The 267,500-nt window shown below is 40.6% G+C and overlaps 22 protein-coding genes across 22 annotated transcripts in view; 9 read left to right on the plus strand and 13 right to left on the minus strand.

Moving 5' to 3' along the window:
• Positions 1-559: 559 nt before the first annotated feature.
• On the minus strand, positions 560-6,483 carry LOC109467267. The gene is made up of 3 exons (XM_019765212.1): positions 6,396-6,483; positions 1,348-3,992; positions 560-940 (listed from the first exon to the last, which is right to left on the minus strand). The coding sequence occupies exons 2-3, from the start codon at positions 3,982-3,984 to the stop codon at positions 560-562; spliced, it is 3,018 nt and encodes a 1,005-aa protein (XP_019620771.1). The 5' UTR covers positions 3,985-3,992; positions 6,396-6,483.
• A 265-nt stretch (positions 6,484-6,748) lies between these two features.
• Positions 6,749-10,002, plus strand: LOC109467401 (protein AMN1 homolog). Its single transcript, XM_019765343.1, has 7 exons — positions 6,749-6,800; positions 7,753-7,885; positions 8,080-8,224; positions 8,400-8,617; positions 9,184-9,240; positions 9,518-9,629; positions 9,871-10,002. The coding sequence occupies exons 1-7, from the start codon at positions 6,751-6,753 to the stop codon at positions 9,945-9,947; spliced, it is 792 nt and encodes a 263-aa protein (XP_019620902.1). The 5' UTR covers positions 6,749-6,750; the 3' UTR covers positions 9,948-10,002.
• A 676-nt stretch (positions 10,003-10,678) lies between these two features.
• Positions 10,679-16,315, minus strand: LOC109467407 (trans-1,2-dihydrobenzene-1,2-diol dehydrogenase-like). The gene is made up of 9 exons (XM_019765348.1): positions 16,207-16,315; positions 15,450-15,575; positions 14,729-14,840; positions 13,561-13,724; positions 13,173-13,306; positions 12,440-12,558; positions 11,777-11,901; positions 11,335-11,482; positions 10,679-11,029 (listed from the first exon to the last, which is right to left on the minus strand). The coding sequence occupies exons 2-9, from the start codon at positions 15,540-15,542 to the stop codon at positions 10,920-10,922; spliced, it is 1,005 nt and encodes a 334-aa protein (XP_019620907.1). The 5' UTR covers positions 15,543-15,575; positions 16,207-16,315; the 3' UTR covers positions 10,679-10,919.
• Positions 16,316-17,074: 759 nt separating this feature from the next.
• On the minus strand, positions 17,075-22,013 carry LOC109467398 (trans-1,2-dihydrobenzene-1,2-diol dehydrogenase-like). Its single transcript, XM_019765339.1, has 9 exons — positions 21,993-22,013; positions 21,496-21,625; positions 21,150-21,261; positions 20,536-20,699; positions 19,961-20,094; positions 19,407-19,525; positions 18,560-18,684; positions 17,935-18,082; positions 17,075-17,416 (listed from the first exon to the last, which is right to left on the minus strand). The coding sequence occupies exons 2-9, from the start codon at positions 21,586-21,588 to the stop codon at positions 17,307-17,309; spliced, it is 1,005 nt and encodes a 334-aa protein (XP_019620898.1). The 5' UTR covers positions 21,589-21,625; positions 21,993-22,013; the 3' UTR covers positions 17,075-17,306.
• Positions 22,014-22,459: 446 nt separating this feature from the next.
• LOC109467399 (trans-1,2-dihydrobenzene-1,2-diol dehydrogenase-like) lies at positions 22,460-26,753 on the minus strand. The gene is made up of 8 exons (XM_019765341.1): positions 26,660-26,753; positions 26,365-26,476; positions 25,918-26,081; positions 25,286-25,413; positions 24,620-24,738; positions 23,786-23,910; positions 23,307-23,454; positions 22,460-22,820 (listed from the first exon to the last, which is right to left on the minus strand). The coding sequence occupies exons 1-8, from the start codon at positions 26,750-26,752 to the stop codon at positions 22,711-22,713; spliced, it is 999 nt and encodes a 332-aa protein (XP_019620900.1). The 5' UTR covers position 26,753; the 3' UTR covers positions 22,460-22,710.
• Positions 26,754-28,273: 1,520 nt separating this feature from the next.
• On the minus strand, positions 28,274-34,678 carry LOC109467270. Its single transcript, XM_019765213.1, has 9 exons — positions 34,611-34,678; positions 33,043-33,213; positions 32,118-32,292; positions 31,400-31,514; positions 30,798-30,899; positions 30,156-30,275; positions 29,626-29,858; positions 29,366-29,440; positions 28,274-28,953 (listed from the first exon to the last, which is right to left on the minus strand). Exons 1-9 carry the CDS (start codon positions 34,676-34,678, stop codon positions 28,552-28,554), a joined length of 1,461 nt encoding a protein of 486 aa, XP_019620772.1. The 3' UTR covers positions 28,274-28,551.
• A 2,490-nt stretch (positions 34,679-37,168) lies between these two features.
• On the minus strand, positions 37,169-42,587 carry LOC109467405 (protein HGH1 homolog). The gene is made up of 6 exons (XM_019765347.1): positions 42,409-42,587; positions 41,315-41,835; positions 40,720-40,858; positions 39,413-39,603; positions 38,659-38,781; positions 37,169-37,678 (listed from the first exon to the last, which is right to left on the minus strand). The coding sequence occupies exons 2-6, from the start codon at positions 41,819-41,821 to the stop codon at positions 37,571-37,573; spliced, it is 1,068 nt and encodes a 355-aa protein (XP_019620906.1). The 5' UTR covers positions 41,822-41,835; positions 42,409-42,587; the 3' UTR covers positions 37,169-37,570.
• Positions 42,588-43,994: 1,407 nt separating this feature from the next.
• On the plus strand, positions 43,995-53,771 carry LOC109467271. The gene is made up of 12 exons (XM_019765214.1): positions 43,995-44,089; positions 45,074-45,251; positions 45,801-45,920; positions 46,203-46,455; positions 47,019-47,182; positions 47,565-47,570; positions 49,668-49,840; positions 50,319-50,465; positions 50,909-51,081; positions 51,756-51,903; positions 52,346-52,448; positions 52,906-53,771. The coding sequence occupies exons 1-12, from the start codon at positions 44,006-44,008 to the stop codon at positions 53,292-53,294; spliced, it is 1,938 nt and encodes a 645-aa protein (XP_019620773.1). The 5' UTR covers positions 43,995-44,005; the 3' UTR covers positions 53,295-53,771.
• Positions 53,772-54,257: 486 nt separating this feature from the next.
• Positions 54,258-57,210, plus strand: LOC109467402 (histidine triad nucleotide-binding protein 1-like). The gene is made up of 5 exons (XM_019765344.1): positions 54,258-54,373; positions 55,280-55,432; positions 56,121-56,225; positions 56,839-56,911; positions 57,076-57,210. Exons 1-5 carry the CDS (start codon positions 54,278-54,280, stop codon positions 57,165-57,167), a joined length of 519 nt encoding a protein of 172 aa, XP_019620903.1. The 5' UTR covers positions 54,258-54,277; the 3' UTR covers positions 57,168-57,210.
• A 4,222-nt stretch (positions 57,211-61,432) lies between these two features.
• Positions 61,433-93,522, plus strand: LOC109467272 (kielin/chordin-like protein). Its single transcript, XM_019765215.1, has 6 exons — positions 61,433-62,219; positions 69,004-69,551; positions 72,221-72,287; positions 88,571-88,666; positions 93,008-93,141; positions 93,499-93,522. The coding sequence occupies exons 1-6, from the start codon at positions 62,099-62,101 to the stop codon at positions 93,520-93,522; spliced, it is 990 nt and encodes a 329-aa protein (XP_019620774.1). The 5' UTR covers positions 61,433-62,098.
• An 86-nt stretch (positions 93,523-93,608) lies between these two features.
• LOC109467403 (kielin/chordin-like protein) lies at positions 93,609-128,458 on the plus strand. The gene is made up of 64 exons (XM_019765345.1): positions 93,609-93,746; positions 94,296-94,344; positions 94,825-95,046; positions 95,826-95,983; positions 96,448-96,571; positions 96,961-97,063; positions 97,232-98,093; positions 98,460-98,586; positions 98,873-99,058; positions 99,408-99,523; positions 99,972-100,160; positions 100,612-100,783; positions 101,286-101,462; positions 101,925-102,007; positions 102,198-102,294; positions 102,548-102,618; positions 102,736-102,829; positions 103,036-103,112; positions 103,385-103,481; positions 103,755-103,837; positions 104,052-104,145; positions 104,786-104,865; positions 105,118-105,211; positions 105,475-105,557; positions 105,692-105,785; positions 105,994-106,079; positions 106,681-106,851; positions 107,093-107,186; positions 107,400-107,482; positions 107,804-107,900; positions 108,080-108,165; positions 108,548-108,641; positions 109,030-109,112; positions 109,567-109,746; positions 110,298-110,391; positions 110,963-111,139; positions 111,757-111,839; positions 112,106-112,199; positions 112,732-112,914; positions 113,615-113,697; positions 114,013-114,106; positions 114,242-114,324; positions 114,588-114,614; positions 115,321-115,491; positions 115,759-115,849; positions 116,779-116,861; positions 117,091-117,178; positions 117,314-117,490; positions 117,932-118,014; positions 118,319-118,486; positions 118,960-119,059; positions 119,476-119,649; positions 120,185-120,379; positions 120,755-120,846; positions 120,962-121,064; positions 121,413-121,604; positions 122,155-122,349; positions 122,894-123,014; positions 123,563-123,677; positions 123,819-123,920; positions 124,236-124,400; positions 124,886-125,023; positions 125,537-125,690; positions 126,532-128,458. Exons 1-64 carry the CDS (start codon positions 93,732-93,734, stop codon positions 126,753-126,755), a joined length of 8,370 nt encoding a protein of 2,789 aa, XP_019620904.1. The 5' UTR covers positions 93,609-93,731; the 3' UTR covers positions 126,756-128,458.
• Positions 128,459-128,509: 51 nt separating this feature from the next.
• Positions 128,510-135,155, minus strand: LOC109467393. The gene is made up of 8 exons (XM_019765336.1): positions 135,009-135,155; positions 133,256-133,891; positions 131,889-132,106; positions 130,168-130,222; positions 129,732-129,873; positions 129,512-129,636; positions 129,173-129,320; positions 128,510-128,995 (listed from the first exon to the last, which is right to left on the minus strand). The coding sequence occupies exons 1-8, from the start codon at positions 135,151-135,153 to the stop codon at positions 128,653-128,655; spliced, it is 1,812 nt and encodes a 603-aa protein (XP_019620895.1). The 5' UTR covers positions 135,154-135,155; the 3' UTR covers positions 128,510-128,652.
• A 2,304-nt stretch (positions 135,156-137,459) lies between these two features.
• Positions 137,460-144,797, minus strand: LOC109467273 (p53-induced death domain-containing protein 1-like). The gene is made up of 11 exons (XM_019765217.1): positions 143,314-144,797; positions 142,825-143,167; positions 142,488-142,673; positions 142,002-142,291; positions 141,497-141,716; positions 140,230-140,529; positions 139,545-139,605; positions 138,983-139,121; positions 138,637-138,761; positions 138,138-138,261; positions 137,460-137,676 (listed from the first exon to the last, which is right to left on the minus strand). Exons 1-11 carry the CDS (start codon positions 144,795-144,797, stop codon positions 137,460-137,462), a joined length of 3,489 nt encoding a protein of 1,162 aa, XP_019620776.1.
• Positions 144,798-147,237: 2,440 nt separating this feature from the next.
• Positions 147,238-149,018, minus strand: LOC109467274 (E3 ubiquitin-protein ligase DTX3L-like). The gene is made up of 4 exons (XM_019765218.1): positions 148,748-149,018; positions 147,882-148,354; positions 147,463-147,680; positions 147,238-147,307 (listed from the first exon to the last, which is right to left on the minus strand). The coding sequence occupies exons 1-4, from the start codon at positions 149,016-149,018 to the stop codon at positions 147,238-147,240; spliced, it is 1,032 nt and encodes a 343-aa protein (XP_019620777.1).
• Positions 149,019-151,999: 2,981 nt separating this feature from the next.
• On the plus strand, positions 152,000-168,627 carry LOC109467275. The gene is made up of 19 exons (XM_019765219.1): positions 152,000-153,444; positions 153,603-153,945; positions 154,105-154,290; positions 154,472-154,761; positions 155,029-155,248; positions 155,408-155,707; positions 155,996-156,056; positions 156,439-156,577; positions 157,056-157,180; positions 157,379-157,526; positions 157,819-157,927; positions 164,529-164,818; positions 165,273-165,489; positions 165,794-166,087; positions 166,596-166,656; positions 166,918-167,056; positions 167,368-167,492; positions 167,910-168,057; positions 168,408-168,627. Exons 1-19 carry the CDS (start codon positions 152,000-152,002, stop codon positions 168,625-168,627), a joined length of 4,860 nt encoding a protein of 1,619 aa, XP_019620778.1.
• Positions 168,628-168,867: 240 nt separating this feature from the next.
• On the minus strand, positions 168,868-172,901 carry LOC109467404 (methyltransferase-like protein 25). Its single transcript, XM_019765346.1, has 6 exons — positions 172,293-172,901; positions 171,203-171,664; positions 170,897-171,029; positions 170,177-170,375; positions 169,473-169,641; positions 168,868-169,040 (listed from the first exon to the last, which is right to left on the minus strand). Exons 1-6 carry the CDS (start codon positions 172,899-172,901, stop codon positions 168,882-168,884), a joined length of 1,731 nt encoding a protein of 576 aa, XP_019620905.1. The 3' UTR covers positions 168,868-168,881.
• A 30,799-nt stretch (positions 172,902-203,700) lies between these two features.
• LOC109467276 (sn1-specific diacylglycerol lipase alpha-like) lies at positions 203,701-212,472 on the plus strand. The gene is made up of 12 exons (XM_019765220.1): positions 203,701-203,904; positions 204,561-204,662; positions 206,221-206,377; positions 207,760-207,844; positions 208,278-208,412; positions 209,207-209,284; positions 209,593-209,717; positions 210,445-210,598; positions 211,116-211,199; positions 211,448-211,531; positions 211,813-212,030; positions 212,400-212,472. Exons 1-12 carry the CDS (start codon positions 203,706-203,708, stop codon positions 212,470-212,472), a joined length of 1,494 nt encoding a protein of 497 aa, XP_019620779.1. The 5' UTR covers positions 203,701-203,705.
• Positions 212,473-212,760: 288 nt separating this feature from the next.
• LOC109467396 (sn1-specific diacylglycerol lipase alpha-like) lies at positions 212,761-218,200 on the plus strand. Its single transcript, XM_019765338.1, has 5 exons — positions 212,761-212,829; positions 213,199-213,407; positions 213,873-213,999; positions 214,375-214,579; positions 216,034-218,200. The coding sequence occupies exons 1-5, from the start codon at positions 212,773-212,775 to the stop codon at positions 216,903-216,905; spliced, it is 1,470 nt and encodes a 489-aa protein (XP_019620897.1). The 5' UTR covers positions 212,761-212,772; the 3' UTR covers positions 216,906-218,200.
• Positions 218,201-241,401: 23,201 nt separating this feature from the next.
• LOC109467277 (uncharacterized family 31 glucosidase KIAA1161-like) lies at positions 241,402-249,797 on the plus strand. The gene is made up of 12 exons (XM_019765221.1): positions 241,402-241,557; positions 242,842-243,111; positions 243,586-243,907; positions 244,324-244,431; positions 244,790-245,003; positions 245,401-245,524; positions 245,928-246,136; positions 246,598-246,697; positions 247,260-247,397; positions 248,090-248,295; positions 248,868-249,016; positions 249,428-249,797. Exons 1-12 carry the CDS (start codon positions 241,541-241,543, stop codon positions 249,740-249,742), a joined length of 2,172 nt encoding a protein of 723 aa, XP_019620780.1. The 5' UTR covers positions 241,402-241,540; the 3' UTR covers positions 249,743-249,797.
• A 1,441-nt stretch (positions 249,798-251,238) lies between these two features.
• LOC109467278 (B-cell lymphoma 6 protein-like) lies at positions 251,239-253,540 on the minus strand. The gene is made up of 2 exons (XM_019765222.1): positions 253,442-253,540; positions 251,239-252,573 (listed from the first exon to the last, which is right to left on the minus strand). Exon 2 carries the CDS (start codon positions 252,562-252,564, stop codon positions 251,239-251,241), a length of 1,326 nt encoding a protein of 441 aa, XP_019620781.1. The 5' UTR covers positions 252,565-252,573; positions 253,442-253,540.
• A 754-nt stretch (positions 253,541-254,294) lies between these two features.
• On the minus strand, positions 254,295-256,425 carry LOC109467400 (zinc finger protein 436-like). Its single transcript, XM_019765342.1, has 3 exons — positions 256,377-256,425; positions 256,091-256,166; positions 254,295-255,763 (listed from the first exon to the last, which is right to left on the minus strand). The coding sequence occupies exon 3, from the start codon at positions 255,760-255,762 to the stop codon at positions 254,830-254,832; it is 933 nt and encodes a 310-aa protein (XP_019620901.1). The 5' UTR covers position 255,763; positions 256,091-256,166; positions 256,377-256,425; the 3' UTR covers positions 254,295-254,829.
• A 9,220-nt stretch (positions 256,426-265,645) lies between these two features.
• Positions 265,646-267,500, minus strand: part of LOC109467490 (mucin-5AC-like) — a 4,004-nt gene continuing 2,149 nt past the window's right edge. Inside the window, exon 1 of the mRNA XM_019765504.1 lies at positions 265,646-267,500. This exon is cut by the window's right edge and continues 2,149 nt beyond it. Within this exon, the coding sequence (XP_019621063.1) occupies positions 266,351-267,500 (1,150 nt within the window). The 3' untranslated portion in view covers positions 265,646-266,350.

Below are 267,500 nucleotides of genomic sequence, written 5' to 3' on the forward strand. Positions count from 1 at the left end.
AAATAACTAACCTAACATAGTTAAATGTACATTATCCTCTTATACTTTAATAATTGTATGTAATGTAATTTATGTTAGCTGCATGTTGATGTTATCCTATGTGTTTCATGTACTTGTGTCCTCTCCTGGAAGAATAGATGTCACTAAGGACTTAGTAATAGGTAGACAGCATATAAAAAGAACTCGAACTAGAAATGTAACATTTGCAAAATAAATGCATAATGTTTACCTTCGCATATGGCTTGTTCTGTTAATTCTTACTCAAACACATTCATATATATGGTCAGACAGGAGTCTAAATCCCTCCTGCTATAAAATTGCATCATGAAATGTAACCCAACACTAGTTACCATGGTGACAGACGTCTGGTTCAGGTCATTGACCTTATTTGTTTGGAGTAGAAGAAGAGGAGAAAACAGAGCAAAACCAATATGTTTTCCTTTGCATAATGAACTCCAATTGAGGTTAAACTTCAATAAACTACTAAATGACATATACTATACTACTATAAATATATATATAGAAATTTCAATCCTACCACAGTGAACATAACAGGAGTTTAGAAATGGTGGTTGATCATGTGGGTTTCTAGTCTAGACTTGTAGCTGGTTCTATAGTCACACAGGGAACACTGAAAACCCTTCCCCGCCCTATGCACCACCCACATGTGTGTACTCAGGTTATCCTTCACGCCCGTTCTGTACCCGCACACTCCGCACATAAACGGTAACTCCTCGTGATGCTGCGTCGCCGCGTGGTTGTCCAACGTCTGCTTGGTGGCTGCGGAAAAGCTGCACTTTCCGCACCTGTAGACGTTGATGTCTGCGTGGTCCCTGAGGTGGTATTGTAGGTTGGTCTTCAGTCTGGTCTCAAACGGACAGAACATGCACTTGTGGAGGGTCGCGGCTCTGAAGCCTGGCACTTTCCTGTTTGCTTCAACCTGTGGAAAGAAATACAAATTTTTTTAGATAAAGTGTTGTTTTTTTGCTGTACTGATTTGGTGATTAAAAGATAAAAGGATTTCTACATTTCTAAAACTCAAAGGCAAAATACTGGGGGGAAAAGTTTTGAAGTTAGCACTGCGAATAATGTTATGTTTCTAGTATTAATGCTTGTTTGATACTTTTAATAACAAGTTTTAGTCTCTCTATATATATTACAGTCTTACCAAATGCAAGCCATTTTGCAGATATTGTTGGCTGCACAAATGGGTAAGTATGGAAACACATCTTTTTATACAGAAAAATACAGATACAATCTTGTGACATGACTATGTTGACTATGTGTATATCATATATCACTTAAGATCTCATACCAAAGTTTGTGCAAATGAATGTAGTTACTTGCTGGTGCCATGGGAAACTGTGGTGTGAGACCTTCCTGTTGAACCTGCATGTTTCCAGTTATTTGCTGCTGGACTAAAACTGATCTCATACCAACGTTTGTGCAAATGAATGTACAGTTACTTACTGCTGCCATAGGAAACTGCGGTGCGAGACCTTCCTGTTGAACCTGCATGTTCCCAGTTCTTTGCTGCTGGACTAAAACTGGTTGCACAGAAGGGCCTACATGTACATCTGCACCTCTGTTGGTCCGACTTTCGTTACGCCTAACTTCCCTCCTATCTCTCATGGCACTCACTATCCCCATGGGGTCATCTTCATCTGTTAATCCGTCGGTTTTTAGCTGCTTGGCTCGCTTCAAATCATCCAGAAGGGCTCGGACCGTTTTTCTCTTCTGCGCCTGGTACTGTCTCGTGCTGACCATGCTCACCCTACTCACGTACGCTGTGACATCAGGGCTGGGAAAACCTGTACTGCCATAGCCGTTCTCTTGGGAAAGAGATGTCCCTACAGACAGGGGTTCAGTCAAAGGTAGTGTGGGCACAGATATAGCTGTAGGGTCATGTTGATCTGTGGGAGTCATAAAGAAATTTTGAGGCATGGTGTGTTGTATTGGTGTTAAAGAGCTGACTGGAGAATGCCCTGGACTTGCATAGTCTTCCCTAAATTCTCCCTCCATGTTGTTGTCCGTTCGCGCAGTACTTTCTTCCATCCTCACTGAATAATCTACAGGTAGGGTGGAACCTGTCTCAGCACTGTCGTCTATCTCTGTCTTGACAACAGTACTTGGGGATTCAGGAATGCCTGAGTTGTCGTTGTTAGCTGCACTTGTCGTACAAGAAACTGGCCAAAAGTCATCATCTCGTTCAACTTTTACCACCACATTTGCAGGGAGGCTGTTGTTTGTATTCTTAGTCTCACTGGTGTCCTGAACTGAACTTTTCCCATGTAGAGTGGACTGGGAAAAGTCTTGTCCTGGTGATTGTTGCATTGTAGAGTCTGTTCTGCTGAAGTTCTCAGAGCCAAGTTGTTGGTTGGGTGCGAGAAGCATCTGTTGTGATGCCAAAGTTGTTTGTGTTGGTGTGTGTGTAGAACTTTTGTCAGTGTATCCATCCTTTTCAGTCTCAGCACTCTGGAAGCTGACGTCTCTTGTTGTGTCAGAATTGTACAATGTTCCCTGCACATCTTGGTGACTAGGCTTCATGTTCCTAGCTTCTGTAGACTCTATCATCAGATTCCCTTGCCCCACAACGTATGGAGATGTGTTTTCATGCATAGAGAATGCCTGAAGTGTTTGTGTATTACTATTAGAAACACTGTTTTTGAACATGTTTCCTTGCTCCTTGTGAATACTGCCTGGCATTCTTGTTCCTGGCAAAGCATTGTTTGCTTCACGTTGTGTAAGTTGTGTTCCTGTGCTTGGTTGTTGTCCTGCTGGTTTGAGTGAAACTCCTTGCACAAGTTGGTTTGGAGAACTTTGGGCCATGCTTGATGCTGTGTTGCTACGGACACCATTTGTGGCCACGCCCTTGTGCAAACCTTGAGGAAGTACCACCTCAGATTGTCGCTGCATTCCTGAGCTGGAGGATCTGTCCTGGATCAGAAGACCTCCCTGGGCTACTGTTTGTGACTGTGGCGGCAGCTGGGGACTTGTCTGGCTCACTAAACTGGAGGGAGATTTCCCTAATGTATTTTCATCTGCTGGCAAAAGTTTCGCAGGCAAGTTTGGAAGTTTTGCGATTTCTGCCAGCCCGTTTCGAATCACTTGTGTAGGTTGCGGAGGCATAGCCTGAGGACTTTGCTGAATCTGTGGACTAACTTGCATCTGTAATCTCTCAGACTGGCCAATTGTGAAAGAATTTCCATGTACTGGAGCACTTGTGTGTGGTGGACCCGTATAGCTGCTTGGCTTCATTCTTGGCAAATTCTGTTTATATTCTGCTACAGCTTGTGCAAGTTGTGCCTGGAGATTTTGCTGCATTGCTGTCATATGTGAGATTGTTTTCACAACTTGGTGTGGAGAGTTTTGGACAACACCTTGTGCTCTGTGACTGGGGATTCCTTGCAAAGTATTCTTTGCTCTAGATTGTGCAAACTGTGCTTCGAGTTCTGTTCTTAAGTTCTGTTGTGTTACTGTTGTTGCATGCGAGGTTGGTTCTACAGCTTGGTTTTGAGAGTTCTGGACAACACTTTGTGTTGTGTTGCTAACTTGGGTTCCTGTCATCAAGTTTCCTTGCAAAGTATTTTTTGCTCTAGTCTGTGCTTGGACATTCTGCTGTGCTTCTGAACTTATTGGTGACACCATTTCTTGGTGTGGAGAACACTGTGACGTATTGCCATGGTGGTTTTGTACGTAAGGAGCCCCCTGTCCATCCGATGTCATTACATCTCGCGCCCTTGTCTGTGGAGAGGGCTCTTCGCTAATCTTCCCCTTCAAATGCTGCTGAAGCTGCTCGTACTCACACACCATGACCTCCTGTAGGAGGTGAGTCAGTTCTTGTTTTTGGAGGGTTTTATCCCTTCCTACCGCGATTTTTCTCCTCTGCAGTTCCAAGAGGACCTCCTTGAGGTACAGTCTGGGGAGAACTGCCATCGTGACCTCCCAGGACAGGCCGCATACACCGGTTATCGTTGCAGACATTCTGGACTCTGAAGAAAGAAATAAGAAAGATTAGAGATTTGTAACACCACCATGATTATCATTGTAACTTTGCATACAGCCAAAACAAAACAAAGGAAGAGAATGAAAAATTATTTTCAATATGAAATAAATATTATATAAATATATATATGAAACTCAAGTCAGACAAGAAAGCATAATGTAAGAAACAAAAATCATATCGCTCACATTCTCAAGTCAAGTAACTCTCAAAAGTGAATTTTAGTCATGTGGCTGAAATATTTACATTGTCCACATAAAAACTCCTTAGGTCCTACCAGTTAAAGCAGTATATAGCATAAGTAATTGAGACTTAATCTCCAAGGAGATGTTTCAGTGGCTGTAAAAGACAGACTGAGAATGAAATCGGCAATTCAGTGGCGAATGGATACTGTCTGGCCAATTTGATACTGTCTTTTGCGGCCACCAAAACATCTGCATGGAGATTGATTCAGACTATTGTCTTTACAAACCACAAAAGTCTGCACACCTACAAAATGTACAATGCTCACCTTTTACCCAGCACACATACAATCATCACATGTATCTGATTACCTACTTTTAGCATAACTCACTCAACCGGTTTATAATTACCTCATTGCTAGCTATCAGTCTGCATTAGATAATGGTTTCAGCAGAAACCCACCTGGAAATAATGGCATTTCTCAGTACTAATTAGGATACTTTTATGTACTAGTATATTTCAACCTTTAGCACACTGAAGTAGAGTAGCCATTTGTCTATATATCAATTCTCTATTGGTTATGGGGTTAGACAGCTGATAGAAAGCACCTGATAGACATTATCTATACAAATATAGTCAAACAAGGACTGCAGTTAGACATGTTTTAGATCTCATGACAGGCCTATCCTTTAAATGCCACAATGATTTCAACACTAGTGACTTCACACAGCCTTAATACTAATATATATAGGCTATAGCAGGTTGGTAAGTACGTAACTCTGTATATATGTGCTGTTGTCAAACTGTTATAACCTTTAGGTTTAGCACACCAATGTAGCTGTTGGATACCAATTCTCTATTGGTTTCAGCATAGGGTTAGGCAGCTGCAGGGAGAATATACATGTAAATAAATATTAAATACTACTGTTATGTTTAAAGGAAGTTATGAGACAAAACACTTTGCTGAACTAAGACATGTTTCTATGGGCTGAAATGTATATATAAAGACTCAACCATTTTACTGATCCTACCTTTACTAAAATTCTACTTTATAATAATCCCATAAAGACTTAATAAACCAAGGCTGCCTTGTCTCTGATCCTTCCGTGCATTAATAATATTCACAATAATTGTGACTCAGCATTCACGTCAACGATAAATTATTCAACCAAAGCACAATGACTGAATTTAAATATTTACGAGGTCTGGGACGATAAATTTTCTCCCTGAATGTGTGAATCCACTGCTGACAATGAAATTCTAAATGCCTACAAGGGCCCGTAATATGGTGTATATTGACAACAAGATTCTGTTGTTTCAAATCCACACAAAAGTAAAATATAAACCAAGATATAGATTGTATGCAAGATAACCAAACCAGGGGACCAGATGGTCATACATATTATATCATTATGTTCTGATTTATGCAAATTGGTCATTGGTATGCACTAATTGCAGGCTGGGTCCCTCTTGGGTCTAGGCCATGTTAAAATTATGTACACAATCATGTAACTTAGCTTTGGGTCACCCGGTGATTCTAGTACTTGCCTCTTTTACTGATTAAGCTCAATAGAACGTCAAAACAAAAAACAAGGTGTAATCTGCAGAATAGCTAAATGACAAACAACAAGGTTTAACTCGAAGAAAATTTTGATTTCTCTCTTCTGTCTCTCATTTCAACTCAGGAAATGAATGAGGACAAAAAGCAGATGGTGATATAATTTTACAGTTAATTGCCTACGAAAATTATTAGTCCTGCATCCTGTAATAATGTCTTGTCTTGTAAAAATCAGATCTGCAAAAATTATAATTAGATCATATCAGGCCCTAATATACCTCATCTATAAAATTGTAGGCAAACTTCCTGAAAAGAGCTAGTAGGAGCTTTTAAAGCTATAGCTACGTAGTACAATTCACCCCAGAAAGGTGACATTTGCAAAGCTGTCCCTACTTTAAATCACAATACCAGCCTGTCTGACCTGTATGGTGCCGTACTGTTCAGTGTGTCTGCCCCGCTTTGTGCATGTATAATCTATGGTCATCTATGCCCAATCATGCATACGATCGACTTATTACCCTAAAATCCAGTCCACATAAATTTTGTGACTCATTCTAAAACAAAAACGTGGAAACGCGACGTTTCCGAACACTAAAAAGAAAAATTCCTGATGATATATGATAACTTAGTGGGTATCTGATTGTTTCATACCTTAATGTCTGCTTAAACCGGTGAGATATGTTGAAAAAACGCCTAAATATCAGGAACTCCAAACATCACATACTTGCTTCTCAGGAAGCTTTTTATTCAATCTAAGGGTCAAAGGTGAACTTTGGGTTGTTTCATTCACAAAAGGGGTCCACTTCTTTAGACGGAAAGAAAGAGGGTACTGATGGCATAATATGATACAAAATCAAATTGATAAGCCAAATTTGGGTATCATTTAGTATTTGAGTATCTTTTATATTATTTTTTAAATCCAAACTGTCAGGAATTGAGTTGTTTGATAAAGTTATTTTTATTGACATGTCCCTACTTGGGTAGTGATTTGTTCCATAGTTCCAAGATGGCGGCACATGTAAACAATCACTCGTCCGTTGCGTCGTTGCTTAGTTGGTAAATATGACGTTTTCTGTCTCCATAACTCATGACAACTGGATTATTTCGGGTTATGATACGTCTAAGATATTGTTTGTGCCGTCGGTGTACTGTTTTTAATCGTTTATGTGTAATTAAACAAAGGCGTCCATAATTAGAAAACCGACCGTTGGCGTAACGTTAGATAACGTTACAACGTCCCGCACTCAGTTTAACTTTTGAAATAGCACAAAACAACATTTTAGTGCAGTATATTAAATTTCCATTGATTTGGGTTGAAGGTTGGTATCTCATGCAGTTCTAATGTCTCTTTTGTGACCTTTCCTTTCCTGTCATTTTTAATTTATAGTTTGTTTATGTTTGAACCCATGCATATGAATTCCCGCCCACTCAAAGTTCTGAATATATCCTTTGATTGTTCCTTGCTGTAGTACAGTTCTCTTCCTATCTTTCAAGCAAAAATTTTGCAATTGTAAATTTGTATTGAACGGCAATTAATCAATCATTCAAAAGTTCAAATTCGGTTGCAAGCTCTCATAATTTTATAATAACCGGAAAAGTACTAGTAACATTTGCAGATGCATTTATGTTAACCTTCACATGGCCCAGCTTAACAAGCTTTGTTTATTCTTACTCAAACGCATTCATATATATGGCGACCATGCAGCCCCTCTTGAACTCAGTTCTGCATGGCACTTGCAACATTATGTAAACCAACACCAGTTACCATGCTGAGAGACATCTGGTTCAGGTCATTGACCTTATTTGTTTGGAGAAGAAGAGGAAGAAGAGGATGAAACTGAGGAAAAACAATGTGTTTTCCTTCGGTAAACATAACTACTACTAAGCTGTTAAACATAGATGTGACTTCAATAATCAGTAGAAATTCAAATAGTCAGCTTAAAAAAACAATGGACGCATGTTAGAAAACAGATTTAATGTTGTGTGTATTTTGCTTTGAAACTATCAGGTCTTTACGGTCGCTGGTGGCTAACTTCAGTTGCCATGCCAACCACGTACACGCCCTTCCCCCGAACATCAAGGACAGGCTGGTCCATCTCATGAGCAAGAGGGGGGTCATCAAGGATGATAACATCGGAAAGGTCAGGCCTAGGGAAAAAAATGTTGTGTTTCCTGTTTCAGTCTTGAAAAATTAGTGTCGGTAGGGATTATCTTTTTATTTTCATTCTTTTTCAAATTGGTAACATAGTAGGATTCGAACCCTGGACTTCTTGGTGCCGAGCTAAATACTAGTATGCTAGGAATTACGCCTACAACAATGGGTAATCTTTAACAGGTGGTTCATCAGAAGATGCGAGAGTTGGACCTGAGTGAGAGTGAGGTCAGTGACCTGAGTCTGGAGCAGCTGTCCGTGTGCCGGAACCTCCGTAAGATTGACCTGAACGCCGTGAAAGGGAACACAACAACTGTCACAACTGCAGGTGAAGATTGTTTATTTGTTTGTTTGTTTGTTTAAGGAACCTCCTATTAGTGACAATACAACCACTACTCTTCCTGGAGTCCTCTTATATACATTGTAAAATACAAACATTATAACTACTTTGAAAAAAAAAACGTCTCACTAACATTTGTGACTTTATTTCTGACTCCCCCCAGGGATCCTCTCCTTGGTACGGTCCTGTAACCTTCTCCAGGTCGTTCACCTGCGGAGGTGTATCGAGATTACAGACGAGGCGATCGTGGCTCTGTCGGAGAACTGCCGCCAGCTGATGTGCCTGAACATCGGCGGCTGTGCCAAAATCACAGACAGGTCACTCCAGGCACTGGGACAGAACTCCAGGATGCTGAGAAGTATCAACTTTGGACACACTAAGGTAAGAGCTAGGAGGCTAAAAGGCACCCAACGTGACAGTTCAGTAAAAAAAAATCAATTTTCTGGCCAGATAAGTAGTAGTATTAATAGTAGTAGTAGTAGCAGTACTGTAGTAGTAATAGTACTGTAGTAGTAGTTGGAGTAGTAGTAGTAGTAGTTGGAGTAGTAGTAGTAGTAGTAGTAGTAGTAGCAGCAGCACTAGTAGTAGTAGTAATAGCAGTAGTACTGTAGTAGTAGTAGTAGTAGTTGGAGTAGTACTAGTACTAGTAGTAGTAGTACTAGTAGTAGTAGTAGTAGCACTAGTAGTAGTAGGAGTAGTAGTACTAGTAGTAGTAGTAGCACTAGTAGTAGTAGGAGTAGTAGTAGTACTAGTTAGCAGTAGTAGTATTAGTAGACTACTAATAATTGTGAGCCACATAAAGCTATACAGTAAGACTAGAGTAATAAATTGCACTGCTGGGTTTGTTTGATTTTTATTTTCTTAACACTAACAGATATGCTTTGTAAAATTATTTTGATGGTGAGTGATTTGGTATACTGTTGTTATTCTTTGTGTTACAATTGTAGGTCACTGATGATGGAGTCATTAGCTTGGCTACAGGAAAATGCAGACAGTGTCTGACGGTGGGTTAAGTTATTAAGATTTCATTTCATTTCATTAGCGCATCAAGTCCGGTGAAATTTCGAGATGCATACTTGTCATAACTTCTTGTAAAACTACTGTGACATAGATACCTTTTAACTTCAAGGTTTAGTTTTTAGGTTGTCCAACATGTTTGAGAATTTTCTTAGAAAACAGCAAATGTGTGACTCTCCCACATGGAAGTCATGCATTGAATAAATCAAGATGGATAGGGCTTTTACAATGTATCAAAAGTAAGTTCCCTTTTTCTCACCGTAGGAAGTCCACATGGATGGTTGCCAGCTGCTGACTGATGATGCAGTAGAGGTTATTATGGAGAGCTGTCCTCGTATCTCCATCCTCATCTTTCACAGCTGCCCCCAAATCACAGGTAAATGATTTTGAAGCATGGTTGTGTAAGAAAATAAGCATCCTATAGGCCTGCTAAAAAGACATATTGTTGTCTTCTACAATACGTACATCTTTGAGTTATAGATGCTATTTTCCAACGGGTTGGTGGAAAAAGCAGTCCGGTCCTAAAAGTCTACCCCCAAATCGGACGGGACTTGTTTTTCACCAATTGGACTGGACTGTTTTTTCCACCAACCCATTTTCCAACCTTTACTCCTCAGACCGTTCCAGAGTTGCTCTGGAGGAGTTGAGTGGACCCAACTCCAAGATGAAACAGGTGACCTGGACCATCTACTGAATCATGCTGGCGAGTGGCATGGAACGACTTCCAACAGATAATCAAATTTAAAGGTTTAAGTATATGTTTTCCAGGCTTATAAAGTCAAGGAAATTATCATGTCTGTATGCAACATTTTTTGAGAATATGAATTTTGTTTTGTTTGAACAATGGTAAAACTTACAGAAAATAGACTACTAGTCAGGAGAAAAAATACTAGTAGGAGTTTTCAACCAGTTTGAAAAGGGATGCCAAATAGTATTCAGCTTTGAAATTGTAGAGTGTATATATTCAATGATGTTTATTAAGGCTAAAAGCTGCTTTTCTTTCAGCATTATTCTACATTCTCAAATGATGTGTAAGACTTTATATTTTTTGAGGTTGACACTTTTATTTTTGTACCACATACAAACAGTAATTCTTAAGTAATACATGAATATCATATTATGATAGAAGATTTCAGGAGTTTGTGTAACACTGGAAATTCTTATATAATTAGATATGAAATTGTGTCCATTCCTTAATAATTGAGGTACTTGTTGATTTTTGTCATGCTAACAGCAAGATTTGTGTGATATCTTTGTGAATTGTGTACATTAGAATACACACTGATACTTCTCTGAAATGATACTTTTGCATGACAATGCACAAAGAACTCAAACACCCTTAAAACAATAGCTCACATCATTTTGATTTGCAACAATAGTCTTTTTTGGAGCATGATCAGTTGAACTTCATATTTTTAAGAATGAGCAATATGTATTACACATAATTCTGCAGTATCTAATTGCCCATTGTACATGTACAATGTACTGCAAATTTACCTACTAGGCCAAATTACCAGTATCTGACACAGTATTTGATACATTAGCACCATGTGTGTGAATATTAGTGGATGAATTTCTTTGCACAGCAGCCAGTAACTTTACTTTCGTCCATCCTTTGCGGTGGTGGTTTTTTTTCCTGCCTCATCTCCCCCATGTAGCGAGTGGTTCACTCCTTATCTTGGTCGAACACCACCCCGACGACCTTCCGTGCCTGGTCCAGGATACCGGCTATCTGTAGGCTCATGGCGTGGGTCATCAGGGGACTCTCAATCAAATCTGTGAGAGACACAGAACTGGTTTCAGTTCTACAGACAGGGTTTCAGTACTAAGGACAGTGCTTCAGTACTAAGGACAGGGACAGGGCTTCGGTACTAAGGCCTGGGACAGGGTTTCAGTACTAAGGACAGGGCTTCAGTACTAAGGACAGGGCTTCAGTACCAAGGACAGGGCTTCAGTAATAAGGACAGGGCTTCAGTACTAAGGACAGGGCTTCGGTACTAAGGACAGGGCTTCAGTACTCACGAGAGAGCTTCAGTACTAAGGACAGGGCTTCTGTTCTTGATACATTTGAATATTCTAACCTTCCTGAAGACACCTCCTGACTTCCATGGCCTCGTACCTCATCCCTGTAGCGTTGAAGTAGTTGATGGGTTTCCCAGCTGGGGGGAGGGGGAACTTGTGGGTCCCGTCTGGAGCAACCAGCTCTTGAGGACTCCAGAAGGATGGAATCTGCAAAATGTCATCATAGAAATGATGCATACAATTGGGATTTGTGGAAAAAGCAGACTGCTTGCACTGTTGGGGTATTTTGCAAGAGGGCGCTACTACACAAAGAAACGACCAGCCTGCTTTTTTCACCACAGGGTGCCTGCTACAGCACCAGCTACCATGGCGACAGCCATGTGATCCTTGTCATTGACCCTACTTGTTTGGAGGAGAAGAAGAAAAAGAAACAGAGCAAAAACAATTATGTATTCCTTCTGGGAAGGTTAACAATACTAATCCGCTGGAGTAAGCCCACACCTTGAGAGTTCCCTTGGTCCCGTACACGTAAGCCTCGTTAGCCAGGAGTGAGGTCATGCAGCAGACCAGGGTGGCCATCCTGTTCCCGCTGTACTTCAGGATGATGCTCACAGTCTCGTCCACTTCTGTAACAACACAGCGTTGACATGTATCAGCTATAACATGTATCATTACATTTACACCACTCTTAGCCAATAGAAAACCCCTTTTGAAGTTGAAACGGCAAGAAACGTGCTTTTGGAGTCAGGTTACAAAATGTCTGGTTGCAAATGGAGCTATTTTGAAGCTGATGATTTTTTTTCATACAGTACATTTAGTGTCTCTGGAAGATGTTATTCATTAAATTTGGGGTTAAATTTTGATGACAATAAAGAACAACTTAGATATTACTAAAAAGGTTACATTTGCAAAGCAGGTGCATAATGTTTACCTTTGCTTATGATCTGCTCTGCTAATTCTTACTCAAACATTCATAATATATATATGGTCAGACAGGAGTCTAAATCCCTCCTGCTATAAAATTGCAACATGATGTAACCCAACACTAGTTACCATGGCGACAGACGTCTGGTTCAGGTCATTGACCTTATTTGTTTGGAGAAGAAGAAGAGGAAACAGAGCAAAACAATATGTTTTCCTTTGGTAAACATAATAATGGCTCACCGCTGTCAGTTAGGTGTCCGCTAACAGTGATGTCCTCTGGTTCTTCTCCTTTGAACACAAAGTTGGCAAACTGGACTGGATAGAAGCCGAGATCCATCAGAGATCCACCTGCCTGGGATCTTAACAAGATCACAGATTCATCAACAAATTAGAAAATCTGGATCTGGTACTAAAATTTGTTTAATTTCAAAGTGGACATAATGCTGTTTTGGAACATAACCTAAGTAAATGGAAACAGAAGAGGTATGGCCATGTCTCATGGTCATCAGGACTAGCCCAAGGGGCCATTTGGGAGGCCAAATCCATGAATGTGTAACAGGGGCTTAACCAAAACATTAAGAGGAACAGAAAACTGAGAAAAGTTTTTTAGGCCACGTTGGCTACGTTTTTCTGAAAACATAGTGAAGGAGTGGCGTCAACACACATCACTCGCACGGTTGCGCAAGGTGTGGTCTGCACGTACGCCACATCTGGCCGTGAGCCGTTGCGTGCATTGTTCAAGTGGTAAGTGAGTTGTACGTGCTTACAACGTACGATCTCTGTGCGATTGCCACTTTACCGTAAGGAGGCTGTACTCACACGTTCGTCTTATATACGGTACGCCTGGGGCACGCGCGTTGCCCGTACTGGCTCGTACCCGGGGTGAATCCACGGGGTGACCGAGGCTTAAGGATCAGAAGGTAAAGTTGACCATGTAAGTGACCATGATGAAAGCAGAATCGTGCTAACTCACCTTTCCTTCATCCTTGGCTCATCGCCCTTCGGAAATCCAAAACACGCGGTGACCAGTCTCACGTCCCCAATTCCTCCTGAGTCCATTATTTCACGGGCTTTCAGGTACACCGGAAAGAAACGACTCCAAGCAGCCTAATGTTTCAAACAAAAACAACAATCCTTATAACATAAAATCCAACATTATTTTTTATAGTACAACCGTGAGTATACTGTATTGACAATAACGGAGTGTACTTCCGAATTACATAATTATCTAATTTAACTCTAATAAAAAGCAAGAATTAGCCTGGGTACCATCCGGATTTTTGCTCCTCAATGCTCGAAAAAAATTTTTCCTGTGCTGGCTGCCCAAGTCACAGAGCCTGCAAAGAAGGCTACAAAACTACCTCCATAAAGAAGATGTTTTTCTCCTTAGCGAGGCCGATCATCTGCCGCGCCTCTCGGGAGTTGACTGACATCGGCTTCTCACACAGGACAGGCTTCCCCGCCTGGAGCATCATGGTCGTCACTGGGGCATGCTGGGTATGGATGGCGCCGATGTATATAGCATCTGGGTAAAATGAAACAAACAAAAACTAGAAAGATAACATTTGCAAAGCAAATGCATAATGTTTACCTTCACATATGGTCTACTCTATCTAATTCTTACTCAAACACATTCATATATATGGTGACAGGAGTCCAAATCCCTCCTACTATAAAATTGCAACATGATGTAACCCAACACTAGTTACCATGGCATGGTAACAGATGTCTGGTTCAGCTCATTGACCTTATTTGTTTGAGGAAGAGGAAGAAGAAACAGAACAAAACATATGATTTCCTTCTGCGAAGGTAAACATCAACCGGAGATTGAAAATATGTGTACAACCCAGATATCATAACTCACTCAGCCCAATGCACTATTCCATTATGACACTGGGGACAGGGACAGCATTGCAGTACTAGGGACAGGGATTTCAGTACTAGGGACAGGGACAGCATTTCAGTGCTAGGGACAGGGATTTCAGTACTAGGGACAGGGACAGCATTTCAGTGCTAGGGACAGGGATTTCAGTACTAGGGACAGGGACAGGGATTTCAGTACTAGGGACAGGGATTTTAGTACTAGGGACAGGGACAGCATTGCAGTACTAGGGACAGGGATTTCAGTACTAGGGACAGGGGACAGCATTTCAGTGCTAGGGACAGGGATTTCAGTACTAGGGACAGGGATTTTAGTACTAGGGACAGGGATTTTAGTACTAGGGACAGGGACAGCATTTCAGTGCTAGGGACAGGGATTTCAGTACTAGGGACAGGGATTTTAGTACTAGGGACAGGGACAGCATTTCAGTGCTAGGGACAGGGATTTCAGAACTAGGGACAGGGACAGCATTTCAGTGCTAGGGACAGAGATCTCAGTACGTAATTAGTATCTTTACAGGGTAGGTAAAAATCAGAAATACCTGCACAGTGAGGCCCAATTCTGCCTGCACTAAGGTTCATATGCAGATGGTATTTCCAGCCCTCATGTCCAATGTTATGTTATTGATATCTATCCATATATTTTACCTATGTCGTCCTGTGCTGCCAGCTCTGCATATGATCCGTAAGCCCTCGGGATGTCGTGATGTTTAGCAAACTTCTGGGCACTCTCCAGACTTCTGGCTGCCACAGCCACAACCTATACCAACAGGAAAGAACTTCAAATCTTTGAATCTGAATCTAATAACCAGTATATTGCTATAGTTTCAAATGTATAGATGAGGTTTTATTAATCTCCAAGCAGATCCTACGGTGGGAAGACAGATCCAGAGGAGTATCCATTTATACTACTGATTTAGCCAACAAATTCAATGGATACTGCCTTGCCACCATAGGATACTGCTTTGAGATTAAGATTTTATGTCTTCAAAGAAACCAGGTTGACTGGATAAAACTCTCATATTCTAGTGAAAAATCCACAGTTCCGAGTTTAGACTCCGGAATTAAGCAAATTGATATTTATCTTCAGAAAACATATTGTTTTTGCTCTGTTTCCTCCTCTTCTTCTTCTTGTCCAAACCAATAAGGTCAATGACCTGAACCAGATGTCTATCACCATGGTAACTTGTGTTGGGTTACATCATGTTGCAATTTTATAGCAGGAGGGATTTAGACTCCGGTCTGAATAATGAATATATGTGAATGTGTTTGAGTATGAATTAACAGAGCAGACCATATGCGAAGGTTAACATTACTTAGTATGCATTTGCTTTGCAAATGTTACCTTTCTAGCTAACAATTCCTTTACCTGATGTTCGTCTTGAGGGAGGGTGTCCAGAGCGATTTTGAACTCGTTGCTGATCCTCCCTGCGCTCACAAACCCCCAGCGAGTCGGCGCCATGTTGACTTGACGTTACTTATTAACTTCAACACTCTGGAATGAAGCAACACTAAGGGCTTTGTTACTATTTAACGTCCAAGTCCATGAATCTGCACAATGTTAATTGGGTTGACGTTACTTATTAACCAGGACACGCTACAATAAGTAACTATACTATTACGGCTATTGCATGATAATTTGTTACACCACGATCAGAACACCCGCAAGTCACAATGACTTAACAAAAAAAATAGTATAACGTTAACGTTATATCATAAAATGTCAGGTAAAATTCTTGAATTGAAACCCAAAACGTTTTTGTCCATTTGTCCAACACAATAACATATTGTATTTTATTATATTTCAAGACACTAGTGAAATTTGGATTAAAATATGGACACGAGTGTCTAGTCATGCGTTACTTTATTCGACTTACTAGACTTGCTGGACAAGCTGGGCCTACATTTGAATCATTTTCTAGTGTGAAAAACCACGGAGGTTCCTTTTTTCTACCTCCATGGAAAAACAAACTGCATCGTAAATTAAATTGTGACATACGGAATGCAGCTAGCAGGCAGACGACACCTATTTTTATCTCAAACTATTTGAAAAAGCATGCATTGTACCTAAATCAAGAGATCTGCCATACCTGATTATTCTTAATTAATGCATATTTCTTCCTTACCTCTTTGTAGAATACCTTTCACTCCAGTGAAAGTTTCGCGTGCCTCCCCACCGAAACACTACTGAACTTTGTTTGACCCCATCAGCTGATATATTTTAGGCGTCTACCGTATTTCTTTCATTGCCTTATCATTCTGAACAGTTACCACCATAATAATTTGTTCATAATACCTATCAAATATGAAATAGTTTTCTCCAGTTCTGTTAAAAGAGTAACCGTTACTTACTTTAAAATATTACGCGTTTACCGAAGAGTATAAAGTATGGAGGCATTAAGATTTCTGCATGGTGGTCTACTAATCTGTGCTGAGGTGACATCTACCGACTTTGATACAAAGTGCAGCTTTTCCTCAGAATCTTATCAGCTACTACAGCCTGTATTAAATTGCTGTATTAAAGGTGCTAACACAATTATTTGATAAATTAAAATAGCCTCCACAACAGACAACTTGTAATATATTTTATTGCACACATTCTGGTACCAACCACTATCCCAACATTGTTACTCAATGACAAATACATTGTCTAGTGTTGTACATACAATTTTTTAAAACAACCATCCTTTCCCATTAAAGGCATATAAAGTAAGGTTACTTTCAGCGTATATCAGCTTTTATGGTAGATACATTACATTATTACCTTATCAGTTGAGTTATTTCTCATCTACACTGTATGGGGTAACATCAAGGTAACATTAACATCAGTCTTCTCTCCAAAGAAAGACACATTTATATTTGTATGCCATCTGAAAAAATATAATTTATTATCACTATAAGGTACTGTGGTGCTTCTGACTTAGTTTTGCATCTTCAAATAAGTAGGAAAAGAGCCTGCATGCCCTTTTTCATAAGGCCTTTTTAATCAGGCCTTTTTAATCTTCGTAATCTGTAGGCAGCAGCCCTAAATCATCTTAATTCGTTATCAGTACATTAGTGGTAACATGTAATGGTTCATGATCAGTTCTCAGAGTTAAGCGTAATTCGTAATCGGTGGCAAAAATCTTACATAATTTGTAATCACTACCCCCCATGCAGGCCCTCTGATAAGGCCCCATTCCATTTTAATTTAAGATCACAAAATCACTCCCTTATTAATGGTGTTTTATTCCTTGTCCTGGTCGTACACCACCCCGACCACCTTCCGTGCCTGGTCCATGATACCGGCTATCTGTAGGCTCATGGCGTGGGTCATCAGGGGACTCTCAATCAAACCTGAAATAGGGAAAAGAACAGAGTGTCAGAACAAAGTCAATGTGAAGTCTCAATGCACCTGAAAAGACATACCATACAACAAAACATTAAGGACTACTTTGAGAGATACCTACCAAACAAAGTGTACAAAGGGCAGGGGACAAGACTTCAATACTAAGGACAGTGAACAGGACTTCAGTAATAAGGACAGAACTTCAGTACTAAGCACAGGACTTCAGTACCAAGGACAGGACTTCAGTACCAAGGACAGGACTTCAGAACTAAGGACAGGACTTTAGTACTAAGGACAGGGCTTCAGTACTAAGGATAGGGCCCCAGTACTAAGGACAGGACTTCAGTACTAAGGACAGGGCTTCAGTACTAAGGCCAGAGCTTCAGTACTAAGGACAGGGCTTCAGTACTAAGGACAGGACTTCAGTATTAAGGCCTGGGACAGGGTTTCAGTACTAAGGACAGGGACCGGACTTCAGTACTAATATTGTAGAGCTTCTATTCTTAATACATTTGAATATTCTGACCTTCCTGAAGACACCTCCTGACTTCCATGGCCTCATATCTCATCCCGGTGGAGTTTTTAAAGTTGAGCGGCTTCTCTGGTGGAGGGAGGGGAAACTCATGGGTACCGTCCGGGGAGATCACCTCTGTAGGACACCAGAAGTTTGGAATCTGAAAAATGTAAGAAAATTCAGGTGTACTTGGTGATCATTTTATATAACTTAATACTTTTAGAACTAGAAAGGTAACATTTGCAATTTTTGCGAAGCAAATCCATAATGTTTACCTTCGCATATGGCCTGTTTGGTTAATTCTTACTCAAATACATTCATATAATGTTATGTATACATTTGGTCAGACAGGAGTGTAAATCCCTCCTGCTAAAAAATTGCAACATGATGTAACCCAACACCAGTTACTATGGTGACAGATGTCTGGTTTAGGTCATTGACCTTCTTGCTTTGGAAGAGAAGAAGAAAAAGATATCAAAAACAATATATATTCCTTTGGTAAGTATCATAATTTTATGTTTTTGTTGCCATGTTTTTAGTTTGGAACATATAACCTCAAAGCTTATAAATGTATGTATATCATCATTTTTGCATAATACATTACAGCAACAGTCCACATCTAGAATAATGTCCACACCTTAAGAGAAGCCTTTGTCCCACACACATAAGCCTCGTTTGCCACAACTGCAGACATACAGCACAGAAGTGTGGCCATCCTGTTCCCACTGTACTTCAGCACTACAGTCACTATCTCATCAACTCCTGCAACAACAACATCATTAGTCAGAGTAGCTTTTAAGTAAACAGAGCTAGATGTGTTAAGATTTAGTTTGTGACAGGTGCATGTAGTTTAGATGTAATACTAGAAAGGTAACATTTGTGAAGCAAATGCATAATGTTTACCTTAAAGTTTGCATATGGTCTACCGTTAATTCTTACTCAAACACATTCATATATATAGTCAGACAGGAGTCTAAATCCCTCCTGCTATAAAATTGCAACATGATGTAATTAGTTACCATGCGATGGTGGCAAGCGTCTGGTTCAGGTCATTGACCTTCTTGGTTTGGAGAACAAGAGGAAGAAGAAGAAACACAGCAAAAGCAATATGTTTTCCAATATTATTAGAAGTTGCAACCATGTACCTGCACATACAAATCTTTTGTTTGTTACACATGTAGTCCTAGCCTCTACCAGGCTTCATAGGCAGCTGGAATGAGAAATTGGCCAAGTAGACAGGCAGCATACCAGAGGAGTTAGTCTACAGTTCAGAGTGACAAACTGTACTCCTTTGTTGGACACTAACTCTATTTGGCCGATATCTACTCTTTACAGCTGCTTCTGAAGCCTGATAGAGGCTAGTATAGTCCGGCTATATACAGTTGCAGACAGGTAGGAATACAGCCAAATTTAGCTCTCTATGATAAAGTTGTCTAAAATATAGTATAGTTGGCCAGTGGCAAGGGGAAACAATAGTAGCTCACCCCCATCACTGAGGTGTCCACTAGTGGTGATGTCCTCTGGTTCCTCTCCTCCAAACACCATAGTGGCAAACTGGATCACATAGATCCCCAGATCCAGCAGGGATCCACCTGCCATGGATCTAACAAGATCACAGATCCAGTTACAAGTTATTTGCTTCCAGTAGAACACAGTAAGTGGCACATGTACAGATGATTTGCAAAGAAATGATATTCATAAAACTATACAACTGAGTGTAAATGTGACAATATCAAACAAAGCAGAACTAAATGATGAAACAAGTGGGCCCTGTACATATTTGGATCAGTATAGAAGGTATAACCGCCCCTCTGTGTAACACACCAGCTTCGCAGGCACACAGCATGGTGGCAGGCTATATTATACCAAATGAATTGTTACATTTAATCTTTGCACATTTAATTGCAGAAGTTGTTTAAAGCTTTCTAGTATTCTGTGATTAAACTGATTTGGATGGCATGTTCGGTATTACAAGTAAGATAAACATGATCAAATGCTCAGTTAAAAGAGTCAAATAACAACAGCAACATTTACTGACCTTTCTTTTACCCTGGGTATATGGCTGATGTTACCCCCGAAACATGCAGTCACTGCCTTAACCTCCCCAACTGCCCCTGACTCGATGATTTCACGGATTTTTTTGTACACTGGGAAGAAACGACTCCAAACAGCCTGTAACAAAACATGAATTACTTCATAATAAGGATAAAGTTTATCTTATGTTAAAGCCAAATGACAAGCCTCACTTGGTCAGTCTACTGAGGAAGACAAGAGTGACTGGTTGAAAGCTCTAGATGAATGTCTTTGTGTTGGATCTAAAGTTTTAACTTTAAACATATTTTCTAAGCTGTTGTGACAATCTTTGCTTTACAGAAACTCATGACTTTTCTTCTTTCTTTCTTTCTCTCTCTTTCTTTCCTCATCACTTTAGGAAACAATCAACAGCATTACACACTCTTTGCTACAGCACCAACTTAGTTTACAGTTAGGATAAAGTTTTGTTTAATTGTGTTTAAAATATTTTATATTTATGGGCTTGGGCTACAAGTCTAATACAAATAGATGAATACATGATATGACACATGACAAACTTTCTTAAAGATGCCTGAATACCTCCATAAAGAAGATGTTGTTCTCCTTAGCGAGGCCGATCATCTGCCGCGCCTCTCGGGAGTTGACTGACATCGGCTTCTCACACAGGACAGGCTTCCCTGCCTGGAGCATCATGGTCGTCACTGGGGCATGCTGGGTATGGATGGCTCCGATGTACACAACATCTGGGGTGAATTGAAAAATTTATGTAAACCCTACCATCTAGATTTATGATTACCATATTGTTTTTGCTCTGTTTCTTCTTCCTCTCCTTCTCCAAACAAGTGAGGTCAATGACCTGAACCAGACGTCTGCTTCCCTGGTAACTGGTGTTGGGTTACATCATGTTGCAATTTTACAGCAGGAGGGATTTAGACTCCTGTCACCATATAATATATATATGAATGTGTTTGAGTAAGAATTAACAGAGCAGACCATATGCAATGGTAAACATTTATGCATTTGCTTTGCAAATGTTAAATTTCTAGTTATATTAATCTTTTTCTTCTGTCATTTACAAACTCCTTTACAAATATGCTGAAAAAATGTCATTATCTACAAAATGAGACATTAGTCTACTTATTAAAAGTCTTTAGAATTGTAGTCAATTGATTTAATAATTTAAAAAATCTTACCTATATCCTTCTGTGCTGCTAGCTCTGCATATGACCCATAAGCTGTTGGAATGTTGTGAGTTTCAGCAAAGTTCTGGGCACTTTCGAGGTTTCTAGCTGCCACAGCCACAACCTTTACAATATTGAAATAATACGTAACAAAGATTTAAATTGATAGACTGATGAATAAGTATGATTAAATTTGAATTGCAAAGACAAATTGATAAGAACAATATCTTGTCTGGTTGTTGCCCTGTTTAAGCATTGTTATTTTAGCAGAAATTCAGTCCTCAAAATGAGTAGGAAAACAACAGTTCACAGTTAAAACTTGTCATTAAAGGAAATTGTAGTAAACTCCGGAGCTCACTTGATGTTCTTCCTTCGGCAGAGTGTCCAGGGCCACCTTAAAGTCGTTGGAGATTTTCCCAGCGCTCACGAACCCCCATCGAGTCGGCGCCATAGTACAGGCTTAGTTGTCGAGCTAGTCTGACCACGTACTGAGGAAAACAACATTTTGAGGTCTCTTTCCGCAAAGTTGTTCTCATTGAATTAGATGCCTATTTAGTCTTATGTCTTTGGACCAAATATGAGGTGCACGAACGTCTGATTTTAAGAATCAATTAAGACACACTATAGATATTTACGGACTTTGTCTCGTCTGCGTGATTATTATTGTTATTGTCAGAGCAGACCGACATGGGTTAGATCCTTTTACTATTTTGAGCTCAAACGTATGTTATTTTATGGACAGAACGCTGACTGTTAGTTGCTGATACTAAATATGTAAAACCCTGCTGAAATCTCTCTTTCTTTACGCCTGTTTCGTCTTAAGTTACAAAGGTAAAGTTTTACCTGGACCCTTACCTGTTCACGTCACATGTGCCACTCCCCTCCCACCAGCTGGTAACCTTTGACCCCTTCTGACTGGGTCGTCTGTTGTAGACATTTTGCTGCCTGAATGTATCATCTCCCCATTTCTTAATCTATCCCTCAAAAAGAACGCATTTTCTTTATTGTGTGAAGAAAAAATGATATTACAAATCACTAGGTGTACGTTTGATAAACTGTAGCGAAAATCGTAAAACAAACAGGCATAAAGATCATTACACGCTAGACTGCTATAATTCTATCTCTCATAAAAATTAAAAAAAAAGGTTTGGAAAACTCCGGAAAACGCAAATCCTCATATTTTTCCGCTTAGATATTCGTATTGACGGATTGAATTATTTAACATTTAGATGGATCAGATAGGATGACAACAAAAAAGACAGTGTACAAAGTACCAAGAACAACTTTTGAAGGACTTTTATTGAGACAGATTTTCCCCGTAGGTTGAAAACTCTCCAGTCCTACTCCCTGAGGCATACGTTTACTGAAAATTTAAAGTTAATGAATATTCTTAAAGAATTTTATTTCATAGTTATTATAGTTATTATTAATATCTGGCTTTCGAGGTAGACTAATATAATAATGTCGATCGAGCATCTCATATGGTTCATAAATCAGGGAACCAAATTAAATGTATATCTTTCTATTTCCTGAGAGAGTTTAAGCTTCTACTTTCTCGTCGCCATTTTGTGGTTTACTCCTTGTCTTGGTCGTACACCACCCCAACAACTTTCCGTGCCTGGTCCAGAATACCGGCTATCTGTAGGCTCATGGCGTGGGTCATCAGGGGACTTTCAATCAAACCTGCAAATAAAAATAATTAACGTTATAATGATGAAAATCAGAACAATAACGTTACCCTTGTTAAATGACTAGATCGGATAATGGTTGAGTCTCAAGTTCTCAACATCATTGGTACCGACAGGTCTTCAGTACTAAGGACAGTGGGCAAGACTTCAGTACTAAGGACAGGGCTTCAGTACTAAGGACAGGGCTTCAGTACTACTAAGGACAAGTCTTCAGTACTAAGGACAGGGCTCCAGTACTAAGGACAGGGCTCCAGTACTAAGGACAGGGCTCCAGTACTAAGAACAGGAATTCAGTACTAAGGACAGGGCTCCAGTACTAAGGACAGGGCTCCAGTACTAAGGACATGGCTCCAGTACTAAGAACAGGAATTCAGTACTAAGGACAGGAATTCAGTACTAAGGACAGGGCCTTAGTACTAAGGACAGGACTTCAGTAATAACGCCGTGGGTTTCTCTGCTTAACACATTTTAACATTCTGACCTTCCTGAAGACACCTCCTGACTTCCATGGCCTCATATCTCATCCCGGTGCTGTTTTCAAACATGAGCGGCTTCTCTGGTGGAGGGAGGGGAAATTCATGGGTACCGTCCGGGGAGATTACCTCTGTAGGACACCAGAAAGTTGGGATCTGCAAAACATATATGATATAGAAAATTACACATGTTTGTACACTGTCTTTTTTTCAAACCCTGCATATTTTGATTACCACTCTGTAACATGTCTATCCGTTGTTTATCAGTTTGATTTGCTACAAAATGTCAGATACTTTTTGTTTGCGACGTGAGTTGTGCCGAATATAGTTTTCATGATCAAGCTAGAGGCTGGCAGAGCCTGAATTTTTTTTTGTGGGGGGGTGGAATACTAGTGTGTAGACTGCATATTTGAAAATACATGTATGAAAATAACAAAAGTAAGCGAAACGCCTGGAAAAGGCCTACGCTTCTGACATTTGCACACACCTTGACAGAGCCCTTTGTCCCGTAGACATACGCTTCTTGAGCGAGCTGTGCGGATGCGCTACAGACCAGTGTTGCCATCCTGTTGCCGCTATACTTCAGCACAATGGTAACAGTCTCATCCACCCCTGTGCGTTAACATTAAACGGTTAGTGATAAGTACAGGACAGAACTTTAGTACTAAAGAGGGGATAGGACTTCCGTACTAAGGACAGGACTTCAGTACTAAGGACATGACTTCAGTACTAAGGACAGGGGGCTTCAGTACTGAGGACAGGACTTCAGTACTAAGTATTGAAGCCCTGTCCTTAGTAATGAAGCCCTGTCCTAAGGACAGGGCTTCAGTACTAAGGGCATGGCTTCAGTACTAAGGACAGGGCTTCAGTACAAAGGACAGGACTTCAGTACTGAGGACATGACTTCAGTACTAAGGACAGGGCTTCAGTACTAAGGACAGGGCTTCAGTACTAAGGACAGGGCTTCAATACTAAGGACAGGGCTTCAGTACTAAGGGCATGGCTTCAGTACTAAGGACGTGGCTTCAGTACTAAGGACAGGACTTCAGTACTAAGGACATGGCTTCAGTACTAAGGACAGGACTTCAGTACTAAGGACATGACTTCAATCCTAAGGACAGGGCTTCAGTACTATGGACATGGCTTCAGTACTATGGACATGGCTTCAGTACTAAGGACAGGACCTCAGTACTAAGGACAGGGCTTCAGTACTATGGACATGGCTTCAGTACTAAGGACAGGACTTCAGTACTAAGGACAGGGCTTCAGTACTAAGGACAGGGCTTCATTGCTTTCATTCGGTATATTTGATACAGCTCACCCCCATTGCTGAGATTTCCACTAACAGTGATGTCCTCTGGTTCTTCTCCTCCAAACACCATAGTGGCAAACTGGATCGGGTAAATCCCCAGAGCAAGCAGTCCTCCTCCTGTTATGGACCTAAGAAAATCAAAGACGTCTTTAAATTAGGGTTTGTTACGTGCATGTCTGACAGTCACTCAAAACGATTTGTTTAACAAGAACCTAATCGTATTTATGTTAACCGAAGGAAAACATTGTTTTTGATCTGCTTCCTCTTCAAAGCTTCTTTTCCAAACAAATAAGGTCAATGACCTGAACCAGACGTCACCATGGTAACTAGTGTTGGGTTACATCACGTTGCAATACTTTATAGCAGGAGGGATTTAGACTCCTGTCGCCAAATACTAGTATATGAATGTGTTTGGGTAAGGAGTAACAGATCTAGAGCAGACCATATGCGAAGGTAAACATTATGCATTTGCTTTGCAAATGTTACCTTTCTAGTACAACTTGCCTTTCCTGTTCATAGCCAGCTACGGGCAGATTCTTCCCAAGACATACGGTGATCAGCTTTACCTCTCCAATAATCCCAGAGTAGAGGATCTCACGGACTTTCTCGTACGATGGGAAGAATCGAATTTTTATAGCCTTGGTCAAAGGAAAAGAAAAAAGAAGAAAAACTAACCTTTCTAGCCTAGCTTCGGCTATAACTTTTCCCAAACATGCTGTGACCAGTTTCACATCTCCGAGAAGACCAGAATCGAGGATCTCACGGATTTTCTTGTACGATGGGAAGTGTCGACTCCAAATAGCCTTGGTCACAACACAAACACACAAACAAAGCTATATCGTAAGACACCTCTACTGTATATTAGTATTGTCAATGGATCTCGTATTTTCAGGTATTAGTCAGGGATATACATATTGTTTATTGCTGTCTTTTAGTAATGTCCAAACAGATCTTTCGGCAGGCAGCATTTGCCAGACAGGCCAATGGATACTGCCTGGCAAACGGACACTACCTGGCCAATGTAATACTGCAAAACTGCAGAAACAAGCCCCAAGATGAGTCCTTTATTTTCGGGGTGGTACCCTAAAAGTCAGCCCAGGGCCCTTCCAGTAACCATTCATGACGTAACCATTACGAGGGTCAATATACATTGAGACAGTGTGGTTTCAACTCAGTGTGTAGATAAATTACTAGAATGTTGGCTTTGAAAAATCGGGTTTCCAATCCCTTAAAACTGCATTGCCATTGGATGTCTTTATAACATACGGTTTTTTTGCATTTCTTGGATCATGGAGAAGTCTGAATACCTCCATAAAGAAGATGTTGTTCTCCTTAGCGAGGCCGATCATCTGCCGCGCCTCTCGGGAGTTAACTGACATCGGCTTCTCACACAGGACAGGCTTCCCCGCCTGGAGCATCATGGTCGTCACTGGGGCATGCTGGGTATGGACAGCACCAATGTACACCACATCTGGGGTAAACAGATTAACAGTAATACGTGTTTACTAAACACATTTGCAGCTAAATGGTCCCAAGCACGTTCTTTGTTTCAAAATAAAAACACATAGCTCTAGCCTATTGAGTTAAATCTAGATCATTTGTCTTCTGCAAAGAGAAACTCTGGCGTAGACTGTTTTAGCATGAATGAGCTTATTTAAGGTCGTGATGCGATGTCAGTATACAGAATTAAAGCTACTAGAACATGGGAATGAGTACTGCGGCCATGTCAACAAAAGTCAATACAATTGACGAACCAATGTCATCCTGTGTTGCAAGCTCTGCATATGATCCGTAGGCTCTTGGGATGTCGTGAGTTTTAGCAAACGTCTGGGCAGTTTCAAGGTTCCTAGATGCCACAGCGACCACCTGTATAACACACACAGAAGTAAAACATTTAAATTTCTGAATCTGAATTGCTTTATCTGGACATACTAGGAGATAGATGCTAAAATCTTTGTATTGTCAGAGGAAGATAACATGTCGCAGTGCCTAGAAGTGGTCAGTTGGCTTTGCATTGACCAACACAAAGTAAAAAAAAGGATCTCTTACTTGATGTTCGTCCCTTGGCAGTGTGTCGAGAGCCACTTTGAAATCGTTGCAGATTCTTCCTGTGGCCACGAACCCCCAGCGAGTCGGCGCCATGTTTATGTGTTACCTATTACACAGGAGTCACTCAGTGACATAAATCGTTTGGGACTTGGGCCATGGCTAGCCTCCGTAGCTGGCTTATAGAACTGGGGGTTTGGTGGTCTTCGGCTGTTTTCTGATTAGCCCAGTTTTTGGCATGCTATAGAGGATAGGCCATGGCCGACACCACCAGAAATGACGAAAACGCCTTTTTATGTAACGTATTGGATTACAAATCTTTTTAGATACACACACACTAGCCTGATTAAATCGCTTTTGCCGGCCGCCCAACATCCAGCCGGCCCCCTACTCTTGGGTGGCGGACTATGTAGGGAGCCCCCCGGAGCTTTGGTTACATAGGCTACACACACACGACTAAAATCATTGTAGACTTGTCGAAAGTATTACCGGTAATATATAAGTTGCTAGCATTCACATACTTTCTCCCCCTTGCGCTGATTTTATACCTGTATACATTGTATGAGAAAACTTTAAAAAGTCCTGCCCTTGATCTTTACAGAAAGAGCCACTAAAATACTCACTAAAATATGGCTGCTAGAGAATCCTTACCTGGGTTTATCAACTTTTACGTCTGATACTCCTACCACCACACACCGTCGTCACCTTTAACCCAGTCCCCTTGGTCAGTCAGGTCAATTGGCTCAGTGAACTTTGCCCTACCTGGACAACTAGGATCACAGTGTTCATGTACTAAGTTGTCACTTGGTTTTTGCCCTACCCAATGAACAGTACAAAGTGCCTTTGAGTTACACCGTAAGATACTTTATTTCATTTTGATGGCAAAGATAGCAGGCTACCTTATTACCGTGTAGTATTCAATTACCTTATGAAGGTAATTGAATACTACACTGTGCTAGTTTGTTGAGCTGTACATGTAGTTAATAATCACCCAAGCACTGTAAACAAACTATGAAAAGAGCATGTTGGGTCCTGAAAGTTAGAGCCAACTATAATAACAAGAAATGCATCTTACTTCTTTAGCCCACACCAAATAAAACTTCAAATGAATGGACAAAGTGTATACGGCAAGACATTGGCACAACTATTATTTACTATAACGCTGCCATAGCCGCCTCCCAACGACGGTAACAACTTCAGCGACTAGCCGGATACTGATGTGGTACAGTACAGTTTATACCAGGCTTACAATAAAACTAGAAAGGTTATGATATTTGCGAAGCAAAGCATAATGTTTACCTTCGCATATGTTCTGCACTATTTAAAATTCTTACTCAAACACATTCACATATATGGTGACAGGAGTCTTAATCCCTCCTACTATGAAATTGCAACATTATGTCACCCAACAACAGTTACCATGGTGAGAGACGTCAACAAATTAGGACATTAGCCAGGTCAGAGGCTAGTGTTTGGAACGAAAGAAGAAGACGAAACGGAGAAAAAACGAATATGTTTTCCTTCGGTAAACATAATCAAAACACACGAGGTAAGAGCGCAACAGATACCTGGCTTTAAAACCAACTCGACTGCAGTCTAGGTCTGGTCAAGGGTGCATTTTGAAGACAAAGCTATATACACATGCTTATGTTATCAATGTAATACATAAGCGGTCTGTCCACTTGAAATAGCTGCAGAATATACGAGCAATTCACAAAGCCCTACTTTTCCCAGGTAACAAACTGTTGTATTTCAGTGTTACTGGTGTCACCTCGTCTTTAAGTGCTGAAGCAAATTCAGAGTCAATCTTCCAAGACAATACATAGCAGCATCCTATCTCCCTATGGCCACGGTAGGATTCAGCTAGCTGTCATCTTATTCCCTGCCCAACCCTTCTAGGCCATTGAAGACTTTTCCTCTAAGGCGTTTGACTTTAAGACGAACTCGATGTCTGTCACATCTGTATCCTGTGGCGGCAGAATCTTCAAGGGGTCCGCTGGAATCTCCTTCCCAGGCGGAAGCTCGCCGGAAATCTCGTACCCAGGCGGTATTTCGCCGGAAATCTCGTACCCAGGCGGTAGTGCGCCGGAGATCTCGTACCCAGGCGGGGGGTCGTCCTTGTCCGTGGTGCTGATCTTGATATCCGGCGGCAGCTCGACTTTAGCAGCGACGGTAGCCACGTTCACGGTCCCTTCGCTGTACGGAGGTGGCGGTCCTCGCCTCCTGCGGACCAACCAAGCTGGGAAGAGGGCCCCATTCTTGAGCTTCATATGGTAGATTACGAACGCAATCCCGCACTGGAAAAAAGAAAATAGAAATTAAGTAAGTTAACTAAGTTTATCATGTTTACCTTCGCAGAAGGAAAACATATTGTTTTTGCTCTGTTTCTTCTTCCTCTACTTCTTTTCCAAACAAATAAGGTCAATGAACTGAACCAGACGTCTGTTACCATGGTAACTAGTGTTGGGTTACGTCATGTTGCAATTTTATAGCAGGAGGGATTTAGACTCCTGTCACCATATATATGAATATGTTTGAGTGAGGATTAACAGGGCAGACCACATGCGAAGGTAAACATTGTAGTTTATAGTTAACTTAAATATAGTACAGCTTTGAAGAAGCATTTACAAGTCTATTACATTAACTACTAGATGCCTAGATGCACTTGGAAGTTAACACAAAAACCATGTGAAGTATCAATGGACTTACCGCGAAGACGAACGCAAAGGTACCGACGATCAACATGGTCTTCTCGACAACTGACATAGGCGGGTTTCCACATGACTGTAAAGAGTGCATAAAATATAGCGCTGTCAGGTATGGATGCAGTTCAGTATATTATAAAATAACAAATTACTTAATTGTTGATTGAACAACAAAGAGCTAGTATAGGACAAGCTGAGACCAATATGGCCGAACATTTTTATGACGGTTACCAAACTAACAATTAAATATATATATATATCTACCTGCTTTCCATCGTCTCCACACACATCAGACACCTTTGCTGCATCTCCCAGCAATTCCGGGTCCTCTGTCGTAATTTCCGGTGATGGTGAAGTTTTGACAGATTCTGTGCCCTGCACCGCTGCCGGCTTTTCGGTAGATGGCGCTTTTCCCTCCGTTGTTGGAACCGAGGTGGTCGGTTTGGCGGTTGTTGTGGTCGGTTCTGCAGGTGGTGTTGTCGTCTTGGCCGATGTTTCTGCGGAAGTTGTATGTTTAACAGTCGTGGTTGATCGTGTTGTTGTCTGCACAGTAGTTGTGATTTCTGTAGTTCGATAAAGTGCAAAGTTAAACATATAAATCTACAAGTGTTGTCACTCCTATATGGAATCGGTAGTTTGAAATGGGTTTTCATCAAACAACAATGAAAGCATTTTAGGCGAATTGTGAACGGGCACGGTTTGAAAGGAACGTGTGGCACGTGGACCAGATGTGAGGAATGAGAGTTTCCCGAACCGTGGTTCAGGCGATTTGGTGTGAACAAGGCCATATTTACCTGTACAGGTGTGTCCATCTCCCACGTACCCAGATGCGCACTGACAGCTGTAACTGCCGTCCGTGTTTGTGCAGGTGGCGTGGACGTCACAGGTGCGCCTCTCGTCACATTCATCAACATCTGCGGAATATAGATGCACAAAAATACATCATTTCTCATCTGAAGCTGTTCTATCCTAATCCCACCCTCCCTATGGTAGGGTGAGACACTGGATATGCATGTTGTACTGTTAATCGTGTGTTTACGTTTTAGTCTCAAAGAAAAAAATGTTTTTTTCTTCTTATGAATAAATGGAACCAGATCGGAAAAAGATTGCTTTCTGCGGATGAATATTGAATACAGACGGTCGAAATGAGTCTGGATGCCAGCGAAAAACATTCAGACAATCAACAACAGTGTTACTTGAAGTAGAGTTTTCTTAGTCTCTACCAGGCTTCGGGAGGCGGCTGGAAAGAGTAGAAATTGGCCAAATAGAGAGATAACATGCCAAGGGAGTTGGTCCGATAGAGAGTACATTCTGATACGGCAAACTATACACCTCTAGCGGACCAACTCCCCCGGCATGTTATCCCTCTCTATTTGGCCAATTTCTACTCTTTCCAGCCGCCTCCCGAAGCCTGGTAGAGGCTACAGTTTTCCGACCTGCGCATCTGGGGCTCTCATAGCCTCGCTCACAGCCGCTGCAGTAGTCCGGTCTGCTGCAGTGGCCTCCATGGGGACACGACGTGGAACCGAAGCACACCGCTGGAAAATAATTTTTAATGATTAAAAACGTAAAACATATACAAACTTATGTATTTAATTGCTCCTCTCTTCTACCGTCAATAACCAAAGCTATGATTTCTCTTAAAGACATCCAATTCAGTTTTTAGGGGCTTGGAAAACAGATTTTTCAAAGTCAATATTCTAGTCGACCATTTAACTACACAGTAAGTTGAAACAACACTGCCCCGCTGTATATCGACCGTCATGGAGCAAAAATGCCCCAAATTCTGACGAAAAACTGTATAATACTGGAAAAATCTGGATTGATTTTTAGGGTACCACCCAGAAAATAAAGGACTCATCTTGGGGCTTGTTTCTGCAGTTTTAAATTCCCAAAGTATGAAATGCTGATTAAAATGTGAAACAGTGGTGTCAATATCACAAAGATTGCCTTATTCACAATATTTACAGTTTTGCTACCCTGAAATTGCATTGTATGCTGAAGAGTTTAGGTGATCTAACATAATCAGACTGTGTACCGTTGCAGACCCGCCAGTGAGCTCCGCTTCCCGTGGTCCCATGCCTCGCCCCCTGGCACCTGTACCCGGTACTGCAGGGCCACAGACGGCAGGCCAGCGTCATCAGATACTCTTGCTGAAGCAAAATTTATAAAAACTCCTAATAGATGACCTCTATATCTTTCCCCTGGAAGACTTCTTAACAACTACATAATCCTTAAATCTTCGTTCATGTACTGCTATTGCAGAATGCTTTGGTCTTCAAGTAATCTACTACTGATACAACATCAGTGTTGTATTGTGTTGTGTTGTGCTGTGCTATGTTGTGCCGTGCTGTGCTATGTTGTGTTGTGCTATGCTGTGCTGTGCTATGTTGTGTTGTGCTCTGCTCTGCTGTGCTATGTTGTGTTGTGCTCTGCTCTGCTCTGCTCTGCTGTGTTGTGTTGTGTTGTGTTGTGTTGTGTTGTGCTGTGCTGTGTTGTGTTGTGCTCTGTTGTACTGTGCTCTGCTGTGCTATGTTGTGTTGTGTGTTGTGCTGTACTGTGCTCTGTTGTACTATGCTCTGCTGTGCTATGTTGTGTTGTGTGTTGTGCTGTACTGTGCTGTGCTCTGCTGTGCTATGTTGTGTTGTGCTGTGCTGTACTGTGCTCTGTTGTACTGTGCTCTGCTGTGCTATGTTGTGTTGTGTGTTGTGTTGTGTTGTGATGTGATGCAGAACTTTGTGCTCATCAGTACTTACCGCCTCTGAGGTTGACCTGTCCCATTCCCGGACCTCCTCGAAGCTGCAGCCCTCATGCGCGCACTCCTCCTCCAGGTTAGCGAACAAGCTCCAGAAACTCCGCTTCACACGGCGGTTACCCACAAAGCTGTGCGCCTCATTCTCCGTTAGGAACGGGTCCTTCCTCTCACTGGACCTGCACACGGAAAATGTCACAGAGAGGGTTTTTTCAATTCCAACATTTCATGACTAGACGTGGTGACGACACACTCAAGTTTTTTCAACTTATTCTATGCCGCCACCAACGCAGAGGACAAATACAGGATATATAGGACAATACTCGTTTTCACTTGAGTTAAGTGAGAAAAGTCGTGTAAAGTGCCTTTTCCAAGGGCACAAGATCGGTGGCATGTCAAGACTCGAACCCGGGACCTCTTGGTCCTCTTGGTTCCGAGAAGAGCACTCGATCCGCCCTTTACGACACACGACCCCACAAAGACCTCACAGAGAGTCAAGTTAGCCTGGATACCAGACTGTTTCCAGGGCCTACACTAGCCAGCTCTTCTGTTCCAGGACTAAATATTTATAACTCGCTGAAGGTTAGACATCCATGCCAGGTAATAAGATACGAAAAAAACAGTTCCTCAATCAACTGAATATAATTTTTGAACGTTCAGACGTTTCAGATAGCAACCGTTTCCAGTTCTTGAGCAATTTTGGCAATATCTATATCCCCCTAAGAAGTTTTACCAAAGAGTCACACAGAGGCCCTAGGGTAACCCTAAGAGTTAGGGTACCTCGTACGTGAGATACTTATTTATTTATTTATTGTTTGATTCAGACATAGCCCATAGACAACATAGACAACACAAAATGCATAAATTTAAAAATATACAATGTCTAGGATAAAAGAAACTGAGCGAGGGCCTATTTAAGGTCTGCTTACCAACTGGCAGTACCGACGCCAGAACTGACTTCTGGGGAAAGCATCGGAGCGTAAAGCAGACTGATGATGCCGTTACCCGACGCCAGGAGGCGAGCCGCAAAAGAGTGCGTCAGCTTTCGCCTCCTGGCGTCGAAGGTGTCGACACCCAACTGGGCAAAGAACAGGCTGTTACTAGTGGAGCGAGGCTGAGACATAATGATTCACATGATCATGAGATACATGTAACCTTATAATTCTAAATCTTTAAGGCTGCTTTTAAATATGCTTCGTCGGTTTATATAGTTGATAAATCCATCCATTGATTGTTTTATTGAAATTCTACAGGGTGTTAGACAGACAAAATAATCAGAATGCTCCAGACAGAACAATGATTATAATTAAAATTCATGTATCATGACGGCCATACTCTTCATAACATAGGTACCCTCTCCAAGTGGTACAAGCTATAAATTATTCAAAGTGTTATTGTAAAGGTCGGTTTTGCAACACGCAAGCTGTGTGTTATGTTTCTAGTTTTCTGATCTCGGATGAACACTAAAACCTTTAGTAAGTAATACGAAATGTATAAATTTGTGTTCGAAAGCTTCACTGTGATTTGTCTTAACATGTCTTTAATAATTTTACGTACACTGAAATATTATGTGTTATAACATACGTATATTTAGTAAGGCACTGGAATATATGACTCATTTGACAGCTATAACAAAGGCCTTGCGGTAGATGGTATATCTAAATTGTTGTTTATATCTATATTTAAATGTTTAAGATAGTCTACGCTACAAAATTGTTTTCCTTTCGTTAACTTTTATCGTAATACTGGTAAATGTTCGGGACTTCTTCCAATATTCCAACGAGCCCTTTTGCAATAGGTCTAAAGCCTTCGAACTATCGACTTGTGTGTCTCTGTAAACATTGCTTTGAAACCCTATGAGGGTATACCTAAGTACTAATCATAGTCATAGTTACGGTGGGAAACAACCTTTTGAGGGCCCCTAATTTCATTTGCCCGATGGGTAAAGTACAAAGAAAGTTACGCTTGACCGAGCCACCATGTATGGACGCGTAACTTCGAACCATACCTTGCCTGTATTTTAATATTGCTTGATGTACATGTTTTCATATCATTCAATTTATTCTAGTCATCATAAGAAAGTGGTACAAATGTCACATTTCTATGATATTTGTGAAAAATTGATTAAATATACATGTAATTAGCAGCAACCTTGAACATGTAGTATCATACAGGGGTGGGCGATCGGACAGAACCGAGGAAAATATTTAGAACCTTTTCCCGTCATTTGTAGTAGTTGGCATCAGAAATACATGTACCAGTAGAGCCCAATCTTAAAAGATGTATACGGAGTTTATTCTAATACTACTATTAGTAGTAAGAATGGTACAGTAACTACTATTAATGGTATATAGTATATACCATTAATAGTAGTTACGTTGGCTAGGACAAGCAGGAATAAGTAAGGGGGTACATCTCCAACATGACTATTTAAAACACTACAAACAAAAATAACATGCAGACAGCATAAAGAAGAAATATCGCATTTCAGACTTACCCTGACACAACCACAGCCAGCAGCATGGTGAGTATGGCGACTGCTGTCCTCCACATGGTAGCAGCCATGTTAACGTTCACTCTCGGGCGAAAATCCCGATATTCTGGACGTAAAACATAGTTTACATTTTTCAAACGTTTTTACAAACGTGCAGTCATCCTATTACCCATACACTGCATGTTTAACAACACTTGGAAGCGTAAACATGCAATAGTAGGAGTACAGACCATTGCTTACGACCACAAACGTAAACAACCAGCCTCACAGACGCTATACGTTTATAGACACCTGCGCCTTGGGGCTATCTTTCGTTTGACCTCTCTTCTTGAACTGTATTTTCCCATGAGGAAACGGCGGGGAGGTATGTCTGCGTTGTTGGCATTTCCGCCAAGAAAAGCGTTGGCCTACTTAGAATACCCTAGTCTTGGTATGTCTTTTTTACAATGGAAAAGCAAACCAAATCTATTCAGGTCAGTGGTTAAGAAGATTTGCGCCATTTCTTTTACACATAACGATTTGAATGGCCGTGTTTTGCCCCCACACATTTTGTAGAATGCTGTTTGTAATCGTCAAAATTATCAATCGTTGTGGAACCTGTCACCAAGAAAAGTCGCTAGTCTTTTGGAGTCTTTGCAAGGCGCCTTGGTCTATGTCACACAAAGCATCGACTATCTCTATATTTTCCCTGCTCAAAGATTGCATGGGATACAATTTCTGTCCATGATGTTTCAGGAATAAACTGAAATAACAAAGAAATGTTGTACAAAACCGAATGTTTTTATAAACGACGCCTTTTTTTTCATACTGAAAACAAATATGAGACAACATATTACAAGCCGTACCTGGCTTAAAGATACTGCGTCACACGTTTTGAAAATGGCACCCGAGGGTTAACCTGACTAAATTAAAACGTGCGTACGGTGTACCTTGATAATTTGCACCCGCATACGCACTACAACAGCCAAAATATGCCAAAAGAGCATAACGAACTAAATCTGAAATGTCCTGCAATATTTTCTGACTTACCTGGACTTAGGGAAGTACAGCAACTAACTCGCAACACACAAACAAATTCGACACTGAGCCTATTGTGATCAGATATTAATTATCATAAAATGAGGAAGTGAAAGTGATCCTCTCATTGGCCAACCATTGTCTCGCCACAAAAGCTATTGTTCACCTATAGCGACTAGACGTGGGGGACTTCCCTGACGTTCGACTAAAGGAATCTTGCTAGTGCTGTATCGTGTGAAACATACGGAAAGTCCCATGTGTGTAAAATTAGTGCATAGCGTGACACGTACAGACTTGTCCATATAATGCCTTTTAGACCACGCGGAAAATGTGTGTATATGGTGACACCTTACGTTGGAAATCTTTTATATTAGCCTCCACAGGATGCCAAAAACTGGGGGGGGGGGGGGTCTTCAGGAGCTTTTATGTGCTATTTTCTGATTGCATAATAGACATCATCATCGGCCTGGTTGAATTACTCCCGTTTTTAGAACTGGGCTAATCAGAAAACAGCCGAAGACCACCAAGCCCCCAGTTCTATAAGCCTGCTACAGAGGCTACTTTTATATCGTGAAGACATTAAGTTACTGTAGCGTGTAAGTAGCAAACGTAGAGTCTCTATTGAGATTTAACCTTGCAACACTGGACCGGCAGGTCTGCAAACGCCCGAGAAACCCAACACGTTTTACCAAGGACATTTGTACATGTAACAGTCTTAACACATCTTTCTCAAGACGCAGCAAGGAGCTTTAAAGTTTAATCAAACCTCCTTGGACACAGTCACCAATTTTTCTTGGAAAAGAAGCATGTCTACTTAATGCTACAGCTAGTTTTCTTCATGTCAGTTCTTGTTTATGCTCTATGTACACTTAGTCTGTAAAAATATCTAGCCCTATACTTCAAGAGAATACAGTAGTTTATAAAGCAGAAAGGCAGACGCCCTACCTTCAAATTCAGCCACCAAGTATCCACATCTCAAATGGTGTGACTGAGACCTGTTAGTAGCACATATAAGGCTTTTTCAGGCAAAACTATATGACTATGTAGATTGTTTTTACGTCCAACACAGCTAACTGTCGTCATGCCATCCGCCATTGCAGCACTGTGGACTCAGATCTTTGTTTTTGTTTACGTCAGAGGGTTTTTGTCTTCTTGTACATTCCGTATCGTATGTTCGTATAGAATATCACAGGAACGTACCAAGAACGGCTGTGGGGAGGGGTGTTTGCCTTTCGTAGTTGATACTTTTATACAGATATCTTTAAATTGTTGTGTTTTAACTATTTTGTGCAAACTATTCAATCTTTAGGTCGACTTAAATGTGTAATTCTTTTCCTATATTATCTGTTTCCCTACACCAATTATTTCTGATTTGACATTTTCCCAAGGACCCAAGAAGTATAGGCACTCAAGATATTGGCTGGGTAAAAGACATTACTTTGTTTGATGCCTGCAACGGGCCTAGACAATCTTCAGAGACATCTGATGGATTTGCACATCAAAGTTGTACTTTGTATTGGTAGGGACAGATTCCTTTTCCGTACATAACATTTGATACGCAACACAAACTTTGAAGCAAATGTCATTTATGTCAAGAACCATGTTGTGATCATACTAAGGATTTATTACTATATAAGCAAATTATCATTGTTATAATGATATCAAGAATTGCTGATACGTGTAATTTTTCATTGCCTTAGTACAATATTATGATGTGAAATATCAGTGTCCTTGGTTGGATATAGATATCAATAAAGATATAATTTTTTGTACGCAGAAGGGCCGCTAACTGTTAAACCAATCACATTTCAGTATTTAAATAGTCTGTTCAAAAATGATTTTCATAGCTGAGCAGTCATCCATGATTCAGACAAATAATTAGTCTGTCTGAAATCGTCACGTTTCTCATTATTGTTTCCTTTCCAAGGACAGAGAGGTTGTTCCCTCTACTGCTGCTCCTCCCCCTGTGGCTGTTCCAGCTGCTTCTGTACCCCCACTGGAATCTGCACCTCATTCAGGTTGTCCACATCTTCAGGTTCATCAGAGATCAAAACCTGAAATAGGATCAATAATAAAATAAATTAGAATAATAAACAGTTTCAAACTGCCTTTCCTAAGAATGCAATGTCTTGCCATGCAGGAATAGTGCTGTGTACCTAAACCCACATTCAGGTCCAGGTTCAAGTCCAGGTCCAGATTCAAGTCCAGAGATTAAGGTTCAGGGCAGATACAAAATACGAAAGGGACTTTTCAGTTAACATTTTCCAATGAAATATGGGGCATCTTTTTGTACCGAGCACTGTACTACAAGGGTTTAGAAGCAAGATATGTTGTTTACATGGCACATCTGGGCAAAACTGTGGTCACATAATTTAAGGAGATGGACACTTGACAATGCCCAATGGCACTGTTTTCTTGATTTTGCAGTGCCAACTTTTGAAGATTTCAGGTAGTCTAGAAAAAAAAGGAGAATGTGACATTATTTTTTTGTAAGTCCATAACTGGTTCCAGACGTTCAGGGTTTTTTGGACTTGAACCTAAAGTAAAACATTTTTACAAGTCCGGAACTAGTTCCAGCGAACTGGTACACAGCACTAGCCAGGAATAACAGGAATCAAACCCTTGATCCCTCAATCCCTTGTCTGCCAGCCTAACAATTCTGGCCTCTATCAATCAAATGGTGTTTTATTCATAAAAAACGTGGACTTTGCAGCCAAAGGCTGAATTACGTCCAGTTGTACATGCAAATTCATTACACATTTATTTACATTTATTTACACAGGCATCAGCACAAATATCCACATCATTATTGACGTCTTTGACATACTGTCTAAGACAAACAGTGACTGTTCAATAGATGGATCATATATGGGACGCTACTCTGTTTGTACCACTCAGTTCTACATTTGGTAAGAGTCAGTTTGTTACTGGAACGAGTGGTGCGCTCAGTGGTGGTGCCCCTCCTGGGCGGCAGCAAGTGTTGGAACATCAGAAGGAGGGAAGAAAAGAAGCAGAAAGTAGATGACTGTCTCACGTGTATAACATTCTGTGCTGCCTCCTTGAGTGCAGGTTGTGTCTCCCAATTGTCCAGTTCCCGGAGGATATAGTACACATGTTTGTCACGCAGCGTCTTTCTGCCATGTTTAGTAGCACACAGCTGTAGAGCAAGAAGAGATTAAGTATGTAAGACTTAAATCACATGATAGTCTCAACATGACACAACCATGTCAGGCAGTGAGTTCCACTCAGATATTGTCCAGGGAAGAAACAATTACTAACTAGAAAGGTAACATTTGCAATGCAAATGCATAGTGTTTACCTTCGAACATGGTCTGCTCTGTTAATTCTAACTCAAACACATTTCATATATATGGTCAGACAGGAGTCTAAATCCATCCTACCATATAAGATTGCAACATTATGAAACCAACACCAGTTACCATGGTGACAGTCGTCAACAAATCAGGTCATTGGCCAGGTCAGAAGTTAGTGTTTGGACTTGGAGTAGAAAAGGAAGAGGAAACTGAGCAAAAACAATACATTTTCCTTCAGTAAACATAAACATGTGTCAGTGCATCTGTCAATGAGTTGGAATTGCACCTCTATTGGCTGATTTTACTATACTGTCTGTTTGGTTTGGTTGTGGACAAGTAGGTTGAATTTATAGTATCTGAACTAAAAGTATGATAGGTAGATGTAGTGAGGTGTTTGTTCCTCCTCCTTTCAGAGAGAAGAGGCCACAGCTAGTCATTGAACATAATTCTGAATCCAAATAATGTCAAAGTCACCTGTAGTAAAGTCTCCAGTAACATCTGCCTGATGTTTGGCTCTTCCTCCCTCTGCTTGTCCTCCCCGAGGTACTGCAGTTCATCAGGAAGCTTCTCCATCTCATCCTCTGCAAATTCCTCGGGACCTGCTAGGGGGAGCATCAGGAAGGGCAGGATGTCCACGTCATCACTCAGCAGCCACTCATGATGCACTGAGAAATGAAGGGAAAACAGAAGTTTAAGTTCCAGTGTCCGAAGTACTCACCAGCAGTAGATGCATTTTCAATATTGCAGATTGAAGAAAAATTAAGCATCCTGCAATTTTGCAGGCTGAAAAGAGCCTTGTGTTTACTACTGACTCTATAATATACTACCAGTAGTAATTTTTCATGTGTTTTAAAGTTACATGTAAATCTTGCATATTGCAGAACAAAATTTGGAATTCTGCCAAGGTCCATCCATGAATGCTTTACCTGCTACATTGCTCCTAGCTGAGAATGAACAGAGCATTTACAGAGGGAATCCAGGCTAAATGATTCAGTGCATGATTCAGTGCATTGCCAGAACATACTGTGCCTCTGCAAAACCCAGATTTTTGAAGGTTTTTGTTGGATGTTCAATCAACATATGTTGAAGATAGCATATTTTCTGACACAAAATTTGAAAACTATAGATGGAATGCCAAAAAACAGTTACTCAAGCAACTGGATATGATTTTGAAAACGTCAGACGTTTCAGCTAGTATCCACTAGCTTTCGTCAGTGACTGAGAGACCAGAGGGGAAAGCAGGTTTATAAGTACAACCTGTTGATTGATATGCAAATAAAGTGAAGACAAATTTTTTGGAAGTCGAAAAAGGAACAAAAGTCAGACAAGTCAAGACAAAATGATGCAAATTAGTCTGAAAGCTCCTGTTATCCATTAAGGAATGTCATCCTTAAATATGCAAATATAACAAAGACTTCGGCTCTGCACAACACAATATGAGTTTTGTGCAGGCACAATATGTTCTGCTTAAGTGCTACGCCATACCTGTCTCAAACACACCATACCTGTCTCAAAAACACACCATACCTGTCTCAAAAACACACCATACCTGTCTCAAAAACACACCATACCTGTCTCAAAAACACACCATACCTGTCTCAAAAACACACCATACCTGTCTCAAACACACCATACCTGTCTCAAAAACACACCATACCTGTCTCAAAAACACACCATACCTGTCTCAAAAACACACCATACCTGTCTCAAACACACCATACCTGTCGCAAACACACCATACCTGTCGCAAACACACCATACCTGTCGCAAACACACCATACCTGTCTCGAAGCAGCAGTTCTTCAGAGCTCCCACAATACCCCCTCTCCTGATGACTGAACCCTGGTACTGTGTGAAGGGCAGGAGTCTCTGGATCACACATCGGTCATGGTCCAGGACAAACTGTCGGGCCTCACTCAGCTGAGAAATAAATCAAACACATAACGTTAATAAGGCAAATTTATGTAAAAGAGATTACAGCATAAGGTTGGTAATAGTAACTGGTTAAGTGCATAATACCTGGAAACAGTAATACCACCCTACATTAACACAATATTGTCAACTGTTTGGCAACAAAAAAACAACAATATCAATACAAAACATTTGTACTGCTGTGAATTCATCTAGCTTCACATATTATTTAAAATATTGTGGCATAAAAATTTTCATGTTAAAGCAACCATAGTAACAGTTACTAACACAAAAGACAGAGAATATGTTGACAGGGAGAGGTCACCACAAAAACCTAAAAAAAATTTAAAAAACACAGTTGAAAGTTAAAAATTTATATTACTAAACATTTACTTTCAGCATGGAGTGTCAAATAGAACTTTGAAGCTCCTTGCTTTTAATATATTTAAGTTTTAGCGTGCTTACCTGTGTAAGGTTAGACAACATGGGTCCGATGTAGTGCAGTTGTTTCTCCTTCTTGTTGTAGCCTTCCTGACAGAAAACCTCCACGACTTTAGCCAATCCCACGTCTCCCTTCACCAGACTGTCCAACACTCTTTCTGCTCCTGATTCCTCTCTTGTAACGTTAGACAGAATCATACATGCGCTGTCTGAAAACTCGCTTTCTGGGTCAACCACTGTTTGAACAAACTTTGGAACAGGATCGTAATCTTCCAACAATACTTTACAAAACCTTCCGTCACCGGTAAGATTGATAAGACACAGGTAAGAGTCTTTTGCAATGCTTTCTTGAGTGTCTTCTGTTAAGGATAGGATCTTTTCGATGAAGACTTTGTTCTTGAGGAAGAATTCGGCACTGTTTTTGGATGCGGTGACGCCCAAGAGGTACTGTACTGCTGTGGCTCGGACATCGGGGCGTGAAGACGGTGAAAGGAATGGCAACAGCTCTTCCAATTGCTGCTGGTCTCCCATGGTTTCCTATAGATCTGTGGAAGTAAAACAGCACTATTAGATTTGACATGAAAATTACTGTATTCATGTATATCAGCCTACTATAGTACCTAAATTATTGGAGAAACCATTAACGTAGATTCTTTGCTTTTTCAGAATTTCTTTTTGTTGATTTTTCTCCTTTAACTGTTTCTATCCTCTGCATAAAATCAAAACTGCGATCACGAAAACCTGCCTGGATTCGATAAATTCTTTAATTACATGTATGTTCTATTAACGTTATTTACAGCATTAGATCACTAATACCATTAACGTTATATGTAACAAGCCTTCAATGCACAAATTAAGGCTGACGATATGAAAGTCATGAATAGAGTGTTGTCGGCCTGTCCTGTTTTTAATCCTTATTTTGCTGTCTTAGTTCTGAAATAATCCAGTTCTGATGCAAACTAAGAAAGGTGCACATGGAGTATTTTGCCCCCCTCCCCCTTCCACCAAATAAACGTTACGTCTTGAAGCCGGAACGAAGTGAAACTAAGTAAAAGATACTAAGAAAAGAAGTCCTGATCTTCTTGAGCTACATACAGCACTAAATTCCTCTGACATACCTTGATTTATCTTAATTTACTTAAAATATTCTCGATTGCAGCAGAATCGACGACTTGGCAGCGTGCGCTCACTTCCGGGTGACCTTTGTACGGTAAAAGTGCACCTGATTACCCAAATATTTCGTGGTGTTCCGATTATAGGATAGAAATGAACCTGATTACCCAAATAGGTCGCGATGTTCCGATTATAGGATAGAAATGAACCTGATTACCCGAATAGTGCGTTGAATTCGGTGGCACGATAGAGTACACATAGCTGTAACTGGTTAAACTTTATATGAATATCTGAATAAATTTGTATAGTCGGAAAAAACGTTGCAAACACACTATGGTTCTCGTGGGGGTTGGATAGAACGTAAGAATTATAAGTACGTTAACTGGTTTTGATGTGACATGTTTAAGTCGCCTAGCCTGAGTGTCAACCTTTTTAGCATTTTCGTCCGCGCGCTACCGGACATTAGCTTTTGTCCACGCGCTACCGGACGTTAGCTTTTGTTCGCGCGCTACCGGACGAAAGCTAAAAATGCTGACACTCAGGCTAAAATGCGCTCCACCTTCTAGAAAACATGGTAAGTTGTCAATGTGCTTTTAAAAGTGTGGATGTGCGAATATAGCTCTCCTTAACATAGTAACCTGGGTTCTATCCTATGTCGGCGCCGGCCAGAGCATACATGTACATGTACTCCGGAGCCCCGGAATTTTTCTACGGTGGCATCGGGCAGGCTACGTGTGTTTTGCAGTCTCTCTGACGTAGGTAACGTTAACGATACTATTGTAAGAAAATTAAACTTAATTGTCTCTAATTTGTGCTTTGAAGACGGTAACTACATGTTGGTCCCGCGATTGGACCCTAATTAAATCGTCAAAACTCAATTAAAACCTGTTTTAATTTGAGGAAATTAAACTGTTGTCCTTGAAGTTAGTAAAGTAGTAAGTCCTTGAAGTAATGCTTAAAGATTAGATTGTCCTGATGAGGTTTTTGGCTTGACTCAAATGTTCTGTTTTGTCAGGAGTAACGAGTTCTGATTGAATGAGCAAGAGTCAATGAACTGAAATGATCATTTGAGTCAAGTGTTGAGCACGGGACCCTACAGGTGAGGTAGGTGCTCCGATTGAGCGTGCAAAATTTTGAATTTTAAGTTTCACGAATCATACCATTTTTACGAATCATAACGTTTTTACGAATCATATAATGTTTTTTACGAATCGTGACTTCGAACATTTCCGTCTATTAGCCTCCTGTAGGCCCTCCGAAGGTAGGCTGGATGCCAGACCCACAGCAAGGTGTACACTGTGATATTACTTTGGGCCCTGTAGTGTGCTATGGGTCTGGCATCCAGGCTATTCCTAAGGGGTTATATTGACAGCAAAATTCGGTAAAAGTAGGGCCGGGGAGTGAGTCACAATAAGGGGAATATTTCCCTTGGAAATGGTGGTTCAATTTAACTCTCCTGGCAATTTATTCTTCCTCGGCCGGCGTTACCCCGATGGAGTTTATACGGTCTATAAGTTTTCAAACATTTCATTCTTACCACCTTTCATTTGACACAGAAAAGCAGTTCGAATTCGGATTTTTTCCTGCACAGTGCTGGCCATCATGACTGCCTGTCGGATTCTCTTGGTGGCATTTCTGTTCTGCCACGCAGCGTCAGTGACTACAGCTGTGCCCGCAGATATTTATGTAAGTAGTCATTATGATATACACTTGTCACTTGGTATACTAGTATATCAACACAATTCCAGGGTGTTATCACCGGAAGAGACCCTCCCTTCACTGACTACATTATTTTTTTTCGTGCGTGCTTCGTAGGAGCTTCCAATTTCTGGTCGTCTTCCTTCATTCGCATAGTTTTTTTTCTGAAATTTCTGTGAAAACAGTGAAAATATTCAAGTTTGTTTTCTTTTTCACACCCTACCATGACAGTACTGGTCTGTTATTGAACTGCTTCAAAGCTCAGCGGCCACCATTTAGATACTTGAAAAAGATGCGGTTCCATAGAAACCAGCAAGTAAACAAACACTTGTAAGATTAATCTTGTGGTGTAGAGTAATTCTATTACGGTAACCATGGCTTTCATTTCTTAAGTTACATGATGTCAATGGCCTGCCACTGACGTGTCAATGACCTGCATTTGGGGTTGTTGAACTTAATATCGTTAATTTGCGCTTTGTGCGATCGGGAATCACACATAATCACCTCGCTCTATACCATACATGTACAGGCCGTTGTGTGTTTGTGCGTGCGTGTGTAGTGTGTGTGTGTAGTGTGTGTGTGTGTGTGTGTGTATGTCTGTCTGTCTGTGTGTGCGTGCGTTTGTGTGTGTGGTACGTGCGTGTGTGTGTGCGTGTGCGCGCGTTTGTGTGCGTGTGTGCCCGTTCCAAGTACACGCGAGTTTTGTGTGTCCGCCTGTGTGTGCGTGTGTGTGTGCGCGCGCGCGTGTTTGAGTGAGTGACAGAGAATGTCTGTCTTTTCATCTTTCTCTCTTTCTCTCTCTCTCTCACACACACACACGAACGCACGCACGCACACACACATACACACACACACTGACACACACACACACACACACACACACACACACACACACACACACACACACTGTGCTTACGTGTGTATACGTACTGCGTCCTCAACAAAACATATCCTCTTCTACAACATTGCCAGAACAACTGGGAAGACTACCAGGCGACGCTGAAGAAAGAGGCTATCCACCTGAAGGCCAAATACGAGAAATGCGAAAAGGCATTGATGGAAGCAACCAATAAGATCGCAGGAATGGGAACCTATGAGGTTCAACTCGCCTGGACATCTGAGGAAGAAACCGAACAGACCAGAGAACCCAGTGAGTTCTAACTTATTTGGTTTTGGTTCTCAAAAACCCTAAGCTTTGTAGAATAGCTGATGACCAACACGTAGGTATGTATTGCATTCGCTACATAGTGTTATATAAGTATATAGATGATTAGGACAGGTTTATGGATTGTAGAAGGCAATGAAGCAAATATGCAAATAGATGATAAACAGAGTTTTTTTTAGAGTTTTTTTTTACGATATTTGCTGCCGCACTCCTGTTTTAACTGTTTGAATGGTATTAGATTTATACTTTATTGGTGGCATCGTTGCAAAGTAATGCATAATGTTTACCTTCGCATATGGTCTGCTCTGTTAATTCTTACTCAAACAAATTCCAATATATGGTGACAGGAGTCTAAATCACTCCTACTATAAAATTGCAACATTATGTTACCCAACACCAGTTGTGAGAGACGGTCATTAACCAGGTCAGCGGTCACTGATTGGAGAAGGAGAAGAAACTGAGCAAAAACAATATGTTTTCCTTCGGTAAACATAACAAGTGCCGTCCATAATATCCCGTTTTTGTATTCTCCAGCCCCCCAATCCACCAGTCCAGGTGCCTGCGTTGACGATTATTTGGCGGAAAAACTCTTGGAGGCCATATCGAGTGTACAACGGAGTGTCAACGGGTTGAGGAGCCTATCTAACTTCCGCGGTATGGTGAACATTATTTTACATTGTATTGGCCTGTAAACCTGATTATTTGAGGCAACGGGAAATTTAAAACACATGCTCACCAATTATCCTCTTTTGTTGTTACATCTAAATGTAACCCTATATAGATGAAAGATACTAAGCTTTCTTTTTTGACGGATTTTGTTGCAGCCATGTACCTTTCTTGTACATGGCTTGTGTATTCTTGTGTTTCTAAAAATTCTACACCAAGTAACGAGAAACACAAAAGATTATAGATATGACTGTGTTACAACTTCCACAGCAGTTAACCTGGCCCATGACAAATACGCCAAGCAGGTCAATACAAAGTACGAGGCTAAGGCCAAACGCTCGGTGGACGGCGACTCGAACACCAATTTTTTCTCCGGATCCTGTTCGTACACCCATCCCACGGACGACGCCTGGTGGTATGTGGACTTAGAGGAACCGTACGCCGTCGGAGAGGTGAAGGTCTACAACAACGATCGTTGGCCGGAACGAATCAACCCTTTCAACATCATTATCGGTAACAGCAGGTGGGTTTTTGAAGATATGTCTGATAGGGTGTGTGTGTGTGTGTGTGTGTGTGTGTGTGTGTGTGTGTGTGTATGTGTATGTTTGTGTGTGTGTTTGTGTGCGTGCGTTCGTGTGTGTGTGTGTGTGCGTGTCTATATATATATTTTATGTGTGTGTGTGTACGTACGTGTGTTTATGCTTGAGCATGTGTGTTTGTATCTCTCTCTCTCTCCGTGTACATGTGTATGTATGTGTGTGTGTGTGTGTGTGTGTGTCTATATATTTTATGTGTGTGTGTACGTGTGTATTTTTGTGCCAGTGTTTATGTTTGAGCCGCTTGAGCGTGTGTTTGTATCTCTCTCTCTCTCTGTGTATTTTGTGTGTGTGTGTGTGTGTGTGTGTGTACGTGTCTATTTTTGTATGTGTTTATGTTTGAGCGTGTGTTTGTCTCTCTCTCCCTCTCTCTTTCTCTCTCTCTCTCTCTATCTCTCTGTGTGTGTGTGTGTGTACACAACGATATTACAACCTTTTCACGGTGCTATACGTGAAAAGTTAATGCAACTCGTGATCCGAATCATTGCAGTGACGTAGACCAGATGTCCCAGTGCGGCGGGACTTACGGCGCCGACTACGAGGACACGCTGCTGTTCCAGGTGGACTGTGGCGGGATGTACGGCCGGTATGTGGGGGTCCGCCTGCCGGGATCAGAACGCTCACTCATGATGTGTGAGGTCAGGGTGTATGAATGTAAGAGACTACATGTTTTGTTTTGTTTTGTTTTGTTTTGTTTTGTTTTGTTTTGTTTCCGTCTCCAAGCAGAGGTTTTGGCTTTGGCTCATTTTTGGCGTGTTTTCGGCCTTTTTTATTGGGGTTTCTTTTTTTGTGTGTACTGGTATCTTTTTATCTGTTTTGGAGGGCTGGCACAAACCTCTGTCTGGAGACTATGGTAAATCGGCTTAAGACGTAACACACCAGTTTTGTACAAGCTGCACAAGCGTAATATTCTGCAATGTTCCTCAAACCTACTATTCTCGATTAGCTTTTATTTCTAAACGTGCTCGAGGTATAGCTTTATGTTCCATTCGAGAAAAATCATGTGTAATCACTAGTGCTTTTTTCCCTGTTTCAGATACTGGCCTGGACCCTGAATAGGTATGCATATTGCCAATCGACGTAATCCGAAAATGTTATATCGGATGGCCCGCTACCTTCAACGTTGATCATATGGAATACCATGCCCGTAGCCAGGATTTTGAAGGGGGGGAGGGGTTCTTCCCACTGCTTGAGAGGACCTCGAGCGAGTTTTCTAGGGGGGGGGGTCCGGGGCCATGCTCCCCCGGAAAATTTTGAAAAATGAACCTTCTAAAATGGCATTTCGTGCGTTTTTGCGAGGATTTCAAAGAAAAAATCAGAGATAAATTTTTATTCAATGACAAAGGGAGCAGTTTTTCTACAGTAACTATGATTCCAGTCTATCTTTTCAACAAAAATCTTGGAACTTTTCATAAAAAGTGGACTAAAAAGTGGACCTTTACATAAAAAGTGGACCAAAAAGTGGACCTTTGAGCCTTGTGGGGGGGTTCTTCCGAACCCCTGGCTACGGGCATGAATACTCTACATGTAGTTTAAGGCTGTGCCTGTAAAACGAAGACAGTGATTTTATGCTGCTCTCCTGGGCAGAGTTGTATTTTCACGAGCATATATGTGGTTGTTTGTTTGTAAACACTATTGGATAACTCTGTGAGTGATGGGTATTTTTCCATGATGTTGGACCATGGGTTGGCATTTGACCCTACGCTACTGAAAATACTATATTGATGCATATAGCCCGGGTGGATCCAAACAGGTTATTTGTAGATACCGTAAATTGTCCGGCGACCGGCAGGCTAGGCAATTATAGAAAAAAAAGTAAGATTGGATCGATTTTCATCAATATGTGTTGTTTGAAGTATAGATTTGTCGAAGAGGTGGCTTCTTGTTTTTCTTGTTTCGTTTTTGGGTGCTTTTCCTAAATAACAAATAACGTATACATCTTAGATGATATGAGAACTGTTAAATATGCTACGCATCCACCGGAGCACCGGTGATCGAATGTTTGTTCAGTTGTGTTTAGCTTCAAGTGTTTGAAATAAAGCGTGTTCAGCTACAGAGTAGTCCATGACTGTTTTTTGCTTATTTACGATATGCATATCATTCCGATAAGAATCTGCTGCGACTAGTGACTGTTCAATTCAATCTCCGATGCAATCCGGATCCCATGTAGAATAGTGGTCGTAAAAGGCACGTCAAGATCAACGTTACGGTGTGGGAATAAAGTTTTCTTGTAAGAACAATGAAAGCCCATTCAGTTTTGTCGGTACCGGTCATTCTTTATATGCGTGTTTCATAGCACGCCTTTCTAGTATGGTGCTTTTTTAACGACTCCTTTAACGAAGAGACTATTTCTATGTATGAAAGCTCCTCAGCAAACTAAGAAACCAAATTGATATTCTGATTTTAGCGTAATGCAGACGGGAATTTAGCGTTAATCGTTGTCATTACCCCCTTGCAGACCCTCGCACACGACCAATCAAATCCTTACAAATAATTTTCTGACCAATAGCATGTCAGGATCCTCTTCAAGGCGGCATAACACAGTTTTCGCCCTATGGGGATTTCTGTGACTCACTTCGACTCACTGAAAATCATAGTAGGATGCACAAGCAAGGTTCAGGATTTTGATATGTTTAATTTCAGGGTATGGTGTACAAAATATTTGAAAATGAGCTTAAGTTTGCCAGGTCGTTCTCTTCTCACGCCCTCTTTTTTTAGCGCCACTGCGGATATCATGGAACTGCAGCCGACGCACAGTACTAGGCGGTACAAGTATCCAAGTGCAAATCTACGCCGACTGAACACGCACCATAATTCAACCTTTACAGTCTCAAAACTGACTTATTTCTCTAACATTCGCCACAGGTTCCATCTCGATGCCATGGACAGAACAATGTCTGTACCTTTTCTCTAGTATTGTGCAGCACTTCTTCGTGCCCGGACTACTTTTTGCCCATAAATACTGTGTTGTGCGGCCTCAACGCAACTCCTGCAATACTAAAATGCACACTAGATGTCGCTGTGAGACCGCGCGGAAGTTCGAACTTCGAAGAATACGCGGAATAGAATGTGCGACTAACGTTACGCAGTTTCAACGCGCCAGGTGATGATCCAGGTGATATTTGCCAGTTGTAGTGAGGACACAGTTCAGCTAACCTCGGCAGAGTTACACAGCAGATATTCCCTACAGTTATGCGCGATTTGACCAAGGGAAAGGCGAAGGGCAAAGCCCGCAGCAGGAGTAGGAGCAGAGATCCGGCCGGGGCGGGCGCCCAGGACACCGCCAACGACAACATGTGCTGCTCGCCTAAGGTAATAGTTTTAAAGAATTCAATTGATTTTTGCAACGATTTTCCTTATCTCTCGAGGACCTTATGATTATGGGTGCTCATAGACCTTCTACATGTAGGTTTAGCCAAGGACTACATATAACGTCCTTGGCTCAGGAGCTCTGAGAAGTTAGTCACTCATTGTACCACAAGGACGTTAAGGTTATACATTTTGTATCTTGTTGAAGCTCCTTGGTTGTACAAGTACAATTGTACATCATCCATATGTTCTTGTTAAATCTGTGATCATGTACAAAGTTGGGGACTTGTAAGTGCTTTCATAACCGTGAACTGTATGAAAACAAACCATGTGCATCATATACTAGTATTAACTTTGTAGACTGTAGAAACAACAGAACATTACCCTTCCTTTGCAACCATGTGTCACAGTGGATCATTTCTTACCTGTTGAGAAATTGGTGCAGTTTATTTACTAAATGTTGTCTTGTTTTTGTTTACAGGGATGTCGTCATGAGAACAGCAAGGAAGTGACAGACATGGCGTCTGCGGTGAAAGTTATTTGCTCTATCAAGACGTGTAAGGAAGGTGTCTTCATGCACGAAGACTGCTTCTTTGCCTGGGAGGATGACATCATCAAGAGCCTTCAGGTAATTCAAGGTCGTCTAATGACTTGTGAATGTTTAAAGTTAAAACTTTGGAATCCCAAGCGAAAGTCAGGTATCCATTTTACACCGAGGAAAGTTGTGTTAAGTGCCCTTCCCAATGATACAAGGTTTTCTGACTGTTACTATGTTTTCATTTGCAGAAGGAAAACATATTGTTTTTTGCTCTGTTTCTTCTTCCTCTTCTTCTTCAAACAAATAAGGTCAATGACCTAAACCAGACATCTGTCATCATTGTAACTAGTATTGGGTTACATCATGTTGCAATTTTATAGCAAAAGGGATTTAGACTCCTGTCACCAAAAGTCCTTATAATTATATATATGAATGTGTTTGAGTAAGAATTAATAGAGCAGATCATATGCAAAGGTAAACATTATGCATTTGCTTTGTTACTTTATTATTTTTTTTTCTTACCCTCCGTACAGAGTCACTACCGGCAAAAGGGGCGGCTGCAGAGCTGTTCGGTGCAGCAGCTGCAGAGGGACCTGTGGACCAAGCGGGTTCACGACGTGACGTACAAGATCTGTGTGTGCAGGTGTGGAGGTTACCTGAAGAAGGATCTAGAGTGGGACGCTGAAAAGGATGCAGAGAAACCACGGTGAACAGTGACAACACTATATTATTAGTTTCAACGGGTTGGTGAAAAACAACGTCCAGTCCAATCAGCGGAAAACAAAGTCCAGTCCGATTTTGGGGTGGAAAAGGCAGTACTTTTTTTTTGTGCATGTAGTAGCGCCCCCTTGCAAATAACATGGCTCCCCGTTCTCCAAGAATAGTGTGTTCCTCATTTATCGGCCTCTATCTGTCTTAGTAGACAATGGGTTTGGCACAGGTAGGACACGTCATTTGATGGCGGAATGTGCCAATCCTTCCAGTAGGCAGGCTCTGCCATATGTTGTACAAGTGAATGTACTAAGTACCTCAAATCAACTGGACAAGAAATAGATCTATCCACCATCAATTTGCAGACAAAATTTTGAGATTGCAAAAGAAAAAAAAAAAAAAGAAAGAAGGCCTGGCAATTAAGCTTTGTATCATATTCATATACTGCATAAAACAGAAGTAAATTGGTTTGAGCCCAGGGAGTGGAACAAACCATATCTGAAATTTGATGGACTTTACCATTTCTAATTTTGTTTGTTTGTGGTGTGTGCTTATAATACAAGAGGAGTATCAATTTAAAAGTTAACTATTTGTTGTCTGACAGTATCTTAATCCTTATTGTGTAATACAATGTCCTTATTGTGTAATACAATGCCATTGTGCTTGTAGAAACAATGCTGATGAAACAACAGACAAAAAGAAGAAAAAGAAGAAAGGAGACAAGCCAGGTATCCTCGGGACCAAGAAGGCATGTCGCATGGCCATGGACATTCCCTCAAAGAGATCTAGGAAGGCTCTCAAGAAAAAGGGCTTTGCGGTAAGACATAGTCAATAACTCATAGAAACAAAAACTATAAAAGAGTATATGAGAAAATTGAAATAAGGGATATGGATAGTTGTGGAAGAAGAGTGATCATGACGTTGAATTTGCCAACAGTGGAAAATGTAGCAATGGGGGAAGAAGTCCAGTGGTTAGCGACCCTGCCACTGGGCAAAGACGTTGGGGGTTCGAATCCTGGCTGTTGTCGCTCATTCAATATGCATGCTACTCTGAAGAATGGTCACAGGACATTATGCTGTGGTCCACTATTCATTGTACCGCTGTTCAATTTCCCTGGTACAAATTGAACCTGTAAATACTACTAGTATACCTGCACCTGATTTCTTTGTCACGACCAGTGGGAGATTACCTCTTCAGTGAGCTAAAACTGGATTGAGATCAATTTCCTAAAAATTTCCTTTTTTTTTTCTTGCATCAGACACAGGAGCCAAAGGTTCGGGTCATCCCCAATCCTTCCCAGGGTGCAATAGGAGGTCATGAGTCCAGGGAACCACGTGCCAGGAGCATTTCTGTGGAAAGAGGTGAGAACCTTTTCTTACACTTTTCCATTTTCTTTCTTTACTAAAATTGACATTGAGTTATTGACATTGAAGGTTATTGAAAAGGACAGTAAAGAAGCGAAAATCTGATGAGAAACTAGAAAGTTAACATTTGCAAAGTAAATGCATAATGTTTACCTTCCCATGTGGTCTGCTCTAGATCTGTTTATTCTTACTCAAACACATTCATATGTATGGTTAGACAGGAGTATAAATCCCTCCTACTATAAAATTGCAACATTATGTAACCCAACACCTGTTACTATGGTGACAGACGTCAACAAACTATTTCATTGGTCAGGTCATAGATCACTGTTTGGAGAAGAAGAAGAGGAAGAAACTGAGCAAAAACAATATGTTTTCCTTCGGTAAACATAAATATCAGTTATTTATATTCACAGTTTTGCTGCAAAAATCTTACATAATATCGCTTTAACAGGTAAAAGCTTCAGACCTGAGAGGGGCCAATCAGAAACAACAGGTGTGGCAGATGCAGAGCTACGACATGGCAACAAGAAAGAATCACCTGACGACACGCCCTTCTCAGGTTTCCATGACGATAGCGACGACATTCCGATTTCCCTCGCACTCGACGCCACCTACTGGTGGGTCAACTTCGGGTGGCGAACGTACCTCGACTTCGCCTTGTACACGAACGAGCAGTTAACTGCGGACTCTCGCACCCAGAGTCTTGTGACGTGCAAGTCTGTGAATGATGTAGAGAGAGCGTTAGGGTGTCGCGATCTCAGAGATGTGTCGGAAAGGCTGGGAGAGTGGTGGCAGGAGGTGGGCTGGGATGAGTTCAAGAGTTTCATGGAGCATCAGTGAGAAAAAAAGGACATCTGCATTTTGTTTCATAACTATGTGTAAAAAGACTGTAAAAAAGTGTAATAATACAGGGAAAAACTGAGCAACACAGCTGCATTTGTTTTAGACAGTTAATTAGTGTCATTTATGTGTCAAAATGATATAAAAAGAAACACTTGAATAAGGGCGTTAAATATCTACCAGATTCTTTGGACGTGTGGCTGCTATCATACATTTATTTATATATAAACGTTAGCTGAAGTATAATTACATATCATATTTGGGCTAAGACTTTTTTCAAAAGTCCATTACATAAAAAGCTATTATATCATTTTGTGTTACATGTATTATATCAATTGATAGATAAAAGGCCCAAATGTTTTCCCATGTAAATGACAGACTTCTTTGCTGCACTTTGTTAATTTCATTGTATATTTGTTGTGAAAGAAATTAAGCAGAAGAAAAAATAGTTTTGTGTAATAGTTTGTGAAAATTGGTGTGCAGTGCTTTTTGTTGCAACATAATTTATTTATATACATATCATACCATAAGGCACAAAATCTGTAAAAAAAAAGAAATAAATTATGCATCATAACATGTTAGATGTCAAGCTTATTTTTCTGATGTTGAATGAATTTTTCATAGCAATATGTCTTAAGTTAAACTTTATGTGACTTTGAATTATTGGCGTCTTTTGAGATTCAAACTTTAGGCCACACATTTAATTTGTTGGTTCTCGGATTCGCCTCTTCATTTTTTTCTGATTTGCAAAAAAAAAAAGATTCTGGCTCTGAATCAACTCAACTACCCCCAACTGTTTTTATTTTCGCATTTGGGGCTATAATAGGATGCCTAGACCTGTTTTTTTTCGCCCTGTCACTTCATATTTTTTTCTGAAAAAATCCGAGAACCAACAAATTAAATTGGTGTCAAATACGCGTTCGCGGCTCCGCCCCAGAGGTGGCGCCAAAAACCAAAGTCCAGCTGATGACGTCATCACCAAGATGGCGGTCCCGGTACGAGTTTTGCGGCAGAAAAACTTCATTTTCCAGTTTGCAGCGGCGCTGAGCTTCGCACCACGCGTTGTACTCGCTAACCAGGTAGGTTTGTGATTTCAAAAGAGAGTAGAGCTCTGTACAGAGCATGACACTCGCTAGTTTTCAATCTGAAGGCGTACTATCGATGGTGAGGAAGGGGGAGGGGGGCGTGGCATTAACTTTATTCCTCAAACCACCAGGATCAAAATTCAATCTCTTCTAGAGTGTCATGTCCATTACAAACTGATTGTAATGTCACATAGTGATCATTTATTGTTTCAAACTTATAATGAGTTCAAATCCAGTCTTGATATTAAAAACAATGAATGTAACTCTAGCTATCTAGCAAGATAAACTAAATTACTAAATTTTAATAACTAAATTTTATCTTGATAGATGTGAACTCTAGGTACTGGGTTTCACGAGATTTCGACTTCACGTGCAGCTTGCGTATTAGTCATGTATTGTACCAGAATGGGACTACCCTTTCTGGTAAGGCCATGTTGATTTGATTACTAGTATATGGATGACATCCTCTGGGAACCTCAAAACTGTTGCAAGCGTATGTGCGAATAAAAAAAGTTTGGCAAAAAAAGGTGCCCTTTATTATGAAATCTACCCTGTCATGAAGGTTGAACAATCAAATGACTACTAAACATGTAATGGAGTAGGGTATGGCAAATAATAGAATCTTTATTTTCAATTTCTTCACACTTTCTTCTTTTCCTTTGGAATTGATTTTGCCATTCTAAGACATTAGTATAATCCTTTTTTTTTTGCAATCTTCAGCATATATATTTGCAGTTACTTTGTATGGTTTACCGTATGGTCAAAAACTTCTTTTTTTTTGAAGCGGACGATTTTTCATGCACACGCAGATGTCATCCATATTATCAAATCAACATGGCCTAAGTTTTGTAATTGTGCAAGGTAACACTCAAAACTATGTTATACACGTTGTGCCTTCAGGTCTGTACGTCAGGAACACATGACTGTGATGAGGTGAGTAAAGCTCAGGCAGCTGCCGAGGCAAGACAGAAGTACGGGAACCCGGAGCCAACCATCTTCAGCAAGATTCTGGACGGGTCCATTCCAGCAGACATCATACATGAAGATGACAAGGTGAAAACAATAATTAAGTACTTTTATAATACAGTATTGTACTGTATTGTACATTTAATAACTTAGCAATTTTAATGTGTTATGCTAAATATGTCAAGAAATCAAATTGTACAGCAAGACACAATTTAGTCAACGGCTACAAGTTCTTGCTTTTTTTCACAAATAAACCATTTGATTGATTGAATGTACATTCATTATTGTATATAAACATTCATTACATGTATGTGGGGTGTGAATTTGCAATTAAGCTTATTGTCATTGTCATTAGAACAAAGAAAGAGATATGCCGTCATCTCATGTCTTCCAGTAATGACCACACAATAGAAAAACTGTGAATTTATCTCCAGTTGCTTTAAAAAGAGAGAAGAAATCTTCAAGACCTAGATTAGATAGAATGTTTTCTCTAGTAGTTCCTAAGACTTTTACATTATTCTTGTATCCTTGGCTTGTGTCCTATGTATAATGATATGCATACAATGGTATAATGGTATCATACACATGTAACATCACACTCTGATGTATGCATTTAGCCCCATGGGCATGAACATGCAATAAAGATTCATTCATTACTACATGTACCCCTGGTGAAGGTTCTGTTTTCGGTAATGTTTGTGTGTTCGCAGCTGTAGCTCATGATTGGTCTGAAGGATTTCTTTGACTTTTTTTCCTTGACATATTTCCTTCCCAGTGCATAGCCTTCCGGGATGTGAGCCCACAGGCACCAAAACACTTCCTGGTCATCCCCAGGACTCCCATCCCACAACTTAGCATGGCACAGGACGACGACTCACAGGTTTGGAACTAAACTGTTGAAGTCTCCCTGTATTATTGTTTTGCTCTGTTTCTTCTTCCTGTTCTTCTCCAAACAAGTGAGGTCAATGACCTGAACTAGACATCTGTCACCATGGTAACTAGTACATCATGTTGCAATTTTATAGCAGGAGAGATTTAGACTCCTGTCTGACCATATATATGATTGTGTTTGAGGAAGCATTAACAGAGCAGACCATATGCAAAGGTAAACAATATGCATCTGCTTTGCAAATGTTACCTTTCTAGTTTGTTTGTTTGTTTGTTTGAAACTTTGTTCATTCATAAAATACACAAATCAGCTTACTGGTCACTAGCTAATCATTGAGGTCATGAGGGAAGAGTTTAGAGTCAGACAAAATATAACATTAACAAGGTACAGGGTACATGATTCTGATATAGTCTCTGCATGTCTAAGAAGGTAGATATGCGTAATTCTCGCTCGTGTACTATCCAGAACCATGCCTGAGCATGGTTCTGGATACAATTCCTCAGTGTATATGTATTGCTGTTACAAAGACTCCAACAAGCACCATGCAGTGAGGCCACCTTGTGCCTAGGTATGGTACTGCATGATGATATTCCTGTACTTCCAGCTTCTTGGCCACCTGCTAAATGTGGCAAGAAAGACAGCTGCGAAGGAAGGGCTGGACAATGGGTACAGAGTAGGTAAGTTAAAACATATCTTAGTACATATTTCATATTTCATAACAGTAAAATGTAATGTAAAAAATTGTTTGCGTTTGTCCAACTTAAAATGTACTTGCAACATGTTTAGATGATAATTTCTTTCCTAGGTGGCTAAAGTTTTAAACATCTTTTTCTCCCCTCAGTTATCAATGATGGCAAAGATGGCTCCCAGTCAGTCTACCACCTCCACATCCACGTACTGGGGGGCAGGCAGATGGGCTGGCCTCCAGGATAGACTTCTACTGTTCCCGTGGCAACTGGGAGGGTTCTTATTGTTCCCATGGCAACTGGGAAGGATTCTACTGTGCCCATGGCAACTGGGAAGGATTCTACTGTGCCCATGGCAACTGGGGGATTCTACTGTTCCCATGGCAACTGGGAGGGATTCTACTGTTCCCATGGCAACTTGGAGGGATTCTACTGTTCCCATGGCAACTGGGAGGCTTCTACTGTGCCCATGGCAACTGGGAAGGATTCTACTGTGCCCATGGCAACTGGGGGATTCTACTGTTCCCATGGCAACTGGGAGGGATTCTACTGTTCCCATGGCAACTTGGAGGGATTCTACTGTTCCCATGGCAACTGGGAGGCTTCTACTGTTCCCATGGCAACTGGGAGGGATTCTACTGTTCCCATGACAACTAGGAGGCTTTTACTGTTCCCATGGCAACTGGGAGGGATTCTACTGTTCCCATGGCAACTGGGAGGGATTCTACTGTTCCCTTGGCAACTGGAAGGGATTCTACTGTTCCCATGACAACTAGGAGGCTTTTACTGTTCCCATGGCAACTGGGCGGGGTTCTACTATTCCCTTGGCAACTGGGAAGCTTCTACTGCTCTCATGGTAACTACCAATGAAGGTCAACACTTCAAAGCTAAAAGAAACTTGCTGAAAAAAATTATAAGGTGTATAGCACCAATGACAAGTAAGATTAGTTGCAATGCACAGAAAAGGGATAATATGGTATCATATCTTTAAAAGAGAATCATCTCAGAGGTGACTACCGGTATGTTAGATTATCCACGACTGCTGTCATCATGCATCATGTTTACTTGTTTACCAGTAAAATATTTGCCGTTTGTATTAGTGAGGACTTGTTTATATGTTTCTGCACACCTGAAAAGCTCACCTGTGTTTGGACAGGTCTGTATTTAGACAGGATGTTTTGGGATTTGCTCTTCATTTCCCAACCAGAATGTGGAGGACCAGGCTAAACTATAATGTCACACTTTTAACCTTCTACCCACTGCTTAACTCCATAACAATAGAAATTTGAAGCCAAATGGCTACCTTAGCAGGCTGAAGGTTAATGCTGCTATGCTTTTGGATATTGCAATGAAAATTACTAAAGAAAGGTTGCTATCTATGCTAGCTACATCTTCTAGAAGATTCAGTTAAAGATGTATAATACCGGCACCCCCAAATAGTTCTTCAAGGAGTATTTCTTGTATAGTATCCCATATCTTCCCAGGGTCTTCGGTAACAGAGACAGGAAGTTTGATCTATTCTTTTGCAGCCTGTATTGTGTGAACTGAGTTACCATGATAGTCTACAATAAAAGATTGATTAATTATTGTCCATGGGTGGGTCCAGAAAAAAACGTGTGCGGTCTGTGACAAAAGTGTTTGTGCCCTACCAACAGCATAGGCCTTAGATACTATGTATTCTGTCTTCTGTCAAACAGAATTTTCTATACAGCACCTGTATCAAGTGTCAGCAAAGATCTGACTCTGTCATCGGTAGATTTTCCGGCCACTGCCCAAGAATATGATGTACAAAACCGGTCCAAGTCGCTATCAAATAAATCTGCATTTCCCTTATCTAGTGCTGGCTTGACTGTGTGGGTTGCTTTCCTTGTGTTGATATTAGATTTCTTGACCTCTAACAGGTGAAGAATTTAGGTCACCTTGTTAAGGGGTGATGACTTACATTGTAAGGCTATTAAGGGGCTAAAAGAAAGAACTAAAACAGCAACTGTTAGGCCAGAATTTTATTAGAATCTTAGGAATACCTCATAGAAAGGCAAAGAACCTCCTTGCTGGTATCAAGGACATTATGAAGATGTCTTTGCTGGTGTCTATGTAGGCTGGTATCTGTTTAGCAAAGAGTATGAAAGGACTCAGCATCTATATTATAGGTTTGAATACCAGGCTAGTATGAATGAAGACTTTGCATACTGGCCAAATACTGGTACAATGCACTACATGTATACTATTTCAAGAGTTGACTGCATTATTAAGTAATGGATGTATAACTACACTGTACCAAATTCTGCCATCAGACTCTAGTTAGCCTCTTTGTGTTTTTCTCAATAAAAATGACAACCAAAACTTGGACCTGGTTCTGCCTAAGTCTGATAAGTCCTGCTTCCGTTTCGCGTGAGACAGTTTACAAATTAGCGGCTGCAGAAATAGAACTGTTTGCATGTAAGACCGAGAGCAGGTTTAGGAAGTCTTTTTATGGCATCCCTGATGTAAAATAAACTTTCCAGTAAAAACTGAGCATTGACTGTTATAAATTTGTGACATACAAGCAATATTTTAAAGAATTTCCAAAAAAATATCAAAGAAATCAAGCAAAAAAATACAAAAACTAGTTTACGCTTAGCTACTTGCTCTAACAAAAGCATTGTTTTAGGCCCTTTTTGTAAATTTTAGGAGGTATGGCTTCACCAATGGTGGTCTAGGTGGTGTGTCAGCCATTGGAGAAACAACATCACCTAAAACCAGTACAAAAAGCTACAAAACAACACATCTGCTTGGTCAGATCAGGAGTATATGATGTTTATTGAAGACCTGAAGAGGCTCAGTGGAGCATGGAGACACTAAAACCTCAGGAAGCCGGCAATTTTCCATGTCATTTGTTTACAAGAAAAGGGCTGTTAGGACACAATAGCCTTCCTCTAATCCTATCAATTTATGCAAAGCTGTGAATGGTCCCCTGCTATTAGCCAACTGGCTGGCAATTGGGTGCTAATTAGTGCTAATTAACCAATTGACATGTAAGATAAACAGCAAGAAGCAATTGTTGATAAGAAAGGACAACAGGAGAAACAAGTTTATCTCAACAGTCAACAGTGGGCTGTGTACCAATTTTGGAAGGGAGGGGGGCTTTGTCATGGATACAACTTTGCAAAGGGGGAAGCATTTATGCTGCAAATCCACGGATCTACATTTTAGATCCAGGATTTATAGAAGAGCTTGTTAAATCCATACCATTACTTTGCTAATTTCAACAGTCAGACTTTTAGCTGTACATTTTTACCTAGATAAAATGACTTGCCATGGATGCAGGTCATTGAGGAATAAATTACCTTGGACTGATTTTTAAAAGGCAAAAGCACCAAATCTACAGTACAAGCAGAAGTTTGGCTTGTTTTTGGATCTTTTAGGTAGTTTTAAGCATTTTGTTGGGCTCTCTATTTTGCAGCTTTTAGTTGGGTATACAAGCCTAACCAAAGGAAAAGCTGACAACAAAATGCAAAAAAAATGTCCAAAACAAGCCAAAACTTCTGATTAGAGAGTACCAAAAGCTGAGTAGAATCCGTGGTCTGGTAAAAATTTTACCAGGTTGGTAAATGATTGAATATTAAAGTTCTTTTATTCACAAAGGTACCATTTGCTTTTACATGAGCCTTCATGATTGAGATAATTAAATCAAGAATCCTTGGTGTTGCGGGCTCAGTATACTGTCCAAGCAGAGGTTTGGGTTTTTTTTTATTGGGGTTTCTTTTTTGCACTGGAATATTTTTTACCCAACCCAACAAAAAAAAAATTCCAATGCAAAAAAGAAACCCAGATAAAAAAGCCTAAAAACACGCCAAAAATAACCCAAACCTCTGCTTGGAGAGCAGGCTCAGTAGTAGATGGCGGCTGTACAAAACTGTTTCCCCCAGAATTCCTCTTGGCCTGTTTCCCTTTTGCGACCCTTTCAACTTCCCGTAGAAGCCATACCTGCAGGGCCTCCATTGTGCCTGATTTAGGCACAACATAAAGAGTTGTTTACTGATGGAAATTCTTCCATGTGGGCACAGACACCAGCAATATAGTACTACAGAAACCACCCTGAGAAAGATAAACATTTTAGGGCAATGTCTGATTTGATGTTTTTTATAGTTCATTGCCTTTTTTGTTTTCAAATGGCATCAGTTTCATTGAGAGTTGGATCTGATTTGCAGTTGATTTGCAAATTAATTTTCATTTTTTTAATGATTTCATTGCGAATCAAGCAAAAGGTCAATGGAAAAACAAATCAGAAAAATTTTATAAAATGGCAAATCAGCAATATTTTAAGAGATTGGAATGGCAAACATCTTGCATTTGCTGAGAAATGATATTTCTTAATTTGGTTTTATCATGATATTATTTTAATGTAACTGCAAGCAACAAATAACAGTTGCATGGTGACGTATCACAAGAAACTGTTTTCAGGACGCCCAGACTCAGGGAACCCCTGCTTATCTGGACCAATCAGAAGGCGGCATTGCCTGTAAGATGACACCACCACTTTCTGAGAGTTCCCGGTCAGTTTAGGCCCATCCTGCAGCGTAGTGGCACGACAGACAACGGTGTTTCTCTCGGTTTTACCCCCAGAATACACGCTTTGTTTGTCATTTTAAGGACTCTGAACTGCGTGAGATCTACCTAAGTGTGGACAGGGCCCTGGGACGACGGTTGCGCGGCAGGCAGCGGAAGAATCGCCGAGGACAAGGTTGCAGAGCTCCGGTGGATTTTAGCCTGTTTTGTTCCCATGTTTTGGGCCGACCGCGATCTTCCCATTGATTGAAACATTCCAGTCTTACAGCCTTTCTTCTGGAGTTTGAGATTTCTTGAGGGATTTTTCGGGAGCCAGAATATTTTTGCGGTGGCAATCTAGAGGAAATCGGAGGATATTTGCAGCAGAGTGAGCTCAGGAAGGTTCGCGTGCAGAACGAGCAACTGGCAGACGAGAAAGGATTTCTTCAATTTCCTTTACTGTTGAGATAGTGTCACGCCGTCTGCACTCTTAAGGCTTTCCTTATACCCTCCGGAATTTCAGCTGGAATTCTCTCCAAAACCTGGACATGGGACACTGGAATACCACCAACATTCCCAACAGTTAAAAATGCCACTTTAAGGTTTTTTTTACCACTTTTGAGACGTCGCGATTTCAGTACTTTAGAAACAATGTTGCGGAAAAGTTGCTTCTTGTGGACTTCTTGTTCGGATTTTTTACGGACTTTTGCAGTTTTGTGTTTCTTATTGACACTTGTGCTGTGCCAGAAGAACACCAACAACAGCGTACTAGGTGAGTTATCATGTTCCTCATTGCTCTGAAGGAGTGTTTTTACAGAAGATATAATGTTTCAGTCGCAAACCACCGACTTTGTTTATTTTACCCACTTAAGTTTACATTGGGGGCGGTCCGTTTGATGTTTTGGAGAGGGGGTAAAGTGTCCCCAATAGCCCCCCCTCCTTAAGTTTAGAAACTGTGAAAATCATTGAAAATTAGTAGTTACATACTTATAAGTAAATTTTAGCTAAATTTTTAAGTGCTTAGTACAATAGGCTTTACAGAGTAACTGTAATATCAAATACAGATAGAGCAATTTTAACCATATTTGAAATTTTAACATCAAAGTAAACCCAGGGGAATAAAAATAACTCCATTTCCTATGGCACCGTAATAGGAAACCAACAAGGCAATTAAGAAAAGCTGTCCCCATAAATTTGACCTGTCCTTTGGGGTGGAAACAGGCATGTGTACCACTTGTCCAGAGACAAGAGATAAGAAAGATCAACAAGAGACAGGAGACTGATGTTTGGAACCACAACTCTGTCTGTGTGTCTTTGTGGGGGTGTGTTTGGACACACAGGCCCACTGGACGGCTGCCATTGTCTCTATATCAGGGTACCTGGTATTGGACACAGGTTAGAAAAAATATGTAGGGATTCTTAAGGTAAAACTTTAAACTTTTGGGAGATCCCTTTATATATTTCATGGGAGAGACTACAGGGTTGGACAAGTTTTTAAAAATCCTTTCTACTTGCCCATTGCATGCTTTATTTATCAAAGTTAGCGATTTGCAATGGATTGAAAAAAAAAGAGCATACTCTTTGGGTAAACTTTGCATCCCAAAAAATTTACTTGCCCAATCAGGCAAGTCCAGGAGGAGGGCCTGCAAGGGGGGTCCCGACAACGCTGTACGCTGAATTCGGAAACCCTCGATTACGCTTTACGATAAATTCCAAGTGGCTACAACGCATTTCGTAGGATTAAAACAGCGAATACGCTCTACGCAAAATGCGAAGAGCGGTCTGTCTACGCTCTATGTAGAATTAAAACGGCCGATTACGCTCTACGGAAAAGGGCTTGCGGGCCCCCCAGGATGATACACACTTGCCCGAACAGTGCTTTTACATATACTTGTCCTGGGCAAGTGGTCAGATGGACTTGTCCGACCTGAATTGGTGATTCTATGGTAGAAATCTCAATCAGAATTGCAGTCAAGAGAAACTCTGGTAGCTACCAGTAGAATTATTTTGATTCTACCAGATTTGAGTCTCTACCCTAACATACAGTGTACATATACATGTATGTATGCAGTAGAGCTACTTGAGCTTGGAGGAAGGCTGGTTTCCCAACAGGTATATCTGATATGTAGAACCCTATCGTCCTTGAGGGCAATATTGATTGTGGTTATAGTTTTTCCTGTCATGAGGGGACTGGTCAGGTCAAATATGTGGTCAGAGGGTCGGCCACAAAGAACCCCATAAAAGTACTGCCTTCTCTATAAGGTTTCTACCCCGGCCTTATCTTAGATGGCAATTTATGATGGAATGTATCTCCAACTTTAAAATAAAGTGTGGCGTATAGCAGTAGGGTGTTACTGTTAGGCTCAGGACCAAGAGGTCGCAGGTAGGAATCCTACCCATGTCACCGATCTTGTGCCCTTGGGAAAGGCACTTTACTAACTTTCCTCGCTTGACTCAGGTGGAAATGAGAACCTAGCTTCAGTTAGGGACGTTCCTCAGATAGGACGTTAAATGGAGGTCCCGTGTTTGGGAAGAGCCACACCCCACGCATGTTAAAGAGCCCACCGCACTTACTGAAAAAAGTAGGGGTCCTTCCGATGTGAGTGGTTTAAACCTTACTGTTCGGGGTTACGCAGCTTGTACTTACATGTACAAAACTGGTGTGTTACACCTAATAATATAGTAATATGCCAGTTTATCAGTTAGTCCAAACAAACTAGTCAATTGAAGAACAAGGGAAAAATGAGAACATATTGATCTTTGACTCTATCTTTTGTACAAGTCGTGTTTTTTTTTCTTTTTAGAGCTTTCCCAAGGTCATTATCTGATATGCAAATTTTCAAACCCTTCAAATCACAAGTATGTCATATATCATTTTTTGTTAGTAGGTGCCAAGTTGTTATCTTTGGGTCAAAAGTTCAGGTGGAATGATGACCCTTTGGTGGTGTGCCAAGGACATGGGAGGTCTGGCCTCAAGGAGAGGGGGTAAGGGCCAGTCCATTGTCTGAAGAGGGGTGTCTATGATAAACAAAAAAAAACAAACACAGGTCCAAAGTCATGTAAAAGAAAGGGACAGAATTGAAAAAAATTGCCTATGGAGTGGGCATGGATTGAGCTAGTGAGCAAAATGATATGAAAAACCTTTTTTTTAATTTTTGAGACACCTTATGATATGTAAGAAGATTTTTTTTCAATTTGAGCCCTGAAATTTAATTTTCCTTTTTGGCTTCCTCCATTTTTTAGTACTTAATATTTGCTATCCTGGTATCCATGTTATTCTTTGAGCATCAAAGACTGTACTGCAACAAAATTTATGCATGTACGGGTACATATTAGTACGGGTACATAACTTATGTACCGGCACAACTGTCTGCTTACTGTTTGACGTACAACTCAGAGGCCCACATTTTTTCTTTCATGGTGCCAGCGGCAGACTCGATGACATACATAAGTTTGTTGGGTAAACCTTCCCTGTCCCTCTGTGTCTCCAATCTCCGCACATCTCCAGTGAAAGAACCCTGCTTACCCCACAACACTGATGTCCAAAATAAACATCTATTTGGGGGCCTGCATGGGGGGTCCAGACAACACACTACGTTAAACTTGGAGAGTTGGCTACATATTACACTGAATTCAGGAAACCTCTCGATTACACTTTACGATAAATTCCTAGTGGCTACAACCTATTACGTAGAATTAAAACAGAAAATACGCTCTACGCAAAACACAAATTACATTCTATGTTGAATTAGAGCTGGCGTCTACACTCTTCGTAGAATTAAAACAGCCGCTTACACTCTACGGAAAAGGGCATGCGGGTCCCCAAAGAGTCCTTTTTATCCCATAACACTGATGACCAAAATAAACATCTATTTGGGTGAACTGTCCTGAACAATGAGGAGAAGGGAAGCATGAAATGACCACTGCCCTGGAAATGGCTGGTGTATAGTTACATGACAGCAGGGTCTTCCTAGACCTCACACAGGGAAAAACCCAACCCCTTCCTATCCAGGACAGACAAGTGGAATAAATGAATGGCTTGCTGTGAAGGGCATGGGGCAGTATGGATGGCAGTGTGTGTTTGTGCATGTAATAATGGACAAGAGATCATTTTAAAGAGAGAAAAGAAAACCCCATGCATTGTTAGGAGCAGAGAAAGGGGGGGGGGAAGCATTATTTTTTTGGTCCATCCCAAGTTTTCCTTAGCTTGGGTACCATCCGATTTGTAATGACAACCCACAAAAAATGTATATTGATTTTTTCAGGGTAATGCTGTTACAAATCGGATGGCACCCAGGCTAAGTTTTCCTTAGTAGTAAAACTTTATTACAGAACAGTTGTAGCAGGTACAATGTACATGTATGGCAAGTTCTTGAGAAGTATTGTACTGATCAGAATACCAAACTCTTCAAAAGTTCAGACCCCCCCAAAAAAAGTCCAAGCTCTTTGGGGGACAACAATCATTGGCCTGAATTTATCTCCAACATATGGTGTAACTTCTATTCTGAACCACTTTGAATCAGGCAACCTTGAAGGCACAAAGAGGTATTTATATCCTCAATTCTTCAGTTTAGTGGGAAAATCAGGTGTGTTTTGTCCATAGCTCAACCAAGGTCACATAAATTCCTACCTAGCGTGCAATATCGTGTGAAACAACGCGTTTCAAGGTTTCGCTTACAACATTTTTATTTTTATAGCAAAACTCAACCTGGCTTCAAATACCAATGTATTCCTGACGGCTTCAAGTATTAGTTTACATTTTCCATCTTTTTTACCCAAACAATTTTCTTAGTTTATCATAGTTTATCAAACAGCTGTCCAGGCAAAAGCACTGCGGTATATCCTCTGTTGACAGTAATCGTGATTTTGCCTTTCTTTGTTTTGCTTCAAGTCTTAAGCTCAATTGGTAGAGTGCTCGCTTTGTAACCGCCGCTAACCGGGAGGTCGTGAGTTCAAACCCCGACCGGGTCATACCAAAGACTTTAAAAATGGTACACACTTCTTTTTCTTCTTAGCACTCAGCACATATGAGAAAGAGTGTGGGAAGGTCAAACACACAGCACTACCAGCGGACTAGCCCCCTGCTGTAGTGCATTGCACAACTGTGTGTTGCCCAAGGGCTACAGAAATGGATATGGGCACCACCCCTATGCTCTGCAATAGAGTGGAACGGGACCTTTACAGTTTGTCTCTATACTAGGATCATTGTGCTCTACTCTGTCTTCACCCTTTGCTTGGAAAATGCATCAAAACAAGCACTTCCCATTCATGTAGCTCTTCTGTGTACAGCGAGCCATGCCTTTCTGTTCAAGTTCAAACAAATAGTGCAGTGTCAAGCTTGTAGTGTAAACGCTTTGGGGTGTAATGCTGCTGTTTAATGTCTGTGCACAGTCCGCCGCTCACTACTAGGACCTGACTGGCTCTCATCGTTTGTAAACTCCTGAAAAGCAACAGGGTTCCTATTTAAAACTACCTCAGGTTCAAGGACAGGAGGAGGGCTGGTTACCTTAGCCTGGTTGCCAAACCTATTTCCTACATCCTGTCCACAAATTGGATGTACATACACATGTACTTGGGGGCTAAAATACAGTTAAAAAGTAACTGTAGGTTTGGTAACCAGGCTATTGTTACCTTGGTCAAGCAGGGCTCAAAACATTGTACTATTTTTCTGCATACCTGCACTTGGGTCAACCAGGTAAGATTGAAAATTACTTGCACCAGACAAGTTTTGACTGCAACACAGAATTTTAGGAAGTATGGATCATAATATGTTCAGAAACTATTGCCATTACTTGTTTTACACTTCGTTCAGGCTTCTTCATTCAAAATATAGGTGGATTCAGCCAATACACAAATAAAAATCCATAACACCTACAATATAAACCCAGTATGTGGCCCAGTGCAGGTTAGGCACAGGTAGACATAAAAGAAATACCCAAACAGCTCCAATTTTACCTGCACTAACCTGCATATGCAGGTGGTATTTCGGGCCATGTCAACTTTTTTTCATAGTAGGGTGGTCCTGGTAAAATAAAACTGAACATGGCATCTTTCCTTTTGCTACAAATTGAAGAATAATTCATCTAATAACAGTAATAGAATCACTTGAACTTTCTGACTTCTCACAGACTTTTCAGACAGCATAGCAGGGGGGTTCTTGCAGACTGGGCTGCCTGCCAAGACATTGTACAGTGAGAACCTACTGGGAGTTGGTCCTTTTGAAGGCCAAGTGTAGGGATAAAGGCCAACACCAACACTCCTACTTATTCCCTTGGTACCATGTGGTAACTTTAGAGTGTAGGAGTGCTGCATATCCTACCTGGTATCCAACCGCAGACAAGAATTCAAGATCACTACGAAACAGTTGCCCTCTTCTCACAATAATATCTGAAAACTATGTGGAAAGTATTCTGAATAAGGTAAACATTGTGATATTGACACATACTGCTTCACATTAGCACATGTGTATCAGCATTTCATACTTTAGGCATTTAAAACAGCAGAAACAAGCCTCAAGATGAGTTCTTTATTTTCTGGGTGGCACCCAAAAAAATCAGCCCAGGGCCCTACCAGTAAGCATTTTCTATTCAGAATTTTTGCTCCATGACATTCAATATACATGGGACAGTGTGGTTTCAACTCACTATGTAGATAAATAACTAGAATGTTGGCTTTGACAAATTGGGTTTCCAAGGCCAAAAAACTGCATTGCCTGCCTTTAAAAGTAATGTGGAAAGTTGCCAGTGAAAAATCTGGCCCCAAAAAAGCAGCACCAGTTATTGGGCCACATGGAGGGAGAGATTTTTAGAATGTGTAGAAAACTCAGACTTTTAGAAAGCTCAAACATTTCAACATTTGTTTGACAGTGAAAGACAGCGTCTTATTTACAAGGAACTGGCACTTATTTACAAAGAAAAGACAACAGCGTGACCTGTAAGTTCCTCTCGGTGACCCCAAGTTTGCGGATCAGACCCTGTGTTTACTGCCTGCCAACTGTGAATCTTTGGGTCAGTTTGCTAGTGGTGAAGAGAGTGATACATCATGTTGAGATTCATGGTCACTGACTTGCCCTCGAGGCTATACTTATTAGCACAACATTATCTGAAAACAAAGCACTCTAGATATTCTATTTTAAGAGCAACAGGATTTTTTAATAAGCATGTCATTGAACTTAAACTTAGCCATATTCTGGCCAGACACCAAATGAGTTTTCCATTCATCTTTGATCTAGAAATGCACTTCAGATTTACCAGCCCGAAGAAGATATTTTAGTTATCCCAACTCAAGCTATTTCTAAGAAAATCTGTCTTGTGTCCTTACAAATTTAAGTTTCCTAGTACAATATATAATGTTTAATCCTTAGAACAAGAAGTATAAGTTGATTCATCTATTGCCTTGTACGTAGGTCATTTCTGTTGTACCCACATATTTGTCTATAAAAGTTGCTGTACTTTTGTTGTGTCAATAAAGTTCTTAAGATGTTATAATTTTTTTATTGGGAAGGGAAATGATAGACAAGCCCAGAGTGTTTAACCTTATTGTATCCTTCTTTCCAGTTCTTGACCTCCTGAAGACCCTGGATGTGAACTCTGGCATGGTGGGGATCTCCACCACATCTGGCAGCCGACCAGGCCAGCCAGGCTGGCGTTTCCACTCCACGGTCAAGGAACTCTCTCTACCGGCCTCCGAGGTCACCAGGCTCGCCTCCAAACCCTGCCAGGCTCTTGGCTTCATCTTCATGGCCAGGCAGTCCAAAAACTCTGACGGCGTTCTCCTCTCCATCTACTCGCCGTCTCTCGACAAGGACGGCGAAGACGGGGGAACGTTCTTCGAGATCGGCTCGGACTTGACCCGGAATCATCTCAGGCTGACCTACAGAACGTTGGGCACGCTGACCGTCATCCACGAGATTTTCAGGCCGTCGCCATTCCGCGATACGAGCAAGTGGACGCAGCTGGCGGTACACGTGGGGGTGGATGCGGTCCGGGTGTACGTGGACTGTCAGGACGTGATCGAGAGGCCGCTCATCCCCAGCTGCCGCGTCAAGATGCCGCAGGACAGCACCGTGTTCTTCTCACAGAACTTCGAGCGCGAGAAATTCACCGTAAGTACCGTATCAGGGTGCTACCCTTTAGGAGGGCCTGCATGCCCTTTTTCGTAAGTCGCGATCAGGCCTTTCTAACCTTCATAATCCGTACTAGGCAGCCACCCCAAATAGTCATAATTCATAATCAGTACATTAGCCATAATGTGTAATTTAAAATCGGATTGAAAAATTTTGTATAATTCGTCAATACCGTCATTCCCTCATTTGGGACGGGTGGGTAGGGTTAGACTTAAATTGATTTTCTTTCAACCAAAGACTGTGGAAACTTGAAGTGTCATGCAATCAAGGAGATTGTACTGGGATGCCAAATATTTCCTGGTCAATTTTATCAGATTTTTACTCAGTGATTTAACATTGCCATCATTACTCAAATTTTACTCACTGATTAAATGCCATCAAAAACCTCTGAATTTGATTGACAGCAGTATTTTCCAGTTTTTCAATTTTGCTTTTGTTATCCAGGTCAGCCAATAGAATGTAGATGCATTTATAGTAGGCATTAGTAGCAGCTTGTTACTTTTCACCTGACAACTTGTCACATCTAAGCCTTGTATATGTAAGGATAAGCTTTGTTTGAAACTCTATGTTTGAAATTGTCTAGTACACAAACCTTTTCTTGCCACTAACTAGGCTTTTTGGACAAACGCCAGACTGGCTGGCAAAGTCTTCCATCTTAATTTGTCAGCGTGCAACAGTCCAGTCTGGGTTCTTCAGGACTAGACTGATAAGACTTGGTGTAATCTTAGTTTGACACAAAACAGTCTTCTCAGCTCCCACAGGATGAAGGGTGTTCTATAAGTCACCTTATCTAAAGAAGCCAAGGTTTGAAGTACGTTTCTTGGCAATCAGGATAAAAATGTTGTCATGCAGCCTTTCCTCAAGTTCAAATTCAAATTTTAATGTTTGAATGTAAGGTCATCTGTGTTAGTAGAATCCATAGTTGTAGAGTTTAAACTTAGGCCACACCAATTTGATTTCTTGGTTGACGGATTTTTGAAGAAAAATAGTGGAGTGGGCGGGCGAAAAAAATAAAAAATAAAAAAAGGCCTAGGCTTCCTATTATGGGCCAAAATGGTACGATAGGAGCCATGAAGTCAACACACCAGGCTGGTTCAAAAATTAACCAATGAATTTTGAACTTTTAATGATACCACTGCATTGAAAGATGGAATGACTGTAACAAGTAGGAAGAAAAGGACTGTTTTCAACTGTTCAGGGCAAAATATGAGCATTTTGCACTTGATTCTGAATTTTTATTTTTATTTGCAAATCAGAAAAAAATGAAGCGGGCGAATCCGTTAACCAAGAAATTAAATTGGTGTAGCCTTACCGTTCCACAAAAAAAACATATCCTGTTTTATCATGTTAATACTTGTGGTTTGTTGCAGTTGTCTGAGAGTGATATTTATCCAATTGAATATCTAGGCAAAAATAAGCAATCCAAACTTGAAACCAAAATAATAAGATTCCAGTTTGCAATTTGAGACACGGACTGCTTTAAAGAAAGCCTGTTCCTATCAAATTATGAATTATGATTCTTTCCCCGGACTACAAAATTATGGAACTCTCTTCCAAACAGATGCTGAATTCCATCCGACTACAATCCACAAAGCTTCAAAACAAAGGTCCACCGCCATCTCCTGACATAACTACATTACACTCACTTAATTAAGTACCTCTAGCTCTATGCCTAGAGGTGGCCAAAAATAATTGGCCTTGCATTGAGCGACACCGTTAAAAAAAACAAAAACAAACTGTAACTGTTACATTGTTTGTCAATTGAGATTGAGAAGGATTTCAGTAATATAAAAGTCTTTTTAGTCAAGACTTCTTACTTTCTCCCCTCAACAGTTCAAGCAAAAGTGCCAAAGAACAGATGGATCATTTTTAGCCCAGTCCAGCAGACTGTTTCCTGTGTTATCTCTCAGCTGTGTGGTAAATCAAGGTTTAATTGGACACTTGTTCTTGTACATGAGTGGGCCCCTGCTGTCCTGGCCTCCACAGTTATGACACTTGATTGTTATCTGTTCCTTATGGTTTGACTGCCGCCATGCAATCAGTGCTACTAAAATACAGCACGGAGTCCACTGTAGTGGTTTGAAATCTCAAGATTCAGTAGTTGAATAGTTTTATGAGAGTTTTAAAACAGATAAAAAGTTTATGAGCAGCAAAAAAACATTGCAACTCTTAGCATGTCAAACGACTTACACATGCTTCTCTGTACAAAAAGGTTACGGTCACTGGTCATTTCAAAGTTGAAAAAATCATCTTCAAAATTTCGGGGTTATCCCGTTAATTTGGGATTGTAAGAATTATACCACACTGAGTGGCAAACTGGGTTATGGATGTACAAGGCTTAATTTTCACCTTGGCATCCTGTGGAAAATCTGCATGTGAACTGGACCTACTAAAACCCTTAATGCCCTCTCAGGTAACACATTAAAGTGAATACATTCAATCACTGTACATAAAGAATGCATGTGTGGTAAAGTGAACGATAGTTGTTCTTTGTCAACATTTGTTTACCTTGTAAACATTAGGTTTATGTTTGTGGCTTAAAAATTTTTCATCTTGGTACATGTAGGTATACTCTCTATGACCATGTCAATCACTCAACAAGCAAAGAAATATCGCCATGGTAACCTTTTTGTCTTCCTCATCACCAGGGTTACTGGCAGGAGGCAAAGATGGTCATCAACGGTTTCCAGGGGCGACCGTGGTACTGTTTCCAAGGTAACCAATAATAATCCCATCCTGTGTTTTATTACATTGGCTGCAGTCTTCAGGCCTAGGAAAAAAATGTTGTGTTCCCTCTTTCAGTCCTGAAAGGATTATGGTCAGTAGATTATATTTTATTAGATTTTTGCCTTCTGTAGTGATCCAACTTATAAAATACAGTTTAACAAAGTGTGCATTTATATTTTTAATGTCAATGTTAGAAAACCGATTGTACAATGTTTCATCACTCAGGAGTCAGATCATGGAGCTAGCAAACTGGTCAATCAGCTCAAAATATTTGTGCCTTGCTGGGGTCCACCCCAAAAAAAGTCTAGGGTCAGCAGTTTTTTCTAGGGTCAGTCGAGGAAACAGGAAGCACAACATTTTTTCCTAGTCCTCACTACCCACCCCACTGCCTTTTTGACCTGTCCCTTGGAAATGGTGAATATGGAGCATCTTTTAGATGGCATGGATAATTGTTTGGATATGCACATGTTAAAGATCTGTGCTTCTAGGCCTGATTTTATTTGCACATGATCCCAGGATACCCTAACCTGTCTAAACAGATATATTTCACATTGTAAAACTATCTAGTCCATCAAAATAAGTGAAATCATGAAATGAAATCTACCAAATTTTACCCAGAGTTAATTGAACTTATTGTGTTACAGGAATATCACTTGTGTATGATCAAATGTAAGTGAGTCAAGAAACAGTGGCTCTGTGATCATTAAGTTATGGCCACATAAAGTTGATTTTATGGTTGGCATCAGCACCCACATTGATTTATGACTGTTTTTGGAAAAAGTAAATCTGTCCTTTCTTCAGAACTCATAGATGATTTAACAAGGAGTAACAAGCCAAAGTGTGCTTTAATTTGAAGAACTGTAACTGTATCTGTTCCAACTAAATATACTGTAAAACAAGAAAGCGTGATACTATAACTGTTACAAGGAATCCCTGAAAAATTGTAAATATACCGAATTCCATAGAAAAATACAATATAAGATTAACCAAGTTCATTCTTGCTCTCTTTTATTTTTTATGGCTTTAACAAGATATCTAGGATGTCATCCATGTGACATTGTAGTAAACTCTGTGTGGCCTAACAGTAACTAAGGATCCAAATAAAATTTCCATAAAAAGTTTTAAACCCAAGTTAGTGTGGCCTAATTCCAGGTTTGACTGAAACCTCCATCTTGTAAAAATCTGCTTCCCCTCAAGCAGAACTAATCATGGGCACAACCTGGGACATGCAGGGAAACACTTTACACAGAATTAACTGTTTGTCTGTGCTTGGGCTGAAACCTAATCCGTACCAGTCCACATCCAGCACACCAGCTAGTCTGCAGTCTTCCTGCTGAAGCAAAACAGATGTTCCTCTTACACAGTTGTCAATGTCAGGGGGGAAGAGCCAAGTCTTTGTTCTTAGAGCTGGAGAAATGTGTACCTGGGGCCAGATTAGGTTAAGTAAATGGTTCATGGTGACTCTAGGTGGAATGAATTAGGCTTGTGGAGTGGAGGTAAACAAAATAATTACTGAAGACGTTAATTCAGGGTTGCTATGGCAGAGGTGTCAATGCCATGGAATAAGGCCTTTTCTCAGTTCTTAAAATATTGTGAGGTATATACATTGTAGGGGCCTGCATGTCCTTTTCCATAGAGCATTGTCGACCGTTTTAATTTCTATTAAGAGAGTAGACAGACCGCTCTAATATTCAACGTACTCTAGTGTAATTGGTGCATTTTGCGTAGAGCGACTATTTTGCCATTTTGATTCTACGTAATGCGTTGTAGCACCCAGGAATTTATCGTAACACGTAATGGGGAGGCTTCCTGAATTTAGCATAATACGTAGCCGGCGCTCAAAAAAGAGCATTGTCGGGACCCCCATGCAGGCCCTCGTAGTGTGCAGACTTTGAGGTGGCTTGCATTTTGTATCTCGGGTTTTTTAAGTTAACTAAGTAGCTTTCCAATTTAAACAGTTAATAACTAGTTAACTAGTTAATAAGTTAACTAACTAGTCAAATCACTAACTAGAAAACTACCTTTATCTACCAGCATAGTTAGTAAGGCCGACTTTAGACTGACGACAGTATACGATCGCACGACAATCGTTGTGGGCGACGGCTGACTTTAGACACATGACCAGGAAGTGTGACGGACACCCGCAGCGCAGGAGGGCACGCCGCGCGCCAATTCAAAATGGCGAGAGAACCCCTTTTTTCGGCATGCTGCAGAAGATTGCTTTTAATCTGCTTTTAACTCGTTGTTCTGTGGATGAGACTCCTAGTTTGTGCCCAGCAAAGAAGGGGTATGAGGCACATGTACCGAGCGGGGAAATATACTCCGGGTTTGAACCCGGCGTTCAGAGCTGCCGTTGGCCTGGCAATATTGGCCGGGAAATGTGGATCGGCAGATCGGTTCGTACCGGAGAAGTAGCGATTGGTGGCTGGGGATTGTACTAGACACGTATGACGATATAAAGTCTTTGGTTTGATGGCATTTAATAATACTGGCGATGTGCTTGGACATGAAATAACGCTTGCAGGCTTATTTGCATAAGGCCAATGACCTCCCACTTCCTTCGCCGGCGACGGTTCACTTTAGACGGTGGAAAATCCTCCTCGGACCCCCCGCTGAAGGATCGCACGATAGGGTCCGAGGTGGTAGTGACGACGATTCGAGGATTACCGTCGTGCGACTATTTTGATCGTCTTTAGACGGTTGTAAAATACCGTCGCCGGCAACATCTTGACGATAAACATTCGTACGACTATTTAACCGTCGTCAGTCTAAAGTGCCCCTTAGACTCACTGTATCTACATTTGTACGTCTGTCAGTTTTGTAAGTTTACAGGTTTAAAGACTTTGTGATGACCCTTGAATTTTCCTGGCAGATGTTAGAGTTTTTTCATGACTGATAATCTCAACAATGAAGGGTGCTGCTGACAGATGGATTTTTGCCTTTCCATACACTAGGATCTCTTTGAAAAATCATTCCAAGCCTTAAAGATCTGAGCCAAGTGAAGCATTAAATTAAAATTCTTCTGCTTCCTTCATGATCCTTTTACTGAGGGCCTGTATGGGGGGTCCTGACGACGCTCTACACTAAATTTTGAGAGCATATATTACGCTGAATTAACCCTCCCCATTATGTTTTACGATAGATTCAGTGTAGCTACAACACATTACGTAGAATCAAAACAGCGAATTACGCTCTACGTAAAATGCACCAATTACGACTCTACGTTAGATTAGAGCAGTACGTCTTTGCTCTATGTATAATTAAAACGCCCGATTATGCTCTACGAAAAAGGGCATGCTTCCCCCCAGTTATGTTTCAAGCTCTGAGCCAAGCATTTCTTCTACGTGCTTCCCTCTTGAACCCTTTACTTTGTGTGTCAGAGGAAAAGTTAATGTTTCCTTTGTCCTTCTGACACAAATACTTTAAGTCGTAGGCGGAAGGTTCTAGGAGCAGATCAAAGAGCAGAGTGGTAGTGAATGCATCCCCAGCAGGCAAGGTTTAATAGCAAAGCTGATGAACAAATTATGGAGTGTGCACTGCTGAGAACTGAAAGAAAACACATGGTGAAGTATGACCTTCTCGGTTGATTTACGGTCAATTATAGAATGATATTTTTGATAGTTTATCTGCTATGGACTTACAGAATGTGGCATCATTCATGTTTAAACTAATCATGTTTAGATGTTGACCTTGGCCTTGCTATTAGCACCATGAACTTTCTAGAATGGATATTTCATTGTTGATTATTCCTGCTATATTTTACGGGTTTCCTTATCTGTAAGAGTGCTTCTCAGGGTTTTTTTATGGTTCGGAGTCAATTATGGTGAAATATCGTTGCCATTAGAAGAGATAGGTCCTGACAGTATCTCGTTATTGCATGATGAGACTACACCAGAGTATTTAACCTCAAACTCATTTTTGCTAGCAAAGAGTCAAGGATATCCTGGCTTGAACAAATTGAGAGTCACAAGTGATACATCTGAAGGCATCCAAATGTCTGCAACGAAGGCTTCAAAACTGTAGCGTCCAAATCTTTTGATGGAAACTATAATGATAACAACGTTTGGTTATAGACCTATAGGTACTGAGTACTGTCTCATGCCCATAGGGCATCCTCAGAAAAACACAGAAAATGCCATTTCAGAAGGTTCTTTTTTCAAAATTTTCCATGGGAGCATGCCCCCGAACCCCCCCTTAGAAGCTCATGGCTACAGTGCTCACTCACCGGGTCTCTTGGACAGAAGAACCCCCCATTCAAAATCCTTGCTACAGGCATGTGTCTAGCTGTTTGCTGATTCCAGTTTCTTGTTAAAAGCCGTCTAACTGGGACACTAAGTACACTTGGATTCACTCTGTTTCATAGATAAGTGGAAGAGCTGAAAGGCAGATATGGGAGAGTTGTCCTTAAGTTCTTGCCATACCATAGCTGTGAGGTCTGGCAGAGAGCCAGTTGTCATTTGTTTCAGATCTTTGACATCATCTCAAGCTTTTGAGTCTGATCTGGTGGGAGTGCTTTACTGTTTAACCTTTTGTGGGTTGATGGAAGAATTTCCAACCACAATACTAACGTTACATGTAGCCTGGGTGCCATCTTGATAGTACATGTATTTGCACTTGCTACTCCAAATTTTCTCTACTATACATGTACATGGGGCTGAAATAAAAAGCGTGTTGGATCCATTTTTCTTATAAAGTTCATTGTTTCATTTTCTTTTCAGTTTATTCATTCTCACAGCCTAAACAGCTCATTCTCAGCCCCTACAAAAGAAAACCTGGCAGTAATCTTCCCACCCAACATCTGCTTGGAGATAAGTCCAGGTTTAGAAATCACTCATGCAGTTGTAGTACTTTGTTTTGCGTCATGGTCATCTCACTTAGAACATCAACTGCCTAAAATTCCTATTAGCAAACTTGCTATATTATGCAACTACAGAATCTGGTCAAGGTTGAAATGAGGTTATACAATGTAAGTCAACTTCTGACAAAAGACACGTACAGTCACTGTGTTTGTGGTAGTGATAGTTAAGACTGATAGCCAACAAAGGTAGCTGCAGCTCACAATCAGAATCTTTTGACAAGTACTTGTAGTCTGGTTGCATCTGATATGAGCAGTTTCTAGAATTCTGGTTTCAGTGTAACCATGCCTGTGGTAATTTTCCATGTCAAAGATACATGTACTTCAAGGTTTTCTCAAGGTTGAATCTAATTCTAGGATCTGATATGATCACTTTTTTCATAATCCTCGGGCAGCCCAAAGTTATCAGGTCAGGATTTTTATCGCATTTCCGCTGACATTTACAACATCTGGAGGAAGGAAACTGCAGATAACTCAGCCAAAACCTCTTCCAAGAAAAAAAAGTGTAATTATTTTCTAAGGCCACACCAATTTAATTTGTTGTTTCTCTGCTTCACCCTGTCCATTTTTTTCTGATTTGAGAAGATTTTTGGTTCAGAACCATCTGCAAAATGCTCAATGAAAGACATATTTAACCCCAACAGTTGAAGAAAGTCCTTTTCCTCCTAGTTGTTCAAGTTTGTCAATGCAACTTTGTTTCATTAAAAGTTCAAAATCTTTTTGATTAAAACCAGCCTGGTATGTTGACTTCATGGCTCATATCGTAACATTTCCTGCCTTCATGGGGTGCCTTGGCCTGTTTTTTTTTATTTTTTATTTCGCCCTGTCGCTTCATATTTTTTCTGAAAATATCCAAGAAGCAACAAATTAAATTGGTGTGGCCTAAAGACATGCATCAAGAAGTAGAAGGAGATGCAAGACCGCTGGTGTGTTTTCTTCAGCCAGTTGTGACTGCTTGAAACTTCACAGGTGTTAACATGTACTGTTGGCTTTGATCATTAAGAGTTAAACTTGACATTCAGTGGCTTTTGCCAAATGTCAAAGCTGTTCCCCTTTGGTTTTAAATTGCTTTTGGGGATAAGTGGGTAAAGAAATCTTACAAGCTGTTTGATTTCACTTGTGAGAAATGCCATGCATTTTAGTTGTACATGTATATGCTGTGTTTTTCACTTATTTGAATGCTCATTAGTGTAGGTTTGGACTTGCTCAAAAGAATCCTAATTATTTCCGTATCCAAATTTTCCAATGTCAATTTTCCAATAGTAGTAAGGTTGAATAAGCAGATTTTTCAGTCTTAGGCGAAATGTACTGTCTTAAATTAACAAGCTGTCACGAAAGTTTTAAGAGCTTACAGACTTCCTAGTTATAGTTGCCAATGATACACATGCACAATCATGTAATGTGTATCAATCAATCAATCAATCAATCAATCAATCAATCAATCAATCAATCAATCAATCAATCAATCAATCTTTTCAGCTAGCCCCTACCCCTAAAAAGATAAAAAAGTACATTGTATCTAAAAATAATGTTGTAAACTTGTAACTTACATGTATGTAAGGTTTTATTCCATGTACATCAGATGTCACCAGAGTTATAATTAATGTAAGAGCTTACAAGCTATAGCTGAAATGTCTGACCTGACTGACTGTTTTCAGTTGCTATTAACAATATGGAAGTATGCCAGACTATTTGTGTGTTTAGAACTGAGCCATTTGAGAAAGTGTCATTCAGATGTTTGCAGATGTTCCTTTCATCCTGGCTTTGCTTTCCGATTGTTTACCTCAAGTCCATCCAAGTGCTAAAAAATTGTGGATAATTGGACAGATAAATAGATAAGACCTGGATGTTTCTTTGCCAACTTAACAGAAAGCCTGGTTACCAGACCTAATTTAGCTGCAGAGGACAAAAAAAACTCTCGTAGCTAAATTAGGGCTGGCAACCAGGCTACAAAACATAGTACTTTCCCAAAAGTGTAAGGCAGTCATCCTCAAATGAGATAAAGCCCCCCCCCCCCGTAAAGTGTGATGCTTTTTCAAGAAGTGGTGCATAATTAATGCAGCTTGACTGCGGGTCTGCATGGGGGGTGTAGTGGTTTCGAATTATGCAAAATTTTCGCTGACGATTACAAATAACGCTTGATTACGCCTTATGAAAAGGCCATGCAGGCCCATGTGCCAACTCCTTCCTTCAGACCCACAGAGTTACAAAAAAGTACAAAAAAGGTCTTAGATAATTCCTGATCCTCCTTACTTTGTAGGTTCCTTTAGAAAATCCCAACTGCCCCTGAACTTTTTTGGTGGGAATTATAAGGCTGTCAGTGAGTGGATGAAGTGATCTGCAGAGTGTCAGGAGGAAAGATTAGATCAGATTTCTCCCAGTTCCTGCAGGATTTGCAGTAGTTCTGAGTGGACAGGAAGCCCCAAACTGACAAGTTACAGAGGACACCTGGGCAAGTATCAGGTTTCAAAGGCACATTTTTAGGGTAAGGAAAAAAGGTGCTAGGTGCTCGCTCAAGGCTGCAACAAGACAACATTTTATGTCATAATGCAAGAATTAAGAAATGAAATTGTATTAAATGTGGTTCCATTTATTCACTTTTTCATGGTCTACTGATTTACAATGTACAGCAAAAATGAGGAAAATTGGTGAAATGTAAACTGGCAAATTATAGAGTAGTTTCCGCTATTATGTCATCTTAGAACATAATGCTTTATTTTGTATTATGGTAAACTGTCATAGGCATCCAAACTTTAGACATGAAGAAACTATAACTGTATGAAACCCTATCATGAAAGTTCATCTGTGTTGGTAGTTACATGTTTGAAGTTAAAACTTTTGGTCCAACACAAAAAGTCTACTGACTAACTGAGGAAAACCAGAGTGACTGGCCGAAGTGAGAGAACTTTTTGTGTTGGACCAAAAGTTTTAACTTTAAACATGTATTAAACCCTGACGAGTGTGTCTTTATCAGGACATATATGGTACAAGATGTACAATGTGTGAGGTCTGCAGTTATATTTGTTGATGAAACAAACCCCTTTATCTATTAAAGGAAGAAATTTCAGCAGCCTTTGGCAGAGGATCTAGTCTAAATATGGATCCCTCTGTGCCCTCTAGATTTTCTCTTCTGGTCTTTAGATGTTCTGATAGGGGAGTCACATTTCAGGTTAGAAAAACAGGTGCTTTGTAATGACCTTGGTGGTTTCCTTTGATGTCAATAAAGCTTTTGCCAGAGCCAACATGCCACCAAGAATATTCTTCTACATCATATAGTACATGCCTTCCTTTAAGTTACCATCGGCTCTGGAAACAGTCTGGCATCTAGGCTATGAATAAAAAGTATGATATTGTCTGATTGACTGACTGAATGTCTGGGAAAACACTTCAAAAACTTTAATATCTCATTACCTCAGGCATGATATGGGCTGCAAACTGTAAAAATAAACAGGTTCCCTTCATTAAGGACACGAAAAAGCCATTTGGAAAAATGTTTAGTTTTATAGAAAGAGATAGTTTAATGTGTGCCTTTGTATAAATAAAGACTAAAGGACACTTGGCTTTTAGGGCATTTTAATTAGCATTCCGAATTCTGCGGATCCAGAGGGCGGAAGTTTGTACCCGCTTGGGTATCATCTGGGGGATTGCATTCGTCCTTTCAGATTGGGACATGAAGCCAGAGGCCTGTGTATGTTTCAGGTGTATGTAGCCTCATAATGCAAACCTTTGTAGAAAGAACTCAACACACCGGTATCGGTATAGCTGGTATAACTGCCCTTCGACGTAACATACCAGCTTCGCAGGCACGCAGCGCAGTGGCAGCTAGCTATTACACCTAACGACTTGTTACATTCAATCTTTGCACATTTGATTACTTGTAGGAGTTGTTTAAATCTTTCTAGTGATGATGCCCCAAACTGTGCATGACGGCAATGAGAGTTCCACTTTACGAGTTTTTGATCACCTCAAGTCTTGGTTGATAACTCTGATATTTGAAGGCATGACTGTTTCTCGTTCTTTTCTGGGCTGGTATTAGATACTTTTCGTGGTTGGTACGTCCACCAGAATAGGGTCGATCCGGCATGCTTGGCTGAAAACATGAGACACAGCAAAACTGCATTTACTAGCTAGGTGAAAAAGCATCATGCTTCACCTCAGTTAAACTTTAAGATGACTGTGTAAACCTTCTTATTTGTAATGCTAGTTAACCTTTTGATTATGAATGACACATGATAGGCATAGTGTAACTTCGTTTTATTCCAACCATCTGGTACACATGATAAATTTTCATTACAACCAGTGCGTTAGGACTGGCGAGGTCACAAGAAATTTCAAATTTAGCACAAACGGAAATCAAAGATATGGTAAACGGAAGGTTTCCTTCAACAGGAAAAACTAATCATCCAGATTAATTGGGGAGGCATAAGACAAGGTCAGAAAGTGCACGCATGCCAGGTCTTCTCAGTCGGGACAATTTATAGGGGGCCTGCAAGGGGGGGGGTCCGACAACGCTCTACGCTGAATTCGGAAACCTCTTGATTACGCTTTATGATAAATTCCAAGTGGCTACAACGCATTACGTAGAATTAAAACGGCGAATACGCTCTACGCAACATGCACCAATTACGCTCTACGTTGAATTAGAGTGGCCTGTCTATGCTCTACGTAGAATTAAAGCGGCCGATTATGCTCTACGGAAAAGGGCTTGCGGGCCCCTTTATAGGAGGCCAATGTTGGAAAATGACTGTGCAGTGTTTCATCATTCACATGTCAGATCATGGAGCTAGAAAAGGTTGGTCAGCTCGAAAAATTTGTCCCATGCATTTGCAGGGGTCCACCAAAAAAAAGGCTATGGCCGGCAGTTTTTTCTAGGGCCTGTTGGAAAACCACATGCCCTTTTCCTTAGAGCATAATTCGCCGTTTTAATTCTATATAGACCATAGACAGGCCACTCTAATTCAACGTAGAGCGTAATTGACGCCTTTTGCGTAGAGGGTATTTTGCCTTTATGATTCTACGTAATATATTGTAGCTACCCGGAATTTATCTTAAAACGGAATGAGGAGGATTCCTGAATTCAGCATAATACATAGCCGGCTCTCAAAATTTAGCATAGACTCTATGATAAAGTGTTCTCGGGAGCCCCCCATGCAGGCCCTCTTTACTGGCTAGACTGGTAAGTTTTACAACCGAACCAACCTCCTTAAGGACATGTTGATTAAACAACTTGGTTGAAACAACTAAACTAAACAGAGAGTTGATGGTGGTGATGACCTTGTCCTTTTGTCGGGGTGAAAAACAGTCAGGGGTTTGACACAGGCGGACTGGGCCAGACTAAACTTTGAGAACCAGTCACTGTGTCCTCTGCCTTACCTTGTACCTCAGGGTACTGGAACCCTACTTTTCAGGGTCGCGGAGAATTCTGAGATGCATGCCTGAGCAAGGCACCAGCTGGCTCAACTCTTGAACCTTGTAGTCAGTACTAACAAAAGTAAATGATGCAGTAAGTCAATGGCTGATGGTACATGTACAAATGTACAGTGGCAAAGTACAAGATGTATTATTACCTTCACCAAGAAAGCTATGTTTTCATAGGCGTTCGAGTGTGTATTAGTTTGTCTGTCAACATGATATCTCAAGAAGGCTTATATGGATTGTCTTGATATTTGGTAAGTGGGTAGGTCGTGACAAGACCTCAAAATGATGAGATTTTGGACCCCCTAGCGTCTTGTTATGGTACTGCATTAGCACTTCTGGTTTAGATATCTCATGATCCAGACATGCTAGAGCCACGGAATTTGCATGGTAGGTAGCTCTTGTGCTAAGAAAGAAATGACACAAGTTTGGGCCCCCTAGCAGCTTGCCCTGGAACTTCAAGAGCATTTGTTTAAATTTTAAAATTAAAATTATTCAAGAGGATCAGGTCGTGGACTTATTGAACTTCTTTCACTTGATGATCACATAGCCCCTGTACAAAATGTTCAAAACTCAAAGGAATGCAACCGGACAATGACTGTTGAAATAATGTATTGCTGTTTTGGTGATTTATCTATGGTGATTGTGCTCAATTCTCTTATATTGATGCAGCCTGTCAGAAGGGATAAAGTGTCCTGTTAAAACCTGACAACTGGAGAGTGTCCAGCAATAAACTTACCCTTACTGGTAGCAATTCCCATGCCAATCACCCAACAAACAACAAGCCTGGATACATGCAATGTCTAGATGCTAAATATATACAGTTCGTTCGCTTGTACGTTCCATTTTGTTCAGCTAGTTAATATCAACAGCTGATAAAAAGTTGAAGTCATTGAACACAATGGCAAACAGAGTCCAGAGATGGTTGCAAACAATACTCACTAGGTACCAGCCATTCCTGTATACCAAGAGTCTTTGAGTAACTTGAGAGTATTTGCCGTAAAAGATCTAGAAGTCCCCAAGCCCATCCTAAATTGAACGCACAGTTTCAGCAGGAGTCTTTCATGACTAAAAAGATTGAAGTTTGTCAAAGGGTGGCTATCTATGGGGAGAAACTATATTCTTAATCTCTCAGCTGGCTGATGACACCTGTTACTATTCATCAAGAGGTTTCAGCTTTGAGAATCTCTTAAACCCCTGGACTTCCACTTTGACAAGTTGATCAGATACCTCACATGTACCCAATCTATCACCTGCTCTGATTCCCAGCATTTCTTATGCTACATCCCCCCCCCCTCCTCCTCCTGAAAATGACATTAAAAAGATGTCTGTCAGTACTCTGAAATTTCTGTGTAAATATCCCAAGTTTGTAACTTTTGGAAATGTAAATGTTTCTGTGAATGGGTCCTGATCCTGTTACAGTTTACAGAAAGCTACTATCATTCACTGGTGGTAAAAGATGGATTGACCCGATGTACAGTTACATATATAATATACACATGCCCGTAGCCAGGGGGGGTTCAGGGGGTTGGACAACCCCCCCCCCCCCCCCCAGGCTCAAAGGTTCACTTTTTGGTCCACTTTTTATCTAAAGGTCCAAGATTTTTCTTTAAAAGATGGACTGATTTGTGTCACCAGCGAGGCTGGAATCGTAGGAAAACGGCTCACTTTGTCATTGAAAAAAGTTATCTCAAGGTTCATTTTTCAAAATTTCCCAGGGGAGCATGCCCCTGGAACCCCCTAGAAACCTCACACCTTCGGCACTCGCCTCACGCCTACAGCGTTCGCTGTTCCCTCAAGCAGTGGGAAGAACACCCCCATTCAAAATCCTGTCTACGGGCATGATACAGGTTCAACATGTTAGAAAAAACTCCCCTGCGTCTTTCGACAAGTGCAATAAACAGAGGACCACTGCTTACAACATCTCCTCCTAGGGTCTGTAACCCTTGTAAGGAGCATCACTCAGGTGACTGACAACAGCTGGGATTCGAACTCCTAACCTCCTTGTCTTCATGTTGTACACGAAAGGCTGCAAGTCACTGAACCATACTCTTTTTTCAGGCATCATGCCTTTAATTTGGTGTGGCTAATATTGTCAGGCTGATGGAAGTGAATTGTTTATTCCTGAATATTCAACCCTTAAAATGATTTGCATAACTTATACATCTGCTATTACTGAAGTTCCCATGGACAAATTGTTTTCTGGTAGTTATTCAGGTGAATAACCACCTTTCTCCATCTTTCTCACCTTTGAAAAAACTTTGAAAGCTTGAATGCTACATGTATCTACTCCAAAGTTGAAACAAAGTCCAGAGTTCTTGTCTGTCTCAATAAACCACATGATTTACAAAGTGAAGACCATTGGTACTACTGGTAAAGTTTGTTAGTTCCTCTGGAATAACACATGTTGTCCGCTTATCTTTACAAACCATCTGTACCATCTCAAGAAACCACAAAGACAGTAAGTAAACATTGGCATCCTCCCCACTGCTCTTCTTCAGTAAACAGATGAAACATACCCCGATACATTTACCTGACAAGAAGACACTGCAACCATAATCACAAGGATCCTTTTGATTTTGTCCAAGTACTATTAATATGCATCTCAGAACTTCAGCATACAGCTGTGTTTTTGTCCAGGAAGCTATAAGTTATGTCTCCGAGTCTTGGACCACTGCCACAAACTTCTTTTCAAGATCACCCTTCAAGGAATAGCCAACTCTTCAGGGGTATCTCTACACTTGATCTTCGTCACCTCTTCCTCCTTTAAGGAAGAACTGATCTGTCCTCAGTGAGAGATATATTCAGCACTTCTGACGTCTCCATTGTACAAGGGGTAGGAAGGTTGTTGTGTTGAAGTGCCCCTTCACGTACAAGTCCCACCTTCAAAGGGCAGTCTACTACACAATGCCTCTTTCATTCACGATACCCCATATAGGTGTTCTTAGTTACGAAAAACGGCCTCAAATAGGAATAGTGTGCTATTTTCTCAGTGAACTTGTGCCCTTACCGATCTGTGCTAAGAGCTGTGTGGGTTCATGTTCATTACCAGAGGGATAGGAGAAACCTGAGGGTAGTTCAAGTGGAAATGGACTGGATGTTGTCCAAGAGTAACTAATTAACAACTGGGCCTGTACCATTGAAAAGGGTGCCTAACATATTGGGAGAAAAATTTAACCTTGCAATGTCAGAGTACACAGCTGCCTTCATGTAGTGGAAGAGATTTTGTCAAAATTAAAAATTTAAGGAAAGAAAACAGTGGCTAAAGATGCATAAGCTATGTTCTCATATTCAAACACTTTGGTGATGTTAATGAACAAAATATGTTATAGGGATTGGCTTGTATATATTGTTAGATCTAAATTGCACTCTTAGAACATTCTGTGAAATATCTCGAATGAGGTGAAAAAGTACAAAAACTCCAGGTCCTAAAGGACAGTGGTTTAGCATTTTCTCTCCTCAGTGTATTGCAGAATGTCCTCCCACAAAAAACTAACGACCAGCTAAAGTTAGAAGAGATTGTCAAAGTAAAGGGTATCTCCCAAGCTTTAGATCTTTGTTGCCATACAGTGATTTGTTGTCAAGCCTAGGACAGATTGATTGAGGTCGTCTCAATTATTTTTACAGTATAAATCATCAACGTATAAAGACAGTCGGCTTCTCACCTTCAGCTAAAATTGGAAGCATATTTATTTGACTTTTGTCATTTCTGCCCCTCCAGTTTAACACATGCCAATTATAAGGTCAAATAGACCCAGGAATGAAGCCACAAACATGCTTCACTAATCCATCTCACTCAGAAGGGGTGACCTGTTTTGGCATGGTGGTATTTCTTGCCACATTTGTACATGCCCAAACCTAACCTTTGGTTGCCCCTTTGGATGGCTTCCTGTCTCCTGAAATGCTAGAAATCTCAGCGGAGCTTAGGGCAGGTCACAACAATACATGTAGATGTCTTTCTAAGCTGTTGTGTACACATTACTTTACACCTGCACTGAAGATCTATTAACATATTATTACCTTCGCCAAGAAGGTTATGTTTTCAGTAGCGTTTGTCTGTCTGTTTGTCTGTTTGTTTGTCTGTGAACAGCATAACTCAAGAAGCTTAATATGCATTGTCATGAAACTTGGTATGTGGGTAGGTCTTGATAAGACCTAGAAATGATTAGATTCTGGGCCCCCTGGCGGCTTTTGTTGGTACTGCAGTAGAACAGTTTTGATATCTCGTTTTATAATGTATCAAACTCCTGTAGAGGAAAGGAGAGGATGCTTTGTTTCTGTTGGTATCAAAATTTGCTTTTGTTCTCTTTTGGATAGAAGAAATATGTTAAGGCATGAGGGTCTATTAAAGTATTAACTATTGATAATGTATCAAACTCCTGTAGAGGAAAGCAGAAGATGCTTTGTTTCTGTTGGTACCAAAATTTGCTTTTGATTACTTTTGGACAGAAGAAATGTGTTGTGCAAAGGCAACCCAGCTGTGCTCATAGACATTTTTTTACTATTGTTATTATGGGTACTTTTATCTGTATGTTTTATTTGGGCAAGTCATTCCTGAAATAAAGAAAGAGAGAGAGAAAGAGAGAAAGAAAGAAAGAAAGAGAAAGAAAGAAAGAAAAGTACTTCTGAGTGCAACAGTTAGTATCCATGCAATGCAGTTAATGATCAAAAAAACTCTAAACTGGATCCTTGATTTGAATCTAAACTCACATTTCTATAGAGCCTGTTATAGGCATGTATAACTGGAACTCAACTTGGACCTTTACCTTTACCTAGTTCCATCCAACTTAGATGAATCATACCAAATATCTCCCAATGAAAGTCATTCTTTTTGCCCTCTTTCGGAAGGTGACAGCGTAAACCAGATAAAGACATTTCACAGATGTCTTCATTCTCCTTCCCGCTGCAAGGTTTCTTACATCTAAGTGACCCACAGGTCGAGCTTGTTTGGTTAGTGTGGCCTTACTATGTGGAAAAGAAAACTACAAAGCAGCCCACTACCCTGCCCCATCACCCTTCAGCAGAATAACAGGAACATGCTGCTGCCTGGAGTGCTGATTCAAACAGCAGATATCAGTTTGATTCTGGAGCATAAAATGACAGATCCCAAATGTCAGTCACAATGAAAAGTTCAACCAATGAGAGAATGGCAATTAGCAGTTCGACCAATGAGAGAGTGGCTGCATGACCCTCAAATATTTGCATTTCTATGTTTTGACAGGTGGGCGGGGCTTCAGGATAGGTCTTTTGTTGTAAGTTGCTGTAGTATAGCACAAAGTTTGGAGTAGATAGTTTGTTTTTCATTTACCACATTAAATTTCAAGTCAAACATTTTCTATAAGTTTTCTTAGCCAAATCACCTGCCTTATAAGTTTTGTTGCCTTCCTGAGCTTACTAATACATGCTAGCTTTTATGCCAACAGAATCAGTCAGAAGTGAACAAGAGTTCTAAAGCTAACAGGGCAGACATCCAGGCTAGAAGTAGAACATTGTCTATTGATGACTGGCAAATTCTTTTAGCCTGAGTGTCAGCCTTTTTTAGCTTCCATCTGTTCCGCATGATCCACTACTGGCCAAAAAGCAGAACGTGGGGAGTGGACAAAAGTTAAAAGGCTACTGTTCTTTAGGATGGCAACACATGTTCTGATTGTGTCAACTGTGTTGCTCAGGTTTCAACACATTGATATTGTGCACTGCAAACAGTCAGTGAATGATCTAGAAAATGTACATTGATGTGGGGTCATGTGGCATAACGGCAGAGTGCTCGACTCTGAACCAAGTCTAAGAGGTCCCGGGTTCGATACCTGAGATGCCACCGATCTTGTGCCCTTGGGAAAGGCACTTTACACAACTTTTGTCACGTGCCTCAAGTGAAAATGACTATTGTCTCTTCTGTATTTGTTTCTATGTGTGGGACACAACACCAGCAATAGCTGCCTTGTTTCATGTGCCTTGTTGTATTGTTCAATAAATCAAATTGTTCATTGATGTGTTTCTGCAGACTACTACAACGTGACTGCAGCTGTGGAGGAGGCTAACAAGGAGCTGCAGGTGCTGCGGGAGTCAGCTCAAGGGTCGCCTCTCAGGATTGGCCAAGGTAACAGAAATTTCACTTCCTGTCACCGTACATGTTTCTACCTCCTACCAGTTAGAACCCCCTCTCCTCTCTTCCTATGCCATCTCTGTACTTGACAGGAAGTGGACTTCTTTTCGGGATGTGTGAAGAAGAGAAATACAGTCAATTGTGTACAAGTAACCATGTCTATATTATAAGGACCAACTAGCCATTGTGACTGCTTTTTGGTGGTATACCCACTCATGCTTCTTCTTGGATGTCCATTGCCAGGCTACAACAGTCAAAATTGCCCTAAACCAAGAAGAGTGCCTCAGAGGACTGAAAAATCTGTTCTATGTGACTGTACAGGTGGTCACTGTGGACAGGATTTCTAATGGCAAATGCTTCTGTCAATGGGAAGAATTGTATCACCACCACCAAAAAAATGGCCAGGTGGTCCTCATGCACAGGTGGTCACTTGTTCAAGTTTGATTGTAGGTAATATCTGATTGGTATTTTTACAAAATTAATGGAAGTAACCATAGAAAGTTGAAAGGGTAAAATAACCACCAATTTTCCATGCTTGACCCGAACAGGAAATATTTGGGTCACATCTGCCAGTACTTTGGTGCCAAGGTTAAGTATTATGGACATTTCTAATGTGGCAGAAAATTGGGGGATAAAAAGTCAGGACATGGGAAACCATGGAAAAAACATCTGTCTGTGATAAGAATATGGTTTGGAGACATTATGATTACAAATAAAACATCAGAAGGAAGAAGAAAAAGGAATTTTTGTAGGTCAGGGACAATGTCTGCAAATACGAAAGAGACTGTGAGACACAGTTTCATCAGGTTGGAAAGTCACTGACTCTTTTTACACAACCAAGTCTTTTATTCAGCCGGCATTTTGTAGATTGCATTGTAGATACAGTTCCCAGAGTGTAACCACGCATATGTAAATTAATATTGTACGTTTGGAAATGCATCTATAACAATGACACCTGTACTGCAGTGCAATGTGAACCAGTCAGAATTGCCCTGAGGAAGGTGACAGATGGTCACTGATACGTCGGCTGAATAAAAGACTTGTGTAAAAAAAAAAGAGTCTCTTTACTCTATACTATATTATCTTCAGATTCCAGGCTAAAAGCAGCAAAGCTGGCCTGTGTACATGTAGGCCCTGGAATCAGTCTGGCTGGCATCCAGGCAAATACTGTGGTAGTCCATAGTTTTCATTGATGACATACACATACATGTAGGTCAGAATACTCAGCATCCTCCCCTGATCCATTCCTAGCAGGGAGCCTTCTCACATACTTTTCTTTACTGAAGCCCAGCAGGCATCTCAGTGATCTCTGACCTACAGTAAATGAAGATATCAGGGTAGAAACAACATTGGAGAGTCCCAAGTGGGGGAGGAACTAGAGATCATTTTCTTTCAATTTATGAGGATAATGAGATACTGTGTTAAATTTGCCTCTTGTCAGGATGATAGGTTGAGGCCTGTCAGATCAATTATGGTCAGATTAATGAGGGGTGCTTTGAGATTCTTGCTTGAAGCGGATGCTATGACAGTTGCTGAACACGTGCCATTAGCTAGACACTTCTGAATCTGAAGCACATTACTGCAACACATGCCTGTAGTCAGGTGTGGTTGGGTGGGGCGTGTGGTTTGGAAGAACCCCCCACAAGGCTCAAGAGTCCACTTTTTATCTAAAGGTCTTAGATTTTTCTTTCAAAAAAGATGGACTGATCACCAGTGGGCCTAGATTTGTAGAAAAACTGCACACTTTGTCATTGAATAAAAAAGAAATCCTCTCAAAAACGCAGGAAATGCCATATTTCAGAAGATTACATTTTCAAATTTAAATGGAAACTCTAGGAAACCCTAGGAAACTCAATGGACATGCCTTTGGTGTTTGCCTCGCTGGTCCCTATAAGAGGGCCTGCAAGGGGAGGTAGTGATTACGAATTACGCAAAATTTTCGTCGCTCCTTATTACGAATTACGTTAAAGTCTCAGAGCTGATTACGACTTTACGATTTGCGGCTGATGTCCAATTACGAATTACGTTGATTTTTGCGGAGGCTGCCTACGAATTACGAAGTCTAAAACGGCCTGATTACGCCTTACGAAAAAGGGCTTGCAGGCCCTCTCAAAAATGTAGGAAATACCTTTCAGAAGGTAACCATTTTCAAAATTTTCTTGGGTAGCATCCCCCAGACCCCTATAGGAAACTCATGCCTTTGGGGTTTGCCTCGCTGGTCCCTAACACCTTGGGAAGAACACCCCCATTCAAAATCCTGGCTAGGGGCATGCAATATTATAGCTGAAGGCTTTCAACATCTCATCTTAAGGATTGTTTCCCCCACAGTTTTAGCTTGGGATCCAACACAAGGATGTTTAAGGATTGAACATCATCTTGCAATCCAGAAAGCAGACCCTGTAAATTCACAATACAAAATAACTGTAATTCAGGTACTCAATAATATCTACATGTACATACAAATGTAAAGAATGTCTCATATTTGGGGTGTACGTTATTGGAATTTGTCTAGCCCAATTAGCTTATAAGCACTACCAGCATTTTTGCTGTGGAACTGTTGTTCCAACATGGAAGAAGTGTGCAGGGCACCTGTTTTCTATTTTGATTAGGGGGCTAGTATATCCTGTGTTGTTTGCCCTGTCCTGAGGGTGAAAATGCAAACCAGCAGGGGAGCCTTGTTCAGAGTCTGTATTGATGCTGGAATGGTGGACCACCAAGGGTGACCAGCTACTGACTCTCAGGATAAAATGTCTTCTTTGTTCCGGGATGCTTCAAAGTCTTTGACTATGAATTCTACCCTCTGAAGCTGTACGTGTGTCTCTGCTGGTACATCAGTAACGTGACATGTAATGGTCATCAGGTGGTAAGGCCATCAGCGAATCAAGGTCGTCAGAGGTCTGAAGGTCAAGGGATGCAGTTAGAAGGTCAACTTGGTGGAACACTGCATTGGTCAAGGTCATCTGCAGATAAAAAAAAGTTGCTGTCATTGTGGTTCTTTTGGATCAACTACAAAATGATAAAGATTTGTCAGAAGTGTCAAAAAGTGTCTTAAAATAAGCCCTCTTACTCCTAGATGTCATCTGAAGGTGACTTATCAGTAAAAGAAGCTCAAGCTATCTTCTGTGTTGCTTATTAACTCCAGCTGTGCTCTTAATTGCATTACACACCCCTGTGTCAAAATGCCAGAGTGTCCTGAGGCTAATCTGGGACATGGATACAGACATGAACAGGGCTGCATGTGTCTGTGGAATGTTACAACAACAAACCCACACAGGTTAGGTGCAGGAAAATCTTTATCCATCTGATCTGGAATAGATGGTTTTTGGGCACCTCTAATACAACTTTGTGTGTCTCAGCTACTGTCGTTGGATTTTTACAGTGGTTTCTTCATGTCTCTCAGACCTTATGAGGAGTCTTACACTCTTCAAGTACTGTAATATTTCTGTTTGCCTAACATGAATGCTTCAGTTCCTCTACATAGTTACAATGATCTTTGCCACTGCAAAGTGTGTCACACAGCATATGTCCACACCAGGGTATGAAGCAGTTTAAATTGTAATTTCCAACACAAAAGACTGGACTTTACATGTACCTCATGATGACAAATGGTCAAGCCTGGTGTGCAACATATCTAACAGAGTTCTCAAGTCATTTTTTTCATTCCAGCCAATTAATTATAGTTCAGATAGCCACTAGTGAAATCCTCTGGCTGACTTGAAATGTGGTGCTTTTAAAGTTTTTGGCAACTGGTCTGACTTGTGATTACATGTACTACCACAAGGTCTGGTTCAAATCTAATGGCCCAGACATTGGAAACTCAGTATATTATGGGTGTCTATGATCCTTTGAAGATAATGTTGTAGCTTGTTTTTAGCTGTCAGAAACCTTGTGGTTAGGATTACAGACGACTAGGCCACAGGACATGTATTATCTACCTCTAAAGAATCACCACTAAGCATTTTCTTATGGGATGACAACTGTTTTTTCTGGTTTTATTACTCACAGTTTAGAGTTTGCATCCCCGATTTGAGGCATGTTTGGTTGAACCCCCTCCCCACGAATCATCCCAATGGGGGCCTGCAAGGGGGGGGGTGTCCCGACAACAGTCTACACTGAATTCGGAAACTTCTCGATTACGCTTTACAATAAATTCCAAGTGGCTACAACGCATTATGTAGAATATGGCAAATACGCTCTACGCAAAATGTGCCAATTACGCTCTATCTTGAATTAGAGCAGCCTGTCTCTGATCTACGTAGAATTAAACTGGCCGATTATGCTCTATGGAAAAGGGCTTGCGCCCAATTGTATAAGACTGTACATTCTGTTTTTCAGACCCTGGAGTCCAGTCACAGGGTTTCCCTGTGGCAGTGGGGGGACAGAACCAGGATATAACCGGGGAGAGGGTGTCCAAACTGGAACGTACCATCGACGGACTCACCCTCATGATCAACATGATGAAACAACAGGTATGTACTTTAAATTTGTTCCTTCTGTCTTTTTTTCTCTACAGCAATGGATAGAGATAGATATCCATCTATACCTTGGTTCTAAAATGTTGACTAGAGCTACATGTAGAAGACGACAAATTTCATGTACTTCAACAAAGGTTATACATCAGTTTACAACATTACATGATAGTATTGATACAAAATGAACCAAGCAACTGGATAAATTTTCTATAGAGTCAGACTTTTCAGATAGTTTCCACATCTTTCAAGTCCCTGATGAAAGTTAGTAGTGGATGCTATCAGAAACTCATCTCGTCAAAGAATTTATCCAGTTGCTTATGTACTAATTTGTTCCTTTACTCTTGCTTTTTCCAGAGCTTTTTTAAGGGAAACAGATGAATGTACATGTAGTACAAAGTTGCCATGCTTAAATGTAGAGCAAGAAGACAACAACTTTACTTTGTCAATCTGATTCCTTTCAGCAAGCAGACCTGTTGCGAAGGATCGCAGCCCGTGAGCAGTGTGCATGTAACCAGGAGCTGAGACAGTGTGTGTTTGATGGAGACAGTCATGAACATGGGGAGCAGTGGCAGACTAACCCATGTGCCATGTGTACCTGTGAGGTGGGTAGTGTAGCATGTCGGCAGAACGTACTGCACCTGTGCAAAACCTGTAATAAATTGTGCATAGCACTTCAGCAGAGGGTTTCATATGAGGTCGTATTCGCGAATATAAGGTTAACATTCGATCTGTAGTTTCCCAATGTTACGTCGGAAAAGATATCCTCTGCAACAGCCAAAATTCTAATGCAACAGTGACCAAACATCCAACAAAAACCGTGAAAAAATCAGGGTTTCGCACAGGCGCAGTACATTTTGCCAACGTGCTGGGTAGTGTAGTCATACTGTACTCTAGTCAGCACTTTTAAAGGAACATGAAGCATACGTTATGATGTGTTTTGAAATCCTTCTCTGTAAGATTAAAACAAATCAGCCTGATGGTACTGTCACATGGAACTTTGTCAATTTTAGAGTATGTTCTTTGATGTTAAAGTACTGTACCTGTAAATATGTTGGTATTATTTGTAAATAGTAAGAAACATGTATCGTACAAGTTGATAGTGAGATAGTTTCAGTGAGATAAGCTCTTAGTTTTATTCTTGACTTTTTCAGGATGGACAAGTAGTCTGCTCTATCCCTAAGGACAGACCAGAATGTTTTGGTAAGTACATTTTTTGATGGACAATGAAGAATACTAAAGATAGATTTGCAGGTTTCTTTTCCATATTGTCTTACACATTTTAACTTAATGTATTGTCTAACCATGTGTTATATTTTGTCCATATTGTATAAAGTACATCACTGTTTTCATGGACAAAGAAGAAAAGTACTGAAATAGATTTAAAGCTCATAAGATACTGTCTTAGACCTACAAAAAAATGTTTCCAGACCGACCCTAGCCTTTTCTTTGGGGTACACCACTGCAAGGGACATAAATGTTTTGAACTGATCAACCTTTTCTGTAGCTCCATGATCTGACACCTGATTGATGAAGCATTGTACATTCGGTTTTCTAACATTGACAAAGTAAGAAAAATGATAATCCCTACCTACAGACCCTAATTCTTTTCTGGACTGAAACAGGAAACACGACATTTTTTTTCCTAGGCCTTACAATCTCTTTCTTCTGTCCCAATTGCAGACCCCTGTACTCAGTCGCCATGTCTGAACAACGGGCGATGTGTGCGTGAGAGAGACTCGGTCAACTTCACCTGCGCCTGTCCTCCGACCCACGCGGGCCCGCGCTGCCAGTACGAGCTGAACGTGTGCGTGCAGCACGTGGCGCCGGGCGAGTGTAAACGCTCCATCCCTCGCTTCTTCTACAACCTGTACAACCAGAAGTGTGAACCCTTCATCTTCTCTGGTGAGGCCACATCAGACCTACAAATGTATAGATTTGTTTTTAGGGGAGGGACCAGTAAATGGACTTTCCATTGGAATTCTAGTCAAAGTCAAACTATGCCAAAGGTCACACTTTTTGGCCAGATTTTAAAAATGTACATTCTTCAGTCCTCCTTACCAGAAAACTGGGCTTTTCTGAGAAAAATCTGAGGGGGGGGTAAAGGTAGAGCAACAAAAATTGTAAGATGTGTGTGTCGCATTTTGTTGCCCTTGGTGCTGAATGACCATCATATCAATACATTCTCAACAGTTTTGTTGTCCTTGTTTCCAAATGATGATCATCCTTAACAATTATCTTTACACAACCTATAGTAACGTTTATGACATTCAGCTAAGTTACCTCGGTTCTTAATACTGAAAAATCATCTCTAACACATGCACTAAGAATAGTTGTATCAGATGACACTGTCTCTGTCCTTGGTGCTGAATGATAGCCATTTATACCTAAGTAGAGTTAGTATGTTTGCCCTATGCTGTCTCTTTCCTTGGTGCTGAATAACCATCATTTACACTGACACTAGACATACATTTATTAGATGACATTCACAACATGTTGGTCCTGTCCTTGGTGCTGAATGCTAAGCTAAACAACTGTTACTGTAACTGAATAAAATTTGCCCTGTCCTTGGTGCTGAATGACTATCATACGCATTTATATATACTAGGTTTTTATCTACAATTGTTTATGGTCCAAAATGTTGAACATCTGCTTAGGTAATGATATTCTTCCAACTTTTCCAGGCTGTAACGGGAATGGTAACAACTTCAAGACCCTTCAGGACTGCCAGAGCCGGTGTGTGATCGGTGCCTGCTGCCATCGCAGCTTCAGCAGGACCAACCGGCCTGATGTCACCATCAACAAAGGGTTTGTGGTGCTGCAGCAGGGGGTGACATGCCAGGTAAGGGTTTGTGATCGTGCATCTGGACCAAGAGGTTGAGGGTTCAAATCCTGACTATTGTCATTCACTCATCATGCACATTACCGAAAAGGGTCATAGTCCTTAGGAAGGTGCTACAACAGGGGGTGACATGCCAGGTAGGTGTTGGTGTTACCGTGTGTCTGGACTAAGAGGTTGGGGGTTCAAATCCAGACTATTGTCATTCACTCAACATGCAAATTTCTGGAAAGGGTTACAGTCCTTGGGACGGGACGTTTAGCCATGGTCCACTGTTCACTGTACTTGACAAAAAGAGCAAGGGAAATTTTCCTTGTTCAATGAATCTGTGAATATTCTACATAGCACCTGTCTTCACTTTCCCGACCAGTTTAAACTCTTCAGCTCATCTTTTGCACATTTTTAGATTTACTGCTTTGCTATATTTGAAAATTGCGTCATTTTAGACTGACATTCTGCTCATCTAGGTTCGTGACCTGGATGAGTGCCGGAGGTTAGAGGTCATGACCCCCAGTGACAATGTGAGAAGAGAGGTCGTGGCCTTCCAGCCAGGTCAGCAGTGTGAACCCGACACCTGCAGGACTCCCCCAGGTAGGGTCACAGGTCACAGTATTCAGAGAAATTTACCTTGAATATGAACTGTAATGTTTCTAAATTAAATGTGTAACAATACAGAAAAGTGTACTGTGAAAAAAGATAATATTTATGTTTTTGCTACTTTTCCTCTTCTTTTCCAAACCAAAAAGGTCAATGACCTGAACCAGACTGTTACCATGGTAACTAGTGTTGGGTTACATCATGTTGCAATTTTACAGCAGGAGGGATTTAGACTCCTGTCTGACCATATATATGAATGTGTTCGAGTTAGAATTGACAGAGTAGACCATATGTGAAGGTTGACATTATGCATTAATTTGCTTCGCAAATGTTACCTTTCTAGTGGTTTCAATAGCATGTTTTTTTGTTTGTTTTAACCAAAGGTTGTGTGGTGATTGGAACCAGGAGATTCTACAGGTCAGGAACGACCTTCAAGCATGGCTGCCAGCAGTGCACATGTGAGCCGAATGGGAACATAGACTGCAGGTAGGTGTCACTGTTATTGTCTTCTGTTATGTTGGGGTTCATGTACTTAGTTATAACAAAAGACAGACAGGAAAGAGTTAATTTATGGGGCAGCACTGCATGTTATTATTGTACCCTATGTTAAGTTTTGAAGCTGTTCTTTTCTGACTTTGTCATGATTTCCTTCAGGTGTGTTCAGATGACTGTAAGGAAGGAGATCAGGGACATGACCAAGGAAGAAATGCAGCGCTTCCACGACGCCGTCCAAGAACTGAAGGATTCTGGTCCCAACAACGCGTGGGACGAGTTCCGCGACCTCTACATGCACCACATATCCGAGGCAAAAGGGGGCGCTTCGTTCCTGCCGTGGAACCGGCTGTTCCTGCGTCGTGTGGAGCAGAAACTTCAGGAACTGGACTGCGGTGTTGTCCTGCCCTATTTTGACTTCACCACCGATGTTGGGAACTTCGCCGAGGCGATTATTTGGCAAGCGAACTATTTCGGAGGGAACGGGAAGGGCGTTTGCGTCCCAGACAACCCGTTCGAGGGATCGCAACCCTGGCGACCTTGTCTGGTTCGCGACTTCAACCTCACAGTCCAGCTCCCAACCATGGTGGACATGCTGCTCGCCATAAGTGTGAACGACTACGAAACCATGCGGAACTGTCTGGAAACGTACGCTGCATACGTCAACCTCTTTGTTGGCGGCGACATGAAATCCGTGGCAAGTCCGTACGATCCGCTCTACTTTGCCATCTATTCCTATATCGATTTCTTGTACTGGAGGTGGCAAAACAAGCCAGGAAACCGACCAGACAACTACCCTGAGTTTCTGAAGGAAGTTCCAATGTACCCGTTCCATATTAGACCGGAGGATGTCCTAAACATTGAGTCACAACTCTGCTACACATACAGGCTTCCTTCTATAGGCACACCTTGTAACAACACTGATGCGGCCACCATCTTTGGGCAGGATGGGTTCAACGAACTTGGGTTCAACAGACAAGGCTTTGACAGGAATGGATTTGATGTGTATGGATTCAACTTACAGGTGAGTTTTATGGTCTCACTTTAATTGCCCTATTACTACAAACAATGTATCTGTTTACTAGTAATATCCACTCTTTAAGTATGCTGTTGCAGGGGTCTCTGACATAGGTTTGGGGTACAATCAGCCTGTTATCTCATAGGAGTTCTGATTGACATTGAATTCATAGGCTAATTAATAATTAAACTTTTAAAGATGATTATGCTTCATCATGAACAACTTTAACTTGTCATACATTGTACTGTGTTCCAAAATGTTTGTGTGACTTGTAATGGTAACATTTATAGAAATGATGTTCTGTTAGCTGTTTTGTTTGGTCAATGCCCTTGTAAAAAATGTAACAGTTGTTTCTGTCCATTCCTATGACAGGGTTATGACCGTAGAGGCCGGCCAGACTCAAGAAACCTGTACAGCGCAGATGGCTATGATCAGTTTGGGTATGACAGAAGTGGCTATGACAGACTGGGGTATGACCAATATGGATATAACAAAGAAGGTAAGATTTGAGAAAATTTTGCTATTTCCCACTGTACATTTTGAAGGTTAAATTTTGCTGGTAGACTAAGCTTAGTTTATTGGCTGTTTCCATGTCTTAAAGTTTACAAATTACATGCTAATTTTTGTCCATTAAAGGTGATGGTTTGGGCAAAATTTTTCCGTCATGAGCAGCAAAATTCAATCAAATTGGTGACTAGTGGTGGCTAGAACCCGGGTTGAATACTTTCTGTGGATATTTTGAATCATTGGTCTTAAAGAACGTTACACATTCTTTTTTACAACAGGGTTTAACAGAGATGGCTTTGACAACTCCGGTTACGACGGTAGCGGCTTTGATCGCTATGGTTACGATCGTGACGGATACGACAGATGTGGATACAATCGCCAAGGTTATAATCGCCAAGGGGAACAGGACCAGAGTGAATATTATGGGCCAGAGGGATTCTGTGATGCCTGCTATGACATCAGTGGTAAGTCCATGTTTGGCTGAAAAGTTTTGGACATTGAGAAGAGATTTGAGTTGCTCACAAATAACTGCAGGATTATTGCTGATTTTTCTCTTAGGATTAAGAAGATACTGTTGATACGTACGTTTACAGGCTCATGGTTGACCATGCATCAGATACTGTAAATCACTTAATATTTGCAGTAACAAAATTTTGCAGTATGAGAAAAATTGACATGTTTGCAGTACTATATCTTATGGTGGAAGGAAGAAAGAATGTTGGCGAATTATTTTGGTAATGATAAATTTGCATTATAGAAGTGACTGCGAAAAACGTTGTGATTTACAGTAACTTTTCTTGTCTTTTTTGTCAGGGTTGACAAGAAGTGGATACGACCAGTTTGGGTACAACCTGCGAGGATATAACCAGCAGAACTGTAACTACTCCTACAGCGGCCCTCATGTCACTTCCCTGCTCTATCGTGTGCAGGTGAGTTACATTTAAGCTTTGTTGCATCTGGTACATAGAGAATACAACATTATTCGTATTATATGTATTCCGTATTGCCCTAGGTACCAGCCCAACCGCGATCTGACTTGGGGAGGGTTGGGACCAAGGGTTATGCGAATTACACTGTGTTTTTATATAATTATATGTCATACCCACCCAAAAACACACCTTTCAATGCGAAATGAGTGAAAATTTGGCGTTCCTAAACCAAAAAATGCAACAACATCAATTCCAACATCCAAATCCTGTATTTGACTTTTCAGAAATGGCGCACGCGGTAGCTAGGGCAAGACTTGTTCGAATCATTCTGTGGAAGCCAGAGCTGTACCATAAAGTATGACCCAGTCCGGAACACCAACATCGAAGGTTATCACGGCTTATGATATAGAAACAGTTGTTCTTGCATTCACATTTGTTGTTTTCTCAGGACCGACTGTATCAGCAGAACAAAAACTTCCTGATGACGATCGAGCGTACATGTGTGGAGCTCCAGCCTCTCCCAGTCACCTGGTACGAGCAGAACTGGATCCAGGATCGCAAGGACGTGACCAAAATGATCCCAGTCAAGATCTCACAGTATCCTGGATCAAGCTGGGCTGACAGATTCTGTTTCAAGGTAATGGAGTGATGTACTAGAAAGTGTAGGATGTCCAATGAACACTCTTTGTTTGGAGATTTTCTTATAGTAGGTGTATGATCATGGAGGTAACAGCACATCATAGCAAACTCTGAAGAAGTGCTGTTTTGTCGACCGATGCAACTCAAGTTGTGTGTAAAAACATTTTCGATTCATGTCAGATTGTCAGATTACAAAGTTTAATGTATCAGAACTTATGTGTGTGTACAAATCCTTACATAAAAAAAACAAGAAATTGGAGATTTCAGAATCTCAATTCTGAGAAGTATTTTTTGGTTTCTGTAAATTTATTGAAACAGCCAAGGATTGTATGATGTGCTTCAATCAGGACAAGGACAGAAACTATGCTGAAATGGAGTGTTGCTTATGCAATCCACAGCTTCCTAATTGTATTTTTCAAACCTCGATCGTCTCTTTCTTGTTCCCTTAGGTTGACAACTTCATCTCAGCGTGCCCCTGTGACACAGAGTACGTGATCTGCCGGCGGAACCCCTGCGCCGGCCTCACCTGTGCCGCCTTCCCCCAGGCCGAGTGCCGCGTGGACTTCTGCGGAACCTGCACCGCGGTCTGGTTCGTGGGGAACAGGATCGTCAACTGTGATGGTGAGATGGCTTAGTATGTGTTTAGAGTTGAAACTTGAGATACAACACAAAGAAGTTCTCTCACCTTGAGCTTTCGATCAGTCACTCAGTAGACTGACCCAGTGAAGCTTGTCACATGTCTTGTTTGAAGTGTGATGGCGTATGCTTTTTGGCTGTCGATAGACCATAAAAAATAAAGAAAGGAATAGATAAACTGCCCTCTGATGTAAAGCCACATTGCACTAATTATACTAGTACATGTAAGTACTTGAAAATCATTGTGCTTCACCTCAGTTGAGAATGACAGAGGCACATGGCGGGCTGCCATCAAGCCTCAGCACCAGACTGTGCAAGTACAAAGTATGTCTAACCCTCGAATGACAGGAACAACAGGTGATAAACCGGATATAGTGAGTGAGTGTGAGTGTTGAAATGAAGAATAATATTATACAGCAAAATACAACATAATTGAAACAGACAAAAGGATCAAATATGATACATCATAAATATCTTTATGTTGCAGGCTGCTTACAGGATGGAGTGCAATATGCTGAGGGATCATCATGGCAACCGGAACCCTGTCAATCATGCACCTGTCAGATGGGGCGTGTCCTGTGTGCACCCATCATCTGCCCCCCTCCCCGCTGTAGGAACCCTGTGTCTGTACCCGGGGAGTGCTGCCCCTCACCATCTTGTACCGGTGAGCAACAACACTCCAAACATTTCCAGGAAAGACTTTGTTTACACAAATGTACATGTAGTATACATGTATTGACTTGTTGTGTGGTAATCTACTGTTATAATACTATACATGTAACTTTGTGTGGTAATCTACTGTTATAATACTATACATGTAACTTTGTGACTTATTCCCCCTACCTGCCATGGTCATTGGCAGGGCAAAGGTAGACATGAAGATTTTCCTCCAGACTTGTCTCTCTGTGACTGCTGTCAGTATTTCTTGAATCATAAGGAACAATTTTACAGGAAGTCAACTGTGTTAGTCTGCAAGTATGTCTTTACAAAAATGCAAAAACTCTATATCTGTGCTTCATCATTTATTTCATCATTCTATGCCTTATATGGTTAAACCAATGTTACGTACATGTAACACATGTTGATAGATGTGCGAGTTGACATACTTTATTTCCTGTCCTCACAGATTGTGAGTACAAAGGCAAGGTGCACAGGGAAGGTACAGAGTTTATAGACCAGGTGGACGTGTGCCAGACTTGCACCTGTCAGGTGAAAATTCTGAAGACTTATCTTTTATCTTAAATTTTGTCATTAAACCAATTTACTGTCTTGAAAAGGAATCATGAAGTATTTTCTTTATCTAATGAATCGGATCTAATGAACTATTTTCTTTAGACAATTTAGGGCACAATCATTTAATGAGTCAATTACATCTATCTTGATATTCCCTACATCAAAGAGAGGAAACGTAGAGTGTGCGAGGATGTTCTGCCCACAGCCACAGTGCTCCAACCCTGTCCCACAGCCTGCAAAGTGTTGTCCTGTCTGTCCACAAGGTAGGTAACAGCTACACTAGTACCAGACAGTACCTAGAATAATATCCTGTAACACATTACTTTACAGGTGATATAATTTTTTCTCATAGCTGTACTACAGTAACCACAATGCATCTAATAAAGTAGGATATGTGTTGCTTGATGGTATTCGGAAATGAACGCTACTTGGTGATTTGTACTCTAATGACTTAGACATTGGCTGATAAAGAGGGGAGACATTTGTCATCTTTTTTGTTCCATCTCTTGTTTTCAGAGTTGAACTGTGGTGAGCACAGAGATGGGGAGAGATGGCAGCGGGACTCCTGTACCACCTGCACCTGTGTGGTAAGGTCCTGCTGCATTACAAGTTTTAAGATGTTTTATAGTCTTCAAGGCTATAACTCATTCGTATTGTCTTTCAAAATAATAAAATGTCATTGTCATGTTTCCTGTTGACCCTAGGCTGGAGTTGAGGACTGTGTGACCCAGAGATGCCCTCCTGCTCCATGTCAGTATCCCAGAATTCCTGCTGGCAGGTGCTGCCCAGAGTGCAAAGGTCAGGGTCAACATATCATAAGACTAAGTGTTTTTGATGTCAACTGATGTCCGCTTACATTCTGAACTGAACTGAACTTATTCCCTTTTAGTTGTTTATCAGGGATTTCTCAAAATGATGAGCATTTCTCTCAAGATATTCACAAATATCCTGAGAGAGTGAAAGATTTTTTGCCGACAACTTTTTAAATATATTTTATATCCCAGGTTGTGAGTATGAAGGCAGGAAGCTGAGGAATGGACAGATCTTTGATGCCGACAGATGCACAAGTTGTACCTGTCTGGTAAGGGCCTTTGTTCACCCAATTTCTAATTGCTCTTTGTCTTAACTTACTGCCCTGTAATGTTCTCATCTACATGTAAATGCAGGATTCTTGATAACATCTAGATCCTAAGGATTATAAGAAAACACCATCTTGTATTTACAGACAGTAATGTTACTGTAATACTTTGTTTAATATATAAAGTTTGTAATGGTTTGTTTACGTAAGTGAGTAGCAAAATGTTGTTATCGTAATGATTGTGGGTCTGAATAAATTCAACTCAATAATTCCAGAGGGGCCAGGTGGAGTGCCGGAGGAGGGAATGTCCTGTCCTGCTGTGCCAGGATCAGTACACACCCCCTAGGGAGTGCTGTCCTCGCTGTGAAGGAGGTGGGTTCAACATTACAACATTACTGGTTGTGTACATGTATACTATCACATTCACATTTGCCATCAAGAAGTAGCCCTAAGGTACTGTATACAGTTATAGAGTTTTAGTTCAATTTAAAATCATTGTCAACGCTTGCATCTGTTGTCAATGTGGTTCACCACTCCTCAACTTTACCTTAAAAAGTTTAATTGAAGAGTATATTTTCGGATAGTCTTGCGTGGAGAGAGAATAATATGGAGAAATCATAAGCCAATTGTTCATTCCCACTACAGGCTGTGAGTATGAAATGATGACGTTTGATGACGGCACCTACTTCACCCCCATGTCCAACCCTTGCCTCAACTGTTCCTGTCTGGTAGGTTAATATATGTATTTACAAATGTACTAGACTTGTTTTTTCTTTTGTTCTACAATTACAGTTGACGATACTAAGTTAGATTTAGAAGTGTTGGGTGTGATGCTTAATGTAAATTTGTGCTATGATAGCTTTCTTGTAGCAGATGTTATTAGAGCATTAAAAGAAAACATTAGGAATTTAATGTTGTACTTTTTATGATTGCCCACCCTAGCAAGGCCTGGTGAGATGTAACCCAGTCCCCTGCCCCCCTGCTCAATGTTCTAACCCTGTCAAGCCACTGGGAAGATGCTGCCCTATCTGTCCTGGTAAGACATTGAAATACACCTTTAATGAAATACATGTGAATGTTAAGATAAATGACATGTCAAATTTCTGTATTTTATGTGACTGTGCATCCTTTATTGTAGCATACTGAATTACTCTTATATGTTTACTCGTGCTTGTAACTGTGTTGTCCTTCTCTGTGTTCTGTCTTGTGTAATGTGTGACTGTATGTTGTAAATCAAATTGTGACTGTTGTTTATTGTATGTTGAAGGCTTCCACAGTGTGGTCTGTCCTCTGTCATGGCAGTGACAGGTATTCATTCTCTACACTTTCATCAGCTGTTACAAATGTTTTGTGTTCCTTTTCAAAGAATACTCCTGCTATAGCATCTTGTCTTGTTGATGTCTTTTCTATTGTCCAAAAGTCTTTAATGTATGGTACATTTAATCTATATATGTTTTAAAGTTTCCTATTTTGCCATGTATGTACCAGTAGTCTCAAATTTTGATGTACATGTAAACTACTGTCATTCATAGTTACAACCAAGTTATTGAAGGGTTCATGGATTCCATTTATCTTCATACTATTATTAGATGTTTCAGGAAGCACTTCTCAGATACTAGATCTTTAATGGTGAGTGTTAATATCTGATGATTGCTTTTCTCCACACCAATCCCCAGCCTGCACCCATGATGGCGCAGCGTACAGCGAAGGACAGACATGGCGCACACCAGACAACTGTCAGGAGTGCAGCTGCAGGGTAAGGCAGCATATTGTCATTACTATGTAATGCTTAATATGTAGGTGTTAATTTATTGATTTACACATAGCTTCGGATAAGACAGATAAACTAACTGTTAGATAAAACTTTCTGTGTTCCTCTCCCAATTGTTGTGACTAACAACCTTCTATACAATCCCTATCATGATTTAGAAGTACATGTGATTACATTCTGCTCAATTCTTCAACAGCTTCATTTTTTAATCCCATTATTTGATTGTTTCCCCCACAGGGTGGCCGTGTGAACTGTGCAAACCTACAGGTGTGTCGACAGACATGTCCACATGGAGTCAAGACACCTGGCACCTGCTGCTCACCTTGTACAGGTAAGACAGACAGGTGCTTGAACTGTATTTACCTATGCCACATGCCATGGTACATGTACATTTTTGTAAATGCTACTTTGTGTGGAATACATCTAGTATGCACTTTTGGATTATATGTTACTGTCCATTCTCCAAATGCATATTTTCAATGGGTATATGCATGGAGGGTTAACCTCCTTGGTATATGCAATGTTATTATTTCCAATGTCCTGATTGTATAACAAAAACTTCAAAGTGTATAACTAGCCTTTCATACCTTCCAGATTGCTTCTATGAAGGACAGTCTATCAGGAATGGGATGACATTTGTGGCACAGGGTGACCTGTGTAACCAGTGCAGATGCTCAGTAAGTAGGGCACTTTCTACATACAATGTATTCACTAAGTCTTGATTTGTAATATATAATGCTGTTCTGGACTACATGTACATCTGATTGTGTGTCATGTTGAAAAATCTATATTTCATAATTCCTGCTGCCAGTATGGAGTTGTCCAGTGTGTTCGTGAGCAGTGCCAGCCTGTCAACTGTGTGGATGTAGAAGTGCCCCCTGGCAGCTGCTGCCCAGTCTGCAGAGGTATTGTTTGTGAAAGCTTTGCTTTTCATGTTGCCTGTAGTTTATCCTGGCCGTAGCAATGTGCAATATATTTTGTAAAATTTTAGGTGTCTTTATAATGTGAGTAGAAGGTTTGCTGCAACATTTTGCTTTTGTCAAGATTTGTACGGAATAAAGCGCATTTGAAGTACAGTTTACTTAAGATTTTCATCATCATTTCTATCCCTAGGTTGCGTTGACAGTTACGGCCAGAGTCATGTGTCTGGAGCCCAGTTCAGGTCACCTGAGGACCGGTGTCAGATATGCACCTGTACAGTAAGTTATTTTACCGTTCAAAACTAATGTGTATCTTCATCTTCAGGTCAAGGCTATGACAATATGCATTTACATAATCATAATCACAACATACTGTTTGCCAAAATGAAAGCATGTTTGTGTTTGTAGCAAGTCTTGGGAGGATGATATCAGAGAATGGACTTGCTCGACACCAAGTAAAACATTAAGAAACCAATACTGAGAGAAAACTGCTTTAAAATCCAAATCTTCTATGGTACCTCAACAGTCAAATAACTTACATGTAGTCTAAGATTATCATAAAAGTTCATCTGTGTTGGTAGTTATCATAATTATATAGTAAAATGTATAAATTAAACTTAATTCCAACATGAGGGTTACACAGCGATCAAATTTTCCAACGTACTGTCGCCTTCATCAGGATAATTAATGATCAATAACTTCTGAACGTAAACTCGCGAGAGTTACAGACACTGGTCTTATTCACACGAGACTTTATGGATACGTGACATCAGCAATCGATCAAACGTACCAGGGGTTTTGAGGGACTAACACTAGTCTAAGGTATACATGAGATATTGCAAAGCTCCCTGAGTCATTTGTTTATTTTATGTGTTCCCAGGAAGGGTCTATCGTGTGTAGACGTGAGGCATGTCAGGTGCGGTGTGATAACCCAGTCCAGCGGCCAGGCCAGTGCTGTGCCTCGTGTGACAGGTGTATGTACCAGGGGGTGGAGTACAGGAATGGAGCGCAGGTGGACAAACAGGACCCATGCCAACGCTGTTTCTGTCAGGTATTGGTCTGGTTTAATTGTAAAACTCTTTGCAGATATGCAGCTGAAATAAAATTTTCATTACAATTGTTTGTATCTCTTAACAATATAATGGTATTCATCTCATAAAGTAATTGGTGCAAACCTAACATAGTTCAACTTAGCTCAATGTCTCCTGTGATAAGCAAAAACATAGCCCCAATATAAATCTGTTATCAACAAAAATATCTTCAAGTTGATACTCATGGTTTCTCATTTCCAGAATGGAGATATTGTTTGCCAGACAGTAATATGTGCCCCAACACCATGTGCCAATCCCATAGTGCCTCCTGGGGAATGCTGTCCTGTATGTGAAGGTCAGTAAATCGTCATATTTCACGCAAAACTTTCCAATATTCTTTGAAATTCATTATGTTTTTTTAATTGGATTTTATAACCCATTACCATCTGCTAAGGCTGCCTGCAGGAAGGCAAAATGAAGAAAGACTAATAGCAGCCACATGTACAAAGCTGCTGAACACAGTTCATGGTCATTTTATTACTTGTCATTGCTCCTGCTTTCTGCACAGAATGCACCTATGATGGACAGACCTACCCCTCTGAAGAAACCTTCATCGCTCCTCGCAACCCTTGTCTACGGTGCACATGCAGGGTAAGTCAGTGATTTAGTTATATCTATTATGAACAAATCATCAAGAAAGATTTCAATAAAGTTACAAAAGCTTGCTTGATACAATCTTTGTTTCAGATTTTCTGTTTGTGTTGAATCTAACATGTAAGTTATGTGTGTCAGACTCTGTAAAATCTTAACACACGAATATGTATATTACTGGAAAATAGTACACCTTCAGTTGCTAACAGTAACTGATTACCTTCTCCCTGCTGCCTTACCCCATAACCAATAAGTCTTTGATGTCAAATGGCTACCTTCACAGACTACACATGTACATGTTGATCTCTGTTGTTTGTATAGCGAGGTGAGCTGGATTGTGAGCGGCTGGACCTGGAGTGCCGGCCCCAGTGTACCAGTCCTGGTCGCCTGCCTGAAGTCTGCTGTCCTGTCTGTGACAGTAAGTTTCTTTGTTTTACCAATTAAATTTCTTTACTACTAATATATACTTTGATATACCTGCCAGTTCAAATTTAGATGTCTATTGATACATTGGTGCAATGCTTATTGGTACAATGTACAATGTGTGTTAGTCAGCTCTGTGTCCTCAAAGTGTTGTTTTTTCCTTGTCTTCCACAGTTTGTGAATATGAGAGGAGAAACTACAGAAATGGTGCCAGGTTCAGACCACCTGGAGCTGATGTCTGCACAGAGTGTAGCTGTCTGGTGAGAAGTCCTACCAACATGTCACTATCAATATTTTACAGATATTTATTCATGTACATCCGTGTACTGGGGGTTTTGCAACAACTACATGTACGGATTTAGAGCAATTAAAACTCAAAACTTTTTGGTACTGTTGAATGAAGGGTTTTCAATATGGTAGCACCTATTACTACAGTTGTCTTTTTCCTTAATGAATTTCCTAAATAGAATTCATAGCTAGAACATAAATTCTTCTCTGTAAGTAAAAAAAAAACAGTGCTTGAGACAAAGGTGACTTACCGGGAGTCTTTTTTTCTTAACAACCCTTGTGAATTAGTTATCATTAAGCACTTAGGATTTGTATTTCAGTTGAAAGTTGCTATAAAAATGATTTTATTTTCAGAATGGCAATGTGCGCTGCAGTGTGATTGAATGTTCACCTGTGAACTGTGCCAACCCCACCACTAAACCTGATGAATGCTGCCCATCCTGCCAATGTAAGAACTACCTAGTACAGTCTAGTGTATAGTGTACAAATTCTAGCATTAACACTACAAGACCTGGTCCATTTTTGCAGGGTATCTGTATAGACAGTATAACTGCCCTTAGGCATAACACACCAGCTTCGCAGGCACGCAGCTACATTACACCGAACAACTTGTTACACCTAACCCTTGAACATCTAACTCTAAGCATTGTTTAAAGCTATCTAGATAGAGAAAGCAGAATAGCCATTCTGTTTCAAAATTTCAAATGACAGAGAAGACTAGATCAATTCTTTTAATAAAGATAATCTGCATGATTTGTGTAATAATTAATTTGATTTATGGAAATTGTTAGTCTTTGGACTGATATTAGATGTTGTTGTTGTTGTTGTTGTTGCAGCTTGTTTTGTAAATGGCCGGGAGTATCCAGAAGGCCAGGCTTTCCGTTCACCCAATGATCCGTGTTCTGACTGTGTCTGTACGGTAAGTCTTTCCAACAGTCGAACTACTTCAATTTTCACGTACTCTGAATTCTATTTCTGGAATGCAAGAAAGCCAACATGCAAGGGGATGCTATGTACAAAGTAACATGCCATCATGATATGTGTATTTGCTATTCATTCAGCAAGCTTACAGGAGCATGTACTAGAAGGTAAGGAATAGAACTGAAGGGCAACAACAGATAAAGAATTAAAGTTTTGTTCCTTTTGTTAGGGATTCCATTAGCAGTATAATTCAAAGACTACTAGTAGATACTACTGCTACTATAACTACATGCACCTTCAAGATACATCGTACATGTACAGTGTAGCTCTGTAAGTGTTTCATATGCCTAGTAATGCCACGCAGTCAATGGACATTATGTAACATAAAACATTTGGAAGGCAGTTATTCTTGGTGTATCAGGTATGAGCCATAGTTCTTGTTTCATCCCTAGGCTGGCCGAACCCAATGCCAGAAGAGGTCCTGTAATGACGTTGTCCAGTGCACTCATCCTGTGACAGAGGCTGGTCAGTGTTGTCCAGTCTGTGGAGACTGTCTGTTTGACCAGAGGAGGATCACAAACGGCCAGAGGTTCCAAAACCCGTCCAACCCCTGCCAAACATGCTACTGTGAGGTAAAAAAAAATCCTACTATGTCGTCAGGCCTATGAAAAAAATGTTGTTTCCTGTTTCAGTCCTGAAAAAAATTAGGGTCGGTAGGTAGGGATTATCTTTTTTCTTCCTTTTTTTTATTAGACAATCTGTAGTGATCCAACTTGTGGTCCAACTTGTACAATACAGTATTAAAAAGTAAAACTTGAATGAGGGCACTTATATTTTCAATGTCAGTGTTGGAAAACCGATTGTGCAATGTTTCATCACTCAGGTGTCAGATCATGGAGCTAGAAAAGGCTGATCAGCTTGAAAAATTTCTGTCCCTTGCAGGGGTCCAGCCCAAAAAAGGGGGCTAGGGTCAGCAGTTTCTTCTGGGGTCGGTCGTGAAACAGGAAACACAACATTTTTTCCCTAGGCCTCATAAAATGTGTAAAATGATCTCTTTCATACTTTTCAATGATATCAATGTCCCATAAAAGTAGATAGCCACTACAGTTGAAAGAAAGTATGACAAAGGCTGCAATGAATTTTTCAGACTTTTGAACATGTTATTCTGATCTTTACCCTACAGAGTGGTAATGTACGATGTGACACAACCTACTGCCAGCCTCCCAACTGTTTCAACCCAGTCAGGAAGGATGGACAGTGCTGCCCAGAGTGTCCTGGTAAGAACATTCACTCTGATCTTGCACTTAAGGGTTTTGTCTTTATTTGAAATGATGGCAGTTTTTAAAGTGATGGCAATACAAGTTTCAGCACCAAGGACAGGACCAAAAAGTAACTTACCCAAAAATATAGGTGAAAGAACTTTTCCAAAATTGTTTTTAGTGTGAAAAGATTTCTTTGTAGTCTTTTTTACTCCCTCACCCTGATGCCTAACTCCATAAGCAATAGAGAATTGTTGGTCAAATGACTATTAATGTGTGCTTAAGGTGAAGGGAAGCATAAAAAAGTTGTCCTTTTTTTAAGAAATCTGAAAGTCATGAGCAAATGGTCTCAAACCCCATCATATCTTTTTATAAGTGTGGGATTTGAAATTTGTTCTAACACATAAAAATAGGAACTCTCACCACTTTTGATTCAGTCCTGATGTCACCACACTTTCAACATCCAGAGTTTGAAAATTTATGCTTAATTCCTTTTTTGTGTTGGAACAAAGTTTAAACTCTACAACTATGGATTCTCCCAACACAGGTGAGCTTTTATTTGACTATCATATTTTGTAACTTTTTCTAGAGGAGCCATGTCTGTTCGAGAACCAGAACTACAACCATGGTCAGCAGTTCACCCACCCCAGTCAGCCCTGTACCCTGTGTGCCTGTAACAATGGAGAGGTGACCTGTCAGCCCCAGCCCTGTCCTTCTGTACCATGCAGGCAGCCTGTGGTGGAGAGGTGCTGTGGTACATGCACCGGTGAGTACATGTACATGCATAAGTGGGGTATATATATAGAATACAACACGGGGTATTCTGTACCGCCCGAGTTATCGTCGTCCACGTATCGGGTCAGCCGAAGGCTGGAGGGCCAGGACTGAGGGTAATACGGATCACATCGTGTGGCATTTTATTAATGTCATACCCACCCAATAAAACCTGCCTTTCAATGCAAGATGAGCCAAAATTTGGTGTCCTTAACCCAGAAAATGCAACATCAGTTCCAACGTCCGAATCCTGTATTCAAATTTTTGAAAGTGGCGCACGCAGTTAGGGCGAAACACGTTCAAATTGTTCTATATAAGCCATGGAAACCCGGGCCTAGCCATAAAGTATGGCCCAAACCAGAACACCGTTATCAGACGTTATCATGGCCCGGGTATGATATAAATATATCTATATCATACCTGGGCCACGACAACATTCAATATGGGTGTTCCGGTCTGAGTGAAAACTAGCGGTACAGCCCAGGGTTCTATTTGGTTATCACACGGGCTTCCAAATGTTCCATAGAATAATTCGAACATAATTCGAAATTGATAAGTTGAAAGTCCAAGAGCTAGCTTTAATGTAAAGAATCATGTATTTGTCCACAGGTTGTACGTACCAGGGTGAGGAGTACAGGAATGGTGCAGAGTTTGCACACCCTACAGACAGATGCAGGGTCTGCTCTTGCAGGGTGAGTTGGTCCATCTCTCTTTTCCTTTCTCTTTATCACTTAAACATACCAGCAAACCTGTATAGATCCTACAGTATGACACCTGTATAATGGTTTGTGAAGCAGCAAAACAGGAAAATGTCTTAGTGAGTGATGTAGTGTCTTGTGACTGGAGGTGGTTGGCTGGTCAGGTTTGATTCACAGATTTACTAGAGTAGCCAACTTCCTTTCTGATTTCAAAGTGACCACATTCAGTATAATGCAAGTACTGTATGTCTTTTGAACAGAATGGAAATGTAATGTGTATCCGACGGCCCTGCCCCCCACTGGAGTGCCCTAACCCTGTCAGAGTTCCTGGGAAGTGCTGCCCTGAATGTCCAGGTAAATAAATATTGTTTGATGTAAAACCACACCATTGTCTGCATATTTCCTATAAATGGATGGCTGAAGACTTTTATAACACTGATATTCAGCACCAAGGACATGACCATACTTTTGGGACTGTCTAATAAGGCAAAGAGAGGCAAGGATCTCTTCAACTATTTGAAACCAAAATGTACAGAAGAGAAATCACTATCAAACCTTCCCTCTCAACTTCAAGTTGAACCTAATTTTTTTCAAACTGCAGTTTTGAGGAATTTTCCTATTACTTTTTGGACATTTTGATATTGCCAGGTGTAACTATGTTTGAGGTAGCCCTGCACCTATGGAGTTTTAATTTCTTTATTTCTTCTAATAAATGGATGGCTGAAAATTTTATAACACTGGCTTTCAGCACCAAGGACATGACTCATATCACCATATTTTCTCTTCACGCAAAGTTTTTTGTCAATCAATGCTGCTTTGTTCAATGATTAGGTTCACTTTACATGTACATCTTACTGCTAATAACACACTCCTCTGTCCCTAACAGATATACGTCAGCCCTGCACCTATGGTGGGGACACGTTTGAAGACGGCGAGCGTTTCACCAACCCCGGTGACTTGTGTCAGGACTGTGTGTGCCGGCGAGGTCAGGTGACGTGTAACCGCATGCCCTGCCCCTCCGTCACATGTCCCTACCCTGTCAGGGGAGACTGCTGCCCCAGCTGCAATGGTAGGTCACATCATTATGTGGCTTCGAGTCCAGTCTTAGTAGCATTAGTTTAGTTAATGTCACTAAGGTGACCAATTATTTGAGTCACACACGAATCATCATCACTCTCAAGCAAGCTTGCAAGCTTTTTATGTTTACCGAAGGAAAACATATTGTTTTTGCTCAGTTGCTCAGTATGGTCAATGACCTGGGCCAGACGTCTGTCACCATGGTAACTAGTGTTGGGTTACATCATGTTGCAATTTTATAGCAGGAGGGATTTAGACTCCTGTCACCATATATATGATTGTGTTTGAGTAAGAATTAACAGACCATATGCATTGCAAATGTTACCTTTCTACTTTAAAACCATTTCTAGTTAGCTCTGGTTTAGGAGGTTTTGTTTTCAATGTGTTAGTCTATTTGTTTGCTTCTGTATATGGCTGAAATGTTAGGTCTCATTGCTATGTGTCCATTGGTATGAATTACTTTATGGAGACATAAAATCTTTGGTATTCTTGTTTTCTTTGTTTCCTGGTCTTTAAGGAAATAATAACTGCCAAGTTTAATCAACGGATGGCTGAAGATTTTATAACACTGGTTTTCAGCACCAAGGACATGATCTATACAAACATACCTGCCACAATGTGTTATGCCTTTGTTTCAAGATAGAAAAATGTAAGACAAGGCTGGGCAAATGATTTTGTTTTCCTTTTGCCAGGTTGTTTCTACAGCAGTCGTGGGTACACCAATGGCCAGGAGTTCACTGATCCTGTGGACAAGTGCAGCAACTGTATCTGTCAGGTGGGTGGGAAGCAGTAAGAGATGACCAAAGGTTTATCAGGTTACTGTGTTTAAAAAGGAGATAAGCTTTTGAGAGGCTCATTTGTTTTAACTAGAAGTACAAAAACAAATTTTTCTTATTAGTCTACAATTTTTACTGGCCAGGTTTTGTTTGACATTCAAAAGGTGTACTTAAAAAAATTATGTAGAATGAATGTGTCCAGATTTGACCAGCAATTAACACCAGGATATTTTTGGCTACATAGCCAATTGGAACTAGAAATTTAACTACATGTATGTTTGACTGGTTGTTCTACCTTTTAATGTGTCCCACAGAATGGTTATGTCCAGTGTGCCCCTGTGGCCTGCCCTCCCTCCAGCTGCCCCTACCCAGAGAAGAACGATGACCAGTGCTGCCCTGTCTGCAGAGGTCTGCACTTTTTTTTTCTTTCTCTTTTTTTATCAAACAATATGAATAAGCATAGGACACAGCGATGACAAACTAATTTGCTGGATTAGAAATATCCTAGGCTATGAAACTGAATGAAACTCATTTTGTTTCCAGGTTGTGAATATGACGATCGTCTGTACACCAGTGGGCAGACCTTTGTTGACTCCAGGGACTCATGTAGAGAGTGTACATGTGTGGTGAGTCCTTTGTCTATTATTAACAGTAAAATTGTGCCTCCTTTTCTTTTAATTTGCTAAAATCACTGGCATGATAGATTTAACTATACAATGTAGTTTTTTTTCCTCCCTATTGTCGTGAGGACTTTCGTATTTTTAAACATACCAGTGTTTTTTGTCTTCATTGTCGTAATTGTTTGGATTTTTCCATGGTTAGAGTGGGGATGTGAGATGTGTGAAGAAGACCTGTCCTCCACCGTTCTGTACCCATCCTTCCTCAGAAGGCGACTGTGGCTGCCCATCATGTGAAGGTAAGGAGGATGTAGCCCATTACACCTTTCATATTCAAACAGAGACAGGGTTCACCCTAGGCCTGGTATGCAAGGGCTCAAAACAACCTGTACTTTGTGTAGTTTGAATGTACTGTATCTGTTCTGTATAAAGTCTAAGTACATCCAGTGTATTATGACACATGTACAATGTATATCAGCGGCAAGTTCAGTTTCAGCTCTTTGTGATCCTTGTATCTCAGATACATGTTGTACATGTATGGGTTTTTTCTTTCCTAACCTCCTAGCCTGTATGTATGGAGGAGTCCGTTACGCCAACAGACAAGAGTTCCCAGACCCCTCTGATCCTTGCAGAGACTGTATGTGCAGTGTAAGTCAATTTCCGATTTGCATAAAATAATTAGTGCCTTTCAATTGCTTTGCTTGAGTCTTTCAACCTGAAGAAGTTATTCTGTATCTGTACACTATTAGCCGGTATAACACACTGGCATAACACACCAGCTATATATAATTATACATTATCATATAGCTGGGCGATGTCGACCAATGAGAAGCCTCCATTTCCTATCCGTTATCAGGCCGTAACATCATAAGTGGTGAATAATGAAAAAAAGTGGTCAGTTATTAGAATAACTACGCACACTCAGTGGTTTATTCTGTGGTTAAGGAGTCACCCTATACACCTCGGGGAAGGGCATTAACCCTTTATTATTTCATCTATTGTCAGGCTGGAAATGTAAACTGCCAGCAGAGGTACTGCCCCAACCCCGGCTGTACCCACCCTGCCCAGGGAGAGTGCTGTCCCAAGTGTGGGGACTGTCAGTACCAGGGACAGCAGTACAGCAACAGGGAAACCTTCCCAGACCCAAGAAACCCCTGTCAGCAGTGTACTTGTACTGTAAGTTGAAAACATATTAAGACACAACTTTTGTTTCTTAGTCTTAGTCTTTTCTTAGCAACAGGTTGCTTGAACACTGATTTCATTTCTGTGATTGACATTTAATTTCACCTCATTTTCTAACATATTATTTGTAAGTTGGTGTCTTGAATCTTAAGTTGTTTTTTTCATCCAGAAACAACCCATCTGACTTTTCATTAATAAGTAGACACTTGTATCATGATGAATGACTCTAATTATTCTTTTAATTAAATTTTCTTCTCGAAGGCTGGTAATGTGGTGTGCATGCAGAGGATGTGCCCCCCTCCCACCTGTACCCATCCTGAGGAGGGTCTTTGTGGCTGTATGGAATGTAACGGTAAGCGAGCATGTGTGAAAGTTGGTCAAAAACTTTAAAGTTAAAACATTACCCAGTCAAACCACTGGGTGAAATTAAAGTTAAACCTTTGGCTTAGTGTTGATGTCATATTTCAGAGAAGCCAATATGTGACAAGTCTAACTGGGTCAGTCTATTAAAAAAGACTAGAGTGACTGGTCAAAGGCTCTGAGAACAATTCCTTATGTTGGAACAAAGGTTTTAACTTTAGACAGTGTAATAATGTTGATATTTGTGGGGAAATAGCATGACATTGTGTAGAAATAGTTTCTTAACTTAACATAATATGTCAATCAATTTACAGTGAAAACAATGTGTAAGTTCAAGATGATGTTTTAATTCCTGGAGTATGTATTGTTTATTTTTAGGCTGCCAGTACCAAGGAGTGACGTACCTGAGTGGAGCGTCCTTTAAGCACCCGCGGGACCCGTGTCAGACCTGTCGCTGTGCCCTCGGGTCCGTCACCTGTCAGAAAACCATCTGTCGTCCGGCCGCCTGCCCCAACCCCATGGACGGACAGTGCTGCCCGGAGTGTGATGGTAAAAACAATGGACTAAGTGTAAATCTTAAGTGTAAATCTAGCTTTTTGTCACCAAATTTGCAGTTACATTGTATCATGATGTTTACCGAAGGAAAACATGTTGTTTTTGCTCAGTTTCTTCTTCCATTCCAAACACATGAGGTCAATATTACAGTTGCAGACATCTGTTACCATAGGAACTGGTGTTGGGTTACATCATGTTGCAAGTCTATAGCAGGAGGGATTTAGACTCCTGTCACCATAGATATAATTAGAAAAAATTAAAAGAACAGACCACGTGTGAAGGCAACATTATGCATTTCCTTTGCAAATGTTACCTTTCTAGCCTAAAATATATTTTTATCCCTTGCTGTCTTTTCCTCCACTGCAGGATGTAAGTACAGTGGGAAGAACTATGCTAATGGAGCCAGCTTCGAGGATCCAAATAATGAGTGCAACACCTGTAACTGTCTGGTGAGTAGGAAAAAAAGTGACACTTGAAAAGAGACTATCAAATGTAAAACAAAAATGTTTGTGTTGTGTTATTTATTCAGAAGTAAAACTCTAAGTAAAAAAGTCATTTGGTGGAAAGATATTTGATGTTCATAAAAGATGTACTGTACATTTGTTAAAACATGATGATTGTGCATGTACGTATTTACACTTAATAAACATGTACATCTACATTTCTTTAATTTAACAGAATGGCCAGGTGAACTGTAACAGGAAGCAGTGTGTGAAGCAGTGTGATCACCCCGTGGGCATTGATGGGTGCTGTCCTAGGTGTGAAGGTAGGGCAACTCTTCAATAACTTTAGCTTTACTCTTTCCCATTATCCAATTGTTGTTATTTCTATGTTTCTGTGAAGCTCTATCACATTATCTATTTTTTGATAGTATAAATACCTATTGTTTTGCTGTGATTAGGCTGCCGGTATGAGCAGACCAACTACAGGAACGGAGAGACGTTCAGCCCAGTAGGAGACCCATGTGAGGAGTGTATCTGTACAGACGGGACGGTGAACTGTGGGAGAACCATCTGTCCTCGGGCCGCCTGTCCCAACCCCATCACTCAACCTGGACAGTGCTGCCCTCAATGCCAAGGTAACAGTGGTCATTTGTTGTAACAGTTCTGAAACAACAGGAGCTATTTGACTAATTTGCATCATCCTTGTCTTCACTTATCTAACTTTTGTTTCCTTTTGGACTTGAAAAATTTGTCTTCACTTACTTGCATATAAATCAATAGTTTGTGCTTATAAACCTGCCTTTCTGACAAGTCTCCAGTGTCACTGACGAAAGGTATGTTACCTTAAATGTCTGACCGCTTCCAAAATCACATCCGGTTGCCTAGTAACTATATTTTGACAAACATTGTATCTTATTACATGGATGTCTAACCTTCACCAACGTAACAGTAATCATATTGCCCGAGATAAAGTAGTAAAGTAAAAGGCTTAGTCCTAGATGTTCAGTCAAATTCGCCCAAGAAGATAACTCGGTATACTGATAGAATCTGCTTCATATTTTCTTTCTATCCTCTAGAATGCATACACAGTGGACAGAGGTACTATGATGGACAAACCTTTGTCAACTCCCTGGACCCATGTGAGGAGTGCAGATGTGTGGTGAGTGTTCTGGCTATGTCTGTGTCATATAAGAAATTATGATTTTGATATATAACTTTCAAAGTGTTGTAGGAAGATGTAGAGTGTTGTAGGGAGCCGTGCACACTGCTGGCACTACTGTCGTGGCTCTGGTCTATAAACAGGAAGGCTGTAATGACTGGTTTACTATGCACTGGAGTGCAATGCTTCATAAATAAAGATAAAAGAAAAGATTATAATTAAAAGAACTTTAATATTCAATCATTTACAAGCCTTATGAAATTATATACATGTATGAATGGAATCTTATGTTTATTCCATGCAGGGTACCACAGTGATGTGTAGTCGGCCAGCCCAGTGTGCCTCCTGCTCCCACCCTGTCTCCATCCCGGGTCAGTGCTGCCCCTCCTGTCAGCAGTGCTCGTTTGAAGGTCAAGTCTACACCAACGGCCAGGCCTTCAACCCTGACGCATGCAGGGAGTGCAGCTGTGCTGTAAGGGTCACTCTTGAGTCACTCATTTCTGATGAGAATTTAGGTTATGAGAAATTTCCAAACGGCTTCATGCAATCTTGGAATAGATAGCCTTGTGCTACTTGTGTAATACTACCCGGTATGCGTTACAGTACTACATGTAGGTACATTTTGTAATTTATAGATTGTGTACCTATGAAACAACTTTGAACTGTAATTGCCAACACAGGAAATTGGACTCACCCTTCTCCCAAGTTCTTGTGTTGGCAATTACAGTTCAAACTTAATATTTCATAATGACTTCTACCAACACAGATGAACTTTCAATGTAATGTGTACATTTCAATTGAGCATAACTGACTTGTCGTCAGAGTCCTTAGTAAAAATATGTCTCTTGGAGGTGTTTCAAAGTCTGTTGCTTCATTTTAGAAAAGTTGGCATGGACATGACCCCTTTTTTTAGCACTATGTGTTTATTTTGTGTGTTTGTTTCAGAACGGGAATGTCCAGTGTATCTCCCAGTCCTGTCCTCCACTGAGCTGTCCACCTAACCAGCAAGTACTGGAGCCGGGAGCCTGCTGTAAGAAGTGTCTAGGTCAGTGATGTTCAGCTATCATCATTCAAGTCATATTAGTCATAGAGTAGAGCAAAGGCAACCCACTTGTCAAAAAGGGAGAATCTAGCAAGAACATGTAAAGCGTTATGCATTTAATAATTTGTTTCTCCTTGATGTACATTCAAGTAGCATGATATGTTAGATTTAGAGTCAGACTTAGGGACACCCGCGTGTTCCAACACATGATGCAGTCAGAGCATTCCAGCAAGTTTGGTGGGATACCATTCTCTCTACATCCTTCCAGGATATATTAGAATTGAAGTGAATCTTATTATAGTCTAAACATGTATACTGTATGTAGAAAATAATGTGCAAAAATTATAGCAATCAGACATCGTCCTTGCCTCCTTAGTTATACTCCTCTCTTTGCTCACTCCCTACCACTTCCCACCCAGGCTGTTTCCATGACGGGCAGCAGTACCAGGATGGCCACAGCTGGGTAGATCCCATCAACCCCTGCATGTCCTGTCAGTGTCGTCAGGGCATCACCACCTGCGCAGAGATCCGCTGTATCACACCCTGCGCCAACACCATGAGTGTCCCTGGACAGTGCTGTCCTGTCTGCAGCGGTGAGAATTAACTTGAAATTTCATTTTTACCTCCATGAAATGTCATGGAGGTTATATTTCATTCATACATCAGTCTGTTGGTCAACAAGAAATTTCAAGAACAGCTGGATGGATTGGTTTCATACATTGTACTTAGTTTGTTGGTAGGGTGTGACGAAAACTGGAAATGATGATATTTTAAGCCCCCTAGTGGCTTTCCTTGGTACTGCAGGGGAACTGACAGTTTTTATATATCTCGTGATCTGGACATGCTAGGGTCATGAATTTTGGATGGTAACGTTACATGTAGGTAGCTCTTGTGCTCAGGAAGAAGTCATGTGAGTTAGGGCCCACTAGAACTAGCGGTTTACAACACTGCAATAGCTACATGTACATGTAGAAGTCCTGATGGTGGAAAGAAGATGCTGGTGTACTCTTGTTTTAAATGACTGGAGGTTGTTGTCAGTGATCAGGCTGACCACGTTGTCTGAGAGACTGTTCCAGATGTGTACTGCAGTATGTATGACTATGAAAGTTACTTTATTTCCTTCCCCAGGCTGCATGTACAACAATAGAACGTACCATGAGGGAGAGACCTTCAACCCTAACGGAGACCCGTGTGACCAGTGTACCTGTGAGAATGGCAACATGCGCTGTCTGCGCTACAGCTGTGAGACCCTGGACACATGTCCACCCTCCCTCATTAGGGACCCCAGGCCGGGGGAGTGCTGCCCCGTGTGTCTCGGGGAAGGTAGGGCTTGTTTTTACCTTTAAAAAAAGTTGTTTTCGGTGGCATTTGTGTGTGTGTGTGTGTGTGTGTGTGTGTGTGTGTGTGTGTGAGAGTCTGCCTGAAAACACAATAAATTGAGAAGGCTTTGATGGATAGTCTTGACATTTAGTAGATGCATAGGTCTTTGAGACCTCAAAATTATCAGATTTTGGGCCCCCTACATGTAGCAGCTTTGAATGGTACTGCGGGGGAACTTCCAATGTTCATATCTACTGATGATCTGGATATGCCAGGATCACAAATTACACTTATATGGTAGCAGACATATTTTGTAGAATGTTATATTTGGTAGTAATACTAGTATAATCATTTATGTTATTTCGATACCATTCTCAGGTGGCCTGCTCCCTCTGATGAATTGTACAGCTGACACAGTGGGTAACAATATGAGGCTATATGAGGACCCATGTTACAAGTGTATGTGTGAGGTAAGTACATTCTGTTGGAATAGGTCAGTTTTATGCCTACCCTTATAATTGGCACCAGTGTTTATGGCAAAAATTCTGTTCTACAAGTTTTTATGCCCTTTTACACTTTTGACAGGAGGCAAATGCGCTGGTGTGTGTGCGTGAGGTGTGCCCTAACCTGAACTGCCCTCTAGGAGAGCAGTACACCAGCCAAGGGGAATGCTGTCCTGGCTGTGACAGTAAGTAGTTTAATCTTACCCTTATCTTTTAAGGATCTCAAATCAAAGCAAGAATAGGGTAGGTTGTTTTCTGCATAGTGTTGCGTACATGTACATGTAGTCCAGTGATTAGCAACCCTGCCACTCGACCAAGAGGTTGCGGGTTTGAGACATGACTGTTGTCACTCACCCGACATGCACGCTACTGTTACAGTCCATATGGCAGGATAAGCTGTTCATTTTGCTTGTGGAAAGGACCTAGGAAATGGGTGAATCCTGTAAAATTTGTCTTTGTATCCTTCAATTTTTACACATTTTTTCAATATTCAATTGTACTTGTTATACATGACAAACCTCCATTCCTTTCAGGATGCTTCATCGGACCGACCAATCAGATTGTTCTAGACGGAGAGTCGTACACAGACCCTAACGAGCCGTGCGTGACCTGCACCTGTAACCGCGGGGTGGTGACCTGTAAGGTGGAGGAGTGTCTGCCTCTCACCTGTATGGACGGCCTGATGAACTTCCAACCTCCGGACAGGTGCTGTGAGGAGTGCAGAGGTGGGGTTTGTATTATGTGAACTTAAAAGTGAAGTTAAAGATCTCCCGCATCAAGTGTTAGAGCCTTCCCGCCTCAAGTGACGTATCTCTGTCCACACAGCAGTGCAATCACTACAGCAGGGGGCTAGTCCACTGGTAGTGGTGTGTGTGCTGAACTCTCATACTCTTTCCCTCAAATGCTGCCTGCTAAGCAGAGAAAGCTGTATGTACCATTTTTAAAGTCTTTGGTATGACCGGGGATCGAACTCACAACCTACCAAATGCAAGGCGAGCACTCTACCCACTTGGCCATTGCACCGGTCATGTCTATCAATTAGATTTGCCAATTTGGAAGCTGCACAAATTTTACATTTTTCATTTAAAATGTAACCTGAACTGACTGGGGGGTCTATGCTGGGAACAGATCAACCTGGAGAGACCTGTGCATGTCTGGAGCCAGTTCCTGATGCCTGCAAATGATTGATTGATTGATTGATTGTTTGATTGATTGCCTGATTGATTGATTGATCAATTGATTGATCGATCTTTGATTTTGCTCCCATATCTCCAGATGAAGCCATGCCGTGTATGTACCTGGGTGAGGCAAAGTTGCCTGGTGAGGAGTGGTTGTTAGATGAGTGCACCATGTGCTCGTGTGTGGGAGGGGAGGTCATGTGTATGACAGAGAGATGCCCTCCCACACACTGTGAGTCTGACGAGACACCCACCCTCTCACCCGGCATGTGCTGTCCAAGATGTATGCCAAGTGAGTACAGATTTCCTTCAAACATAGCGATACCCAAACATAGAGATAATCCAAACGTACTACATAGCGTAGGTTTTATGAAACAAGGTTGAACTTTAAATTTTAAACACAAGAACTTGGACTTAGTAAAATTTTTGACTGTACAACTCCAGTCTTTGTCAAGGAATGAGCAATTTCGGTAAGACCAATACCTTGTGTTGGAAATTGCAGTTCATAGTGACTTCTACCAACACAGATGAACTTTTAAGATAAAACCTCTGGGTTTTGTCATTTTTGTCCTTCCCAAACACATGTTTCCTTTTGAATGCATGTACAATGTACGATCCTCAAGCTTTCAAAATAAACATTCACCACCATCTTTAAGCATAGTCCTATGTCTATCATATCACCTAGCTCATTGCCTAGAAGTGTTCATTTGGTTTTGAATTGAGCAACCCCATCAACAATAATAATGCCTTATTCAGAAAACCTTAGAACCTTCAAAACTAGCAAAAGCACAGCCCATAGCTTGACTCACACGTTTATTGATACTTTCTTACATCAGGACCTGCCACGTGCACCACATTTGGTGACCCACACTACCGCACGTTTGATGGGAAGATGATCCACTTCCAGGGCACCTGTGTGTACACTCTGACCGCAGACTGTGAGGGCGGGGACTTCGAGTAAGTGGAACAAAGACTCAACTTCATTGCTCCATACATTTAAGATTTTTATACTGTATTCTTAGATTAGATTAGATCAGATTAGTGAACATAAGCAACAATGTTGCAGAAGGATCTAAGGTAAGGTAGATTACACTGGTTTGTATTCATGAAAAATGCAAAAGAAACTGTCATATACAACAGTGTGGTGTTCATTTATATGTCTGTCCTTGGTGCTGAAAGCTGTGTGAATGCTTTCAACTGTGCTTGTAGTAATTTCATTACTTTAAATGTCTAGATTGAGTTTTTACTTTAGGTCACAAGTTTCTTTCAATTGTGACTGTGATTATCAGATAGCCTGGGTGCCATCCGATTTGTAACGGCAAACCCAAAAAAGGGGTTGCTGTTACAAATCGGATGGCACCCAGGCTAATTACCAGAGACTAGGTCACTGTGATCAAGATTGGAAATTTGGAGGTATGTGTTTTTACCTTTATAAAAACGTCACTGATTGGGGAAAATTCTACTAACTACAGTTCTTAAATGTTGGTATGTTCTTGTTGTTCCAGAGTGCTGGTACAGAATGATGACAGAGGTGCATTTGGTGCCGTCTCCTGGACACAGGAGTCCAAGATTAAACTGAAGGGTATAGAGGTGGAGCTTCTCCAGAAGTGGGTTGTCAAGGTAATGTCTATTTCACCTTATCATTTGCTGTGAATGACCTAGACACTGTATCATCAGTAAAATCAAACTTCTTGATATAATCAGCAGTAGCATATGGGAAGGGTAATTTTTTTACTGTTCTGCTGTGACCTTGACCTTTAGGTGAATGGATTAGAGGTCAACTTGCCCTACCTGAGGGATCCTGAGCTGTTTATAGAGAAGAGCGGGTCTACTATCCTGGTCAACACAGAGATTGGGCTGAAGGTAAATATACAACGTCAGATGTGTGAATTGTTTGCATTGTGAAATAAACTTTGCAAACATGTATATTCTTATGCATAAAATTGAGTTTGCTCAGTTCCTCAATACTTTTGATAATATAATGGGTAATGATATAGTACTGTGAACCAACACAGTGCAATCTGGTTATACAGAACTTAATTTGACACAACAAAAGTCACTCAAAAGTACAGCGACTTTTGTAAGGTCTTTAACTACATGTAGACAAAGTGTATATTGTATTATTCCAATGGTAAAAGTATGGTCAAATGTTAAAAAGATACAACCTTGTGATTCCAGGTTCTGTGGAATGGCCACAGCTACCTGGAAGTCAGTGTTCCGGGCACGTACAAGAGAAGAACCTGTGGGCTGTGTGGAAACTTCAACAACTTCCCTCAGGATGACATGCGCTTACGGAACGGACAGATCACAAACTCAGCTTCCGTATTTGGTAACAGTTGGAAGGTGGGGAAATATGTGTTTTTATGTTTACCTTTGCGGAAGGAAAACATATTGTTTTTGCTCAGTTTCCTCTTCTCCAATCACATAAGGTTAATGACCTAGACCAGACATCTGTCACCATGGTTACTAGTGCTGTAGCAGAGCCCCTTTGATGTTGAGTTACAACACGTAGCAGAACAGAGTTGGAGAACCTGTCACCATACATATGAATGTATTTGGCTTTCAGTAAGACTAAACAACTCAGTAGTTTGTTGGGCTAGACTATGTGCAAGCTAACTTTCTACTTTATTCTTAATTTTTGTGTGTTTATTCATTAAACTTTCAAATCAGACTGTTGCTTTTCATTGAGGTCACATAGAAAAAGGAAAGGGTGAGAGAAAATGTAATTATATACACAATTGTGTAGTGTTGTGGGTTGCTTAACATGCTCAAGTATATCAGTTATTTTGTTTAAATTAACATAATTAAATAATATTATTTCTATTCAGGTTGACACCCCTGGCAGCCCACCCTGTGAAGACTCAGAAGACTTGGACCCGTGTGTCAAGGCAGGCTACCGAGCTCGTAAGGAGGCTAACGCCAAATGTATGGTTCTCAAGTCAGACAAGTTCAGGCCTTGTCACAGGGTAAGTATCATCATTAATCCAGCATTCAGCACTTTCTTGTTGTAATTTGTTTTTGTATAAATGATTAAAAGAAAGATTTTATACAAGAAATTTGATTTTTGAATATGATAGTGCATAAAATAGGAAGATGCAATATCAAAACAAAATTGTCTGTACTTAATAATTTTACCTGTATGGGGCCGCCTGTATATGTCTAGTTTTGATGTAGGGTAAACATGCACCAAACACTAGAAAAAATATACCACCATTTACCTTCATCAGGTTAAAACTAATGGTTGTTGTTATATTATATGTCTGTAATTGTAACTCTTGTGAATTAACATACGGAAGTGAATGGTCATTAGTTGTCCTGATGAAGGCGACAGTGGTCGTCAAAAATTTGATCTCCCTTACTTGTTGTGTAGGAATAAAGTTCAACATTTTAATATGATTACTACCAATACACTTTGAATTTATACTTTTAAATTCATAATACTTTGAGTACAATATATATGAACAAATTGTACCCCACAGGTGATCAAACCGGAGATGTACTTTGCGTCGTGTGTGTATGACCTGTGTGCCTGCGGCTCTAATGACCAGTGTCTGTGTGATGCCCTGGGTGCTTACGCTGCAGAATGTTCAGCAGCAGGAGTGGTACTGAACTGGAGATCACCCTCCATGTGTGGTGAGTTGTTCCGCCTTTGCTTCTGTTTTAGTGAGCATGTCGGCAGAATGTACTGCGCCTGCGCAGAACCCTGAATTTTCGCGGTTTTCGTTGGATTTTTGGTCAACGTTGCATCAGAATTTTGCCTGTTGCAGACAATATTTTCACCAACATAACATTTGAAAAGTACTGGTGGGAATGCTAACCTTATATGAGCGAATACGACCTTATATGAGAAGTTCTGCCGAAGTGCTATGCACAATACATCACGGGTTTCGCGCAGGTGCAGTACGTTCTGCCGACGTGCTGTTTTAGTGCAGTCTCTGCCTATCACTTGACCACGTTTTTTTTTTCAACCTCCTTGGTTTAGTTCAGTCTCTGCGTAGCATAACTAGTGTTGTTTGGTTGGCTGGCTGGCTGGCTGGTTGAACGAAACATGAAAGCAAAATTGAAAAAAAATAACCATGACCTATGATGTGTCATTTCATATGTGTTTTTTTTTTCAAAAATATGGGGATTTTCTGTTACAAACATAAGTAAATATTATAGCTAAATATGTAAAAGGCTAGGAAAAGAGTTATACTTGCTCATGCTCAAGATTAAGTGTTGTAATTGTCAGATGATGATGATGCTGTAAAAATCTTGTCTGATGCCCCACAATAAAATTCATTTTGTGTGAAAAATTACAGTTGCTGTTTTCCCTATGATATCGTATTGTTGATTGTTTTATTTTCATTATGTAGATTTTGAAGTTATTTTGCACCCTGTTTTTATGTTCTTTTATCATTGTTATTTGCAATTAACCCTCGGGCAGGAGTTTGCAATAAACTTTATAATTGTTTTTTTTGTTTTTTTTTTACAGCCATTGGCTGTCCGTCAGAAAGAGGACTTATGTTTGATGAGTGTGGGCCGATATGCCCCAGAACATGTGCCAACAAACACACTGTATTAGGAGACGTCCCCACGCCATGTTTCAAACCCTGTGTCCCCAGTTGTCAATGTCCGGCGGGGCAGGTATTATGGGACAACCAATGTGTTACACCTGGACAGTGTCCTGATACCGGTTTATATAATATTTTTAGGTGATAGAATATATATTTTTCTTTAGGTAATAAGATATAATGAGATATGCAGGGATGTGGCAGTTTTTTTGGCTATTTAACCATTTATGTTATCTTGTCCACTCTGGATAAAAATGACTATTACTTGAAAAAGGCTATTTTTTCAATGAAACCACGTCCCTGGCCAAAGTTACAGATAGCATCCAATATTTGGACAAAATGTGAGAAAATTGAAAAAAAAAAACTTACGGTAAAAGTGTATTATGTGTTTAAGAATTATGACAATCTGAGATAGAGCACTTCAAAGACCATCCTTTAAGTCGGTTTGTTGACTTTATTTTATGATATGTTACTATGTCATAGTTAACATATCATGCTATATTTTAGAATCCATCGATTTAAGAGGTGCACGTTACCAAAGTAAGCCACATTTTGTATTTCATATCTCTCTCTCTCTTTTGTACATAGCTCATTCCAATATACAACATTCATGCCTAACATGATATGTTATGTACAGTTGATAATTGTTATTTCAATATTATCAATACTAATACGTAGAAACTTTTCAAAAGTATGATATATGTCTAGCCTTGATTTAGTAAGTTTTTTCTAAGCCTGGTCAAGTATCAATATTTCTGACACAAGCTGTGCTTGTGGCTGTATAAGCAGCTTGTTGAACAGAATGGTGTGTTTGTGTTTGCCTCCATATTCTTCCAAGTGGTTGCAGTTGAAATATCACACTTTCCAATGTTGAAGTGACAGTGTTACATGGAGTATAGCAATTGTCACCACTACCTCATCATCTTAGTCAGTCAAGAACACATGACTTCTTCTAGTACAGGTGAACTATCATGCTAATATATGTACCAACACAAGAAAGCCATATCTGTTTACTTGATACACAGTATCATTCCTCGACAAATGTACAGTCCTGTTTTGGTTTTAAGGTTGTTTTCGATACCAGTTTTTCATTTGGTGCTTTAAACTTAACATGTTTGGTGCTTTATCTTTTATATTCTTACTTTGGGTTATATACAGAGTCAAGAACAGTGACCATGGTATCCACTAAGGTAAGGTCAAATGTTACTATGCAAAGTTCCAGAACAGGGATTTGGTTTTTGTGAACACATAAGTTGATGTTAAGTTTATGCCAAAGTCCGCCATACTCAAGACTATGTTCATATTTGCTACACCAACTATTATATCTCTGATCTGAAAAGAATTACAGTTGTCAGTGTACTTTTGATAAACCAACCTTTGAAGTTGCCGGTCTCTCACGTTTTTAACTTGATAATGGACAGAGAAGTTATTGACTTCCATGCAAGCAGCACTACAAACTTAAGGTATTTCTCCTTTGATTAGAGATTTTCAAATGTCACCCCTATTTACATACGTCTGGTGTGAAGGAAGCCGTAGAGCCGATGTTGATATCAGCTCTATGACATGAAGAACACTCGTGTAATTTAGAATGCTCGATACCTTACCGCAAGTTAACATGTGTATGCACGTGTTACTTGCATTTACTTTGTTTCCTCACTTTGTGTACATGTGTATGTACCTTGTGTTGATTAGATTATATGGATGACATCCTCTGAGAACCCCAAAACTGATGTTAAGTGTGGGGATTTTATTTTAAGTTGCCCTCATTATATTATGACATCTATGTGGTCATGAAGGTTGAAGAAATGACTTAACATATACAGAGTATGGTATGATGAATAACTTTCATTCATTTATCTTCACATTTTCTTCTTTTCCTTTAGAATTGGTTTTGGCGACATTAGTATCATTTTGTTTTCGTATGCGGTATGTATTTGCTAATTTTTCATCTGCTTCATACGTTTTACAGTATGGTCGAAAGCTTTTTTCTTGGAAACGGATGAAAATTCATGCGCGCGCGGATGTCATCCATATAACAAGGTCTAAGCCAGAAAATCTCTGGGATCTTCATCATCGTCCAGAGCGTGTGTTAGATAAAACAAGTCAAATGTTGTGCCAAGTCTCACTATTTCATCCGAACGTTCATCGACATCAATGTCGCTTGACCCATCAACAAAGGGTTCCAACTTGACAAGTAACCCGTAGAGTGCTGTCCCTCCCCTTTCCTTTGTGGACCATTCCAACTCGTCATTACTGAAGAGAGGGTCAATAGTTTCACCCCTCCTCCTGGCACCCACCGTCTCCGGTCCGATCTCGTAGCTGTCCGGCCGGATACACAGCTGGAAGGCCACACGGGCCTTGTACATCTTACCGCCATCTTTGAACCTGTTCAAAGATGTGTGATACGTCAAATTTAAGTTTTTATGTAGCTGAAAGCATCCCAAGCTTAGCTTGGTCCTAGAGTTCGAAGTGCGGACCGCGCTTGAAGCTACACACTGCAAATATTGTCGGCATACAAGTATGTAGCAGTCAGCAAGTAATAAGTTATATATTTGTCCTTACTCTTTGGGAGTGGCATAGGCATCTAACCCAGCGTACACGATGCTTGGCGTTACGAACAGTTGAACGGTGTCGAACCCTTCGGGTTTCCTCGTAGGGGTAAAATGTCCATCCCTCTCTCTTATTTTGCGTCCACCCAAAGTCACGTCACCTATTACGTATGAAAATATACAACGATTTACAAAATGTAGGTTGAACAACGTATATCGAGTACATAACATCATTCCACATTGCAATATTGCTAATTGAACAGCTGCATAATTCTATGCTATCTTACTTGTGTTAGGGCATACTGATATTTCCGTTTGTATACGGATAACGATAACGTATACATGTATTTACCTGGCATGAGCAGTTGTGAGCTGTTCTGTAGAATTTTCTTCACCATATCAGGGTCTGTCCCGTGGTACGCACGGTGCCAGTTCTCGAACACGTTCAACTCGCTGTCCATAAAGTTTGGAGTTAAGCTGTAAAACAGGAGATAGGACACTCAATTGTATGCTGCTGCAGTTCATAGCGCTCAACATCACACTAAATGATGTCGTTAAGACTTGGTTCTCACCTGAGACCAAATCTGGCCCAACCAACAGGCATCGCGTATGTCTTCTCAGGTACACCCCGTGAATAACTGTCCTTGTCGCCCCGGGCCTTGTGACATGTCTCACAGTAACATTTGTCCTCAACGCCAAGGTTAAAATAGCTATCTGTAATAAAGAAAAGTTAGGATTTCAGCTCTACGTTATTAGACTTACATAGGCTAGCCTTCAATTAAAGTTTCAAAGGCAATTTGCTTCCTAGACAATGGCCGTTGATCGACCAAAGGTAGGATTCGTGCGACCATTTCATACATTGTAATTGAAATATGATTTAAAACACACAACGCACAGAAGTAACCACTCCTGAAGTTTAATCTGGCAAATGTTTGTTCTCCTCGGGTGACCGCCTCTAGTGAAAATAAGGGAGGGTCAAAAGTGATCTATGATAATAAAAGTACTTGCCGTCGATCCCCAAGGATTCCTTGAATCGCTTACAAGCCAACTGATAGTCACAGACCTGTAATTTGCGACAAAGGCACCAATATTAGTATAGTATACCTAGATATGGATAAGTTAGAATGGTGTAGATTACCTTCAAGACATGTAGATGGAAAATCTACAGATAAAAGCTGCTAAAGCAGGTTTGAAATAAAATCTTTGCTTATATTATGTATACCTTTTCTGCTGTCGTTGCGGGAATAGTTCTCGAGGCCCGTGCGACATCTTCACCGTCGCGATGCCTTCTCATACAAGATCGCTTACAAGCCAACTGATAGTCACAGACCTGTAATTTGCGACAAAGGCACCATTATTAGTATAGTATACCTAGATATGGATAAGTTAGAATGGTATAGATTACCTGCAAGACATGTTGTTGTTTCCTAACAGCCACAGATGGAAAAGCTACAGATAAAAGCTGCTAAAGCAGGTTTGAAATAAAGTCTTTGCTTATATTATGTATACCTTTGCTGCTGTCGTTGCGGGAATAGTTCTCGAGGCCCCTAGGTAATCGTCACCGTCGCGATGCCCTCTCGAGACCCCTGCGTCATCGTCACCGTCGCGATGCCTTCTCGAGGCCCCTGTGTCACCGTCGCGATGTCCACTCGAGGCCCCTGCGTCATCGTCACCGTCGCGATGCCCACTCGAGGCCCGTGCATCATCGTCACCGTCGCGATGCTTTCTCGAGGCCCCTGCATCATCGTCGCCGTCGCGATGCTTTCTCGAGGCCCGTGTATCATCAATGTCGCGATGCCTTCTTGAGGCCCGTGTATCATCAATGTCGCGATGCCTTCTTGAGGCCCGTGTATCATCAATGTCGCGATGCCTTCTTGAGGCCCGTGTATCATCAATGTCGCGATGCCTTCTTGATGAGGCCCGTGTATCATCAATGTCGTGATGCCTTCGATCTAAAATAATACAGCATTGAATCTTAGTTTACATTTTGTTCTAAATCATGGACCTTGCCCATGACTGAACGAAAAATTTACGAGAGACCTACGGTTCTCACAAAAAGCTACCTGCTGGCTTACCCGTACCCTTCAACTGAATTCGTAGACATTTTGCTTTGTCTGTGTATGAGCAAGTACATGTACACTATACTGATTGCCAAGCAGGCAACAATGGCAGTGTAACAATAGTAGAAAAAATCTTCCAAGCACATTTCATATCAAGAACATTGATTTTAATACGTGCCCGAAACTTAGTGGCTCAAATACTGCCATAGATTCCTTAAGTAAAGTACAATGAACTCAGTTTTGTGAATAAGGGTTAGCTATTTAGTATGTATCTGGTTTCTTGGTGGAAATAAAATGAAACTGATTATGATTTGAATTAAAAACATTAATCATCAACACCAGCAGTGCATATTGACCATGACAAAGCCTTCTGAAAGGAAATATAATCATTGCACATTCATACATAATAATAATTCTTTGTTTTCGAAATCATATATGTCTATATTAGATAATATAGAAAACTATATGAACGTACAAGGCGGTGTTCCGACGATCTCCCGTAGAGGGGACCCGAACAAATGAGTAGCTGGCCTGTAGGTCTGAAACAAATACAGACGTAATGCATCATAGAAACGTAGCTACCCATGGCACAGTTAGTATATACCATTCAACTTTGAATAGCCTTACAACTACTGCATCACATGCATTCCTTACAGTACTCGTACATACCGAACAACAGTGGCGGCAAAGCATCACAAGGATGCCAGTGATTCCCACCAAATCAGCCAACAGGAGAGACAAGAAGGGCTTCATGTACTGGTCAATGCCAGGTGCAGACACTAGGTGATTGTCGTAGTGGACGGTCAGGATCACAGCGGTACAGCAGATCCCGTATAGGTGGAGGAGGTCAGGCATTAGATGCAGTGCCGCTGACTTAGCACTTCCCCCTGAGACGAGATATGAAGGCACCGTTAGAAAGAACTGAATGGAAATCGACAAAACATATCAAGACTGTGTCTGCTACATGTACAGTCCAAATTTATAAAATCTATAGGAAGGTGTTTTTTTTTAATTCACGTGATACAAGGTATAGATGGTTGGATTATAAACTAGAGTTCGATGATCTCATACCTCCATGACATGTGTATTGTTTTCATAAATCTTACGCATGTTGATGACCACCTGTAATTGGCTTACATTTTTCACCGCATATATTCAAATCATATGAGGCCATTTGCATATATTGTATCAATTGATCATACTCTCCACCAAATGACAGGGTTATCTTAAGAAATAAGGCTATTCTAGCGTTTCCTCATAAATTATGCAAATGAGGTCCTGATTGACATAAATTATGTTTAGTGATGTTCACCTTCACTGAACTTCCAATTATGGCAAGTATTAAATTCCCAGCAGTTACCACAATAAAATTGTACCAATTTGCCATTTATTATGCAAATTAGGTCTTCCTTTACATAATCGATATCTGCCAATGATCTTGTCGTTCTCACTAACATATGTCTATAGAGTTTTATAGCCCTAATATGAAATACAGCTGATTTATAGAATTTCCTAATTAATTATGCAAATTAGATCCTGATTTGCATAATTATATTTTGATTATGTCAAGCATCACTTAAGCTACCTACATACCAAAAATCATGATGATCCATCAAACAGTTGTTCAGTTATCCTCTCTCGAAGATTTTCAAAGAAACCACCCTGCAGTTCCAGAACAAGCCGCTAGGGGGACCAAACTCACGTGACTTCTTCCCGAGGACAAGAGCTACCTTCCATCCAAATTTCATGACCCTAGCATGTCCAGATCGCGAGATATCAAAACCGGAAGTTGCGCTGCAGTACCAAGGGAAGCCACTAGGGGGCCTAAAATCTAATCATTTCCAGTTTTCGTCACACCCTACCAACACACCAAGTATGAAACCAATCCATCCAGGCGTTCTTGAGTTATCTTGTTGACCAACAGACGGACAGACGGACGGACAGATAAACGCAACTGAAAATATAACCTCCATGACACATTTCATGGAGGTAACTACAGGAAGCAAGTAGCCATAAATATGTCAACAGATCCTCACCTCTGTTGATACTGCTGAAGAAGTAGCAGTGGGTGACGACCAGCGAGCAGAGTAACAGCAGCCACAGAGGAGCTAGCGCTAGCGAGAGAGTACAAGGTACAAGGTACTCCAAGCCGATAATGTATGGGAGGCTCTGGGGCCATACGTAATAAATGATCTCCACCATACTTAGGGCCCAGAGAGCAATGAGTATAAGCATTCCCAAAGTAGGCAGAATATAAAAGTAGGAGAAGTCAATATTTTTCAAGAAGAACACTAAAGCAACCAGCGGAAGGATACAGAACAAGATTCCATGAGGAAGAAACAAGGCAAAGAGAGGCACACTTTCAGGATCGTCGTAATGCGAGGCCACTAAAATCTTTACTATAAATCCAATAGGAAATCCCGTGATCAGCACGTAGAAAGTCAGATAGTATTTAAGTGATTTGATTAATTTCTCTGTCTTTTTCCATTGGATGAAAGCCATGACCATGAATTTGATGACGTCCAGAATTACTAGGGGAGTGACGGCAATTTTAGCAGTGATGTTGAGGTTGATAGAAGGAATTGGAAAGAAATACATCGCAGCGAACAAAGTTGCGAAGAATCGGAAAATGTCCAAGGCGATTCTCCTCTTCTCCCACCAGAGAGGGTCGTCTGAAAATATGAAGAGCAGTCAGGTTTGTACGAACATGTTTATGAATCAATCTTGTAACCGTAGCAGGTATAGCATTACAATGCCGCTGAATGTACTTGTGTAAACATTCAATACCGTACTTGTATCAAAGTGGTTGTCATGATAGTGACATATTAGTTGGCCGTGTTTCCCTAGTGCACCCTATTATGATTGTCAACGCGACGGAGTGAGCCACCTATAGGAATCCCCATAGGGTGAAAACTGTGTTCTGCCAACTTATATAAGCGTGACCCCTCCCCAAAAAAGACTCGCCGCTCCAGTCGTGGATAGAAACACACACTGCCCAAAGGCATGAAAAGTGTGGTATCAAACAAATACGAGAAGCTACCTTAAAATTATTTCTTACCAGGAATATCATCTTCATGATCTGCACTGGACAGGTTCTCGCTGCAAGAGAAGGAATGCCATTTGTGTTTATCGCTCCCTTAAAAGCCACGAGGATATATTTATCTCAAATATAGGGATGAAGTAAACAAACATGGTCGCCCTTTTCTTACATTAGTTTCATATTCATAAATATAATTATAAATCATCCCTTTTCAACGACCTAGCCTACGATTCACAAACGAACGAGTTCACAATGTATTAAACCTACCAGTAGAAAAAGCGTCCATATTTGCATGCAGGGTATATTGCAACAGAAAGCACCCACACCACAATGGCGACGGCGATGAGAATAACTGCAACAACAAAAACGGATTTAAGCTTCTTCTGTTTTCTGACAGTAGAAGCATTGCAATATGATTCGTCGCAATCCTGTTTTACCGCCACTTTTCCTCAAAGCTTCATGTAGAATATTGTAAATTGCATGTTAGATTTAGGAGTTTTACAAGTAGAAATTTAAAAAATGATACATTACTCCCGTGACAACTACATATGTGATACAAAACCCCGCAATGAACAGTAACATTTCAAAACTTTTTTACTATATTATACCTGACTTTTAAGCATTAAATATTGTATTGTTTCCAAACAAGGGAACATTTCCTACATAGTTTCGTTTTATAAATGAACGTGACGTCGAAAGGGCCGAACATTTGTTGATTTTCACTAGCCGACATGATGTTCTTACACTACCCTTACATGCAAGCACAGTCGCGGTCGTGTCGTTTCCAGAATCCTTCGCTGAGCAGCAGGTAGCAGAGATGTTCCTATCGCCGACTTCCCAGACATACGGACATACTGTCGAGGTATTCGCGAGGGATCCGTTGGTGGCAATCATGGCGTTTCCCCTACTAGAAAACAAGCCTTCTCTGAGTACATATGCAGTATAAAGTACAAAGTTCCATGGATCCACCCAGTCAACTTAGGTTCAAGGATATGAAAGAGGTTTCTGACATATATAACATTGAAAAAATAACTTCGATAACATTAGTTTTATACCTCAGACACATGTACATTTTGATGATTAGCAGTTAAGTGGATCATTATCCCTTCCTCGAAGGCTATTCTTGTAATACTTTTATCAAAAATCAATGTTCAAAAACTCCCTACACATACCTTTACTGGTATGTGGACATCGACCTGACCTTTGCATAACCAACGCTTTTCCGTCCACGGCGCACCTTGTTGCTTCAAATATTTGCACAGAACTCGTCACATGTACACCTATATGATGCAATCAGAAAATCATTTGCATAATTGTTAAGGAAATGCTATAATACTTGGTAGTTTTCTTTGTTAAGATAAGACTGTCATTGGACAACTCCACTAATTTAGATGGAGAAGATGATCAACTGTTATAATTCATGCAAATGAGGACATTACTTGCATAATCTAAATTCATAATATGTCAGTCGTTAAGGTCAAAACGAGTCATAGTCATTTTAGGTCAATTTGAGATCTTTGATATACAGGATATTTGCCATTCTAGGCAAGACTGAACACTGGCATTGAACAAGCGTTTCAGTCGATAAAAGTGAATCACAGGAAGTATTGCACTTCGTATCAAGGTTGATAGGTGTCGCTATGTGATAGACTCTTAATATCCAGCACGAGAATAATTTCTATAATGTGAAATTTTTTTATTGGTTGGACAAAAAGGTGACCTTTTTGGTTGGCTTTCAGTTTGTTTTCTTCAGTTTGTTTACATGTTAGTCACGCAGTCAGAACCAATAATATTTATCTAAACACCTCGCTGTGCAAGGGAGGCGTTTAGATAAACATTTGAAGATAGGATAAAATTATCCGGATCCAGCCGAATTGATTCGCTTTGATCCGGATTCGATCCAGCTCGAAGCCGGCTTGATCGGGCCCGAAGCCGGATTAAAGCGAATCCGGATCGATCCGGGCAATGGATTTTACCGTAGAGGGAATGGGGCCAAAATGAATCAATTTGGCTCTATCCGGATCTTCTCCCAGTGGAAAAAGTTCCCTATAGAAATGTCAATCAATCAGGTGCTGCGTGAACCTGTCCCCAACAGCCTATACAGAACTGGGTATTCAAACGTGTTCTGGTCACCTATGTGTTTAGGAATTGTGATAATCTGAGATAGAGCACTTCAAAGACCATCCTTAAAGTCCGTTTGTTGACTTTATTTTATGATATGTTAGTATGTCATAGTTAACATATCATGCTATATTTTAGAGGTGCACATGTTACCAAATTAAGCCACATTTTGTATTTCATATCTCTCTCTCTCTTTTGTACATAGCTCATTCCAATATTCAACATTCATGCCTAACATGATATGTTATGTACAGTTGATAATCAATATTTCAATATTATCAATACTAATAACTAGAAACTTGGTTTCGTAAGCCTTGGTTTAGTAAGTTTTTTTGTAAGCCTGATAAAGTATGGGTATTTCAATTCTGACCTAAGATGTGCTTGTGCCTGTGTAAGCAGCTTGTTCAACAGAACGGTGTACAACATTTTGTTTGCTGACTTTGCCTCCATATTCTTCCTAGTGGTTACAGTTGAAATATCACACTTTCCAATGTTGAAGTGACAGTGTTACATGGAGTATGGCAATTGTCACCACTACCTCAATCATCTAAAGCCATATCCAGCATTGGAGATTACAATCAAGAACCCATGGCACAGGTGAACTATCATGCCAATACATGTACCAACACAAGAAAGCCATATCTGTTAACTCGATACACAGTATAATTCCTCAACAAATGTACAGTCGTGTTTTGGTTTTAAGGTTGTTTTCGATACCAGTTTTTCATTTGGTACTTTAAACTTAACATGTTTGGTGCTTTAACTTTGATATGTGTACTTTGATTTCTATACAAGATCAAGAACAGGGACCATGGTATCCATTATGATTAAGATGAGTTAAAATGTTACTATGCAAAGTTCCTGAACAGGGATATGGTTTCTGTAATCACATTATTCACTATGCCTGTTGGAGTTAAGTATATGCTTAAGTCAGCCATACTCAAACCAAAGACTGCTCATATTTTGCTACACCAATACAATCATTGTTACACACGTTATTGAACACATATTGAGTCTCAAAACGTTTATATGTATGCATCATATGATCTACATTTTTGTCATACACTGGAACTGTACGGTCACTCCTCTAACTTAACAAGCAGCCCATAGAGTGTATGCGCTCCTCTTTCTTTGGTAAACCATTCCATTTCCTGGTTGCTGAAGAGTGGGTCGATAGTTTCGCCCCTCCCGGTAGCGCCAACCGTCTCACCCATAACTTTGTAGCAACCTGGTCTGACACACACCTGGAAGGCGACACGGGCTGTGTATTTCTTCCTGTCTTGATTATCTTGAAACCTGTGGAATGTGAATGTAGTATTTACGTGGGACATAAGCATGAGTTTGTTGTAACTTTCGCATATGGCACAGCTGTGGTTTTCATAGATTCAGTAGCAGAGTCAAATATTTTTAACAACGTTTTCTACATCCTACAATGGAAGAATCTTGTTGAAGATGGATTGTAACCAAATCTAGGCATTCATGGAGACTTTGACTGGATGGGTAAATTGATGAGAACTTATATTAGGCTTTTCGAAATGCTAATTAAGACCATATGTGTTGAGCAATGAGTCTTTTGTCATCATCGGCACTACTTGTTTGTATTGCAGCACATTCACAAAGCCGTTTTAGCTATTCTACGACGTGAATGGATCCTGTCTGTTTTCGTTTGTAGATAAGATGACATCTGTCATTTAGGCTTGGCCACATCGACCTGTGGTGATTCCATAAGTTACTGAAGAAATTGAAAAATTGTTCACCTTTTTGGCTCGGCATAAATGTCACGTCCAGAGTATTTGATGCTTGGTGACGTGAACACCTGTACGCTGTCAAAGCCTCTGCCTTTGCCTGGTCCTAGCTCGTCACCTCCAAACGTAACGTCTCCTGTAATGAAAATAAATTGAGTCATACATTACAATTTTGTGGGTAAGGCAGTGTAGTCCCGTTGCATTCCTTACAAAGCATAGGGGTAGTGTCCATCTCCATTTTTGGAGCCCTTGGGCCAGAGCTGTGCAAGCACTACAGCAGGGGGCTGTTAGTGCTGTGTGTTTGACCATCCCATACTCTTTCTCGTATGACAAGTGCTGAGCCTAGAAAGCATGCAATTTGTAAAGTCTTTGGGTAACCTGGTACCACGGTAATACTCGAGACATCTTCGATCTGTCTCATTTTATTTCTACAGAACTAACGTAGAAATATGAATTGACCCTTGATTAACGATAATAGTGAATAACAATAACAGTATTTAATGACCTTTACCTGGCATGAGTAGTTGTGAGCTGGTCTGCAGGATTTTCTTCACAGCGCTTGCGGCAGTCCCATGGTACGCCCGGTGCCAGTTCTCGAACACTTTCAGGTTCTTGTCTTTGAAGGATGGATTTATGCTGTATGAATGGAGATTATGCACGTGGATGATACGTTTTGTAGGTAGTGCGTATAGAAAATGGATATACATGTAAAATAACAAAGATGCTCGAGTTCTTGTTTATGCAATAGTTTTGAAATTTCTCAATTAGGCATATGTGCATGGGTATTTGTTGACTGTATGCAAAGTTTAAGATTTTGTCCAGTCATTATGACTGAAAAATGCATATTTTGTCCTCACCTGAGGCCAAATCTAGCCCAACCAACAGGCACGGCATACTTGGTCTCCGGGTTGCCTCGCAGATAAGAGTCCGGCTCCCCCCGGTTCCGGTGACATGTCTCACAGAAACACTTGTCGTGGTCAGGCGAAAAGTAGGTGTCTGTAACAGTGAGTGATTCGAATTTCGTAAACATGTCATTGATTTTTCGACACGTTCAAAATCAGATACAATGCTGAGAATGCAAAAATATTCAAAGTTTTCATCATGCCCATGTGTCAGCTCCCCAGACGGCTGTTCCTGAGAAATTATTTCAATTTCAAGTTTCAACGGTCAAACTTGGTGACACTTGAGGAATAAGTTCAACAGTGTACTCATCGTGCATGAAAAGCTACCAGTATATATCGTCATCAATGCCTACTGAACAGAAATACAGATCATTAACTGGTAAGACTGAAACCAGTTATCTGGTGTAAGCGATCTGGTGGAAAATTCAACGAGACTTTTCTCTTGGTCTGAACAGTAATTGAATTTACATGTACTTAAATAATAAAAGAAGGTTATATGCGAGAAGCACATTCTTACCTTCAATTTCCAAAGTGTTCTTGAACCGCTGGCACGCCAACCAGTAGTCACAGTTGGGCCCCTAGAGAATGGAGGATAGTTAGCATCTACATTTTATACTGACCATCCCTAGCTTCATTCTTACAGATTTAATACAATAAGCATTTAACCCTATATTTTTGTAATAAGAAATGTAAGTAGGGATAAAATGTTAAGGAAAATTACCTGTATATACCTGATTTGATGATATGGTCCGCGATCTTGAATTTTGACCAATGACGTCATCAAATTAGCATAAATTATTTTTCAATTATAAAATTTAAATAGAATTACATTAGATGCTAATATTAGAAACCATTTGTAACTTGACATAAAACGCATAAAATTCTATTGTTGAAACGAAAATTACTAAATTTCACAAACAACTGCCTAACAGAAACCCGTTGCCATGGCAACACAAAAATCACAAACTTATTCCACTGATACGAAATTGTTCCAAAGTACATTTTAGGAAAAGTCACCAAGTTGGTTCTAGCGGTGGTTCTAGCGCAAGTCGTTCAGACACTATCGGACATGAAAGTTGGCGCGGGCACTTTTAGCCCCCCCCCCTCGTCTAAATAGGATTAACGAAGATTCCTTATCAAAAAACTCAATTTCAGTGAAATTGCCAACGATTGCCACATTCAGATTTATCACTGATACCCACCGTAGGTACAGATATCTCTGCAGTTGTGAGAGGTACTGCGGGTCGAGCTCTCTCCCCACGACGAAAAGGACGAATCATCTCCCTTGGGCCGGGGTACAGCTCGACCATTGAGAAGGCGTCTCTCCCCATATCCTCTACCTTCACGTCGAACTCCAACCTGCGAGTTCTCTCACAGTAGAACGTGAAGTTGACGCCGTACATGTCGTTCACCATCTCCACGTCAGGATGGATGTTCCCGTGGAAAAGTGCGCAGAACGTCTCGTTTTCCACCATGGACACTGGTGGAGTCGGTGTACCTTCCTGTTGGATAGAGTTTCAACTTTGTAAGTATGTTGAATATTTACATTCGAATCTTTAGGCTCCTAGAGTTCGTGGAACACATACTTTCGTCAGGTGTAGATATTTTTTTTTTGTTAATATAAGAAGAAGATGAATAGCAACTATATTTGTATATGAATATACAATTTTCTTTGTATCAATATCTGGATAATCGCAACCAAAAGAAACCAGCTTTTGTTTTCAAGGCGCCAGATCATGTTGCAGGTTGACCTACATTCCAGTGCGAGATGTGTCCCGGGATCCCGGATTCTTGGACGTTATTATCAAGCCAATCATAGAATATGATTACCTCATTTCTTATGTAAATTAGATCCTGATTTGCATAATACATATTTGCATCTCATTATCTTTCTCTTCACCTGAGGCACATATCGGTACCCGTGCTCCAGTTATTTGCAATCAAACTTTGAAACAAAAACGCCCACTGCAGTTCCAACGAAGCTGCTAGGAGGCATGAGCCATACTCCCAGTCCCAACAGTTTTCGACTACAGTACTTACATATCATGAACCTAACTCTTAAGGCAAATTTGACCTCAAACTTTGAAGCTTCGCTGCAATACCTAAAACAGTCACTAGGAGGACCATAATCAAACTTGACCTGCGTCCCTCCTATTCCTACCTAACCACTTAATATCATTAACAACCATCCGCATTTTATCGAGTTATGTTGTACACAAACAAAACCCCCAAAATACGCAACTCTGTAGCAACGTAGGGACGTGATATTTAAACTTGAACTTTGTTTCTATAACCGTTGCTCACCTACCAAATATCGATAAGATCCATTCACAATTTTTAGAGTTATCCTGCATAGATTCAATGACAGATGCACAAAAACTCCGCTGCAGTACGATTGGAAAAAGCCAGGTGGACCATTTTTGTCCTTGAACCACATTTCACATTAGTTACCACTGTTTTCTGACATACCTGTAGCTCGTATTTCTCCTCATTGATGGTGCGGCAGATGCGGTCCTGAACGGATTCTTCCAGCACACACTCCATCCGGGCGGTCATCTTCCCCAACTCTCGAGGTTCGATCCACTTCTTGAAGATGACAGTTCTGACGTGTCGGGCGCGAACGTTTTTAGTGACGAGGTTGACAACTCCAGTCGTATCCGAGCCGTCACCGCAGCGAAGCACAACAAACCTGAGATAAAATTATCAGTCCAGTTAGAGAGAAATCCAAAATTAGACTCATACGAAATTTCACCGTTACGGCATGGAAATATATTTACTACAAATTTAACTCCAATTTAGTCTCTACGGGTGACTAACAGGTCGTCAGCATTTGATGTTCAACGGTAGGGATACTGACTTTCAAAGGGGGAATGGAAATCTTCCATTCAAAGTCGAAAGATTCAACTTCTTGCTTTCAGTGTCATAGTCAACCAACCATACATTTGTACATGTCGACTGCATTGTAGCTACTTACCCAGAACTGAGCCGATCTGTCTTGAAAGCCACCTTTGTTTCCTTTAGCACGACATCCTCCACCTGACTGGTGATATCTTCCCATTGCCCTCTATCGTTACAGCTGAGAACCCGAACTTGGCCGTCTTTTTCACCAGGCGACAGCGGTAGCATGATAGTAGCAGGGCGGTTCAACAGCAGGTTGCTGCCTTTGACAAAGTTGACGATGTGGCTCATGCCGTCGATTCCTCCCATGATCTGGGGATCATCTAGCCCTGCGCGTGCGAGGGTGTCTCCGTCGACTGGCGTGACCTGCATTAGGCAGAAAAATAAGGTGATGAGAGAAACATAGACACTTTTGAAAAAGGAAGCAGTACATGACTTTACTGGTCATTGTGAGATATTCCGTTGGTAGTAGATCAAATTCGCTGTTAGTACATTCTATTTGCCTTTTAATACCCCAATTACTTTGCTTTAGAATAGAGAAAAAATGCAATTGTGTACTTACGTTAAACGAGATCTCTTTCTCTTCTGGGATGCTGTCCTCGAGAAGGATCAGTTTGATTTCCGTCTGTTCTGATGAGGTCAGCGTTGACGCTTCCCCCTTTGTGACTCTGTGACAGTGCTCCAATGGCCTCGCCACCACAGCGAACGAAGAGAAGTGTGTTACCTCTACCGTAACAAACCTCTGTCCCTAAAGTACAGATGAAATCAAATATGTCAACACTTGAAATTAAATAGGACAGGCTCATTACACTGTATCAAAAGGAGATTGAAACGAAACCCAATATATCATATGAGCTCTCCGATCCCTAAAACAGTTATTGTTCATGATCAACACTTACTTGTTCTTGGTCGCTCAGTGTTCTCAAAGCCACCCATGTCCTCCCGTCATCCTCTGATGTCATCACGACGTACTCCCTTTCGCAGTCGAACTTTGGAAAAGAATGTGGAATCTTCAGCTTTACGGGCTTGTAAAACGTCATCCCCGATGGTCTCATCTCAATGATGTCGCTGACTAGGAGTTCGTTGTTCTTCAGCTGGAGCGTTCCGTCGTACCCGTGCGGGTTCAGCACTGCTGAGATGACGGACGTATCCTCATCTGTAGCTCCGGGAGGAATGCTCAAGTTGCAGCCGGCCAGGAGGTCCAAGGACTGTACGGTGTCCGTGACTGTTGATACCTGGCAGCTATTGAATACAAACGGATGAGTCAGCTTTTTTCAACCATATACTCAACATACTGTACAGGACACACACGTGAAATTGTACACACTCATTATTTGTCGCTGTTTCTATGACGAATGCGACTACCTACAAGTACTAAAAACACCTACCTTATCTCTTTGTCGTATTCATCTGGAACAGTTTGGCCTAGGCGCCATTCCTCTTCCTGCTCCAAAGCTACTGCCTTTGCCGTTTCATCGGTGATTTCTTGCAATAGCTCTTCCATCGCCATCGCAGATGTGGCATCTAAGATAGCATTCTCTTCATCTAGGTATTCTTTGCTGACTTCGTTCGCAAGGGTTGACGTGACGTCTTCATATATGGACCTAAAGATGTTGTCTTCACACTCCTGCTCTGCAGTAACAACTTCATCCATGGTGATGTCACAAATGCTCTCTTTGACGATTTCGACGACGTTTTCTGATAAATCTTCAATGATTGTTTCGTCAATAACCACCGCTCCAATGGTGGCTACGAGACTGTTGATGCAGCGCTCTACCAGCAGCTCAGTGCGGACGGAGACCACGCCCTTTTTTACAATTTCGTGGTCGGGAAGCTGCAGTACCGGGGTGTCGTACAGGACAAGACCTGTTTTTGTCCCTATCTTTTTGTCCTTTAGTTGCCGCAGCTGATGAAGCGTGGTTGGCAAACTGGACAGGCGGCGATTTCCCTCCAAATCAAGGGTCTCCAGATTGAGAAGGCTCCCGAAGCTGTCAGGAAGCGTCCGCAGTTTGTTACCGGCGAGGTGGATTTCCTTCAACGAGGATACCAGTCCGATAGTGTCCGGAAGTGTCTCGATACCGCAGTAACTGACGTTAAGGCTTTCTATGACTTCAAGGTTTTCAAGTCCGTCTGGTAGCAAACGTAGTGAACTGTTTTCCTCTAGGTCCAAGATCTTTAACTTTCGAGGGCCTTTCAACCGCAGGTCACCCTTGTGGTTGTTCAGCTTGTTTCGCTTCATCTCTAAGATCTCGAGACACCCGAGTGAATTGGCTGATTCCGGAATGAATTTAAAGGCGTTGCCGTTTAGTATCAGGACCTTAAGTTGCTTCAGTCCTGAAATGTCAGCCGGCAGAGTGGTCAGTGAATTCTTGGACAGATCAAGGAATTCAACTGTGGCCAGGAGAGTAAGATTGCTGGGAAGCGAGTTTAGCTTGCAGTCGCTTAAACTGATGTATTTCAAGTCTTTCAGCCGCACCATTGTCTCCGGAAGGGCAGAAATCTGGGGATTCCGGGAAAAGTCCATTTTACTGATATGGGCACACCTTGAAATGGCCTCACTGATATCTTTGATGGGACAGCCACCTGCTTTCATCTCCTTTAGGTTGTAAAGGTTCGCGATATCAGCCGGTATGGCGACCAAAGGGTTGTCTGAGACGTCCAAGATCTCAGCTTCCCTGATGCGGAACACGGCTGCCGGTATCTCGTTCAGACACTTCTGCGAGATATTGAGTTCTTTTTCCTCTGTCATTTGAGCTCTTAGATATGCCTCTGTCCAATTGTCGTCCTTAGCGCCTTCTCTTTTGTGTTGTTTTCTCTTTGGCGTGGTCTTAGCACTTGCTTTCGCTGGCTTTCTTGGCGTTCTTCGGTCCATTTTGGACCCTTTTCAAAAGTGGCCTATTTGGTGTTCTTTACTATGTCCTATATTATGACAGATAAGCATGTGTGAAGTCAATATAGGTGCCCATAAATTTTCCACCCTTGTGTCATACAGGCGGTAAGCGCACGTCACACTATTTTATGACCCACCTGCCAACACAAGCAGCATATTATTAGAACCATATGATTATATCAAGGTTTTCCTAGCCCTATTCTTTGTAGTTGTCAGTCGACAGATATGTACAAATATTTCTGTATGAGAAACTTGGTTCTAACGAGTGTTTAGTCGGTCCGGGAAATGGTCGGGGGCAACACACGAAATAGCTAAGCATGGCAACCCATACACGTACGTCATATGATACGCTAAAGGTTTTTTTCAGTACTGATACGCCAGTCATGGTCTAGTCTCTGTGGAAGGGTACATGTATGTAGCCGCTGATAAATTTGACAAATCCATAAAAATGTTTGTCTTTACTTGGATAAATACGTGGTTTGCAAGAATGGGCGATAAGGATATTAAAAACATCACTGGCTTTCAGCCGAGCAACCGTGGCTGGCACCATGCACAAACATCACAACAATGACATTCAGCTTGGCTTGTTATCCCCTCATAGTGAAAAATGACTAATTGCAAAGTAGACCCTGGGCAACCGACTACCATGCCATTCAGAACGGAGCTAATAAGCAAATAGAGAGATTCCATATCTCTGTTGTCAGGAAGTAAATAGCTCTCTCAGGCCGTGTTTACGTGCACGTTACGGCTATGTACATGGTAAAACGTATACGTAAAGGCACTAAACTGTTACATTAACGTTATACGACCCCTACCTAATTGTTTTAATTTAATGTTCGGCCATGCTGATTTGATTACATGGATGACATCCACACGCTATAAATTTTTGAAAAAATTTTCGTCTGTTTCGAAAAAAAAAACGTTTTCGACTGTAAATCGTACAAAGTGAGTATATATCATATGTTGCAAAAAAAGTATCGGGAAACGATACTAATATCATAGAATGCCGAAATCAATTTTGGAAAGGAGAAAAATGCGAAGAAATGAAAACGAAGAGTCCATTTATATTCCTCATACCATACTCTGAGTGTTTGGTCATTTGTTCAACCTTTATGACCACCTAGATTTCATAATGAAGGGAAATTTTTAGCCAAACTTTTTTTATTCGCATTTTGGGGTTCCCAGAGGATGTCATCTATATGATCAAATCAACATGGCCTCATCAGTGCTACTAGGTAATAGATAGAGACATAGCAGTACGTGAATTACGCAAAATACGTGTATCCTTTGCGAACTAACCTCTTTTGAATTGACGTAACTTTAATATGCTGAATAACAACAGACTTTAAAATGTTAATAATAAAATATGATACTAAATACAACTTCAGGACCTATCGACCGACATTGGACCAAGTGTATGACAAAATAGTGACAAATTGTTGAATGGTAATCGTTCTGAAAGAAGAAGAAACTGTCATGATGTTCATACACGATCATGATTCTACCTTCGATTGTTAAAATAGTCTTACGTTCTGCCATATAGACACAATTGTTTCTTACCCTTGTTGACGACAGATAGTTGTTAGAACAACACCTTTCGGTCCATGCTATGTGGAGAGGAATCAACATGCAAGAACTCCTGTAAGCCGTGAGAGTATGCGTGTAGTCGAAAGGACAACTGTTTGAACTAATGCCGAGCAAGAGGCTTGGCCTGTAGCAAAAGCGTACGTACAATTATGTCTTTGAGTGTTTGCTTCCCTTTGTTCTGAAAATCAAGATAACGTTGCGGGGGAGCGGAAACTCTGGAGGTAGTTGAAAAGTAGTTTTCAATAGGAGTCGTGGGGGTCAATATACCTTTATTGCCATTCTTACTTGAGGGAAGCCTTCGCAAGCCGGACCTTGTTTAATGGCTTAAATCTACACAATGCTTCGTAGGTTTGATGCATTTCTACTCAAGGTACATGATTGAATCACCACTATATATATGTATATAGCACGGTGGAACTACACTTTACACCAAACGCTTGACACCAAACATTGCTTGGATGGGTGGGGGTGACTCGAGGTGGCTCCGTAATACCTGAAATACAATAGAAGTAACAAAAATTGTAGAGAATTTCAAAAGGTGATATTGTCTAATTTTGCCCAAGAGTATACGTCGGGAGATGGGCTTGATGTGGTAAACATTTATCTGACTGCCAACTGGCTCAGGAACTTTGACACTCAATCGACTGGATCGGATGAACAAAGCTAACTTTACAGAGACGATATATGTCAAACAACCCTCTACATTTTTTATTCATCTTCCTATATATTGTATCCACTATATACAGCTAAAATATTTAAACATTGATAGTGTCCTCAGTCATTCAATGAAATGTAATATAATCATATGAAAGAACCTACTCTGTTAGATTAGAACTCATCTTATTCCTTTTGCAGCAAGCTCTTCAGTAACTCTTTGGAGATAACCTGGATCTGGGTATCCATAGCTGCAGCAAAGGATATCAGTATGTTGGAAACTTTGCAACGAATGTGGTTTGATGGTTTATAAACATGTCAACAGTGAATGCACTCCGGAAAATTGAAGGCCAATGCGGAATAGATTAAGAAATATACCGAAGCCATAAGATAGATATCAGCCTACTTTGATGCCCCGCCGTACGGGCTTGTTTTGTGGTGAATGTCGTTCCAAGTAACAACATCCGTCTCGCCGGTTGTCACTGATGTCCCTACGGTGAAGACTAGGCGATTGTCAAAGGCCTTCTTCAGCAACCGGAGAACTTCTCGTCCCCCTGTATTGTCCGGTAGGAAGGCGTCTCGCTCTGTTCCTCTGTATGGTTTCCCTGGATTTGGGTGGCATTCCTACAAAGAACATTAATCGCGTATATCACTATGATCATCACCAACATCAGTATCATATGGCTCAGTATGATTTTCAGAAATGAAAATTGCCCTGTAGATTTTTGTATTAAATCTACACGGCAATTTTCATTTCTGAAACATATATTGAAATGCACATGTTGACGTATTGATAGTTGTGATATGTTGGCGTCAATGTCTCACCTCCTGTGTGCCACTGGGTACAGAGTAGTGAATCTGTATTCTCCCACAGTCGGGGTGACCTGGAAGGGATTGCGAGCTCTCCATGACTTCCATCGTGCCTCCTATTGGCTGAGTGCCTTTCAGAGCCCCATACTGATGACCACATATAGGACACACGGGTTTGATTTCAAAAGCTTGGTCAATACAATCAGAACAGAATTCATTGCCGCAGCAATCGAGCATTCTCGGCTGTGCAGCTTTGTCCATGCAGATTGGACAGTCGCTGTCGTCGGTGGATTCAGACGGTTGAGCATCAGTGGGGTTTGATGATAGTCCGCCGCTGAATGTTCGAACAAATACGGCATTGAGTTGGTCGTCAATGTTGACAAACCTGATGTCACGAAGTGTGTTGTTTTGGGGAGGAGACTGGGCGAAGTTCACTGTTGCCAACATCAGTTGTTCGGCGCAAACGTCCACTGGTATCCCGTGCGTTCCTGTCAAAAGCAATATCTAGAATTATGAACTTAATATTGATCGTACTTTTCCCATAGTAACCTGTTTTTAGATTGTCAAACATTTCAGAATCTACCAATCATGTATATACATGTATAAGGTCATGCTAAACACCAATCATGCGTGAAGGCATGCTAATAGTCCTTCCGAAAACTCTTGTTACGCACCTGCACATATGGCTGGAATAGCGATGGACGTTCCTTTCAGTGTGTTGGATGCGTAGTAGAGAACATTATTCAGTGTTTGATATAGTTTTTCCTGTATGGTTTCGTTGTCATCATAGCTGTCCCATTTCGGTCCCACGGTGTGAATGATGTGTTTACAACTCATTTTCCCGGCCCCTGTGTGCATAACGTCCCCGATGGTTAACCTACCATGCTTTTTCACATATTCCTGGGACTCCTTTTGAATCGTCTTTCCGCCAGCCTTGCAAATAGCACGTGAGATTCCACCCCTATGCTCAAGTGCTTTGTTTGCAGTGTTGACCACAACATCTACCTTTTCCTTTGTTATATCTCCACGGAAAATCTTTACCGTGATGTCGACTACTGTTCCTTCAAAGCGTATGTCGCTAGATGTTTGAAAAGAGGCATACTCAGGGCCAGTCCTTGTTTCCCCGTCTACCGTGTGTCCTCTTGCACCCATGTCCTTTTCAATGGCCTCTGTCGTGTCGCTCGTTACTTAAATCAGGTCTTTGTTCATTGGTGGCTGCTGCTGCTGTATATAACCTTTTGCCCTTGAATGTAAAAGAGGATACCTCGCCTCGTCGAAAAGTACAGCAAAATTGTGTAGAGCTACATGTGTAGACCGGACATGCTTTGCCTGACAGCAGTTTGTATCCGTCTACTACAGATTAATTCACATTAGATTGTGTACAGTAAACAAGTAAGGCATAATAGCTGCAAGTCGACCCCTAGTTGTAAGGGTAGCTGGCGATCTTGTTTGCACCTTCCCATTCTAAATCACATTGACGGGACACATAAATACTTGTGCTACCTGGTGACCGGTATATGCAACAAAGGACAGTGTGTCTCCAAAGTTATTCAAATACAGTACAAACACTTCCTTGATTTATCTACAACTTATAACTTAATTTTGAATGAATGATATTGATAAATTAGTGAGTTCATATATTTTCATGAGACCCCCTTGATCATCAAATAGGAGACCGAACACGACAATATCCCTGATGACAAGGAATTTTGGGGCAAGTAATAATAAGATCGTGTATCACGTCTCACCTTTTCTTTTCAAACGGGTCATAAATAACGTTGTGTAAAGTACAAAGTTGCACCCGGTCAACAAGGGTTAAGGATATGAATGAGATTTCTGACATGTTTAACAGTGAAAAAATGACGTTGGTAACATCACACCTCAGACACATGTACGCCGTCACGCCGTCTATCCAATGACGGTAACGTTTATCTTAACATCCTCTTCAAACAACCCCGTAATTGAATGAAAGACAAACATCTGTAAAACTGTCAATCATTCTGTCGCTGCGTACACCTACCCCCAACCGCCTGAATAGACCTTGGCATTCAAGCGCGTTTTGGTCACCTGGCTGAACAACAGCATGCGGATTTATGACCATTTTGCGACCTGACGGGTGTGTTTATGGGCGCATTAGTTCGTTCCCGTGTTACCATTCCTGACATCTTTGCAACACGCTGCACCGCTGGCTTTCAACTTTCCACAACAACGGTAGGAAGCGCTTGTTATTGTGGTTATGTTTGTGTTTGTATATATGATGGAGGTCACGACATCTTTTTAACATTTAATTTAATATTTAGGGATTATTTTTCATTCCTACTTCAATACTCTTAACAACGTTCACATTTAAGTAATGTAACTTAAATGTAGGGTTGGAAGAACAATTATTACATGATGTAATCAAACATGCAAATGAATATCTCGCACAATTACTCAAATATTAATATTGTTCCTTTGTAGTAAATGATACTTGTGGCATAAGCACAGCTATATGTATATTAGACGCTTCGCATAATTACACACTATCTAGAAATAAGCAGCGTCAAATTTATAAACCTCTAATACATATTTCACGGAGGTATTTCTTGCTTTTCATGTCGTACCCAAAATGTTCACATGTCGTACCCAAAATGTTTCCGCTCATCTACAGAGTTATCTTGATTTCAACGACAAAAGAGAGTAAACACTAGAAAGTTTAAATGCCGTGACAACAGCACAGCTACTCTGGTATTAGAATATCGCTTCGTATATCCCTTAGAATATTTAGAAAGTTATTACTAACTACAGTATAATTTAGTTAATTTCAAAAGTGAGTGTTTACACTTGTTCTGGGGCTATATGAGCTGTCAGTACAGCGTTTGTTAATCAATAACATTGATTATCTGCGGTTTGTGACAAGACAAGAATATCTGCGAGGCAAGAGAATGTGTAATGCCAAATGTGACGCCAAACTTACCAAAACTCAGCATTTGTGTGCATACAATAGTAAGATATCTTAGTTGCGCGGCATGTAACGCTATTTCCGAAATTAGACCATGGAACGCTGTCTACCCGAGGACCATTAATCATGTCCACGTTGAGGAAGCAATTATAGTTACCTGCCTTTTCACCCTTTGAAAAGAACGTGTACAGGAAGGCCAAGGTAAAATGCCACTGTTGCACAACTCTAATATGGTGCTAGCAACATGTCGGAAAGTGTTATTGACTGACTTAAGATATGATAGAAATCTCTATCAAGTTAGCTGTCTTCTTTTTTGCACGTCATAGCCCTTTTCGACCCTTACCACTTATTCCATGAACACAAAGCTAAATAAATGTGCATTTGCGAGCTTTTGCTAATAATTGTCCTCTAACTTAGATATTGTATTACCTGTGGTTCTATGTCTGTAATTATTAAATTACCACCCAATAACAACGTCCAGAGCGTTAATTAATTATCGGGCTAAGCAGGGGGGTTGTTTCATGCCACCCTACTTCCCATGCATGACTTAACCAAGACACCACAGAGAGAATTTTAACTCTTCGTGCTCTTTCTCGTGGTTCTATTCCCCATAGATTTTCAGGTTTGACAAATGACTCTTTGTATAACCATTCCAGTTCAGTTGACCTGTCAAGTTGAATAGACCTTCCATGCATTCGTGCATAGCAACATGAACCATAACAGGCTCGGCTAGTTGCTCAACTACGCCGAGCTGATCTTTCACCTCTTTAATCTGGTTGTTAACGTGTCAAACGTCTAGGCCCATTTAATACGATCGTCGCCAGTTGCCAAACGGCAATGATAAATGAATTTTAGCTGTGGCACTGGGAGGCAACCAACACAACACATACCTCAGTACAGTGATAGATCATATAGTAATTAGTTTGTGGAAGGGTCATATATTTTGAGCCAATATACTGAGGGCCAAGCAGTTCAGTTCCGTCAATGCTGAAGAAAATGTAAGAGACGTATTCAATTTTGCTTCCCCTCATTGCCCCGCTATCTGTGTTGCGAAAGGGGTTCTCAGCTAAGGTGCAGGAACCACCATGCGTCTGTAGAAATGTCTTACAAAAATGCCATACGATTTGATTGATACATTGTCCATTACTTAAAATGTCTTTGTGTAAACCTGATAACAATAATAGGGCCAAAGATGAATCGCACTGGAAGACCAAAATCAGCAAAAGCACGACCACGGACGGCAGCAACAAAAGGAGGTTGGACAGAGTCGTACCTAAGGGCCCAAATCACGGAGAAAGAACTTAATCTTTCGAACAAGTCTCTGACTGAAATACCACCAGCCGTCTTCCGTATCGAGGAGGTTGAAATCCTGGACGTGTCAGACAATCCTCTGGGTTCTATACCGGCTGGCATCGCAACTCTTTCGAATCTTAAGGAGATGAGAGTGGCCGGTTGCCCCATCACAGAAATCAGCGGTTCTGTTCAAGAGTGCAAATATCTGAGCAAAATCGACTTTTCAAGGAATCCGCTGATTGCCACAGTAACTCTCCCAGCAACATTGAAGCGGCTGAGATACCTTGAATACGTTGCTTTGCGCAGTTGCAGCCTCAAGTCTCTCCCCAACAATCTAACTCACCTGGAAACAGTTCAAACCATTGATCTGTCCAAAAATGCGCTGTCTACCCTCCCAGATGATATGTTCGGTCTGAAGCAACTGAAAGTCCTGATCCTCACCGATAACGCCTTTGAAAGCATTCCGGATTCCATCATGTCTCTCGGGCGTCTTGAGTGCTTAGAGATGAAACGCAACAAACTCAACAACCGACGGGGAGACTTGTGGTTAAGCGTTCCTCCGAAGCTGAAGATCTTGGATGTGGAGGACAACTGCTCCTTGGTCTTGTTGCCAGACGGATTTGAGCAGCTTAAATATGTTGAGGAACTGAATATCAGCTACTGTGGCATCGAGACACTCCCGGACTCCCTTGGACGGGTATCATCATTAAAGACAATCCACCTCGCCGGTAACAAACTGCGCACGCTTCCTGACAGCTTCGGACGCCTGCGCAATCTGGAGACCCTTGATTTGGAAGGAAATCGCCGTCTGACCAGTTTGCCGCCTTCACTGCACCGCTTGAGGGAACTAAGAGACAGGCAAATTGGCAAAAATACGGGTCTCGTCCTTAGCAACACTCCGGCACTACAGGTTCCAGACCACAAAATTGTCAGAGAAGGTGTAGTCTCCGTACGTACCGACCTGTTGGCAGAGGAATGCTACAACCAGGTTACAGTCACCATAGCAACGGAGGTAATCGACGACACAATCATCGACAATCTGTCAGACGACATTGTCACCATCGTTGAAGGGGGGTTACCTGCTGACCTGATGATATACATGATAGATGTTGCAATCGAAGAAGAAGAATGCGCCTTCGATTCCATCCTTCTGGAGCTTGTGAGGGAAATCAGCAACGAAACCGTCGACGAAGAAAATGCTATCTTAAATACAATAGCACGCCCCGTGATGGAAGAACTTATGGAGGAAATCGTCATGGCAACAGCAAAGTCAATCGCCTTGGAAGAGGAGGAAGAGTGGCGCCTGGGGCAAACTGTTCCAGAAGAATACGACAAGCCGTTCAGGTAAGTGCAAAAAATCTAGCCTCTTGTGATGGAAATTCTAGATCTACTTCCGGGTAATTATAAACAAGAGCATAAAATATTTGTTAAGTGTCATCAATATCATAACTGAAATTGTACAAATGGCTGAAAAAGCTAACTCATCAATTTGTCTTCCACAGTTATGAGATATCAACAGTAAAAAGCGCAGTGCAGTCCTTGGACCTTCCTGCTGGCTGCAAGTTGAGTATTCCTCCCGGAGCTACAGATGAAGATACATCCGTCATCTCAATGGTTTTAAACCCGCACGGGTACGACGGAACGCTCCAGCTGGAAGACAACCAGCTTCTAGTCAGCGACATCATCGAGATGAGGCCATCGGGGATGACGTTCTACGAGCCCGTACAGCTGAAGATTCCACATTCTTTTCCCAAGTTTGACTGCGAAAGGGAGTACATCGTGATGACATCAGAGGATAACGGGAGGACATGGGTGGCTTTGAAAACACTGAGCGACCAAGAACAAGTAAGTGATGATCATGAACCACAACTGTTTTAGGGATAGGAGAGCTCATATGATATATTAGGTATAAAGTTTCAATTAAATCTCCTTTTGATACAGTGGTGTGAGCCTGTCCTATTTAATTTCAAATGTTGACATTTTATCTGTATGTCTGTGCGTCAGGGACAGAGGTTTGTTACGGTAGAGGTAACACACTTCTCTTCGTTCGCTGTGGTGGCGAGGCCATTGGAGCACTGTCACAGAGTCACAAAGGGGGAAGCGTCAACGCTGACGTCATCAGAACAGACGGGAATCAAACTGATCCTTCTCGAGGACAGCATCCCAGAAGAGAAAGACATCTCGTTTAACGTAAGTAGACAATTACATTTTTCTCTATTCTAAAGCAACGGTACCAAAAAGGCAAATACAGCGTACTAACAGCGTATTTGATCTACTACCATGGAAACATCTCACAACGAAGTCATGTACTGCTTCCTTTTTCAAAAGTGTCTATGTTTCTCTCATCACCTTATTTTTCTACCTGATGCAGGTCACGCCAGTCGACGGAGACACCCTTGCACGCGCAGGGCTAGATGATCCCCAAATCATGGGAGGAATCGACGGCATGAGCCACATCGTCAACTTTGTCAAAGGCAGCAACCTGCTGTTGAACCGCCCCGCTACTATCATGCTGCCGCTGTCGCCTGGTGCAGAAGACGGCCAAGTCCGCGTTCTCAGCTGTAACGATAGAGGGCAATGGGAAGATATCACCAGTCAGGTGGAGGATGTCGTGCTGCAGGAGACAAAGGTGGCTTTCAAGACAGACCGGCTCAGTTCTGGGTAAGTAGCTACAATACAATGTATGGTTGACTATGACACTGAAAGCAAAAAGTTGAATCTTTCGACTTTGAATGGAAGATGATTTCCATTCCCCCTTTCCTTCCTTTTGTTGAACAACAAATGCTGACGACCTGTTAGTCACACGTAGAGACTAAACTGGAGTTAAATTTGTAGTAAATATATTTCCATGCCGTTACGGTGAAATTTAATCAATATATGAGTCTAATTTTGGGATTTTCTCTAACTGGACTGATAATTTTATCTCAGGTTTGTTGTGCTTCGCTGCGGCGACGGCTCGGATGCGACTGGAGTTGTCAACCTCGTCACTAAAAACGTTCGCGCCCGACACGTCAGAACTGTCATCTTCAAGAAGTGGATCGAACCTCGAGAGTTGGGGAAGATGACCGCCCGGATGGAGTGTGTGCTGGAAGAATCCGTTCAAGACCGCATCTGTCGCACCATCAACGAGGAGAAATACGAGCTACAGGTATGCCTATAGAGTTGGATTGCAAAGGTTCCATATGGTTAACGTTACTCGCATAATGTTGAAGACAAAATCTCTCTCGACAGAATACATGGTGTCCGTTTAATTTGTCTTTGGCCAGGAGTCGTGCCGGTACTAAAAAGTTAAAATTCTCTCCCACAGGAAGGTACACCTACTCCTCCAGTGTCCATGGTGGAAAACGAGACGTTCTGCGCACTTTTCCACGGGAACATCCATCCTGACGTGGAGATGGTGAACGACATGTACGGCGTCAACTTCACGTTCTACTGTGAGAGAACGCGCAGGCTTGAGTTCGACGTGAAGGTAGAAGATATGGGGAGGGATGCCTTCTCATTGGTCGAGCTGTACCCCGGCCCAAGGGAGATGATTCGTCCTTTTCGTCCTGGAGAGATAGCTCGACCTGCAGAACCTCTCACTTTTGCAGAAATATCTGTACCTACGGTGAGTATCATAGCCTCGAGTCCAGCCTTGTTAGCTTTGGTCCCCTCCCCAATATCCGCTACGTACCCAGCCGGATCTTGGAGAGCATACCAAAGCTAACAAGGCTGGACTCCAGGATATGAGTATCAGTGATGAATCTGAATCTGGCAATCCTCGGCAAGTTTTTTAAAATTGAGTTTTGAGAAGGAATCTCCATTAAATGTATATTGTATTAAATCTGTTAACGACAAGAATACAGCTAGGATTGGTCAGTTAAAATGTAGATGCTAAGTATCATCCATTCCCCAGGGGCCAAACTGTGACTACTGGTTGGCGTGCCAGCGGTTCAAGAACACTTTAGGAATTGAAGGTAAGAATGTGCTTTTCGTCTACAACCTCTTTGGTTACAATGTGGAAGGAAATTCAATGTACCTCTAACACAATAGAATTGAATTTTCCTCCAGACAGCTTACTCCATGTTATTGGTTTCACGATTAGTTTTACCTGTATTGATCTGTGTTTTTTGTTTATTAGTCATTCATGATGACATGTACCGGTAGTTTGGATGCACAAGTAGCTTGTTGAAGTAATTAATGTTTTAGTATTATTATTTTCTTGGAGTGGACACATCACAACTTGAATACATGTATTTTGCATTCCTAGATTTTCATTGGGAGGCATCTGTTTGTGAACGTGTTGACAATCAATGACATGTTTATGAAATTCTTAATTCGAATCACTCTCTGTTCTAGATACCTACTTTTCTCCTGACCACGACAAGTGTTTCTGTGAGACATGTCACCGAGACCGGGGGGAGCCGGACTTTTATCTGCGAGGAAACCCGGAGAAGAAGTACGCGGTACCAGTTGGTTGGGCCAGATTTGGTCTCAGGTGAGTTGTAAGGTCTTGACTGACAGCGTTCTATGAATTTCATGAAACAAGTTTCAACTGCAATAGCCAATAGCAAAAAAAAAATGAATTTTCGACTGAATAACTCCAGCCTTTGTCAAGAAATGAGTAATCCACTGCTTTCATGACGTAACGTAGATAACACACGTGACTCCGTGAGCAGTGGATTATAGGTTCCGGATAGTCTGTTGCGATCCCCGTCTCTGTTGGGGGATGGTTGTAATGCCCTGATTCTATGAATGTTGAGTAAATTACGATGCGGCTGCATACAAAATAGTATGTAATTTTTGATCTTGGAAACGTTACAATATCGGTATTACTAATTTCCCATTTGTGTAGCTTTCTGTTATCAAGCATACATGTAGTTCAGCAACGGAATGTTTTCAAACAGCGTCGAGAATATATATTTTGGTAAAACAATGTGGCAAAGTCTACTGTGATATGTTTCTTTTTTTTGCAGCATAAATCCATCCTTCAGGGATGCGGACCTCAACGTGTTTACCAACTGGCACCGTGCGTACCACGGGACAAAGCAAGATGTGGTGACGAGAATTCTACAAGGGAGCTCAATGCTTCTCATGCCAGGTACTGTTTATGCAAATACATGTGTACAGGTGTATTTATGCACATACATGTAGGTATATACCAAAGTATCAATTCTGATAAAAGTATCACTATCACATTTTTGCCTCTCTGCTTTTATTTTTGCTTCTCAATTCCTTGTTGTCTACAACTTATAGTTGGGACTGTTTTCTGCTCTATATCTTACATGTATACCAACAGGAGACGTACCGCTAGGTGGCGGTATGTTAAGAGTGAGACCGGGCCACATCACTCCTGATGTCTCCCCACGCGGGTTCGACACCGTACAAGTGTTCGTGTCGCCGAGCATCGTGTACTCTGGGCTGGATGCATACGCTAGTCCCCAGAGGTGAGAGAATGTGTAGTATATGAATACACTTACTTTTTACTTACATTTTTTTTCAACCAGTTACACATCAAGTGACAAAAGAGTAGCAAAAATCGCCCAAAATAAAACATTTTGTAACAGCAAAGAAAGCAAACTGTTACTGGCCTGGACTTCGGATTCGCATGAAAACAAAAACCTAAACTGGGATGCTTCAAGTGATACATTCAAAATCTTCAAACAGGTTCAGAGACGAGCATGACGGTAAGATGTACAAGGCCCGTGTGGCCTTCCAGCTGTGTATCCGGCCGGGCAGCTATGAGATCGGACCGGAGACGGTGGGTGCCAGGAGGAGGGGCGAAACAATCGACCCACTCTTCAGTAACCATGAGCTGGAATGGTCCACTAGGGAAAGAGGAGGCCATGCACTCTACGGACTACTTGTCAAGTTAGATGCTATGTGATGATGATAACCGTAATAACAGCGATCAACGTTTACATTTTGAAATATAAGAAAACCAAACGCAGCTGGAAATATTTGCTTACTAAACGTGACAAGTTCTAATTGGACCAGATGTCAACTTTTGAAACAAAACTTACAACGGCATGTATGTAACAAATGATTGTATTGGTGTAGCCAAAATATGAGCATTGTCTTAGTCTGACTATAGATAGCTTTGTATAAACTTATGTAGGGAATAATGTGACTACAAAAACCAAATCCATGTTCTGGAACTTTGCATAGTAACATTTAACTTACCTTACAATGTAATCGATACCATCACTGTACTTGATCTTGTATATAAACCAAACTACAGGTATCAAACAAAGTTAAAGCAGCAAGTGTGTCAAAGGTAAAAGCATCGAATGAAACACAAGCAAATCTGGTACTACATAAAAAAAGAACCAGTAAAACTGCACTGAGAACTGTTTGTGCATTGTTGAGGGATGGTACTAGTATCATATAAACAGATTATTGTTTTTCCTGGCTTGATATTAGCATGAAAGTTCATCTGTGTTGGTAGACGTTATCATGAAACAGATTCTTGATGGTAACCTCCAACACAGGTCTTTTAGATGATGAGGTAGGAGTGATACAGTTGCCACATAACACAGTCTCTTCAAACATGGGAAGTCATGTTTTAGTTTCAGGCTCAACCTCTTCAAAGAATATCGGGACAGAGTCAGTAAACAATGTAGCACACAGCAATGTAGCAGACAGTACTACTGTCTGAGGCTTCTTTAAGTTTGCCAAAACGAGTGATTTAGGTCAATTTGAGCTCGTTACTTGATAGACAGGATATTTGCCTTGTAGGCAAGATTGAACAATGGTTATAGCCATGAACAAGCGTTTAATTAGATAAAACTGACTCAGAGGAAGAATTGCACTTCGATCAATATTGATACATGTAGGTGTCGCTGTGTGATAGACTCTCACGTTGTTCTTAAAAGAACAAAAAAAGACTAACTTCTAGAATGTGAAATGTGTTAATTGGGTTAATAAAAAAGGCGATAATTTCGGTTGGCTTCATTATACAGTATGTCGTCTTTTACTACTTATATGTTAGTCAGTATATAATAGTCACGTAGCCAGAACCAGTAACGTTTATCTAGATTAAGATAAACATATTAAGACATCTATAGAAATGCCAATCAATCCACTGCTGCATGCACCTGTCCCAAACCGCCTAAACAGACCTTGGTATTCAAATGTGTTCTGGTCACCTAGCTGAACAATAGCATGTGTAAAGTCCGCTCGTATTTTCCGGTCTGACTACGTGCTCATCGACACATTAGCTCGTTAGCATGATAACGATCTACTTGTAACAGAAGTATTTGTTTGCTGCACGACTGGCCGCCATCCATCCACAACAAGGGTAGGAAATTTTCGTATTGCGACACTTGTGATCATGTAATGCAGTATTATTTGTGTGATGCACAGTGATAGCAACATAAATTATCCTGTCCATTTCTCTCTAGGGCTTCTACTCGACTCTCAACAAAGGTATGACAGGTACTCGTTACGTACATTTAGAAATGTCTGCTTCCTTGTATAATTGTCAGAAGTCCTACTCAAAATACGTTCTGTGTTGTTAAACAATAATGTCCTCCCTAAGGGGCCTGCATGCCCTTTTCCGTAAGGCGTAATCAGGCTTTTGTAGTCTTCGTAATCCGTAGGCAGCCTCCCCAAAAATCAATAATTCGTAATAGTACATTATCCGCAAATCGTTATGTCGTAATCAGCTCTGAGATTTAAACGTAATTCGTAATCGGCGGCGAAAATTTTGTGTCGTAATCACTACTCCCCCCCCCCCATGCAGGCCCTCCCCTAATGATCGGTTGTTTAAGTCTCACAAAGAGAAGACAGATCAAGTAAGGAACACATGTGAAGTAAAAAGCCCCAAATGATAGGATGTAACAGTACAAATGCTTTCTCAAAGAAAAGGTTTATCCGCATTGATGTTTACCAAGCTTGTTTGTACCTTTTGTGTATCTAGGTATATCTACACCATTTGTCTTTCCATGTTCTATTGCAAGTGGCATAATGCTGATAGGAAAACGACAATTTGTCGTTTCAATAGATTAATTTGAGTAGGAAAGGTAGAGTATTGCGTATGAATATGTTGATTGTGAACTCTATGCAAGCAGATTTTCTTAGCTCCCAAATCTGTTGTAAAGCTTTAGCTTTGTATGAAATAGCGTTTAATCTTAGTGGCTGCAAGATGCAAATAGCCCCCTCTTTCAGCATAAGATAAATGTATTTGGAAACTGTCCAGTTAATCATCGACTGTGCGGTCACTTTACATAGCAACTGGCCCATGGTGAGATCCCCATGGTCGGGTAGACGTTGAACGAGTACATATAGCCATGTAACGTAACAGTGCTATTTGTGTTCCTGATCATTTTGCGATTTGTTTATGTTCGATCATACAATGGCGTGTTTGGTATTTGGCTACCTGCGAATGTTATCTGATGTAGCTGGCTGCAACCTACAGGACTGACATCACTAGCGACAGTGGAAGCAATAGTAGCCTGGTTACCAGACCTGTTATAGCTCTCGAGTCCTACATCCTCTGCGGAGAGGATGTATAACTCGGGAGCTATGATAGGTCTGGTAACCAGGCTAAGGAATAGTTTACTGTAGCCATTTTAAGTGCGTGGTGTGTATAGTGCAATGTAGTGTTGTGTCGCGGTGGTCAGATGCTACAAAGATCGGTACAGTCTGCGTAACTGGCGAGGTTAGAAGACATTCTCATTGCTTTTGATTGGACATATTTGTTGGATGTTTTGTCTTGTAGATGGATAGCTATTTAACTCTCATGTGGCTACGATAATCGCCAGTCCTTGTTGATTTATTAAAATTTCAAAAGGACATTTGTCGACAATGATTGAAAAATTGTTTAATGATATATATCGAATTTATTGATATAATCAGCGCGATTTTAGCATTTTTGCAAGGGCCATGGTTATAAGTCCTGATAAACATTTGCATTGGCAAAGAAAATGATACAGAGTAATTGTATGAAGGTATTTAGTCGTGTGCAGCTGAACGTGTTGATTACCTAATTGTGACAGCGGATGAGGGCGCGCGGGAGACAACCAACGTCAACGAGAACCCCAAGAACAAGAAGCTTATCGGCTTCCGACAACAACGAAAGGCCATCATCAGCAAGCAGGTCTAGGACTGGACTGAGTCCATCAAGGCTACCAGAAATAGACATGAATTAGAGGTCACTAACGTCAAGGAGAAGCCCAAGCCCGCGCTGAAGAAGGCTATCGGTTTCTGACAACAACGAGAGGACATCAACAACAAGCAGGTCCAGGACATCGAGTCTGAGTGTGCCAACAAAAATGGACGGGAGTGAGAGGCCATCAACTTCAAGACCAAGCCCAAGAGGGCTATCAATTCCTGACAGCACTAGGAGGCCAGCAACAACAGGCAGTCCTAGGAGACCAAGGCCAGGAAGGCAAGAGGAAACGGATGAGCACGGGGAGACATTCACGACAGCATATCTGAGAGCCGAAATGAGGGAGACAGATTCCTGCAAGGAAATAAACCTCTCGAACAAGTCTCTGACTGAAATACCACCAGCCGTCTTCCGTATCGAGGAGGTCGAAATCCTTGACCTGTCAGACAACCCTCTGGGTTCTATACCGATTAATATCGGGAGTATTTCTAACCTGAGAGAGATGAGAGCTGCCGGCTGTGACATCCAAGAAATCAGTGGGAATATTTCAAAGTGCAAGTACCTGAGAAAAATCGACTTTTCACGAAATCCGAACATTGCTAAACTTCCAGCAACAATGAAGCAACTTGCGTACCTGAGGTACCTCACACTTTCCGGCTGCGAGCTGGAATCGCTTCCCGATAATCTGACTCTATTGGCCAAAATTGAAACTCTTGATTTGTCAAAGAACAGTCTGTCAACACTCCCTTCCGACTTTGCAGAGCTTAAGCGGATGAAGGTCCTCATCCTCAGCGACAACGTATTTAGAAGCATTCCAGAAGCCATCCAGTTGCTTGGGCGTCTCGACTGCTTAGAGATGAAGCGAAACAAGCTAAATAACCTCAAGGGTGACCTAGTGCTGAACGTCCCTCCAAAGTTAAAGATCTTGGACATGGAGGAAAACGTCTCCTTACGGTTACTCCCTGCAGGCATTGAAAACCTTGAAGTCATAGAGGTCCTCAATTTCAGTTACTGCGGTGTCGAGACACTTCCGGACTCTATCGGGCAGGTATCCACGCTAAAAGAATTCCACCTCGCCGGTAACAAACTGCGCACGCTTCCTGACAGCTTCGGACGCCTGCTTAATCTGGAGACCCTTGATTTGGAGGGAAACCGTCGCCTGTCCACATTGCCTCTCTCTCTGCATCACCTGCGGAAGCTGAAAGACAAAGCAACAGGGACTAAGAAGGGAATGATCTTGGACGACGCCCCTCTAGACTTCCCTGAACTAAATATTGTCAAAGAAGGCGTGGCCTCCATCCTCACTGAGCTACTGGTTGAAGATAGCCTCAACTACATCACAGAAACTATCAGTAAGGAAGTGGCTGACGACACCATCAACGAAGGCCTGACAGAGAGTCTGTCAGACGACATCGTCGCTATCGTTAAAGAAGGTTTACCTGATGACCTGATGTTGTACATGATAGACGTCGCGGTGGACGTTGAACGGGGATGCAAGGGGGGCGTCATTGAAGCTGTAGCCGAGGAAGATGCTCTTTTGTTTGTGGACGAGTATGAAAATGCAAAAAGAGATATGCAGGTAGTTGGTTCTGCGTGGAGAGTGATGGTGGAGTTGTTGGAAGAAACCAACAGGTCGATGACAAAGGAAGTCGTGCCGGATGCTGCAGCAGAGGTCGTCCTGGAGGAACTTCTGCAGTTGGAAGTAAAGGAAGTCGCCACAAGCGCCATTCTAGAGGCTAGCGCTGTAGCAGAGGAAGTGCTGGAAGAGATTCTGTTGGAAGTCCAAGAGGCAACGGCAAAGTCGGTCGCCTTAGAAGTGGAGGAAGAATGGCGCTTGGGCCAGACTGTTCCAGAAGAATACGACAAACGATACAGGTGCCTAAAGTTTTCATCCCTTTGAACACTTTTGTTTTAAGTCGCTACCGATGAGTGGGCTAAAGCAATAAAACATGTATATGTTTCCAATAATTCTAGAAAATTAAATAGAGCTAAGAGGCATAAATAAACTCAAAGAAACAGACCCTAATGTAGAACGACATGAACTTCTGTCAGAAATGAAAGACAAACAGTACTAGAAACTAAACTCTGTGTGCTACACCTCTTAAAGAGGAGGGCTGATTGTGGGGCTGAAATATTCGACTCGTATCTCCAACAGCTATAGGATATCAACAAACACAACCACCGGGCAATCCGTAGACCTTCCGGCCGGCTGCAGCTTGAGTATCCCCCCAGGAGCGGCTCGTGAAGACTCGGCCATCATCTCAGTAGTAATGAACCCGCACGGCTACGCTGGGACACTCATGATTGGGGACAACGAGCAACTAGTCAGCGACATCATCGAGATGGGCCCAGCGGGGAAGACATTCGCGAAGCCCGTAAAGCTGAAGATCCCCCACTCCCTCCCCAAATTCAACAAGGAAAGGGAATACGTTGTGATGAACTCAGACGATCAGGGCACGACGTGGAGTATAATGAAGACACTGAGCGAAGCAGATCAGGTAGGTACGCTGACAGCTTCACCAGACAGAATGTATTGGTACACATACAGCGATAAGTGTTACCATTTCGTGACAAATTAAATAACTGTACATCTATCTCCAATGCCAATGGCTATTGCTTATAGCTAGCCAGTATGATATCAATATGAATTCATACTACAGGAAAGGTTCACGTAAGAGCTATGTAGATTTGTCTTTGGATTTAAACATATATAGTCAAACAGTCAGAATCAGTGCGATTGGCATTTCTAAATCCTAAGCTTTGGCCCCTTTGCTTCTTTCAGGGTGACAGGCATGTGACGGTTGAGGTGACTTACTTGTCTACCTATGCTGTCGTGGCGAGGCCATTGGAGCACCGCCACCGAGTAAAGAAAGGGGAAGCCTCAACACTCAAGTCATCGGAACAAACAGGGATTGAGGTATCTCTGCCTGCAGACTCTGCTCCTGACGGCAAAGAAATCTCAATTCGAGTAAGTACAACGATACAGCAATACTTTATGGTGAGGTGTGCCAGTTACGAGTAACTTTTCAAAGTACCGCACAGAGCATACAACAACAGAAAACCCGGTACTAAGTCCAGGGGACGTTCCTGGGAAACATGGATAGAGAGTGTGAAGGACACCCTGACTAGGTATGGCATGCCTCCAGATCTAGACTAGCCGTCGGCCTCCAACTGTCACTCCCCACGACGCCCCTGATGGTTGAAGTAGAAGGATAAAGTAAAGTAAAGTAAAGTAATCACTATGCAAAAAAGTGTCAGGAGAAGCAGATCTATGAATATACAGAGCTATTGTACACCTTTTGACAGCTTCTTACCTTCGTTTACTTTTCTCTTACAGGTTACACCAGTTGACAGTGCAGCCATGAATCGTGCTGGACTGACAGATGCAGGCCGTATGAGCGGAATGGACAGTATGAGTCACATTGTCAGGATCGTCAAAGGCAGCAATCTGCTGTTGAACCGCCCTGCCACCATTTGGCTACCCCTGTCACCCGGAAAGGAGGACAGCAAAGTTCGTGTTCTGAGTTGCAATAAGAAAGGGAACTGGGAAGATGTCACCGACAAAGTAGATGATGTCGTCCTGAAGGAGTCAAAGGTGGCTTTCAAGACGTTCACGCTCAGTTCTGGGTGAGTAGTCACTCTTGGGTTACCTGGAAGACATAGTAAGACTAGATGAGGGGAAGACATGAAGGGTCTAAATGAAAAAAGTCTCATGACCCTTCCATTAGTAACTTATGTTTCCGCGGTAGTGCAGTTATATCACATTTATTCAATGATGCTAAAACAATGGGAAACGGTGATCTTATTACTGAATGTACTTTTAGTTCACGAATCAGTCATCCTCGCTGATCACCAGGTGTTGTTACCTTAAACAAGAAGGTTATGTTTTCAGTTTTTCCATGATGGAGTAGCTGTGTTCTGGGACTGTATGCAGGTCAACTGAATAAGTCGAAATGCTACGGATGGATCTTAATGATATTTGGTAGCTGAGTTGCGGTTGTGAAAAGGAAGGTCAAGTTCAAATATGGTTCACCAGGCGTTCTTCTACGGTACTGCAGCGGGCTGTTTTCCTTTATTTCAGGTACACAGTGATTTGCTGCGACGATAGCTCCGATGCCTCTGGGATGGTCAACCTTGTGGCCAATAGCGTTCGTGCCAGACACGTCAGGACGGTCATCTTTAAGAAGTGGATGGAACCTAGAGAGAGGGGCATCATGAAGGCCCGGATGGAGGCGGTACTCGAGGAGTCCGTTGACGATCGAATTACCTGCGCCAAAGTGGACAAGTACGAGTTGCAGGTCAGCAGAAATTCTGTGCATCTTTTCGCAAAGCGAATTAACCACGATAACAAAATTTACTTGTCAATGAGCAAAGTGGAGGGCCACAAACAGTCAAGAGGAACCTCATAAGGGCAGCATTTGTAAGAATATTGGTACTGAAGGTCAAGTTCGAAAATAGTTCACCAGGCATTTTTCTACAGTACTTCAGAGGGCTGTTTTCTTATATTTCATCTTTGTATGGTTTTGTATGCTGCATGTCCGAAGTTGGTTAGGAGAAACTTAGCACGTACAGATGATGAAAAGTTCAACTTTTCTCCAACAGGAGGGAACGCCAACCCCTTCAGTGTCCATGCTGGAAAACGAGACATTCTGCGCACTATTCAACGGGAATCTCCTTCCCGATGTTACCATGGTCAACAACCAATATGGGCAGAACTTCAAGTTCTACTGCGACAGGACGAACAGGTTGGAGTTCAACTTAAAACTAGTGGGCAAGAGCAGAGTTGTCCGTTCAAGGGTTCACATATTCCCGGGGCCGAAAGAGCTGTATCATCCGTGTGAGCGCGGCGAAACTGCTGCAACGCCACTTGCGACGGCGGAAATAACTGCACCGACTGTGAGTATTGACAGTGGCATCTTAAACATAATTTATTACTTAACCCTTGTCCTGCGGGGCCCATATATATATGGGTTGTACATACAGTAACATCTATATAGTGCCCTGTATATGTGCAATTTGGGGGTGTTTCTCGGGCAACGCATCACACCGCAGCGAAACGCAACGAATGCGAAAGTAACTACGCCGCCGCAGGGCAAAAAAAAATCAAGGGTCTGTAACCTGATTAAGACATGAAATTATTTGAAAATATTGTGTAAAAATTTAAGGGAGAAGAAAACCTGCCTGTCACATTGGAAACTAGTGTTGGGTTACATCATGTTGCAATTTTATTGTAGGAGGGATTTAGACTTTAGTCACTATATATACGAATGTGTTTGAGTAAGACTTGTCAGAGTATGCATATTATTGCCCTTCCTATGTGTGTATTGTTCTCATGAGGTTCTAATGTACTAATGAGCTGAACAAGACTTGAATCCAACTCTGACAGATTGATTTTGATACTTAGGGTAACATCTGTGATTACTGGTTGGCCTGTAGGCGCTTCAAGAAAACACTGGAAATAGAAGGTAAGCATTTACTGTCAATTGTCATCAAAATAATGGTTATATATTATCGTTTTTATTTGTGTCATTAGGACTAAATAACTTTTCTTCGAATGAATGCTTTGTTTCGAAGGTAAGCTTCAATGGTCTATCAACTAGTGAACTGTAAATGACACACAGGGTGCAAAGTACATTGTACATGGAAATCTTAGAAGTGAAGATTTCTGTGGTTTGGGCCCACCATCTATATGATATTAAGCGTAAAAAACACTATTTATTTTACAGATAGTTATTTCAACCCTGATGAAGACAGATGCTTCTGTGAGAAATGTCACAAAGATCGTGAAGAAAATGACACGTACTTCCGGGGCAGACCAAAGAAGAGGTACGCGCTCCCTGTTGGCTGGTGCAGATTTGGTCTCAGGTGAGAACAAAATTGTATTTCTAATTGTGCCTTACCTGCTCCACGATTACGAAGTAAAGCAAAAGGCTTGGATGCCACTGTTTCCAGGACCTGCATATACATGCCAACTCCTCTGATCCACGTCTATGTCCATGGAAATATTACCAAAGGCATCCCCAGGTCTCTAAGCTAGTTTGTGCTGGCCCTGACAACATTATGGCAGTCGGGCTACAATGCATGTCTTAGCATAAGTTGCAGTTATGTCATTCAAAGCTTTAGTATGGTCTATGAAGTAGTTCGATTTGACAAATTCATCATCTTTTGCTGTACAGCTTGCAGCCAACCTTTCGGGATCAAGAGTTGAATGTGTTCGGCACCTGGCACCGTGCGTACCACGGGACAAAGCAAGATGTGGTGAAATTGATTCTGAAAAACAGTTCCATGCTTCTCATGCCCGGTAAGTACATCAGATCTACATTATCTGTTCCTGTCAGTCAGAAAAGATCCTGACTGATCAAGAAACCATGCTTGTTAAAAGCACAGGGTCATTTTCCTTTCTGTTGTAGCTACTATTCTTCTTGACTAAGAGACTTGTGTTTAGGGCAAGGTGATAAGAGATGACAGTCTTCACCCCTTACTCACACTGCTTTGCGACTCTTTGAATTCCACAGACAAAATGTAACAGCATTGAAAAGATATAGCAACACTGGGTTTTGTTTTCGTGTGATCATGGCAAGACACGCACACACACACACACACACACACACACACATGCTCGCATACACACACACACACACGCGCGCACACACACACACACACCAACACCAACAGAGGCTTTGTGTTGAGGCTGTAACATTGATATTGTTTATTACAGGAGACGTTGCGATGGGTGGTCATCAGTTAGGAGAGAGACCAGGTCATTTCAATGCTGACAAGAAACCGGAAGGTTTTGACACTGCGCAAGTGTTTGTGTCACCAAGCATCGTGTATGCTGGTTTAGATCAGTATGCTACTGCTAAAAGGTAGGTACTGGTAATAATATGCTTTCACTCCACTATAGATATAGTTGAACAAGTCTAAAGAATATGATGTTTACTATTGCTTTCTAGATAGTTCTACGACTGTGTAAGGTAACATAATATATATATTTGGATGTAATGATGCAGTGCAAGTGGTATTGACTTTAGTGTGACAAAAGAGCACCAAAAATGCAGTACATGTATTTCCATTAGATAGTTCATCAAATTTGTTAGAACTACAGCTGCCAAAACATTAACATGTATCTTCAGGCTGTATCTTTCAACAAAAAAATGATACACTTACAATACAGAATCAGAGACAAAAATGATACAATTAAAATATCTTCTAACAGGTTCAGAGACGAGCATGACGGTAAGATGTACAAAGCCCGTGTGGCCTTCCAGCTGTGTATCCGGCCGGGCAGCTACAAGGTCGGACCGGAAACGGTGGGTGCTAGGAAAAGGGGCGAAACTATTGACCCACTATTCAGTAACAACGAGCTGGAATGGTCCACTGTGGAAAGAGGAGGGCATGCACTCTACGGACTACTTGTCAAGTTGGAGGAACAGTAGAGACTACGACGATGATAAAAAAAAAATGGACGTGCGTAGTTCTGCTTTATACATGTAGGTAAATTACAAAAATCTGTCTCATCTTCTAATCGTTTAACTTCACAGTCAAATTTCAGTCAAATTACTGTAACACTATCACTTGAGAATATGACATAATAGGAAAGATTTTGGCATTAGTGGTTTCACCAATAATGTAACACATCTGGATCTCTAGCCTAAGATTCAACTGCAAGTAAGAGGTTAGAATGTCATGATCATTCTTTGATGGCCACGAGGGCATAGCATCTTGGAGAGATGACAGGATCAAACACGGGGACCAGTGCAGCATGAGAGACCCCTGGCTGTTCATGCAGGAAGTGCAGTCTGTCTAGGAGGATTATGGCTTCCACACAGGGTGCAAGACAGGCGCGAAGCTGTCAAACAAGGACAGAAAACAGAAAATAAGACAAGTCAGTCCATCAATGACATGCACTACATATTATTGCATAAGAAGCTATCCCTTTAATTAGACTTGGAGTGTTATTTTCTAAATTTTTCTAAGGAAGCCCTGTATTTTAGTAATTGCTACTGAATGCCCAGACATGTACATGTATTGTAGCACATCCTTACATCATAAGGTGTCTTAAAGTTTATAAGTTTGTGTATATACATAACAATAGAAAAATTTGGCCTAAATAACATGTCAGAAATGTCAAAAAATATTCTTGTGTCTCTGAAATCAAGTACCATGTACATGTGTTATAAAATTTCCCTCACTGCACTGTACTGGGATTTTTACAGACAAAAATTTGCTTGTTTTATCAGTGTAGTCACAAGAAAACAGACACAATGAGCAACTAGATCACCTGTATGAATGCCTGCAGATGTCTCAGTTTTCCTTCGTACTGCTCAAAATAGCTGTTGATTTCCTCATCTGACAGGTCTGCATGTTCCATCTGTAGTCTCCGCAGGGCTCGTCTTACATAGTCCATGAAGTCTTTACTCTTCGCTGCAACCTTTCCAACTGTTTTGCTCCTTGAATAAAAGGAAGGCAGTACATATACATCCTCAGTTTTCAAAGTACTTTACCACTGTCCATAGATAACTCACTCACTCTCACTCACTCTCTCCCATAGCTTAGTCAGATAAAACAATCATAATATATACAAATGTATTATCTAGACTACAAAAAGTCATCAACACCAACAGATGCAAGTTGAAAGCAAAGATCTAGGAGTTAAACATTTGACACATTCAAAAGCCTTTGAAAACTGACAGTGGGACTCACTCATAGTTCAAATATCTAGACTACAAAATATCATTAACATTGACTGAGTGAGCTACATGTTAGAAACAAAATCAGTAAAACATTTGACACATCACTCACTCACTCACTCACTCACTCACCCTCTCACTCACTCACTCACTCACTCACTCACTCACTCACTCACTCACTCACTCACTCACTCACTCACTCACTCACTCACTCACTCACTCACTCACTATCCAGGCTTTGTATAATATACTGCTGCAAAGGTTCAAGGCTTTAGTCTTTGTCACTTGAACTTACTTGTCTATAGCACCAAACTTGTCCCTGACAATGACCTGTAGCACAGCCCTGTAGAACAGAGACATGGCAGGCAGCCGGCCCTCTGTGCCTATCCTCTCCACAGCCTGACATGACAACATGCGCGCTGTACGGCCCAGGGTGACACCTCTGGTCTGCAACAACTGGCTCAGGGGGAACCCATACTTCTCTGTTGCAGCTCCTGAAATATTAACATTAACACAAGATTTATTTATTTATTGAAAATGCAACAGGACATTACACTGACTCTCAAGGCAGCAAAGCTGATATTAGGGATTGGTGTCAAGAATTGTATACAATAGAGATTCATGTACAACTAGGAACTTTACATTTGCCAGACTAACTATGCTGGCTATATATAGGAGAATATTTGTCGGGGGAGTTTGGCCGCCTGGTAGGTTTGACTGGGCCGCGCAGTTCGGACAAATTTTACTCTCTTTTTTGCCAAATTCTATGATCCGTATTCACGTAGAAAGGCCTGGTGGAGGCTACAAACCGTAATGGTTGACCAAATAAGAAATGGATTGACAATGTAAGGGAGGACTTCCACCACTTGAACGTTCAACCCACAGGATAGAGGCAAGTGGTGGGTCAGTGCAAGCACGTCTAACCCTCGGGAAGTCAGGGAATAACAGACAATAAACCAAATAGTGAGTGTGAGTCCAGCTACTTCCGAAGCCTGGTAGAGGCTAGTACATGTACCTGTCTGCTGTTCTGTGAGGAGGTTATAGCAGCAGCCAACACTGCACAGCACTGCGGCCTGGGGACAGGTCACAAACAGGCGCAGCATGGTGGGGCAGAGGTCACCGCACGTGTGCAGACCTGTCAGCAGCAACTGGGACAGAAGTGAGGTCAGAGGTCAGGTCAAAAACAAGACCAGCACTACCACCTAGCAAACACTCAAATTCTGAATTTTATATGTGTGGCAAAAAACAAAGACTTTTACAAAATCAGAAATCATTATGTTGTTAGTAACCATCTGTCAGCTTGAGACACTTTCATGCTCACCCTTAAATCTGACAGTGTTTCATCATTGTTTCTAATCCCAACTAAAGCAGCCAAGTCTGTGTCAGGATGGATGTAAGCTGTTGTAGGTGTAAAAGATCCCCCTTTGCTTCTCATCTTCCTGTCTCCAGCTTTTGAACACTGAGTCTGTTTTTGTGTTGTAGATGCAACTTCTTGTTGCTTGGTACAGTTATTTTCAGAAGAACATGATTTCCTGTCTTCAGCTCTGCTCTCACTGTTCTTTGTGACAGCTTCTCCTATTGGTTCACTGACATTGCTACATTCACCATTAGCAGGAGTCTTTGCTCTGTTGACCAATATGGTCCACTGTTTCTCCAGGAGTTGGTTTCTCTTCTTGGCCCCATGTGTGTTTGAGTCTGAGGCATCCACTCCCAGTACAGTCAGCCCATGCTGCAGGTATAAACACTCACTCAGGTATCCTTTACCTGATCCTATATCGACAACCTGAATAACACATGACAACAGGAAAAAATGTCACTTGATTATAAGAAATTATATATGTATATACCAGTAGATTACAGTGAATGCAAAAGTACAATGCAGAAAAGAAATAATTATCTGTATACTAGTATCATACTAGCCAACTTCTTATGGTTAATACATGTTCCATAGCTTCTCCTTAACAAACCATGCTCAACCCTCCTAGTTTAAGGGCTTCTAATCAGAACTAGGATTTGAAATCAGCCTGCAGCACAGAAAGAGACTGAATCTTTTCTAAAACTGCCAAGATATTCATGCACTTAACTACAGGACTAGGGCATAGGAAAAAATGTTGTGTTTCCTGTTTCTGTCCTGAAAAAAAAGTAGGGTTGGTTAAAAAAATTGTCCTTAGCAGAGGGCCACACAAAAAAAGGCTAGGGTCAGCACTTTTTTCTAGCATTGTTTGGGAAATAGAATCGAAACACAACATTCTTTCCTAGGTCTAGCATGGATTCTTAAAAACTACTATATGGTATCAGTTTCATTCAACTTCAAAAAGTGCTGCAGTGGAATGGCATTGTGTTGCACATGATTTTTTTTCCTAGACATAGAGTTATTGTAAAGACATTGTCAGTACTCTAATGCTCCTCACCTGATCTATATGACATGAATGACACAGCCCAGCCACCACACCTGACAGTACCTCCACCTCGTGAGACTTCTTCACACACATGTGCTCCTTAACAAACCTCTGCTTATCTTCTTCCTTAATGTCAACTCCAAGTGTCCTCCAGATTTCTTCAAGGCTTACGCAGATCTCTGAATTGCTTAGCACATACTGTTGGGCCTCAGTTCTAAAACTTTCAAGAGGTGAGCAGCTTTTTTCACTGCCACATTTTCCACTTAACTTTTCTGTACCCTTGTTATATTCGCAGATGTGTGTAGTTTCTGACTCTGTAGTAATACTAGTACTTGATAAAATAGTACTTTTCTCTTCACCACTTTTGCTGTCTCCAGTTTCTGTTGCTTTCTTTCTTTCCCCTTGAAGTGTTGTTAAACTTGGTAAGGAGGTAAGATCAGAGTCTGAAAGAGACAGCAGCTCGTCTTGAAGATCCTTGGGCACCAGCCTGTCCCAGGTGTCTTCCGTGAAGAAGTCTACAAGATGTGCGTTGATGAGATCTGATCTGGTTTGTAGAAAGGACCACAGTTTCTCAAGTTTTGTTTGTAGGATGTGAAGACTGTCTTCTGTGACTGCCCACATGGCCGATTTATGCTGTATCCACTTATTTGAAACAAAATATTTTGTTCCTTAGCTCCAAATTCTAGTACTATAAGGAATGGAATTAATTGTGGGCTCAAACTATGTTTTGCTTCCTGTGGACCTTAAGGCTTAACCCCGTCCCTCCCCCAAGGCGATTTGCTCCTTCATATCTCAACTTCACATAGAGAAAATTCAGCAAAATTTGGTACGTTAAGTCCACACACCTTCTTGCATCAATACATCATACTGATCTAGCAAAGAACTACGAATTGAAGTAATAAAACGCTAAATACGAGGCTCCGAGTGTTCCCAACGACGTGAAAGGAACCATATTGGATTGGCACAAAGTCGACCCTAGTTCAAGGGGTGTGACTAAATTTCAATCTAAATATTTTCGACAATTAAAGAATAATAACGAAAGCTATGCCACTGTTTAAAATAGGAAGATATTTTATAGTAATAGTAAATGGCTCTTAAATCAGTTGGTTTAGATTAGTCTTATTTTGTTAAGTTTACACAATTTACAGAAGTTTTTGTCCCCTACAACAAAGTCGTCACTTCCAGGTAGAGCCTAACGGGATATTTGGGGTTAAAGGTCATGTCAGCTCATTTCCCAAGCAGACGCCGCGGTGTGGAGTGTGGGAATGTTGTGGTGCCGCTTTCTCCCCATGGAAGCCGCTCTGGGATTCCTCTAAACGCTGATTCCTGGCCCACTGTACACGGAAGACGCCTCGAGTTAAAGGTAGTGTATTTTTACTGTTTCGCGGTGTATTTCGATGGTTATCTTAGCACAGATATTATGTGAGATGTAAATAACAACGCAACGTAAAATAGCTGTATAGTGTATACAGTACTAGTTGGTGCGCACATAATTGCACTCGTTCCAGAGACACATGCCTTATTCATATGCTACACTTCAGTATGCTAACCCCTAGGATTTACCAACACAATGCAGATTTTCCCCCACTCCCCATTTTCCAACAACAGAAGCGGAAGCTTCGGTCTCAAATATCGTAGTCTGTCTATCTGTCCGATGAGTCACAGGTCTAGCGCTGGCTACCAGTCAGATATATTCAACTTCAAAAGCCTTTGGTCCAATTTGTCATCGTGATACGTCCGTTATAGAGGATATTACTTTACACTAGGAGTGTGCAACTGCGCCGTACATTCTGTTCGAATCCAGGTCGCCCTAGTTTCTGTATTTGCCGGTGTTCCCTTACTGTTATACGTGACCCCAGTAAAATTATTTGCCGTGGGACAGCAACCATAACAAACCGGGCATGTAAAGCGGAAGGCATGCACGTAATTTGCAGTTCCTCATGTTTTCCCTTGCGCCTAGACAGTGGAGAGTGTTGTTTTTGTACAGGTTCGTTACCCAGGCTGAGTAGGTACAGGCTTTAGTGTGGGCGGGGCGGGGAAAAGAAAGGCGGTAGAAATGTGATCTACCTGTGCGAGTAAGCGTGACGTCTGGGCTGAAGGGACCATACAGAATCAGGGCTCGAAATTCATTTTTGGGAAAAGTGCACTGGTGCAAAAATTGGCTACACAAAAAATTTTTGGGTATAACATAAGGCATATAAGATACAATGTCAGCAAGAACTAATTAGTTTCTTTTCTAAAAAAAATTACTCTGACAATGATTCTATTATTTTCTGACACTTGTGATCCAGGGCTCGAAATTCATTTTTGGGAAAAGTGCACTGGTGCAAAAAAATGGCTACACAAAAATTTTTTGGGTACAACATATGACATATAAGATACAATGTCAGCAAAAAAACTAATTAGTTTCTTTTCTAAAAAATACTCTGACAATGATTCTATTATTTTCTGACACTTGTGATCCAGGGCTTGAAATTCATTTTTGGGAACAGGTGCACTGGTTCAAAAACTGGTTGCACAAAAAATTTTTGGGGGTGCACCATATAAGATAGAATAAGTAGAATGTCAGCGAAAACTAATTTTGTTTCATTTTTAAAGAAAAGTACTCACAATGATTCTATTATTTTCTGACATTTGTGATCCAGGGCTCGAAATTCACTTTTGGGAAAAGGTGCACTGGTGCAAAAATTGGGTGCACAAGATAAAATAAGTAGAATGTCAGCAAAAACTAATTATGTTTCATTTCTAAAGAAAAGTAGTCTCAATGATTTTAAAATTTTTCACACACTTTATGAGATGTTAAGAATAGGAGATGTTAAGAACATGCCATAAACTACTGTATATTCCACATCTTAACATACGCGAAAATATATGAAAGTATATGGGTGCCAGCAAAAAATTGGTTACACAGCTCCAAATATGGGTGCACTAAGGTATTTTGAGCCCTGTGATCTCAGGGATGGCTGTTATACAATGTATAGGGGGCAGCCAGACGTGAAGAAAAACATCCCTTTACCTGCCTTGGGTGGCTGGGCTTTGTAGATTGGCACGGGAAATAAATTTTGTGTAAGTCAATTTGTTTTATTGCTTATTCGATATTACTCCGTGCATTATTTGTGTTGTTATTGCACCATTGGGTTTCTTGTAATGTTTTGTTTACTAATTAAATAGTTGAATAATTACAATCATAAACAAGTTAACCATTAGAATGATTTTTTAGCCTGGATTTTTTTCAATGATCGAAAAGCCACATTTTCAGTCAAAGAGCTTGGATATAATACTAGTAAGCATTTTTTGCCAGCAGTATTGGCTTTTTCAAGTATCCATGGGAATCAAAGAACTTACATTATTGGGGGCCCGCAAGCCCTTTTCCGTAGAGCGTAATCAGCCGTTTTAATTCTACGTAGAGCGTAGACGGACCGCTCTAATATTTTTGCGTAGAGCGTATTCCGCGTTTTAATTCTAATGCGTTGTAGCCACTTCGAATTAATCGTAAAGCGTAATCGAGAGGTTTCCGAATTCAGCGTAGAGCGTTGTCGGGACCCCCCCTTGCAAGCCTTCATTATTAAAATGGCATAACATAGATTCTGCTTTAAAGATCTCAATCAATGAAGCATGTTTGTCTATAACTTATAAGGAACTTGAGATATCGAGTTTGGAATCCAAAAGACAATCATTGAGATAAATCTGTGGTATGGGACAAGTATGTTTTATTGATTGAAGGCCAACAGATTGAGTATTCTCGGTCAGTGAACCTCTTTTATACCACCAGAGGTTAGGGGTGTCAAGGCTTTTAGTTCTAATTTCAGGGTCCAAAATTCATTTTCCCTGGAATAGGTGCACTGGTGCACCCAACCTAAAATTTTTTTGGTGCATCATATATGAGAAAAATAAAACTAAGTAAAATGTCAGCAAAAACTAACACAAATATACAAAAATATTTGAATGTACCTGAGAAAAATATTGTGTGCACCTATAGTATTTTGACCCCTACAATGTATGTAGTAGCAGAATATGTTTATTAATAGACATCACAAAAATCTATTGGTCAACCAAAAAGGAAACAATTTTACAATTACTTTATGCATTACCTTGTATTCAAAGTTTAACCACATAATACTTTTATAGTGTTTTGATTGTGTCACACAAATTTGACATTGGTAGAATAGCAAATGATGGAAACTAGTCATGTACAGCTACTTAGTACTAGTGCACTGCTTCATCCCCCACAACAATTACTGGTTTGTCCCTTTTCACTTCTTTATCACTTTCTTGACGTCATAAATCCATTACTCAGCTATCAAATTTTATGTCTCCCCTGAATTGTGGCCTTGATTTTATTAAGTCAAGAAGTGCAGGGTAGAATCTCCAGTAATTGGCAATTGCATACCCCACACCTGACTTTAATAGACAGTCAAGGTCTTCTAAAGATGCGTTAGACCACACCAATTTATTTTGTTGGTTCTCGGATTTTTTCAGAAAAATTTGAAGCGACATGGCGAAACTAAATAAAAAACTAAAAACAGGTCTAGGCATCCTATTATAGCCCCAGATGCTACGATAGTAGCCAGGAATTTGAAGTCAACACAAAAGGCTGGGTTAATATTTAAACAATGAACTTTTAATCAAACCACTGGGCATGCACGGATAGATGGAAAAACTGTAACATCTAGGAAGAAAATGACTTTCCTTAACTGTTGGGGGCAAAATATGAACATAGTTGATTTGATTCTAGATATTTTTTTTTGCAAATCAGAAAAAAATGAAGAGGCGAATCCGAGAACCAACAAATTGAATTGGTGTGGTCTTCTCAGTAGATGTCACAGTTAATGACTCTGTAATTTCACAGAAATTCTAGAACAGTAATAGCGCCCAACCCCAAGAGGATGCTGAAAAGGTGTTCACGCAACCATACATCACTTGTAATGTCTGCAATACAGATTCAGTGATAATGGGAACATCTTTAATTGGTGTCATTTTAATCCCCCTCTTGAAAGAATACACATGCATTTGCATTTATTCTCAAAGAATTGTATCTAGGGATTTCTATATAACAAATGTATGTCTGTTGAGAAATTTATGAAAGAAATTTTATCTCTCTTCACCAGGTGGAATATGGATATATGCAGGGGTGATTAAAAGATAATGTTACATTTTATAGTTATACCTCAGGCTTATAAATGTATCATTTACACTACAGTATGCACAGAATTCTCCCAAACCTGTGTAATATTAATAGGAACTGTTAATTGCCTTATTATACATTACAGGTAGGTGAACATACTGTTTTATAGCTTTGACACTTGTTTGAGGTATTAGCTTATAAGCATCAAATGTGCATATAAATTACCATATGAGGCAGTGGTCTAATATCCTTGCTGCCACTCAAGCTAATCTTTTTCCTGGGTGTAATACCTTAACTTATATTAAGCTTTGCTTTGTCATATCCTGAACCCTGAAGAAGTGACACCTGGCTTCCAAATGTCATATATATACTACTAGTACTCAGATAAGCAAAGTGGCGACAAAGCCTCAGTGTTAACATTATACAGTGTCATGTACAGGTATTTTGTAATACATTTTATATCATACCCTGGCCGCGATAACGTTCGATAACGGGTTCCAAACCGGACCTTACTTTACGGTACGGCCCAGGCTCCATGGCTTCCATAGAACGATTCGAACGCGTTCAGCCCTAACTGCGTTAGCCGCTTTCGAAAATCCGAATACAGAATCCGGACGTTGGAACTGACGTTGTTGCATTTTAGGGTTTAGGGGCACCAACTTTTCGCTTATTTCGCATTGAGAGGCGTGTTTTCTTGGGTGGGTATGACATAAATAAAATACAACACGGTGTATTCCGCATCGCCCTCGGTCCCAGCCCTCCCGCGGATCGGATCTCCCTCCGGCCTTCGGGCGATCCGACACGCGGTCGGGCTGGTACCTCGGGTGATACGGAATACACCGTGTTGTATTCTATATGTATGGACTATACAGTACTGTGCAAGGGAAGCCATCTTGTCTCACTAATCTGCCTATAGTACTATCTGGTAGCTGAGCTGTCTGTCAGCAGTCAGGCTTATGATAAGATTTTGTGACCTGAAACGGATGTATCCAGGATTTGTAGATAGATTTGATATTGGAATACTTCAGACATCTGTTTAGAGACAGACTCAAGGGAAACTGCAATGGTTGGATAGAATTATAATATAGTATCAGCTACTGGGGATTGTTGCTGATTGTGTATATATACTGTAGTAATTTGCAAGTTGTGGTTGTTTCTTGAACATGATATATAATTTTTAGACTCTAAAATAGTTAACATAGTTAATTTGGCACATACATGCACAATATACAGGGCTCGACATTCATTTTTGGCAATTAAAAAAAATTTTTTTTTGGTATTTTTAAGTATTTCGAGCCCTGATGTACATGTATGTTGGTTCATAACTAGTGTTCAGTACATGTATACAGTTACGTAATGTTGAAACGTTAAAGTAACCAGCTTTGAATCTGCCTAGCCTGGGTACCATCTGGATTTTCGCTAGGCAACGCTCGAAAAAATCACGTTGCGTAGCGAAAATCCGGATGGTACCCAGGCTAGAATCCGCTGGCCTCCTAACAAACAAGATGTACAGTTTAGAACACCATGATGGCATTTCAATTAATGGGGAACAAATAGCTCAGGTCCTATGGGAGTGGCTAGTGCAAAACCTGTCCTGTTTGATGGAATGTGTGTGTCAGGTTCAAGCTGAGAGGGGCTTGGGGCTATTGGCTTATTCCCTACATATGCATGTAGTGCCACAGTAGGATTCCTGACATCGAGGGACCTGTAAGAAACAGGAGGAGCCAGTAGAAACCGATAAAACCCCTGGTCCCGGGCCGTACAGACCGACAATGTGGCTTTTGTTTGCTGCTACATGGACATGCAGATACATGTAGCAATTGATATATAATCAAGAATCCTGCTGTAATCCTACTGTAATCTAAGAATTTGCAGAGAGGACGAAAGAGACACTGCAGCTAACATAGACTTGGTCACCAGGTTACAGTGTAATCCATCAATATAACAGAATATCCAGAAGTTATAATTCTTGCAAATTTACATACTTCTTGTAATGTCAATGGTTTATTCACCATGCAAGCTTTCACTATGCAAAAATAATTGGGAGAAGTCTACTTGTAGGATTAACACACTACTGATGCAAAAAAAAGGAGAGAAGAAACCGTTAGGGTATAATTTTTTTGCAGTTTTGTTACAATGCCATATTAGTTTTTCTGTAGCTGTGTTGGTATGATTCTGAAAGTCAACTTCAGGCTCCAGATTTTTTTCAAAGTTTTACCATGTAATACACTTACTAGTATTGTAAAATAGCAGAAAACACCATAAACTCCATTACTACTGATGAAAATTGATTATTAAAAATCCTTTCTGACAATGATAGGCTAGAATTCAGCCTTGTTAGCGTTAACTTAAATTAGTCTGCTCCAGATGTCACTACCAAAGCTAGTAATATTTAAGCTGGACTCCAGGCTAAACCAACCAACCAATGAATGAGCGTTTTCGAAGTTAGGCATGATATGGAAACATACTTCTATGCCAAGTCATCCTCACAGATGTAACAGCACACTCTATATATCATTGCCCCATGTCAGGTGCAGAGACAGTGTTAAACCAGGCTGTTAAACTACATGTAAGGTTTATGACTTATAATAGTTCAGGGTCTGTAGTGGTCAGTCCCATCAAATCCAGCCCATCAAAGGTGACCATAAACAGCTCTTGCTATTAGTATTACACGTGTTCTACAGGGGACAGTATTTTCAGTAAGTCCACCATAAATGTCAGTTTTGGTTATACAATGTACGTCAGTAATAGTGCTGTGTATACCTAAACCCACATTTAGGTTCAGGTCCTCGGATTCAAGTCCAAAGGTTTAGGTTAAGTTCTGGACTTGTAATCCGGGCTCGTAAGGCATGTACAAAATTGCATGTTGGCAACCTTGCAATGTTGTACTGGCAAAACTGTGGCCACATAACATGGAGGCCAACACATGACGATGCCCGATGGCAATGTTTTGTTCATTTTGCAGCACAGATTTTGCAATCTAGGAAAGGTTTTAGGTTGTTCAAATTTGGAAAGAAAGGGTATGTGACATGTTATTTTTTGTAATGTCCAGAATCGGTTCTTGACTTTTTAAGGTTTTTCTTTTACTTGAACCTAGACATTTTACAAGTCCGGAACAGGTCCAGGAACCGGTACACAGCACACAATTCAGTAACCTTCTTTCAACCTCTGGCAGGGTGTGACATATAACAATTACTGGTCTGGTACATACTGATGGTGCTAGCAGTATTTCTCATTTAGGCTTAGAGTAGATTAAATTCCTGTTACGTCTAATGTATTGGTTTTCGATTATAGCCCTTAGAGGATGAAAATTTCACCTATCTAGACTGGCAAGACAGTAATGTTCCACCTGTCAATCAGAGTAACATTTGTTACAAAAATTACATTAGGCCACACCAATTTAATTTCTTGGTTAACAGATTTTTGTAGACAAATAATGGAGCGGGCGGGCGAAAAAAAAAAATGAAAACAGGCCTAGGCCCAAAATGGTACGATAGGAGCCATGAAGTCAACACACCAGGCTGGTTCAAAATTTTAATGATTTTTTAACTTTTAATGATACCATTGCATTGAAAGATGGGATAACTGTAACAACTAGGATGAAAAGGACTGTTTTCAACTGTTCAGGGCAAAATATGAGCATTTTGCAGTTGATTCTGAATTTTTATTTTTATTTGCAAATCAGAAAAAAATGAAGCGGGCGAATCCGTTAATCAAGAACTTAAATTGGTGTGGCCTTACTGGCTGGGGTCTGATATTTTTTCATTTTTGTCATGAGTGAATTTGAGAAATATTTGAGAAATATTTACAAAATTTTGCAGCAGTGGTAAGTCTATCATTTGCAAAAGTAGCATAATACATGTACCTCACAGAAAAAAATCTCAGTATTATAACTTATGATGCTGACTTTCAGTAGGATGGGAAAGTCCTTGACATGGTTTCAAATTATAAATAATACTCTTGATTTACATTTGATTTGTGTCCTTAATTTGAAGAACCGTTAGTCTTATAGAGCATATTGGCAAGCATCAGACAGAATTAGGAAATTTGTTTGCGAAGCCATGCCTGATGACGTGAGAAAAAACATCGTGAAACATCACAAGGGAGTTCCAGAGCATAATCTAATCTTGAATACTGCAAGAATACAACATACCGGGGTACATACATTTGTATATCATCAAGTAAAGCCACTCCAATTTAATTTGTTGGTTATGCCTTTCAAAATATGCCTTTCATTGAGCATTTTGCAGTTGATTTTAACCCGCCCCCCCCCCCCAAATTTTTTTTCCAATTCAGAAAAAATGAACAGGGCGAATCTGAGAAATAACAAATTAAATTGGTGTGGCCTAAAGACAGAATTTTTACTGAATCCCTTGAGTGGGAGTCACAAGAATAGAATTTTGATGTAGCGTTGTTTGCCTTGTCCAAAAAGAATGTTGACTTCCTATAGCTTAAAGTGACAAGCATTTCGATACAAAGCGCACTATTGTACTTGGCTTGTCCTACGTGAATACTGTAAGTCTCTTTAGATTCGCGGGGCCTAAAGTTCGCGGTTTCGGGAAAATGGGCAATCCGCGGTATTTTTAGATTCGCGATTTCTCCTTGGCTATTCAAAAGAGAACTTGTAAAGTGCATATTTTTTAAGAAAAAAGTTCGTGTCCCGGCATTTATCTCCTGACATGCGGCGCAAAAATGTGTTTCATGCACCGCGCGAGGCTGTTGGTATGCAAATCTTGCCTCACGTGTCCGCGCTACGCGTCTCTGATTGGTTATTTCGTCAGTGCCGGCGGTAAATTTCGATCGATCTGACGCCCGTGTAAACAATTTTGTTCGGAAATAAGCGCTAAAACGCTATTTCCACGACTACACATCGATAACCTAGTGAAGAAATGTATAAGGAAAAGAATCTTTCGGGAGAACATGTATTGCTATGCCAATTTATGGCGTATTCGGTGAGATTTTGGCGTTCGATGAATGCGGAAGTGTCCCAAGGTCGCCTTCTTTTAACGTTACGCCACGCTAGCATTTCTACCCATCAAAACGAGAAAAAAATCCAGCAAAAGAGAACCAAGTAACATTTCCCAGGTACCAAAAGTTATATTTTTCGTCAAAATATTTGTAGATATCCCCGATATTTCAGCGCCCCTCGCATGGCCGGCGCTCCTCTGCCGGGTGAATATTTTTGTCGGGTGGTACGAGGTTGACACGGCCAGTGCTATCGCGATTCGGTGTCTCTCATAATACTAGTAACAGTTTATCTTTCATAATTTTGATACAGTACTCAACTACGTACATTTGCCAAGAATAAAGTTGATTTGCGGTAATTTGCGGATCGCGTTTGTGTTTCGCTTGAAATCTAGGTCCGTCGTGAATGCATGTGGGGAGGGGGGCACACTTACGCAAAACATATCCGCGGGGAAATAGATTCGCGGTACAAAGGTCCCCGCGAATTCCGCGAATCTAAATATACCGCGGAAATTTGTAGACTTACAGTACAAGTTTCCGGTGACAAGTATTTCAATGCAAAGTTTAACCCCTAGCAAGTTTTGTACACAGACTGAACCTATTCACGCTAAGGTATCACGTGCCTCAGTAAAGTAAGTGAAACATGGTTCTTGTGACATTAATGGGCAGTAGATGGATGGAGTAACTTCATGCTTGTGACATGTAAGTGGACTGTGGGAAAACTTGCCTCTATAATTATATGCATAGAGAAGAAATGTACAGAATAAGTAACTGTTGTTCTTATTCTCAGTCACTGTATAGTTAAAAGTGCAGAGTTCAGAACTAAAGATTTCTGAGTAAGTATAACAGTTGACTTGGCCTACTTGTCAAATCAACTGTTATACTTACTCAGAAATCTTTAGTATAACAGTTACTAGTACTGTTACAGTTACTGTTCTTATAGTATTACATAAAATATTGAACTTTGTGGTAGAATTGTTTTTATAATTGCAGAGTTCAAAAGAGATATTATATATACAGAATACACTCAGTAACTGTTGTTCTTACCACTTTTATTTGCAAAACGAAAATTTTGTGAATACATCAGATACAACTTTTTTAGTTGGGCCCTGCATTAAATATTTGATAATACATGTACTGTTGGTGAACCCATACATGTTACTGTTACAATCTGTTAGCGAATTTGTATTTTTTCCCCCTTGTCACTTCATATCTGTTTCTGAAAAATCCGAGAACCAACAAATTAAATTGGTGTGGCCTAAATGGAAGAGTCTGAAAAGCACAGCTGCATGTGGTATGATAACCGTTACCATGGTGATAGCATGGGGCTTTTGAGAGATGCTCATTCTCTGACAGTGCACCTGTGTTTGATGGAAGCGCTTTATTTGATTTGAAGCCTTTTGGGGACTCAAGTGCCTGGAAAAGTCATCATCACCATTTCTGTGATCTGATGGTTTAGACGTGGAATGTGTGATCATGTCACAGATTCAATATGTAACAGTTGTGCTGTAATATATATATGATGTCAGAGGTCTGCACTTGCAAGTGCATTATATTTCACATTCAATAATTTTAAAAAAATCAAACATTCAAATAAGCATCATTCCTTGATGATGATGATTTTATTGAATTTCTTAACGTGGCCCTGTACATTTTGTTTTTGAGCGTTCTCAAAGTTTCATGTAATTTCAGCCTTTACTAGTATACTAGACTATATATGATGACATTTTTTGTATCTTTCAGATTTTGTAAAAAGTAAACATGCAGATTCCTTCCTAATTTTTAACTATACTAAAAACATCCAAGCAGTGAAATAGTAAGAATTTCCATGTTTTTCACATCCAAATTTCAACTTTCAAATGAAAAAAATATTAACTGACCATGTCATTATTGGTACTAACATTCTATTATCAGTGGTTTTGGTGATCATTTGCATCATATACTTTATCACCTACATGTATTCCCTACAGTACTGATTTTGTATTCCGAGTGTCTGAGAGAGCGGTTCCTATCTCATTGATTATTCTGAACCATCTTCCCTCTGTGGGAAGATAAAAGAGAAGGGCCTTCAGGAGAAACTGAGATAAAAATAGCAGCTTACTGTAGATATGACCATCATGGCTGAGTGAGTTCCTATCCAGAGGCATAGTGCAGCTGCCAGGCCTTTTGATGTTAGTTACAGGCAACATGGTGCATGGTAGAAAATTATGTTCTTTGTTACCTCCATGAAAAATCATAATGAAGGTATTGTTTTTGGTTTGTGTGCGTGTGTATGTGTGTCTGCCTGTGTTTCTGCAAATTTTTGTGGTCATTGTAACTTTAGAAAGCCATTGTGGATATTGTGATGATATTTGGTATGTTGGTAGGTCGTAGGAAGACAAGGGCAAAGTCAAATATATGGGCCTCCTGATGGCTGACCTTGGTACTGCAGCAGAACTTCTGGTTTTTGTATCTTTTGTCCTAAACATGCTATGGTTTTGTTCAATTTAGTGTTGCTGACAATTGGTTAACATAATATATATTAATATCCAAAAAAATGTCATCAGTTCTGTAAAATCTACATTAAATTTTATAATAACTACTGTACTAATCAATGTGACTTCTGTTGCTTAATTTGCTTAGAACTCAACAAGTGTTTTATGCATGTATGCAAACCTCAGCTTTGTATAATATATAGTTGTCAGCAATATTTATATCTTTAATCAATGCCTTTGATCATAAAACGACAGTTCAAAACAAGTTATGTTTGACTCCCAGGCTCTCTTTTGAACTCATACATACATGTATGCATCTCCCTGCCCTTGCATTTTAAGAGCTCAAGTCAAAGTAATTTTTAAAGTTTTTTTCGTAAGAAAATGACCCAACTTTTACCTCAATAGTGATTAATGATAAAAGGCATTGAAAAGCCTGTGGCCTGATATAAAAAAATTCCATTACTGAAAATGAAAGAAATACGAATGGACATTGTCATTCTGCTTACTCATAATATTATCCATTTCCCTTCTATAGCCTTTTCTGTGATAGAGGAATGAAAAGTTTCTATAGAAAGGTCAATTTCAGAAGCAGCCCTTTCCAGTATTCTGAGATTGATTTCAACCTTTAATGTCAGATATACACATGACCCCCCACAGAAGGCAAGGTGTACCACATAAAATCAATACATTCTCATGCACACACAGTACAGTTAGACTTAGAAAGAAAGAAATGCCTGTATGCAAGTTTCTAAGCCATCTTTAATGCAGAAATCTGAAGGTACAGTTATGTTGTATCTTTTTATATTACTATTAGGCCACACCAATTTAATTTCTTGGTTAACGGATTCGCCCGCTTCAATTTTTTCTGATTTGGAAATAAAAATAAAAATTCAGAATCAAGTGCAAAATGCTTATATTTTGCCCTGAACAGTTGAAAACAGCCCTTTTCATCCTAGTTGTTACAGTTATTCCATCTTTCAATGCAATGGTATCATTAAAAGTTCAAAATTCATTGTTTAAATTTTGAACCAGCCTGGTGTGTTGACTTCATGGCTCCTATCGTACCATTTTGGGCCATAATAGGATGCCTAGGCCTATTCTTATTTTTATTTATTTTTCTCCCGCCCGCTCCATTATTTTTCTAGAAAAATCCGTTAACCAAGAAATTAAATTGGTGTGGTATTACATAACAATTATTCTGGTGTAAAACAAGAATTCCATGATTCTATATTCTTTCTATTTCCATCTGACATATATCATGCCTAATATTTTGTACGTACGGTGATTTTACTTTCTATCACTACAGTACATGTACTAGTATGTGCATGTGATTGAAGTAATACATTTATAATAGCCCGATAGCTACTATAATAGACATCTGCTCATAGATTCTGAAACTGTGAATACAACAAAATGATGATCTTCAGTTAGTAGATTATCTATTTCGGGGCTTGCAGTGCAGCCCAGTACATGGACCAGTGCAGGTTAGGTACAGGCAGACATCAGAAATACCTGCACAGCTCCAATTTTACCTGTACTAACCTGCATATACCCAGTACATGGACCAGTGCAGGTTAGGTACAGGTAGACGTCAGAAATACAAAATGTACCTGCACAGCTCCAATTTTACCTGCACTAACCTGCATATACCCAGTACATGGACCAGTGCAGGTTAGGTGCAGGTAGACATCAGAAATACCAGCACAGCTCCAATTTTACCTGCACTAACCTGCATATACCCAGTACATGGACCAGTACAGGTTAGGTACAGGTACATGTAGACATCAGAAATACTGCAGAATTGCACAGCTCCAATTAAATATGCAGCCGTTATTTTGAGCCCTGTAATTCTAATGCTAGGTATTAAGTCAGAAATAAAATGATGGATTGCACATTTTGATTTTAGTTCCAATTGGGAAATTTCCTTGGATGCACAATTTGTAGTACATCTGGTGGGCATGTTTTTAATGATCCGACCGACGCTGTAACATAATGTTATGTTTCCTATAGGGCCATTGATTATAATTAGTGTAGCAGGAGACATTACCATAGTCAATTAGATCTGCACTAATTGTGGAATAGTAATTGGCTGTCTTTTAGTACATGTATCAAAATCTGAACATATTACAAAACAGGAAATCATAGATTTCAGTACCTCCAGGCCTCAGAAAAAAATGTTTGTGTTTCGTGTTTCTCTACCGACCCTAGAAAAAACTGCCAACCCTAGCCTTTTTTTGTGTGGACCCCTGCAAGGGACATAAATTTTTTTAGCTGATTGACCTTTTCTAGCTCCATGATCTGACACCTGAGTGATGAAATGCTGTACAATCAGTTTTCGAACATTAACATTGAAAATATAAGTGTCCTCATGCAAGTTTTACTTTAAAATTTTTAAACTGTATTGTATCAGTTCAATCACAAGATTGCCAAAGTGACTTATAAAAAAAAAGAGAGAGAAAAAATATAGAAATCCCTACCTACCAACCTTAATTTTTTCAGGACTGAAACAGGAAACACAACATTTTTTTTCCTAGGCCCCATGAAATATTTTGAGTTTTTGTGAATTTCTCGCTGTGTATGGATTATCTTTGCTCCCATAATGTAACAGACATACACATGTGGCAGAAAATTGAAGATAGGAAAAATCATCAGAAATGAGATAACTTTCTGATGTTGGGACCTTTCTGAGACCCTTTACAACTTCCTAGAGATTTTTAGTGTCTTCCTACTACATGTAGTACATGCCACAAGCAAACAACAATTTAGTCACTAAAAAAACACAAGTTCATTATTTTCAGTACATTCAAGTCAAGTATTCTTAAAAAAACAGCTTGGTTTCTATTACTGTATCTGAAAATATGAGCTACACTAAACAGGTAATGTTGGATAAGTGCCCAAGCGCACACCCACAAGGTCACGAAATGCATGGGCTGCTTGCAGGAAATATAATGAAAATGTTGAGTACAGGATGCCCATGCATTAACCATCTCACTTGTAACACACAGACCTGATTTCATGGCTGACATTTTGGCAGGCACTGATTTGGACATAGGGTTCATTCTTTGCATAATACCTTCAAAAGTTTGTTCCAAGTAGTACGGTTACCGGTATATAACTTTTCTTTATTGTCCAAGTTTTATATATATAATAATATTATATAGTGTTTTTTATGTCATTTTAGATTGAATGTCTTCAAGGCATTTCTTCCTCAATAATCATCTTGACAATGTTTTTTTTTTGTACCCATACATAAGATGTGAGTCTTCCATGGATCAGTTTTTTTTGCAAGATATCAAGCTTTATTTCCTGCATTTGTCTGATTTATTGATTTTATTGTTACTGTAACAGTCTTTTATCAGTGTCAACTGCTGTACTTGATTATATAATTAATTAGTGTCATAAAAATTGAAATTCTTTCGCTGGACTCATCCCTCAAGAAATAAAATCTCATAATATCATTTGTAATTGGAAATTTTTCCAGCATTTCGTGGAATATGAAATCAGTTCCATCTCTAACAGATGGTATAATTTATCATATTTACCCCAGATTTTAACGCCTCAGAGCCATCTCTTTAACAAAACAATAAATAACTCTTCTAAAGTGATAGACTCTCAGCAAAATTAATGGAAACTGTCTACTTTAAAGAGAAATTGCCTCAAAGGCAAATGATAGATCTTTGTATCAAAGTTAGCCTGGGTACCATCCGGATTTTCGCTACGCAACGCTCGATTTTTCGAGCGTTGCGTAGCGAAAATCCGGATGGTACCCAGGCTATATCAAAGTGGCTTTTAAATGAATCTTGTAGCTCATCAGTATCTTTGAAAGGTACTGATAAATACAAGTATGTTGTACTGTTACACACATTAGAAAAGATGGATTGAAGGTACTGAAAGCACACTATGATATATCAGGCACAGATGGTGCTTTTTAAAGTGGATTTTCAGTGCATACACTGCTCTTAGTAATAGTATGTTGTAGGTAGGACTAACAGTGCATCAGATTAAACAAATTGAGGAAAGGTACTGAAAGCATCTAATCACATAAGACCACCAGATGGTGTGTTATTGAAGTGATTGTAGTATGCAGATTTGAGCAATACCCTTGAGTGCTGGATGAACCAAAATTGATGACAGTTCACAGCATGTGTATGGTACATGTGTAAGACTGAATGATCACTCATATTCAACATTAGGGGATACAAAGATTCTGGGTTCAGGTATTATAAAGATGTGTCCTGATTTTGATCCTTTTCAAATATGTATCAAGATTGTGGTAGACATCTGACTGGGCAACAATCGTTAGTTAAAGATACCAGGAATACATATACATGTATGTAAGAAGATTCAAGCCTTAGGGACTGTTGAAATTTGGTCTAGGTGGACAGGTGGTCACTATAGACAAGGCAGTTGTAGGCAGATCTCCTTGCTATAGACAGGATTCTTATATGCTTGTGTCAATGGAAACCACCAAAAATTGGTCTCATTGGCCAGGTGGTCAGACCATGGTCCTTAGTGTATATGTGGTGGTCACTAAATTGTACAGGTTTGTCAGTTATTTGTACAGTAATGATGCAGAAATGTTGAAAGGGCTATTATAGGTTATTGACCTGACTGTAAACCATTTACTTCAACTGTGATATAACTGTGAAACTCACCTACGCCACATCACATATTCCATTGTGACAATGATAGATGTACATCGATGCATTTCTGAAATTATCTTCTTCATTCCAGGTGTGTGGATACCACCTGTCTGCAGCTGATAATGCGGCTGGAGGAGGAACTCTCGCGTGGGCGGACGACATAGACAGTCCGGATGCTGTGACTCATCCTCTCGCGGTTGCCATAGCGATGCCGGAATGACGTTAATTAATTGCCCAGACTTGATATGAAGAGAGAGTTTATTCAAGTGCAGTACGAACAAGCCAATAGGAGAAGCTGATTTTTTTCCTCAGCGTACGGTAATGAAATTGTCCACTTTGCCATCTGGGGACATCACCGATACTAAGCAAGTTTATCTGCCATTTATAGCAGAATGCAGCAGCAGTAGGTTTCCTGACAGAAAGATCTTCCTACAAGGTGAAAAATATTCCCCATGCTACGTACATGTGGTACATAACCTGTACATGTAAAAACTAAAAGGAAGATGACTGAAGAAGATAGAAGACTAGACTGTACTATTACAGGAGACTAAGAGTGAAACCTGAAGCATTGTTGAAAAGGGAGACACCGGTTGTGTTTGTGTGGTACAGTTGAGGTGGTAAGGAGGACGATATCTGGTGGACGATGCCGGGACTGGTGGTGTTTAATCGGCGCTGGTCGGTGGGATCAGATGACCTGGTCGTACCTGGTCTGATTCTACTGCTGCTACATCTAGCATGGTGAGTTATTTTGTTATTTTTATTATTTAAAAAAATGTACAAACTAGAAAGGTAACATTTGTATTTAGCAAATGCAAAACGTTTACCTTCGCATACGGTCTGGTGTAAGTAAAATATAATGTCTCTTCGGCAGACTAGTAACGATTATAAATGCAGTCACAGTTTCAGCAAGACTTATAATGACAGATACTGAACAACGACCTAGGGTAACCTTAAAGGACCCATTGGCAAGTCAGCTGAAGCTTATATGATTTAGCATCCAAGACAGTCACAAGAATACTAGCTGAATTTGCCATTATAAACCTATCACACAATTCATATGACCCAGGCCCTGAGGAAAAAACTATATGGCAGTGTAACAGTGGGGGGGTTTATATTCGCTACCAACTAATCCGGCCGATGGGTCTAGACTAGAGCTGTGTACCGGTACGCAGTACCGATACTGTACCGGAAAAATTGATTAGGTACAGGTCCAAAATACCTAATCCCTCAGTACCGGTCCTGTACCTAAACAATTTCACACTAATTTTATGCCTATTTGTGACCTCAAATGTGTAAATAGCTGGTCCGCAATGGGTCCCTGTGTAAGGACAGTGTGTTCATGAAAACAAAAACATCTTAGTTTTGCCTATATTTTATCTGAGCATTCGCCATAAACAAAGAATAAACCTTAACTATCAAGTTTATTTATGTTTTTTTGTTATTGAAGGAGTTCAGAAGAGCATATAAATTGGTCGAATTGTTCAGGTACAGGTTCAGGTCCGGACCTGTACCTAAACCTGTGTACCTGTACCTGTACCTGTACCTAAAATTTGTTTAGGTACACAGCTCTAGTCTAGACCTTTTCAGCCGAGTGGTTAGAGCGTCGGCATTTCAGAAGCTGGTGCCCGGGAGGTTGTGGGTTCGAACCCCAGCCCGGGACAAGGGGTTTTTATCTGTTTCTACTGCTCGCCCCTGTTTCTTGCAGCAGTTATTTACCAGGCTCCCTATTTGTAACCTTGTCATGGTTTTCCACAACCCCAGACAAATCCTGCCCTCCCAAATTGCATCAGGGCTTAGCACAGATCCTGTCCCCCAATCCCTGTCATCGTAATGGGATTATAACGTGAGCGGAAACATGAATTTGTACTTGAGCGGCAGAACGATCATATCAGAGGTGACTTTGCAATGTTCTGTTGAACTGCCCTGAGGGATAGATTTCCAAAACCCATCACTTAGTATCTGATGCAAGTTTTAAATCTTACTTTAATGTTAGACTAATGGTGACATTGCTCCTGATGTCCTTTACAATGTATTACTAAGTTTACTGCTAGCTATATATTATATAGCGGAGAAGGAAATATTTTTGAGTAACAGTTACTGTTACATTTGGAATTTTGAAACCCTTGTCCTGTGGAGCCCAACAATTGTTGTAATTTGCACATAAAATACCATCTATATGGCACTCTGTATAGGTACGATTTAGGGGGTGGGGTATTTCTCGTGCAATGCATCACACTGCAGTGAAACGCAATGAATGCGGAAGTAACTATGCCACCGCAGGGCGAAAAAAAAGTCAGGGGTCTATGACCTAATTGAGACATGAAGTTATTGGAGAATATTGCATAAAAAATGCTAGCAGGACAAGGGTTGAAAAACAATATCATTTTGCATATTACTACACTATTTGACTTCTATAATGATCATAAGTTTCAACAAATTGCTCACAGGAATAGACTTTGCAAATTGCATTTGAACACACGAAATTTTGCTAAAATGAAAATGACACTGCCATTTTTTTCTTGCCTTTTTCTCACAGTGACTCTAAATCCAGCCTTTTTCATGAACAGAAATCCATAATGTATAACTGAGTCCCTTCAGTTAAAGCCTATTCTCTTCATCACAAAACCTGACCTCATTTAATTTTTTTTCCTCCCACCATTTATAAATAGACTGAAAAGACCCAGGTTTGCTCAGCGACAAAGGTGCCTGTGTACAATGCAGAAACGGAACTCCCCTAAAAAGAATATTTTATACCAATTGCCCTCCCCTCTTCCTCATACATTGCAAATTGACCTAATTTTCTTTGATACAGCTTCTACAGTGCCATTTACTATACTATGTGACGATATTTTATTTTATGTAGTCAACAGGTAATGTGTGTGTATCTGTATTGTGTAATAATTTAACGTAATATAAAAATTGCTGGATCCCATCTAAGATGTTAGCTGAACCAAGCTTGCTTGAAGAAATGTGTTGTGCATGCGATGTCAATATAAGAGGCTAGGGAAATATTGACAGAAAGGCAGGCTGTACATGTCAGGGTACATGAATGTGCAGTGACCTGGGCCTGATCCAGATGTACAAGTCAGAGCTGAAAATCACTAGGTTCACTATGAGGGACAGAGGCTTTCAACTGTGTAGTGGTTGAAGGGAAGGCATTGGCTCCAGAGTTAAAGTAGCTTCTGGGGTCCGTCAAGGAACCGTCCTGGGACCATTGCTCTTTCTCAAGTGTATATAAATGACCTACCAGATCAGCTTGACTCAAATGTGAGGTTATTTGCCGATGACTGTCTGTTGTATGTAGAGCTTTCTACACAGACCGACTCACAACTTCTCCAAAAAGGCGGTTATAACGGCTATACAGATACAGATACAGAACTGCGGTGAATATCATCGTGCAGTGTGTGATTTGGTCATGTTGTGTTCTGAAAAAAAAAGAAGAAATATTAATTAAAAATGATCATACTACTACTAGTTCTTTCAATTTCTTCCAAATGACGACAAAAGATGCACGAACCAACATGAATGATTTAGGAAAGTTTTGAAAGACAAAATTTTTCACAAAACAAAATCTTTTTTTAATGAATGTACTACTAAGTATTTACTTTGCCAAATGTTTTGTCAGATTTTCTTGGCTTTAAACCTTAAAAAAATATGCTGTCACTGAAATGAAGTTTGTTCAGCCCTTGTACAATGTACAAGACCTGCAGTCAAGAAGTTTGATCTCTAGTCACACTGAAGTTGACCCAATTTTGCCTCCCCGTGTCCCTAAAGAGAAAGTCCCTAAGGTTGCTTGAGGTCATGTGAAACATGGAACACATTCAGGGTGTTTAACTCCTGTGGTTTATAAGGTCAAAAGGCCTGCAGGTTTGGAACTTTTTAGCAATTGTATGGTTGCCACTTAGGCAACACCAATTTAATTTCTTGGTTAACGGATTTGCCCGCTTCGTTTTTTTCTGATTTGAAAATAAAAATAAAAATTCAGAATCAACTGCAAAATGCTCAATATTTTACCCTGAACAGTTGAAAACAGTCCTTTTCTTCCTAGTTGTTACAGTTATTCCATCTTTTAATACAGTGGTATCATTAAAAGCTCAAAATTCATTGTTTAAATTTTGAACTAGTCTGGTGTGTTGACTTCATGGCTTCTATCGTACCATTTTGGGCCATAATAGGATCCCTAGGCCTATTTTTCTTCTTATTTTTTTTCGCCCGCCCGCTCCATTATTATTCTAATAATCCGTTAACCAAGAAATTAAATTGGTGTGGCCTTATGCATGTTTTGTAGTAATTGTACGTAAAATTTCAGAACAAATAAATATAATTTTTAAAACAAATTTTTGAAGGTACAAATATTTTTCCATTGTAAAAACAAAGTCAAACCACTTTTTCTTCCTTTGCTGTTCCAAATCCAATGATTACCGATAGAATGTAGGAAATTGAGGATTATAGATGAAGCCTAGCATGTGTTTTGTATACTGATTACGCATAACAGCGATCGATAATACGATCCTTTATAGCACAAATGAGTAGAAGAACCATTTGTACAGCAGGAATCGATACCTGCCTGCTGGGTGATAGACCTTGTCTTGATAATGAGCCAGAGACTGTAAGAATACAACAAAGCTTGTTCTATGCATCAGGGCTTAAAATTAAAGTATGGTGCAGGTGGATAGCACTGTTGGAGCTGTAATAAGGCCACAGCAAGTAAATTTTATGGATGACATCCTCCGCAGACTCCAAATCTAATGCGAGCGGGCAAAAAAAAAACAAGGCGGGCCGAAGAAAACAAGGTTCCTACATTTAAAAATTTTGACTCAATCATTGTACAAATGGTTTTGATTCAGTGGGAACATCACATATACACAGCCAGCATCACATATCACTGCATCAAAGTAAGAAACACAACATTGAATCAGAGCCTTTTCTTGTCTCCTCTCTTTATATATATTATCTGCCATCCACCTTCCGGCATGGTAACAGACATCTTTGCCCATTTTCGGCATGGTGACCACTGTCAGAAGGCAACAAAATTTCTTGTTTTTTCAAAATCAGGCGAAAATCAATGTGCGCACTGATGTCATCCATAAAATTACTTGCTGTGGCCTAATAAATACATGTAGCATTAAAGGCTAGGTATTTCTGATGTCAGATGTCTAACTTGCATCTTGTTCCACTGGTATAGAGACAATATACATTGTACACTGCCGCCTCCGATGGTACGGGCATGTACGGGACAGGGAAACCGGCAGCAGAATAATCTAAACCAGGATAGTGAGTGAGTGAGTGACTGTGTATAAGTACGGTGTTGGTGGATTTTGTTTGATTGGTGTGGTGAAATTTTATATGAATTGAAATTTTTGACAGTTACATTCACAAGTTTTATTAATTTTGAATAATTTATACACTTTCAATTTCATTTGTTTTTTTACTTTTATCATTACCATACAATGTATCTAAGCCAAGTTATACATTTTTTGAATATACCAATTACCAAAAAAATCAAATACCAACCAACCAAACACTGAAACAGACAACCAACCAACCAACCAACCAACCAACCAAACAAACAAACAAACAAACAATGTTTTATATTTTAATACACAAATACATTGTATAACCTCTATGCCCATTCTTGTTCAATGAATAAACAAAATTGTGTTTTTCTTTTCAAGACAGCCCAAGTTTAAATCTAATTTCAATGTTAGAAGGTCATCTTGGAGATACCAAAGTATTCTGGGTCCAATTTTTGGTCAGCAATCCATCTTTCTCTACTACATTGATTTCTGATTGTCTTGCTTGGCTGGCCCTCAAAAAGAACTGATATTTTCTCATCATTTTTTCATTTCCTCATGATTATGTTTCAGGCCTGCATCATTTCATGCTCATTAGGGAGGGTCAGGAGTCGGTGCCAGGAAATAACATTGATTTTATGTCCACTTGTAGTCTGAATTTTACATTCTGATAAGTAATGATACAGACATTGCTTTTACTAAGGCCACACCAATTTTATTTGTTGGTTCTCGGATTTTTTCATCATAAATATGAAGCGACAGGGCGAAAAAAAAAATTAAAAATAAAAACAGGTTTAGGCATCCTATTATAGCCCAATATATGCTATGCCAATGCTACTATGGGAGCCATGAAGTCAAACAAAAGGCTGGGTTAATATTTATACAATGAATTTTGATCTTTTAATCAAACCACGGCATTGATAGATGGAAAAACTGTAGGAACTTACATGTAGGAAGAAAGGACTTTCCTCAACTGTTGGGGGCAAAATATGAGCAATGTTGAGTTGATTCAGAACCAGAATCTTTTTTTTTGCAAATCAGAAAAAAATAAGTATAAGTAAGTACAATAATTCCGAAGTTGTTTGTCTTTAACTGTAGTTAAAAATATTTGTTAAGTTCATGATAGTTATGTAATGTAAGGTCGCTAAAGCGGGGAGGAATTAGTGTCATTGATGAATTTACAGCACTGTAGATCTGATCTCCAGACCTGTGTACCAAAAGCACAACAAGGTTACAGTACCAGGACAGCCACCCAGTGTCCTGATATGGTTCAAGGTTTGACAACATCCATTCATCAATGAAAGCCTGTTCTACATTCAGAGCTGGTAAGAACCAAATTGGGTTTGTATTGATTTTGTCTACGTGACCACTGCTGGACTGGGATGGAAACCAAAATAGCAACAGCAACTCACAGCCGGGGTTCCAAATTCATTTTTGGGAAAAGGTGCACTGCAGGTGGTGCACCCAACCTAAAATTTGGGTGCACAAAAAATTTGGGTGCACCATCTGAAATAAAATATGTAGCTACAATTTTTCATTTCTAAAGAAAAGTACTGAAAGAATAATTCTGTTATTTTTCAGTGAGTTGAAGTGACAATTAAACGTTAGGAATATGTTGTATACTACAGTAACTAATATACAGTTCACACCTACCAAAATATTTGAACAGAAAAAAAAATTGGGTGCACAGCTCCAAATTTGGTTGTACCACCCAGTATATAAGTAGAACCAAAGGTATCACATTTAGCCAAGGTGAAAACATGAAGGACAGAAAATATAATTATATACAGGTTCAAGGAAAATTTCATAACTTTTTGACATGGAATTCACTGTGTACCAACTTCATAGAAGTTTATGATCATGAAATATCATTGATTCTCAATGGAAATACATTCAGAATCTGTACTACCCGGTGACCGAGTACTATAATTACATTTATATGTCTTGCCATTTAAGTCTGTCTACACAGAAAATTGTGACAAATTACACTCCATCCACAGCTTTCAAAGACAATGTATCAATCTCTCATGGTTCCTTCTAGTCAACAGTCGATCATCTCCAAGCAGATCTTTAGTGGCAGACTCGTAACCAAGCACCAAGACAGTATATCCAATAGGCAATGCCATCTTGCTTATTGGATACTGTCTAGTCGGTTGGTTACGACTTTGGCCCCAAAGATCTGCTTGGAGATTACAGGATCGATTTACTTCACGCTGCCCTTCTCTATTGATCAGTTCTGTGATTTTGTGTGGAGACAATCATTACCTCGCGATGGTGCTCTAATCTACACACCTAAATTTCTTATGGCGCCACATCAATCTTGCAATCTCTTTGCTACACGGGTGGACAAAGGGCACGATTCTGGCTGTGGCTACTGATGGGGGGGGGGCTGAGCTGTGGGTTTGTGAGTCTGTTTGACAGAGAAGGTTGACAGCTCATGGGTAGGGAAGATTGACAGGCAGGAGGACAAAAGGTCAGGCACAGGAAATGGATATGGCCAGGTCCATCAGCAATAATATGGGGGAATTCAGGAAGCCAAGGATATTGCCTGAGTGACCCTTCAACCCTGCACAGTTTCTGTCTTAATCTACACACCTAAATTTCTTATGGCGCCACATCAATCTTACAATCTCTCCACTACACCACTGGACAAAGGGCATGATTCTCGCTGTGGCTGGGGATGGAGGGTATGGGCCTAAATGTACGCTGGAGGTCAATGAATTCAAAGTATTTTTTGGGTGGCTGATCTGTGGGTTTGTGTGTCTGCTTGACAGAAGGTTGGCAGCACATGGGTGGGGAAGATTGACAGGCAGGAGGACAAAAGGTCAGACACAGGTATTGGCTCTAGCCAGGAGACAGCAAGAATTAGAGGTTGGCATGGGAGAATTCAGGAAGCTAAGGATAATGCAATTTTGAGCAACTCTCCAACCCTTCACACTGGTTCTGTCCTAAAATTATTTACTAATCTAAATGTCTTATAACACCACATAAATATTACAATATCTGTACTACACTCAGCCAGATATAGAGAGTGATTTTCACTGTGGCTATTGATGTTGGGTTAATGGCTCTCCATTGGAGCTTGACTGTCCTTATTTATTGATGATTTGTTATAAAACTGTCTTTTCTGATTTGTATTGATTTTGTTCTGTATTATTTTTCAACCCAAACACATGAGTGTTATCTTGCAATGCCATCAAATTACATTTGTAGATTGACAATGTGCTATCAAACAAATTCCATCCTGTAGTACCCAAAAATCACATCACATTGTTTTGGGTGTAGAGGATTTTGTAGCTTTTCTTCAAAGACGAAAATGTAATGAAAGCTGTTCAAGAATGGAAGAAAACTACATTATTTTCTAAAAAAAATTATCAAGAAAAGAAAAACTGCATGTTTTAAATAACCTCAGAGAAAAATACTGACAGCCGTTTTTCCCTCCCATGATGCCTTGCCATTCTGTCCCTCTTGCTTGTCCATGCGAGTCATGTCAGTTCACTGAGCTGGAACCATGGTGTAGAACTAACAGCTTGGCTCTGCTTCCAATCAGCCTGAAACACTATAACACGGCTATTATTGTACCAGACATCATTCAAATCAATTTCTGGACACTAAACCTGAAAACCTGCTCAGAATAATAATCAATTTGGTGCATGTGATTACAAGTTGGAAATAGAGTCAAGGCTCTAAAAATCCTATTGCTAGCATATCTGTCCTGCTTAGTATACTGGATGGAAATTTGTTACTAAAATTTCAAACAGTTTTTCTCTGTTGATGGAAAAAAAATTAGAAAATTAGATTGTTAACAGTACCACAAAACTGGGGAATGCTGAGAATGATGTTTTCAACATAACATCTGCTTGGAGATTTGTCTTCACTACCTACTTGAGAGATTAATACATGTATACATGTATATTCTGTAAACCCTTACTGAGGCCTTTTTGAAACACTCAATATAAGATAGATTGCGATGAATACAGAATGAAAGTAGAGAATATTAAATACCCATAATAATTTACACTTATAAAATGTGACAAGAGAGAGAGGGGACCTTCTGGTGGTAAATAACTTTACAGCCGGGTAATTCTGACTCCTAAATGTTGTGTTATTTCCCTAGAGAGACTTGGCAGTCTTTGAGATAACTACAAGTGATGTAGTGTCCCTAGGGACCACATTACAGATGAAGAAGAAGGCATGTAATTTCCGGAGATAAGAATTGTCTGCCAAAAAAGGTCAAGCCTCTAGACCTTCTAAGCCCTTTATAGTTATGAGATCCCATCACAGAAAAGGCTGAAACCCTGGTATTAGTGGGAAATGCTGTCTTTGGTGAAAGGTTTTTCCATATAGAATCTGTTTTCAGTCTGAGGAAGAAGGCCAGCTTCAAAAGGGGCTTTTTAAAATGATAGTAGGAGAAAGTTTATTGTCTGGTCTATGGGTATTTATTTACAGAATTAACATACATGTCCTGGGCCCCCAATTTCTGCACCCAAATATTTTCATAGGTTTACGTTGGTAAAGATGTTAAATGTAGTATTCAGCATATTCTTAGTGTGTGTGTAAATTGATAAAATTCTTGACTACATTCTTGACTACTTCTTTTATTTTATATGGTGTACCCAAAATTTTTTTGTGTGCCATAAATGAATTTCAAGCCCTGCATAGCCTTCAATGTTGTGGTTCAATGAATTGGCATAGCCTTAGACTCAGAGTGAAGCCAGAATCCAATTACACACATAGACCAGACAATAAACTTACTCCCCACAGAGTCAGACAATTGTCAAATAGGTGTTAATCTCACTAAACAAAGGGCACCCATTTCCTGATGCTCTCTGTGATCACTCAATAATGACTTTAATGAGGTGTGACTAACCAGGTTATTATTGACAATGCTCTGTATGCATACAGCTCTAATTTATTGATATGGGTGGGGGGACTGACAATAATACAGTGGTTTCAATGGCCAATGGTTTAATAATGAGTAGATGCAAAAGCCAAATGATTGTGCTGACCATCAGAATTGGTATTTGAAGGAAAACAGGTTTTTGAGCTATGCAAAATAGTACCAGCTTCCAATAAGGCTTTGTACCTTTGAGTTTCAGTAAGTTTTTATTTTCTGACTAAAAAAAAAACAACAACACAATACTACTTTTTAAAGGTGACTGAAAACAAGTCAGTCTATAAAATTCCAATAATGAAAGAAACCGTGCTCCATTACTTTGATTTTCTGTGGTTACTAAGGAGATAAGAAGTGTGAGAAACCATGTCATTAATATTAATAATAAGAAGCGATGGCAAGTTGATTCTGTTGTCATGGTTACGATGATCATGGTTAGCATGATCACTAGAAAACTATACAACTCCTGCAATTAACTGTGCAAAGATTTGTTCAGTGTAGTATACATGTAGCTACCTGCCGTCACGCTGCGTGCCTGCAAAGCTGGTGTGTAACATATGCCATAGGGCAGTTATAATAAAAGCGCGCCCTACTAGTAAAATTTACTTGGTGTGGCCTAATTAGGCCACACCAAGTAAATTTCATGGATGATGTCCTTTGGAGACCCTGAATCTAATGCGAGAGGGCGAAAAAAACAAAACAAGAAGGGCCCTAAAAAACAAGATGCCTAGATTAGAAATATACTAGGAGACAACAAATGTTAGGACACAAATTGAATGAGGTGACACAGTGTAACAAGCAAGAAGTCTTTTATTCATCATCAAAACAGGTGGAACAGCAGTTGTCGTCCTGTCCTGTTTTCGCGTTACGGGTTTCACGTCAATCTGACGATTTGCAGCACTGTCGTGACTCTTTGGTCATAGTTACAGGAAGCGGAATTTCTTGTTTTTTTTTCTAGGAACATGCCAAAATCAATGCGTGCGCGGACGTCATCCATAAAATTTACTTGGTGTGGCCTTATACTGGCTATACTGATACAGATCTTGTTTTCTCATTTTCATATTCTTGGCTCATGATTGTAGAAGACATAATAATGTCAGAATGATCAACTGAGATGGCTGATATAGAGTGACTTTGTCATCAGCTACAATGTACATCATTATCCACAGGAAGTATCCCTGAGATTATAACTCCCAGCAGAAATACTTCCCACACATTAATGTCAGGACTCCATAACAGAGCCGGCGGTCTGTAAACGACTTCGTTAGAGCGCTAACGAGGTTCATCTTCCTGTGGCAACCTGTAATTTACCTGAAGGAAATGAACCGCTTGTTGATGCACGACTGTGGGAAAATGTAAGAGTTCTGGTCTCCAAGCAGATGTTGGGGTAGAAATCTGACTGGCCAGTCTTCTCTAATGCTTTAAGGGCAGTACTTTGGCAGAACGTACTGCACTTGCATGAAAGCCATGTATTTTGTATAGCACTTTGTTAGAACGTCTCATAGAAGGTTGTATTCACGTGAGTTTGACAACCCGTCTGTAGTTTTCAAATGTTATGTCAGAAAAGATATCCCCTGCAACAGGCAAAATTCTAATGCAATGGTGACCAAACATCCAACGAAAACTCGCGAAAAATCTGGGTTTTGCGCTGGCATAGTACGTTTTGCCGACATGCTTTTTAGGGCACAATTCCCAGTGACTGAAACAACTGAGTCTTTCCATGGTCTTTCTATGAACCTCCAACTTCTTGATAATACATTAACATTTTAGCATCAACCAAATCTGTAGCCACTGTATTTCTAAGTTTAAGAAAATGACTGCAAAAGATTCATAGTTGAATGTGAATTGATTTTAGATTATAAACACGTATTCAGGTCAGTGACCCCCTTGTTCCATTTTTGTGTAAAAGAAAGATATCATACAGTTCACACCACAGGTCACAGGGGTCAAATTGTGTGCATTCAAGCTTGTCTGTTCCATGAAAAATTTGAAATTGACTTGTGTGTGTAACTGTCACAAGTTTTCACAATGTCCAAAGGCATTCATTTCTATTGGCACAAGATCAAGGATTACATGTACACATGGTATGACTTATACAAGAAGCTCTTGTAAATGTTATAGTAGCCGGAACTGTGAAAACTAGTGATTTTTTTAGTGTTCATTGTGTGAATGTCTGAATTAGTGTAGCATTCGCCAATAATGTTGTGGTTTGGGTATCTGAAAGTAAAACAGTCTATGATTCTGTATGCACTGATAGAATATGTATAAATGTCTGTCAGTGTGTTTAGAGATTGTATTTGAAAGGGTAATGTTTGAATTGGAAAGGTTAGTCACTGTTAACAGGCCACATTCCTAGGCACTGATCTAATACAGTAGTCTAAAAGAAAGAAGGTTTCTTATAGACCTATAAATCTTTGTAGCTGACTAGAGTTTCGGATTCCTTTGTGCTGCTTGGAGAATAAACTTGCAGGATTTATGGAGGGAAAGGCCAAGAGAATGTTTGAGGTTCAAATAAATGTTTCACCAGAAGAAAACACTCCTTGAATACATTTAGAAACTCTAGGCAGCTATGTACTAGTATACATTTGCATGTAACAACAGTTGTATAACATTATAAGGCCTTTGCCCTGCCTTACTAGTATCCAATCTGTTTGCAATTTAGCAGACTATAATAGATATTTGAGATATCATCCTGTAGTTCCTTGGTTCAATCGTAACAATTTGGAGGAGACAAGTCAGAATCTTATTAATCTAATTCTTTGTGATAACTGTTGAAATATCCATATGACTGTTGTATTTGTGTCAATCCACATGATAGCTACTTAGGCCACACCAATTTAATTTCTTGGTTAACGGATTTGTCTACAAAAATAATGGAGCGGGCGGGCGAAAAAAAAAATAAAAATAAAAACAGGCCTAGGCATCCTATTATGGCCCAAAATGGTACGATATGAGCCATGAAGTCAACACTCCAGGCTGGTTCAAAATTTAAACAATGAATTTTGAACTTTTAATACCATTGCATTGAAAGAATTGGAATAAATGTAACAATTAGGATGAAAAGGACTGTTTTCAACTGTTCAGGGCAAAATATGAGCATTTTGCAGTTGATTCTGAATTTTTATTTTTATTTGCAAATCAGAAAAAAATGAAGCGGGCGAATCCGTTAACCAAGAAATTAAATTGGTGTGGCCTTAACTGTATGTATACTCCATTCTATTACCCTAGGATTTGACAGACTTCTTCATCCTCTCACCAACTTCTTTTTTCAATAACAGTGGACCTTCTTAAAGAATTTTGAAAGTTTGCAAAATAATGTGTAAGTTTTTTTTTTTATATAATTCCAATATTTATCACAGGACATGGTGACAGTTTTTTAAACTTATTTTTATGCCGCCACCAATGCAGACAAACGTACGGACAACAAAGATTATTTTCACCTGAGTTAATTGAGGAAACTTGTGAAAAAAATTGCCTTTCCCAGGAGCACAAGATTGGTGGCATGGCAGGATTCGAACTCGGGACCTCTTGGTTCCGAGCCGAACGCTCTGTCGTTGTGCCACACAACCCCATGTGTAACTTAAGGTTGTTTCAACTTTGTGTTTGTTTGTTTCTTTCGCATAACCGGTAAAGCTCCTTTAGGCGTAACACACCAGTTTTGTACATGTACACACATGTACAAGTTGCGTAAGACTGAACTGTATGGTTTCACTCACATCGGGAAGATCCCCTACTCTTTTCGATAAGTGCGGTGGGTTCTTTAACATGCACGGGACCTCCATTTAACGTCCTATCCAAGGGACGTCCCTAACCGAAGCTAGGTACTCATTTCCACCTGAGTGAAGTGAGGAAATTCGTGTAAAGTGCCTTTCCCAAGGGCACAAGATCGGTGACATGGGCAGGGTTCGAACCCGCGACCTATGGGGTGTGAGCCGAACGCGCTACCGACTGCGCCACACGGCCCCAATTTGTTGCAACAAAGCTTTGCCTTTCTCTAATATCATCTGTTCTCTTCCACAGGTTGGTAGTAATGGCGGTTATCCTGGGTATAGTAGAGGAGGGTTTTGTGAATGACTGTAGACTGTTCCACACACACATCCTGGGGTACCTGGTCATCCTGACGTTATGTATCCTGGTGGAGGGGTGTGTGGTCTGGGTCGCCATGAAGGGAAGTATCCTCTACACAGAACCCAGGGACCCCATGCAATATCTGCTGTACATTAGACTAGGTAAGTGTAGACTGTTTCACATTGTATTTACACTGAATTAGACTTAGAAGTTAGATGAAAGATTGTAATCAAGCAGTTTAATCTAAAATTGGCTCTAGACTTAGCTAAGATTAGTGATTTACACAGAACCCAGAGAACCCATGCAATATCTGCTGTACATTAGACTACTTAGTCTAGTAGGTAAGTGTAGGAGGTATGCAAAGAAATGTCTATTACATGCATTGAATATCAGACTTAGAACTTTATTGTGTCATTCTGTTTATCTACACACTGAAGTACATTTTCATGCAGCTGGCTACCAACCCTCTACTGGTTACATAGTTAGTATAGAGAATTTTAAGTTAGTCACTATAAGTTTAAAACAAATTGTTCAAGTAAGGAAACTTTCTACTTTATAAGAGACTACTAGTAACCTAAGACTATGGCTAAGAAACTAAGGACAGAAATAAATGTACTGTAAGTTTGTTGTTTCTTTTATTTATTCTTTGACTTTAAAGATTTGAAAAGAACAGGAGATCTGTCCAAGGAGTCAGCAACAGAAAATTTAGTTTCTTTGCCAGGCTGGCTCCTAAGAAAATTTACATCGCATGTAGATATTAACATGACTGTAGATGTGCCCTTGAGAAATGTAAGACTAGGAGAACTTCTATTTGCAGTTATTCTGCTGGTGGAGTTTGTGTGGTCAGTGGTTGGAGTGGTGTGGATCATCCAGTACTACAACGACTGTCCAAGCAACATGGTCAAGAAATCTGTACTGGGTAAGACTTCTGTTACTTTTATTCTTTTGAAATGTTTCTTTTCATGTAGGAAAGTTCAGGTAATACATGTACATGGGAAAACTACAATGTACATGGTCTTATATGAACTACAATGTACATGTACTGGTATATTATTCTGTAACAGTTGAATGTATCTAGAGCATATCCAGATCATTCCTTCAAACTACATTGTAGTTTTCTTCTTAAGAGTTATTCTGTCCTGTACTGTCCAGTTTCTGTGTTACAGACATTGTACATATGGCAATTGTACATTCAACTTGATAGTGACAGACATTTTTACAATGGAATAGTACTTTACATCTTGTATGACTTTTACATGTTTTTACCATGCAATACATTTATTCATTATTCTAGCTGATATATGTTTATATAGAAAATTGAACATTTTGCATTCTTCAACCTTACTTCACCTTCTGCACACTTGTGACCATTTTTTAGGGGGAGATGTATTGTACTGGTTCAAGCTAGTCTTACAGGGTCTGGCTGCACTCTTCACCATTGCAACCTGCAGAGAGCCACATGAGAGGTGGGTCTGGTCTCCCCCCATGGAGCGGAAATGGTTCGGTCTGCGCATTCAGTGGATCGTTCCATTTCGGATAAAAAGGGGTACAAAAGTCTACACCACCACAGCTTACACTAACATCAGCCACCGTTGTGTCTGCCGTTGCAGAGTGTTACAACAGTCGCCGCTTGCTGCCACCGTTGCAGTTTGCTGCCACTGGATCACGCATTGTCACCAACCTAATAACAACTGTTACAACATTGTGTAGCACACCACATACATGTACTGCTGCTTATTAATACAAAGGCTGGAATATGACAAAAAGGACTAAATGTTCAGACCAACACTGAGTAAATGGGGACTGTCTACTGCAGCCTCCGGGACGTGACGTCGAAAACACGGGATTGCAGCAAAGGGTTGTACGCATCTTGCCAATTCACTCAGTGTTGGCCTGAACTTTTAGCCCTTTTTGTCATAATGAAGTATACCAACACAGGTGAACTTTCATGCTAACAATGGCTGGATGTTGTTCTCCGTCGATCAGAGTGAGATATAGCAGGCAGGGAAACAGTGATCAAAACAACACCAAAAATTCTAATTAGATTGACAAACGTCTGCGGATTCTTTCCAACCACTTACAACACAGTTAAGTGCAGAAAGTAATTTAAATTTAAAATTATTGTGCAGTCAAAACTGCCCAAGACCACTCATGGGACAAAAAAATATCTGGTCTATTTGTACAAAGTCATGTGGTCACTATAGACTGCTTGTGTCAATGGGAAAAATTATCTAACTTAGGGACCACCAAAAAGTGGTCACATCATCCACTGGTCCTCATGTAGAATGTAGAGATTCTGGTTTGACTGTAATTTCATACACCACTTTTAACGTTAAAATCTACTAAATGCTTCCATCCCTCCCACAGGCCACATCCAGACAACAGATACTTTGCAGCAACAACACTGTACAGTATTGTAGCGCATATAATACATTAACACACAACTCAACCATCTTTCCCCTATACCAACCCTGTAGGCATCATAATCTGTGATTGGGTCATCTTCTTCTCGGTTCTTGTCACCGCATGGTGCGTTTTCGACACGGCGGGCAGAAATTGGGTGAAACTGAAACGCTGCAAGCGGGAGATCAAACGTACCGACACTCATGTCTGGAGGACAAAACTTAACCAAAGGTGAAAGCACCATGCGTGCTGCCCTGGGTGTTGTGGTGCATGTGGTGAATAATATTCTATTATTGACCAGTGGTGAATAATACAATATTGACCAGTAGATTTCAGAAATCGTACATCAACTCTGTATTTGTGTTACAAAACAACCAAAGCCTTACTTTCAAGTATGCAAAGCCTGTTCAAATTTGTAAACCTATTTTCACATTTTAGTGGTGGTAACACACTTCAACTCTTAAACTTACATGTATTTTCTTTAGATTGAGCCTCTACTAAAAGTATTCTTCAAGAACAATATTGCAGTTGCAGGGTTTTTATTTATTCAGCTTGCCACAGAGAACACAAAAAAATGGTGTTTCCTTTCAAGATTATGTTGCACAATATGTATTTTCCTTATCTAGAGGGATACTTTTCTTCCTATCTTACAATGTAAGCCTTAAAAATAGACTTGAAAGCCTTAAAAACAATCTTCAAAGGCTTGCCTCTACTTTAATGCTTGCTGCTTTGATGATGTGCATATAAAAGCTATATATAGCTATTTCAAAGGCTACTATTTACATACATGTAGGAACTACAGTACTGTAAAATGTCTTCATGCTATGATTGCTACGGGCTTCTCAAAACACTATAATCTACTTTCTCATTACTTTTCGATGTTGTCTTTCTTGCCATAGTAACAGCATCCATATTACTAATCTTGCTGCGTATGCTTTGCATGTTAACTGCTTTATACTGATGCCAAGTACAGGCTGCATGGAGCTAATGAAGCTAACACATTGTTTAACAGTTTTTCCTCCTTTTATTTTATTGCAATTGTGTATGTTATGTCTTGTCGGTGTGGTCCTCCCTTTATTCTTGTATGACTTGTAAGTTTTGAAGAGGATTTTTGTCTTCAACCTCCTTCTTTGTGTTTTGTATTGAGAACATGACAAGACAAGATCCTTTTGCATCTGCATGCAGATGGAATATTAAATGTTTTCAGTTTTTCATATACATTGTAGTATGACACCTTTGATGTGTGTAGTTTGAATTATTAAATTGGCTTTTCTATTAAATTTTATTACTTTTGCTGGCCTATCTTTTCTATAATCTTGATATACCTAGTATGACTTAATGTTGTTCCGAGAACTACAAGTATCTATCATTCTATTATGTCACATATTAATTGTATTTGTTAATATCTTTGTTCATTCTGTCAATTTGCATTGCATATTAGCTGACAACTTTAGGCATTTTATAAACAATATTTTGTTGACCATTTATTTGGTACTAAAAAGTCTTTGGGTGTTCTACATGTAGATTCTTTGGGAAAATATTTAGAGAAATTTGAGTTTTTTAGAGAAAGTGAGTTTGAAGTTGCCTGTCTGCCTGCCCCCCTCCCCCCTCAGGCTGACCATGGAGGCATATGAAGCCAGCTGGGAACACAGGTGCAAACTGCTGTGCTGCTGTGCTGGGGTGCAGGACAATCAACAGGTGGGGAACTGTGTGCTAATGCACCTGTTACAGTAAGGCACCTGTTATAGTAAGGCACCTGTTACAGTAACTGTAGATAATGGTAGAAAGTATGGTAAAAATGGAAGTAGAAATTACGTCATAAATGGATGTACGATTGAGCATTTATTGTGCCAATGGCAACACGCTGGCAGAACATACTGTGCCTAACAGTGTGCAAAGCCATGATGTATTGTGTATAGCACTTTGGCAGAACATATCGTTTAAGGTCATATTCACGTATTCAAGGTTAACATCCTATAAGTTTGCAAATGTTGTCGCAAATGGGCAAAATTGACCAAACAACCAACGAAAACCATAATCTGGTTTTCGCCCAGGCAATTAAGTTGGTGTGGCCTAATATAAAATACAAGACAGTGATCTACAAATCTGTCTCGTCCCTGTGCCCTCCCAGCATGCCTTTCAGGAGATCGCCCGTCTGCTGTCTGAGTTTTTCATCGATGTTGACCTGGTGCCGTCCGACGTGGTCGCTGGGCTGGTCCTACTCCGACAGCAGCAGAAACATCAGCGACAAATGATCGTTGGACAGGTACAGAGACAATCCCAATAATAGACCTCATCAAGACACCTAATAGAAAGCTTTTGTCTTCACATTGGTCTTTAAACAGTTAAATCTGTGTCCATAATATCACCAGGGACCATAATATCGCCACCTTGAGAAATAGTGTGCTTAAAGATATTTTTACTGCAACATACCCTAGGTATGTACATTTGATGTGTGAAGGAGTGCATACCAAAAGTATGTTGCAGTAAAAATATCTTTAAGCACACTGTTTCTCAAGGTGGTGATATTATGGACCCTGGTGATATTATGGACACAGATGTTATATAGAACTGGCCTTTGATGCACAAAATAACTTTAACAGCTAATTAATGCCTTTAAATACTGCACTGATATTGAACAGTAATTTACATCAGATCTGTATTTGGAAATATCTTTGTTGGCACTTTGCAAGTCAAACATACAGAAATTATTTGCGTGTATCAAATGACATACATGTAATACGGTAGCTTTAGACTGGTGTGGCTTGTTTTGTTTTGTTTTGTTTTGTTTTGTTTTAAAAGTCCTGCATACATGTACTGGTATTTGTTTCAAGAAGGGTCAGTATATTCAAGGACAAAAGATGATGCAGCCTAAATGTTTTGTGTTCTTTCTTCCTTTTACTGGATGTAGATGTAAAAATTCTATAGACTTATAAGTAGCTTGGATGGCACATGAACTAGATGCAGCAAAGATTTTTCAACAGTGTCACACGTTCTTCATTGATGTAGTTAAAGATCCTGGATCTGTATTATAATAGTTGATGTTTATCACCCTAACAGCACAGTAACGACACTTACCAGTTCCTGTCAGGAGTTCCCATCAACCCTCGCACCAAGTTTGTACAGCTCAGCCGACCGGTCAGTGTTACTCTATTTTAATTATGTTTACCAAAGGAGAATATACCGTACTTGTTTTTGATCTGTTTTGTTCTTCTTCTCCAGACAAATAAGGTCAATGAGCCAGATGTCTGTCACTAGTGTTGGGTTATTTCGTGTTGCAATTTTATAGCAGGAGGGACTGAATAAACTGGTAGACGGTAGACTACTAGGAAGTATCTAAGGCAGCTCAGAAAAGAACAATGTTGCAGATTGAAATAGATTAATGTATTAATAAACATGAAGTTGGATCTAAACAAACATGACTTGTTGCCTTCTTCCCTTAACAGGAGATACTGGAACAATTTAAGGAAGTTGTGTACTACATGAGGTATGCCCTGGCTGCGTATGGATGGCCTCTGTACATCTACACCCATCCAGGTGCAGGAGCATGTCAACTTCTCAAATTCTGCAGGTAAGGATGACCTACACACAAGCATTCTCATCTCATATCTTAATAATCCCTAGCTTGGGTGCCATTTTCCATAGTTTCCACCGGCTCCCTATTGAATGTCACTGGCTACCACCGTGACAGTGACTGTAGTTAAACCAGCAACATTAGGGAGCTGGCAGAAACTTCGGAAGATGGCACCCAGCCTAATCTATCTTAAGGGCTTCTGTTATATAGTTTGATTATTTGGACCATTTTGGCCAACATAGAGGATCTGAAGGTCAACTGGTTTTCTCCATCCTTCTTGATTTTTTTGTTCTTCACAATGTTTCACTTAGTGGCATGCCGGTCCATTCGCTGATATTATCGTCCCGTCTTTTCCATTGCCTACCCCTCTTTTTTCATCCCTGGACTGTTCCTTGCATGATGATGGTTTTGGGCATCACATTCACTTGACTGTATACAATACAAGACCCAGTGACACAGAAAAAGCCCCAGACCTCCTGCCTTGTCTTCTTAGGAAGTGGCCAAGGCAAATCAGTGTAATGTACTTGACTAGACTTAACGTAATATGAAGGTAAAAAAAAATTAATGAATTGTTGTTTGTTTATTGTTTGTGTTTGTTAGCTGTTGCTGTTGCCAGTGCTGCCGTAAACATGATGAGGAATGTTGTTGTTTGTGTTTGTGTTTAGCTGTTGCTGTTGCCAGTGCTGCCGTAACCATGACGAGGATTGTTGTTGTTTGTGTTTAGCTGTTGCTGTTGCCAGTGTTGCCGTAAACATGACGATGAATGCACGCTGGAACATGACAACTGCTGCCAGTGTAACCTGGCCGGACTGAAGCGCACACTGCACAACTATGGACTGAGCAACACCGAGGTCACCTACGCTAACTTCCACTCAGCTGTAAGTCTCCAAATAAACTAGTCTTTTACTTTTCTCTTGTATAGACTGACTAACAACAGTAGTGAATTAGTAATCGGTTTATTTCTCTCCATCACAATTTCTAACACTCTGAATTTCACTGAGACTACAATGGGTGAAAAGTTCATGGAATCATTATTCAACTTCTTATGTATCAAAGATGTAGTTTTAAAAAGATATTAACACATATGGGTAAACAATGAACAATTGTTCATATTATGCTATATGTAATACAGCTTTAATAGCAGTGACTAAAAGAATTTGTCATCTATAATTTGCATATCAAGACCAGTGATATGCAATATTGCAATATTCAAGTCCAATCATCATCAAGAGTTAAAGTTTAAAATTAAAGTAGACACTGATACAGCAGTGGATGAACTAAGTGACATTGCTTGAATACAGCCCGAGACTGTGCAATCAATTGCACTTGTAAGTGATGTTTCTTGCATGTTTTTCAACTGTTTATGATTAAGACTGTACTGTTTGTCCTTTGCAGGTGAATGAGACTTGTTTCTTCGTGGCCATCGACCATGACAGGAAGACTGTAGTGGTGACTATTAGGGGAACACTCTCTCTTCAGGTGGGCAGATTCAAAACCTAAGGCCACTCTTTTTTTTCTAAATGTGTTGAAAAAGAAATATTTTGAAAATTTGGATTCATACATTGAATATGTATCAAGAATTGAATTCGGTTAAAATCAAAGTTTAAACCACACACACCTGATCTTTTTGAAAGATTGCAGTTATTGTAATTTCTGTTTTATCAACTGCACGGACACCAAGCTCTGTATTCTGACTCTGAGGAATATGTCTTTGCTCCCTCCCGCAGGACTGTCTGACTGACCTGACAGCTGATGCAGAGTCCTTCAGAGCCTTCAGTGACGACTTTCCACATGACTGGTACGGACACAGGGTAAGCACTCACTCTTACATGGTAAAGTAACTCAAACTTACGTCAGTGAAGGTAAGACATCCAGGATACGCCGGAAAAACAGTTTCTCAGAAGCAACTGGATATGATTGTGGAAACGGTCAGTTGTTTCAGGTAGCATCCACTACCTTTTGTCAGTGGATGCTACCTGATAAACCTGCTTTTCTGAGAATTCTCCAGTGCTACGAGACTTATAGGTTTCTTCGAACAAAAGGAAGGCTATCTGTTTACCTAGAGTGTTATTTCCTTAATTTCTTTCTACAGGGTATGTTAGAGTCAGCCGTGTACGTGAAGAACAAGCTGGAGGAACTGTTGCTGCTAGACTTAGCCTTCTCCAAACAGATGGATGAGGAGCAGTATGGACTGATCATTGCTGGTCACTCCCTCGGTGCTGGTACTGCAGCAATCCTGTCCATCCTGCTCAAGAAGCAATATCCTAACCTGCGCTGCTTCCCCTTCTCTCCACCTGGTGGTCTACTCAGGTAAGTGCCTTCTAAAAAATTACAATGAAGGCTAGACATCCAGGTAATTAGATACACAAGGGAATTTTTACTCAAGCAACTGGATAGATTTGAAAACTGTGAGACGTTTAAAGCAGCACTGCAGTATCTTTTCATCACTACTTTTTGTCAGTCACTGACAGCAAAAAATATTAGATGCCACTTGAAACGTCTGACAGTTTTCAAAATTATCCAGTAGTGCTTGAGTAACAATTTCCTTGTACATGTATATATAATCATATTACTGTGATACATGAACATTAAGTCAGATTGGGGTATATAGCTGCATGTGTAAGGAATTGTTGCAAATATTTTCTATGAACTTGACAATGTTTTTTCTCTTCTCTGTAGTAAAACTGCAGTTGATGCTAGCAGGAGTTATATCACATCCACTGTGGTTGGGAAAGATGTCGTACCTAGGTGAGTAAGAGACTTAGTGTTCTTCTCAAATTGCTTTCTTTGTATCTGTATTTATCAACTAGTTGTACTATACACTAAAGACATTTTGGTATAAGAGTCACCACTTAAATTGGGACTTGTCATGTGTGTTTTTTGGGGGCAACACTGGTAATCAAGCTTTCAAAAGGTAGACAAGTATACACAAACACCTTTACTGACTGTTTGCAATGTTGCTACATGTCTGATAAATGAATCAACAAAATAAAGTCTTTTGTTCCTAAAGGAATGTATTATGTAAACCTCTTCCAGGATGGGCCTGCCTCAAATGGAACATTTCCGGTTTGAACTTCTCAAGATGCTGAAAAGAAGCACTGATCCAAAGGTATTTTTTGTTGCTAAAGAATTAGAAATTTACATGAAGTAAGTGTCCAAGCTGTAAAAAAGGCCCATTCTTGCTCTTTGTTCTTTGGATCCATACCCGTAGAATCGCCATCTCTACCCAATCAATGTCAAAACCCCAACATATATAAGAAAAATTATATAGTGTTCTCAAGTAGTTCTGAATCTGTATTTCTTACTTCCAGTGAAGAATCATAGTCTACAGTCTACCATGCTGCTTCTTGCTCTCTCTAAAATCTACAGACTGTTGACAGAGACTCCAATCCAGATCTCTACCTGATCAATGTGTCTATCCTGACATATGTAGTATCAAGAAGTTCTAAATCCATATTAATTTTTTTTTATTTTCCAGTGGAGGATCATAGCCTACAGTCTGCCCTGCTGCTGTCTGCGGGACCCGTACCTCATGCCGGACATCGACCAGAGTTCGTTGACCCAGTCGACCCGTGACCTGAGCAGCAGGTCGGCCAGCACCATCTCCATCAACCTGCCGCAGCACCTGCAGCTGTACCCACCCGGCAGGATGATCCACGTGGTCAGGAACCACCCCAGGGAGAAATGGTATGGTCCTGTGGACTAGTGTGTTGTATGTGGGATGTACCATATTAGCAGTACATTTGTAGCAGAGGGGGAACAGATAGAGATGAAAGAGTATTTATATTTTATTAATTTTGTTTTTTTTTCTGTTCTCATTTGGGCAGAGATAGGGACAGTGTGATGCTACATTCACGTTAATAACAGTCCAGAATGTAATGACAAGACATCAATAAGTGTTTGAAATTGAAATTTTCTGTGAAATGTTCAACAACTGTATAATTATAGTATAAGCCTTCCTATTAAGCTACAAGCCAAAACAGGAATCTCTTGGTTCAAGTCTGTGAAAATGAAATTAAGGGACAGCTTTTTTTAACATGGAGAGCCAAGCATGAATATCATATATTAAATCAAGTGGTGGCTGAGACTGTTGCTTGCAGTAAACGTTTTTTTGACAGATCTGAAGATTTTTTTTTCCTTTTCCATTTCCAGGTGTGGAAAGATGAAGCCCCGCTATCAGGCTCTGTGGGTGAAGAACGAGGACTTCTCAGAGATCCTGGTGTCACCTGCCATGATGGCAGACCACTTCCCCGACCAGGTCATGCATGCACTGGAGGAGGTAAGGACTCTAGATCTAAAGGTCTAGGGTTCGAATCCCATTGCAACTGTGTGTGTTTGGAATGTATGTTACACTGATGCTGATATGTACATTTTGTACTTCCTCACTGTAATAACTGTTTAATCATTTAACTGTTTTGTTACATTTCCTCTTCTTCTTCCATTCCAAACACTGACCTCCGACCTGGCCAATGACCTGATATGTTGACATCTCTCACCATGGTAACTGGTGTTGGGTTACATCATGATGCAATTTTATATTAGAAAGGATTTATACTCCTGCCTGACCATATGTATTTGAGTAAGAATTAACAGAGCAGACCATATGCGAAGGTAAACATTATGCATTTGCACTAATATGCACATATTTTCTCAGGTGCTGCGCAATACAGACTATGGCTTAGAAGACCAGTTTGAGACGTCCAACAAGAACAAGTTGAAGATGGACGACTCAGTACAGATCAGGTACAGCCACGAGACCCTGAGTCACACCAGTGAGGAGGACCTGTTAGACTGCGCCTGTCCCAGGGTGGAGTCCAGCCTCAGCTGGGAGTACAACTCACGGGATGAACTGGTGGCAGGTGGGAATTTTATCATACACATGTAGCTCTCAACAATTTTATGACTACTTTTCGTTTTTAATTTTCCCAATTTCTATCCCAGAATCTGTCCTTTTTCCTTCTGATTTCCTTTTTGGTTTCCAATGTATTCTTGTATTTCTTTTAACCTGGATGTTATGTATTTGTATACTGCCCAGGCTACCATAAACTATTTTAGGTAGCAAGTTCATTCTGTCATTATCCCCACATTGTTTTTGTTTCTTTCTTATCTTTTATTCTCAGCTTTCTGTCATTTAAATGTTTGTTTGGTTCTTTAACATTAACTTCATATATGTATGAACATTACTGTAGTCAGCTGTCCTTTTATACCTACAGACACACACAGCTGTATACTAGTATGCTTTCTCAAGACAGTCAAGTAAAATTATTTTATTATTTTTCTTGACTCAAACTTGTATTTAATGTGGCACATTTTTAGATACAGTCAGTGTAACAAACAACACAGTTCTGTAAGTCTCAAGAAGGCCCCACAGAACTGTGTTGTTTGTTACACTGTATCTGGAACAGACAAGACTTTGAGAGCTGCATTTACAGAGTCTCAAGTGTAGCTCTCAAAGTCTTGTCTGTTGTTTCAATACATATTTTATCTTCCTTATTGTTCTGTACCCTGCCTAACCCTGTTTGTTATGTCATATGTGTTAATACTTATCCTCTATACTTAACTACACCACACTCCTGTTCTGTACAGACCACTACTCAGACCTTATTCTACCTTATTCTCTGTCAACTTTACGCTCCTCTAAAGGACCAAGAAAAGGTTTGCCTTTTCAAAGTAACATACATGTTTTGTGTGTATGTTGTGATGCTGTTGTATATTTGTAATTTAATTATCTGTCTTGTTGTTTGGTTGTATTGTATGTCAAGTGTTGTATTCATAAGTTTCTCTGTGTTTTTGTATGCATGCTCTGCATTGTTATTTGGTGTTTCTCTGTGTTGTTGCATGCTTGTACATTAAATTGTATTATCTCTGTTGTCTTGTAAGAAATCACTGATTGTGATCTAGTCTTTCTGTGACTCTTGGCTGTTTTTTTGCTGTGCTGCTTTTAATCCTTGATAAAATTGTTTTTCCATCTGAAATTCTGATTCAACTTTGTCTAACTCTTGCCTCTTAAATGCTCTGTGCTTTGCTCCCTTGTGTCTTGTATAAAACTTATTATTGCACATTTATTTCTATATTTATATATGATAGGTGTGGATGAGATCTGCTAACATACAGACAAAAGTTTTTCCTATACAAGAATTCAAAACAAGTTTTCAATTCAATGTTCTTAATATATTTTACTTTATGCACACTAGAATGGAGTTAATTTTGATAAAGCGAGGAGGATTTCTGAAAACTTCACACCCTTGAAGTACTTTTAACATGGAAAATATGTTATGAATGTTACTCATAACTGACATTTTGTGCCACTCAGGTACACCTTCTATTAAGGAGAACAAGTCCAGGACCAGTCTGATCACCAAGTCTGCCCAGACCCTGGACCCCACCGACCCAGACTGGCAGTCCTCCGCACCGCTCGCCGAGTCCGAGAGCCTCTCCGAGTCCGACTCTGTCTACTCCATCGAGGAATCGAGTAAAGCCCTCAGCATCGGCACCATACAGACTCTACAGTCCACCCCTGATAGCACAATCCTCAAGTCAGACCCTGGGTACTGTTATTATGTAAGTACGGGAGTGTCGAACGAACTTCTCAACGCGAGCGGTTTTCCGAGTGAGGAGTCAACGCCGCACAAGAACCAGATGACGACAACGGCAACGATAGAAAAAATTCCTTCGCACACGTCGAGCGCAAAACAGCTGTATAATGGAGTAAGTGACGGAAGTCCTGGCGAAAAGTGGAACGGACGGCCGGCGTCCGAAGAACTGTTGAGCGAAAAGGCGTTACGCACGAAACTCCCTCCGCAACCAAAGTCCTTCACAGCATTACCAAATGTGTATAACTCGCCATCGTTTAGCGAACACTACCGGCTCACGCATGTGGACGACGTAAACACCACAAACCCGCCGCGCCGCCACAAGGCGTCCAAGTTGAAAACGCGGCACCTCTCGGAGCCGATTCCCGAGAGGGCAAAGTACGAACCCAACCTCATTCCAAAGCCGCCGAGACTCTACGCTAACAGAAGGGGCACTTCGCCGGGAAGCGCGAGGGGGATAGAAATGAAGGAATTCCACAGATCGCAGGATTCGGGTAGTATCGATAATGGAGAGGATTCCGACAGTATCCCGCTAACAAAGGCTGATGCCCAGTCTGTAGATTCCGCAGTTCCCATAGAGACAGATGTATGACCTTTGTATAGATGCTACTTGTAACAACATGTCTTGTTCTTGTTATGTAGATTACACAACAGCGAGACCCAATCAACTTCCGGCACAAGTCACTAAGGCTAATAGTGGTCATGTAGGCAAATATAACTTGAACTCAACATGTTTGTAGTAACAACAACGGAAAAATTAACAAGTCCAGCTAAAATGAAAGGTGAGCATCGTAACCTTATTTTGTCCCTCAACAACAACGTAACAACAAGTACATGCATCTATTGGCAAATGACTTCAGTGTCATCTAACACTGCAAACATACATGTACATGAAGTAGACATTATACACATGTGCTACAGGCTTAATTCATTGGTGATGTTAACTGCATTATTGTACTAAATTGTATCACTATGAGTGATTTATTTTGTTAATGAAGGACAACTAACTGCTTTTGCTTCTGATAATATCTGTGGCTGTTGATGAAGAACATTCTACTTATTTTTTTTCATGTGAAAACATCAAGTAGAACTGTAGTGACCATAGTGTTTTTACTAGAGGTTGTTAAAAGATGCAAAAGAGTAACACAACAATACACTAGCTTTGACTTTGTGTAGGAATGTGGAAAGTATGGACATTACTCAAACTCATACCGAATTAGAGGTATGTTGAGTTGAAACTGATATACATTTAAAAAAATACTATGTAGTTCAGGCTGAATAATAGGCTAGTAAAATGGTCCTTTTGAATTGACATGTATACACTGTGGAACGAACTCATTCATTTTGGCAACCATATCGATGGCAACAAAAGTCTAGGCAAAAGTTTTAGAAACTGACTGTTCACATCAAGTGCACATGCAACTGACAATAGAATGATAACTTAACTGTACTTAACACAAGACTATAACATTGTAACTGTATTGTATATAGGAAATTGCCAAACCACTGAAACATAATGTACATGTATGTGCATGCATGCCAAATGTTCTCCACCAAAAAAAGAAAACAAAAAAGTGTGTTTTTTTTTGCTGAGAAAGACAATTGTGGTTTTACATGGACATTGCTCTTAAATGTTAGCCATCTACAATGTACATGTATAGTGTCACTGAATGCCAAGTCAATAATTAGGAAAAGTATTTTTTGTACCGTGAGTTCCTACAGTGTAGCTTATACATATGTTGTGGTTTATTTTGAATCCTCTTTTTTTTTTGTCTCAGGAGCCACAATTGTGGTTAATACTTTAAATTGTACTAACCTGACTATGAAAGTTTGACTATCATACAGGCATCATGTGACACATTGCAAAACAGCAAGTTTTTGATTGTCCATCTGAAACCAAGTTTAAAGTTTTAATTTGCCAAAAAAAAATGTGACCTGACAAGTACATGTTTGTGTTCCTATTGAGAATTTTGGAGCTCTTTCTGTGTTTTGTAGATATAGTAAGGATTTCTGTGGAATTTAGTGCCAATCTTGTACTTTTACAGTGCCCTTGCAATGACTTTTGTGTTGTGCATGTTTTAATAATCAGTAGAAGGATGTATAAAGTTAAGTTACTTTGCAGGAGATAATTTTCAAGAGGATTTGGCAAAGCTAATTTTATTTGTGTCAGTATTATTGTTGTTCAATGTGATGTTTTAAGGTGTATCCAATGCAATTCTGTTGTATTGAAAAAATTCGCATAACAAACTTCAAGATTTTTCTTAGGGTACTTAGGGACCTACTGGGAAGGATTGGGAGTTTTTGTTTAACCTTTTGTGCAATTTTTTTTTTATTTGAAGATTATATTTTTTTCAGCCAGCTTTCTTAACGAAGATTATTCCCACATTTTCGTCTCCCTACACCCTTCCTAGTATGTCGTTAAGTGACCAATTTTGTGTGTATGTGTCATTGTAAAATGTGTCAACTAGAAAATGTGTAACATACTAGTACGGAGCTGATATAAATTGTAAATGTAACTATGCCATCTATCCAAACTGGTACAACTATTACAGGTAGCTGAATCTTTCTTCAGCAATGCCAAAATGTTGAATGTGTATGTACATTGCCGATATCGACTGGTGACCAGACCAGTGTTGTTGTTTTTTTCAGTGTTAGCCACTGTTACTTTGTACAAAATAGCATTTGGGTGTCATTTTTTTGCATTTAGAAGCTACATAATTACTACTAGTACATTGTTGCTACCTAACCATAACCGGTGCCATTTCGTACTACGTTTAGGCTTTTAACATGTTAATGCTGATTATGAATGTCGTTTTTTCGAAATAGGTTTTCTAATATTTTGTGAGGTTACGGTTATCACAAGATCGATTCTTGTTGATACGCGTTCTGTGTTGAAATAAAGCAGACAAAAACCTTTCATTATGAAAATGTTTATTCGACTGTTACTTACTTTAACTTACTCAGTTCCTTAGCTATGAAGCATAACTGTTTCTCGGTTATTTAACTTCATAAATTCATAAGAAACTACAGAAATTAAGACTTTAACTACAAGCAATGGTCAAATTAAGTTAAGGATGTAGTAAGAGAAGGTATAAGAGTGTTTTTTAATATATGGTACGCGTCTCATAGATTATTGGTTGTGTTAACACTGAAATGGCATGAATATTGACGAAAAAGGTCCGAATTCAGCCGCTCGTACAAGCCGTTGCAGGAATATTTGCCTCAAAAAGTACAGATGCAAGGCTAAAATGATTCTTTTCCGATAAATTAGTGATATTTTGGTAGTCGGGGAGATCCCCAAGGTCAAGAACGAGAGCGAGAAAGACATGAAGTAAAACCCCCATAAGAGCCCATCTCGTTTCCCCACTCGCGAAATGGCCGAATCTGGGAATGAGCGAGGCTTCTTTGGCGAGATACGAGGGGTTTCGGAACTGGGGCTCGAAAATGGGGGTGTGATAGGGGACGAATTTCCGCTTTTTCAATTTGCTAAAAATCCAACTTTTGACATTTTTCAGAGCCCCTTTTCTCAATATATACTCCTTACAGTCTCTGTTGTATTCCTGCCAAATCTCTTCCATAGCATTTCCTTCCTTCTCGAGTTATACGTAAAAATGTGTTTTTGCGATCAGCTGATCGCTTGCAGAACGTGCACTTAGCCTTGCAGAAGTGGAGTTTTCGCTGTCGAACACATTTCCATATGAATGAAAACCAAGCAGATGTCAGGAGGGAAGATCATGACTTAAGCTTAGGGATAGCCGTAGTCTACGCACAATAAACTAGTTTTTGAAGCTTTAGATTACGGATAACGATAAATTATGTCATATTGTGGGACATAAACTGGTCAATGATCGATGAGACGGGTGAAATGTGATTACAATGTTGCCCCGTGCACGCAAGTGAGCGCCACTGACAGAGCGCCGCCTGTCGATGTCCTTGGTGCTGAAATGGGGGTCCCCATGCCGGGGACACCAGCGGGAAGACGCCGTGCGTACCTCGTGTGCTGCCGGAGCAGCTCGTCGCCTTGCAAACTCGCAGGCCCTGGGGTACGGTCCCGGTCCGATTAGTCAAAGTTACAATGTAGATTGTAGAGAATACTAGTGTTCACGGACGGTCTCACAGCGATGCCTAGCAGCGAATGAAAGTACTGCAGCTAACGTCACTTGTATGAGTCCATAGTCACTTGCAGACGGTCTCACAGCGACACCTGGCAACTGGCATCAGTAATGCAGTACGAATCTCGTCACCTTTGATTGCTTGACATTGCACTGACGTTTCGTATGCCCAAATAAGGCATAATCGAGGATATTAATGATGTAATTAATAGAGTAGATGCTGATTGGTTTAGACCATTTTAACGTCGCCGCGTATTCCCAAATAAGGACAGATGGTTTCCCTGTACTTCTGTATTAAAACAACAGTGAATGCAGTTTGTTGAACTTGAAGTTGAAGAAAAATATACCACTAGAAGAGGGAATTCTGTTTGATTGTGAGGCAGTTTGGCCTCCGGATCAAAACTAGAATTGACCAAACGGCCTTGTTGGTGGCGGGGAGCTGCGTCTCTGCGACGAGTGGGGCGAAAATAATGTACGGAGTCAAATAATCGCGACTGTTGAATTATACAGGTCAGGACACGAACTGAGTGAAACAGCAATGACGAGCTTCGTACTGCATTACTGATATCAGTTGCTAGGGGTCGCTGTGAGACCGTCTGCAAGAGCTACCGCATACGGCATTGGCCATGAGACAAACGAATCTGAGACGGAATATTTTGGTGTAAGTAGCGTTATTTGAGTGAAGTTGCCTTGTATTCTTCTTCATATTGGTTTAGATATTCAAGGATTTAGCCACACGACTCTGGAGGATTCCATTCTTGAGAAAATGTGACTAGAAGTTTGTCAATTCCACTAGTGACGTCATGTGCAGTACTTCAATCGCTGCTAGGTGTTGCTGTGAGACCGTCCGTGAATACATGTACATGTACTAGTATTCTCTACAGTCTACATTGTAACTTTGACGCATCGAACCGGGACCGTACCCCAGGGCCTGCGAGATGGCAAGGCGACGAGCAGCTCCGGCACCACACGAGGTACTAGGTACGCACGACGTCTTCCCGCTGGTCTCCCCGTTTTGGGGACCCCATTTCAGTAGGCTACGGCTATCCACAAGCTTAAGTTATCTTGTGATCTTCCTTCCTGACATCTGCTTGGTTTTCATTTATATGGAAATGCCTTCGACAGCAAAAACTCCACTTCTGCAAGGCTGAGTGCACGTTCTGCAAGCGATCAGCTGATCGCAAAAACACATTTTCACGTATAAGTTGAGAAGGAAGGAAATACAATGGAAGAAATTAAGCAGTGATATAATAGATACCGTAAGGAGTATACTCTGAAAGCAAGAGTCTCGAAAGATGCCAAAAGTTGAATTTTAATGAAATAGGAAAAGCGGAAATCCGTCCCCTATCACACCCCCATTTTCGATCTCCCGTTCCGAAAACCCTCGTATCTCGCTAAAGAAACCTCGCTCATTCCCAGATTTGGCCATTTCGCGAGTGGAGAAACGAGATGGGCTCTTATGGGAGTTTTACTTCATGTATTTATCGCTCTCGTTCTTGACCTTGGGTCTCTCCCCGACTACCAAAATATCACTAATTTATCGAGAAACCTTCATTTTAGTCTTGCATCTGTTCTTTTTGAGACAAACATTTCTACAACAGGTGGTACGAGCGGCTGAACGGAGGTTTTTCGTCAACATTTCTGCCATTTTAATGTTGAAACAAAGTTACACAACTATAAATAAAGATTGAGGTTGAATGGTATTAATGAACAATGTTTGTAAGGCAAATATAGTTAAAATGGTATAATTTTAATTGTGTTGTATTTTGAAATAAATTATTCAAAATAAACTACAATACGTTTTAATACATAAATACTACTGTTAGTATTCTGTCTTCTGTATAATGGTAGTGTGTCCAAAAAGTGGTCGTTTATTCTATTAACCGACCACTTTTTGGTTTTGAGGTTACGGCCTGATAACCAATGGCAAATGGAGCCTTCTGATAGGTCAATTTCTTCTGGCTATGTGATAATGCGTTTAAAGCTTAACAAAGAAATGCAAATTATGTTGAAATGCAAATTACTCAATTGAGAAAATGCAAATTATGGTGATTTCTTATCAGGTGGTGAGAGCACGCGGCAGCAAAATGGCTGGTGTACAGGACATGGAAGAACTCGGTGGTTAAAATTCGTCTTTTTAATACGAGCTGCGTCCGTTTAAGGAGGTGAGTCGCACTTAACATATTGCCCTTTATGTTCTCATAACTACTAGCATTTGGGAGGAACTTGTTGAAATGAAGGTAAAACACAGAATTTTGTGAATCATGTTTTGCGCCGGTGACGATTGCAGTAAAGACGCTGTTCGAGAGCGATTTTTTCATGTCCTCTTTGAAATAACATGACTCTACGTTAGATACGCTCGTTTTATTACCTTCGCCAAGAAGGTTATGTTTTCGGAGGCGTTCGTTCGTTCGTATGTGTGTGTGTGTGTGTGCGTGTGTGTGTGTGTGTGTGTGTGTGTGGACACAATAACTTGAGAAGGCTTTTATAGATTTTCTTCATATTAGGTATGTGGGTAGGTCTTATGCCCTAGAAATGATTAGATTTTGGACCCCCTGGCGGCTTGATATAGGACTGCAACGGGTTTTCTGGTCGGTGTGCAATCTAACTTAATTAGTTAATTAAGAAAATGCAAATTATGGTGATTCCGTATCAGGTGGTAAGACCACGCTGCAGCAAGATGGCTGCTGTGGTTGGACAGGGAAGAACTCGGTGGTTAAAATTCGTCTTTTAAGACGACCTACGTCCGTTTAAGGTGGTGAGTCGCATTTAACATTGTCCTTCTCGTGACTATTTGGGCCTAACTTGTTGCAATGAGATGAAGCTAAAATACAGTACTTAGTATGGCGGAATTATTTGCGCCGGTGACGATTCCCCGTGTTTAAGCCTGCACTTAGTAAAGCCGCTGTTCAGGGGCGCCTTTTTATGTCCGCTTTGAACTAACATGACAATACATTAGATACGCTCGTTTTATTACATTTGTACCTTCGCCAAGAAGGTTACGTTTTCAGAGGCGTTCGTGTGTGTCTGTTAACACGATAACTCGAGAAGGCTTAAATGAATTGTCTTGATATTTGGTAGGTGGGTACATGTAGGTCTTGATGAGACCTCGAAATAATTGGATTTTGGGCCCCCTGGTGGCTTGATATGGTACTGCAGCAGAACTTTTGATATCTCATGATCTAGACATACTAGGGGCACAAGATTTGGATGATAGGTAGGTCTTGTGCTGGGGAGGAGTGACATAAGTTTGGGCCCCCTAGCGGATTGCTCTGTAACTGGGGGGCATTTGTTGAAAAATATTTTAAGGAGGATAACTCAATAACCCGTTTAGGAATCGTCGTGATTATTTGTCTGTAGATAGCTTCAGTGATGCTTGACATAATCAAATGACAAATATGCAAATAAGGATCTAATTTGCATATATATAATATACCATTCAATCTGCCTGATCCAAGTAGATGCAAAGGGAGGTAGTTAGCAATGCTGGTCATCAAAGCAGTAAAAATTGAGTTGTCAAAGAGGGTACCCTGGTCATCATTTCATTTTTATTTTGCACGCAAAATTGAATGCCATATCAGTCATACCACAGTGCAAGAAATATATATAATACAGCTCACGATGCACTTCAGATGGCATGTATTGTGCTCTCATTGTGCTCTGCTTGTGTTAATACAACTGTATGCAATACACTTCACAAGACATGTATTTGCATCATAAGTTAGATCTACGGTACCAGTACTTCTCAACATTGTATTGGGAAGTGTGGTACACAATATTTGTGAAAACTGCTTAAACTGACATGCTGTGTCTTGTAAAATAAAATGTCCATACAAATATATATTATTTTGTATAAAATATAGACTCCACTTAGCACCATTTGACAATGATTCGCTCAGAGCCGTTTGATTTCATAAACTACAATATCTTTTGATAAATATAGGCTCTAGCTCATTGTTATAAATAGAGAATGTCAATGCTGGATATTCAGGGGCGCCAGCATGAAGTGAAAGCCCTGCGGCAGCGTGAGAAGAAAGCGGCCACACGTCTCCACTTCCTGACAGGGTGGACCTGCTGCTGAGTGTCGCCGATCTCCTGTGTCTTCTCCTCATCTTCTCTTGACTCCTCATCTTCACTAGTGTCCTCATCTTCACTAGTGTCCTCATCATCACTAGTGTCCTCATCATCACTAGTGTCCTCATCACTAGACTCCTCATCACTAGTCTCCTCCTCATCAGTAGGTACCGGCTCACTGATCAGGCTCTGCAGTGTGGTCGGTGTGGACATTTCACAGTCCAGTGGATCGATCTCGATAAGGGGATCCACTGATGTGTTCAGGACATCTAACAGTTCTGAGTCCGTCAGGCCACGTACCGACAGGCCGTCAATAGCGATCAGTCGTCCGACTGGCAGGGTTGCTTGTCTGTCGACTGCGCCAGTGCGAAAGTACAGCCTGTGCAACTCCTCACCACCACCAAACAGCTCGTCCAGGATCACATCATCATCAGCCAGGAAGCGGAACCACTCTCCCAGGCTGTCTCTGTACAGCACAAAGCCCTCACATCTGGCAGTCTCTGGTAGAGGGACGGGAGTGCTGTCAGTGGTCTCGCCTGTGTGGTCTCCATGGTGAAGCCTGGGTGGTTTTTGAGTGTCCTCATCACTAGTGTCCTCATCACTAGTGTCCTCATCACTAGACTCCTCATCACTAGACTCCTCATCACTAGTGTCCTCATCACTAGACGACTCCCCATCAGTAGATACCTGGGGTGTACCAGTAACCACACCGGCAGCTGAGGGGGTGGAGGTGGGCTGTTCTGTCAGCTGCTCCAACTCTGCCTTGTCCTTTTGGACAGAAGATCGGAGACTGGGGAAAAAAACATCATTCTTTAGATATGAAGAGGAAAAATTGAAATTTTTAACCAATGAATAAAATGAAATGATTGAAAAGTCATTTGTCATTTAGGATCATTTAGACTACAAGAAGGAATGAATCAAGTTGAGCTGATGCTGTAAGTACCTGATCAGAACCCTGTCAGCATCTGGCAGTCCATGTGTGGGGATCCCACTGCTGACACCATGTGACTGACTGGACACCTGGGCCTCATGATCATAACCTTGGACCAGTTTGCTCACGTTAGCTGATCTGTAGATGAAACATTACAAGGTCAGGTTTTTAGCAACAACATAACTGTACAGATGGACAGTACTGTGTGAACTCAAGGATCTGCAAATATCAATTGCCCGACTGCACTTGAAGCCCATTTTGTGACCCATAACACTACTGGTATGTTATAGTACATTGCTCCTACCATGGAAAACAACAAAGCTAAATAGACTGGCTTCTATCTGTGTAGATGGGATCCCCCCTCTCTTGTTCTAACTAAATCTGAACATTGTTAGTTAAACCCAACTAAACAGTTCTTACTCGCTAAACGAGCTGGCCGCATCACCCTCTTGCTCGGGCTATGTAGGAGAAGGAACACAAAGCAATAAGAACAACAAAACAGAGAAAAGCAACACAGACAAAGGGTAAACATATGCCTTAGGATAGTTCCATAAAATGAGCACCAAATAAGAAGTACATGATGTATGGTAGGAGAATATGTTAACAAGGCATGGACTGACTCTTTTGATAACTTATTGTGAAGAAGAAATTTTGACGGGGGGAGGAGGATTTCAAACCCCTCTGGCTGGTGAAGATGAGAGAATACACAAACTGGCTTGATACTAATAACTTGGCCACACCGACTTGATTTTATGGATGACATCCGCGCGCGCATTGATTTTCGCCTGTTCTCAAAAAAAGAAGAAAAAAAGATAATGTCCTCCGAGGCTCAGGCCTGGGTAGTCCATGGTAGTTAGCAACAATACAGAGGTCGTAATTGAGGCTGCCGAAGCTCCAAGACTCAAGAACTCAGTAACGTTAAATACGTAGAGTGCAGATTCAAAAATTCCGCAAAAAGCCAACATGTGCCGGCTTGACGTATATGTCGCTATGTACTGCTGCAAATTCACAATACCAGCTTTGCATTCCTGTGCTTTAGTTGCATTTTTATTTCCGGCCATTTTTTTTTTTTATTCGCCCGTGTGCACTAGTTTAGGGGTCTTCAGAGGATGTCATCCATAAAATTAAGATGGTGTGGCCTAACTGGCATAACATACGACTTCTGACTGGCCATAAATGTTGTAGAAATGATAACTTACCTTCAAACTCCCCTGGTCACTCTCATGGGTCAGTTTTCTCCGGGTGGACTGGTCACCACCTCCAATCTGCAGTGAGTATAAGGACAACAAAACAAAATGAACTCCACATTTATTTAACATTATGATATTGTTACGTCTTTGGAAATATGAGAGAAAAGCCTTCCCTGGTCTAGTTAAGCCATCATACTGAATGTTTGTACACTTTCTATTTCCTACCTCGGAATGAAGTTTGATTTGGAAAACATGGCTTCTGCCAGTATTATTGTTCAGCAGACAAGGTTGAACTATCTCAGTGTATCAGCTAGTGTAGGACTTACCTCTACCTGACTCAAATCGTTCTCGGTTGTCATCTTGCTCAGGGCAGACATCGTGTCGTAGGGGGTTTTCTTCGGTAATTCGAAGTGCACTCGCTCTCAACAGAACACCTACAGAGGTCATCAAATAAATCCACAAAAAGCAAGTGACTTTCTGGATTCCACTGGCGGTAAGACGTCTACATACGCTAAAACTCTCTACAAGATCTCAGAAATACCAAGAAAGACTTAACTTTCTTCCTGTAAGTGTAAAATGTCCTTACAAGCGATAATGACCTTGGGAATTTTGTGACCTTGCGATGACCAGATTGTTTAGAACCCTGCGAACTTTTTGTGCTTCATTTCGACAGATATTTTGACATTTGTGCGGTCTATCAACCATAACGACATGTAAGTAACACTCGCACGTAATATATGACAGAGATTTGCGACTTTTCTAGGATTTTTTTCGGTATTTTTCACCTAAAAGAGGAGAGAGAAAACTTCCCCACCTGGTTCGTGAGCACGAAACTTGTCGAATGTGTAGAATTCGAACCCGCGTCCATGGCAACACGAGTAAACATGGCGTTCGAACGCATGGGAGGAATGAACCTGTGATTTGCGTTCTGAAAATGGAAACATCCGTCAAAAATCGTGCCGTACTGTGGACTTTTAGGAAAATATGCTTCCTTCTGAGGTAGAATTTTCATTATCAATAGGATTTCATCATTAGAATGGTTCTTTAGAGTACGATTGAGCGTTTACTTTACATTTAGTTGTGCCGTGTCTATCACCATCATTCCTGTCCACAGTAGCAATCGGGTCGCGGCTGTGACAGAACTTGGTTGTGTGCTGTTGTGCGGGTGCAAAATGAGCTACAATGCTGAATCAGATGTACTTGTACTTGTGTCAAGGTTGTGGAAAGCTCTCTTAACTACAGCACCCCCAGTATCCGGTTGACTTTCTTGGATTCCTTCTGCCACGGCAAGTGTTTACATCCCCGAAGTTGTGGATGCCCCCCTCCCCCATTTGTTATTATAGGTGTGGACCTCTCCTTGGTGCTGAACTCACCATCAGTTCCATGTATTGCAGTATTTGCGTGAAAGTTGAGTTTGTTGTCCGTCAAGACCCCCATATTTTTCCTCCTGTTTCCCTATTTTTTACTGTTTTATATGTATTACGTATGTCATCTTTTCCCATAATGTTCAGTCAATATGAGATGTATTATTATTAATGTTGTTGAACTCATCAGATGTTTGAATAGTATTCTGTGTGTTCTGAGGTATTTTATGTGAGATGTGCTTCATGTGATTTTTCCATGGTCATGATATTCTATGTTTACCTAATATGTTTACTTTTGATTGAATGTTGATTGTGATGTTGCTCTGTTTTTCATTTTCCCCACTCAGAAATGGCCTTGCCCCCGGCCCAAAGCAGGTTTTAAAACTCAAACAAATGATGTGAATATTGCAATGCATGATGCTCTGTTAGTAATTGTTAGGCACATGTACTAGTATGTGGCCTGTGATTTTTCTGAATGTGTATTTCTTTCACACCCCAGGGTTGAGATGCTGATACTGTATAGCTGGCACTGTGGGACCTGTCTCCTGTGTGTGCTGTGGGACCTGTCAGCTATCCTGTGTTCCTGTCTAAGTATTCATGGAGGATCTGCATGTGTTTCTGAGGGACCAGTGTCACCTATCTTAGCAAGAGAAGAGAGCATCGGACTTGACTGTGAGTTGGCTTTAATTTATAAACTCTTTCAAAAATGGGTCTGCATGCCGCAAAGCGTAATCAGCCATTTTAAGTTTGCATAATGGAAAGTCGGGTCAATCTATTCAGAGTTAAACTGTCATCTGTGTGATAAAACGTCCAGCCAGTACAAGTAAATTGTAACACGTGGTCGTTGCTTTAATGCAGCATTCTGCACCTTGCTATTTCAATTTTGCATAATTTGAGGTTGAACAACTCTGATTTAATATCAAATGTAATCTACGTGAAACCAACTTTAACAAAAAATGTAAATCGCGGTCACTGCCTTACAGAATTTAGCATGCAAAGCGCGATCGGGACCTCCCATGCAGACCCTTATAAATGACAATAAAAGATGTTGGGAAAGGGCATGTTTGCGATCTTCTGAATTGTTCATTCTAAACGTCATTGCTGAAACTCAGCTAGGCCCTCCCTGCTATTTGTTGTCATTTCTGAAAGAGTTCACATTCCTAACATTTAGTTTAAGGTTGTGACTAATCTTTTATTGCAAATATGACGGAGAGCACAGTACGTTTTCCTATATAAGAGAGCACTTGTAATGATTGCCTGTTGTTTCATTCTGTATAGCAATGGGATATATTTTGAACAGCATTTGTGATCAAACTGTTTTCCCTGATATCTTCTTCATCATGATCCACATCCACCATTTAAAAAAAACATTTCTATTATAATAATGAAACTGTGAAGAAAATGTACATATGGTGATACAAAACAAACGTTAAAGCAACACTGAATGTTTAATTAAATAAAAGCATTCAAAATGGAAAAAATTATGAGACAATTATGATGATGAATTCTTAGCTGTTCAATTTAATGTTTACTGGTGAAGAAGTACATGCACAGTGAAGATTTAGCATTTGTTGGTATCTGACAAAAATGTTTTCTGATTTTTAGAATAATACTATGATTTGTAACATATGACAGTACAAAATGTAAACTTTACTTTCAAGGAAAGTCCAGAATATAAAATGCTCAAAACAATGAAAAAACTGTGTGATGATTTGCCCTTTATTTATTTCTTTGGATTTGCCATAACAAGATGGAGGGGAAAAAGAAATTGTCTTGTGTGAAGAAATGACAATATATATGGTTATGCAATAAAAAAAACACACGAAGCATTCAAAGATGAATAATAAAATTTTTAAGCAATCAAACATGGTTAGAACATTGAAAGAGACATTTTTGTGATAATCATGATCAAAGAAAAAACAACAACTATTCTTTGAATCATAATATCCACTTCTAACCCGGAGTGCTCTAAATCTAAGAATACAGTGATTTTACGTACTTTGCTATATTTTTCCAGTGCAATGTTCTTGGAATAATGAATTTGTGAAAAGCACACAAAAAGCATACAAATCTAGGCTCTGATTTACCTAAAACTCTATACATTTTTCTGGTTGTCAAATAAGAAATTAGATAACAAGCAGGATTATTCTTCTTAACAAAATATACAACTTACAACACAATTATAGGCATTTTACAAACTTTTCTTTTAAGCAATGATGGAGTGGATTTCTGGGAAAGTACTTTGGTCACATAATGATTGTTAGGAATATGTCCTATTTCTTTACAGAAATTGGAAAAGGCAATGCTGTGCTTTCTTTCTGTAGAGTGAAATGTACTACAGGTAAGCTGTGTGTGATGTTTCAAAGGGAGGAATCAGCAAAACAAAACTGTCTACTAGTCTTTTTGCAAGGATTATAATTCCACTCAAGTTGCTTTCTACTTTCAATGCAGTCAGGTCACAGATAATGTAGGCAGAAAGAGGTTAAAAATCAATCTTGGTATAACTAAACTGTAGATAGAGTTAGAGGTTGATAAAAGTCCAATGACCAGCAGGTATGGCCATGGCAGTGGGGCAGGATCTCTTTCCAGGTCCCGAATGGTCTCTGCAAAAGATAGAAGTAATATTAATACGAGGATCATATACATGTACTCTCAAGTTAAAAGTGGTGTGTCTTTTTAGTGAATGACCACAAAAGCTGTATGACTAAATACCTCAACTGACCGCTTCCTGGTCTAATATGAAGTGTACATACTGGTTATGAACCCTTCTTTATGCTCTGGATACATTGCTTAATATGTTAGAAATAGGAAAAACATGCGTCTTGACATAGTTTCGATGTTAGAAAATTTTTTAAAATCCAGCTCCGAAAGACGATTTTTTTTGGGATTCAGAGTGCCAGTCCGAGTCATGTTTTTAGGCAAACTCCATTTAAGATTGGCGTATATCACCCCAAATCCACGCTTTTCATCTTTTTCGACGACCAGGAATAAGATAAAAAATTGTGTGTTACTAGGAATTTTTTAATTTCTGATTTTAAGTATAGTTTTTGTCAACATCAAGGTGAAAAAACATCATTTTTCGCACTCAATTGCTCATTTATATTATGATATCAGGTATAAGTTTAAAAACTCGCAAATATTCAGCAGTTACCGTATTCATAATTGCATAGACAATGTATCCAGAGCATTAAAAGGCTTCATCACCCATGTATAAGTTGCATATTAGGCTCGGCTGAGGTATTTAGATATACCTGCACAAAAGACCACTCTTGGGGCCTTCCTTGTCGCACGAATCTGAATTGTTTTGCTTCCGTTGTGTCCAGATTGTGCTCTCATTTATTAAGGTGTCCTCACTGGCTAATTTGGCATTTTAAACTTTGCATCGTTTTGTCACAAAGAACATTAGAAAGAACTGTAGTTTTACTGAATATTGATACCTGGGTACGAAAGGGTTATGAATATGATTTTATGGACCAAATGGATGACGTCATCATATTCTATTGCCCAAACATGTTTATTTTTAAAGTTATAATACCGCACTTAGGTACAAATAACTTGAATAAAAGTATGATTTTCATGTGCATAATGGTCAAGGCTACAAATGTACATTTGCACATATCGACATCTACTTATTACCCGTAGTTATTAGAGAATAACAAGCTTTTAATTAGGCTATTAGGTTATTCTCTAATAACTATGGGTAATAAGTAGATATCAATTTGTGCAAACATACATTTGTAGCCTTGACCATTATGCACATGAAAATCATACTTTTATTCAAGTTATTTGTACCAAAGTGCTGTTTTATAACTTTAAAGATAATTATATTTGGGGCAATAAAATATGATGACGTCATTCATATGGTCCATAAAATCATGTTCATAACCCTTTTGTACCCAGGTATCAATATTCAGAAAACGACAGTTCTTTCTAAATTTCTTTGTGACAAAATGATGCAAAGTTTAAAATGCCAAATTAGCCAATGAGGACACCTTAATCAGAAATTTTATAAATTGAAGTTAACAGTTTTACAGTGTACTTCCATCTTTTAAGTGAATGACCACTTTACGCCTTCCAAAATATTGGCCTTTTCGCAACAGGGCTAAAATCCTGACTACTACAAACAAGTTCAAATACATGTAGTTGTCTCCTGAATTCCTGAGTTTTCGTGATGTACACACTTTCAAAGTAGCGTTTTTGCCAAAATATCATGACATATATTTTGGCAAAAAAAAGTACTTTTAAAGCATTTACAGCACAGAAACTTCGCAGGAATTCAGGAGACACCTATTTAAACTTCATCATTTGTGGTGGTACATTTTGGCCCAGTTTTGCAAGGGCAAATCATTTGCAGGGTGTTATGCGGTCATTCGTTTAAAAGATGGAAGTAAAGCTATCAACTTCGATTTATAAAACTTTGGATTGATGAATTCATTTCAAACTGAAGATTAATAAATGGGAGCACAATCTGAACATGGCCACAGCAAAAAAGTCAGATTAATGCGACAAGGACGGCCCCAGAATGGTCATTTCTGGTCATTTGCTAAAAAGACGCTCCCGTTAAGTTAAAACTATAAGATACTGCAGATAGACAGTGAGAGGTTGACACGTTATGTAAAAAAAAAGGTTTCTACTTAGAGATGTAGACCGCGTTTAAATTACGGAAATTCGGGCAGATAGTTTTGTGTCTAGGTGAAAATTTGGGCAGGTTTTAAAATAGCTGATACCAGTCCATCATTAAATTGGGTCCCGCAAGCCCTTTTCCGTAGAGCGTAATCGGCCATTTTAATTTTAGGTAATGCGTTGTAGCCACTTGGAATTTATCGTAAAGCATAATCGAGAAGTTTCCAAATTCAGCATAGAGCGTTGTCTGGACCCCCCCCCCTTGCAGGCTCCATTGAATCTAGTCTGAAAGAACTTTCCAGCAAACTGTCAGTAGTTTTGTTTTGCTGATTTTTCCCTCATAACGACACTAATTGGCACCCTCACCTGGTTAATTAATTGGATTAAGTTTTCCCGCCAAAAAACTTAGTATATAGAGCACTCTAACCTTGAACTTGTGCCCCCCTCCCCACTCTTCCTGCCCACCTCCCACACTTCTTCCACAACTCAGAGTATGTTAGTTACACTGTTCTCTGGACTTCTTCGAACATGTCACCACACTCTGCTACACAAACACTTTGTTGATCGAGTGCAGTTTTTCCAACACTTAGACTTTAGAATAATCTCTTGCTCTCCTGGTCGGTCAATTGCACTGGTATACTGATGTGTCGAAGCATCAATGTCTCCGAAAAGACATCCCCCGGGGAGTACACTTAGTGCATTGACCGACCAGGAGAGCGAGAGATTATTCTAAAGTCTAAGTGGTGGAAAAACTGCACTCGATCAACAAAGTGTTTGTGTAGCAGAGTGTGGGTGACATGTTCGAAGAAGTCCAGAGAACAGTGTAACTAACATACTCTGAGTTGTGGAAGAAGTGTGGGAGGTGGGCAGGAAGAGTGGGGAGGGGGGCACAAGTTCAAGGTTAGAGTGCTCTATATACTAAGTTTTTTGGCGGGAAAACTTAATCCAATTAATTAACCAGGTGAGGGTGCCAATTAGTTTTTTTTTTGCGGGAAAATGGACTGAACAAGGAATTAGGGTGGAATTGATACGGAGGTAGTTTTTGGTAGGAGAATTTAAGTGTAAAGAAAGATCTAAAGCGACAATTTCGGGGGGCAATTTGGCATTCATACGATACAAAAAGGACAACGTAGAATTAATACGGCCGGCTAAGATGCGAAGCTTTTCAGCGGGAGAATTTGAGTGTAAAGGTCCAAAGCAACAATTTTGGGGGGAAATTTGGCATTCATAGATACGAAAAGGATAACAACGTGGAATTAATGAGCCCGGCTAAGTTACAAAGTTTTTCAGCGGGAGAATTTGAGTGTAAAAGTCCAAAGTGACAATTTTGGGGGCAATTTGGCATTCATACAATACGAAGTGGAATCAACGGGGCCGGCTCTAATACGAAGATTTTCGGTGGAAGAATTTAAGTGTAAAGCTCCAAAGCAACAATTTAGGGGCAATTTGGCATTCAACCATAGAATATGAAGAATTTTGCAGTGTTGCTTCAGTTAAAATTGACGTCGCTGGCTACGATAAACGTTGAATGGCTCCTCACGAAAAAGAGAAATGCGAGTGCAAGTGTGTGCATATGGAGTGTTGTCTCGTGTTAATAAAGAAAACATACTCACACCTCCCCATCTTCTTTTACACACGTCAGGTTGAGCTCTGCTGACAAAAGTCTGGTCCTTCATCCTGCTACAGTCCGGTCTTCGGATCATCCAGAAAGTCATCTTGAAGACAGAGAAACAAAAGGCAGTGTATTGAAAACAGCTATTGGGCTTTGAATTAAAGCTGTGTTGGTAAAATCCATAAGTTACAAATGTATGTAATTTTTGTCAACAACATATTGTTTGTCTACACTAGTTTTTTACAAAATGAATTGAAGGGCCTGACTTACTTCTTTACTGCATTAAATCATTTAATTTTTTTTGGTTTCCGATATGTTGCAGATACGGTAGAACCGTAAAGAAGACCTGCGTACATTTGGTAGCGACCATACCTGCTATTGGACACATTTTTCAACCTGTCACTGCAACTGTCTACAGTTTAGGCCACACCGACTTAATTTTATGGACAACATCCTCTGAAGACCCCCAAACTAGTGCGCGCGGGCGAATACAAAAAAAAATCCGGCCAAAAATAAAAATGCTTCTAAACCACAGGAATACAAAGCTGGTATTGTGAATTTGCGGCAGTACATAGCGACGTATACGACAAGCCAACACATGCTGGCTTTTTAGGGAATTTATGAATTGGCACTGTACATATGTACCTAGTTCTTGAGTCGTGGAGCTTCGGTAGCCTGGGTGCCACCCTCCAGAGTTACCACCGGCTCTGTATTGTCGCTAGCAACCATGGACTACCCAGGCCTACAGCCAGGCCAAAGCCTCGGAGGACGTGATTTTTTTTTTTTGAGAACAGGCGAAAATCAATGCGCGCGCAGATGTCATCCATAAAATTAAGTCGGTGTGGCCTTAGTTATTCTAGCTCTAAAATGACACCTTTTAAATTAGATTACGCCTACATTAGACGGCATGGTGGCCTTGAAAAGGTGTACTTAGGTCCACCTGTTCCACCATGCCTTCCATGTCCATGTGTATTTGGTGAATTGTGATAAAGAAATTTAAAAAAATTGATATTCTTATATAGAAGACCAGCCTTCATTCGGTAGCGGCCACACCTGCTATTAGACACTTTTATCAGCATCTTGTACATAATATTGAGCTGGCGTATGAAGGAACTAGCGAGCCCTCACGAAAACAAGTTAACAACCAGATCAACCATGAAAATGATTTATTTGGCATATGTGATACATATTAGATTTGCTTTAAGCCTGCTTCAAGCTGGATTGTGAGCAGGATCAAAGCTAATCCGGTTGACCTGAACAACTCTACATCAGTGGAAATGGGGAGTGGAGGCTCACAAACAACAGAACAGCTAGAATAGCCATGGCCTGGAAACCAGAGGGGAAACGCCCGAGGGGTAGACTACTACCCTCCGTAGAACTATCCTAAATGATGGGGAAAAACTGGGGTTCGATACACTAGGAGACATGTCTGCTGCGGCCCAAAACAGAAGTACCTGGAGAATTTCTATCAGAACTACTAGTCGACCGATGCAACAGTAGTTGCGGGAGGATCTAAGGTCTAAGGGAAATGGGGTCTATCAACCAAGACACTGGCTATCTGTGTCCAACAGAAACCTCAAAAAGCCGTACAGCCGTGGCACTCAAAATGAAATGGTTGCCAATCCACGCAGCTTTCCGAATCACATTGTACCATGATGTCAACTAAACCTTCCTACTTATCCAGAATCTACGTCTTTGTAGGCCTCTTTGTCGTTTCCAGAACCAAATACACTAAGGGGCCAAGGGTGATGACATCACATGAATTGTTGTCTTGCTTTCATATGACACAGAATTTTGTTTCACTGTTAGGCCACAGCAAGTAAATTTTATGGATGACATCCTCTGCAGACTCCAAATCTAATGTGAGCAGGCGAAAAAAAAACCAAGGCGGGCCAAAAAAAAAGATTCCTGGTCAGTATATATTGGAGCATTCACCTTTAGTAAGAACTAGACTAAGGATATTTATATACTGCCTACAAAACAACTGTTTTTTTCACTGGGGAACGTTACATAAACATTGTAAAAAGCCAGACTTCCTGATGATCTTGAAAGAAACAAGTATAAGGTAAACTGCTTTGTAAGTTGAAAAGCATTGTCTCACCTGTAAAATCTCTTCATTCCACCAATCTTCAAGTCAACCAGTCTTCTCAGCCCTCATCTGGTCTGGTTTCAACAGGAGTCACTGGTCATCACAGGTTTCTCCCAGTCAGGACAGGAATATCAGGATAGCTGACACTCAGGACACACCTACCGATATGAACAGATGGTTATTGTGATGCAACACTGAATGACCATTAAAGATAGACTAAGTGATAAAATTGCACAATTGGGCAATCCCTTTCGTTCAATAGATGTACAAAATCCTAGGCTCTAGAAAGTTGTTATCTATTGCAACATGCCTCAGAGTTGTCACATGCCTTAGAAAAATATAACTTGTAAATTGATGACCATTGTCTCACCTGTACAAACTCACTGTCTTCAGGTCATCTGATTTGCTGGTCTGGACTGAAGTTGCCGGTCACCAAGTTTCTCAGAACACGAACATCTGGTCTTGTCAGTTTTAGAATCATCACTGCAGTCAACTGCATCAGTCAGCAGTCACCTAGCTACATAGACATTAAAAAGTTACATGCTTGTCTCAATTAACACCAAGAAAACTACTACTGGTACAATTTACAATTTAGTTTTCAAGTTCTCAACGATATTCCTCTTGGGTCTTCAAAACACAGGAATCACCGTCACTGCTGCATCAGTCAGCATGCTCACCTAACAATAGAAACATAAGTTACACACTTGTAATACAGTACTAAGTAAATGGTAGGCAAAATGCAGAATTTTTCTCACCTGATATTCCTCTTGGGTCTTCAAGTCACCTGGTCTGGTCTAATCCACTGTTGTCAGGTTCAGACAGGAGTCCCCACTACTCCATCAGTCAGCAACCATCTAACTATACAGACATTACAAGTTACATGCTTGTCTAAAATAATACCAAGTAAATGGTAGGTAAAATCCAAAATTGGGATTTTTCTCACCTGATATTCCTCTCGAGTCTTCAAATCATCTGGTCTGGACCAATCTGTCTTTGTCAGGTTCAGACAGGAGTCCCCACTACTGCATCAGTCAGCAGCCACCTAACTATACAAACATTAGAAGTTACACACTTGTCTCAAATACCACCAAGTAAACAGTAAGTAAAATGCAGAATTCAGATTTTTCTCACCTGGTATTCATCTGATCCCCAGGTCTGCTCTGGTCCAATCTTCTCTTGTCAGGTTCAGTCAGCAGCCACCTAACTATACAGACATTAGTTGTTAGTTACTTGTTACACACTTGTCTCAGATAACATGAAGTAAATAGTAGGTTGAATGCAGAATTCAGATTTTTCTCACCTGATAGTGATCTAGGGTATTCACATCATCCAAGCACCTGCACAGGTTGCTGACCCTCAGAGCACAGTTCACTACAGGATTCTATGAAAAGAACAAATGTAAGATGTTATCAGCTTGCCATATATTTCAGAAACTTCCATTAATATAATAACACTGAACAAATCTTACCAACTATAGATTTAGACTTAGTCGAAGCAACCTTATCTAATGCATTTTTTGACAACAGGTGCCCTAAATAATTGGGTGCACAAAAAAATTCTTGTGTGACCATATAATGAAATAAGTAGAATAGCAGCAAAAACTAAGTTTCATTTCTAAAGAAAAGTACTACAAGTCAACAATAATTTTTAATTATTATTATTTATCTGACACTTAGAGGTTAACAATATGCTGTATACAATTATACATTTAACATCTTAACATACCAAAATCTAAGAAAATATTTGGGTGCACTGGTGCACCCACAGAAAAAAATTGGGTGCACAGCTCCAAATCTGGGTGCACTAAGGTGCACATGCACCCAGTATTTCGAGCCCTGCAAATGATACCAAATACATAACAAATACGCCGCAAACATGGCGGTCACAGTTGCGTACAATTAAATAATAAAAAGAAAGTACTTGTACACTAGCTATACATCCTATAACTTATAGTACAAGTATAAATGATACAAAAAGTACCAAGATTGCATAGTTCACCCTCAATACCAAATCAGTGCAACCACATCACAATTATATACCAAAAACAGAATGATACAATTTGGCAATAAAAATTATTAAGTATAAAATCCAGTAAAACTATTTTCACTTGAGCACAGGTTTAATTTTGGGTGCTCAGAAGTGAATAATGTATGCTCATTTATTTTTACGCGACGTTTTTGGCGGGAACGTTGAGTGGGTTTAATTATGCACACGTGCGGTACGTTCCAAAAGGTGGAAATTTCCACGAAAACAAAACGTGTTTGTAACCGTTTTTAGCTGCAAAATTTGCTCCTAGCTTTCTTCAATGCCGCTCAACACGGAAGAAATATAGTCAGTGTTCCCCAAAACCATGATAGCAAAAAAAAACCTTTCTATTCAAGAAATACTCAAGACAATGCATTGTGTACGGGAACAGCGTTCCACGAAACGCAAATTTCTACGGAATATAACGGTTAACATAACAAATTATAACGTGGTCTGTTGCTACAGGCTTGTTGGAAGTACAATTCAAGGAGATACTGGTAGTTTGTTGCCTTACCTCGCAAGAATGAGTCTTCTCAGCACTACCATGTGCTCCACGCCGCCATGACAGTCGCCATTTCTTCTCCAAACTTTTCCCTGTCAGGAAATGCGAAATTTCTCCCTCAAACATCCAAAGAACGGCATAAATCCGACCTGGAAACGTTCAGACGATATACTGTACACTTGAGACGGATAATATGCGGACAGAAAGCCGAAAATTTACCCAAAACGTTGGAGAGAATTCGCGCACTACACGCCACACGACAACGTGTCACACAGCTGCTGCAGCTGGTAGAATGGACTGTACCATATGTGCTAATTACCTAGGGGTGCGAACGAAATTAATAATTATTTTTCTTGATAATTAACCATCACCGTTCCGCCACCAATCAAAAGTGATTATTCACGCCGCACATTTTTTGGCTTGTTTTCTGTGCCGAACTTAACGATCAGGATACCTTCTGCCACTGCAAGTGTTTATATCCCCGAACTTGTAGATGCCCCCCCCCCCCATTTGTTAAGTGGGAGAGGCCCCAAGGGTGGACCTTTCCTTGGTGCTGAACTCACCATCAGTTCCATGTATTAAGTATTGTAGTTGTGGTCTCAATACTGTACTAGACGTTTTGCTTAGCACAACAGAACACCACTGGAAAAGCGAGGAATTGATGTGGTTTGGTACATATATACAGTATACAGTACATAGAAGATCTTTATTTATAGAAGTAACACTAACAAAAACAAGGAGAAGTCGTAGACATCATCCCTCCATGAAATAGCTTGTTATTTTGTAATCTTTTGGTGTATTTCAATAGAGATATTATGAGTCAAACTGTTATAGAGTTTGCGAATATACTACTGGGGATGGTACCCAGGCTACATTTGCCTGTACATGTAGGTCAATGACCAGACAAATGACCTGCAGACCAGACAAACAAGATTTATTTTCCTGCAGACTCTATAGGGGTAAAAATAGATAGGGCTGCCTGGGTCTGACCTACCAGCTGGAGGTATAAACAAAAACACTCTGTCCCAACTTTTGGGTCAAACAGACCATCCTATTATGAAGTAGGGGTGAAAAAGTGAAAATCCTTTTAAATCAAGCAATAAAAATATGCGACAACCTGCTAATGCACTCCAAAACACAAAGAGACTCAACAACTACCCACATACCAAAAATCATACCAAACCATCCCCTAGATTTTCCAAACATTCAACACAAAAAGTCCAACATTAAACATTTTGTAAATATCAAACGCAAACAGCTAGGGGACCCAAATTTAAACCACTAAACCATGGTAATAACAACTACATGCTACCTTAATATCGCACAAACAGTCCATAACGCGAAAACAACAGAATAAAAAATTAAACTGCAGTACCAAGGTCAATCACCAGGGGCTCAAAGTCAACCTACACAATCTCCAAGGCCCCATCCATCAATCTGCCAAATATCGTACAGTTCCTTCTCACCGATCTTCAGATATCAGACCAAACATGAAACGGAGTAAAAACAGTACCCCCATTTTCATGGAGGGTAACTAGTAGACAAGTGTCTCTGGTAGGGGCTAGTAACGGTGTAGCAGTGCATTTCATAGTTCCCAGTTTTGATACCAGGTGTGTGAATTTTCCTCGAATTGTCAAAACTTCTTCCCCAGCACAAGAGCTACCTACCAACCAAATTTCGTCACCCTAGCATGTTTAGATCATGAGATATCAAAACCGGAAGTTCAGCTGCAGTACCATAACAAGCCGCTAGGGGGTCCAAAATCTAATCATTTTCAAGTCTCATCAAGACCTACCCACCCACCAAGTATCAAGACAATCCATCAAGGCCTTCTCAAGTTATCATGTTTACAGTCACACACACGCGCGCGCGCGCGCGCACGCACACACACACACGTTAGCTATGTGTGAATAATGATTCAAATCCTGCAATAGGGTACATTTCAATGTTCTTTTTCCCACTGAAGTAAGAGGTAAACACCCACACACGAAAAAAGGTAAAAAAATAGTCGAAATTGGTCCTTTTTGAGCTGTTTACACAGTGTTCCATTGGGAGCAAGTTACGTCAATCACACACACACGCACGCACTTACGCACGCACACACACACACACGCACACACACACATAGAGAGAGAGAGAGAGAGAGAGAGAGAGAGAGAGAGAGAGAGAGAGCACCTCAATACCTATCTAGAGTTTTTATCACACACTTTTAATTATAAATAGTAACTACTTAATGTTTAACCAGTGGTGGTTTGAATTTCGCCTTAATCACTGCACGAAGTCCTATCTTTAAGCACATATGCTTTAAGTCTTGCTTAAAGAATGGATTTTTGCAGTGGTTGTTGTTGAAGGTTATCACTTGTCTCTGACGAACCCCTGCCCTGTATTGAGTACTACCCCGACCCTAGATAACTAGGTTACCGAGCCATGACGTTTGTTTACTCACTGGAGTAAGCCGTTGAAGAACTCGTTAAACATTAAACAAGTTTTACACACAGGTAGGTAAAACCCACGCGTTGCAGTGAACTATGACACGCTAGTTCAAACACCGTGCTAGGTACGGCGGTTATAACGGTCTTTACGTACCTCACCCCCCTCCCCACTTCTGCAACAAGTTGGATCCTCTGAGACCAAAAGAAACGCTGACGAACGTACAAAACAAGATGCTACGGGTCTAGAAACATCTACGGCGACGTTTGGACAACATGCAGGGTTCGTTAGGGTAGGTTGGTTCTGTATAAGGCTGGTTAAATACGGCAGACATGATCGAGGACTTGGGGCCTTTTGTATTTTGGAGTGGCGGTGAAGTATAGGGCAAACTGAGGTTTTCAAGTCACTGCACATGACTGTGGGTGTCTGACCCGATGTCAATATCGAGGAAATATTATTTTAGCACATAAATTTTGTTGTTCTTGATGCTAATGTGTACGTAGAGTATGTGTAAGAACTGAATGGTATGGTTTTGCTACGGAATTCCAACGTAACATTGTCAGTATATTGCAAAAGACTTAGAAGTACACAGGACCTGAATTCGTATCTAGAAGAGAAAACGATAAAAGAAACGATTCAGAGGCACCATTGCCAAGTGCCGTTGAAGTATATGGCAGCATACTATCTGCACAAATTCTGTGTTTTATAACTTCTTGGTTCAATCAATATATGATTCATTGGTCGACGGAATTGTGCCTTTGGCCATTTTGTGTTTCTATATTTGAGCTATTGATCGTATAAATTTTTGTCTACATTCATGTGCGTTTCACGTTTATTCGAGTAGATACTATATATATATATATATATGCTCCTCAGTAGAAAGTAGATTACGTCATTAGGGCTATAATTGGCTTTTTATGGTATACTAGCTCGTTAAGTTAGTAAGACGGTGACCTAGCGGACGTTAACCGGTTCAGTCCACTTTAAGATGTTCACCATTCATAAATTACCTCACGTTTGACGTTACTGTATTCTTTACACCATGAATGTAGCCTTAACAGGTGTCAGACGTTTCAGACAATGCTATCTTAAACTTCTGAGAATCCATACCTTTGATTTTGTATTACGTAACGTTCTATTTGGATGTCTTACCTTCCTACACGTAGCTTCAACATTTTTACAGCAAAATTTAATGACAAGGCATGGTGACGGCACACTCAAGTTTTAAACTTATTTTCATGCCGCCGCCAACGCAGAGGATCTAGGACAATGCATAAACTATAAACAAACATAAATGTACATAAATAATCAAATGGTAAACATCTCAACATCTTTAGGCGTACAAAACATACAAAAAGAGCTATACCATCTTAGTACGAGTACTAGTATTTTGTCCTCTTTCATTTGTTTCATATGCTGCCGCCAACGCAAAGGATAATACATAAAATGTAAACAAGCTTTGTAAATATACATTGATTATCAAATGATAAACATCTTAACATATTTAGGCATGCAAAAAAATACAAAAATAGCTATACTAACTTAGTATTTTGTCCTTGCTTCAATTTTTGTGCAGTCGCCGCTCGACGTCGTCGCCCTATGGGAGCTACCGCCGCCCGCCGAGCCGGGGTCGCTACTCCACCGGCACGGGCAGGAGAAGTCAGCGGTCGGCCTCCACGCCTCCGCGGCAGAAGACGCCGTGCTGTACCCGCAGCCGGGCGCGGTGTGCGCTGATCGTGCTGCTGGTCCTGGTGGCGCTGGGACTGGCCGGAGTGCTGGTCTGGAACTTCACCTACCAGCCGCTGGTCGTCGACTTCGATGGGCTCGTGCATTACGACGGCGCGAGGTAAATTTAATTTCATCATGCCAAGAAAGAAGGTTTAAAAGAGTCTTTTTAACACTCTTGATTAAGTTAGCAAAATTTAAAAAGTCAGTGGAAACCTTTTCGAAGCTTTCGTAACATTCATAGTTCGTCCTGAAATGATACGAGCTTAATTCGGGCGAAATTTGCTATTAGACATTGCTGTATCCTATCTTTTTCTTCTGTGAGTAAGCCATGGCCTTCCCTAGTAATTAAAAAAACAACAACAACGTTTTCTAATACCCCATCCTTCCATTCCTTTCCTAGCCCTTACACTGGTCTTAACTACAAATCTGGGTGACTTGAATATACATTTTGTATGGTATGCCTGTTGCCCTGTTCATAAGACAGTGCCCTAATTTATTAGGTGTATAAATTACATATCTCGTGTTCGATATCCTAAGGAAAACTCTCTTCTCATGTTGACATCTTAATGCATGTACCTATTTTCCCCTCCAGCCAATCCTTTATACTTAGGAATCTTAGCAAGTACGAGGTTCTAAGAGGAACGTTAGGAGCAGACCTGGGCCCGGAGCCGTACACCTGTAGTACCGGGGACGCCTGCTTCCAGTGGCCAGACCGAGCCTCCCTGGTCCTCCGGCACCGTGTTCTAGAGGAGGAGGACGTCCACTGCACCAACGTGACGTGGCAGGCGCTGTCGGCGGAGTGGGACGGCTGGAGGCCCGTAGATTGCTTCTCGGTGGACACGGCGCACTGGTACGGCGGACCCGTCATGTACCAGCAGCGGTGGCCGGTCAACAATGGGTCAGGAGTCATGCAGGTAGGGGATGGAAGGGGGTATCATCAATAGATAGCCTGAAAAGAGGCATTTCATAATGATGTATGAAGAGAGAGCTTAAGATTATCTTCAGTACAAAGAAAGTGGCCTACATATATACTTGTGAATATAGATATAGTGTTCCTGAGTCTTAACATAAATTAACAACCCTTCGCTTTTCAGTCTCAGTTACAGTTATATTTTTAGTTAGTTATGTTGTTATCATACGCTTTAGAGTACTTGTTTAATACTTGATTATCTCAAGGGCATCTTACTAGTCCCTTGGCACTGCTAAATAGAGAATGAATATATCATATAGCCTGGTGTATATTATTACATTTTCTGGACACAAGTAGTGTGAGTACAATATGAAAGAAGTATCATCTTTCTATATACCGAAATATATTTTCATGTTTCAGCCATACATCACCAATGACTTCCAGTTGCGGGACTTCCCTGTAAACACATCGGTGGAAAACTTCACCGCGTACGGAAATGTCGCAGACAGGTTCTTCTTCTCCTCTAAGGTATTCTAAGACTTCTTTTTAATGATAAGAAAGTTACAGCATCAAGTCATACCTGTTCTGTATCTCTTCTGCATCCTGTAGATTTACGTTGTTGGACATTGTAGATAATGTAAAATATTTCTCCTAGACAAATCATCTTAGATCTGCCTTAATCTAATAAATGAATAAATTCTTTCTTGCCATGTTTTAAATCACACTTTTGAAATAAGCACAGAGTCTGATTTAGTAATGTCATTTCTAATAAAAAATAGAAGCAAAAGCAAAAAATTACAGTTTACGACAATGAAATTGGATATCTTCAAATATCACATTTTGGCGCACAGCTTCTAACAGGTTTTTGACATGAACATTTTTCTAGGGTGTTGCCATCGTTGTAGATGACGTCACCCCTCTACACGTCAGTATAAACCAGAGCGCTGACGGGAAACTTTGCTTCATGGCAAACTACACGTCAGACTACCCGGCGACCTCTGTCGGCAGGAGACCGGTACTACAGTACACCGTGTGCTCCGGGAGAAACGCCTTGGACATACATGAATACATGTACAGCCGCTTCTATGGGAGACTAAATGGTTCGTGTACTTATTATTATGTTAATCGAAGGAAAAGATATTGTTTTTGCTCTGTTTCTTCTTTTTTTGCTCTGTAACTTCTTTTCCAAACACTGACCTGGTCAATGACCTGAACCAGACCGTCTGTCACCATGGTAACTGGTGTTGGGTTACACAATGTTGCAATTTTATAGTTGGAGGGATTTAGACTCCTGTCACCATATATGTGAATGTGTTTGAGTAAGATAAACAGAGCAGACCATATGTGAAGGTAAACATTATGCATTTGCTTTGCAAATGTTACCTTTCTAGTACATAGCATCATTTTTTACTTGTACCAAATATTAGTGCAATAAATTGCGAAACAAACAAACAACAAACAAACAAACATAGAGAAGTGTTCTGTTTTTGTCGCTAGCTGTCCCTGACACGCGAATGTTAGAGTTTCCAGTCTGGTCGACTTACGCGCAGTATGGACCCAATGTCAGTGAGACTGAAGTGGGAGAGTTTGCCGTCCAAATCACCGAGTACAACTTAACTGGGTATGGTAGATTCTTCCATAATGTTGTGCAATTATGACCACATATTTAATGATAACTTTTGGAAAGCTAGGCACGTTTGTAGCACAAAATGTACAGTTGTACATAATTCTATAACTCACAACTGAAGAAGCAGTGAATGGTGGTCATGATATTTAGTGGATGGTTAGGGGCAGCGAAGACGAAGGTCAAGTTTGATAATAGGACTCCTGGCGGGTACCTACAGTACTGCAGCAAAGCTTCAAAGTTTCAGGTCAAATTACACGTACACATTTCTTTCAGTTACATTTAACAAACTGGTAATGACAATGAGGAATGGGAAATACTGTACTTTGTCTAGAGTTGGTATTGCACATCTTTCCTGATGCAAAAAAAAATTAGCCAGAATTTCAACTTTTTTCTACAGGAGTAACATGTTGCTTGATGATGCATGGGAGGGCAAATATGGCGACCTGACCTTCAACACCACCGCCTTCAAGTACCCTAATCCCAGCACTCTGATTGGCTACCTGCACCAGAAGGGGTTAGGGGTCAGTCTGTGGATCACGCCCTTCATCAACACAGACTCGTCAGCCTTCAGGGAGAGTGCTGAGAAAGGGTATCTGGTCAGAACAGGTACATTCTGTTTTGTCATTGAAAAAGTATCTTGTAATACATACATGGTACAGGTAGGAATGAATTAGAGTCACAATCTACTTTACCTAATTAAGACAAAACCATGTGACTGTCTGTTTTTCTTGAGACACCTGTGGATATTGGACTCAGTGGTAGCTTTGTTATCTCTCTCTCTCTAGTCATCTCGTTCAGTCTTTTTCATTGACATCACGGTTATGTAAATGAACCTTTCTTACTATGCTATGTGTAAACATTGCTATCAACTTCAATTCTTTTAAATGTTATCTTTCAGCATCCAGATGCCATCTGAAACTTCTTACTCTTCAGAAAATTTATCCACTTGCTAAATATAATGTATCACTTTGTGTGTTCTACGTGGATGTCTAACCTTCATTGGCATGTGACAAAAAGGATCGACCTTGGATCCTACAGTTCTTGTATGTTTTTTTTGCCCTATCCAGACCCAAACAGCCCCACCCTGGACACACCCGTCCCCGCCCTTGTCCGCTGGTGGAGGGGCGCGGCTGGCCTGCTTGACGTCACCAACCCTGAGGCACGGAGGTACGTGTGACGTCATTGCACCACTGTTAGATATGGCACGCCATCAGAACATATTGTGTCTGCGTGAAATCCGCATAGCACTTCTATAGCCTCTTCCAGGCTACTGGTGATGGTTGGAAAGAGTACATGTGTAGAAATTGGCCAAATAGAGAGATAACATGCCAGGGGAGTTGGCCAATTTCTACTCTTTCCAACCACCATCCGAAGCCTGGTAGAGGCTAGCACTTCTGCAGTCTCGTTTGAGGTCGCACTTGCATATTTAAGGATGACAATGCATCTATAGTTTTCAAATGTTGTGTCGGAGTAGATATTGTCACAACAACAAGCAATATTCTGGTGCAACGTTGACCAAACATCCAACAAACCCATGAAAAATCCAGGCTTCACATAGTAGCAGTATGTTCTACCAACGTTCTGTTACTAGTAGATGTCTAAGAGGACTATTAAATAATCCCTTTATCAATAGACGTTGAGGCCAACTAGGCTATCTCTAGTGGGCATAAGAAAAAAGAAGAATGCGAAGAAAGTTAGACTAATCATTTGATACTGATATATACTCCAGGTGGTACCTGTCCCGGCTACACTTCCTGAGAGAGAACCTGACAGTCGACTCCTTCAACGTTGACGCAGGGGAAGCGAGGTACTTCCCCGACATCCCCTACTACACAAACGAATCCCTGATCAACCCAAACGTCTACAGGTAAGTCTGAAAATAATATACTGTCTGTTTCTCTGTTGTTTTGAGTTCTACCAAAAATATTACACACTGTATGTGTACGTAGTTCCTGTATCATAACATCAGTGTGTATACCGCAACATGGTATTTTTCCTTTTTGTTAGCTGATGATGGGTCGTGGCATTGTATAGCCTGGGTGTTCAGAGGACAGCAACAAGACACATAGTTTCCCTGTATTACAATTACCTTACATGTAACACAGTAGCCCTTCTATCCACAGCTCAAAGTGGGTGGAGATGGTGACTTAAGCCTGGGTGTGCAGACATCAGTGAGGACTGGGTACCAGACGGAGTTTTGCCATGTTTCAACAGTATCATTATGACACAATGTTCCTTCTATCCACAGTTAAAAGTGGGAAGAGTTAGTGTCTAGCCTGGATCTGCAGACAGTGGCAAGGACCGGATACGGGGTTCAGAGTTTCGCCATGGTACAACAGTATCACATACTAGTATGACACAGTATCATATAGTGAACACAAAATTCTTCTATCCACAGTTCAAAGTGGGTGAAGATGGTGTCTAGCCTGGGTGTACAGACAGTGACAAGGCCCAGATACCGTACAGTACCATATGACTTGTAGAGTTTCTTTATGTTACAACAGCACCATATATGTAACAACAGTACCACCTGTAACTTGATATTCCTTCTATCGACAGTTCAAAGTGGGTTGAGATGGTGTCTAGCCTGGGTGTGCAGACAGTGGTGAGGACCGCGTACCATACGCAGAGTTTCGCCGTGTACCTCCGTATGCTGGAGAAGCGGTCTAGCTGGGGCGGAGACAACGGGCTGAGGACAGTCATCCCCTCCATGCTGCTATTCGGGGTGCTGGGGTATCCATATGTGCTGCCGGCACCCATTGGAGGTCAGGCTTCTATAAAAGTTTGTTCACTTAACTGTAAATGCAGAATGCCAGAACGTTCGCAATGATTTTATTTTAACGGTGACTTCTTACCGCAAAACCATCATACCGCAAAAAGTGTTTTGTTGTTCTTCTGCACTAAAGAATAGTTTCAACTGTGTACTTCAAGCAACAGGAAAATGTCCAACACAGCTTTACCAAATGAAAAGATTTACTAAAAAGTAAATAGCTCTGTCCTTGGTGCTGAACGCTATCCCTTTAGATTCTTTTCAATAGCAGAGTGCCACAGACCCTTGAAATGTGTACAGGCAGACTCTACAAGATATGTAGAATTCCTAATAAACAATAGCCTTTTTACAGACTTTTTGAGTTCCTTTTTTCTAATCAAGCGTTTGTTAAAAATAAGCTATGTAGACCTTTCCTTGGTGCTGAATGCCATTCATTGATAGTCTTTTCAATGGCACAGAGAGCCACATACCCTTGAAATGTGTAAAGACAGACTCTAGCAGACATTCAGAATTTCTGAATCAACAATGTCTACAGTGAGAGTTCTATTTTTTTTTTTTTACTTTCAGGAAATGAATTCCCTGACAAGGAGCTGTATATCCGGTGGATGGAGCTAGTGGCCTTCTTTCCCAGCATGCACTTCTCCATCTCCCCCTGGCAGTTTGACTTTGAGACCGCCGAGATTGCTCAGAAATTTGTCTCCATTCACGAAGATGAGGTATAACAGGGATATTCTGAACTATGAAACAAATTGAAATTGTAATCGGCTTAAAGTAATTTATCATCTTTACCGTATTTAATTTTGATAGCAATATTATTGGTGTAATTCTGGACACTTTAAGCTTAATGATTTTACTTCCCCCTTGAAAAAATGTACAAATTTTTGCACTGTATTTTTTTTTCTTGAAATAATCTATAAATGTTATATTTTCTTGCAATAACATTGTAGAATACCCTTTTAACACAGTCCAATGATTGCCATGCTTTTCCAAGCATATTAAGTTGTGGGCAGGGGACAATCAAATTGGCCACCCAATTTACCCCTGAAGGTTGATTGTTACAGGTGGCCAATATACACTCTGCTTGCCCCCAAGGATCTGCTTGGATTAATGCTTTCCTTTCCTTCCAGGTTACCCCATTGGTTCTTCAGATTACAAGAAGCGTTGTGATGGGTCCAACCGCAGTCCGCTACGCACCAATCATCCGGCCGCTCTGGTGGCACTACCCGAATGACATCATGGCGCAAACCATCGACGATGAATTCCTGATTGGTGACGTCATGCTTGTTGCCCCGGTGATGGAACAGGGGGGTCGGGCGAGGACGGTGTACTTCCCAGGGGGTGGGGTTTGGAGGGACCAGAGGGACGGGGCAACCTACGCGGGCGGGGAGACCAGAAACATCCCCGTAGCTTTAGACGAAGTGGCATACTTCATGCGTGTATAGTTTTTTTTTACGAAACGTTGCTTCAAACATACACTTGTTGCTTCTGGTGTAAGATAGGGAATGTGAAAGGGATTTTGTATGTTTTGGCAGGAGATATTAAGAGATAGTACTGATAATGACCCACACAGTCACTTTACTGTAAAAGTTTTCTAGTGTTGCTTCTAACTTCAGTTGCCTTGCAATCAACAAATTGTTTATGTATTATACAGTTCAAAGTAGAGTTGTGAGAAAATAGATAGGCAGCTGTCTTGGTGCATATTTTCTACTGTTATATTGTATGTATATATTATTAGTTACATTTTATTTGAAGCTGAAGGCATGCTGACAGACTTAAGTTACTGTTCCTGTGTATATTTGCTTTGCTGTAAACTAATGCAGTGGGAGACAAGGCTGGATATTACATTGTGTTTGAATTTTGTTGGTGCATGTTTGTTTTGTACCAAGTGAGAAAAGTATTTTGTCTTTGTATGCATTTCTGCTAATTTTGTTTTCGTTGAGCAATGTCTCTGTGATTTTTACAGAAAATATAATCTTAAAATGTTCCTTTAATGTAGGCCTGTATAGATTTGTATCCAGATGATGTGTTGACTGACATTAAATTGAATTAAAGTGAAATTCTGTGAGACTACGCTTCAAGTATGTACGTTTATTAAATAGCCGCATACCAAAGGATGTTGGTCTGTTTAAGTTTCTAGAAACAAACGGATCCACTGATGCACCATAATACTACTACTGGTAGTATTCTAAAGGTAACAGAAGCTACATATGGCTGGTTGACTTTTATGTGACGTCATGCAAATATGCAAACATGCATGCTTATAAATAACCATATTTTTGACAAGGTAACAAAATCATTTGAAGATAAATATATGAATAAATAGATAATAAAGTAATAAATTCTACCTCTAAAACACAAAGAATATAATACTGGCCATGGGGTTTTATGGGACAAAGCCATTATCAGTTAGGGAACCATACAACTAGTACTACTACTGGACTTACTTGAGTCACTAGAACTAACCTCCTCCCACTAAATGGCTCGAAATACTTTTCCTACATTGTACATACCTGCACTAGTACTGGTGCAGGTTACATTGAAAATTACCTGCACCAGACATAAATTTTACCTGCACCACCACCACCACCAAAATTTATAAAGTATGGATCATACTATAAACTGTTCATAAGCCATTGTCATTTCTTTCGTACTTTAGATGGTAACAGTCAATGCAGCCAACAAAAATCCACATTCACCTACTTGTACATATACATATACACTGTACTAGTATACATGTATATAGAAATCCAGTACAGGTGCAGATAGACATAAATAATACTGCACGGCTCCAATAACCTGCATATGCAGGTGTTATTTTGAGCCACATATTATTTTCAGCTGGTACGTTGTAACTACCAAAAATGGTATTCTCAGTGTGTTGTGCTTGCAATCTATTTGCAGTTCCTGTTTTCATATTTGTTCAACATTTCAGTGACTTTTACCCAAGTGCGTGGCATTTCATGTGGAGTTTCATATCTGAGGCTTGATAAGTCTTGTGGTCGCAAATTCCACAGCTGTAGGGTTTCACAGTCATGTGATTCTTCTTCATGTGTTTCATTATTTGACTTTTAAACGCGGCCTTGTAGTCGCACATATCACAGCTGTAAGGTTTCTCCCCAGTGTGTGTTCTCGTGTGTTCCACCAGCCGGTACTTGTCGTAGGCCCTGTAGCCGCACTCATTGCACATGAAACGTTTTCCAGCCGTGTGATGTTTCATGTGCTTCTTCAGATTGTGCGGGTACATCGATCTAAATCCACACTGGTTACACTTATAGGGTTTGAAATTGTTTTGCATACTATTATCATTGGGAACAAGAGATGGCCTGTTGTCGTAAGTTGGGAAATTGCTGGGTTGGTCACGTTGGACGTTACTCTGTTCATGTCCGGTGTCGACGAAACCTGTGTCTCTGTCATCAGGAAAACTTACAGCATTATCTGGGTTGGACGGTTGATATATTTGCCTGATTCTATCGTCTTCAGACACGTGGCATTCCCACTGGCGTACGTCACTGTGGTCTGGATTTGGCTGCTGAGAGGCTGTGGATATTTTCTCACGCGATTTGTTCCCTCCCAGAGGATTCTTCGGGTAAGAAGAAGAACTCATTGGATTCATTATATTGAACACGTGCGTGCCCAGAGTAGGGGAGTCAACGTTGGCATCATCATCACAAGCTCTAGTTTCTCCGTCCTCAGTTGTCATGTCAAAGGGTTCTTCTTTGATGACAATGGGGGAGTCTGCTGTGGTGTTTACTTGTGTTGGAGGGGTATCTTCTGAAGGAAGTGTTGATGAACTTGGACTGGGAACGTCACAAAGCTGCTCTTGTTGCAGCTGTGCCTGGTCTGTATTAAGCTCGGCTTCCTTTGCATTCATGCGATTTTCACTTCTTGTATCGTTATTTTCCGGGTTCATCGCAACGTCCAGCCCAGACCGTTGCCGCGAGGGGCCAGGACTTGACGACATTGTTTCAGCGTACGCGGTCGGGGCATTCTCGCGCATGATTCTTTTGGTACGTTTCTCTCGAGGTACGATCACAGGGTTTGAAAAATCTACATCTGAAATTGATCTCCTTTCTGACTGACGGTATTCTTCTAACATGACATCCCTAAGGATGCCGACCAGTCTGTCCTTGATGCTGTTCTCTCTGTCCAGGTTTTTTACCCTTCTGTTGAGTTCATATATCAGCTCCTCCATGTTGAGTCTGGGGAGGACTGATATGGTCACCTCGCGTGACAGGCCACAGGTCACCTCATGTTGTCCAGGCATGCTGAAGGTCTGCATTGATAATTGAAATATGTTACGGAACTGAAATTTTAGTTCTGAAGTTAAGTCTACATGTTTTTATCAATGACAAACGTTGGTAGAATTGCCATTTCGTCCGTGGTCAGATTGGAATTCCAGTCTGTCTTAGGAGAATTTGGAATTGCCCTAGGACAGACTCACACAGAGGATTGGAATTCCAATATTCAGAATGCAATTCCTCTTAGAATTCTTATCTGTCCTGGGCCCAGATTGGAACCAGTTCTGTACTGCAGCTGAATGCTAAAAGCTTATGCTTTATATGTCAGTGAAGGTTAGACATCCTGGTAATAAGATACGCCAAAAAACAGTACTAGTAAGTAACACAAGCAACTGGATATGATTTTGGAAATGGTTTCCAAAATCATATCCAGTTACTTGAGTAACTGTTTTTTTTTTTTTTGGCGTAGCTGATACTTAATGCTTGCAAAATCTCATGTACATTGTACATGATTATTAACATGTGACGTGTGCATAGCCCAACAGGGCAAAAATATACAAACAAGGTCTTCAATCATTCATATTCATGATTAAAATGATGCAAACATCATTTCTAGTGCCGCACTGATCTAAACGCATATAGTTACGTTTTTCGTGAAAATTATGAAGATAGCGTTATATTCTTGGCCAAAGAAGTCATACATTAGCTGAGCGGGAGCTCTTTCGCCAGGAAGTTTAACTCGAAAACTGTGTCTTTTGTTCTTTGTAGTAGGACGCCCCCCTCCCCACATTTAATACTAGTAATAATATAAATATAGCGTTAACCTCCTACGATTATTTGGGTTATAATTGCACAGAATACCACGTTTTAGAGTCTACTTCAACTTAAAAAGGTTCATCCTACCTGATTTGTTGCCACGCCGTCAGAAGAAGGTGAATTTAAAGCCAAGACGTCGACGTCCTAGAACAAATATGGCTGACACAAACCACACCCAGGTCAAAGGTTACGTCAGGTCAGGACCACTGATGACCCATTTGATGTCATGATTTTTTGGCATGAAGGCTGACGACACTGAGATAGTTTTGATAGAAATCCAGCAGCTTTGTCGCCCGTTGGATACTGTCTGGCCAATTGACGTGTATACTGTCTAAGCTACTGAAACATCTGGGAGATCCTTTCGGAAAACATTGTTTTTGCTCAGTTTCTTCTTCTTCTCCAAACAAATAAGGTCAATGACCTGAAGCAGACGTCTGTCACCATGGCAACTAGCCTTGGGTTAAGTCATGTTGCAATTTATAGCAGGAGAGATGTCACCATATATATGAATGTGTATGAGCAAGGACATTACCTGAGTATAATGTCCTTGGTATGAGTAATAATTAACAGAGCATGCAGACCATATGCAAAAGTAAACATTATGCATTTGCTTTGCAAATGTTACCTTTCTAGTTATCTTTATGATTTATGTATAATGTACCAAGTAGCATTTGTTAGGTTTTGGAAGGTGTGATGACTGGTTTCCATGGTGACAGATAATCCTAAACACCTATTTGAATGACATTAAAGCTAATGAAGACATCTGAACACTTATTGTTTTAAGTCTGACTCCTTGCCTGGAAATGAACATTATCCTGCATTGTACAGGCAGGGGCCTGATAAAGCCAGGGACAGTTCAAGAGTTTGCACTACAGGCTAGCCAACTTGTAACTCAAGTTTTAATTAATTGAGACAGGAGTACAAAATCTTTGCCAACGTTCAACTTTATTCCTGTTGTCAAGTATAGAGACACAGCAGACAAGGTTGTAACATGACACCAGAACAAGTAAAGATGCTAAATTTAAAATATCACATCTACATTGTTTTGCTAACTTTTACTGCTCTCATCTAATTACATGAAAACAAACTTTGAGCTAAACCTTAGGAACCAAGCCCAAAATACATACAGCTGAAACGTTGAGCTAAACAAACTTTGAGCTAAATCACACAGGGACAGAGCTCAAAATTATAATATATACAATTGAAACAAGGTTTCTCAGTAACAAAGTATGCTTAAAGTTCAAGTACTGAAAAAAAGTCATGCAAATTTACACCATATATTTCTGGTGCTGTACAGTGTACACACTAGTATACAGATACAACTGGTGACTGATAGACAGTGATTTTACATTTGTATCTTATTTGGTTCATTTTTTCTTCATCTATACGTGTATGCTAGTGAGGAGAAACTAGAGCTAAGATGCCAGTGCTGTTAGCACCTGGCGTAAGGCTTCTCTGGCCGAAAGGATTCTCACTCATTTGTGGTAGGGTTCTCGTACCCTGGCTAAGTTATATTCATTGTGCTTGTTTTTCATATGTCGAATGAGGCTGCCCGTGTCAGTAGTCCTGAAGTCACACACTTGACAACAGTAGGGCTTCTCACCAGTGTGACGCCTCATGTGTACAGTGAGAGCGGGTTTGTGAGCCGTTCTGTAGTCGCATCTTTCACACTTGAGGGGCTTCGCACCAGTGTGCACGAACATGTGTTTCTTAACGTCCGACTTTCGGTAGGTCTTATAGTCACAGAGTTCACACCTGTGTGGTCTCAAGCCCGAGTGCACTTTCAAATGCTTCACAAGGTCGCTTTTAATTGCTGTCTTGAACTTGCAGTTACTACACTTAAACGGTTTCACAGCAGAATGCCTTTTCATGTGCGTGGCAAGGTTTCCGTTATTCGTTGCCCTATAACCACACTTGTCACACATAAAAGGCCTGCTATCAGCTTGTGTTTCAGCGTCGGGTAGAATAGGTGCTGCGCCCTGATCCGGAGTTGCATTTTCATCACCATCCAAAGGAGTTGCCGTAGAATAAGTACCCATTGTGCTACTTGTATCAAGCAACTGGGTACTGAAAGATGGTGTGTCGTCAGAAGATGAAGTTATACATGTAATTGCTTCAGCGTATGCAGCTGGGATGATCTCTTGCAGGGTTAGCGTCTCGTGTTCTTGTTGTACGGGTAGCGTTATGGTCACTTCGTTTGGAAAACTTCCTTCTGCCTTCCTCCCCAACTGATGGTATTCCTCCAACATGACATCCCTAAGGATGCCGACCAGTCTGTCCTTGATGGTGTTCTCCCTGTCCAGGTTTTTCACCCTTCTGCTGAGTTCGAATAGCAGCTCTTCTACGTTGAGTCTAGGGAGGACTGACATGGTCACTTCACGTGAGAGGCCGTAGATCAACCCAGGCATCCTGCATTCATAAATGAAATAAGCCTGTTAGTTACAAAATGTAATGTTATATCTATTGACTTCTTGGACATTATGTGCAATATTATGACTATTGCCGATTTTCCTGTATGTCAACACCTATAAATCTATGACGTCAAAGGCTCTTTTAGATACACCAAGGAGGTAATTCTTGCCTATGCTCAACGTATATAGCAAGGTTGAAATTAGGTTACTTAGTTATTATGTATGGGGTATGAAACGTGTTTTTTTTTGGTGCAGTTTTGTACTCGTAGGACGCCCCCTCCCCACATAATTTTGGTATAGGCCTAAGGGTCATGTTTTAACTTACCTGCTTTATTAGCGTAAGAAGCTCAAGGAAGGTGGTTTAGGAGTATTTCTTCCTTTGAATCTGGAGCCAAGATGTCCTAGAATTGGAACAAATATGCATGAATTAATGTTTGGCATGGCTAAAACTTATGTCATAATTTGGTCGAACCGGACAAGCGAGATACTAATTATAAGTAGACAAGAACGTCAAATTATGACTATTTATTTACCTCAAACCGATGTTTTTACGACCTAAAGGAACATAACGACTATTTATGCTTATGTTGGGTAACTGAAAGTCAACTTACTTCCTTGTTGATGCGCAGAAAATCGTAAATTCTAAGAGGCAAAAACAGACGCGTCGCTGAGTCGCTTCAGTAGGAAACAAGATGGCGGGACAGGGTCAAAGGTGAAATTCATGACCTGATTACCCAGATAGCTTCAGCGGAACAGTGCGGACCGTACAAATCACCAAAGGTTCAATGGTTGAGTGGTTAGCATGGGAAATAATTGAAATAGAAAAAAAAGACTGTTACAGCAAAAAAATCTACAAGAAAGGGTTCATGTCTTTTCGTGAATGTGTTGTTTTTTGCCAAAAAAATACACCATGAATACACCATGCATGAATACACCACACACCGGCATGAATACACCATGTCAAAAGCAGATGGTACACTGCACAGGATAGAGTGCATCGAGGAAGAAAAGGACCTGGGTGTACTAATTGACAGTAAGCTGAGTTTCAGTAGCCATGTACAAACCCAGGTCAACAAGGCCAACAGAGTACTGGGGACTATCAAACACACCTTTAAGTACCTGGATGAGGACTCCTTCATGTTGCTATACAAGAGCCTAGTCCGCCCACACTTGGAGTACGCTACAGCTGTATGGTCACCCAGAACTAAGAGGGACAGAGACCTGTTAGAAAGGGTACAGCGAAGAGCGACAAAGCTAGTGTCAAGTATAGCCCACCTCTCATATTCGGAAAGGCTAGCAGTCCTGGGCCTACCAACGCTGTACTACAGAAGGCAGCGAACAGATGTAATACAGCTGTTCAAAATCACACATGGGATAGACATGGTACGTATTAACCAGTGCAAGCTGTGCAACAGAATGTCACTCACACGCAGCAGTGCCACAAATACCAGGGGTCACCAATACAAGTACCAGGTCCAACTGGCAAAAGGGCAGAGGTCAAACTTTTTCTACACACGAGCGATTCCAGCCTGGAATAGACTGTCAGAGAGTACAGTATCCAGAAGTACTGTGAACCAGTTTAAAGCAAGACTGGCGATCGAGTGGAAGGATCATCCGGACCAGTTCCAGTACAACTTTAGCTACTGACTGCCACTACCGCCAAAGCTAGGCCAGCCTCATTACCCTAGATGGTACCTACTGGCTGATCTTCAAGGTGAGAATTCAAGGTGAGAAAAAAAACATTACAGGCAGACAACCATCATCAGACAACCAATATTTTCCAGAATAATCAATCGACAGACGACACCTGATAGGACACTGAAGGAAATGTGAAAAGGCTTTATAGATCAAACAGATGGGACACAGTAAAGATACAATGAGTGGATACGTATCTTATTTATTTTACAGAGCAAAAAAAAAAAAAGACATCATAGGCACAAGAATACATCTCATCTATAGTATTCTTAATACTGTCGTGCTTCTTCTTTGTATGCTTCTTCTCTTCAAAGTATGTTACAATCATGGGCAACTAGTTGAAATAGTTATTATATAGCTAACTATATCATAAGTGTTTCATCAATAGTTCATGCAAGGAATGTTATGACTTTTTACTTCTTGTCAACTACATATAAAGACATAACTTGGTGACTGACAGAATTTTTCAATGGTGCTTGTTTCTCATCATATGTCGGTCGATTGAGGTTGTCCTTTTCATTTGTCTTATAAGTCACACTCTTGACAATTGTAGTGTTTCTCACTGGTACAGTGGCTCGGCCTATGTCTACCAAGATGGCTTTCACAATGAGCCGTTATGTTGTCAGTAGCCTGGAATCCATCCGTGAACACTTTATCTCCACTCCGTTCCTCCGCTCTGTGAAGGCAGAGCGAAGAAACGGAGCGGAGATAAAGTGTTCACGAATGGATTCCAGGCTATGTTGTCAGTCCTCATATTTGTACATTATCATAGAAAGTCCTCATACGATGTCCTTTCATATGTGTTTTAAGCTTTGCCTTCAGGTAGGTAGTGTAGTCGCAGATTTCACAGCTGTAATGTGGTTTTCTCAGATGCACGTTAAGCTGGCGTTTATATGCCGCCTTGAAGTTGCATCAATCACTTTTGAAAGGTTTTCTCCAGTGTGTTTTCTCATGTGGTCTTCATATTTGTACATTATCATAGTAAGTCCTCATACGGTGTCCTTTCATATGTGTCCTAAGCTTTGCCTTTAGATAGGTAGTGTAGTCACAGATTTCACAGCTGTAATGTGGTTTTCTCAGATGCACGTTAAGCTGGCGTTTGTATGCCGCCTTGAAGTCGCATCGATCACACTTGAAAGGTTTTTCTCCAGTGTGTTTTCTCATGTGGTCGGCAAGCTTACTCTTACCGTCTGCCCGGTAGCCACATTCCCCACACATAAAGGGCTTTTCTTTATCTCCGGATCCTCTGTGACGTTTCATGTGATTAGACAGACCGTACGCACTTTTGAACCCACAGATAGTACATGTGTAGGGACCTTTGTAATCGTCTGGAATGCCACGTTCGGAAATATGGGATGCCGCGTTCTCAGAAGTCTGGAAATTGCGAGGTTGGTCCCTTTGCACATTACTTATGGCCGATGTTCCGTTGATGTTACCTCGATTGGCTCTCGATTTGCTGAAAAGAACATCTCCGTTCTCAGTGTAAGTTTCGAAATGTTCCGAATAGGGCTGCTGGTAAATTTGCCTCACTCCATCGTTGTCTGACGGATGACATTCCCACCTACGTACATTGCCGTGTTCTGGAGTCAGCTGAGAAGCCAAAGCTGTTTCCTCACTTGTAATGTCTCCTTCGAAAGGTTGCTCATGGCAAGAGTTACTCTCTGCCTCTGGCCCATCAATATCTAGCACATCTGTACTGAAAGTAGTTGAGTCAATGTTGAACTCACTATGATACGAGTTATTTGAACCAGAAGTGGTCGCCACGTCCAATGTTGCTGTATCTTGCTTTGAGGGAACGTTGAAAGACCCTATTAGGGTTACCTCTTCCTCCTCAACTTCCTGTTTTATAATCTGCGTGGCATAAGAATCACCAACCTCAGATTCAGGTTGAAATGGGGCTACAGGTGCATCTTTCGAGGCAGTTTTACTTGTAGCACTATTTACACATGGGATTTGGTTGCTTGCAATTGTTGAAGAACTTGTGCTTGTAAAGGCTTCTGAATTGCCACTTTCTTTGCTTGTAGTGGCATCTTTGTTGCCAGCATCTGACGAGCTCTTGCCTTCATGAGAACTTGGCCTGGTTCTTGACAATGTCTCTGAATACTTCTGGAGGGTCTGAGTTTGAACCTCCTCTTGCTCTGCTAGTTCTGTGTCATCAAAGCACTGAATGGACATGTCGACTGTATCATCATGTGGCGCATTTTTGTCAGACTCTGAATCACGATATTCCTTCGTCATCACGTCCCTCAGAACACAGACCAGGAGTACTTTGTTGATAGAATGGCCTCCCATATTGATGTTCCTTCTACTGAGTTCTAGCACCAGTTCTTCAGTGTACAACCTAGAGAGTACAGCCAGGGTCACATCCCTGGAGAGACCGTGCAGTGTTGGTTCTGTTGTTGCCATGATGCTGTAATGAGAACATTAAGCTTGTTAAGACCATAAAGGGAAGAGACCAGGGCACGGGTACCGTCAGGAATGAATGGATATTTAATATCATACATGCATTAATATTAATATTTGCCATTGCTTATATTATGAATATAGTGTATGGTCTCAATTAAGCGGTATTAATTTCATTAAAAAATATCTAATGAAAATTGATTTAGTTATGTGGGCGCTTTTTCTTTCGTGATGCTTACGCTTCGTTTTAGTTTGTTGTTGTTTTTGGCTAGGCGATACCAAATTCCCTCTGGTGAGGGGGGGGGGGTAATTGTAGATTCTAATCGTGTTTTTATCTCCCAAATTAAAGCCTTTGGTGGCTAGATTCCTTCGCAAATGGTACTTCGGACACACAAAACGTATTTTCCCGCATTTCAATTGCATATAACGTTACATTGTGGTCGTACACGTTTATATGTCGAACCATTCCGAAAGCACATACAGCTCTAGAAGAGCTCACACGCCCTAATGACAACAACAAATTGACTGTTCATTTCCTTTAATACCTCAAACCAATGCTTTTACTAACTAAAGGAAGATGTCTTACACATGAACAACTGTTCATGCTTATGCTGGATAACTGAAAGTCAACTTACTTCCTTGCTGATGACACAAGACCATAAATTCCAGGAGGCAAATCGGGCGAGATGTAGCCTGTGTATACACAAGCTCTCGGCTGGAGGTTAATGACCCCCACCCCAAGAGCTTGTGGCAGAATAGCTGTAAGTCGGGCGGCCCGTTCCCTTTCCTGGAGTCACCAATAGGAAGCCAGTATTAGGAAATTTTTTGGGGGCGGCAACCTAGGGCGGCGGCCGCCAGGAGCGCGATTTAGTCAGGCTAGGGCGAGATGCAACCAAATATATATGATTGAGAAGAAAACAAGAAAGATGGCGGAGTAGGGTCAAAGGTGAAATTCCAAACCTGATTACCCAGATAATTTCGATGGAGCTGTACGCACCCCACAAAGCACCGAAGCACTGAAACAATTCTGAAAACTTAAAGTTTTTAATCATTGTACAAATGGTTTGGATTCAGTGGGCACGTCACATATACACAGACACCATCACATATAAAATGAATGAAATGAACTACTGCATCAAAATAAAAGACAAAACATTCAATCCACGTTTCGGCATGGCAGCAGTTATCTTTGCCCATTTTCGGCATGTTGACCACTGTCAGAGGGCAACAATTTTTTCCCCAAAACCAGGCGAAAATCAATGCGCGCTGATGCCATCCATAAAAACTACTAGTACTTGATGTGGCCTTATTTCATTTTTTCAGAACGAATTCGTCGAGCGACCTCGTGGATCAGTGCCCACGCGCTCTAACAAGGCCATTCTTCAAACATAAGGCACCATTGCCTCCCACACTCTGTTGTTTATACAATGAAAAAATACGCATAATACATGTATGTTATTACACAAAACACGTGTGTAACTATTCAAAATTGCATTTACCTTTATGCCAGAATTTGATATTCTTGTCTTTCTCAATCAAATCTTAGAAATCTGTTCCTAGTTTCTTTCTTCTTCTTTTTTGTAGCATGAAAAGAAGTTAACATGCATCTCGAGACCTGCATCATCATTAGAATTTTAATCATGGTCATAAATGTTAATGTTATTCAAAAAAGCCAGCTTCAGACAATCAACTCCTACGTAATTAATATATAGGCTATATATTATATAATCATGGGCTGTTTGTCACACGGCATTACGGATCAGCTACCGAAGAAGAACACACCCTACAAGAACAACTGTTACAAAAAGCTGCGGTCTTAAAGTGGCAACTGAAGTTATTCTGACTCACTTGAAAGGTACGTTTTCGTCGGTGGATGAACGTAAATGGTTAAATTTGTTATCCTTCACCAGGCCTTTCTACGGGAATACGAATCTTAGAATTCGGCAAAAAAAAGAGAGTAAAATTGACCAAGGGAGTCCGGCCGCGGGGAGGTAATTTCTTTCCCTCCCGAAGCGGCCAGTCAAACCTACAAGGCGGCCAAACTCCCCTGGCAAATATTCTCCTATATATAGCCAGCGTACTTAGTCTGGTAGAGACTATAAATTTGTAGTGAAGACGCTTTTCAAACTCTGTCACAGCAGAAAACGCTCATTCCTGTACCGTGCAGTCGTGCTCTGGAACGATCTACCATCTGACGTTAAGACACTGTGCGATGTTATCAGTTTTAAGAAAGCCGTTTCAAACAGTAGTAGTGTCACCTGATCCTTGACCCTTGCTCGCTATTTTTAAATTGTTAATATCTATGTGTATTTATTGTTAATGTGGTGTACATGTATGTATGTATGTATTTTTAAATGTTTCTACTATGTTGTAATTATGTACTTATGTAATTGTTTGAGCCTTGGAAGATTAGCCCTTCGAGGCTAAAAGGTTTCGAAATAAATGAAATGAAATACGCACATAGGCAGTCAATCAAGGGTCTATTCTCCAAGCAGATGTTCAGATGCCGTTTTGAGCTGATGTCGGCAATCATGGTACATGTACATAGCAGCAAGAGAAGCCCGGCCGTCAGAAAACGTTTAAAAAACTTTCATTTTAATATCTGCTTGGAGATTATGTTAGTTCTGAGTGTCATTGAGATTCATAAGAGTGGTGCACGTGACTAATAAGAAGGTCTAAGAAAAACTGTCCTATAATGGTTGTTTTAATGGAATGACAGAAAATAACTGATGATTGACTAAAGATCATTTTAAAAAGAAGTGTTCAATTCTCTACTCTTCTGCTAGTTTCCTTGCCTGGGAGTGCCAACAGGGTAATGAGAAAGAGTACACAACATGGATATTCAAGCAGCAAGTCTCAGACAATCAACAGGCCCATATACATGTAATGCTTCGGACACAATTGCAAAAGGGGCCCCAAGGGGACATGTAGTAAGGGGCGGTCTTAGAAAGGTGCTTCCTGATATTTCTAGGTGGCAGTGCACCATGGGAAGAAAGCTTCGACACGTGCTGATTTTCCTTCTCATCATCCTGAAGCAACCCACCATGCCAGCAGCTGTCTGCAGCTGTGCACCGTCATCACACTGCAGGTGCATCGACAAGGGACTCACCAGCATCCCTCCGAACCTCCCGCCATCCATCTTAAGCTTGCAGTTGGCTAAAAATTGTATTACATCTGTAAATCCGGCTGTTCTGCTAAGGTATAGGCATTTGACGTATTTAGATCTTACATATAACAAGATAACATGGATTCAACCAGGTATATTTCAAAAGCTACCAAAACTAGCATCACTGTCCCTGCAGCACAACCAGATAGAAATGATTCATGTTGGTACGTTTCAAAATCTACCCAAACTACGAGGGTTGTACCTGTGTGGCAATAAGATAACAATGATTAAGGCAGGAACATTTCAAAATCTACCCCGGCTACGGCACTTAAGAATGACAGGCAACCAGATAACAACCATTCAGAAATGTTCTTTTCAAAAGCTTCCCAGACTACAAGAGTTAAACCTGTCCATCAACAAGATAACAATGATTCTGGCAGGGACATTTCAAAAACTACCCGGACTACAAAAGTTAGATCTGGCCGACAACAAGATAACGACGTTTCGGGAAGGGACATTTCGAAATCTACCCGTACTAAAAGAGTTGTACCTGTCTAAAAACCAGATAACAGTGATTCAGCCTCGTACATTTCACAATTTACCCCTACTAGAACAGTTGCAGCTGTCCCACAACAAGATAAAAATGGCTACATTTGCGAATCTACCACGACTGGCACAGTTGTACCTGGACAACAACAAGATAAGAGTAATTCTGTCCAGTACATTTTTACATCTACCACGACTAGAAAAGTTACACATGTCCAAAAACCAGATAAATGCGATCCAGGCTCATGCATTTCAGAACCTATCCCTACTAGAACAGTTGTGCCTGGATGACAACCAGTTAACAAGGATTCCGATAGAAATATTCCAAAATATAACCCGGCTACAAAACTTATACCTGTCCCGCAACCAGATAACAATGATTCGGACAGGTACATTTGCAAATCTACCCCAACTGCAGGAGTTGAAGCTGTACTGCAATCGGATAACTAACATCCAAGCTAATGCATTTGAAAATCTTCCCCTGCTCGAAATTTTGGACCTCCAGAGAAACCAGTTGTCTACCATTCTCCCAGCAGCTTTTGGCTTGTTGCCATCTATTCGTGCCATAAAACTTGGCTTGAACCCTTTTCAGTGTGACTGTAAGATGGCTCCTGTCAGATTGAATATCACGAATATTCCCTCAAATAAGTTCAACGACATAATATGTAAGCGACCCCCCAATCTTCGGAATAAAAAGCTTACAGATATTGATCCTAAAGATATTTGTAAAGAGCCCGTATTGCCACCAACTGTTGATATCCGAACCTCATCTGCAGTTGGCAACACAGAAAGCAATACTAGCCCAACATCACACCCTGTAGGCTTGACATCTGCCTCACAGCCCCATGTTAGCCCATTAGAAATTGCTAAAAGTCGTTACAACGCTACCACCACCTCTCGCTATCACTGGTGGCTTTACACGCACTGCTGGCTCAACAGCAAATCATTCAGGCAATGCAAGCAAAACAAGATTAGCGCTAACTTCACCCCTTGCAATCACTTCAGAGAGACCAGAAACTGCTCCCAGTTCCACTCTATCTTTTTTCACAGGGTCAGTTTTTGGTCCAGTTACTGGCATTGTCCTGACATGCGCCATCATTCTTATAGTGTGGTACAAGATGAGGACTAGGTAGCCTCCTTTAGGACTGAATCCCAATGTTGTTGGAGGCAACACAAACACAGTAAATTCTGTAATGACAAGTACATGTAGTCATGACAACCAGTATGAGAATATTGACAACAATCAAGATCAGACAGGGCAGGGTCAGTCTCTGCAAGTTCCAAATCTATCTAACGAAATGTTAGCTGTCCTTAAAACGAAATACCATGTACGGCGACATGGAAACACCACCAAATAAACTCAACATCTACAGGGTTGTAATGACAATTCTGTAATGACAAGTAGTCATGACAACCAGTATGAGGATATTGACAGCAGTCAAGATCAGACAGGACAGGGGTCATTCTCAGTCTAACATTCAATCTCTGGAAGTTCCAAATCTATCTAACGAAGTGTTAGCTGCCTTAAAACGAAATACCATGTACGGGGGCATACAAAAACCACCAAATCTATCTAACGAAGTGTTGGCTGTCTTAAAACCGAATACCATGTACGGGGCCAGCACTGAATCCAACACAAACATAACAGCTACAGTAATGGCCAGTGATCATGATCAGACAGGGCAGGGTCAGTCTCAGACCAACATTGAAACACTGGATGCTAGAAATCTATTTTATGGCACTAGGCAGACTTCCTCACAGCTAAATTCTCTGTACAAAACAGCTACTGTGACGAATAGTAGTCATAATCAGACAGGGCAGGGCCAGTCTCAGGCTACCACTGAATACAACACAAACACCACAGCTACTGTAATGACCAGTGGTCATGATCAGACAGGGCAGGGTCAGTTTTAGACGATCACTGAATCCAACACAAACACAACAGCTACTGTAATGACCAGTGGTCATGATTAGACAGGACAGGGTCAGTCTCAGGCCATCACTGAATCCAACACAAACACACCACAGCTACAGTAATGACCAGTGGTCTCTATGGGGGGGGGGGTTCCAGAACTCCACAAAAATAGAGCTGGATGGTTTTAATCATATGGCTGTTGATACAATGTGGTTACGCATTCTTTATTCAAACAGTGTCAGTGGTTAGCATGGCAGCAGTACAGAAAAAATCACGGATCGCTGAATTGTACTGGCCTTACATAAAAATACAATGTAGGCACGAACAGAACCGTGATACGGATTCACGACAACAACATGTACAACACATAGAAAAACTAAGTCTGCATTTGGCTGTTGTGGTGTCTGATTGTGTTATGCCTATCGACCCATACCTATCCAATATACAAAATATGAGCGGATTTGGCCGACCCCCATCTTCCAACCTTCCACCGAATTTGCCTGGTTTTCTCATGCAATGACTTAACTTACAGTTTTTAACTGCGACTAAATTGTACATTATAGACAGGATCCATATATTATTATTTATCTCAGCCTAGTATACATATTATATATGCATAGTTCCTAGCCATAGAAAATATTAAAGTCACATTCTTAAACAATTTGACTTGACATTAATAGAGACACGTCAGTTCGTAGTGTCTACTAGTATTACTTTGCCGAGTACATGTACTAGTAGGCTAAAGCTTGTCTAGATGATTTGATAATGAAGCAGCGATTGTCATAAATATTGTAACTACAAGTTTAGGGCTGTAAATTTCTCTTTGTATGTTTTTGTTAACTCTGCCATAGTCTGCTTTGTCCTCCTTTAATATGGGTGTAGTACGCGTTCCTCAGTGCCTCACATTTTAGTCAATTTAATCAATTATCGAAAGGCGGTATGACAAAGTCTCGCGATCTTGACAGCCCTGAATACCCGGATAGTTTTGACTTCCTGGGCGGCTTCGTCGGTGCTTCGGAGGGTGCCCGAGTATCCTCAGGTGAAAAGATTGAGAGTTTTTTCAGGCTATCTGCTACGGACAGAGGGAGGGATAGCCGTCGCGGGTCTTTCTGATCACTTGGGGTGGATGTCGACGGCTTAAGAGTTGCTCCCTTTTCTTTAGGTTTTGTACTTTGCGGCTCATCCTTGGTTTTTTTGAAAGGTGACTTGAGTGGCTTCTGTTCTAAGTTGTCCTGGTCTCCTTTATCTGAGTAAGCAGAAGGAGATTGAGGGGTGGAGGGTGGAGGTTTTGGATTTTCACTGCTTTTAGGGCCTGGCGTAACGCCCTCTTTTCTAGGTTCGACTGGTGGTTCTTGCGGTCGCCTTGGTGAGAGGTCAGTAGTTTTGTCTTTAAGTGTAGCAAGTGGAGTGTCTATATTTGTAGCTGCGTTAGAAGGTGTCTTTTGAGGCGAGCTCGGCTTTTCAACATCTCCATTAGACAGCGGGAGGTTCTCTTTCTTAGGTTCGTCTGCTGGCTTTTGTTTTGTTTTCTGTTGTAGGTGGTCGGAAAGTCTATCCTGAATCTTTGCAGGCGGAGAGTCTGTGCTTTTGAATGGCGGCTCCTTCGAAGAAGTTGATGGGTCATTTTTCACTGACGAGGTTGGTGACGAGGTTAAGGAGTTATATGGTGAAATGGAATCTATTTGCGACAGGCGTTTCCAGATACTTTCATCGGGGATAGATGGTGTGTCATTGGGTCCTTTCGGCGACCGAAATAGAGGTAAGTCCGACAGATCCGGGGGCGGGTAGACGTCTGGTATTTCCTCTGGGGACTTCGGCGTCTTGCTGTTGCCATCTTTGCTTTGGAATGGTTCTTTTGGTATCTTCTTTCTGTCTAGAGACGTGAGTGGGTTCTTCCAAAAGGACTCTGACCCATTCGGGGAGCGGTTGACGTCGGGAACGGAATCGCGATTGTCTGGTTTCTGGTCAGGAATGGCCTGCAACTGGTGCGGGTTTATCCATTTGTCGGGATTGACGACGTTTTCGGGAATTTCATCATCGTCCTCGCTGCCAGTACTGTCGTCCAAAATA

This window comes from Branchiostoma belcheri, unplaced genomic scaffold (assembly GCF_001625305.1).
Source record: "Branchiostoma belcheri isolate BF01 breed outbred unplaced genomic scaffold, Haploidv18h27 scaffold18, whole genome shotgun sequence".
NCBI classification, from domain to species: Eukaryota; Metazoa; Chordata; class Leptocardii; order Amphioxiformes; family Branchiostomatidae; genus Branchiostoma; species Branchiostoma belcheri.

Coding starts and splice junctions, on each gene's coding strand:
- LOC109467267 (XM_019765212.1), bottom strand. CDS start 3,984: ATGTCTGCAACGATAACCGGTGTATGCGGCCTGTCCTGGGAGGTCACG. Junction 941..1,347: donor CACAGTTTCCCATGGCACCA/GCAAGTAACTAC, acceptor TTCTTTCCACAG/GTTGAAGCAAACAGGAAAGT.
- LOC109467401 (XM_019765343.1), top strand. CDS start 6,751: ATGGCGGCACATGTAAACAATCACTCGTCCGTTGCGTCGTTGCTTAGT. Junction 8,618..9,183: donor TCAACTTTGGACACACTAAG/GTAAGAGCTAGG, acceptor TTACAATTGTAG/GTCACTGATGATGGAGTCAT. Junction 9,241..9,517: donor AATGCAGACAGTGTCTGACG/GTGGGTTAAGTT, acceptor TTCTCACCGTAG/GAAGTCCACATGGATGGTTG.
- LOC109467407 (XM_019765348.1), bottom strand. CDS start 15,542: ATGGCGCCGACTCGCTGGGGGTTTGTGAGCGCAGGGAGGATCAGCAAC. Junction 13,307..13,560: donor AAAACATCTTCTTTATGGAG/GTAGTTTTGTAG, acceptor TTGAAACATTAG/GCTGCTTGGAGTCGTTTCTT. Junction 12,559..13,172: donor GAGCCAAGGATGAAGGAAAG/GTGAGTTAGCAC, acceptor GATCTTGTTAAG/ATCCCAGGCAGGTGGATCTC.
- LOC109467398 (XM_019765339.1), bottom strand. CDS start 21,588: ATGGCGCCGACTCGATGGGGGTTCGTGAGCGCTGGGAAAATCTCCAAC. Junction 20,700..21,149: donor AGCAGCACAGAAGGATATAG/GTAAGATTTTTT, acceptor AATTCACCCCAG/ATGTTGTGTACATCGGAGCC. Junction 19,526..19,960: donor ATACCCAGGGTAAAAGAAAG/GTCAGTAAATGT, acceptor TGATCTTGTTAG/ATCCATGGCAGGTGGATCCC.
- LOC109467399 (XM_019765341.1), bottom strand. CDS start 26,752: ATGGCGCCGACTCGCTGGGGGTTCGTGGCCACAGGAAGAATCTGCAAC. Junction 26,477..26,659: donor TGCCAAGGGACGAACATCAA/GTAAGAGATCCT, acceptor TGTGTTATACAG/GTGGTCGCTGTGGCATCTAG. Junction 26,082..26,364: donor TGCAACACAGGATGACATTG/GTTCGTCAATTG, acceptor TGTTTACCCCAG/ATGTGGTGTACATTGGTGCT.
- LOC109467270 (XM_019765213.1), bottom strand. CDS start 34,678: ATGGCTGCTACCATGTGGAGGACAGCAGTCGCCATACTCACCATGCTG. Junction 31,515..32,117: donor ACAGGTCAACCTCAGAGGCG/GTAAGTACTGAT, acceptor ATTTTGCTTCAG/CAAGAGTATCTGATGACGCT. Junction 29,441..29,625: donor GTGGAGACGATGGAAAGCAG/GTAGATATATAT, acceptor CACTCTTTACAG/TCATGTGGAAACCCGCCTAT.
- LOC109467405 (XM_019765347.1), bottom strand. CDS start 41,821: ATGGGAGACCAGCAGCAATTGGAAGAGCTGTTGCCATTCCTTTCACCG. Junction 38,782..39,412: donor TACTGGAGACTTTACTACAG/GTGACTTTGACA, acceptor CTTGCTCTACAG/CTGTGTGCTACTAAACATGG. Junction 37,679..38,658: donor CAGCACAGAATGTTATACAC/GTGAGACAGTCA, acceptor ATCCTATTTCAG/GTTTTGATCTCTGATGAACC.
- LOC109467271 (XM_019765214.1), top strand. CDS start 44,006: ATGACTGCCTGTCGGATTCTCTTGGTGGCATTTCTGTTCTGCCACGCA. Junction 50,466..50,908: donor ACATCATCAAGAGCCTTCAG/GTAATTCAAGGT, acceptor CCCTCCGTACAG/AGTCACTACCGGCAAAAGGG. Junction 51,904..52,345: donor TCAAGAAAAAGGGCTTTGCG/GTAAGACATAGT, acceptor TTCTTGCATCAG/ACACAGGAGCCAAAGGTTCG.
- LOC109467402 (XM_019765344.1), top strand. CDS start 54,278: ATGGCGGTCCCGGTACGAGTTTTGCGGCAGAAAAACTTCATTTTCCAG. Junction 54,374..55,279: donor GCGTTGTACTCGCTAACCAG/GTAGGTTTGTGA, acceptor TTGTGCCTTCAG/GTCTGTACGTCAGGAACACA. Junction 56,226..56,838: donor CACAGGACGACGACTCACAG/GTTTGGAACTAA, acceptor CTGTACTTCCAG/CTTCTTGGCCACCTGCTAAA.
- LOC109467272 (XM_019765215.1), top strand. CDS start 62,099: ATGTTGCGGAAAAGTTGCTTCTTGTGGACTTCTTGTTCGGATTTTTTA. Junction 62,220..69,003: donor CACCAACAACAGCGTACTAG/GTGAGTTATCAT, acceptor CCTTCTTTCCAG/TTCTTGACCTCCTGAAGACC. Junction 72,288..88,570: donor ACCGTGGTACTGTTTCCAAG/GTAACCAATAAT, acceptor GTGTTTCTGCAG/ACTACTACAACGTGACTGCA.
- LOC109467403 (XM_019765345.1), top strand. Junction 105,212..105,474: donor CTGCTGCTCACCTTGTACAG/GTAAGACAGACA, acceptor CATACCTTCCAG/ATTGCTTCTATGAAGGACAG. Junction 115,492..115,758: donor GTCAGCAGTGTACTTGTACT/GTAAGTTGAAAA, acceptor TTCTTCTCGAAG/GCTGGTAATGTGGTGTGCAT.
- LOC109467393 (XM_019765336.1), bottom strand. CDS start 135,153: ATGATTGCCACCAACGGATCCCTCGCGAATACCTCGACAGTATGTCCG. Junction 130,223..131,888: donor TTTGCCGCCACTGTTGTTCG/GTATGTACGAGT, acceptor CGCAAATTACAG/GTCTGTGACTATCAGTTGGC. Junction 129,321..129,511: donor CTCACAACTGCTCATGCCAG/GTAAATACATGT, acceptor CATACGTAATAG/GTGACGTGACTTTGGGTGGA.
- LOC109467273 (XM_019765217.1), bottom strand. CDS start 144,797: ATGGACCGAAGAACGCCAAGAAAGCCAGCGAAAGCAAGTGCTAAGACC. Junction 143,168..143,313: donor GAATACGACAAAGAGATAAG/GTAGGTGTTTTT, acceptor TGTATTCAATAG/CTGCCAGGTATCAACAGTCA. Junction 139,122..139,544: donor GAACACTTTGGAAATTGAAG/GTAAGAATGTGC, acceptor TCACTGTTACAG/ACACCTACTTTTCGCCTGAC.
- LOC109467274 (XM_019765218.1), bottom strand. CDS start 149,018: ATGGGTGCAAGAGGACACACGGTAGACGGGGAAACAAGGACTGGCCCT. Junction 148,355..148,747: donor GGAATATGTGAAAAAGCATG/GTAGGTTAACCA, acceptor TGCTTTTGACAG/GAACGCACGGGATACCAGTG. Junction 147,681..147,881: donor TACCCAGTGGCACACAGGAG/GTGAGACATTGA, acceptor TGTTCTTTGTAG/GAATGCCACCCAAATCCAGG.
- LOC109467275 (XM_019765219.1), top strand. CDS start 152,000: ATGAATCGCACTGGAAGACCAAAATCAGCAAAAGCACGACCACGGACG. Junction 153,445..153,602: donor GAATACGACAAGCCGTTCAG/GTAAGTGCAAAA, acceptor TGTCTTCCACAG/TTATGAGATATCAACAGTAA. Junction 155,249..155,407: donor AGGAGAAATACGAGCTACAG/GTATGCCTATAG, acceptor TCTCTCCCACAG/GAAGGTACACCTACTCCTCC.
- LOC109467404 (XM_019765346.1), bottom strand. CDS start 172,901: ATGTGGGCAGTCACAGAAGACAGTCTTCACATCCTACAAACAAAACTT. Junction 171,030..171,202: donor AAACACTGTCAGATTTAAGG/GTGAGCATGAAA, acceptor CTTCTGTCCCAG/TTGCTGCTGACAGGTCTGCA. Junction 169,041..169,472: donor ATCTGCAGGCATTCATACAG/GTGATCTAGTTG, acceptor CTTGTTTGACAG/CTTCGCGCCTGTCTTGCACC.
- LOC109467276 (XM_019765220.1), top strand. CDS start 203,706: ATGGCGGTTATCCTGGGTATAGTAGAGGAGGGTTTTGTGAATGACTGT. Junction 208,413..209,206: donor GACAAATGATCGTTGGACAG/GTACAGAGACAA, acceptor TCACCCTAACAG/CACAGTAACGACACTTACCA. Junction 209,285..209,592: donor TTGTACAGCTCAGCCGACCG/GTCAGTGTTACT, acceptor TTCCCTTAACAG/GAGATACTGGAACAATTTAA.
- LOC109467396 (XM_019765338.1), top strand. CDS start 212,773: ATGGAACATTTCCGGTTTGAACTTCTCAAGATGCTGAAAAGAAGCACT. Junction 213,408..213,872: donor AACCACCCCAGGGAGAAATG/GTATGGTCCTGT, acceptor TTCCATTTCCAG/GTGTGGAAAGATGAAGCCCC. Junction 214,000..214,374: donor TCATGCATGCACTGGAGGAG/GTAAGGACTCTA, acceptor ATATTTTCTCAG/GTGCTGCGCAATACAGACTA.
- LOC109467277 (XM_019765221.1), top strand. Junction 244,432..244,789: donor GGTTCTTCTTCTCCTCTAAG/GTATTCTAAGAC, acceptor ACATTTTTCTAG/GGTGTTGCCATCGTTGTAGA. Junction 246,137..246,597: donor AGGGTATCTGGTCAGAACAG/GTACATTCTGTT, acceptor TGCCCTATCCAG/ACCCAAACAGCCCCACCCTG.
- LOC109467278 (XM_019765222.1), bottom strand. CDS start 252,564: ATGCCTGGACAACATGAGGTGACCTGTGGCCTGTCACGCGAGGTGACC.
- LOC109467400 (XM_019765342.1), bottom strand. CDS start 255,762: ATGCCTGGGTTGATCTACGGCCTCTCACGTGAAGTGACCATGTCAGTC.